We start from the raw sequence: 285,647 nt of genomic DNA, 5'->3' as shown, positions 1-285,647 counted from the left end.
TATTTTAGATATTTATTCTTTTCTAATACAAACATGTAAAATTATTCATTTCCAGTAAGCACTAATTTAGTGTATGCCACAAATTTTGATATATTTTAATTTTCATTTCTTTAAGAATGTTTTACATTTCCCTTGTCATTCTTTTTTAACCTATGGATTATTTAAAACATGTGTTGTTCGCTTTTCAAATATTTGGGGTTCTCCAGATAGCTCGCTGTTACTGATTTCTAATCAAATTTGCTGTGGTCAGAGAATTATATAATTCATTTTTAAATATTTCCTAAGACTTGTTTGTGTCTCAGCATATCATGATTCATGATGAAATGGACCTTGTACACTTACAAGAATATGTATTCTTGCAGTTGTTAAGTGTTGTATTTTACAAATATCGATTAGGTCAAAGTGGTTGAAATTGTTCAAATTTTCTTTGTTGATTATATTTAGTTGTTTTATTTTTTGCTGAGAGTAGGGTGTTAAAGTCTCTGACTATGATCATGAAATTATCCATTTTTCCCTTTAATTCTGTTCATTTTTACCACACACAATTTGAAGCTTTGTTATGAGGTACGTATATATATATTTATAATTGTCAAGTCTTCTTGTTGAATTGATCCTTTTATCATTATACACCGTCTCTTTTTATTTCTTCAATTTTTTGTCTTGATATCTCTTTTATCTGATATTAATATAACTTCTCAAACTTTTTTTTACCCCTAAAGACTTCATTTTTAAGTAAACTCCATACTCAGTGTGGGGCTTGAACTCACAACCCTGAGATGGAGAGCTGCATGCTCTCTTGACCCCAGACAGCCAGGCACTCCTCAAACTTTCTAATGATTATTGTTTGCATGGCAAATACTTTTTACCATCCATTTACCATTAGCCTATCTTTGTCTTTATATTTGAAGTGTGTGTGTGTGTGTGTGTATGTATGTATGTGTGTATATACACACACACACATATACATACTGTGTTTTTTTTCTGCCTTGATTCCTCCTTGCCTGCCTTTGGTTGGATTATTTGGATAATTTTTAGAATTTCATTTTAATCTACATATTGACTTTTAGATAAACATTTAATTTTTTTCCCCAAGGTTTCTCTATGGATTGTATTTAATGTATCCTTACCTTTTCACAGTCTACCTTATGACTAATATTTCGCACAAAATGGAAAGAAATTGCAAACTTGTAATTTCATGCCTCTCCATTTTTTATGCCTAAATTATACATGTATTACAATTGTGACTGTTACGAACCACATAGAGCTGTGATAGCTTTGTTTTAAACAGTTGTATAATATTACATATGAATATATATTTTAAGATTTATTTATTTATTTATGTATTAGAGAAAGAGAGCGAGAGTGAGCGAGCACGAGTGGGGGGAGAGGAAGAGGGAGAGAATCCCAAGCCGACTTCATGCTGAGCGAGGAGCCCGACACGGGGCTCCATCTCGGGACCCATGAGATCATGACCTGAGCTAAAACTAAGAGTTGCACGCTCAACTGACTAAGCCACCCAGGTGCCCAAAACAATTGTATATATTGTAAAGAAATTAAGAGGAGATATAGTTTTTGTCATGTTTTATGTTGTAAAACGAAATTAAGGGGGAAAAAGTAGAGTTTTGTATTTATCCAGAAATTTTTTATTTCTAATGTTCTTTTCTTTCTGAAGACCTAAGTTCCCATTTGGTATCATTTCCTTTAGGTTTGGAAAACCTCTTCTGCATTCTGTGTAGTGCAAGTCTATTGGTGACAGATTTGCTTAGTTTTCCTTTATTAGAAAGTTTATTTTTCTTTGGTTCTCGAAGAATACTTTCACGAATCTAGTATCCTGGGTTGACAAGATTTTTTTTTTTTTTAATTTTAGCACTTAAAATGTTGTTCTACTCTCTTCTGGCTTTCATAATTTCTGGTGAGATATCAGCTCTGATTCGGGTTATTGTTCTCCTGCATATAATTGTCATTTTCTCTTGTTTCTTTCAAGATTTTTCTCTTTATCTTTGGCTTTCAACATTTGACTATGGTGTTAATGAGATTTTCTTTCTGTTTACACTGGTTGTTGTTCAGTGAACATCTTGAATCTGTAAATTTATATCTTCATATTTGAGAAGATTTGGCATTGAATTCCTTCAGCTTTTTTTTTTTTTTTGCTCCATTTTCCTTTTCCTCTTCAGAGACTGCGTAGATGTTGATTGAGTCTTTGCTAATTTATACTTTTACTTTTTGTTTACACTGAATAATTTCTATTGTTTCATCTTCAAGTTCACTTTTTTCTTCTATGACTTTTCATCTAGTGATGTAAAGAAAAATTTCGATATTGTATTTTTCAATTCTAGAATTTCCTTTTTTTTTTTCATTTTTCTTTGCTGAGATTTTTCCCTGAGATTTCACTGTGAGCACATTTTCTTTTATTTCTTTGAAGATAGCTATAACACATACTAGAAATTCCTTGTTTGCTAATTACAACATCTGGGTGATCTGTGGTTGTCTCAAGTGATACTCTTTTATCCTGAGAATGTGTTTTATTTTCCTGATTTTCCTGGTTCTGCATATTTTAAATAATTTTGGATATGTTCTGGACATTATGTGTGTTAAATTGTATAGATTCTGGAGTTTTAGACCTTCTTCTCTGCTGGATATTGTTTCTTTTGTTTTATCAGGCAATTATCTTGCTTGGATTAAACTGTAAACTCTGTTTCTTAGGCAACAATGACATTGTTCCTTCAGCTCTTTCTTCAGTCGTTTAGCTGCTTTGCGTTTTCTCTTTGTGTGTGTGGTTCAGGGTTTAGACAGAGATGTGGACAGACAGAACTTTGGGATCTTCTTTCTCCCTTTTTCCCTTTAGGGATTTACCCTCTTTCTCTTCACAATCATGGTTTCTTTGGTTTCCAGACCAGAAAAGATTGTTTTCATCGCCAGGGCAAGCTCCCGCCCCTCGCCGTGCTACACATTGTATCCATTGTATCTGAAAAGCTGCAAATATGGGCATTGGCTCTTCAGAGCATGGGCTTTCCCTCATATTCTACCTGCTTTTGTTCACTGAGTGTGATCTTACTCAGCCATTACTGGAAGTGGAAGTTGACTGTATTCAACTTAACCTCTAGAAAATAAATGATATCTTTCTTAATAAATGCAAAGAATGGGGGAATTTCAGAACTTTCAGAATTACCAAGAGCTTGCTGGGTGGGACAGCCCTAAATGAATGCTCAGGGATAAATCTCCATGAATCCCACTCTGCTGGGTTGCTCTCGGTGACAGAAGGCTCACTATCGAATAAAGCAGCCCACTCCATGTCAGATGATCTGACCTTTTGAAATTATTTCCTTTCTATATGCTCAAAACATCTTCACTTCAGCTTTCGCTCCTCCGTTCCAGTTCCGGCCCTCAGGGCCACATAGAATGAGCCCAGCCTCTCCCCCACAGTGTCACTGAGCCCCCGGATAGGGGATGCAGCCTCAGCTCCCCCAGCCAGGGTTTGAGGTGCTGGTTTCTAGTCCCCTCATGGTTCTGATCTCCTTTTCTCGAGTAGGACCCTGTACCCACATAGCTTCCTTAAGGTGCGATGTCCAGAAAGGGCCCAATCCTTGGGGCAAGGCCTGGGCAGCCTGAAGTTCCCCTGTTTCCACAGGCACCTTGGTTCCCACTGGTGTACTTCCCTGCGGGTCTTTTTGCTGCGACATCGAGCCTCAGAGGATTTGCCCTCATCAGAGCCTGTCTTGCCCTGAAGCCTCCCAGGACACTCAGAACATGTGTGATGGCTCCCGTTCAGGTCAGGGTCCGCACAGCCACTACTGGACAAGATGCTGTATAGAAACGTCTAGTTTATAGAACAGTTTCTATATCACCACACTGGTTCCATGAAATAAGCAGAATAACTGAGTTACGTGTGCAGAAGAGGCTGTAATATTCCCATTTGACAGATAAAGAAACTGAGGTTGTGGTCTTAGAGCTGCTGGAAATAGGGACAAAGGACAGTGAAAAACAATGGAACACTCCCTATATTTATCGCAAAACCCTTTTCTCAAGGGCTCAGAGGCCTCAGGCTTCCATTCAGATGCGTCTCTGAGCCATCCTCTGGGTAGAAATTTTTTTCTCAGGGCCCTTTTGGATACAGGCGATCTAAAGGAATCCCCTGTCCCCTCATCCCCAGCCCCAAGCGGTGTGGTACAGCTCTAGGCTGCTTTCCAAGAAATTACTTCTAGAATCATTTGCCTCCAGCCCCAGACAAAAGCTCAGGTATGGAAGCATGGCATGCCCCTGACCTTTCACATCCCCAGAACCAAGCTGTGGGGAGGAGGGGGCCGCTGCACAAAAGGGTCTGAGGAGTGACCCGGCCTGCCTCAGCTACCTGCTGTTCCCCACAATGGGGCCTCGAGGCCCCGGTTGCCTCTGGAGGCAAGAGAAAAGGGCCCAGATAATGACGGGCTCAGCTACCGCTGCTCTCTTCAGAGAGACGAGAAGAGGGAGGCGGCCAAACCTCCCGGATAATAAAGAAGTAACAAATGAGGAATAAAAGCTTATGGAAGACATCTTAACCCAGGGATGAAAAAAATGTCAACATCTGTGAGGCTTTCTGCACCAGCAGACCCAGGGCCTAATGAACACCCTCGAAAAGCCATTCACTGGTGCAGAGGCAAAAAGGCTACATTTTTCCCTGGGGGCGTCGAGGCTTCCCTGAGGCCGCCTTTCCCGCTCGGTTGCGGCTGCATCTTTAGCTTTACCAAGGAACCAGGGGCAGGAGGAGAATGGCGTTCCCGGACCCTCTTTATCGCAAAGGCTGCGGCGAAGTGGGTGGATTTGGGATCGGGGTGAGGTGTCCGCCAGTGAGGCAAGGAAGAAAGCCGGGGGAATTAGAGAAAACGCTGTTTAACAAGGGTCTCTTTTGACTGGGGCCTTTCGGAAGGATGCAGCCCCAGGAAAAGTAATCCTCTTAGCACTACTTATGTGTGTGTACAAAACAGGGAAATCGAATCTGAATGTCCTCATTGCATTTGCTAAAATACCTAATGAAAACACAAAGATTTCTTATTCTGATCTTCACCTTTCATTCAGAAGACGGAGAGTAGCAGATGTTTGCTTATAAGACTGATTTAAAAAATTCAAACTGGGAATGTAGGGTGGGGGAGGAGCTGGCCCTCCTCTCTCTTTCCAGGGGGTGCGGGTTACACAACTCCCAGCCTTTGTATCTTCCCCTGGGGTTTTGTACACCCTCCTGTCTGGGGCCTTCCAGGTGCCGGTGTGATTTTATTTGGGGGGTTTGTGCTCTCTGTTCACCATTGGAATGTCTCTCCAGAGGCCTCAATGAGAGAAATCTCAAATCCTGGCCACCAGACGCAGCTCCCTGAGAAGAGTGGGCAGGTTGGCACAAAGAGAAATGTGCTCTTAGATTTGTGATTGTTTGGCCCTTGGGAACCTTGTACCCTGGCAGGAACACTTGGAGATGGTCCTCACCACACCCACACCCCACGTACACACACACCTCCCCACAGGCTTGTCTTCCCCTCCGCGCGCATGCGCACATAGCAACCCATTCCACTCACTCCCGTGTCCACGCATCCTGACAGTTATAAATACACACACAACATCACCACCCCCAAATACCCGCACCCACCCACCCTCTCCCGGTCTGAACTGTTTCAGTTAGCCTACGGGCAAACGTCTTCCTTACCCATGTCCTTAGCACACAGCTTTTTTTGACCAAACGTTTCAATTATGATTTGGCTCTAGAATGAAACAAGATGCAAGTGAGGGTAAGTAAAATGTTTTGGAGATTGCCAAGGAGACTTTCCCTACGCTAAAATAGGAAAGTGAACTTTTATTTCTCCTTTGGTATGTTAGGGGGCTATCTGAAGTTCAAAACGATCGCTTGCTGTTGGATTACAAAAGGAATAGAAGGTGAAGGGGGCAGCCACAGAAGGGCCCATAGGGCTCCGGGTCTGGTTCAAGTTGTCCATCTGTGGGGGCACCTGGGTGGCTCAGTCGTTAAGCTTCTGCCTTCGGTTCAGGGCGTGATCCCGGCGTTCTGGGATCGAGCCCCGCATCAGGCTCCTCCGCTGGGAGCCTGCTTCTTCCTCTCCCACTCCCCCTGCTTGTGTTCCCTCTCTCGCTGGCTGTCTCTCTCTCTGTCAAATCAATAAATAAAAATCTTAAAAAAAAAAAAAGTTGTCCATCTGTGGGTCAGTACTGTGGTCCTCAGCCGCCAGGGCAGATAGGGAGCTCCCAGGCTCTCACAGTATTCAAGCAGTGGTCTGTAGTCCCGCTGTCCTCTGTCATCGTCAATTGGATGGAGTCCCATGCTAGATATGCAGTTGAACTGGACAGTCCCATGCTAGATATGCAGTTGAACTGGACAGTCCCATGCTAGATATGCAGTTGAACTGGACGAACTCTGAATATCTTTTGTAATCCTAATATTAGTAATTATATCATTATGAGTACTAATGATGTGCCCATCACTCTTCTAAGGCTTTAATGGATTATTTCATTTAATTTTCACGGCTCTACTCCATATACTCTCTTATGCCTCTTTTGTAGTTAGGGAAACAAGACTAGAGAAGCTGGGGGCAGAGCTGGCATCAACAGAGCCGGCTTTCACACCCAGACCCATCTGACACCAAACTCATGCTACAAGGCCTCTTAAGAGAACTTGACTCTGAATAATTTTCTGTTCTTTTCTTTTCTTGGGCGGTAGGAGGGGATTGACCGTGTCCTATCTGGTTCATCCCATAGTGTTGCAGTGTCTCTCCTCCTCAGTCCTTTGGAGGAATGAGGGAACTTGGGGATGTCCTCTGCTGGTGGGAGGCTGCCTTAGGCTGGGGAGGGCTCGACACCAGCTGCCAGGTTCCAGACATTAAGGTGGTCAGCCCTTGCTCCTCCTTTGTAGCAGGAGGGCACCCAAGTCAGGTGCCCCATCCACTGGCCAGCAGAACTCTTTTGGCAGCTACTTACTCGAAGGCACTGGCTTCACAGAAGAGAACGGAAGCTCTCCTGGTCCGTGCACACCTTCTGAGAAGCATACCTTCTCAATCCTCGGGTCCCCTCTAGTGAGTTGAGAATGCGGCCCACTTAGAGGAAGTCAGCAGACACCTGTGATCCTCTTTGTATCCACCACACCTGATCATCCAAGGGGTCAGGGAGCCCTAGTCGCAGACCCGGGACCTTTAAGGAATCATCAGCTCTAACGCCTCATGGTGTTCTAAAGATGTGTCCATAATTATTTGACACGACTCCCCTCAAGAGGCAGGTCTCAGTTGCTCTCTTCCTGAGTGAGGACTGGACTTAGTGACGAGCCCACTGGGGAACAGGACAGACCCGATGAGATGTCACTTCCAAGAGTAGGTAGCTTCTGTCTTGGGTTCTCTTTCCCCCTCTCTCTTGAATCACTCGCTCTGGGGAAAGCCAGCTGCCATGCTGCGAAGCAGCCTCCGGCATGAGGCTCAGAAGCCTGCCAGCAACGGCATGAACAAGCGTGGAAACGGGCTTCTGAGCCTGCCAAAGCCCGTGAGCGACCCTGGGAGCTTCTCCTCCCTCAGGGGAGCTCCGGCTGCCCGCAGCGGCCCGGTGGACTGACTGACTGCCACCTGCGGGGACACTGAGCTAAAGAGCTGCCAGGCCACGGCCAGATTCCAGGCCCACAGAATCCATGAGCCCAGAAGGGCTGAAGCTGCTACCGTGGGGGGGGAAGCTGTTCCGTAGCTCTGCGGAACAGCTTCCCCCCTGATCCCTTGGGAGAGTGGAGGCGGGGGGGGGGGGGGGGGAAGTAACCCACCCCTTTTTCACAAATGACAAGTCAGTTCTTGAAATGAATGCAGATAACCGACCTCTCGTCTAGTGCTCTTTGCACTACCTTGGACCTCCTCTCACCCCACTTCCCGCGAAGGGACGAGAAGACTGTCATCTGACAGATCTCTGCCTGCCTGGGAGCTCAGGTCTTTGTGCTCTGCGCACGTTGGATACACAGGGTTTGGGGGGGGGCAGAGGATCCCCCGTGGGGCTGTTTGAGAGGGTTACAGCGCCCACAACTGCCCCCCTTCCCGGGGCTCGTGTTTTGGCCCATGTGGGAAGTTCAACCCACACATATGAATTTTGAATTTAATACAGAACTTACCACCCAGAAATGACTGTGTGAAGTAAGTGTAATTTGCCTGTGTTTATTTTTTTATTATGAACTTAAGCAAAGTTTATGGAAAAAAAGGAACCCGATGATCATGAAACGTAGCTATTTACATCTCTCCAAATTCCCTTTGTTAGGGTTCTTTGCACAGCTGTAATGGCCTGTGTAGACTGTTAGGAGTTTTGCCTTCCTCACTCAGCAAGTGTCCATCGTTCCCCAGGGGTCCCGCGGGGCTGGGAACTCTGAGCCCCGCTGGGCCTGGCACTCTCCCAGACCTCCCTCACAGTGGTGGCCCAGCTCACCCCCTTGCCTTGGGCTCCCTGACTGAGCCCTCTCTGCCTGGCGCGGTCCTTGGAACTCACTGTGTGGCAAGGGCCCGGAGCATTGGCGCGCTCTGCCTGCGCTGTGGGCCGGTCTCCTGGCCCCTCGTGCTGCAGAGGCAGGGAGACAGCGCTCCTGGGGGCTGCACAGCCTGGCTGTGGCTGAGGGACCCGGGCTGTCCCTGCTAGGGACGACTTTATCTCCCTGGCTCACAGAGCCTGGGTTCGCAGCATGGAGTACCCCTCCACCCATGTCTGAATCACTGGGCAGGGGGCTGGTGTGTGTGGGCAGCGGGGCCCTCACCCAGTCCTTCCAAGTCTGGAGAAGGGGCCTAGGAATCTGCGTTCCCCCAGTGCCCCAAGGCAAGGCTGGTACTCAGCCCAACTTGAGACTCTAGTTCTGCTCCCTCTTCTGAGCGACAATACGCAGCTCTGAGAACGGCTGACGGCCTGGCAAACTTTGGAGAGACAGGCAAAAGCAGCTGTCGATTCTCTTGACCTGAGCCCTTGGCTGGATTGGGCCTTCCTGCCACCTCAGGTGTCTCCTTGCTGTCCCCCTTCATCTCTGCTCGTGACCCGTTTTCACCTGGAGCGACAGGAGTTCAGAAGAAGCCAGGAGGTCATTCTCACTGGTTCCCTGGCTTCCTATAGGAAGCCTGGGAAATGGCCTCCCAGGCAGGAACTGGCAATTAACTGGCCCAAATAAGGGCTCAGGGTTCACTCTTGGCCTCTGCGAGCTGGCGTTACGAGCACTGTCCCCTGCAGGTGGGCCTGCAGTGAGAGCTGGCAGCAGGGACCGTGGTGGACCCTGAGGCCACGCTGGAGGGCTGAGCTCCCACAGTACCCTCCTTCTCTCACTGCCCCCACTCACTGGCTCCATGGTGCCAGGTCCCCAGGGCTTCTGTTCTCTGCTTCTCCCATGCAGAGGACGCCTAGCCTTCACACAATGTCCTACCCCCCTCTGTGCGGGGGGCGGCTCCGGGCCCTGGGCCTGGGTGGGCCCAGCTGTAATCTGAGAGGTTCTGAGTCCTCAGTCTGCGAAGCCCTTTCCAGCCCTGAGGTTCTGTGGTATTTGCTGCGGACAGAGGTCTCTCAGTACCTCCCAGATCCTGCCCCAGACGTGACCCATTCCCCTCCCCGAGGACACCAGGACCCCCGGTGTTCACAGCTTGGTCCGTTCCTCTGACGTGGGAGAAAACAACAAGGGTCCAGACCCCAAGTCTTGTGAAATCCAAGCCCATGAAAGCGTCAGTCAACTGGAGGGAGACGCAGGCCGCGGGGCTTGGACGGTGCGAGCAAGTCCGCAGCCGTCCATTCACTTCTGCACCCCAGCTGCCCTCTGAGTGTGGCTGCGGTCACCGAGCAGTGGCCACCTCCTGGCTTTGTAGCTCCGCTTTGAGGCCTGGGACGTCTGGACACCGCCCCCGCCCCAGGCATTTCTCCAAACGGCTGGCCTGCCCCTGAGGAAGAGCCCCACCAGCCACGGAACCTAGGCGGATGCACAGTGGGAGATGCGATTGGAATCTAAACAAAGGCTGCGCCGAGGACCGGAAGTGTGACACACACAGGCACAGGCACGAGCCCGCAGCCCTAACAGCTGTTCTCCCCTGTGTGCAGATAGATTCATCTGCAGCCTGGAAATACCACCCTGGAGTCACGTGTGTCGCTGCCACCCTCCCTCCACCCTTGCTCCCCCGCGCCGTAGGCAGGACGGCTTCTGCTGCTGACACTTGGGGTCTTGCGAGATGTCACTCAGGTGAGCAGTTATTAACACCCTGCGGTGATCTGTCCCTGCTGTCCCCCATCGCGTGTCCATTCCCTGCCTCGCCAGTTGCCCAGAGTCCTTGGCTGCCCTTGGCAAGCTGTCGTCCATCCATGTGGGCCCCAAGGAAGGAAGCCACGTGGGAGCAGGAGCTGCTCACCTGCCCTGGGGGCCCGTGCTGAGGACAGACAGGACCCCAGGAGTGAGGGGCTGGACCTGTTCCATTAATCGGATACTGAGCTGCACAGATGGGGTCTGTCTTGTAAATCCTGACTTGGACACAGGGCAGCAGTAAACACCAGGACAGTGTGGACGCAAGGGGCTGCCATGAATGTGAAGGAGAAACGGGGACCTGATCGGACCCCGAGGATCAGGATGGGGGTTTGGGGGGGGCAAGACTGACTCTCCCCAGCCCAAAAAGATAATCCTAAAATGTGATTATCACAAACATGTGATCAGGGCTGGGATTGATGAGGAGCCTTCAGGCCTGGTTCTGTCATACGCTGGCTGGGCGATGCTGGGCAAGTCATACAATATTGCCGGGCCTCAGTTTCCCTATTTGTAAAATGTCAGGAGCTCCTGATAGACAGCTAAGAGCCGCCCCGGCATTCGTGTTCTTTGTTTTATTTCGGTTGTGTAAGTATGCAGTTCCCAAAAGGATGTGTTTGGGGCAGGGAGTGGCTGAGGACACAGGAAGGGGGATCTCGATGGCAAGTGTGCACAGGGAGGCATTTCCAGGGGCAGAGGATCGTGCTTTCTGTTCTATAGGTGAGGAGATAGCCTCGGAGAAGCTAGCTGGAGTGGGGCTGGGCCAGGACTCAGGCCTCATTTTGCTTTGCTCTTTCTCTAGAACCATCCCTACCTTTTTCCTTCCAGCCACCCTCTAAGTCCCTTCTCAGAGTCACTTCCTCCATGTGGCCTTCCGTCAGGCCCCCAAGCAGAGTCCATGGCTCCTCCCACCAGAATCCCTGTAGCACTTCCTCTACCCTTCTCTTGCCCCCTTAACTTCTCCGTAGGCTAGAGACAGTCTTCCTGCCCCGGCGGCCTGGGGTCCCTTGAAGCCTGGAGCTCCGACATGTTGTTTTTCTGTCCCAGCCCAGCCCAGTGAATGGCACAAAGTAGGTTCCGCTGAGTGTGGAACTGAAGTTACTCAGAGGGTCCTCTGCCTCAGTTTGCGGGTTCCCCAGTTCCGCCACATGTCCCCAGCCTCCGCCACAGCCCTGAGTAACCGGGGCCAGCCCCTGGAGCACACGTCCCTGTAGGTGGAAGCACCTGCCCCAGAGGATGTGAGAAGGACCCCGGGCTGTTAGCGATGTCTCCAAGGGGTCTCGCCTGCAGGGTCCCCCAGACCAGGCAGGAGGGTGGGGTGTGGGATCCCCTGCACTTGCCTGTGGAGAAGAGCTTGCTCAGTACGTGGACGACTCCGACCCTCTGCGTTGTCCAGACGTACACAGCCCGTCATCTCCCTATGTCTTGCTTCCACCCCCAGCCCCGGGAGGCCAGAAGCAGCCAGTGGGTCGTCCTCCTGGTCCATGCTCCATCCACTTGCTGTTCGAAGCCCAGTGAGGACAAGGATGGAGTACGGTTGAAGCCGGCCCTGGGACCTAGCTCTGTGTGAGGCACATGGAAGGACTCAACGAAGAAAGTTTCCAGCCAGATGGAATCGATCCTTGCAGTTCACCCCAGCGCTGTTACACTTTAGAAAGGACTTCAGCGCTCAGGGGGTGGGTCCAACCCCATTTCAGGCCTGGGGCTGCCCGAGGATCCATGAAGAGTTTTGTTCAGAGCCCCACTGAGCCATCTGCCTGTGATCACTGTGTTCCCATGGCTTGTCCCCTCACAGGGGAGACTCTGCAGGGGCCACACACGCTCACGAGGTGGGGGCACCGGCGGTGTAAGACAGAGGGTGGGCTTTGGAGCCAAAAAGGCCTGAGTTCGAATTCTGACTCCCTGTCTTCCTGTGCGTTGCCCTGGCCATGACTTCACATTTCCCAGCTTTTCTTTTCTTTTTTTTTTTTTTTAAAGATTTTATTTATTTGACAGAGAGAGCACAAGGAGGGGGAGCAGCAGGCAGAGGAGAGGGAGAAGCAGGCTCCCCGCTGAGCAGGGAGCCCGATGCGGGGCTGGATCCCAGGACCCTGGGATCACGACCTGAGCCGAAAGCAGACGCTTAACGACTGAGCCACCCAGGCGCCCCCAGCTTTGCTTCTCTTACTTATAAAAGGGGGATAACGTCCACCTCGCAAAGTGGTTGTCATGTTTAAAATGAGATCGTGTTGGCAGACGCTGGGCACACAGTAGTGCTCAAGAAATGTAGCGCCAGTCCCTACCGTCCCGTCTTGGGTGGAGGAGGGAGGCAAGCGCCGTGCCCGTGAGGACGCAGTTCCTCAGCTCTGATTACATCTGTACGCCACCCGGTTGTCTGGTTGGAGGTCGCTCTGGGCCAAAAGTTAAAAGGAAATTCACCTTGTGAGGAGCTGGCCTTCCTTCCATTTCCCCGCTGCTGCGGCCTCGGGGGCACCAAGGAAACTTGCCCTGGGGCCTTCTCCGGCAGACTCTGGATACCTGGGTCCCTACCTGGCCGGCCGTGGGACCTGGGGCCGCTTCTTCTGCCCTGGGTGTGGGCAGGGTAACACCTGCGCCACCCGCAGCTCAGGGCCGCCCGGGATTCCTGTAAGGAATACCCAGCGAAGCGCTGTGCAAGCACCGGGGGCGTCGTGTTTTCACTGTGAGCACCACTGTTTTCTTAAAAAAACTTTAAGAAGCAAAAGCATTTGCACGAAGTCTTGGTTCAAAACTTTTTTTTAAGCAGCAGAAAAAAGGAGGGAGTGAGGTTAAAAAGAAAAAAAAAAAAGGATTCAAGCCAACAGCTCCGGCTCCGTTTTCAGCCAAATAGAGGAAAGAAGTGAGTAGCAGAGATTTGTTTCCAAGGGAGTTCGTCTGAGCCAAGGAGAGCTGCTGCCAGCCCAGCCGGGGCCTGGGGCCAGTGCCTCCCCAGGGGGGTCCATGCCCTGCCTGCTCTCCCAGGCCCCGTTTCTCCCACTGTGCGTTAGCCGGGGCTCTTTGGGGTTGGGGTGGTGGTGTCAGGAGGCCTCTGGTCCTGGATCCCTGGGCTGGGTCTGTTTCTACTCCTCCTGGGAGCCTTGAGGGAGAGGAGGAGGAAGAAAAACCAACCCCCCTTGCTGGGTGTGTGATTCTAAGGCTTAACCAGACACTGTCTGGTGAGGGCCCGGCTCTCAGTTGGGCCAGGGGTGGGGGGATCGCTGGGTGAGGGGAGGCTGGGAGGTTGTGGTGGATGATTGGAGTGGGCCTGGGGGAGGAAGCGGGGAGGGGGTGGAGGCAGGAGGTGACCCTTCTCTTGCTTTCCCTTCCTTCTGCAGAGCCGGCTCTCTTTCCCTCGCTTTAACCTTCCTTTTATTTCTGACCAGGTGACTCGTTTCCCCATCACTGTTTCCTGCCTTTCTCAGCTGTCCTCCAGCCCGGGTTCTACAGCTGACCCTGGAAACACAAGCGAGGCCCCGGAGGCTGCCCCTGGCTGCTCTTGGCCACCTCCAGGCTGTGCTCTGCAGGCTGCCTGCGGGCGGGGGTGCCGGCCAGCCTGGCACAGGCCTTGGGCATCTCACGTGGGTGCATTTGGGGTGGAGGCCTCGGCATGATCAGTTGGGAAGTCCTGACAGCTGTCAGAGGCCTGGTTAGAAAGGGAGGAGGGGTTGGAACAGGCCAGCTCTGTTTGGGGATGGCTGCCACCAGCCGCCCATGAAAGCTTACCCAGGCCCAGCTGGGGGTGCCGATGGATGAGGAGGCGGCCAGGAAGGGTTTTTCTCCCATCAGCTGTGCCCACCGGCCAGCAAGTGCACCACAGCGTGCTGGCTGCGCCTGACCTTGGCTCCTTTTCACCTTTTCATCACAGTGTTAAAAGATAGATGGAGTTGGCAGGATGGGCTGGCTCCCGGGCAGGAGGTAGAAGCGCCCTTGATCCTGGGCAGGGAGGCAGGTAACTGCCCCGCCCCCCGCCACACATACGGGGAAGGGGTCAGAGACCGCAGGCATTTGACTATCAGCTGCTCTGACCCCATATTTCACAGATGGGCAAACTGCGGCCCAGAGAGGAGAAGGGAGCCACACGGTAACAGAGTGTGTACCAGAACCCAGGCTTTGTGGGGGCTCAGCCCTGTGCTTTCTCCATCACCCCCTGGGGACTCTTCCTCAACCAGGCGAATCCAGGTGCCCTGATGTACTGATGGCCCGAAGGGTTGGGAGGCAGCTGATGAGAGCAGGGGTGCGCTCTCTCACAGTAAAAAAGTGTTTCGTGATCAGCTGTGTGTCCCAGGGCCCAAGGCACCCCTTCTCATGCAAAAGTCAAGCTGCTCTTTCTCAAGGAGGATTTTCTTTTTTTTTTTCTTTTTTCTTTTTTTTTAAGATTTTATTTATTTATTTGACAGAGAGAGAGAGACAGCCAGCGAGAGAGGGAACACAAGCAGGGGGAGTGGGAGAGGAAGAAGCAGGCTCATAGCAGAGGAACCTGATGTGGGGCTCGATCCCAGAACGCCGGGATCACGCCCTGAGCCAAAGGCAGATGCTTAACCGCTGTGCCACCCAGGCGCCCCTCAAGGAGGATTTTCTTGCTCTGGTTCATTTCTAGGTGCTGGAAATGCAGGTAAGGTGACCATCAGTGCGCATGCATGGACACAGGAGGGGTGGGAATCTTTGGGATGGGAGAGGCTCCTCACAGTGTCTGTTTGGGGGATGGGCTGTGCGCTTCTCCGCTCCATCTCTCTCGCTGCGTCAGAACGTACATATTCTCCAGGAGCGCTTGTTTGCCGATGCCACTCTGCCCTGGCCCTTGTCATCTGTCTCGCCCCCCCCCCCGCCACAGCCTCCAGACTGGTCTCCCACTGCCATCTCCCCACTTCCAGCTTGAGCAATCCCCTCCTGAGCTCCCCATTGCTCCCCAATAATGTCCAAACTCCTTCACTGCCCCTTTACACATTTTCTCTTTTTGTTGCAATGGACCGCTTGCCATTCTGCAGATCTTCTCCCATCCTCAGTCCTCCATCGTTTCCCTGCCTCTGCAACCTGCCTCATGCTGTCTGCTTCCTCCCTCCCCCTCCAGCCACAGGAGCCTCCTTTCAGACCCAGCAAGCACATGCCCACCTCTGCACCTGTTTTCCCTCTGCCTGAAGCCTTTCTGTCTAAGTACCCTCCCACAGCCTCCCCCTTGTCAGGTGAACTTCGACCTCTCCTTTAGAGCTGAACTTCCCTCTCTGCTCCCTTAGCACCTGCTGCCCTCTCCTCTCATCTGTGCTTCTTTCTCCACAGAACCTAAAGCAGAGTATTGAAATTGTTAGGAATTTCTCCTTCTCCACATGCCGAGGAGCTGCTCAGGGCAGGCCTAGCCCTCATTCACTGGAGGCCATCCAGTGGTTAGCATTTAGTAAGCTCTTAAGAAAACATTTATTGAGTCAAAATAATCTCTTTCTTACTGGTCTGACAGCCCCTCAAAGGCAGGACCTGCCTCCACATCCCCAGGATGTCCAGCGGGGTACTGGCCTCCCAGATTGCCCACAAATGCTTAGTAAATTGAATTTCAGTGACGCTGCTATCGGGGAGGGTAATCAATAGTGTTTTCTATCTCTAAACACCCCCTGCTTGCAAAAAAACTTCCAGGCTGTCTTGGTTAGCAACCATTCTGGGTTTTCAAAGGTGAAAAGCAATTTGCCACAAGCAGAGAATGACAAATAGTCAGGATGGGAGAGGAAGAAGGGAGGGAAGCAATTATGGGGGGGAGGGAGGAGAGAGGGGGCTGTCAACCCCATCTCCTGAGCCCTCCTTCTGCAAGTGAGAAGGAAAACAAAGAAGGGTTATTCTCAGAAAATCCCATTTGCTTCTTAAAAGACCACGAAAATGCTTTGTCCTTCTGTCCTGTTTAGGCATCAGAGTCTGTGAGTATCATGGACCCCGACGACGTTAGAGGTGCTGGAGAGCGCAAGGACCTTGGGAGTCACCCAAGGGACACACACATTATTCAACACAGAAGGTTTAACAATATCTCCACAAATATTCAACATCTCCACCAACATTGGGCTGTCGGCTGTTATAAATGAAATTCTCTCTTTTGGTCATTCAATGGTATTTGTTAAGCACCCACCTGGTCCCTCCCTTCCTGATACTTAAATTTTATTGGAAGAAGAGAGATGAAACACAGAGACACATAGGTACACATAAGTGGACAAGAAAACATCAGGTAGTTCTCTGAAGAGAATTAACACTTAGCAGTGATGTAGAGCTCATGGTAAGGGAAGGCTTCCTAGAGGAGGCAACTTTTGAGCTGAGGCACAGCACAGAAACTGGGGAAGGGTCTTCCAGGCTGAGGGCCCAGCGAGTGTTCGGTAGGAGCAAGCTGGTAGGCACCAAGGTCTGAAGGGGGAAGGAGGGAGGGAGAGGACCACACAAGGTGTGTCTCGGAGGCGGCAGGTGTCCGACGATCTTCTCCCTCACCTGGCCGTTCACGTGGAGCAGGACTTGGTGGAAAGAGTGGTAACTCAGGAGACGGGGCTCTGCATCTGGCTCAACCAGTGCCCTAATAGGCCGTGGGCCGGGTGCTTTTAGTCCCTTGGACTCAGCTCCTCTTTGGGATTCTGCCCCACTCCCGAGTGACGTCAGACCAGCCCAGCCCTGCAAAGCCAGGCCGTTCCCATCCACGTCTGTGGTGGCACAGATGAAAACAAGATAAGACGTCATCTGCTCTGTTGTGATTAATTTGCCTCAAGGAACCCAACACCCTTCCGTGAAGAGCCACACTTTCCAGAGGGTCCTCGCAGGGCCTCCGTTTAGGATGGAGACTGCTCCCCAGCCGTGGTGACTCTGGGTCGTCTGCGTTCCTCACGCCCACAGCTGCTGCACAGCTGGCTGGCTGCTGGCTGGGCTTGTGGGCTGATGGGGTGGCCGGATGACAGGGAGCTCCGGGACAGCCACGGGCATTCCAGCCTCAAGAATCACCAATAGCCTCCCAGGGAACAGGCCGCCGCCCAGCACCTGCCTCCCTCCTGACTGCGGGGGCCTGGAGTGTGGATTTTGGCCTGCGAATGCCAAGCACCAGACTCGTGTGTGGCAACCACGGGACCACCCAGCCCCGAGCGAGCGGCCTGCTGCATTTCAGGGTGGGTTATTTTCATGCGCCGACTTGTTTTTCCTGGCACTGGGAAGGCCACATACTTCGTGGCAGTGAGTCGAGGAGACTCTGTGGGCTCTATTTACACCGCGAGGGGAGAGAGATACGCTGTGTGTGTGTAAACAGAAGGTTACATGGGAACAGAACGGTTTATAAGCCTTTAAACTGCTTGTCCTCGTAGACGCGGGCCCCTCGTGCATGTGGATAATCTGTACAACATACGTTGCGCTTTGGGCGGTACGTGCAACACGCTCCGGCCAAGCACTTCTGTCCTGAGCAACTCTCCAGAGCGGTGCTGGCTGACATCTAGCCTCCAGACGCGCACCCACTGGTGACCAGGGAACCCTGGGACCCCCGGGAAGTGGCAAGGACCCCTCATGTCCTTAGGCTGTGATCCATCTGCGAGGATGGCCTCCCGCCCCCAGGTCTGTCACATCGGAGCACAGAACACGTCCAGCCCTCACACAGCCGCCGCCCAGGACCTTGGCTATACATTGTGGGAGAGCTCAGCTTCTAGAAATGTGCCCTCTAAATGTTCACCTTCAGGCTCTTTGGGGTCAGATAAGCACCCCACTCTGTCAGCCACAGGGCCCCTCCCTGGAAAGGGCACTCCTGCGGCTCAGAGTAGGTGGCCGAGGAGAGCCCAAGTCTGCCGGCCAGCGGCACACGTTCTCCCTGTTCTTCGCTTCCCTCCCCTCGGGTGGAGAACGGCAGTGCTAACCCAGGTCGGTGAGGTTTGCCGTCACATGAGTGGCATGCCTCGGGCTCTGTCACGGACATCGTACACTCCACAGCCGGAGCGACCACAGAGCTGGCCATGGGGTTACTGCTCCGTGCTACGGCTGAGGAAACCGAGGCTCGGCGGGCTGAGGTGACGCCACCGTGGTCCCAGGTAGATGGCAACACCATCCAGGAATAGAACCCAGGACTTGTGAGGCCAAATTAAATGCCTTTCCCGTGCCCTGAAACAGCTCAGTCTAGCAGAGGAGGTAAGACTTGCTCGTGATGAAACAACCAGATTTGAATCCTGTGTCGTCTGGGGGACGACCTTGGGGCCTCCAGCTGTGCCCCTCGTCCCCTCCACGCAGTACTGCTGAGTTCACGAAGGAGTGGCCAAGGAAAAGGGCTGAGGGTAGTGGTCCCCTCTTGCTGCAATGTCCTCACCCAGACACCAGAGCCAGGCCTGCCTGCCTGCCTGGCTGGGGCCTGGGTTGAGCCTACCCAGGATGGTGGCAGGTGCCTGCTCTGTCACTCTCCTCAGTGCCTGGAAACCCGAGGACACAAAGACTGGCTGCCTTCCCAGAAAACATAGGTCACTGTCTGGTTGGCCTGTCCTTGAGCTCAGGCTCAGCTCTGTCCCATGGCAGGATGTGGACGGTAAGCCGAGAGCTATCCTCCTCCTCTCTCTCTCCCAGGGAGGAGAGCAGCTCCCAGGCTTGGGGAACCTCCCCAGGAGAACCCCTCTTCTGTAGGAGAGGAGCCAGTGGCAGCTGGTCTTTAAGCCAGGCCTCTGGGGTCGGCACTGGGACCGGGGATCCCCAGGGCTGCCTGTAGGGGCATCCAGAGTGGGAGGCCAGCCTCTGCAGAGCTCAAAGGAAGGGCTATGTTTTTAGGGAAGAAGATAGGGCAAGAGTCACTTCCCTCTCCTTGGTAAGTGAGTGGTTCCAAAATGGCCCCTCTCCAACCTGTCTTCGCCAGGGCAGAAAGCACCGGGCCAACAGGGCTGACATCAGTCCTCGCTATCTGGGCTGCCCGGGCTCAGCAGAGCTTGCGTGTGCTTGAGGTCGCCTGGGCAGGAGACTTACTGATTCCTAGATCTGACCACAGTGACCAGAAAGCCTTTTTCCTGCTGGTGGAAGGGAAGGCTGGCCCTGAGATGTGTGGGGTTTGAGAAGACAGGCTGATCTTACAGGAAAAGGGTGGGTTTCATCAGGCTACCATGGGGCGCTGAGGTTCGTGAGACTGGGGGACACATAGAGGAACCAGTCTAGTTCCCAGGATGGTGCCATGCTCGTGTGAGGCCTGGACACGGAAGGGGTGGGCAGTGGGCAAGAAGGTGACCGTTTCTCGCTCTCCGCTGCTGTTGAATGTGGTGCACTGAACACAAGCGGTTAGTGGGATGAAAAGCCCTGGCGTCTAGTCCCAGCTCCGCCAGAGACTGCCAGGGAGGGACTCTGTGTTCCTATCTGGGAAAGGGGGTGTTAAAGCATATGCCCTCTGAAAAATTGCCAAGTGTGGGAACTGGATGTGAAAGGGCTTTTTCAGCTGTGATGTGCGGTAGGCCAGGACTGGTGGTGTGGGGGGGGTGGGGAGGGGCGGCGGGGGGAGGGGGAGGAAAGCTGCCCCGGCGGGATTTTGCGTTACTCCTTCCCCACTAGGAGGAGCACTTGGTACTTCCAGAGACTGGATTTTCTGTGTGGCAGGACGAGAGGGTGGAGTGGACAGACTGCCCGGCTCCCCCCTTCTCTCCCCCCTCCCTCAGGCTTCCCTTAGGGCAAACATCCCAGCAGGACCTTCCATCTCCCTCTGCCCGCCCTCCCTCTGCACTGGCAGGCTTTCAGAGACCGAGGAGGAGGCCAGGCTGCCAGGAAGGGTGGGGCTGCCAGGCACGGCCCAGCCACAGTGTGACCCCGCCAGTCCCGGAAACCCTCCAAGCCTTGGACCTCCGCGGACATCCGGCAACTCAGCGGCAGGGCCTGTCGGGGGACTGAGTGCGTGTGGGATTCCTCTGAGGTCAGGTTTGCTGGAGACTTCCAGCATGAGAAAGGAAGAGCCGTATTTTATCCTATTCTGGAGTCAGAAGGCTTTGTGATGTACCCACAGTGTGAACAGAAGTAGTGGGGCGGCCTCCAAAAATGCTTCTCACGGGGTTGTGCATACAGTCTAGATTTATTACTTTAAAGAAATAACAGTTCACACTTGCTGAAGAGTGTTGACCATGTCCTGGACACTTGCTAAGCTCGTTAACTACATGAATCCTTCAACGCCTCAATGAGACGAGAGCATTATTGTGCCCATTTTATAAATGAAGAGACTGAGGCTCAGGGTCAAGTGTCACTTGCCCAAGGTCACATACATACTAATTGTTGCAGTCTGGATTCAAACCCAGGCAGGTCTGGCTGGTTTCAGACCCCAGATTCTGAGCTTTCTTAGAAGGCAGGAAGCACAGTTTACTTGTCTCTGCCGAATGCCCAGTACCTGGCAGGTATCCAATAAAGAAATGTTTAGGGTCTGATTCTCTCCCATTAGGGTCTGATGAAGTGACATAAAATATGTGAAAGTCCTTAGCCTGGGGGCTAGTGTGCATGTCGTAGGTCCCCATAAATCTGGAGGTGAAGCCCGGCTTTCCTGCTTTCTACATGGTGTATCTGTGCTCGCGAATGGTATTTTCAGAGAACACAGCCTCCCCTGGGGTCCCTGCCCAGGCAAGGCTGTTAGAGGTCCTTGTCAGGTCCCCTTGGCCTGAGGGAATGAGGGGCTGTGGGGATGAAGTGGGGGAGGGAAGGAAGAGTCTGGAGTCCTAGATGCCGCAGGTGTAGGAGGGGGAGAAAAGACACCTGCTGTCTTTGCTGCCATCTCTGAGAGAGCCCTCCTCTTCCAGCTCCCTAGAGGGGATGTGGATCTGGAAGCTTGGCTGCTCAGAGCTCCGAGAGGCTGAGTCACGCCGTCTGGCCTGCATGTGTGAGAAGCACAGACTGTGTCATCGCACTGAAGGATGCCGGGGTGGGTGGGATCTTGTGAGAGGGAAAGGGGCTGTGGTGGGACAGCTGGGCCAACCCCAGGTCCCCCGGTTCCTGTGCAGACCCACGGTGCGCTTGGCCTGCCTCTTCATTTCCAGGCAACGGCAGACCTGGTTCTCCCTCTGGGAGCCTCCTGGCTGGCCTGCCTTTTTGACTCTCCTTACAGGTGGTCAGGATAGAACTGTCCCATAATTCCGTGTGTTTAACCCTCTCTGAGCTGGCAAACTCGCACTGACATGGAATTGGTAACGGTCCAGGTGGAAAGCAGAACGCATTCCAGAAACCTCCATGGTTATGGTTATGAAGGTGCCGGAAGACATGAAAGGGGCAGACAAGGGTGAAAGGCAGCCCTGTGAGTAGCCACCGTGGGCAAATTCTCAGGTGGAAAGTCACAGAGAGGAGATGGTGTTTCCAGAACCAGAGAGACTGGAACCTGGTGGAGGTTTCCAGGCAGGAACTCTGGCACCACAGAGGTGACCTACCAGGGCAGAACGACTCTGGTTTCTACCCTCCTGGCTGTGGCTGTTGGGACCTTGGCAAACGTGGCCTACAGGGGTCAGCCCCCTGTGGGGGAGAGCAGGGTGAGGGAGGGGAGGACCCGGATCAGAGGGCAAACAAGCTAAAGGACCTGCCTAATCTCCAGCCAGTCAGACCTTTGGAAGAGACTGCATCCCTCCAACGGGGTGATCAAGAGGGTTGGCCCTGAAAAGTAAACTTGCCTCTGGAAGTTGTCCCAGATCCTCTATGGGTTACTACAATTAGTGGTAATGCCTAAGCATTATCCCTGCTGGGACTGAGGCCGGGAAAGAACCATTTTTTCAAGAAGATCTGTTTCTTGTGCATTTTTCAAAGGCTACAGGAGGGAGCCTCTGGTGTTTGACCAAACACGGGGTTTGGCCATAATATCAGCCTTGAAGGACAGGAAGATCTGTGGTAGGCAGTGAGGCAGACTACCACGCATGTTAGGAGGGGTATGGGACTCAGGGTCAGGAGACCCGAGGCTAAGTCTCAGCTCAGACAAGTCGCTTACCATCTTCCAGCCTCAGGCTGCACATATTTCAAACGGAGACTCTGCATTTTCCAGGGTTTTGTAGAAGCGAGCAACAAAATGCATGTCAGGGGGTTTGCGGACTGTAGAATGTTCAGACAGAAAGGCTGAACACATACCATGACAGGAAGAATGCTCAGCTTTGTTCTCGGGTCAGTGTATCCCCTCGGCATGGGCACCCATAACTCTTGCCTGGTAACCACAGCATCGAAGGCAGCTGGATTCGTCGGCTTGTCCAAACCCTCTCCTACAGGAGGGGTCTATTCTCCGAAGTTCTCAAAGATGACCCTTCCCATCCTCCCTCTCACCCTTCCTTCCCCAAATATTTGGAGCCCCTGCTCTTTGCCAGGCTCTGTGCTGGTTGCTGGTCCTGCGGCAGTAATGGAGACAGATACGGGCCTCACCCTCCCACAGCTGACAGTCTAGCACTTGGAAGTCTCTGCAAACAATTTCTGTTGAATCACTCCAGTAACAGGGTGCTCACTACCTGATGAAACGGCCTTTTTTTGCCCGTTTTTCCTTATTTAAACTGACCTCTGTTCTAGTCTATTCTACAAAACAAGTCTAACCCCACTTCCTATGTCAATGCCCTTGAAACGTGGAAAAATAAACATGGTACGCTCAGAAAATATTCTCACTCTCCAGTTTCCACTCGTGAAAGGGAAGCTGATTCTCTGTGAAGTTACATTCCTCCAGCTCCTGAGGTCAGAGCCGGGGCTATAATCGGGGTGCTTGAGCCCTGTTCCCTGGTCCACCTGAGCCAGAGGCAAGCAGGGCTAGAGACCCACATAGGGATGCAGGGCCCAGGTGTGCAGGTGGCGAGGGAGGTGGGCCAGAGCAAAGCGAGGAGGGGGGTCTGTCACTCTGGAGTGTGGGGTGCATGCAAGGCTTGCTCTGGCTGGCTGCCCGGGACAAGCCGCAAGCCTGAGCTCCCGGGTTTCTGCTCGGATTCACAGCTTCCTCTCCTCCCCGAGGAATCCCCTTTAGAGCTCTCGAGGCCTGGCCCCAGCGTCCCCGCGAAAGTCTGACAGCTGCATGAGCGCACCGCAGCTCCTGTGCCTGGTGCCAGCTGGACGTGCCTGGCGGCTGGGGGCCCTGCGAGCCACCTCCCGGGCTGTCCGAGGCAAGCTGCAGCCGCCCTTCCGTCAGCAGGAAGCCCGGCCGCAAACACTTGGACAGGAAGCGCGGGCGCGGGCCAGCGCAGCGAGCTCTGGTTTCTCCTGCGTCGGAGGCTCTGGCCCAGGGTGGAGGAAGGCCAGCCAGGTGCTCACAGGCCTGGGACGTGGGCTTTGGCGCGAGCAGAAGAGCCCTGCGGAGGCCAGCCCGGAGGAGGAGGTGCTTCCCGGAGGAGGGCAAGGGAGCAGGCAACGCGGCATCCAGCAGACCTGGGCCAGCTGGCTGAGGCTACGCAAAGACCTGCTGGTGACAGTTCCAGACAAAATGTGTTCACTCGGGTCCAGACCTCCTGCCTAAGCCCAGGCCGGCTCCAACCTCCAGGCGGCCTCCGCCTCCGGGAAAACATGGGGCAGTCTCCCGGGGTGGGATGTCCACACGTTCCCAGCCTGAGGAATGACTCGTCTCAGGGGAGGACTCTTTCGTAACCTACCAAGTTGCACTGTGAGCGAAGTAATAAAAAATAGTGTGCTGAGCTGGGGACAAAGGCAGTTTTGCATTCAGGGCTGACATTCTGGCTTCTCCGCGCTAGGCGCGATTCCGCTCAGGGCAGTCTGTGTGTGCCCGAAGGAGCCCCAGGATTTGCAGAACACTTACATTTTTCACGAGTCACTCCGAGATGTTTTCTCCCCCCACATTCGCTTCTCACAAACCAATAGGCCAGTAAGAGGCGGCTGGTATCTGGGCACCAGGAGGTCGGTCGATCGGCTCAAGGTCACACAGCTCAGCAATAACAGAGCCTGGGCCACCGCCATGACTTTGGCTGTTCTAGAAAGAGAACTTCCAGGATCACTTTCCAAGTGCCGGAGCATCTCCTCCCTTATTCTGGACTGCGTGCTTTTAAGCACCTGCCGGGAGAGGGATGTGCTCTGGGCCTGAGTCTGCAGCTCCCTTGGCTCGGAGCTCATTGTTTCATCAAAGCGCATTCTGAAGACCTCCTGGGTGAATTCTGCCTGTGGCTTCAGTCTCTCCTTGCCAGTCCCGCAGGTTTTTATTTGTGGCATTTCAATACTCTAGGTTTTGCCATCGTCTATGACCTCTGTGGTTCTGACTCTAGGCCAAAGGTTGGCTACTTTTTCTGTAAAGGGCTAGATATTAAATACTTGAAGTTGTGGGCCATCTGGGGTCTGTTGTAAATGCTCAACTCTGCTGTTGTGGAGCAAAACGGCCCTCGACAACATGTAAACAAATGGGCACGGCTGCGTCCCAATAAAACTTTATTCACGAAAACTGGCCGTGGGCCAGGTTTTGCACCCAGGCTGTCATTCACTGATCTCTGCTTTTGAACTTGAAGACAGAGACTCATCTTTGTTCTTATTCAACCACGAGTACTCTCCCCACCCCCAGTACCCGCATGGGGTTAACTCTGTTTATACCTTGTGCTTTAGAGGAATTCAGTGTTAATTCAATGAGTGAGTACACGAATGAAAGAGTTTATAAATGAAACCGTCCTAGAACTGGTTAGGTTTTGATTCTGATCTTCGTCTGGAAGCTGTATAATATGGTTGAGTATAATCTCATGGAGGGGAATTTGTAGGCCTGGTTTAAACACTGCTTCTGCCGCTGCCGCTGTTTCGCTCTGAAGACTCGGGCATGTAGCTTAGCCTTCGCTCTCAGCTGGCCTGTATGAGATCGAGGGTTGTTGCGCGATACCCAGAGAATGCATGGGAAGCCTGGGGCCCCGTGCTGGGCACACAGGCAGTGCTGAAGAAATGGTGCCACTTGCTCCATGGAAAGATGTAGTGTTACTGCTGACAGCGCTCTGCGCTCAGGGTCAGGTTCCAGATGGGGCCTCGGGATTCTTCTCCCATCTGACACACGGAGAGGAGGGTATTGTGACGATAAATGGAAAGCTACCCTGCAGTCTGGAAAAGGTAGGGTTGGGTACACTCAGGTGGTTTTGCAGAGGGGTCCACACGTGGCCCCCCTCAGAAGCATCCCAAACTCACTGTCCGCAACACACCTCCTCGTCTCTGCCATCCTTCTCCCAAGCTTCTCTTTCTTCTCCATCTCCCTCACATTCCCAGGCAGAAATCTGAGGGTCATTGGCATCAGGCTGCCTCCCTTCTACCCCCAGGCCAGTAGCCACCAAAGCAGCTGCCTTCCTGGCCCTTTCTGCTCAGCTTCTGAAATGGTCAGTGGTTCTCCATTGCGAGGAGGCCAATGTCCACTGATGTCCTTGGGTCTTTCCAGCCTCATCCCTTCCCACAGCATTGCTGGCTGCGTGTTTTGGCCTCACATTTGGATGTCACTCTAAACATTCTCCTCTCTTGCATTTTTATCCTTTACCTGCTCCCTCCTTCTCACACCCCGGAATCCCCGTCCTGTCCAAGATATCACAAATCAGCCATTCAACAGTATCCCGTGGCCCCAGAGTTTTTTTTGCTTTTTTTGTTTTTTTTTTTTTTAAGATTTTATTTATTTATTTATTTGACAGAGAGAGAGAGAGCCAGCGAGAGAGGGAACACAAGCAGGGGGAGTGGGAGAGGAAGAAGCAGGCTCCCAGTGGAGCAGGGAGCCCAATGCGGGGCTTGATCCCAGGACCCCAGGGTCATGCCCTGAGCCGAAGGCAGACTGAGCCACCCAGGCGCCCCTCCTCAGAGTGTTTAAACCTAGTTTTTAAAGGTATATCACTCAGTTCTAGTTTGGAACTTAGCTCTGGGAAAATCTGTACCACTGGTATATTTAATTTTTCTTTTTTTTCTGCTGAAGGGGAACTTATATATCAGATGTTTTCTGTCTAGAAATATGTCCAGGCCTTGGGCTTACAGGTCAACCCTATAACAGCAGACATGACACTTCCAGACCAGGAGAAGAATGAGGTGACCAGTAAGGATGCTATTTGATTAAATTCTCCTTCCAGAATTCCTCTAGGGTTGCAAACAAAGGGCTCCTTCCAGCAGCAGGAGTTTCCAGCAGAACCTGTCACGTGTGACCACTCTGGGAATCCGACATGACCAGCAGCTGATACTTGGCCTTCTACAACTTCAAAGCCTGGTGAGTTTGGAATGAAGAATGAGGCCTCCAGGCCCAGGAATTGGAAGGGTGGAAAATCACATGGGTGTTCTCCTTGCTGTCCTGCTGATGGGTAATTGCAACTCTGCTCGTCCTTGGGAAGGGCCCAAGTGCAGACACCATGGGCCAGTCCATATGGGTCTTCTTCCTGCTCTGTTCGCCCCTCTCCACTCTACTGCAAGCCCGTCCCTCATCTAACCCACTGCCTGCTTGCTCGGGGCTTATTAAAACCCTCCCAATGTCTCTTTCTCCCAAGAACGGGGAACCAGGACCCGGTGCCTCACACAGTGTGGATGGAACTTTTATCCCCACCTGTTTGCATACCAGGATTAAATAGTCCGCTGTCTTTTCCAAAGCTACAATGATTGTTTTTTTCTTTCAGGGAGCAATGTACAAAGGCTTAATTCCTTTCAGACATCAATAGGACTGAAAACATGGGTGAATGCAATGAAATGATTTTCTTAAAAATAAGAAAGACACTTGGTTTTGTTTAAAATCTGCTCTTACTAACCTCTCTGATGCAAAGTTCCTGTTTGGTTTAGAAACAGTGAAGTGTACTGGACAGAGAATGAGATGGAAAATTTTCCCTTAATCAGGAAGGGAAATTAGCTCATCTTTATCTTACAAAATGCTTCTTTTTGATGCTAACTCACCTATACCCTAGGGCTGTTGGGAGAAACGTGGCTGGGGTGGATTCCTGCAGTGCTTTGAATTGTAAGTAAGAAAGCAAGGTTAGAGGTGCATCTTGATTTTGGAAACTTGAAATATTGAAACCTCAAATTATTAAACAAACAAAAGGATGGATTTTGGCATGGTAAAATAATCCACAACATTGAAAAGATGGCGATCACAATGCATTTAGAATGTGTTCGATTTACTGAAGTTTAGCTTAATATTGCAAGTAAACCTTCTGTGGCATAAAGCAGCTACAGGACGTTTTGATACTGTATTGATTGGGCTGAAGTTTGGGTTTAAACAAAGTAGAAGTTTGTTTTTCTCTCCTGTAAAAGCCCAGGTAGGTGGTATGGGGCCCACGTCACCTCCCTCATACATCAGAGACTCAGACTTGTTCATTTATTTCCTTATTTAATCAGTCAGCAAATATTTATTCAGCATCAATTAGGCACTGGCGTTACAACAGTGGCGGGGGGGACACGAAAATCCCTGCCATTGTGACATTTGCAGTTTGAGCCACTGTGCATAGCCTTGCTGCTAAGTCCAAGCAACCACTAGTTCCCTTCATGTCACCACGGATGTCCCTGTTCTGGAAAGCACACCACGTGTGGGTTTTGGTGATTGGCTTCTTTCATGCAGTCTTATGTTTTTGAGGGTCATGTATTTTGTAGCACAGTCGGTACTTTATTCCTTTTCACGGCTGAATGATACTCCGTGGTATCATTCTACATTAGATCACATTGTGTTTATCCGTTTGTAACTTGAACCGTTTTATATAGAAGCCAGAAAGAAGGAGAAAAACAGCAAGGAACTGAAGAAACTAACATCTCGAGGGTTCAGAGTCACAGAATATCAGAATTGCGAAGAATCTGAAAAATCCCTCAGTGCCTTGTTTTTTTGACGAAAAACAAGGTGCCTTGTTTTGTGGAAAACCTGAGACCCAGCAAAGGAGAGCCATGTGCCCAGGGTCCCTCAACTTGAGGGGCTCCAGCTGGGATGAGGACCAGGTTGTCCTGACTCCAGGGGCTCTGCTCAGGGCTCTCCTCCAAGGTGGCTGTGGAAACAGCCATCCCTGGCGTGAGCAGAGAAAGGTCGGAGTCTTTGCATCTGGTCTGGACCTCAGTTTAAGAACCCGTTTAGAGTTCTGAGCCCCGAGTGGCTTTGGAGTGACTTTTGGAGAACCGTTTTGAAGAACTGGTGGTGAGAGGTCTGTCTGATAATCTGGATCTCTCTCTCCATTTCACTTTCAGCCACATCTCTTCGCCCTAAGAATGTACTACAGGCTCCGGAACGAAGTGCGTAGCTGGGATGGACCTCACACCACCTGCTCACACGGAGGCCCAGGGAGGGGAGACGACGCCCCAGGGAGCAGCCAGTGTGCCAGGGCACCGTCTCTCTGTGGCTCCCTTGTCAGTCGGGGCCTTGTTTGAACACAACAGAAGTAGGTTCATGCCCTCGATGCCACCACCTCAGGATGCTTGCTGCCTCTTCTCGGGACTCTTGCCGGCCACCACCGTTGTCAATTAACCTTGGAAACCTCTGTGTTGGTGCTTCTCTGTCAGATTCAAAAGCTCAGGCATGAGCCTTGAGAGGCTGGGTGCCTTGAGGTGTGGAGAGTGAATGTCGGCTCCCCTTCGGCCTCCGCCACAGGGGGCAAGGCCCTAGCTCTTGCCTATTTTGGGATTCTTCTAAATTAGGCAGCCTGGATACTGGGTAGTCAAAAAACAACAGGTGCCCACGACAGCTATAAATAGAGCGTTCTCCAGTGAGGAGAAACCAGAAAGCTGTGTCCCACCAAGCAGTACCAATGCGGGGCAGTGACTCCGGAAGTCAGCAGCCCGGAAAGAGGGAGCTGGGTATTACAAAAAGGCTGAGAAGCTTTCTCGGGGGCACGTGCTCCATTCTGACGGTCTCTCAGAGAGACAGAAGCGAGTTCAGTGGCCGACTGGGGTCCAGTGGACGATGAGCCCACGAGGAGCCAAGAAGCGCAGCCGTGTGAGGAACAGCTAAAGTAACAGGGGCCGTTTAACCCTGATAAGAACTGCATGCTGGGGAACGAGGAGAGTGTACGCACCATCTTTAAACGTTGAAAGAGCCCTCATGGGGGTCCAGAAGGCATGGCTGGTGTTGAGAGGTGGGAAATTGTAAGAAGGCAGATTTCAGCATGATATGAAGATGTTTCTAGCAACCAGAGGTGCCCAACAAGTAAACTAGAGTGATTCTGAAGGTGGGGGCCTCTCCACCCCTGGAAGTGTTCAAGCCGGGACACAGGAGATCAGTGGGTTACCCTCTAAGGTTGCACTGTCTGGTACAGTGGCCGGTAGCCACATGTGGCATTTGAGCACATACTGAAATGGTAACTTTTGGATATATTGGCCCAGCCCATCTCCTGGTCTGAGAGGCCGAGGAGCAGGGTCCTGCAGGCAAGGGTCTTCTCCCAGACTCACCAGTCAGGCACATGACCTTTCCCTGGGGAGCAGGGAGATCTGGAGTAAGGTTTCTCCCGGTGCCGACCATGTCAGGGGATACGCGGGAGAAGGATCGAGACTTAGGTGTGCCCAGGCTAACCCTCCAGTAAGAGTCCAGTGTCTAGCGTGGTGAGTTGGCGAGAGACTGGGGTTAGGGGTTGGTCACCTTGGGGGCTGCTTGGGTGAGCTCCTCTGTCTGGGTGTGCTCGGGCTTCTCAACCGCACTAGCGATGCCCACATGGGTGTGCGGCGGCGTGATGACGCACCGGAAGCACGTCAGCTTGCGGAGTGCATGCGAAGTGCTCAGCACAGAGCAGCTCTTGTTGGAGTCCTTGACCATACTTGCTGTATTACATATGACATCGGGCAAAGTGGGAGCCGGGGCTGAGCTTTTTCCTATCTCGTACAACTGGTCTTGTATCTGAATGACAGCGCTGCGGGATTTCAGAGCCGTTAGAGATCCCAGATACCATCTCGGCGTGGTGCAGATTAGGGAACTGGTCTGTGGGAGGGGAAGTGCTGCGGCAGCTCAGGAGAGGGCGGGGCGGGGGTGGTATGTGACACGTGTGACTTTTCCCCCCTCGCCCCACACCCCTGTCAACACCACTTCCTAGACCTAGTAATTCAGGAAGGCAGTCCGTCTGACCAAAAGGCAGGAAGTCCACCGGGCCCACTCCCATCCCGGTGGCGGCTGGTTCTATTCTCAGCCCGGCAGGGACCACACACCCTTCAGGCATACAGTACAAGCCTGACTGCTCCCTTTATTCCAGGATGGGCCACATTTGGTCTATTTCTTAGCTGTTTATGTTTTCCTCATATTTTATATCTCTGTGACAACTTCAGGTCATCTCAGTTTCCAGTGGAGATACTCCTGACCCAGCATCTGGGGAAAGAGATTTTTGTGATTCAGTTTTTCCCATTACTTTCCCCATTGACTTCGTTGTTCATTAACTGAAAAAAAAAAATTAGGCTTCATAGTTTAATACAAATCTATTTCAAATTCCAAGATAAAAGAATTTATTTTTTGTAAGACATTTTGAAAAACAAATACTCTGCGTGATGCATTCAAGAGAGCATCTTTTATAATATTAGTTTTCATCTTAAAATAAATTTGATTGAGCCAAAGTTTCACTAGCTGGGAACCAGGAGTATGATATACTTACTTGATTGAATCCTTGCCTCTGTATACTGGCAGTTCTCTAATACCTTTGTTGTGTACACAGAATGCATTCTAATTTGCTCTACGAAAGTCTGCTTCTCGGAGCGCGATAGGCATGACAAGAGACAAGATATTTTTTACTTGGAGAGAAATCTAGGCAGATGGGGTGGAGTTCGCTCACAGTTCACATTCACGGCACAAATGAGGAACCGCTTCAGAGCCAGAGTCAGACTCAGCTTTGCCCGTTGATCTTGGCGAGGACTCCCCCCCCAGCAGCCTCTTCTCCAGCCTTAGGGGTCTGCTGAGCCCATGTCACTAAGGGTGGCACTGGAGTTAAAGGAAAGGCACCCCGGTGAGTTGCTGCTGCAGCGAGCCCGGTGGCTTTTGGAGTAGGTCACCACCATGAAGGTCAGGGGAGGGGGTGCTTTGGAACAGGGCTCTCCTGGCACTGACCATCCATACCTCTGTCCTGCCATGCAGTTGGGTGAGATTTCTCCCAAGTTGTGAACTTCCAGCTGCTTTTTCATAGGAAAAAAAATTGGATCCAGTCACTCTAGGTTTCCACATGGTCCTTCTGGCTGATTAAATCATCTTCCTTTGGTGCAAACTTTTTTTTTTTCTTTAAGATTTTATTTATTTATTTGAGAGAGAGAGAGCAGCGTGCGAGAGTGCACGAGCAGGGGGAGAGGCAGAGGGAGAGGAAGAAGCAGACTCCCCACTGAGCAGAGAAATCGATGTGGGGTTGGATTCCAGGACCCTGGGATCACAACCTGAGCGGAAGTCAGACACTTAGTTGACTGAGCCACCCAGGCACCCCTGGTGAAAATTTTTGAAACTTACCTACTCAAATAAAGCCCGTTCTAAGGGAGATGAGATTTTGCTTGAAATGCTCTCCTTCTCTCTTGGGTTGGCTGTTCTCATTTATTCCAGGTCCTTAATTTCAGCACGATTTGTGATGTCTGGGTATTTATTTTAAGCAAGTCAGCCTGAATTTCATCAAAATGGCAGTATTTTAGGGAAAACAGTTGTAGGGCTAACATCCAGGGTTTCAAAGAGCGTCAGCTTTAAGCCTCTGACCTATGCTCCAGGAGGGTAAAGGTAGACACTAATAGCTGCCGTCTTTATGGACGATAATAAGCCAATGGGGCTTTCTCCTACTGTGGCTGGAAGACCCAGCAGCTCCAATTCAGTTCAAGAATTCAGGGAGGGCCTGGGTGAGGCCAGTGCCGCCCTCCTCACGGGGAGTCTCCAGCTTTCTGCTAAGTGTCTCCTTGCTCCTAGCAGAGGATTACTGAGCGCTTACTATGTGACCAGCTCTGTGCGGAGTGCTGTGGGGGAGCAGACCTAACGCAGGAGAGACTGTAGGGCACAGCTGCTGGCTCCTTCCCCAGCTTCCTCAGCCATGGGGACTTCATCCAGAGGGCGCCCTGGCCAGGCCGCCAGCAGGAGGGGGCTGGCATTTGTTTTGTGACCATAATTGCAGTATTTGAAGTCCTGGAAGGAGCTGACATTTTGCCTTTAGTACTCCAGTTCCCCTCTAGGACGAGAACAGTGTCCGAAACCCTACTCTTCTGAGCTGGGCCCCAGGCAGCTGGCTAATCTCCTGCCACGGTCTCAGATGCTCCCTCTGGGGCTTCACTCCTGTCTGGGGGGCTATCAGCCCAACGTAGATGCTTTGCGTCTCTTTGGCCCTGCAGGCAGCAGGACCCCTGCAGACTCCTCATTTCCCCAGTCCCTCAACCTGCTTCCCTTTGTGTGCTGCGCTCCCCTGCAGGGAAGGACACAAGTCCCACTCAGCTCCCAGCTAGAAACCTGAGGATCACCTGAAACCATTCCCCCTCCCTCTCCTCCAGCATCCAGCTAAGGTTGATGGACAGTTTCTCAAATCTATGGATTCCCCTCCATCCACACTGCTACCCCCTCAGCTCAGCCCTCCTGTGCCTGTCTAGCTTCCCATCTCAGTCTCGGTGCCCAGCGTGGGGCCTAGCAGATGGCTGCTGACAATGCTTGTTGAATCAGTGACTGAGAGAGAGGGTCCTTCAGACCTTCCACGATGATCTCTCCCATCTCCCCTCTGCACTCGCTCAGCTTCCTCTTCACCTGGCACCCATCCTGAACTCCTTGCAGCCCCCTGTACGCCCCTGTCTGGAAGCCTCTTGTCCTCCTGTCTGAATGAGATGGCTCCTCTCTGCCCCCAGAGCCCCACACGCCCAGCCTGTCCCCGTAGAGCACATAACCCACAGCACTGGGTCGCCTGTTTGTATACTGGTTGCTCTCTTACTGACGCTAAACTCCACGAAGCGGGGTCTGTGTTTTACTGACCATCGCGTTCCCAGCACTGAACGCATAGGAGGGGCTCCTTTAATATTTATTGACTAAATGAAGGTCTAGACAACCCTGCCTCTGTGCCTAACCCCTTGCCACCCTCAGGTCTCCTCCAGTCCCCCCCCCCCCCCAATCCAATCCATCTGGAGTTTGGCACTGGTCACTCGGATGTGCAGTGGGGTCTCTGAGTCTCAGGACCAGCTCCACGTGGAAATTGGTTTCCAGGAACCGGCATCGCGCACTCCAGGTGTTGCCCGACATTGGGCCACTTGCTGTAGACAGTCCCGACCTGCACAGTAGGCTGTGCCTCAGTGTTTCTTGACCTCCCTGAGTCTATCCAGGGCGGTGCCCTCTTCTGACATTTTCTGACTGGGTCTCTTAGGGTGTTTTGTGCTACGCTGATCCCTTCACTGGGCTGTGAACCCTCTGGGGCAGGGGTGACATCTAATTCAGGTCTTACCAGCCTCCCCCTGCCCCACGGCACCCAGAACAAAGGCTTTTTTTTTTTGTACAGAGTAGGTTCCCAGGAAAGGGCAGGTGAGATTGCTCAGAAGCTGGAGGGACTCAAGGTGCATGGATCTCTGGGAACTAGGATGACTGGAGAGAAGCCCTAAAGGTAAGGAGGGGGGGGGAAGGGAAGACATTCCTCGCCGAGAGTGTGGATGGAGGAGGAGATGGTGTGAAGGACCATGGCAGGAATAGCAGGCACACGGAGGAAGGGAGATGGGAGAACAGAGTGCCCTGAAGCACAAGTCCATGGCCAGGCTTCCGGGCAGTGGAGAGCAGCAGAGAGATGCATGCTGGGAGCCGCAGATGCCCTCCTCTGGCTACAGGGGCCCTTGGTCCTTCTCTGCCCTCATGCCCCCACCGTGATGCAACGTGCTTCTCACTCTTTTATAATGAAGTACGAATCAGGTCGAACCAAGTCGGCGGGTGCTTAATGTCCCCTCTGGAGCGGATGTGAACCAAGGGCTAGTTATCTTCAACACTATCAACCACCACCCCTCTCCTCACCATTTTCCACGTCTGAATACGCGTGCGGAGTTTACCTGGGTGCTCACCTTTGCGATCTCATTCTGATAGTCACAGCTGCCTTATCTACACTTTATAGCGGCGGATGCAGAAGTTCAGAGAGGTTGAAGGGCAAGCCCACCGTCACAGAGCAATCCTGGGGATGGGGGATGGGGTGGGGGTTGAGAAACTTGCTCTGGAATTCCCCTGAGAAAGTGTCGGTAGGGGCACAGCCCAAGTCTGTGCATGCAGATTCTCTCAGTGTGCACCAGCATCTGTCCATGTCGGGCTGCGGGGACAGTTCAGTGTGCACCTTCGTAGGTGTGCATGTGTGGACCTGTGCTGGGAGTGGCCTCGGGGCTGGGTGCGTGTGTGCGTGCGTGTGTGTGTGTGTGTGTGTGTGTGTGTGAATGCGGCCTGGGCGCGTACGCACGTGTGCACGCAGGCACTCCGCCCCCTTCTCAGATGTCTTGGCTGTGGGTTTGACAACTGGAACCCAGCTGCGCTCTGGCCGGGAAACATCCGCCGTGGAGACCGAGGAGGAGCTGACAGTCCCTAAAGAGGGGCTGCACATGCTGCCAGCAAGCGCTCCTGGCCCTCTGCCTAATTCCCTGCAAATGCTCTTTAAATCTGTTTCTAATTTGGACTCTGCCTTCCCCTGCCCTGTCCCGTCCCTCCCCACTCCCCCAACTTGCCTGAAACCAGTCAAATTATGCTGAATAATGGCTGCGGAGGGGGGAGTGTGCGAGAGGTCACCAGTGGGCTGTTGGAGGGTGTAATAATGTCACATTTTAATTTACGCGGGGAATGGTGCAGGAATCAAAACCAATAAATTTGGGCTGTACTCGCAACTCCAGCCAACGGGAACGCCAGCAGGTCATGCCACTTCCAGGGAAGAAATCACTAACTGTCACACCCCACAGTCCACTGCGCTTGAGAAAACCCATGTTCTTACGAGCAGATGCAAAATCCAGTGTTTTCTGTCTGCGGGGGAACTTGGACTTGGAGACTTGCAGCATCAGCAAGAGTCTATCCAGTTGTCTGAGTATCACCCAGATGTTCTGGGTATTAAGATTCTAAAACAAAATACGTCTTCCATATTTTTTGCTGTCCTGTGAGATACTCGGCACCAGGATGACCCAGATCCATGGGAAAGTGTATACAAAGCGGGTGGGAAGAGTCGAAAGCAGAACTGTGTGTACATATTGACGGCAGCTTGAGAAGCTTATTTACATTCGAGAAAGGTGGGGAGGGGCTGTGAGAGACATCTGTTGGAACTGCATTCGTGTTGAGGGGTTGGGGATGTGATCTGAGATACGGTTGGTTTAATAATGAGTGTGGACTTCATTAAAAGGAAAACACTCATTCTTTGAAGGACCTTGCGGGCCCATGGAGGCCAGAGGGCGGGAGGTCTCGAGGTGTGTACTTCTCCCCTGTGCCAGGGGACCAGGTAGCCGGGGAAGCTGGGAGCAGGACAAAGGCGCGGGCTTGCGGTGGCTGTGGGGATCTGGTGAGAACCCCGTCCCTCTCTCCAGCCTCTCGAGAGTCTGCAACTGGGGTGTGCTCCAGGGGCTGCCGCGGGGGCCTGGCGTGCTGCCCACCCCTCAGCTGGCTCTGCAACGGCAGGAAGGTGGGGTTTTCAGTCCTGGGGGCTATCGCCAGGAAGCTGGGAGGCTGTCAAGACTCTGGAGCACACGCTTCTCCATCTGGCTCGCAAGGAAGAAGGGGGGAGGGAGAGCTGCTCGGGGTTGAATGACACCCCGAGGACTTCTGCTCCCCTTTCCCTGCCACAGAGCAGACAGCAGCCACCGGGATGCTTTGGGAAGAGTGGGGAGGAGGGTCTCACACTTCTGTCCTGCCCCAGCGCCTGACTCCTAGTTCATCTCTCAAGACGATTTCCTTCCATATCTTTCATTTTTAAACTGTTGCCATTTATTTAGTTGTATGCGATGCTAAGGACTTTGCATGTGTCAAAAGCGGCACTTAATCCTCAGGACACACCTGCAAGGTAAGTGTGGTGGAGACGGCTGATTGTCAGCCAGAAGTGCATCCTTCCTTTTTTTTTAGGGCTGAGTTCCTGCTGGGAAATACCTGCTCCTCCAGGGACCACATTCTCCAACCCCCTTGACAGACTCCAACCCCAGCAGCCATAACGCTGGGTCCTGACCAGTGGCATGTGAGTGGAAGCAAGTTGCTTCACACAAAGCCTGGCCCATGAGAACCTCCCCAGAAGCACCCTCCAAACCCTACCCCTTCCACCCCGGAGGGAACAGGGACCACCCCCAGATGGCCTTGGAAGCTACAGATTTGAAATGGCTCCTGGATGCCTGTAGAAACACTGCCTGGCCAGAAGGTTCCCTGCCCAGTCCTGAGCAAGAAACAAGCTTATATCCTATTATTTCTAAGCCATTATACGTTTGGGGGTCTGTCTGTTTTAGCAGTCAACCTACCCTAAGTGACTAGGAATTTTCACTCCCATTTTAAAGACTTGTAAGGTCATTGAAACTCAGACAGGAAAAGAAATTGCCCAAGGTCATATATCCAGTAAACAGCAAGGTCACAATGTGAGTCTAGACCTTGTTGGTCTCAAGGTCATGTGTGCCACGTGAATTTCACCAAGCGAGTTCCTCAGAACACTGTTAAAACCGCAGCCACCACTCCACCCCGGAATGTCCATGCTCAGGTAAGCTTGGGACATGGCAACCTCTACATAGTCTACAGGTTTCTTCACTGCAGCTCTTTTCAGGATCTTAGCATGCTTGTGGCCACAGAGAATTGCCACAGGTGCAGGGTCTTCCACATTTGTGAGACCACAGGAGCCTCCCCTCTATAGAGCTTCTCGTGAGACTAGCGTGCATGGAAGCACTTTGGGAGGGGTTGACCTCCAGATGCTGCCTGTTATGGGCTGAATTGTGTCCCCTCTCCCCCACTAAAAGAGACACATCGAAGTCTTAATCCTCGGGACCTCGGAATGTGACCTCACTTGGAAATAGGGTCTTTGCAGATTTAACCAAGTTAAGATGAGGTCGACAGGCAGGCTGCGATTCAACACAACTGGTGTCCTTCTTAGAGGGGAAATTTGGATACAGAGACAGAGGGGCAGAGAGGGAAGATGACGTGGGAGGCACAGAGACACACAAGGAGGACGCCATGGGAAGACGGAGGATTGGAAAGACGCATCCATAAGCCAGAGAAGGCCTAGGACTGCGGGCAAACAGCAGCCGCCAGCAGAAGCAAGGAAGGATGGTCTCCTAGAACCGTTAGAAGGAGGACAGGTAGCAGCGAAGAGCTTCCGCTCCATGCCTGGCTCTGCGTCCCACTTCGGCTGCTTGACCTCTCTGTGCGCAGCTTGCTTTCCTGTCTGCACGGTGGGGCTAACGAGGCTCACGCTCACTTCGTCGGTTGAGGGAGGGTTAAAGGAAGGAACATATCTCGAATACCTAGCCTAGCACCTGGCTAGGTAGCTAGCACCGAGACAGCCAATACCTTTCCTTTAAAACTGTCCTCATGGGATTTCATGGTCGCTTTAGGGGTGGACAGACATACGTTTGAATACAGATTCTGCTATTTACCCATAGTGTTACCTTGAGTGTTTGCATATTTTTCTAAATCTCAATGTCCCCATCTCTACAATAAAGTAATGCCTGCTATTAAAAGAGGATTTTCAAGAAAGGTGAAATTACAACTCTCAAGCAGATAACAAATGAACACCTGTGAAAGATTTGGTTTAACTTCCTATCGATGAAACTGGAGAGACGTCACAGTCGGTTCAAAGGAGAATCCATAAAACAGACCTGTGCACATCAGAGATCTTGAAATGCATTTTCAAAGGGACAGAACGAACCAGCCTTGCTTGAACAGGGGAAGGTTGCCAAGCTTGCTTGTGGGTCCACAGTCAGGAGCCCAGGGGGTCTTTCTGGCCCCTACAACTTACAGAGCTGCAAAATGAACTCAGAAGTTAGAAGGATGTGCTCTGAACAATGAACCCTTTTCTTTCCGAGACACCCAGGAATCTTTCTTGCTATTCCAGGTTTCCTGATAGTCTCTCACATGGTTATATGCCCAGGATTGGAAAAAAGATCGATGAGTGTATGAAAAAAGCAAGTTGCTGAATAAGGAAGGATGCTATTTTCAGAAAAACAACAAGCTGTGTGTGTGTGTGTGTGTGTGTGTATGCCAAACACGTGAGTGGGTGTGCAAGTAGAATGTGGATGAGACAGCCACCAGCGTCAGGAGGAATACACAGGACGGTAAATAGCGCCTACCTCCAAAGGGCGGGACTGGGGACATGTAGGGAGGTTTTCAAGAGTTACTTTCTAAACTTCATTGTTCAAACAAAAACAAATACCTGCTCTGTAGTGAATTGTGAATGAGGAACGTCTGGATGAGAAACATGCCTGTCATGCTTGGCCCAATGCCAGCATTTAAGAAATGGTAGGTTTCATTATTATTATTAATGCATGTTCAAAGAGCCCAGCGCCTCCAGACCTGTTCTTGGAAGAAATCACTAAGAGGAACCACCCTGCAGGGGCTCAAGGATCTCTCCCTTTGAGAGCAGCTAGTTTTGAAATCCTGGACTACTGTTTTGGGACCCACTTGCCTGCCCCTCACCCCCTGAGGATCGGAGGAAGTCTCCTTCCTAAGTCGGGGACTTGGGGTGCCTCCTGTCTGCTCCATTTCCTTAGCCCGGCTGGCAGCCCTGTGCTCAGGCACACCCAATATTTAGCTGTGACAAGCTCCTTGACCACAGGAGGGAAGCCTGGCTGGCCAAACTCCACCTGGAAGGGTTGCCTACGCTCAGTGCCCTCTTTCACCCCAGGCTGGGGCTGTGAACCATCCACCAGCTCCACAGGAGCGCGGTTGGCCTCCCCCAGCCAGGGAAAGATGACGCTGGTCACAACACGCAGAGACAAAATCGAGCTTTTGATGACGTAAAGCTGAATATCTAATCTTAGCCTCTGACTCATCCCCAAAGGGCAACCTTGGTACGTTGGAGAGGACGTGGGATGGAGTCACACACCAGACCCTGGTGCAGGTTTAGCCATTAACTGGCTTCATCACCAGGGACTGAGCCTTAGTTTTCCCATCTGCCCAATGGGAATAAGCCTAGTATTTCTCTCCCAGGGCTATCGTGAGGCTCCAGGGAGGTGGTGTCTGGGAAGGTGCTGTGTGAGATGTGGAGTTCTGTGCAGATTTAATTTCAGCTGATCAGTGAGGTACTTCAGGACGGGTTAATATGCAATAGTCATCGCGAGAGGTGTGGGGCACATACCTGTGACTCAGGCCATGGAGTATGCGACTATCCATTGCCCAGCTTTATGGATTTTCAAACTCCTGGCCAATTTGGTTTATCTTGATCCCTTCCACTCCCTGGATTATTCTGAAGCAAAGCCCAGACATCACGTGTACATGCATTTTATTTTGTATTTCCACAAGACAGAGATTCTTCCAAAAACATTAACCGTGAAACCATTAGGTCATCTCAAACTTTTCAGCAGTAATTCAATAATCTTTAATATAATTGACTATTCAGTTCCCTGATTATCTTATAGATGAAAACAATTTTCTTATTTGAATTGGGATACAAATAAGGTTCATACATTATAATTGGTTGATAGGTATCCTAAGATTGTTTTAATCCACAGATTTCCTCCTCTATTTTTTTTTCTTGCATTTTGTTTGTGATTGCTGTGGGAAGAAACTAAGTTTCTTGCCCTGTAGCGTTTGCCATGGTATGGATCTTACTGAATGCAGTCCTATAGTTTGCTTATGGTGGTAGTTTCTCTGTCCCCTAGATTTTCTGTATATTGGCAGTTACATCTAGAGGGCTGCCCAGAGTCAATTTTTTGGCTTTTTTAGCAAGAACGCTTCCTAGGTGGATTCCTGTTCCTCCCTCTTGCCCCCTCCTCTCCCCCCCCAGTTACTAATCTCTCTTCTTCCCAGGACCCGGGATGCCATTTTGAAAGAACGTGTGAGGGGAGTAAGGACTCTGGGATCCAGTGGGGCAAAGCTGAAAAGGAAAGGGTTCAAGAGAAACTTCCAGAAAACGTGAGGTCTTTAGCTTCACCCACTGTTTAGTTAGGAGAGCTCCTCCTTATAACAAACATGACTTCTTGAGTGTTTACAATATGCCAGGTACGGCTCTCACTGCTTTGAATGGAAACACTGGCTCATTCTTCTTAGCCGTATGCGGTCAATACCAATAGGTACCCTAGCTGAGAAAAGGGGAACCAGACCCAGAGAGATGAAATCACTTGCCCCAAATCTCCCCACAGGGTTTGTCAGAGCACAGTCCTGTCTCTGGCAGTCCTTGACTTAGGGGCTTTCCAGGCCTAGATCACCAGCACGCTTTGAAAAGCTGCCTTCTCCCTCCGACTGACCCTTCTTGATCTCAAAATAGTGCGTCAGCTACAAATTCCTTTTTTATCTTTTAGGGAGTTTGCCTCTGGGACAGCGGCTCACATCCAGATTCCTCATCTCAAGGTCCCCTTGTAGACATAAGAATTATGCTTTCTTGTCAGGCAATACTTTGCAAGCTTGCTTCACAAACGCGGCCCATCTGCCTGGAACCCTCAGCCTTCTGGAAAATGATTGCTGCTTGCCTTTCTCTTGATGCTAGAGGACCGCAATGATGCTTTCCTATGCGGGCAACCTGTAGGGACTGTGTAGTCTGACCACTTTACAAAATACTCACTCTTCACCCCACCTGATAAAACCAATTTCTTCTTCTGCAGGTCCCAGAGTTAGAGCTCTTCTGACCTACCTCTGGGGCTGGGGCTGAAGCCACGGATCTCTCTCTGTTTCACGTGCAGAACTGGGATGTTGATCTTTGTATTTTCCAGAGACATTGCTGGTCTAAGACTCCTCCTCAGAAAAAGGGAACTAATAAGTATCATGTAAGAGCTTTAAGAACCAAACCTCAAAGTTCCAGAGTGAACCAAACCTCTCTGCTCCAGGACCACAGAGCAAGTTGGAGTGGGGTGGGGGTGGGGAGGACATGGGGAGAGTGGCCAATAGCAGGCAGTGGCAGGACCAGTTACATAATGGGCAGGGTTATTGCAAAATGAAAATGGCGGGCTCCCTTGTTCAAAACGTATCAAGAGCTTCAAGATGGTGACAACAGAGCATTAAACGAAACATGGGGTTGGTCCTCAGTGGCACTTTCGGATGCATCCAAAACACTATTATAAAAGGTGTGATGTTTGTAAAATAGACCAGCGAGGCTGGGTTGTATGTGCTGCTAGTCTCAATACTGGCTCAACTAACTCTGAATTGTGGGATATTCCAGACAGAGGTAGAGTCGGGACAAACAGTGAGTATCCAGGGGGAAAGTCAGGGTGTCTAAAGACCACAGTGCAGCCGTGATTGCCCAGAAGAGTGATTTCTGCCTCAGAATGAAGGGGCAGGAGCAAGAAGAGCATGCAAAAGGACATTCATTGACGTACACGTACGAACCGCAGAAAGTGAGGCCCCACAAAACTTCCTGGCCCATTCAAGATGGAGACAAGGTAGGGTAAGAAAGTATTGTCCAGGGTTGGGTTCCCGAAGGTTGAGACACAGTACCTTTGATGGTGAAATACAGCAATGGGAGGAGAAACATTGGGCAGATGTTTATCAAAATAAAAGAAGTCTGGAAATGTGAAATGACAGGTGCAGATAAGACTTCTTTGAGGAGAACCAATGGCGGAATGGAATGCTCCCCCCTTTGGAGAAGAAGTTGGCCCCTCCGAAGACAGGCCCTACCCCCAAGCTGGAGCAGGAATGTCTGGACTTGGCATACCATGCAGTTTTTCACCAGCTATCTCCACAGGATCTCAGAGACTTCCTTCAGAAAACCTAGGGATAAGAATCCACATTGCACAACCCAGGGGCACCCTTCACTTCTGGTCCACTGGGGAGATGGCGTCCACGTGCTCCACGGCGGCGCCAATCTCCCCTGAGGTGTACGATGAGGCCCGGCATTTTTCTCCTTTGAGGTTGCTGGGGCATTCTCTAAAACAGGGACTGTCCCACCCGTGGTCAGGGGGCTCCTCTGTGGGAATGGTCTGGACTTCCTGCTATGGCTAGGCCTCGGTTGACAAGGGACATGCAGCACCCCAGTGAGTTCCATTAGGGGATGAAATCAACCTGGGGCAAAACCACTCCAACTCCAGAAAACAAACCTCAGTCTTCCTGAAAAGTTCCTTACTGTAGCTCTAATGCTTGTTTAATGCTCAAGTCTGCTATCTTTTTCCTGGCCTGCTGGTAATTCACTATGGCTATAAATGAAAGGACTGCAGCGACTGACAGGATTTGTAGCCAGACTTCCCGAGTTCAAATCCCACCTCTGCCAGGACTAGCTGTGTGAACTTCAGCAAGCTACTCAGCCTCTCCATGCCTGTTTCCTCATCTGTAAAATGGGGATAATATTATGGGGGGTTCAGAGAGTTATGAGTTAATATGAGAAGTTCCTCTGTCGTGTAATAAGTGTTACTATTAAATGAGAAATATGATTCATCAAATAATTAAGTACCTTTGTTATTAAATTAAAAAGATGACCTCACCAGTTTCTCAATAACAGCCCTGGTACCTTATATGGGGTAATTTTTTGGTTTGTGACTAAAATGTTGAGTATTACTACCTAAAAGCAGCTTCCCAATTGACTCGAAAGTCATTATCCCTTGTTTCCTGATGAGCAGACTCTTTCTTGCTTTGAAAGAAAAGTGGAAAGGAAAGGACTGATTTCTTTTGTGGTGTTCGATGCTTTCCAGAACCTTATGGCCATGCTTTAAACTGATGAATGGCTCAATTGCCAGTGGAGACCCTGACCGGCAGGGACCGCTGGGATGTTAAAATAAGATGATAGAAAATGAAGACAATTCAGCCTGAGTTTCCACAGGGGCATTTGATCCAACCAGAATTCTTTCCAGAGCAAATGAGACTGGAGTGAGCCGACACCTGTAACAACATCGTTGGTGTCACCGCCTGAAGGGCTGCCACCACCAGAGGGAAAAGGAAATAAATAGTCAGGGGAGGGCAGACAAAGGAAAGATGCTGGCCTGGGGACTGAACCGCTTCATGCCACTTTTGAAATGACAATGGGTTAAAAAAAAAAAATTGAGCACAGCGTAAAGCAGGAACAGAAGAGGCTCCCCGCCTGTGAAGAGGCTGCCCGGCCCTCGGTCAGCCGGGCCTGGACCCGTCCGTGTGCGGGCTGTGTGTGGCCCACTGCGGCCTCGGCCTGGTCTCCCTCCCTCGGGACGGGCTGCGCTCTGCTCTCTTGGCAGAAGCCAAAACTCCGACACTTGAACTATCTACCACAGTTAGGAACTTTTAGAAGTGGATTTTATTATACAAATAATACGTGCTATTTGAAGAAAGCTTAGGAAATATAGAAAAGTAGAGAAAAGGAGGGGCAAGTCTTGCAATTTCAGTACCTGTCGCCAACGTTTGTCCAAAGCTTGGTGTGTTTTCCTCCAGACTTAAAAAAGAGCCAGAGAGGTACGAAAAAAAAATATGTAGTTATGATTATATCTTACTTAATATGATTTCATAATCATTTCATATGGTCCATGCTGTCCCATGGATCAGGGCTTCGTTCCTTGTTTTGGCCAATCGTCGCCCGCTGTACAGATGTATTACCTGCGGTGTCTTCATTCATCAGTCAATTTGCGATATTTCTGCCTTTTTGGCCAGTATGCATCATGCTGCTATGAACACTCATGGACAGAGTTTTTGGGTAGACACATGCTTTCGACAATCTCGGGGCTACGCCCAGGAGTGAAGTTGCTGGGTCCTCTGCTAACTCTGCATTTAACTTGTCGAGGAACTACCACACTGGTTTTCAAGGCGGCTGTACCATTTTATCCCCATCACCAGTGTATGGAGTTCCCAATTGCTTTACATCCTTGTCAACACTTATTTTCTGCCCGTTTCTCTGTTTTTTAATAGCCAACCTGCTAAGTGTGTAGCGTCTTTTCATGTGCTTATGGGCCATGTGTATATTTATCTGCTTTGAAGAAATACCTCTCTATTTTAAAATGGTGTTATTTTTCTTTCTATTGTTAGATTTCATACTCTGGATAAAAATTCCTTACCAGATATATGCAGAAAAATTCAGATATCTTCTCCCATTCCCATTCTGTGCATTGCCTTTTCACTTTCTCGATAGCGCCCTTTGATGGTCAAAAGTTTTAAATTTTGATGAAGTCCGACTTAGCTCTTTTGGCCCTGGTTACGTGTTTGTTTGGTGTCATCTCTAAGACTCCACTACCTAGGCCGACGTTGCAAAGATCCACACCTTTGCTTTCTTCTAGGAGTTTCATAATTTTAGTTTCTATATTTAGGTCTCAGAGTCTGTATATTCCATGGAAACACCTAGGGTTGTTTTCTAGAAGAGAATTTGCCAAGTTAAATGGTATGAAAGCTTTGATGTGTCTGGATGTACATTGCCAAATTGCTTTCAAAAGGGGCCGTACCAATATATTGCTCATTAACAAGTACGAGAGAGCCCATTTCATTGTGCACTGGAAAGCTTTGTTAAGGTTCCTATTGATCTTGTTCAACGAGATATAACCACATTCCAGCTGTCCTTTCCCCAACATTCACCTTTTTCTGACCAGTGTTTTTTAGGTATTAAGATAGTCAGCAACAAGTAATGTTGCTGTCATTACTGTAATTGACTAAAAATTGAGATGGTCGTGGAATGATTGATCTAACTTTTGAAAATAAACACCACTGAGCATCTTCTGTAGAGCGCAGGGAAGTAAAAGGAGGGAAGAGGGTACAAAGATGAACAAAACACAAGCCCTTCATGCCCAGGAAAACTGTCTATGTCTATAAGGAGCGCTCTTACAGCCATCTACCTAGGGCTCCTCCAAACAGCTCTGGGGTTAGGCAGATGAAATGTCATCCCTACTTTAATGATGAAGAAATCAGCTCATGGGTAAAATGACTTGACCAAGGTCATATGACTAATGAGGCAAAAAGTAAGTCCTCTATTATTTATTGAGTACTCACTGTGTGCGAGGCACTGGCCTGGAGACATGTAGCAGTGATGAGCAAGAAGCTTGCATTCTGGTTGAGGGGAGACAGATACAAACTGGTCCACAAATAAATTTAAAAACCTCATAGGAGTGGGGTGGAGGGATATAGCTTTACTTAGTGTATGAGTCAGGGTTCTCCCAAAAAACAGACTCACTATATGTGTGTATATGTGTATATATATAAATATATATAAAATATTTGTTATAGGAAATTGGCTCACAAGAATATGGAGGCTGAAAAGTCCCAGGATCCGCATTCGGCAAGCTGGAGACCCGGAGCACCCATATGGTATAGTTCCAGCCTGGGTCCCAAGGCCTGAGAACAAGGAGAGCCCATAGCGTAAGTTCCTGCCCGAAAGCTGGCAGGCTCAAAATCCAAAAAGAGCCGATGTCTCAGTTTGAGTTCAAAGGCTGGAAAAGTCTGATACATCAACTCAAGCAGTCAGGCAGGAGGAAATTCCCCCTTACCTGAGGGAAGGTCAGACGTTTTGTTCTACTTAGGCCTTCAAGTGACTGGATAAGGGCCCCCCACATGAGGGAGGGCACTCTGCTTTACTCAGTCAACCACTCCAAGTGTTAATCTCATCACAAACACACCCAGAATAATGTTTGACCAAATATCTGGGCATCCTGTAGTCTAGCCAAGACATAAAACGAACGATCACACGTAGGGTTGTGAAGGCCTCACCAAGGTGGGGACATTTGGGGTAAGGGTAACATCGGGAAAGAGCTCTCAAGGTAGAAGGAATTACAAGTTCTAGGGCAAGAACAATCCTGAATATTCCAGGAATAACAAAAAGACCGGTGTGGTTGGAAGGAGATGATTAGTAGAAGGGGAAGCTGGCAAGGGGGGCAGGGCCAGATGGTGCGCAGTTTGTAGACATCGCAAGGTGTATGGAAGTCTGGATTTTATTCTAAGTGGGAGGGCATTGCAGTGATAGAAAGACCATGGTAATGAAATGAAAAGATACACAGCGTGTGTGTGTGTGTGTGTGTGTGTGTGTGTGTGTGTGTGTGTATTGGGCAGGGAGACCAGCTGCAAGGTCAAGATGATAGCAGTTTGAACTAGGACAGTGGTTATAAAGGTGATGATCAGAGATTGGAGATATTTGGGAAGCAGAGTTTATAGAACTTGTTGGTGGATTCAATGTGAGACCCAAAGATAACAGATGAATCAAATATTACGCCTAGATTTTGGTCTGAGCAACTGGATGGATGGCGGTACCATTTATCAAGGTGGGGAATGTTTGCCGGGGCTTTGGCGCAAGGAGTGACATTTTAGAGAAAATCAGAAGTTCTCTTTTGGCCTCATTAAGTCTGAATTTGTTACCTCGAGAACTCAGGCCCTCCAACCAGGAATGGTGTTTTTCCTACGATGCCACACTATTCATCCATTCAAAATGTATTTATTGAGCACCTACGTGCAACACTCTGTTCTAGATGGTGAAGAAAGAGTGCTAATCAAGCCAGACAGAGCCGGGGTATTATTGCTGGCAGGGCCAGACTTCAGAACCAGCCACTCCTCATGGAGGCTCTGCTCTGGGCTGGGCATTCATTCTGTAGAATACAGAATGAATCAGACACATTTCCATCTCACCAAATTCTTTCGACTTAATTGGATAAATTGGGCGGGAGACAAATAACAACAGATAGCCATAAATTAGTTCAAAATGCATTTATGGAGTACCTGCTCTTTTTCAGGCACTAGGCTAACCACCCTTCATGCGGGGAGTACGAAGATGAATTAAACCGCAGTCCCGTTCCCCAAAAGCTCACCTTCCAGTGGAGGAAAGACGAAATGACTTTAGTCCATTGTGGTCAGTGCAGGACAATCTGAAAGCACTACTGTGCTTAGCCGGGCTCTTATCCTGCAACGTGGGGCTACCTAGAAGAGGCAATAACCCCGCTAAGTCCTGATAAGGCAGACCAAGGAAGAAGGAACGCATCCCCTAAGGGGAGAGCACCTGAACACCACAGTAAGCCGCCTTAGTTTTCAGCAGAGACGTGAATACCTGAGCTTACATTTTATAGCTTCACATAGGTAGAGAACTGGTGGTTGAAATGGGGGGCGATGGAGGGGAAGAGAGGGGACTGCCAGCCAGGAGGATGTGGCTAAGGACGAGGTCTAAGAGAGAAAAGGTGGGAGCCGGATGGGAGTGACAGGCGGGGTCCTCGATCCTACAGACTGGGTAGTGAGGGCCGTTTTCTCCAGGGAGGGGCACTGAGAAGGGCTGAAAAGGGGACTTGGTGGGGGGAGTTGGACCTAGAGCAGGTCAGGAGGCTGGCAGAGAGAGGGTTCCGGGAGGACGTGGTCTGTGATAACAACAGCAGGAACTCCCCCTCACTGCTTAGCATTTCAGGACAGGTGATCTTCAGGGCATGCTGGGGGTGAGGCACACACCCCGTTTCAAAGACGAGGAAATGAAGGGTCAGGGAGGCTGTGCCACGTACCTAAAGGTCAGACACTGCACAGTGGTGTGGGTTTTCATCCTGTCCTGTAACTCCCCTGGTGTCACGGGTTAGAACTCAGAAAACAGTCATCCTGGGAGGGACCAGGGCTCTCTACCTGCTGACGCCAAGGAATCAGGCTGGGAGGGGTGGAGGGGTGGGGAGCAGGACTCCAGAGGGCCTGACTCCGCCTCTTCCCGCAGCAGCCCCTCCCCGCGCGGGGCCGCCCCACGCTCCCCTGGGACTCGCCTCCTGCCTCCCCTGACCCCGCAGGGCTGACAGCCGTCAAGCTCATCACCTCTGAGATCAGAGAGACTGGGAAGTAGACACTAGCGCTGGTGAGCGGAGGAAACACACAGAAGAGCAATTAAAGCGGCGCGGGGCGGTAAGCTTGCCTTTAATGGCTTGCAGCTGCACCAAGCGCCGCCTCCCCCTTCGGGCCCTGCCCTGCTGCTGGGGCTGCCTGTCTGTATTTCGCATCCCCACCAATTAGATCCCCATGTGTGCTGCAGGCGTGAAAAAATAGAAAGTGAATAATCCTTCATTCTCTGCTTGGCGAGCAGCTTTGATCCTCTCGGCGCGGTGGCCCCGTTCCGTCAGAAAGTGCATCCCTTCTAGGTTTCCTTTTTTTTTTTTTTTTTTAAACCCAGTTTCCTTGTCTCGAAATGACATTAACCTCCACCCAGAGACCTGTGAAATGACCACAATTCATCTTCAGCCTCTTCTGATCAAAGCTGGGTTGGGTTTTTTTCTTCATCTCTCTTTCAAACTTTTGCGACACAGCCCCTCTTTTCTCACATTGGTTTGCTGCCAATGTTTCCAGGCTGAAATCAAAAGGCAGAGTCTATTAATATCAGGCTTCTGCAACAAGGCCACCATTGTCTGCTTCATTTCAGGGTACCTACGGTCTTCTGGGGAGAGAGAGGGAGAGAGGGGGAGCATGTGTGTTTAGATAAGCGCTTTCAAAAACTAGCAGGAAGAGAAGGAGTTAATCCTGGTTTATTTCAAACGTATGATAAATCTCCGTGACTCTGGCTATGGCTTCAAATACCGATCACTTGTCTTATTTTGAAAGCATTAAGGTCTCGGAGTCGTCTTCGGTAGGCAGACCTATTTTGATGCTATGGATACGGTGGTGGTGAAGCTGCTGGTGGCCCTGCAGGGTACAGGCGCTGAAGGAGATGGCCCTGGAGGGGGAAGGGGAGTTGGGCAGTGGGGATAGTGTTGGCGCTGCTCTGGAAGGGGTGCGGGAGGGGTGGGGGAGCAGGGCTGGTAGGGAAGCAATGGAGGAAGTGGTGGCGGAGGTGGTGGTGATGTGGAGGAGATGGGGGGTGTGGAAGCGGTAGTGCTGGCAGTGGAGGAGGAAGTAGAGAAGGACCCAGGAAGGTGGGGGTGGGGGTGGTGGAGGAAGCGGAAGAGGAAGTAAAGGAGAACAGGGATGGTGTGGAGGGAACGATGAAGTCGGAGCAGAGTTACTGGAAACAAGAATGAGTTACTGTCCACGGGGCCTTTACCCTGTCTCAGCAGCTCCCACAAAGCTGGGAAGGATCAGAAGTGTATCCTAGGAATCCCCAGTTTGACCCAGAGGTCTGTGAATCCTTTCCTCCTGGGTCCCTGGGCGGGTTTTAGGTGGTGCTCATTCACAGCTGAGGCCTGTTTGGGGGACCCCTGTTGGAAAGAGCTCCCCCTGGGTCATAAATCATAGACATAGATCCCTATCGTCCGAGTCTACTGCAAGCATCCACCGCAAAGTAACCTTTGGGGGGGGGCGAGTGGAGGGGGAGAAGCAGGAGGGAAAAGATCACCTGGGTTATCCAAATGGAACATGTGTAGGGCTCTTAAGAGAGCTGCATGGTTCAGGAAGAAAAGTGAACTGGGGTCCTGTGGCCTGAGTTTTAGCCCTGCTTTTGCTGGCTGTGTGGCCTTGAATGGGCCTCTTTTCTTCTCTGTTTGCCAGTCTATCATGGTGTGAAATGAGGTTATTGAGTCAGAAGAGCTCTGCCAGCTCTGGCGCTTTGTTTCTATTTTGGAGAAATTAATGCAAACATTAGAGCTTTGCTGGAGTTCCATCCTGACTTTTTGAGGATGGAATCCTATTTTCCATTTCTTCCAGCTGGCCCTTTGCTGAAGTGCAGAGGGGTCCTAAACTGACCTTTGTCGGCCTGGGGTAAATGGGTGGGCCACATCACCCAGTGCCCATAACCCCATGGCTAGAACCGAACTCCAATCAAAGTCAGCCCGGTTTTTTTCTCACACTTGCCTTAGAAAAAAGTCACAAGTTTTGGTAAAAGGACCCCAAAGCAGCCTGCTGGCACCTTCGAATGCACATTGACAGTGGTGAGAAATGCTAGGCAAGCCCCAGAATGAAGCCATACGTTCCCGAGACCAGAGTAAGCCATCGACATTGGTCTAGAACAGCAGAGTAAGGAGCAAGGGAGGGTGTGGGGTAGGAGAGGCAATTCAGGAGTGAATTCTCTGCTGCTGGTGAGTCAGGACAGGTGCCGGCGGTGAACTCTTCCACTGAATGGGATATGGTGGTGTGGCGGGGACACTGGATTATTAGGCAACTTACTTCTGTGGCTTTAAGTACATTACTTCCCCTCTCTAGACCTCAATTTCCCCGTTCCCACTCTAATGAGATGGTAATAATACCAGCTGCCGTGTTGCTCTGAACCTAAGAGCTCTTTGTGAATTGCTCAATATTCTATACGTGTTACAGGATTTAGTTTCCCTGGGCTGGGCTGGGTGAGGCGGGTAGGAGGAAGGGTGAGCTGGGTGGGAGCTCTCCTGACACACTGAGTAGCCTGCAGCCGTTGCTGATGTAATTACGGATTTCCAAATGAGAGAGGACCGCTTAGAGCCCCTGTAATTGAAATGGGCTCTGAGGTGCACCACATTTGAATGGCTCAAAAGATATAATTAGGCAATCGAAGAGCCAGGCCTTGAAAGGAGGAGACCCAACATTTTGTGAGTATTGACCACATGCCAGGATGGGTGCTTTAAACACATGATCATGGTTAATTCTTGTAAGGTAGAAATTATTTATCCTTATCCTTATTTTATGGATGAGGAACCTGAGACTGGGCGAGATTAAGTAACACCCCCAAGGTCCCAGAACTGAATCTCTGTTGACATGCAGGTCTGTCTGTCTGTCTGTCTGTGCAGGTCTCCATTATAGCGTGTTAACATCTTACCAAAACCAGTTGAAATCTTCCTCCTGATTTTCAAACATGGCACAAATGGCCTGCCTGACTCTGCATCTTTGGGGTTGACACCTGTTTCTCAAAGCCAGCTCTCCTGACCAGGATCGACCACCAGGGAGGTAGTAGAAACAGTGTGAGGGAAATCTTGAGTACTGTTACCCAGCGTTAGTTCTCATTTCCTCAAAAAGGAGAATCTAAAGGTGCCTCCAAGAAAGAAAGAGAGAAAGAAAGAAAGAAAGAAAGAAAGAAAGAAAGAAAAGAAAGAAAAAGAGAGGGAGAAAGAAATGGAGAAAGAAAGAAAGAGGGAGAAAGAAATGGAGAAAGGGAGAAAGAAAAAGAAAGAAAGAGAAAGAGAGAAAGAAAGAAACTCACAGGGGGAAGGAATGTTATTATTCTTGGTTTGGTTTGTTTGAAGGCAGGGATGGAATTGCTCAAAAGCTTGGTCAATGACACGCAGTGATGGTGTCGGGGTGGCCGTGCTGGTGCAGACACTCAGGATTCGGGATCCTCGGGAGCTTAGTGAGGGGGCAGAAACATGCCTTCTATCTCTTAGATAACTCAGCTTCAGAGCCACAGCACTATGTCATATGGAAAAGGGTATGTGATGTTCAGGAGCTTCTCCTAGAGATGGAGATGGAAGGAGAGATACGAGCGGTTGGAAGCCCATGTCAGAGTTGGAGTTGTTCCGGCCTGTTGAACTGCTCCTCTGCCCTCTCTGCCCCATTTGGATGCTTCTTCTCTTCCAGGGCATTGTTTGTTTGTTTGTTTGTTTGTTTGTTTGTTTGAAGTAAGCTCTATGCCCAGCGTGGGGCTTGAACTCACAACCCAGTGGTCAAGAGTCACATGCTCTACGGACTGAGCCAGCCAGGCGCCCCATTGTCTTTCAGGTCTTCGTTTCCACGTCACCTCCTCGGGGATGCCTTCTTAGATGACCAGATCCAGAGGCTGTGTCTCACAGCACACCGTCCTTCCCCTTCAGAGCTGCACTAGTCACAACTGGCAGTGATACGTGTAGTCATTTGCCCATGTGACGTCTGTGTCCACACCTCGCTGTCCCGTCCATGAAGACAGGTGCCGCCCAGATGGTTGTTTCTTCACCACATTTTGTTGAGTGCCCAGCACATGGCAGAATGAAGGGATATGTGAGAGTGGTTAGGGAAAAAGGAGTTGTGTTTGAGAGGGTGAGCTCCATGGGGCATCTAAGTATACAGAGGGAAGGGAAGACCCAATTTTATTTTATTTTTTAAAAAAGATTTTAAAAATTTATTTATTTGAGAGAAAGAGAGAGAGCACACAACAGTGGGGGGAGAGGGGCAGAAGGAGATTCCAGGACCCCGGGATCATGACCTGAGCTGAAGGCAGACGCTTAACTGACGGAGCCACCCAGGCGCCCCGAGAAGACCCAATTTTAAGCAGGTTTAAATATAAGGATATTTATTATAGCATCTAAGGAGCCTCACAGCTGGCACTTCCAGGATTGGCACAGAGGCTCCCTGGTGTCATCTGTGAGCCTCACCACCATGCAGGAGAGTGGGGGTGGGGTGAGGACAGGCTTGTGCACGGGCAATAGCTGTGTCTACTGCACTTCCTAGTGTAGACCCTGGAGGCCGCATGACTGGAGGCTGGACTCGTAGACAGCAGGATTAAGACAGAACATACCTCTTTTTGTTCATTACAGAAGAAGTCTGATTGCAGTTGTTCCCTGATTCATTGACGTAATGGTAGACCTTCACAGTTCAGAAATGCGAGGTCATTCATGAGACGTCTGCTGTAAGGTTAGCCCCACGTCCCGGCAGCTGAGCGGTGAGACCTGGGCCCTTTGCTTGGAAGGCTGCATTCAGAGGCTCTTGTGCTGACACCATGAGTGTCACCTCTCCAATGGCTGGGTGGCGAGACTTGCAAAGCACGGGGAGTGCCCTTCTTTCCCACCACTGTTGCCACCCTTGGCCCAAGACTTCCTGTTAGACTTCGGAAATTTCTTGATTATTGTACATTCCGTGGGTTGTTTATCTGCCTGCTTACTTGGCATCTCTGCCGGGCTGTCTGATAGACCTCTTGGACTTCATGCATCCCAAACAACTCTTGGTTACCCCACTCCTGCACATTTGCTTCTTTCCCAATCTTCGCATACTGGGAGATGTACCACCAGTCCACTATACTCAAGCCAAACTCTAGGAGTCACGTCTGATTCATCACGTTCCCTCCCATATCCAATCCATCAGCAATGCAGGTCCAAAATATATGCTGGACCAGTGACCGCTCACGGTTCCCGCGGCTCCCGGCTGAGTCTGGGAACGCCCCTGTCGGGGCTGGACCTCTGCGGGAGCCTCTAGGTGTGTCTCTTCCGCTGCTTTCCTTGGCAGCCAAGGCTTTTTGGTCATTTTGAAATGTGAAAAGGTCATATTAGTCCCCAGCTTAAAAACCTCCAATGGCTTCCTGATGCCTAGAGAATAAAATTTGGTCTTTCTTCATGGCCTACGAGATTCTGTGTGATCCGTCCTTCGGCCACCTCCCTGACTTGTTGAAGTTTCCTTCTCTGCATTCCAGCAACCCGCCAGGTCTCCGGGGCCCTTGCAGTAGTAACACCGGCCTGAGATACCAGAACTCTGCAGGCTGGCCTTTTCTCATAATTCAGCCTTAACGTAAATAGGGCCTTCTCAGAGAAGTCCCCTCTAACTCCTGATCAAAAACAGCCCATACCTCCAGCCTCGAAGCCCTTACCATGGGTTCTTTTCCTCATTGTAGTTGCCACTGTCTGATTTGTGTTCATTGGCTTACCTTTATTATCTGTCTTTCTCGGCAGAACGTGTGCTCGAATGAGGGTTTCTGTTGCTTATGGCCGCACCCCCAGTACCAGAACGGTGTTGGTGTTTATAAGTTCTCAGTGAATAGCTGTTGAACAAGGACACGTTTTAAAGCCTTTGACTCTCATATTAAAATATAAAACTCCCGGGCTGCCTGGGTGGCTCAGTCGGTTGGGCATCTGACTCTTGATTTCGGCTCAGGTCATGATCTCAGGGCCCTGGGATCAAGCCCGGCATCGAGCTCCTCACTCAGTGCAGAGTTTGCTTGGGATTCTCTCTCTCCCTCTGCCCCTCACCCCAGGCATGTGTGCTTGCTCTCAAATAAATAAATCTTAAAATATATATGTAAAACTCTGCACGAGAAGAAGGAAAGCAATACTCTTTTTGGGAAGACTGAAACAGGAGGCAGGGGTCACCAAAAATGTAGGTAGGAGAGGCCTCAGACACTATTGTGATGGGTGAGCTTGAGGGCAGAAAGGGAGGACAAGCATGGATGCATGGACAGGTGGTCCAGAATTTGCTCTTGGTCCAACCATGAAAAATTTAGAGACTGAAGATGCCAGAGCCAAGGAAAGGAAAGTCACTCAAGGGTCTGCCTAGAGTCCTTGAAGTGTTTTTTAATGAAGTTTGGAGTCTCAAGCAAGTTGTTTAGCTTCTCTAGGCCTTACACTCTCCTGGCTTTGGGCAGGATGATTGCTCCATGTTCCTTCTGTGGTTCGTTCAGTAAGTTTTTTTTTTTAATTAAGTATTAATTGAGCACCTACTGTATTCTGCAAGCCATGCCATGGGCTAGGCAAATAGCAAAGAACAAGGCACAATCCCTCTCCTAATGGAAATAACGTAGAAAACAGAAGCTAAAGATTGACAAATAAATATGTCATGACAAATCATGTGGGGAAGGGGAAATAAAAAGTGCAATGAGAGAGTTTATAAATGAATATCTTGTGGGGATTGTAAAGTCAGATACATTTACTCTAAAAAAAAGTGATATTTTCTTAATTTAAAAAATGCTCAAGCTTTGGGAGAAGGTGATGAAGTGGCTTCGGGGAGAGTTTCTGGCCGAGTCTCCGACAGTGCGGTGTGCATTTGCACAGCTGCCTTCCCCATCACAGTGATGGCTTCCTTTGGTCCCTCTACAGGACACGCTGGGACTTCTGGAGCCAGGAGGGTGAGCTCAGTGGGTTATCTCTGGGCTGAGGGGCGGGATGGGGAGGGGAAAGTAAAGAACAGTTTTCTTCTGTGCAGCAGAGGAAGGTGAAACTTGGCATTTTCAACTTTCTATTCCAATCCCCTGACCCTACTTGGCCAAACTCCTACCAACAGGCAACAAAGAGGTGTTCAAAATGGAAGCACATCCCCCCCACGCCTACTCACTGTGATTTTGTAGTGGGTGTGGACCTTGGTACCTAAATTTGTTTGTTTAAGGCATACAACTTCCTTTATTTTGTTTAAAATTATCCGAAGTCCTTCTCCACGCCCCCATCCTTTGCGGCAGAGGGTCTCAGTCCCAGGCATCACTGGGGATCTCTCCTCTGCTCTCTCCCACAGGTCTCAGGGAAGGTAAAATCTGCTGAGCCCTCCCAGACTTGGCTTTCCTCATGACCTGGAGCCATCCCCAGGAGGGGTCTGCCTTCTCCCTGCAGGGCCGAGACCGCACAGGACTCCAGGGACCCCTCTCCAGGTCTGGGAGAAATTTCTCACCACTCTTCTCCTTGGGCCAGCATCCCTCTACCCTTTGGCTTCTGCAAGAAATGGCAGGAGACTTGATTTTTAAGTGTTTTTTTGCTTGTTCTACAGAAACCCCTGAGGCAGGAGTGTCTACCTGCTCAGAAGACTTGTGAAAATTCAGGAAAAATGCATGCAAATGAACACTTTAAAGATGACCTTGTGTAGAACCGGCGCTTTGCAATCTGGAAGACTCTGCGTTTGTCTGAGTCCTAGCTTTACCTGAGCCAATCAGCATCTCTTCCAGCCTCCTTTTTCCCATCCGTAAGTGAGGGAAAATCACAGTAGAGACTTCTTCATGGAATTGTTATGAGGGTCAAGTCTGGCTTGCATGCAAAATTCTTAGGACAGTGACTGGCGCGTGGCAAGTACTCAATAAATGTTAGCTACGATTTTAATAATATACGATGTTAGCCATGGTTATAAAATAGATTGCTAACTTTTATCTCCTAGCTTCAAGATTGCATATAAAAAGTTTTGTGGAGGGTGGTTTCCCTGGTGCTGCTAAGCCCTTCCCACCTTCCCCGGACTGTGAAGGGGCTTGGTGAGGCCAGCAGTAGTTTTCATGTTCCTTGAAGAGCAGGTGCAAGCCCGGTCACGACTTCCCATCAACCTCCTTGTCAAACCCAGAGAGAGTGACGATCTGTCCTCCTTGGAGGTTCCTACTTACTGTGTGGCAGCTTTTGATTTATAACCTCTCTTGTTCAGGCAGATTTTTTTCTTCCCTCTACTCCTCCTTCCCCTCCAAAATACTACAAGTGAGTATCATTTATATTGATTTTTTTTTTAAACCTACCCTCCGGGGAGCTCATTCCCACCCCCAGAAAGTCTGGGAGGCCAGCCTCTGGTTATATTTTTCCTAAGGCTAAGTCAAATTTTCGTTTGTTATGGAAATACTAAATCTTTTTTAAAAAACAGCCTCCAGTCTTTGGGACAAACATTGACATGGGCTGTGGGCCTGCGCCTGCGCTGATGACAGGAGGGGGAAGCTGGGAGGATGGCAAGGCCCTTAGTGATGCGCATGGGGGCGGAGGCAGCTGAAGCCTCAGACAGAGAGAGGGAAAGAAGGCAAGACAGCAGGGTTTCTGGGCCTGAGAGAGAGAGAGACAGAGAGATGAGGAGAGACAGAGATCCGTGAGGTAAGGGTCTGGGGAAAAAAGAAGACAAGGGCAGAGTGCCTGTGTAGTTTTCTGAGCATTCAATTTAAGAAAAGATTTGCAATGAGAAAGAAAAAAAAAAGCACATGTAAGGAAAATGGCTTTAAAGGGCAAGTTAACTGCATCTTTCCAAATTGAAAGCCAGACCCGGAAAGTTTCATTCAGGAATTAAACACAGAGAAGAGCTGATAGACTGGGTATAGGTCCTCATATCTTTCTGACTTGGAGTCATTCTGTAGATTTGAATGAGTCATCTCTGCATGTATTTTTCTAGACTTTCAAGAGTTAAGGAAAAATCTTGACCTTATGGGTTTTGCCGACACTATGTTTGAGGACTAGCTTTCACTTAGTGCCTGATACGTGTTAAGTATTTAGTAGAGGTTTCATAAATGTGTCTGAATCCATCCTGAAAATAATCCTGTGTGGGAGATTTGTTTTTCTCTTTAACAGATATAGAAAGTGAGGCTCCGTGAGTTAAACCACTTTCTTTTTTTTTTTTTAATATCTTATTTATTAGAGAGAGAAAGAGAGAGAGAGAGCACTCGTGAGAGAGCACAAGTGTGGAGAGGGAGAAGCAGGCTGCCCATCAAGCAGGGAGCCCGATGTGGGACTTGATCCCAGGACCCTGGGATCATGACCTGAGCTGAAGGCAGTCCCTTAACCGACTGAGCCACCCAGGTGCCCCTAAACCACTTTCTAAAGTCCTGGGACCTGTAAGTACTGAAGCTGGGATTCGAACCCAGGCCGGCTTGGACTCACTGTCCATCCAGTCCAGTCCACCTTACCAGACGGGGCCTGAGCATTACCTCCCCAGTGTTCTACCACCTTCTCGGGCTTCCAGAATTTCATGGAAAACAATTCCACAGGGCTCCTTCCCTGTCCCAGCTGCAGCCACTCAAGATACTGGCCTACCGAGCGGCCCTCCCTTGTGAACTTCCCGTGCCTCTCCCTCTCCCTCTGAACAGCCCAGAAGGGCCTGCAGCTCAGGTATGTTTTGAATATGTCTTTACCTGATAGTCTCCCAGTGATGTGGTTAACCCTTGACAACACAGGATCTTATTTTATTTTTTATTTATTTATCTTTTTAAAGATTTTATTTATTTATTTGACAGAGATAGAGACAACCAGCGAGAGAGGGAACACAAGCAGGGGGAGTGGGAGAGGAAGAAGCAGGCTCACAGCAGAGGAGCCTGATGTGGGGCTCGATCCCATAACGCCGGGATCACGCCCTGAGCCGAAGGCAGGCGCTTAACCGCTGTGCCACCCAGGCACCCCAGGATCTTATTTTAAAAGCGACATTAGCCCATGGCTTTTTAATTTTAGTTTTTATATTTATCAAAATGAAACACGCACATAATTTGGGGAGTCAAATAGTTCTACAAGGGCTGCCTCTCAAATGCTTGTGTTTCTGTTCTGAGTTTTCAGTTTGAAGCATTCACCCTTGAATCCCCACGAGGGAAGAGGACTGTAGCTCTTTCACCCGCTGCCCAGCCCCCCTTAGACACATGCTCCTTTTCCATTCCACATTCTTAATATTGTGGTGTTTTAATGTAATTCATTCATAATTCAGTATTTACAGTACAAAATATAGATTATAGTTCTAATGGAGCCCTTCAGCAAGCTGTGATTACTTTTCCTTTCTTGGAGTTAGTGACTGTCTTATTTTTTCATTTGCTTTGTTTATTTGGTATTAAGCAATCTTTAAAGTTCAAACTCTTTGCCAAAGACCTAAATCCCCTCCACAGGTCTTCTATCCAATTTATCTTTGCGCAGGAGCCGCTCTGGGAGCTCTGCCCAGCGGTGGCCACTGGTGGCCCTCCCTGCGTCTCTCTCTGGGCTGTTCAGCTGTCCTAGTAGGGGGGAGGGGGCTGCAGCATCCTGGGGTCCCCTTCACTGCCCTTCCCAGGGGGGATCTCTTGTTTCCTACATCCTCCGGTTTATTCTATTCATGAGGAGCTCATTTTCTAGGAATGACATGAGAAACAGGGCATGCAGCCATGCCTCGCTAACCTCAGTATTTCCAGCACCCCGCATCATAGGTGCCCAATAAATGTTTGTTAAATAATGGAAGGATAAAGGAAGAAAGGAGGACAAGAAATCATCAGCAGAGAAAAAGTTATTACAGGTCTAAGAGACAAAAGGGAAACAGTAACTCCTGACTACTTGATATTTACATGACTGACCTAAACTTTTAACTTACAGTTTACATAAGTAATAATGAAAATTCGCAAGAACTCCGGGATCTAGGGGACTCTTATCTTTCCAAAAGGCTGTCTGGTGTGGGGGAAAGCATGTAGGCACTGAACGAGTTACTTAACCTTTCTGTGTCTTGATTTCTTTGTCCACTAAAAAAAGGGGATGATAGTACCTACCCAGGAGAAGTGCCGTGTTGAGTGAGAACGAATAGCAGTTGAGCGCTGTCATATGTCATCCCATTAGAATGACACCTAAATTAAATCATTCGTATGCAAAATACCTACCTCCATGCCTAGGCTTTTGTAGTACAGTTGACCCTGGAATAACATGGGAGTTAGGGTTGCTTACCGCCCCCCCCACCCTCAGAAATCCATGTGTAACTTTTGACTCCCTCCAAATTTAGCTACTAAGAGCCTGCTGTTGACCGGAAGCCTTACCATGACATACACATTTGATTAACACATATTTTGTACGTTCCATGTGTTAGCTACTGTATTCCAACACTAAGTGAAGCTAGAGAAAAAATGTTATTAAGAAAATCATAAGGAAAGGGCACCTGGGTGGCGCAGTCGGTCAAGCGTCCGACTCTTGATCTCAACTCAGGTCTTGATCTCAGGGTCATGAGTTCAAGCCCCACATTGGCCTCCACACTGGGCATGGAGCCTACTTAAAAAAGAGAGAGAGAGAAGAAAAAAAAAAAGAAGGAAAATCATCAGGAGACTACATTTACAGTACTGTATTTGTTGAGAAAATCTGTGTATAATTTCACCTTCGCAGCTCAGACCCATGTTCGAGGGTTGACTGTACTTGGTAAATGAAAATTATTTCCTTGATTTCCTTCCTTTCTCCGTTTAAGAACTCGGGGTGCTCTGACTTCACAAATACAATAGTATTGATGATGGATGTTGAAAATGGTTATCAACGCTCAGAACTGGGTTCAGCTGTGAGGAGGGTGATAGCGGCGAGGTCCCGTTCTAGTGGTGGCTCTCACGGCGACTTGCTGAGTCTCCTTAGGCAAGTTTCTCTCCCTTTTTGAGCCTCGGAGTTTCGTTCAGCAGAATGCAGGGCCGCGTGGATGGCGACGAAGGTCCTGCGCCTCACCCCGACTCTGCCAGACTCTAACCTTGTTCTGTGAAATGCCCTTCCCAGAACCGACTCCACCCAGCTGCTCTTAGCACAATTTGACTGCAAGACAGATGCTATCGCTGCCCCTGGCACCGGCCTCCTACAGGACTGGAGCCCATGATAGATGTCCTCGGAGGCTGACTGGGGAGAAGAAGCCGTTACATTCTTCTGCAATGTAATGCAAAACAGATCCGGCTTTGGCTCCGGCCAACACCAGGGAAGTGGACTTCCTTGTAAAAGCCACGTTGTCAGCGTCAGCCCGGGGTGATTAATGACTCTTTAATCCCAGAGCAGAATACCTGACAAAATGCGCTTGGGCCAAAAAGGCAGAACAAACCTAATTAGCCTGGTCAACCCACTCACAAGGTGTGGGTTGCTAAGGACCCCAACAGCTCGGAAAGGAAGCCTCTCTCTCTGCCTCTCCCTTTAGGTCTGTGAAAGAATCAAGTGTCCACAATGGGGAAGGGACTCCATTAAAAGCAGGGGCTGGCCAATGAATAAACATGCAGGTTACCGTGTTGATATTTCACTGAATGCCACTCTGAAGTGGGGTGCTTGGGGCCTCGGAGGCCGGCGCCCCCGGTATTGTACTGGGGGAGGGACTGGCCATTTGAAGTCAAGGTGAGGACATACTGGGGGCAGATGGAACCTGCTTTGTTTGTGAAAGAGTTTTTCTGCTATTTATGCTAATGAGTGGGAAACACTTCTCAAGCATTTCAGATGATTCTGTAATGAGGCCCGGCAGAATGTGCCAACATTGTTGGCCCAGGACAATTTTAAACTCCCACTCGCCACATTAGCAGCCCCTTTCTTTACATGAAGGCCCTTGGAGGGTGAAAGAGGACAATGAAGGAAGAGTGAAAACATCACAAAGAGAGGCTTTTGTTTCCCCTTCCTTTGAACCCTCTCAAAAGCCCGGTTTCAAGGGGTGTGTTGGGCCTGCCTTTCAACGTTACTGAACCCAGAATCCCCTGTTGTTTAGCAACATAGAAAGCTGACCTTAATTGACTCCACTTCTGAGCGGGCTTTGTAAATCACTCTGCCCCGGAGTGAAATTTCCTGACGAGGTCTGTGTGTGATATACACCGTTTGTACACAGGATACCAACATGCCCGTGCAACGCACACGCGCTCTTCGCCTCACAACCTGCTCTGTGGACATTCTTGACTTGACTTCTCCCACGCGGCCTCCCTCTGAGTCTGGAATCACTGTTCGCATGACACGGCTAAGATGGCGGAGCTTCGGGGAGGTTAGGTGACCCGACCGGAGTCATACGTCAAGGACGGAAAGGAGCTGTGGCTGGGACTGAGATCCCCCCTGCCTTTTCCCCCTCAACCACAGTTGTCCTGGGGCGCCACGTCACGCGCGTGTGGGTGTGGGTGTGGGTGTGGGTGAGTGTGCCCGAGAGATATCTTCAGAGAGGAGTTTGTTGGAAATGTTATTTTTTAGGGCCTGAAGGGCGCTGCTAGATTGTGGTGACATTTTGGATTTCCTCCCGAATGGTTGGTCATGATAGCATTTCATTTGGTCAAGACTTCTCCTTTCACTGGACTCTAGCTGTGACCCGTGGATTCATCTGCACTCCTTCCTTCCTGGGTCCCGAGTCACCCAGCGGCGGGCACATGGCTGTTGCACGGCGCCATAACGGATACTCCATCTTCCCTATGGGGAGCGCCTCCCCTGAGCCTTCTCAGTTCCAGGGGCGTCGTGAGGAAGGGGGTCCACCCTGGCACTCATCTATAAATTTGGCTGCTGTTCAGGCCTGAGAGACACGGGTGTACCCTCAGAGCCCCTAGACTGGTAACAATCAAAGCTGACTTTGATTTCTGACCAGGGCTGGTGTCTGGGGCACGTGATCCACACAGTGGCGGCAGACTCTGGGCTCCACAGGGCGTGGTTAAATGCGTCACTACCTTGACGTTCTTCATACTTTCATCTTTGAACTTCTGTTTTATAAGCGAAGTCCAATAAAATGTGGAGCAAGGGTGCTATGTGCCTACGCCTGTCCACACGGTTCCTTGCTGCCCTGTTGCACGGCGCCTTCTCCATGCACTCCCTGCGGGAGTTCAGTGAAAGTCACGGCAAGCTAAGTGCCCTGTGTCACCACTGCCTGGGGCGCTCATGGCCCGGAGAGGCTGTGCTTTCTGTTCAAACCAGAATGGAAGGACGCCAGGAGAAGGCAATGGCTGCTAAGAAACACGACGGACCGGAGAGCCCCGTCACACCGTTCCTGCTCACGTGACTGCCCCCTATGAGCCAGTCAGGCTGTGAGGGAACAAAAGGGGGAGAGAAGAGGATGTCTGCCTTCCCGGCAGCCTCTGAGGTGAACCAAAGGCGGAGAAGGGTGGGAGAATATGTGTGTATTACGCAGTAGCATAAAAACAGTTGAGTTAGCACAGAGCAGCACTTCTACTGTTCTGGAAAGAGCTGCACACATATGCATGTATGGGCTATGAAGCCCAAGTTCTACATTTTGGCGACTCTGCCTCGGGGTTAGATGCTCTTACATTTGCACTGAAATCTGGCATTGGACAATCTGCAGAGGAATGGTAAGACTCATGCAAATGCTGTAAAATTTTGATTTCTCTTTACTTAAAATGGCATTAAATAGCAAATAAAACCCACCACGACAAGTTGAGAGAGAGACCACAGAAGGAAGGGAAGAGCTTTATATTCCGGCACATTTAATGGCACTTTTTTCCCTGCTTTTTGGACCAGAAGCCCAACGCTTTTGTTTTGCACGGGTCCTGCATTATGTAGTTAGCCCTGTTCTGGCAGAAGACACATAGAAATGAATCTATGTTTTTAAAAATAATCTTCTGTGATCACAGATGTCATGATTAACTCAAAAAGGAACTGATCTGTGAATGGTACTGTTCTTTGGGTCTCCCTTGGGTGCTGGAGGGGCCGGTGCAAGGTGCTGCATTGCTCTGTGGGCAAAGGGTAGCTGGTGGAAACCACGTGGGCCTATTACCTAAGTAAACACGGATGAGTCACTTATCTCGAGGCCTCTTTTCTCTTAATCTGCAAAATGGAGATAACACACGCCTTGCCCATTTTGTCTGAAGTTCCAGCAAAAAAAAAAAAAAAAAGATATAAAGATGTTTTGAAAAATGTAAAATGTTGTGCATGTCCAAAGAACTTTATAACTTTTAGTATTACTGAAAAATCACAAAGCAAGAATCATGAACATTGCTCTTTGTTCCCTCTGATTTGCAAATTAATTTTAAATGACTTTCCACCAAATTTGCATAAATCCAAATTCATGTCTTTTTTTCTTTTACAGAACTCTGTTAATAACTGTTTGGAAGATAGTACGGAACTTTAATATATGCACAACTTTTTCTTCCTCCTTGTAATATATACATCGATGTTTTTATTTTGTTTTTATTTTTTTTAAGATTATTATTATTATTATTAATTTATCTGACAGAGAGAGAGAGACAGCCAGCAAGAGAGGGAACACAAGCAAGGGGAGTGGGAGAGGAAGAAGCAGGCTTCCAGTGGAGGAGCCTGATGTGGGGCTCGATCCCAGAATGCCGGGATCACACCCTGAGCCAAAGGCAGATGCTTAACCACTGAACCACCCAGGCGCCCCTACATAGATGTTTTTAAAGGCCAGAGTGGTTTGGCCAAAGTAAGGAAGCTTTATTCCATGCAAAAAAGTAAAACATAAAGTAGTGTATACAGTATTCTATAATTACACAGTTGTCAAATCTGTGCATAGAAAAATGAATGGAAATAACCCCAAAGCCTAATAATTAAAAAAATAAACAACCTCTCACAGACGATAAATGAGCCCAAATCACATAAGGCCCTATCATAACGTGGTCTACTGTTTTTATCACACAGTTTAGATAACTTTTGGATTAAAATATGTTTCTCCAAATGTAACAGCTGTTCACAGGTAAAGTCTGATAGATTAACCTGCTGAGACTATAGAAATGTGCTAATCTTATCCCTCCAATAACAGCATTATAAATAGGTCTCTGTCATATAGTAAGAATTTTATAATAAATAGCAGACCGATATAGCAGAAGAATGAACTTACTGGAAGGAAAACATTTTTGCTCTAGGACATTGGGAATGTAACTTCTCTTAGCATGGGCCTCAGTTTCCCCATCTGTCCCGGGGATAGAGTGGACACTAAACTCTAAAGGGCCGTCCAGCACCAGTATTCTGTGTTTTGATGGCCATGATGTGACCTTCAAAGCTTTAGTGCCAAAGTCATGCTCAGAACCACCTGAAGTGAGGCCGTGAGTACACATGACAGCAGATGGCATAGATGGGTTCTGTGTCCCAAGGTGATACAGCCGATCTGGGTTCTCAAATACCAGTTTCAAGTCCAGATCCAATCTGTCCCTTGGCCTGATGCACTCTTTTCTGGATGGGGACTCAACCTCCAGGAGTGGGAGGCTTTTCCCAGCACTGAGAGGAGTGCATTCAGCTTTCGCACCTAAGGCTGTCTGACCGTGTCCCCAGCATACCCACGCAGCAGCTGACCCGTAAGTGTTTGTTGAACACTGAGCTATGGTTTCATAATTAATTACTCATTTTATTTCTCCTTTCAGACTACAAGCGCTCCAAAGTCAGAGGCTCAGCAAATTCAAATTCATCCCTCTTCCCCGTAGCACCTCGTGCATGCACGGGACCTAGCTCATAGTGAGAGCCCTGCAGATAGGAATTCAAACGTTCTAAGTAAACTCGAATGATGACCACTACCCATTTGGCTGAAATAGGTATTCTTGCTCATGAAGGACCCCAGGCTGCCCTGGATAGGTCCTGGTATCTGCCTCCTGCTCACTGGTGGGAGGAATGGGGACACAACTTGTGCTTTTCTGGGGGGACGCAGACAGCCAGAAACTAAATCCCCAAACTCTTGCTTGTCTTGACTAAAGACCGCGCTTCTCATGACCTCAGGCTTTTTTTGCTTTGCAGTCTTGTTCGAAATGGCGTTTGGAATATACACTCCCCAGCAATGAAAAATCGTGTGAGGCTGTTCATAGCAGCTGTGTTCATAATAGCCTCAAACCAGAAACAAGCCAAATGTCCACTGGCAGGAGAATGGGCAAACAAAATTCATTATAGCCTTACTAGAAAATACTACTCAGCAATAAAAAGGAGCAAACTAAATGGATGAATCTTAAAAGCATGCTAAGTGAACGAAGCCAGATGCAAAAGAGTCCATACTGAATGCTTTTACTTAAATGCAGTTCTAGAACAGACCAACTTCATGGAGAGTGATAGAAATAGGAACAGTGCTTGCCTGGAGGTGGAGGGGGGTGGTTTGCCCGGAAAGAGGGCACAAGGGAAGTTTCTGGGTTGATGGAAATGTTCTGATCTTGACCCGGGTGGTGGTTACATAGGTTACACTTGCCAAAACTCATTGAACAGTATGCTTAAAAATCTCTACGTCGCATTGTTTGTTCAATTAATCCTCGATTAAACCCCCCCCGCAATATTTGGAGCTGAAGCGTCCCAGCTTTTTCGTGGCTGCCTGGCTGTCTCCCGGCTCAGACACGGGGAAGGAAGCCGTGATTCCTGCAGCTGTGGCCACCCTACCGATCTCCTCACATCCGCCCGGGGCGGCCCCAGCACGTGGCCCATTTCTCATCCAGGCACTTTGCTGGCACTTTGTGAATGCCTGTCTCTCCCTGGGTTCTCTCGGGGCCCACGGAAAACTCCCATCCTTCTTCCCCTAAGTACTTCTTCAGATCTCCAGTTCTCTCTGTGTTTTCTCTTCTCTAGGCTAATCCCCAGTTTTTCCATCCATGCTTCATTGAACGTGGTTTCCAAACCCTTCCTTGTTGTAGGTCCCTCCCCTGGACACGTTCCAGCTGCCCCAGGCCCATTTCAACGATTCTCTGAACACTTTGGCAGGCAAACTCGACTTCTCCCTCCAAAGTGATTTCAGAGGAGGAGGCGGGCTGTGAGCCATTGTCAGAACGAGCCAACAGGTTAAACTTTTTTTTAAAGGGGGAAGAGAAATGAAAATGTGGTGGGAATCCCGCAAAGGCCCCTGTGAATGATTGACACACATTTAAGCAGACACCGTAGTTGTGCGATGCCAGGGGGCTGATCCATTAATAGATATAATTTGTAGGCTCCCGAGGAGAGGTTAAAGAGGAGAGCACAGATTCCTTTGAGCCGACTTGGGGCTCCATGTCATCTGTCCCAGCCTTAATCAAGTTATCATATCAACCGGGTGTCTCCTGGACCCCAGCTCCCTGTCTGAAAGAGGAAAAACTTTGCAGACGAATTTCTAGCAGCAGGAAGTCGGTGCTCTCCTGCGAGGTCGGATAAAAAGCACCTGTAACCTCTCCAGGCCTCCCTCCTGCTCCTGCTGGGAGTTCAGCTCAAGTGGCTCCCTTATTGGATTACGCGTCTCGGGCCTTTTCTGGTGCAGGTATCCAGCCCACGGCGTGCCACCGGCTCCCTACGAGCAGAAAACATTAAAGTTACTCTTTTGTGAAATTATGGGGAAGCTGAGTGGGCCAAGCGCTCAAGTAGGGGTGTGTGTGTATGTGTATGTGTGTGCATATGCATGCGTGCAAGGAGGCACACGCATGTGTGTAAAGAGAGGAATGCTGTCTGTGAGCAAATGGGGCGTTGATTTATATTTGCTTCCTTTAGTCACAGAACAACTGAGTGGCATCTCTAAGTTCTCACGATAAAAAAAAAAAGAGGTAGAGAAAAAAAGACTTCTGCTTAACCCCTATAGATCATTATTATTTTTTCAGTGTTTGTGAAAACTTTATAACATGCATAATGTGCAAGCAATGGACCAGATTCTATTACCGATTTCTTTGCTTCGTGACTACATAATTCAAATTATTGTGCTGTACAGTATTTTATAATGAGGGTACAAATTATGATGCTCTTTGTGACTATTTTTTTTAAAGATTTTATTGAATGATTGATTGATTTGAGAGAAAGAGGGGGGAGGGGCAGAAAGAGAAGGAGAGGCAGACTCCCCGCTGAGCAGAGAGCCGGACTAGTGGACCCCTGATCATGACCTGAGCTGAAGGCAGCCCCTTAAGCAACTGAGCCACCCAGGCGCTCCTCTTTGTGACTGTTTCCATGTGAAGGTATTACTGAACTTTCTTCCATGTGGTGGTAGGTTTGCGCCTATCCATCTCTCCTAAGCATTACTTTAGGAGTGGAGAAAGAGAATGGAGGGGGTGTGTGTTGTAAGCATGTGTCTACTCTATATTGCCGGTTTTCTTTTATTGGTTTCCTTTTAAAAAAAGAAAAAAGGACATTTATTTTCCCACTCAATCACCAAAAAACAAAAAACCGAAAAATTTTGCAAGGCAATATTTTGAAATCATTTCAGGAAATCTTAACCTAATCAAGGACAATAATGGTAATGTCATTTCATCTGCAGGTGCCCCAGACTCCTGAGAATCCCGTCTAAGCCCTGGGACATTTTCAGATCAGCCTGGGGCTTTGGGAAGACTCTGGTGGTGGAGAGGAGGTGGTGGTGCTGAAAAGTCAGGATGAAATTGGACTTGTCCGGGCGAGCGAGGACCGCACTGGGCTAGGTAAGCAATGGACTTACCATTCATCGGTTCATTGCCCAGGGGGATAAAAGGAAACACACCCTCCGAACTCAAGATGCCTATTGATTTATCCCCTTTAACAGACCAGACGCTTGGGAAGCCAATGTCTTGGGGCTCGCTGGCTGGTGGTGGTTGGGGAGAGAACCGGGGCGCCCGCGGAGCGACCTTCCCAGCCTCTGCCGGGATGCCACCGGTTAAGCGACCTGGCTGCACAGAGGGGCGCCCTGGCTGCCGTCGGGGAAATAAACTTGATTTTCTGAATTCTTTGGCAGCTGATGGCAAAGGGCCAGGTACGGTGGCGCCGCGGCGGGGGTTGGGGAGGAGCTTTGCAGAAGGCGGCCACGGGCCACGGAAAAGTGGGCCCAGACCCACGCTGCCCACCTGCGCCCCGGGGGGTCCCGACGCCGCTGGGGGGACGGGGTGGGGGGCGGTGAGCCAAGGCCAGCCCTTCGTTGCGGGCCACGAGAGCGCTGGGCGCAGGGCCCGTGTGCAGGGTCCGCCTGCTGAAGGAGAGGGGCGCCTCACACTCTCCTAGCGCTGGAAGTCCCAGGGCCTCTGCGGGGCTCACAAGCAGCAGGGGACTTCTAGAGCTTAAGCCAGTTCATCAAGAAAGGAGCACAAGTCCCTTGTCTCATTCAGCCTTTTGCTAGGGTTTTGGAGGCGTCACCAGAAATTCCCCCAGGCTCTATGAACTGCTCCCCGCCCCTCCCCCCGGCCTGTCTGTAGGAGATTCTAGCTGGGCATTGCATGGGTCCTGCCCACCTGTCCTGTCTGGGGTGTCCCTGAAGGGCGGTGGTGGAGCTCACGCTTCCTTGGACGACACAGCAGAAGCCCGAGGGGAGACTCCAGCTGCGGGGCCTCTCAGGGCAGGGATCATTGCTCCGCTCAGTCATTCAGAAACATTTCCTGAGCTCCCCCAAGCCCGGTGCGCCTCTCAGAATGTCTGCCCCTCCTCAGGCCCCGACCGGTCTTGCTCCCTGGTCTCCTGCAGGGGCAGCACCTGTCAGACTCCCCTGGAACCCAGAGCATCGGGCTCCTTCCCAGCACCAAAGGCCCTTGCAGTACAAGTACAGGCTGGCCCCTCCTCATACTAGACGTGTGTGGGCCATATTTCCTCAGCAGCGCTCTGGAGCGTTCCAAACAGCCACCAACCACCTCAGACACTAGCCAAACTTTGCTCCTGTTCCTTTCCTGTCCAGAATGAGGCAGCTCGTAGTGTTGATTTTATTTATAGAGGATGTCAGGATTCCAGAAAAGCAGGCTTGGAAAGGAACAAAATGTGGCAGATAACACACAGCTTGCTAGTGCTCTTTCACACTCCGAGCAAATCTGTACATAGAATGAAGCCCAATATCTTTAGCTGCTATTAAAATACAAGCAGCCCTATTTTTTTAGTGCAAAATGGGGGCCTCGTGCTAGACTAATTCTTCCTCGGGCTTCATTCACTTTGGCAGATTTTTCTACTTGACCCTCTCTTTCAGAACCAACACTAACAAATAATGATACTAAAGCCGTTCGCTTCATGTCTTTAGAATCTCTCTCAGAGGAGTCTGCTTTTCTGCTGGAGCCATTTTATTTCAGGTTGATACCTAATTAAATTCAGTGTAATGCAGGACTCGTGTGTGAACGTGGACGTGTGTGTGAGAGAGAGAGAGAGAGAGGGAGAGAGAGAGAGTATGGTGCTTGCAATCAGCAGGAAGAAGCCTGGAAATGAGGCCTGATTAAATGAGAATCTAAATATAGAACAGGTACCCTAGGAGTTCTAGAAAGATAAATTATTCTCAGCCTTGTACAGTGACAGCAGCTTACAATGTGTTTGTCTATGTCATAATGGAGTAGTTTTATTTATGTGTGTAATGCTGATAACATAAGAATATAATTATCCCACTCACAGGATGTCAGCTTCCAACTGCTTCATTGTATTAGCTATCTATTACCATGTAAGAAATTACCACAAACTTAGTGGCTTCAAACAACACACGCTTATTATCTCATGGTTTCTGTGGGTCTGGGGTCCAAGCACAGCTGAGCCAGGCCCCCTGATTTAGAGTCTCTCACTAGGCTCTAATCCAGGTATTAGCTGGGGATGGGGTCTCATTCGAAGCTTGATGGGGGAAGGATCCACTTCCAAGCTCATGGGGTTGTTGACAAGATTCAGTTCCTTGAGGGTTTTGGATTGAGGGCTCCTTGCGGGCTACCAGCCAGAGGTCAGCCTCAGTTCCTTGCCACGGGGACCTCTCTCTATGGCAGCTTATTGTATCAAAGCCTGCAAGGGAGACAGTCCGTAGATACTCTGCTAGTACAGTGAGTGTTACCGTCTTATGTAATATGATCATGGGAGTGACATCCCGTGCCTTCGCCAGATTTTACTGATAGAAATCAGTCCCAGGGGCGCCTGGGTGGCTCAGTTGTTAAGCGTCTGCCTTCGGCTCAGGGAGTGATCCCAGGGTCCTGGGATCGAGCCCCGCATCGGGCTCCCTGCTCCGCTGGGAGCCTGCTTCTTCCTCTCCCACTCCCCCTGCTTGTGTTCCCTCTCTCGCTGGCTGTCTCTCTCTGTCAAATAAATAAATAAAATCTTAAAAAAAAAAAAAAAAGAAGAAATCAGTCCCAGGTGCTGCTCACACTTGATAGGCAGGGACACCAGGAGGCAGGGGCCCTCTGGACCCCGACAGGGTCTGTGCATCATGCTCATTTCACCCGCAAGTAAACTGAGGACCTGAGATGGATGTGCCCTGGTCACAATCTCAGTGAGTTAATTTAGGAGATTAGACTCTCATCTCAGCCTTTTATTCTGTCTGTGTTCTTGCCCTCCTTGCATATCTCCATAATACAAGTTTAAAATGCACGACACTTCTGGTCCTGGAAAGCAGGCACGGTCTCTGCGTAGCTGCCTTTACTGCCAGGTTAACCCTGCCTGCCCCATAATCACTGGGGTCCGTTGCTAAGAAACTCAAGGAGCCACAATCCCCTGCCCCCACAAAATATTCTTAAACCAAAATGATAGAAAGGGTCCCCTTTTCCAGATCAATGAAATGAGACAATTTTAAAGAATCTCAAGGTATCTTAGTCCTCACCCCCACCCTGCCATAACTGCTTGTAACAGATGAGAAAACTGAGGTCTAGGAGAGAGAAGTGATTTATTCAAGCTCACACTGACAGGGCGCGGTTCTCTAGAACACATTGAAAGCAAGCACGGAGAATGTATTGGCTCGAGCATAACCGTAGGAAGGGCTGGCTCTCCCTGACAGCCTGCAACTCAGGATCCTCAGCCCCACCCAGGCCCTGAGACCAGGAGGAAAACAGCCAAATAAACAATAGATCTAATTCCAACAGGCCATGTTGCTTTTGGAGGGAAAGAGCTACTCGTAAATTCTAGACAAATAAAAGCTGCTTAAATAGTTAATTCGGTAGGGACCACACATCACTGACCTATACCACACAATGTCGTGGGACCTTAGCTTTGACTCTGTCGTATCTGTGAGATTACAATCCCACCTCGAGAAATGGGAGTTCAGTCTAGTTTGACATAAAGTGTGTGTGTGTGTTTCTTTTGTTTCTGGGGCCGCCAAGACTTTGTCTCATCTCCTCTCTGTACTAGAAAGAAAAAGTATTTTCTGACCTCCAGTCACTGCACTTGGCCAAACAATCTCCCAGCAAAGTTATGAACAAAATTTCCTCCTCCCCTTGTGTTCTTATGAAGGAGGCCTCTGGCTGCATTTGCCTTCCATTGCTTAAAGAATAATCGAAGGAACAAATGAAACAGGAAATAATGAGTTCTGTGCCCGTTCCTGTTGAGTTTGGGAGCTCTGGGTTATCTCTTTGCTGGCTTTGAAGAGCCCAAATCACTCCGTGTCAGAGGAGTCCGGCGAGAACGAGGGGGTTGCTCTTAGCCCGAGCTAACTGAATCGTTCTGATCCTGGGCTGCCTTAGTTTTCTCTCCTGGGCCCAAAGGGACTTGCTGAAGTCACTTGTTTTCCATTAGAAATCAAAACTCTACTTCAGAAAAGTAACCATCAAATCATTTGGGAAAAAATAAGGAAAGAACATTTATTTTAGCAATAAGATGATCTCTTCTAGGATGCATTCCTAATTCAATAGAAATGTTTCTATTTGAAATAAAGTCTACATGAGTATTAGAATACCGTGGATTGATTTTCAGGGCCCTTTGTGCTCGCGGACCTTACCATTTTCTAAGTGTGGACCGTCAGGTCTCTGTCCCTTTGCACAGGTTGCTCTCTGTACCTGGACTAGCTTCCGCCTTGTCTTTTTTTTTTTTTTTTTAAGATTTTATTTATTTATTTGACAGAGAGAGATACAGCCAGCGAGAGAGGGAACACAAGCAGGGGGAGTGGGAGAGGAAGAAGCAGGCTCCCAGCGGAGGAGTCTGATGTGGGACTCGATCCCAGAACGCCGGGATCACGCCCTAAGCTGAAGGCAGACGCTCAACGACTGAGCCACCCAGGCTCCCCCGCCCCCCCCCCTTGCCTTTCTGACACACTTCTTCCCACCCACCTGTTAGGGTCCAGCTCAATCATCACCTCCCCTGTGAAGCCGCCCAGCCCCCAGATGTTCTCTGGATGCACAGAGGTGGCTGCTTCCCTCTTGGGATTCTCACAGCCCTCCTTTAGGGTGCTCGCTGGACATTGACAGCTTTGCCCCCGGGAGACTGTGGTGAACAGGATGGCAGTATCTCACTTCAGTCATTTTTTCCTTGTTTCTTTTTCTAAAAGGTTGTATTTATTTGACAGAAACAGACAAGAGAGTGAGAGAGCACAAGAAAGAGGAGCAGCAGGCAGAGGGAGAGGGAGAGGCAGGCTCCCCGCTGAGCAAGGAGCCTGATGCAGGGCTCGATCCCAGGATCCCGGGATCATGACCTGAGCCAAAGGCAGACACTTACCCAACTGAGCCACCCTGGCGCCCCTGTCCCATATTCCTAATCGTTCCCTACATTTATTGAACACTCAGTGTGTCCAGACAGTACGCTAGGGCTTTTACCTAGACCATCACACAATCCCTTTGAGGTAGGTCCTGTTATGCTCTTTTTACAGATAAGAAAACTGAGGCACAGCGTTGAAGTCAGTTGCCCTCAGGCTCCTGGCTAGTGACTGAGCCAAGTGTTAAGTCTAAGCTGTCTGCGTCCAGAGCCCAGCTCACAACCTCGGAAGAATCACAGAAGCTTTGTCCCAGGTATACATTGGCTGTAACTGAGCCTCGATGACACCCTGGTTCCTGTCCTCGTGCTTCAGATACATAGATGAAAGAGACCGGGTCCCTGCCCTTGAAGTTCTCTAAGGACAGGTGGGGTCAGAGCTCAGACAAGCACACAGATTGTTGTACTACCGGGTGAAATGAAAGTCATAAAGAAGCACATGCTATGGGGAGGGAGCCTAGACCCTCTGGGGGATGGATCAGGAGAGGCTTCTTGTAGGAGGTGGCGTGGGAGGTGAGTCTGCAAGGATGGGGAGGTTATCAACAGGTCTGCAGAGACGGGTCTGGACAGGGGCTCTGCGGGAGAGAAGCAGTGGGGGGCGGGGAGCAGCGGGAAAGGAGGCCGGGAGGTGAGGTTGGGCGGAGCACAGAACCCCCACTCCCCCGCCATCTGCCCTGAGGGTGCCGCCAATCTGGTGAGCAGAGCCAGGGGCTATTTTAACGGAGCTCCGGAGCTTCGAGAACCTGCCGTCCAGATGGAGCAACGCGCTGCCTGGTGGGCCTGCCGCTTCAACCGCTAGTTCAGTGTCTGAACTGAGCGAATTCCAAACTTGCCCGTCTTTCCGAAGTTTCTGCCTTCACGGTTGGCTTGTGATAGTTCTCTATCGGGCTCCCACAGCCCCGACCACCTCCATTCCCTTCTAACGTTGATTTGAGAGATTCCGGGGAAATTTCTTCTCACCCTTCATGTACGCGAAGGTGGTCAGCCGCTTGTCTGTCAGTCCTGCCGGCCGGAGCCCCCTGGCCCCCCTCTGCAGTCATCCGCTCAGCTCCCTTTATCTGCACCTCTGCTTCCCCACTAGCACCCAGCCATGGAGCCCCAAGTGTTAACTATCACACACATGGTCCTTTTGGCCTCTCTCAGCCTACAGTAAACGTTATTAAAATCCCATTGTCTATAAAGTGGGTAGAAACTCACTCATGAGAATCTACTTAATGGCTTTGCAATGAAGCACTGCCCCAGGGTTCAACCTACAAGGTGTTCGTGGGAGGGGTTCAAGTGTACCAGTCCCGTGGCAGGTTGTCGTCCACCTGTGTCCAGGGGTTGGGTTGGCCGTCCGGCGAGGAGACTGGGTGCCTTCTTTCCTTCCCTGTGTCACTAGCTGGGGTGCTTCCAAACCCACCGGAGTCGCTCTGGTCACAGCTCAGGAATTCGGTGCACCTACTTCTCCTCTCCGCCCTGTGGCTTCTGCTCACTCATGCCTTCTACTCCCGGCGGCTTAAGGAGATGGTACGGCAATCCAAGACATTCTTTGAAGGGGGTGCCGTACTATTCATCTCTGGCACCACTTAGCCTGGCGCCCCGCACAGAGACGCTAGTCACTAAGTGTTTATTCACGTGCTTCTTTCCAGTCCACTGGGCTTCAGGGACATCTATTCGGCAGCGACTCCTCTGGTCACCTCACCCCCGAGAGCGGTCCCAGGCATCCTGGCGCCCTTCACCGGGCTTTGTAGGTCTTGTTCCCTGACCCTGTGACCATGTGCTGAGCTCCATGCTGAACCTCCTCGTACTTATCACCTCCTTCTAAAGCGATGAAGCCTACAACTTGACTCTCAAAATGGAGACGATGGCGTTTAAATACTTTTTAAACTCCAAAGCACTGTGCAAATATAGGGAGTAGAGTGAGTATATGATGAGTTTTCTGTCAAGGGCCACAGTGGTTAAGAGTCATGGTAGGGGGGCGCCTGGGTGGCACAGCGGTTAAGCGTCTGCCTTCGGCTCAGGGCGTGATCCCGGCGTTCTGGGATCGAGCCCCACATCAGGCTCCTCCTCTAGGAGCCTGCTTCTTCCTCTCCCACTCCCCCTGCTTGTGTTCCCTCTCTCGCTGGCTGTCTCTGTCTCTGTCAGATAAATAAATAAAATCTTAAAAAAAAAAAAGAGTCATGGTAGGAAGGTGGGATAAGGAACTACTTGAAAGTACACAGACAAAGCAAATGACAGGGAACTGAGTGCCGCAATCTTCAGAGAATAATCATCTTCTTGCTTAACAAATATGGATGAGATCGATCTTGTGTATTTTGGGTTGGAAAACAAAATGGATATCTTCCCATGGTATAGTTATGATTTCGTTCTAGCTACATCCAAAAACTATTTGGGAAACATACACTAAATCATCAACCAGGAAAAGAGAAAAAATTAATCTATTGACCCCAGCTTTAACATGGCATAATTTGTAAACGAAGGGGTTGGAATTAGATAATCTGTAAAGTCTCTCCTGGCAGTGGTAGTCCATGGTTTATTGAGAACAGACCATTCTCTTTGATTTTTTATAGGACTGAGATCCCTTTCCCTGTGTCTTTTCTTGGCCTGCATCTTGTTATTTGCCATTCTTTGTTGAAGTATAGTTGTCCCCAACTGGACCACGAGCCCTCCCAGGTCAGGACTGTGTTTTGTTCCACTTTGTGCCATCCTAACACAGGACCCGGCACGTAACAGATGCTCAACGAGTATTGTCACATGATGAGGTCAGAGATACTGAAGACAGGTGAGCAGAGGTGGGGCTAATGAATGAAACTGAACACTCCGGTATGTGGAAAGGACTATTAATGGGAGAAAAAGGCTTCACACAACTTGTCTGAAAACATTCTTCAGGTCCTGTCTCATGTCATCAGAGGTTGGTGAATAAGGTAAGGCTGAAAGGATAGCATATCTGCATTGTACATGGTATTTTCAGTTTGCATGAGTTTTCTGGCTTCTTTTAGATTTAGCTGGTGTCTGTCTGACACACTTTAATATCAGAAGATGCTTCGCAGGCTTCTTATGAAGAAAATGCTGCCATCTACACCTAGTTGCTTGTTCAGGGGTACCCGGTACTGTGGTTAGTGGTTCCTCATTCCATCTGAGCTAAGGTGATGGTCAAGACATCATTTTTTAGGGGCGCCTGGGTGGCACAGCGGTTGGGCGTCTGCCTTCGGCTCAGGGCGTGATCCCGGCGTTCCGGGATCGAGCCCCACATCAGGCTCCTCTGCTATGAGCCTGCTTCTTCCTCTCCCAATCCCCCTGCTTGTGTTCCCTCTCTCGCTGGCTATCTCTGTCTCTGTCAAATAAATAAATAAAATTAAAAAAAAAAAAAAAGACATCATTTTTTAGGGGCGCCTGGGTGGCTCAAATGGTTAAGCGTATGCCTTTGGCTCAGGTCATGATCCCAGGGTCCTGGGATGGAGCCTCAAGTCGGACTCCCTGCTCGTTGGGGAGCCTGCTTCTCCTCCCTCTGCTGTTCCCCCTGCTTGTGCTCTCTCGCTCTCTCTGTCAAATAAATAAGTAAAATCTAAAAAAAAAAAAAAAAAAAAAAAAAAAGACATCATGTTTAAGTGAAAATCCACTCCTGCATCTAGATGTTTGCCTTTGAAGAATAAATATCCTGATCTTTGGTAACATATAAATATCAAGGCCCTTATCATGGGATCCATTACCTGGAGGGGATCCAAGAATATCCTGAAAGTAGATGTGAAAATGTTGAGACTGCGCCAAGACTGCTGAGCTGGGGGGCTGCCTGAATGATCTCCCTCCCATCAGAATGACTGCCATGGCCTTAGTTTGGTCACTGCCTTTTTTTTTTTTTTTTTTTTAGGGCAGTTTCCATAACTGTTGGATTTACTTTCCCCTGTGAAACATTAATTTCATAAATAGGGTCATTCAAGTGGGAAAGGTTGTTGGAGGATGCTACCGTTTCGGTAACAGCCAGCATGGCATCTCATGCATCAAAGTCGCTGGGTCTCATCTCCTTCAGGCCTGGAAAGGGTCCTAGACAGCTAGGTTTCAAGGTCTGTTGGCTGCTGGAGTCCTAGCCAAGGAGGTTCCACTCCTGAACAGAGTTAGTGGGCAGAACGTACTCTGTAAACCCAAGTCAAGAGTCTGGAAAACGGCTGGACAAGTGTTATGCCTTGCTTGGCTGAGCAGATAGAATGAGAAGAAAAAATAAATAAAGAGGAAGACTGAAGTAATTCAAAAAAGTAAAATTCAGGGGTAGATAAATAGAGGGGAACTATTTTCCTGGCCTAAAATTGAAGAAAGGTAGAATTGAGCATATAGGGACTTGTGTAAAGGAGTTCAATCCTTTGGTTATATAAATAGGGAAGCTGAGGCTCAGAGAAGGGCCAGGACTACCCAAGATCACCCAGCTAGTTAGAGACACACCTGGAACTGGAAGCCAGGTCTCCTGACTCTAGTGCTGGTAACAGCACCCCGTAAAGTTAGCCAAAACTTGTTTCACTAAGATCGTCTATGTTTGTTTAATAGAGCCAGAGAGAGAAGAAAAAACAATTTAATTACTTATGAATCACCAATTCTATTGGCCCTGAATTCCTTCTTCTCTTTCTTCCTAATAAGAGAGTTTATTAAAGTTCACTTGCCCTCCCAAGCTCTCCCTGCTGCTTTGAGTCTTGCAAGAAGAAACTGCAGCCTTGTACTTTGTCTCATGGGAAGAGCCTGTAAAAAACACCCACCTGAGGGCTCACCAGGGCAGCCCCTCAGAGAATAAGATCTTATCCAGATCTGTTGTTTCTTTTCTAGTCTTTATTTTCTTTAAAGATTTTATTTATTTATTTGAGAGAGAGAGAGCGCGTGAGAGAGCAGGAGCAGGGGGAGGGACAGAGGGCAGAAGGAGAGGGAGAAGGAGACTCCCCACTGAGCAGGGAGCCCAAAGTGGGGCTCCATCCCAGGACCCCAAGATCATGACCTGAGCAGAAGGCAGATGCTCAACTGACTGAGCCACCCAGGCGCCCCTCTTTGCCAGTCTTTAAACGTAGGACAATTCAAACATTTCTTCCGCAGCATAGGCCTCCTTATCTGACTGCGTGGCAGGTCTCATTCCCCCTCCCTCCGCCACCCCCAGCAGACGCACACATCCGGGATTTCCCTGTGCCTGGCGGCTCTTCCTTTCCAATCCAAACAGCTGGGGCATAATCCCATCACTCGGCAGCTTCCAGGAAGGTTAGCGCAGCCGGCCCAGTGCAGAGAGCCAGGATATCAACTCCTGCATGTCCCCGGGGACAGTGGACAAAGCTGGAGAGGAACCCGGGTCAGCTTTTGAAGGTTTTAAATGCTCGATAAAAGTATTTTTTCCTGCTCCTATAGGCTGTGGGATGGTCAGAGGAAGTCTTTAAAGGGGAAATACCATGATCAGATTTAGTGTTTGGAGAAGACTGTGGCTGAGCTGTGCAGGACTGGGGGAGTAGCGCTGAGCTTGGAAGCGGGGACACCCATCCTCAGAGGGACAGGTGCTGATGGCTTGACCTTGACAGCTCCAATAAGGATAAAAAGGAGATGGGGGCAGTGGGAAAAGAAAGAAAGGGAGGTTCGGAAGGATCTGCCTACGGTGAGGGAAGAGTGGAAGGGGCCACAGAGCTGGGGGAGGGGTAAGGGAAGCAGGGGAGGTGGAGAGATTGAGGAAAATGAACTTTCCGACAGGGGAGCTTCAGCACATCTAGGGGAGGATGGGGGGAGGTGTGCGGAGAGAAGCCACGGGTGGGGGGCAGTGGGGAAGAGGGCATGACAGTTCGGCTTGCAGTGCGTTGAGTTAAAGAGCACGTAGAAATGTGGGTGGGCGTGCCCTCCAGGGAGTTGAAACGCAGGTCTGGAATGAGGGAGAAACCACAGCCGAGCCTGCCTGTGGACTTGAAGCCAGATGGTGACAGAGCCACGGGTGTGAGGCTCAGATGAATTTACGCCTAAACGGAGTCCAACACCCTAACCGCCTTGTCGGCCTCCTGCACGCTGTCGCTGTACTCATCTTTCTAAAGCACCCCTCAGACCGGGTCACCCTACCGGTGTGCACACCCTTCAGTGGCTTTTAAATGCAACACAAAAGGTTTCGTTCAAGGTCTTTCAGGACCAGGCCTCACCCTGCTGTTCTAGAATCACTTCCAATCTAAATGAAACTTCCTTTCTTAAATGTGCTGTTTCTCACCATCCTTCTCTTCGTCTGCTTGGAATGCCTTTTCCAGCTCTTGTTAAAATTGTATCCATTCTTCAAAGAATCAAATGAAGTATTTCCTGGTCACCCCCATTAGTGGTATTTGGTGTTCTTACACCTCTTAGTTTGAACCCTGATCATACTTTTGTTCTAGGACACCCCTCCACCCACCACCACCACGTACCTAGTGACCCTCCCCAGTCCCCAACAATTCCACACTGTGTGCCTCAGGGAAGGGACACACATACAGAATGCAGATCTTGGCTTTTGAGTTTCAAAAGGTGAGAACGTGATGCTAAAAGAGCCTGGACTTTTGAGTTTGCATTTGGTATGATAAAGAACCAATTTGAAAGACTAGATGAAAAACTGGGCTCCCTTGCCCCCAGGTTAGATAAGGATTCTCTGGACTGTGGGGAGAGGGGAGCTGGAGGGAACATGAGGAGGGAGAGAGGTTGATGCCTGGAGGGACCACTCAGACAGAAGAGGACTCATTCAGGGGTCATGGGAGCATTGCTGTGGGAGGTCAGACAGTGCCACAGACCACCCAGTCTCCATCCCAGCAGGTCTCCATCCCACTGTCACATCGTCGGTGTTGAGGAACACATCTGTCCTTCCTAGTGGACCACCACCGTGGACTGTCCATCCAGAAACACTCCTGCTAGTGCCCAGAGACTTTGTGCGTCCTATCCGGCTTGCCCATGGGGACAACTCCCTTCCCAACAGCCTCGGACCCTCTTAAGCCCCAAGAGAAAGGGTGGGACCCCAGACATCCAGAGGACTGCTGGTGATGTGAACTTTCCCCATACGCCATGTCTGTATTTCTGTGACATTACATAGCGATGGCAGAAAGGCACTGCTGTCACATACTTCTCTACTGGCATCTGGTGATAATCTTTCTTGTATCGCAGACATTTATTACTGCTGGGCATCTTCTGTTTGCCTCTGGAGAGGCACTCTCCACTCTTCTCCATTCTGCTTTGCTCCCCAGAGGTTGGTCAGTGTGGGCTTCCTATTGGGTTTGGCCAAGAGGGAGCCCAGGCAGGAGACTGGAGGGAGGGATGAGTGAGGTCAGGGCACCTATCTTCTCCAGAGAGCCCTTCTCTCTGAGTTCCTGGAACCCCGCCCTCTTCCTGTTCCTTCCAAACGGGGGCAGTGACAATTTCTCTGCTACCAGCCCTGTCAGGATACCTCACTTAGCTCTTATTTCCCTATACTCTTGCTTATGTCTTTGCAACTAGTGCCTTTGTGAAGCCTCTGCTGGAACCCTAGTGCAGATTGTATTTTCCAGAGATGGTTAAAACGATATCTCCCATCCCACGTGCTCGTCTTACAGTGTGACAATTCTCCCTCAATTCAGTCTTACACTCTGACAATTCTCCCTCAAGAGGAAGTGACACTAACTTCTGAAAGAGTCCTAAAAGATAATACAGCTTCTGCTTGATCCTCGTGGGACACTCACCTTTGGAGCCCTGGGCTGTCTTGTACAAAGTTTGTCCTGAGACTGCCATGCTTCGAGGAAGCCCAAGTTGGCTCCCGCAGAAAGACGACCCAGGGAAGTCCCGAGAAAGATTGCTGGCCAGCCCTTGCTGCTTCCACACCCCCTGTCTGACTGCCAGTACAGGAAAGGCTGCAGTCAGAGAAGTCCAGCTGAGCCCTTCCTGATTCCTTGCCCACAGATCCTATGAAACATACTGAAATCGTTGCTTCTTTAAGCTGCCAAGATCGGAGTGGATCATTACACGGCAATAGATAAGTAGGATAGACCCTGACTGATACGTTCCATCTACACCTCTCCCTTATGAGCCGTGAGTTTCCTCTGGTGAAGGCATCACGCCTCATCACCCTCCCTGGAGTGGCCACCACACTGCAGTCCATCCATTCATGAATATGAATGTTTGCAAACGGGTCCAAAGGAGGTGGCTGATTGGAGATTGCGTCCTCAAGGAGGACTTGAGCGCTTGACTGGCTGGGGACGTAAGGAGATGGTGACCGCGGGTTCTACTTCTCCTATTTGCAAGCATCCCTCTCAGAATCCCAGGGACCAAGAGCAGATGCCCCCCAGATTTAAGATATTCTTTTAAACCAGTATTTGCGTTAAGGAGTAGAACACGAAGTGTGCCAAAATGAGATCACGGATTTGCCGAGGACTTCCGTAAAGCCCTTGCTGAATGCGGCTTCGCTGTTCTGGCATTTGGGTGTGTGTATGTTGTCAGGTTGAGGCCAGAACAAGAACTGTCCTAAACTGGGAAATGGAGTTAGACGTGGGGAAGGAGGCCACTGCTTGGATAACATTCCTGAGATGATGGGTTTGAAGAGTGGGTGTGCCAGAAATTTCCTGGAAAGTTTATTTTTGCTGAGTTTTAAGCCTGACTTCAGACCATTAGCGCTCTTGGATAATGCCAGTTTGTTGAAACATGTAGACAGCCAGCTGTCCCTAGAAAGGGGATTCTCTCTTGCCAGCTTAGAGTTTTGTGGTCTGGCTCGCCTGTGTGCTTTAACACTTAACTTTTAAAGCAAATTGTAAGGAAAGGTCAGAGAGATGCTGCGTTGCCCAGATGCAGGGCCGATGGGAGTTCGTCTCTCAACCCGTGCCTCTCCCAGGGCAGCTTGTGAAAAATGCGGATTCTGGCTCAGGCCTGTGGAGGGCTGAGACTGCAGCGCTCACCGGCTCCCAGGTGTGGCCCGTCCTGGTCCACCGACTATACTTGAAGGAGCAGCCCCCTGGAGGGCCTTCCGGGGGGGGGGGGGGTCTCAGGTCTCACCCACCTCCATCCGGGCAGTCCTCCTGTTGCGTCTCAAAGTTTTTGTGATTTTAAGAATCTTATAGTAAAATGAAAATGCCCTTGGGTTGGGGTAGGGTGGCGGAAGGGTCTCTACCTGAATTTGGTCAGCAACTCTGTCGTTATTTAAAATAAAAATGAGGGGCGCCTGGGTGGCGCAGTTGTTAAGCCTCTGCCTTCGGCTCAGGGCGTGATCCCGGCGTTAAGGCATCAAGCCCCACATCAGGCTCCTCCGCTATGAGCCTGCTTCTTCCTCTTCCACTCCCCCTGCTTGTGTTCCCTCTCTCGCTGGCTGTCTGTCTATGTCAAATTAATAAATAAAATCTAAAAAATAAATAAATAAATAAAATAAAAATGAATCCTAATAACAGCTAAACTGACTGCAATTACCTTTTGCTGGGCTCCATGCTAAAGGCTCTCCTGGTGTATTGACTCATTTAATCCTTAGAATCCCTGGTGAGGTGGGACTTATGCTCTTGTCACACACGAGAAGACGGAGGCACAGGAAAGTTAAGTCACTTGCCCAAGGAGCAGTGCTGAGGCTGGCCATCGGACCTCAGAGCCCCAGGTTTCTCGGAGGGGGGTGCCCCAGGAGGCCGCTGAATGTAAGTAGCAGGAGGGGCCAGGCCAGAAGGAGGTGGGGTTAGAATGGGATGTGCCAGCCTTGCCAACCTCTTAGTAATTTCCAGGGACAACGTGGCTGCAGGCTTAGGTTTGGGCTAAAATGGGATTGTTTTGTCCACATTAAACCGTTCACCCGTCTCTTTACTTAGCACTTACTGAACACGCAATGATATGGCAGACCTGTCCTCGGCTCTGGGGTCACGAAGCTCCAAGCCCTGTCCCTGCCTTCCAGGGGTTCAGAGTTTTCTGGAGAAGGCTGAACGGCATCAGTGCTGGGATGACAGAAATTAAACATGCAGTCCCAGCCTGCTAATCTCATTCCCGTTTTCGTGACTCTGGAACAGACCCTTTCAAATGCTCAAGGTACCAAGGCTCTGCCCCCAAACACTGAACTCTCTCAAGGATTTAATTGGTGCCTTGGTAGCATTGCAGGTGCTTCCCCTTGCACACTCCAGCCTCTCTGCCTTTGCTTATGCTGTGTCCTCCGGAAGTGGCTCACAGCCCCTCTCCCGTGTCTAAATCCTCCCCACGGTACTGGGGCTAACTCCGGGAAAGCCGTCTGGATCTCCCGGCAATCCACGCCACATGGGCCTCCATTCTTCTAGGGTGACCAAGTGCTCCAGTGTGCCCGGGACGGAAGAGTGACCTGGTGTAGGGCACTTCGATGGCTGCACAAGGAATGACTGCCACCTAGCAGCTTAGAACAACACCCAGAGAACTTCACCCACATGGCTGGGTAGCTCCGAGTCGCCAAGGCTGAAAATCAAGGGTCTCCCAGGCCGAATCCTCAGCTGGAGGTTCTGGGTAAAAATCCACTTCCAGGCTCATTCAAGTTGTTGTCAGATTTCAGTTTCTTCCAGTGTATGGGCTGAGATCCCCACTTCCTTGCCAGCTGTCGGCTGGAAGCCACTCAGCTCCTAGGGGCTGCCGCCCCTATTCCTTGCCAGGTGACCCCCTCCATCTCTAAAGCCTTATTGAATCCCCCTGTGCTTCAGATCTCTCTGACTTCTGTCTCTGGCCTCCAAATCCAGATTTAAAGGGCTCCTCTGATAAGGTCAGGCCCACCCAGCTCATTTCTGTATCTTAAAGTCAACTTCTTTGCACTTGGAAAATCTCTTCACAGCAACACTACATTTAGTTTGATTGCATAAGCGGGTGAGCTTGTGTGTACAGCAGGGGCCAAGAACTTGGGGAGTCATCCTAGAATTCTGCCTACCACACCTGGGATGAAGGCTCTTGGTGCTAAAACCAGCACTGTCCCCCAGGCAAACTGGGACCGTGTTAGCATGACGGGTTATTAGCAGAACTGGCTATTCATCTCTCTTCTGTACTTCTGAGCCCAGCCCACAGTTCTGCCCTCCACGGGTTCTCTATAAGATGCACTGTTATCTGGGTGGCAAGGTGGCTCATGCTTTTTTTTTTTTTTAAGGTTTTTATTCATTCAATTGAAAGAGAGAGAGCACGAGAGGGGGAGGGTCAGAGGGAGAAGCAGACTCCCCGCTGAGCAGGGAGCCTGATGCGTGACTCGATCCTGGGACTCCTGGATCATGACCCGAGCTGAAGGCAGTCGCTTAACCAACTGAGCCACCCAGGCACCCTGGCTAATGCTTTTCTGTGTGTATTGGGGCCACACCTTGGCAGAGGGGCTGAGACCATGCCCACCAAGCCACACAAAGCTGGGTTTCAGTTCTAACTTATTGTGATCTTTGCCTAGACATCTAGATTCGGGGAGCCTCACATATTTTTCCTCTTCTGTAAAATGGGGAGATTAACAATGCGCACCTACTAATGCTGCTAGGAAGAGATGAGTAAATGAGATCACGTACATTAAGCATTGAACTCAAGGCCTGGCATATAGTAAGCACCAGTGACACCAGTTGCTGTTACTATTACTATTATTAATGATTATTATCACGATGCCAGAGCCATTTGAGCGCCAGCAAGCAGGTACTGCCTCGTGCCGCGTATGGGTGAGGTGCAGGGCAAAGGGCTGTCTTTCTGTCCATTCCCGGGCCCCCGGCACTTAGAAGCACGGAAGGGTTTTCCTGTGGTGGTGTCCTAGCCAACCTAGGTAACTGGGCTCTACTCTGAAAATTCCTTGGGTAATTTAGCGCAAGAAACACCTCTTCCTTCACTTTAAAACTTTTGGGCGGTACGGCAGCACAGATGTTAAATATTTTCTGTGACTAATATTAATATTAGTCGTTAATACGACTCCAGAGGGTGGCGGGGGGGCTGATAATCCTGAATCCTTTGAACATCTTGGCAGCCTCTCTGGATGAAACGTGCATGTTGTATGTGGCATTTTATGAAATTAAAAAAAAAATCTGCTGAAACAGCTGTGGGGTCCCTGCCGACCAGAGGGATGTCGTAGAGCAGTCACTACCTGAGGGCACAGGGCCTTTTGGAAAACATCTGGAACCGGCCCATCTAACTTCATACATGGCAAATCAAGTATGAAGTTGTTTATTGAGGAATTCCTCAGTTTCAGGGCATTTCATTGTAAAAAAAGGCGGCCCTTCCCTGCAAACTGGTGCCACGAGGAGCGCACTAAGGGAGTTTTATTGTTTTAATTAAAATAATTTCAACTTTAAATGCTTCTTTACAAGACAACACGCAGACACAAACAAAAGGCGGACAAACATCCCCTTCTCTTCCTCCTCCTACAGTACACAGCTTCGGCTTTAGAGGGGGCTTACCGCCTTTGTCCTGGATTCAGCAGACCAGGTGGTCACACAATCAGCAAACCCATAACAATTGCAGACATTACAATTTTCTACTTCGCTGCCATAAACAAACACCGAGCAGTGGGGCAGGGAATGCCTGGAACATCAGCAACGGGAACAGCGCGCAGGAAGACAAACAGAACTGTGCCCCACGATGTAGATCAGGCCTCAGGCAGCATCAGAGCTAAAAAAGAAGCAGCGGCAGCTTCCTCCCTTCCTCCTTCTCCTTCGCTCGACACACATGTTCCAATGAAGGATCTCCTAATACCTAAGCTTAGTGGAGCTTAGCAAACTGTAACAGGCCCAAACAGGGGCCGTCGTGACCTCCACAACAAATCACTTTGTAATTGTTGGGGAGATCGAGACTTCCCTGGCTCCCTGCCCCTCGTACGCCGCCCACAGGTTACACTGAAGGAGTTGAAGTTGAGGGGAAGTTGTCTTTAATTGCCTTTTCAGTCTGTTTATTTATGTGGATTCTATTTCCCATCACAAGTGTTATTTTTTGAAATATTCTGAAATCTGTAGGCTGTCCTGTCCTTCTTTTCCACGTCATTTGAAAGAAAGTCCCATCCCCAGATGACTTCAATGTCATTTATAGTAACCTTGTTTGGTGGTTGTCTCTGGCTGTCTATGGGCCAGAAAGGACGTCAGAGGTCCCTTAGCTCACATGGCTAGCGATCAGCACCAGCTTGGTGGGTCCTGGACGTACCAAACCAGAACCTGGGGGCTGGCCCAGAAAGTGTGAGCAATCCCCCTGCCCCTCTTCCCACCCTTGGTGAATCTGGTGTGGCTCAAGGCTGGATATGCATCTGGGAAGCACAGGAGGGCTAAACCTACTTCCCACCCCCTCGTCCCCTATTTGTAGATGGGAAAACTGAGTTCCAGAAAGAGGTCATGATCTGTCCAAGGTCACCTGATTAAGTAGTGGTAGGGGTCTCCTGACTCAGTCCAAGATTGTTTCCAGGGCCTGTCAGTCACCCGGAAAAGTCTCTTGAGGGCTCGCCAGCCACTGGGACATTTCCCCAGCAGCCATGTGCATGGCCGTTCTGACTCCAGGGCTCGGGAATGGCCCCAGAGTGACAGAGTGCTGGCACACTTTGAATTTACAGGGAAGTTGCCTCTTCCGGCGACCATATTCACGTCACCAAAATCTCACTTGGAAGACACCCAGCTCCTTGCCTGGCTTGCTCCATCTGGCATTTTCAGGTCATTTCTCTTGTCTGGTGTTTGTCTGAGACTGGTTGTTAGAGATAAATGTGAGAGTCACAGTAGCAATGGTATCGTCACCGGTGGACCCTCTCTCTCTCTCTCTCTCTCTCTCTCTCTCCTGCTAAAGAGGAGAAAGCAGTGATTCCCCTGAGCTACTAAGCCCTGGAGTGCTCGTACTCCCTGGGACTTCAGGAGAACCCACAGACCTAGCTTGGGGGCTGGGTGCAGACCCCGGCTCAGTGCGCAAGAACGGCCCTCTCGGTCCCAGGCTGGTGCCTGTGGGGAGGTCAGGGGGGCGGCTAAGTGCCCTGGAGGGGGACCTCTTTCCTGACTAAAAAACACAGTGAAGTTGGAATCAGTGGGCCATCTCTCTTCCGTTTGTCACCGCGGCCCATGGCGGCCGGGCTGCGGAGAGCAGCTTTCAGCCGCGACACTGACCTGAAATAGCTGATTCATAATTTAGAGAACCAATGGTCTGACTTAGCACTGTGTCTTCTCTTCAACTGCTCTCTTCCTCTTTCTCTCCTTTCTTCCTCTCAGCCTCTTTCGTTTCCTCCCTTCATCCTCCAGTGCTATTGTTTCCCTCTCCCTCCTCCTTCCCACTCGGCATCCTCACCATCACCATCATTTCCCTCCCCAGAGAAGGCAAAGAGAAGAAGGAGGGGCGGGGGAAGGGAAGAGGAGGAGGGGAAGGAGGGGCAGAGGAGGAGGGGAAGGGGGAGAGGGGCTGGGAGAGAGGGAGAGGGTGTGGGGAAGGAAAGGGGGGAGGGGAAGGAGGGGCAGAGGAGGAGGGGAAGGGGGAGAGGGACTGGGGAAGAGGGAGAGGGTGTGGGGAAGGAAAAGGGGGGAGGGGAAGGAGGGGCAGAGGAGGAGGGGAAGGGGGAGAGGGGCTGGGGAAGAGGGAGAGGGTGTGGGGAAGGAAAGGGGGGAGGGGAAGGAGGGGCAGAGGAGGAGGGGAAGGGGGAGAGGGACTGGGGAAGAGGGAGAGGGTGTGGGGAAGGAAAAGGGGGGAGGGGAAGGAGGGGCAGAGGAGGAGGGGAAGGGGGAGAGGGACTGGGAGAGAGGGAGAGGGTGTGGGGAAGGAAAGGGGGGAGGGGAAGGAGGGGGGAAGGGGAGAAATTGGTGAAGGAGCCTAATTATGATGGTCACAGCTTGGGCTTGGGCACCTGGGTGGAGGTCTGGGATGGTATGATCCACAATTTGAACTGCTTAAGCAATGTGCTTTTTTCTGGAACACCCTCCTGCCACTTTCCATTTGATGTGGGGAAGCTAAGTAGAGGTTACAGTCCATTTTGAGAAGAGAGTGAATTTGGTGGTCTCAGCCTTGAGCCAAAATTCCCTCTCTCACCACACGCTCTCAGAGATTGTTCTTTATTCCTGCACTAGGTAGCCCTCCGCTGCAGCTCGAGGGTCTGAGCCCCTGTAAGAACCAAAGTAACACCCACCAACTTCTACCCCTAATCAGTTCCTTCTCCCACTGACTGTTTTTCAAGTACCGCGATTCCGTAACCCAGGGCTCAGCCTACATTCAGTGCCTTGCTGAGCCATATTGCACAAAAACTCAGTAAATAAACACATCCTGTCTTTATTCTAAAATTTAATATTTTCTATATCACAAGTGTTTTGCATCAATTTTTATAAATACTGCACGAAGGGGCGCCTGGCTGCCTCAGCTGGAAGAGCGTGCGACCCTTGATCTTGGGGTGGAGTTCGAGCCCCACGTTGGCTATAGAGATTACTAAAAAAAATAAACTTAAAAAAAAAAAAACCATCGCATTGAAATATTTATCCTGATTCCTGAGTTTTTTGACATCCCCTTCAATTTTGCTAGTCTCAGCTTTGCCTGAGCCCCTCCTACCTCTCCCAGTACAATTTAATTGGTGATTGAGTCCTCAGTCCTGCTAATTCCACTTTGTAACTTCCTCTGGAAGTCTCTCTCTCTCTCTCTCTCTCTCTCTCTAAGACTTTACTTATTTATTTGAGAATATGAGAGAGAGGGAGAGAGAGAGAGAGAGGGCACAAATGGGGGAGGGGCAGAGCACGAGGGAAAGCAGACTCCCCGCTGAGTGGGGAGCCTGATGTGGGACTCAATCCCAGGACCCCGGGATCATGACCTAAGCTGAGGGTAGATGCTTAACCCACTGAGCCACCCAGCACACCCCCTCTGTTCCTGTCTCTTTTTTTCTGCTCCGTCTTTCCATTTCTGTGTTTCTGCCGCACTCTGGCTCTGGCTTGGGCTCTTTGTCTCTCTGTGTCTCTGTCTCTCAATTCCACTGCCACTGCTTCATACGAAGGCACTGTCACTACTAGCCAGGACTACAGCAACAGCCCCTCACCCGTCTTCTGATTCATCCACCCGTGCTCCCTATCAGTCCTTTTTCTCCAGGGATTCCAGGGTGACTTTCGCACACGCAAAGCCTCTATTTGACATCTTCCTGTGTCTGCCCACTGCCAACCAAATTGCATCCACACGTTAGCTCAACCCCGAAGGTTCTCCGAGGTTTTGTGGCAGACTTCCCTCCCTCTTTTCCTTCCACTGCTTCTTAATGCATGAATTAGTTGCTTCCCTCTTTCTTGGTTAGGGAGTATGGGACATAGAGACACAGGAAATCTCTTGAATGGAGATATATTTGTGAAAAAGCAGAGTAATGGTCAAATAAGTTTGGAACTGGTTTTCTGTTTCCCCTTCTTGGCAATTCAATATGATTATTAGCATATGAAATCCTCTGAGAAGACTAGATAAAGGAACTCTTTACCTATAATATGGCATTTCCCTAAAATTCATGCATGGAGCCTCTTTTTAACATTCAGAATTAACCTGTTAAGAGAGATGTTTTGCAGAACAGTTTGAGAAACTGAATTGGTCTAAGAGTGAAAAAATTTCGGATGATCGATCTAAAAACCAAAGTTGTAGGGTTGCCACTGGTGTTTCCTCATTTATTCCATTGCTCATACTTCATGCTATCAGTTCTGAGCAAGCCAAAATGAATAGGACATTAAGTTTTTGTCCCCAAGATGTTCACTGGGAAAATTGGCAAAGCAATATCATAAGAGAGGTGGTAGTGGTAGGGACAAAGTAAAGGAACACATTCTCCTGGGGAGTCAAAATGACCTTTGAAGAACAGAGCTATTTGAACTAGGTCTGGAAAGAATAAGAGATTGTGGATGGAGAAGGTAAAGAAATATTTTCCTAAGAAAGGGACCAGAGTATATAAAGGGCAGAGAAGGATATCTCGTATCTTGGAAATGGTGACCATAGAGCATGTGATGGCATGGGGTTGGAGGGGGGAAGAGAAGTCTTGGAGAGGATGAGTCCCACGTTTCACAGTCAAGGGGGCACTGTGTGAATGGTTCCCCCTTGCATTGTGCAGTGTACAGCCCGCACACCTGACCGTGGTGGCCCTGGGGCAAGTGTCAGTGAGTTGAGCAAGGTCACATCCTAGAAGGATGCTAGAGTTGAGACTTTAGACTTGAGACTTTAGACAGTCATGGCCAGGTAACATTGCTTTTCGGTTAACTTCTTTAAACCTACACAATATATGGTTTATTTTTAATTTTTGAAAAGTTCAAATGAAATATAAATTCAGAATTAAAAGCCCAAGCCCCACCCTTTCTTTACCCTTACCCTAACCACAATCCGATCCTCTTTGACTTGTACCCAGATGACACCTCTCTCAATGGTTTCGGTGTATCCTTCTAGAATCTACATGCATGCACTGGTAGACTTATGAATAAGCTAGCTCATAGGTTTTCTACGTGAGTGGGATCATATCCTGCGTTTTGTTCTGCAACTTGCTCTTTTCACCTAATGATGGGTTATGAAAAGCTTCCAATCACAGTACAAGTGGAAATTGATCTCGCTCTTTCTAAGGGCTACCGTCCTGGATATTGTGGTCTCTGTTGTGGGGCTTTTGTGAATGGGCACAGCCTTCAGGGGACATTCGTGCTGATTAGTACATGGTCCTGCTGTTCACAGACCTAGCATGTCTCTGGAATGGAATAGATAGTAGTAACAGTGGTTCTGAGTCCTGACAATCAGTGTCACTAGACGACATTCGGAGACATTATTCTGTCGAAGAAGATCTCCCTTACCCCGCCGTACGGTTGACTCTTGAACAACACAGGCTTGAACAGTGCAGGCCCACTTATACACAGATTTTTTTTTTTAAAGATTTTATTTATTTATTTGACAGAGACAGCCAGCGAGAGAGGGAACACAAGCAGGGGGAATGGGAGAGGAAGAAGCAGGCTCATAGCAGAAGAGCCTGATGTGGGGCTCCGTCCCAGAACGCCGGGATCACGCCCTGAGCCGAAGGCAGATGCTTAACGACTGCGCAACCCAGGCGCCCCTATACACAGATTTTTAAAATATATATAAATACAGTACAGTATTGGAAGTGCTTTCTCTTCCTCATGATTTTCTTTTTCTTTTTTTAAAAAAGATTTTATTTATTTATTTGACAGAGAGAGAGAGACAGCCAGCGAGAGAGGGAACACAAGCAGGGGGAGTGGGAGAGGAAGAAGCAGGCTCCCAGCGAAACAGGGAGCCTGACGTGGGGCTCGATCCCAGAACCCTGGGATCACGCCCTGAGCCGAAGGCAGACGTTTAAGGACTGAGCCACTCAGGCGCCCTACTTCCTCATGATTTTCTTAACATTTTCTTTCCTCTAGCTTACTTTATGGTAAGAACGCAGCACTTAATACATGCAACGCACAAAATGTGTGTTAATCGACGATTTATTCTATCGGCGGGCTTCCAGGCAACCGTAGGCTGTTCGTAGTTATGTTTTGGGGGAGTCGGAAGTTATATGTGGATTTTTGACGGTCCAGGTGGTCGGTGCTCCAAACCTCTGAGTTGTTCAAGGGTCAACTGTATTTTCTTCATGTCGCTACCATCCCCTGGAATATCATTTACTTCTCTTCGCCGTCTGTCCTGCTCTCCCTCTACCAGAACAGGAGCTCCACGTGGCCAGGGACTCCGTGACTGAATCCCCACGCGCCGGAACGATGCCCCGCACGTCGTGCCTGCTCAGAAAAGGTTTGCTGGGTGACTGGAGGCCCCGAGGGACTGGCTTAGTTTGGCTGCTATCTCAGAATCCAGCAGGCTGGGTTCCTTACAAACAACAGAAATGTATGTCTCACAGTTCTGGGGGCTGGAAGTCCAAGAGATGGTGTCTGTTAAGGGCTTGCTTTGGGGTTTATGGAAGCCCATCTCCTCACGGTGTCTTCACATGGCAGAAGGGCTGAGGGAGCTCTGGGCGGTCCCTTTTATTAAAAGCACTAATCCCATTCATGAGGGCGGTGCCCTCACGACCTCATCACCTCCCAAAGGCCTCAGCTCCTGCTACCATGATGTTGGGGGCTAGGGTTTCAACGTATGAATCTTGGGGGACACACTGAGACCATAGCTCTTCTAGGTTTGTAATGTGTGTCTCCAGGGAGATGAAGAAGTTGACACAAGTCAGTGACCCAGCACCTTGAAGGCGCAGATCAGGCCGGGGTGTGGTGACAAACAGAGATTGAGGACAGTCTCAGGAGTCTTGGCACCAGGGTACAAAAACCTTATCCAAATAACCCTGGGGAATTTAAACAATTCTTTTCATCATTCACTGAATTTCTTTCCAAAACCTTCAAATGCAGAGGAGGAACAAAAGTAGGGAGATTGTTTATGATCTCTGGTCCTTTTTCTTTAACCTTGAAGCTGAGTGAACAAAAACAATGGAGCTCACCCCAGAAGAATGTCGTAAGTTGCGTTTGGTTGTTTCACCTAAGTTCATCCGGCTGTTTAAAACTGAAGGAGGAAATCGATCACGGAGTGGCATTAACAAGCACCGGTTTACTGAGAGTTCGGCCAAGTTCAGAGGGTATTTGACACGCATGGTTTGCCACCCTTTTCTCAGGACCAGGAAAAAGGAACCACAAATATCTCATCACTTCACTAAGCCCCAGTCTCCTCACCTGAAATGGGGTGACAAGACTGACCTTTGGTGTTTGAGGCTGAAACCAGGGGGTGAGTCTGAAAGTGCTGGGTAGACCACCAGGTGTTGTACCAAGTGCATCATTGTATCATTACAAAAGGATCCGAACTCTGCATGGTAAGCATGGCGTATACCAACAGCAGGGGAATTCCCTGAGATGTCCATTTGGAATTTGTTCTCATTGTATTTTTCCCTTGCTCATTCTAGGTAGATAGGTCTTTTGGGTTTCCTTGTTTCAGAACTCCTTGGGCATAGGGTTGAAAGCAGGGGTTCTTCAAGATAATTCTCTCCCTTTCCGGCCTGGCTTTGGCAAAGATTGTGCTAACCTAGGAAGGAGGCAGCCGGGAAGGCTGGGGAGCAGGAGCAGAAGAGAGAGAATCAGGGGAGTGGAGAGAAAGTGGGCTGAAGAGGTCCTCCCAACTTAGAAGAGAAGTGGTTTGGATTCCAGGCTCTTACTTCCCTCTCTCCCAGGGCCCCAGAGTGGAGGCAGAGCCTTGGGGAGTGCAGGAGCCCGCATCTTCTGCAGACATCACGGCCCAGGAGTGGGTGAGCTAATGGCCTGTATAGACCTTGAGGTGCAAGGACATCAATAACCAGAGGCCCTTACAGCTATGCCACTGGCGCACCTTGGGTCCCTCCTTGTCCCCCGAGTGGGTGCTCCTCCTACGGCTTCTGGGACGAGCCCCATTCACTCGTGCCTGAGCTGGTGAATTTCTCCACCGACCCAAGGCTGGGTGATCCTAATCAGAATTAATTTATTTATAGAACAATCATGTGGCATTTCTTTGATGCCCCCAGTTATGGAATAACACCCATTACCTGCTCCATAGAGATCACAATACCAAATAAATGCCTTTGGGCCAGAGTGTTCGGTAAATAGCAACATCTGGAAGAGACATGTTCTGAAAGACGCAGTTGACATCAGGAGATCATTGTCCTCTTTTTACCTCTGGCACTAACAAGCTCTGTGACCTGAAGTAAGTCACTTCCCCACCTGGGCCTCCACTTCTGTGTTGGTTAAATGAAGGGAACCGGACTGAATTCTGGGTCCGCGCAAATTTGGAATGGATTCGGGAAACACGAAATAGTCATGAAACCGTATTCTTAACTAAGGGTGTAGTTTAGAAGCTGTTCCGGTTCTGTTAATTTCCACTTCAAAAGCAACTGACTTTTTGGTAAATCAGCTTCTGCAATAGCAGAACTCAGCCCGAGTGAGTGTGCCATTATGTCTGTGAGTGCCTAAGCAACGCTGCTTCATGCTCTCGTGGTCTCTCCGTCGGGATTTTGGTCTTCAGGGTAACGTGTGCTTCCTGGGATTTTCATTAAAAAAAAAAAAAAAAAGAAAAGCGTCTTTGAAAAAAACCAATCCTTCCCTAACCAGCTCATCTTTCACCGGGGCTGGAGCAGTGTAAACATGACCGCATGAGGCTCCGTGTTTATGTTTTCTCAATGACTTCCAGATCAAATTTGCTGTGTTTACAAGATGGAGACACTTTTTCTAACCGCCAGTATTGCAAATTCAGATGGGGGGGTAGGTGGGGGTGATGCCCCAGCTGGGATCTCTCTGCTTCCAGTTATCCTTGTCTCCAACAATGTCTCCATGGATGCCCCAGCAGGCTGAACGCCTCGTTCAGCCGCCTGTAGACCCTGGCTTCTCATACTCAAATTGAACCAACATGCTAGATTATTATTATTAGTTTTGACTTTAAGCCTCAGGCCCAGAGGTAATATTCTGACTACAGAGGTAATCTTCCCCGACCCATGCTTGACAATTGCTTTACTTTTTCCTATGTGTCTCTCAATTCTTGCTTCACCTAAAGCCCATGATCTCATTTTGAAGTTTTGTAAAGTGTTAACCTAACTCCCAGAAGCCCCATGAGGTTTGCGGGTCACCTGTCGTATCCATCGGTGTTCTGTAAAACTTCAAACGTGAAGCCTTCGAATCTTTTACCTTGAAATAAATGAATAAATAAATGAGTAAATAAATAAATAAATAAATAACTATCTCCCTTTAAAACAAGCATTTCACTAAACTCCCCTATGTTTAGATGTTTAATGCTTATAAGAGATGGCACTTTGACCGTGGAGCTGGCACCCCGACCAGCTGTCGCAACGTCCTTGCAGGGTTGTTGTCAGTGGGCAGCGGGGCGCACTCTCTGCTTCCTCTCGGGGGCGGGGGGTGGGGGCACCGCACAGAGAGGAGACAGTGGACTTGCCATCAAGAGCCTGATTCACAGCCAGGAGCTGATCCACCGGCAGCACTGCCGGGCCGTGTGACCTTGGCCCAGTCTGACTCTCCGAAGCCCCATTTCCAGTTCTGCCCTTTGCCTCCCAGGGATTAGCTGCAGTACCATGGGACATGCCAGGCATGAAAGGATATTGTACCTAATAAAACACCCCGGAAGGAAGAAGTTCTGGGACCGTCAGGCTCAAGGTTCTCAGGGAGATGGCTAGGGAAGATCGGGGATGCCGTCTGTTGCTATGCAACTGGAGTATTTGTAAAAACAAGTTACCAAAAATTTTTTTTAATCATTACCGTCGCTGAAACTCAGACCTGAGTGTCCGGTGTCTCTCCAGCGTTCCCCCTTGCCTTTTCTTGGACTCTGATGTTACCAGGGCAATTTCCCTCTATCTCTGGGTTCCGGTTGTCCTTGTCAGCGGGAAGGCTGGGCTTGGTGGTGGCTGAGGAGCCTTTCAGCTCCGGAGGGCTGCAGTGTTGCTCTGTGGTTCTCAGGCCGGTGTGTAGGAAGATGTGGTAGGATGACAGGCGAGAGAGGAGACTCTCTAGTTACACTTCCATTGCAGGGTTTTTTTGGAAATAAATAAGCAAATGAAAATTTTATTACCAGGACATGCAGATCTAAATCAATTTTAGTGACTGTTCTTATTAGAGGTTTTGATTTCACCCCAAATATGTACTCTTTGATCACCCCTCCCCTAACACACAGACCACACACACACTCACACACACACACACTCACATACATGCATCATACATGCATTCTTATTTTTGCTTGCCTACCTTCGTTCCTTCTTTCCTTTCTTCCTCTCTCCCACCTCTCTTACACCCTCCCTCCTTCCTTCCTTCCTTCCCACTTCCCTTCTTTCCTTCCTTCCTTCACTCCTTCCGTCCTTCTTTCTTTTTCTTTCTTTCTTTCTTTCTTTCTTTCTTTCTTTCTTTCTTTCTTCTTTCTTTCTTTCTTTCTTCTCTCTGTTTTGATTGCAAGTGTCTTACTGTATGCTATTTAAAGTTTTTTTGAAATTGAGGAACGATATTGTATTTTTAAAAGCAAAATAAAAGACTTATAAAGGAAGTAGACTGTGCTCCTTTGTATTTTCATTACTGTAATCTTGTTCCTGCAACTCACAGGGCAGGGAGTTCTGCTGGCTTTTAACCAAATAACGCCTTGACCTGGATCCGGAGGCGTTTTCATAGTTCTAGCTCTGATGTTGATTGCTGTGTGACCTTGGGACAGTCACTTCCCCTTTCTGGACCCCAGCTGCCTCGTTTGGAAAATGAAGGGGTTGACCCATAGAGTCTCTAAGGTGACTTCCAGGCTTAAAGCTCTCCATATAGGTGTCTCTCACTTTATAAAACCCCACATCTGAAACAATAAATAAAATCTACCCTCCCCAAGTAGCTTTTTACTTATGAGAAAGGCCAATAAAGGTAAAACTGCTTGTATTATACAAATGAATTTTGAAAAATAACTGCTTCATTTTAGAAATAGTTTGATTTACATGTAGCACTTCAAATTCTCTTATACCTATAATTGATAAAATTTTGTCTAGTTGGACATTTCAGGGATGGTTCTTTATCCCTTGCAGCTGACCCTGCCACATCCATCAGACAAATTCAGCAGAAACCCCCTGTAATGTTCAGCTGAAATCTCTAATGGCTGTGATCAAATCAGGCTTAATGTTCGCTCTGGCGAACAGTCACTTGGAAAGCATGTGTTGCTTTCTCATTATCATTTTATTTCTGCCATTAGCCACATTTAAGACCATAAATCACTACTAATATCTTTTCACAATGAAGGTTAACCCTCTCACCTCAAAGCGGATCGGCATGACAAGTGAGGAGGTGGGCCGTCATGGAAGGAGGAGGGGATGCGGAGCAAAGGGAACATGTGGGGTGTGACCTTGGGTAAGTCACTTCCCTCCCTGGGCCTCAGTTTCCCTATATGTAAATATGGGGTGCGACTAGGTCTGGCGCTGATGTACGGGGTTGATGTCCGATCATCTCAGCAGTCACTGGGCCGTCGTGCGTGAGAAAGTTCTCCCTCCCAGGGTTTCTGATGACTGCCCCTCCCTCGGTTTAGACCAGGGGGTGGCGGACGCACCCACGGGGCCCTTCCACTTTAGAAGGGAAACGTCTTTCCTCAGACCCGGGAAAACCACCGGAAGGCAGAGAGCTGGGGAGTCGGCGAGGCAAGGGCTTTGTCTGGGAGCTTCCTCCCGCCAGCCTCAGCTCCAGTGCTTCCGGGGTGAATCGAGACCTGGTGTTCCTATTTCGTGCTGCAAGAACAGGGACACGTCTGTGGGTGGGTGGGTCTTGGGGGCCTGGCGGTCCTGGGCAACTGGCCTGGCCAGAAGGCTCAACCTCCCTTTACTGGTCTAGGGAGGGGCTTCCGAACTTTCAGAGACACCGACGTCCTTCTACAAAATGAAACGTAAGGTGGAACACGGTGTATCGAACCAAGAAAGGCAGGACCTAGCTGGCAGACCTTTACTTTGCAGGTTCGCATGGATGACATTATTGTAAACTCCACGAGAGACTGGTGGTTGTGACGACCACGAAATTTTGAGGCTGGAGAAGACGGGTGACAGTGGCTGTCCTGCCAGCCTCTGCCTCTGCTCAACGGCTGTGATTTATTTTGTTATGTCGTTTCCTGGTTTGCAAATAGGAACTTTTTTCTGAGGATGGCACTGCCGTCGGGGGACCCCCCTCCAGTATACAGAGAGTGCAAACGTTTTGTTCTGAGGTTGACCCTAAAATGGATTCCCTTTCTTTGAGTGGTCGGTGATTGGGTCAAGGAGTATCACTCCTGCAATCGGATGCATAGGATTTCTTGTTTTGCTTTAAGTATATTTCTAACTATATCATAATAATATAGATTTATGGTCTAAAATATACATTATGGCCCTAACCCAAGGACCGCCTGTGGTTTCCTATTCCCGTGGCAGAATCTGTTTCTAATGCTCTAGGCCCCCTTCAGCAGGCTCCAGGCCTCACCCGGCAAGATGTTTGGGGCCAGCGTGTGAGGGGAATTCAGCCCTCCCTCCCCTGGGACCATCATGGTGGTCTTCAGACCCCTCCAAGGAGAAGGCGAGTCCTCGATATGGAAGGTTCCTGAAGCTGCCTTCCCCACACCCCCATCCTGCCCCTAGCCAGTTTCTTTCCAGGGCCAACCCTAGAGCTTCTGGACTTTATTTTTAGTAATAAAGCCAATATTTCCATAATACTCCAGGGTGCCAAGTTGTCTATTAGGCGCTGTGGGGACACAGGGATGAATCAGCCGGGGCCAGGCCCCCAGCCGCTAACAGTCAACAGAGACGTCAGCTCCTCGGCCGGTTTATCTGAAAGAGAAGCTGGGTTCATGGTGCTCCTCAAATATTATTTTCAACATCGACTCGGCTTGTCTCAAAGACCTTTTGATATTAATTCCTTTTTTAAGTTCCAGTAAGATCTAGTTAAATGTTCACATTCTTCTGCCCCCGCCGCACTCCCACCTCTGAGGTGGGAGAAAGCACCCTTCCTGCCGACCGCTCATGATGGATGGCCCGGCTCTCGCTTTGTATTCCTTGGCCTGTGGGTTTAGATCCTAGATTGTTTCAAAATGGCCAGAAGCAGTCAGCATGTGGTATCTCCAAAATCTCGGAGACACTAGGTCCCATGCTGGTAATAGCATACGACTGAAGGAATTATTTAAAAAAAGAGAATTTTCTGGGTGCCTGGGTAGCGCAGTTGTTAAGCGTCTGCCTTCGGCTCAGGGCGTGATCCCCGCGTTCCGGGATCGAGTCCCACATCGAGTCCCACATCGGGCTCCCCTGCTGGGAGCCTGCTTCTTCCTCTCCCACTTCCCCTGCTTGTGTTGCCTCTCTCGCTGGCTGTCCCTCTCTGTCAAATAAATAAATAAAATCTTAAAAAAAAAAAAAAGAGAGAATTTTCTGCTCTCTGTTAGTCAAGGCTGAAGACTTTGCTCCTCGGGCAGTGAGGGATAGAATCCCAGGAAAGCAATTTTGTGAAGGAAAAGAAGGAGAATGTCTTGTTTACAGCCATGTACTCCTTCTCCCTCAGTGGAGGGGGGGCTAGGAGCCTTGTACATACACCCACCTCACAGCCCACTGACAGCCGAACTGGCTCTTAGATGATGGGATGGGACTTAGCAAGTGACTATCTCTGAGCCCATAGACTTGCAGGGATAGTTACAGGTGTTACTGACGTGGACGATGAGAGGAGGTCTGTGAACAATTTTCAATATTTCAAAGAGCTTAATGGGAATTCCGCATTTGCTCGGATATGGGTTGCAGTCTCACTGAGACACCCCCCACCCCTGGTCTTTTTCTTGCTTTTGGCTGTGCGATTATACCAGCGACCACCTCATTCAAACCAGGAGCTTCGCTGGGCCAAATGGAAATGTGAGGAATCCCCTGAGCTTTGACAGCAGACAGATCTGGGGTCAAGGCCCCGCTCATCCACTTCCTCGCCGAGTGACTTTGATGGAGCTACCTGATGTCTCTGAACCGTTATTTTCTTGCCTTAAAATAAGGACAGTAATAATACCCACCTCACAGAGTTGTTGGGGTTGGTCCCCAGTAAGCCCTCGATTACAGTTAGCTGTTCCCATTAGTAGCTTTGATTAATGAAAAAGGGAAACTGAATTAGTTAATAAAAGCACATTGGGGCGCCTGACTGGCTCAGTCAGTAGAGCATGCAACTCTTGATCTCGGGGTTGTGAGTTCAAGTCCCACGATGGATGTAGGGATTACTTAAAAATAAAATCTTAAAAAAAAAGTGTGGCACATTGGTAGGCAAAACTCTTACGAAACTTAGAGCTCGGAGGGGTTGATTCTTCACACCAGGCGACAGTAAGGGTTTTGATTTTCTGTGTGACAGAGGAGGGGACCTATGTGCATGATTAAAATTTAATTGAGATGCTTTCATTTCATTCCCTTGGGCTGACAACGCCTGGTGGCATAAAACAAGCTCAGGGCCATAGTGCCGGCCTCATGCCCCGTGGTGACCTCTTTCTAAGCCACCTCTGTGTCCTCTAGATGGAAAGCTGTTGATTGAAAAGGGCAGAACAATCCCCTCGCTCAGGATGGCTGCAGATGACATTCAATCGGGACAGCATTCTATTGATTCAAAAGACACACACACACACACACACACACACACACTCACACTTCCCAGCCAGCGACACCGGTGACCTGGGGAGAATGGGGGAGATCCGAGGCCAGTGTACCTGGGAAGAAGGTTTCAATCACACCACCACCCAGTGGTGGGTGGAAGTTACGAGGGCAGATGAAGCCTGTTCTAGGATTTTGCTTAATTCTCAATAATCTCACTGCTACTCTTTGTTCTTGGAGGTCTTTCGCGGCAAAACGTGGGGACTCATGGTTTTTCTTCTTTAAAAAAAATCCACGAACCTAAAACTGCTCAAAAAATAAAGACTAAAAAAATACGTGCGTGCATGTGGGCGTGTGTGCTGAAAGCAGTGCCAGGAAAAGTAAAATTTGGTTCCCAACTTTTCTTCGCGTGGATAGGTTACGTGCCTTGAAGACTCGAGCTTCCGATTTCCCTGTTTATCGAGCCTGTGTGGAAATTTCCTGAGGAATGCCAGCCCCCCTCCCCTCCGTCCTGACACACAGCCTCCCTCGGGTCCCTTGGCCGTAGGTGCTCTCTAGAAGTTCTCTCTTAGACTTCCTTTTTCACCAGGCAGGGACGTTGCCATGAATAACAAGGTCTTTTTTTCCTACGACTGAAGACTTCAGCTTTATGACAAATGGGATAAATTCATTTTCTCCTCTAGAAGACACTTGAAATGTAGTCGTTCATTGAAAGGGGCAGGGGAAACGCACTGTTGAAATCCATTTAGTTGTAGTCTTGACTAAAATGAAAGAAATGGAGATTAACAATTCAAAAATGGAGCTGGTTAATTAAATGAACTCCGATTATACAACTTGCCATGCAGCTCACAGGGCATCATTTCTCTTCTGCTTGATTATGATGACGAAAACGTATCTTTTACTGGGATAAAATGAAGTCCCGCTTATCAGAGAGAAAAATCTGTTTCCCAAGGCTGGCTGTAAAAGTGTTTGTTTTTCTAGAAATAATAATAGAGCCCCTCAAGTGACACATTAAAGAAAGTTGCTCTCCAGACCTAACTATGTATTAGTGTGTGTTTGAATATGGGGGAATTTTTCTCACATAGGAATCTAAACTTAATAAGCCAAATGCATTGAGATGTCTATGATGGGAACTTTCAGAGTCGTGAAGGCCTAAACAGGTACACAATGTCTAAATAATTCTGACTTACTGAAGACATACTCAAAAGGCTCTGTGTCAGTGTCACATGATTTATTGGCTATGGCGATTAGCGTGCTCGCGAATTCCCCTGTTCCCAAAGGAGATGAATTTACCCTTACATGGCTAGTGCTACGCAGTCATGTAGAGAGGACGCTGTTACCAAGCAAGACATCACCGTTTAAGAAGACCTCTCAGAGAAATGAAGGGATTGTAAGGGAAGTAGAGGAATGGGGGCAAATAGAACTCTAGGCTTTCATCTCTGGAACGATTCCAGCTCTGCAGTAGGAGAGAGCAAGACTCTACCCTAAGAGCAAACTCCAGCGATTATAAGGGACACTCTCCAACAGGGAAGCCATTTGCCCCTGGTGCAAACCAGTAGGCCCACCACTGGCCTTTGAACAACTGGCTAGTGAGGCAAAGAAAGGTTCTTTTATGTTTAAATCTCACTGCCTCTCAAACTGCCCTTCCGAAACCCTATCTTTCCCCTTCTTTCTTTTCTTGGCAACACTAAAAGTCCTTTGTAAACATCCTCCCGGAAAAGTCTCTGTAGATCTGTCTGATAAACTTCGAATGGGGGAGAGTTTAAACTCCTGTCTGAGAACAGATTAGATGGAGAGCTTAAGAGATTATTCCCTTCAGAGAAGTAGCCGAAATCACCAAGCATGAAAAGGTGTCAAGGAGAAATAGAAATGATATAGTCCTGGTCTTTCTACACAGGGCTTTTTTCTCTCCCTAGAACCCAAAGTTCTTATGAGCCCTGATGCTGATCAGGAGGAAGGAAGGTCCAGGATCTTGATTTTAAATACACAAAATTGGGAAAGCCAAGGTGATGAAACATGAAGAGGTGGGCTCGAAGTTAGAGCTAACTGACTTAAAAACCACTCCAACCGAACAGAAATAGTCCATTGAGGGGCACTCGGTTGGCTCAGTCAGTACAGCGTGGAGCTCTTGAGCTCGGGATCGTGAGTTTAAGCCCCACATTGGGTGTAGAGATTACTTGAAAATAAAATCATAAAAAAAAAAAAAATAGCCTATTGGGTCAGGAATGCAAATTGCTTTTTATTTTTTATTTTTTAAAGAATTTGTTGCTAACTCAGGTTTTATTTAACAAATCTGCCTGTCTCTCCTTCCGCCCATCCTTTTTCCATCATGGGCCAAAGAAAATGTATTTGTCCCTTGACAACATTGATTTGATTTCTTCCTAAATGGACGATTCCTAAGGATCACTTTGAAAGAGGATATGGAAGCTGGCTGATTTCAGGGACAACTCTTTCACTCCCTCTTGTCCTACTCCGTTCCTTCCCCTTGGAATGTGGCTGGTTGCTTTATGAGCAGGGCCAGTGGAAGTTTCCCATCCCAGGAGACATTGTCAGATACTAGATGGTGGTTCCTTCAAAGTAGGGGGATTCCTGCACTGGATGGAAGGGGGGACCAGAAAACCCCAAAGGCCCATTTCAGTTCGAAGTCCCCTCAGTCCTGTCTTCGAGGGCCCTTGTGGTTCAGAAGCCATTGGTAGGAGTCAAGAAATCAGACTCAGATCTTTACCCCTCTTCTCACCCGGAAGCTCAAACGGCAGGTGTGGAGAGAGCAACACATGGGCAGTATGGCAGGCCAGGTGTCGAGTGATTGCGGAGGAGGCTGGTCTAGACAATATTGAAGCAAAATAGACAGATCGAAACCCTGCTCTTCTTCGAGTGGTGTCTCTTCAATGAGACCATGATTCTAAGCTCCTAAATGACCATGTCTGTTTTAAAAAAATTAAGCTTTCTTGGGGTATGCTTGCCATGAAATCAACTGCATATATTTAAAGTGTACAATTTGATGTTTTGACATATGTATGTACCCATGGAACCATCACCATACGCAAGATAGTGAATATACCCATCACCACAAAAGTTCCCCATCTTCCTTTGCCATTCTGCTCTGCCCTTGGTGCCCTATCTGCTCCCCCAACCCCCCCCCCCCCAGGCAACTAGATGACTTGCCTTCCATCCTGTAGATTAGTTTGCATCTTGTAGAATGTCATGTAAGTGTAGTCATAAAGGAGTTACTCTTTTTTTTTTTTTTTACTGGTTTCTTTCACTCAACACGATTATTTCGAGATGCACCCTTGTTGTATCTCTCAATAATTTATTCCATTTTATTGCTGAGTAGGAATCTATTGGATGGAAATACTACAATTTGTTTATCCATTTACTTATTGATAGACCTTTCTACTGTTTCCAGTTTTTGGCTCTTACAAGTAAGGTTGACTTGAATACTCAGGTATAAGTCTTTGTGTGGACATGTGCTTTTATTTCTCTTGGGTTAATACCTGGAGTGGAATGGCTGGATCATATGTTAGGCATATGTTTAAGAAACTGTTTTCCAAAATGTTTTTACCATTTTACATTCTCACCAGTGGTGTGTGAGAGTTCCGGTTGCTCCACATTCTTGCCAGCACTCGATATAGTTAGGTTTTTGTTTTGTTTTGTTTTGTTTTAGACTAATTTTAGTGGGAATGTCATGGGGACGTGGTGTCTCATTGTGATTTGAATTTGCATTTCCCTAATGACAGATGATATATATCTTTTCATGGGTTGCTTGCCATCTGTATTCTTCCTGGATGAAGTGTCTGTTTAAATCTTTTGCCCATTGGTAATTGGTTTGTTTGTTTCCCTATTATTAAGTTTTAAAAGGTTTTATTTATTTTTTAATTTTTTAGAAAGCTTTTACTTATTTATTTGAAAGGAAGAGAGTGGTAGAGAAAGCACGAGCAGGGGGAGGGTCAGAGGGAGAAGCAGACTCCCTGCTGAGCAGGGAGCCCCATGCAAGACTTGATCCTGGAACTCCAGGATCATGACCTGAGCTGAAGGCAGATGACCAACTGACTGAGCCACCCAGGCACCCCGAGTTTTAAAAGTTTTTAAAATATGATTTGGATACAATCTTCTTATCAGATCTGTGATCTGCCAATATTTTCTCCAAATTCTTTTTTCTTTTTTTCTCGAAGTGTTTTTGTTTATTTGTTTTTTATTCTCAAAACATTATCTTTGGAAGAGAAGCTCTTAATTTTGGTAAAATCTAATTTAGTAAATTTTTGTAAAGCACTGTGCTTTTTGGTGTTGTATCTAAGAAATATTGGCCTAATCCTGGGTCACAAGGATTTTCTCCTATGTTTCTTCGAGAAATTTTGTAGTTTTAGGGGCCCTGGGTGGCTCAGTCAGATAAGCATCTGACTTTGGCTCAGGTCATGATCTCAGGGTCCTGGGATCGAGCCCCGCGTTGGGCTCCCCATTCAGTAGGGAGTCTGCTTCTCCCTCTCTCTCTGCCCCCTCCCCCTGCTTGTGCTCTCTCTTTCTCTCAAATAAATAAAAAGTCTTTAAAAAAAGAAATTTTGTAGTTTTACATTTTGGTCTAAGATTTATCATGGGTTATTTCTTGAATATGATGTGAGGTATAGATTGAATTTCCTTTTTTTTTCTTTTTTTGCATTGTTTATCCAATTGTTCCAGTGCAGTTTGTTTAAATAGATCACTTTTTCTTCACTAAATTTAAGTTCCTGCCTCTCTGTCAAAAATCAATAGACTCTATCATGTGGTGTTCACTTGCAGATTCTCTGTACTGTTTTATTGGTCAATTTGCTCATTGCGACACCAATATCATATGGTCAAATTACTGTAGCTTTAAATGGATCTTGAAATAAGATCATGTATAAGCAGCCAATTTTGGTGTGTGTGTGTGTTTTTTTAAGTGTTTTGGCTATTCCAATTTCTTTGCATTTCTAAATTGGACAGAACTAGCCTCGTGTAAGACATACAGATGAGAGTCTAAACGTCTTTAAACCACACTTGCCATCAGCTCCTTATGAAAGAGGATTCAGAGATAGATACTCAGTCATTATACCTTTACTGAGAAGTACGGTACACAAGTATCTCAAAGGACAGGTGTTTAAATGACTTGAAAGACAGGAAGCGAGGGAGGAGGCAAGATAAGGTTCATGGAGGAGATGAAATTTATTGGTAGAAATTTGATGAGTAGGGAGTAGCTGGAACATGAGTTAGCATCTAGAGAGAACAATAGAAAGTACGTTCAGCAAGAATTCCAAGTAGACGGTAAGGGGGGGGGGGGCATCGAGAATACAGTGGGAGACAAAGCTGAAACAGTGCGTTGTCTCCGGACTGAAGAGAGTCTTGAAGTGGAGATTCAAGAGTTTGTGCTTAATTTTCTGGGTGATGAGGAGCCATGAAGTTTTTTTTGTTTCATTTTGTTTCAGAGCGAGAGGGTTTTTAAGAGGGAGGGGATTGTCATGGGAGTGGAACCAACAGCATCAGCTGAACCACTTCAAGCTCCCATCCTGTTACAGATCCAATCCCATCTCACCTGCTGGCTGCTGGAGGGGGAGGAGGAGGAAGAGGAGGAAGGGAGGGCCTGGACTCGTGGGAGAGGTTGACTGGCAGCAGGGCTTTAATTTCAATGGAATGTTTTCACGGGCATTGCCTTTCCCTTCCTGGATGGGTGAATGAGTGGAGTTTCCTTGGGAGTGTTTTTCTTGGGCACTTTCATTGGGTTTCAGCTAAAAACACAGGATACTGGTATGGATCTCATGGTTTAGGTTGAATGGCAGGCCACCTCCCAAACATCCTTAAGGCTACATTTTATCCAACCCTTCTCACTGTACAAATGCCTACCGAGCACAGATTTATAGAATGCCAAAGCTGAAAAGGGCCTCCGGGACCATCTGAGCCATCCTTCTCCTCTTACTCCCACTGTTCTGTGAAAAAGCGAGAGTGGGAGAGTAACTCGATTCCAATAACACGAATCTGATGGTACCATTTACTCTGTAGAACCCTTCAATGGCAGCCCAAGGTCTTTAGCTGGTGTGACCACGCATCCTGATTTGCCCAGAATAGTCCTAGTTCTTCCTTGTTCCTCCCGTGCAATTATTCAGAGTGACCCCATTCACTCTCCGAAGTGAACCAGTCCGGATGAGAAACTGTATGGTCGCCCTAAGTAATGCTTTCCAAAGTATGGGCCACAGTGTGGGGTCAGGCATGGGGTGGGGGTGGGGGTTCTTAGAGTTACTGTAGAGGGTTTGTGAGTCCATAGTGCTGCTAGAGTTTCTCAATCAGCAGAGAAGTAAGACTACTACATTTTAATTGTCTAAGATGAATGTTGAAGACAAGTATAGGAAGCCCTGGAAAATACGGGGACATAATGACCTCAGGGATCCAGCCCCTCCTTCTCAGGCCCCTCCCCTCCCTGCTCAACCCCTAACAACCTGTGGTCCTGCCCTAGGGGATAATTCATGGTAACTTGACTCTGCCACGCTGTTTCAAGACTCCGTGCTTTTGAACATGTTTCCATCTGCTGGAAGACACATGCCACCCCCATGCCTGTCTTGTCCCACGCTCAGAGTTGCCACTCCCCTGTCTCCCTTCCCCGCACAGGGGGAAGGAGCTGAGAGCCGAACTCTCTCTTCTGAGCCTCCCTGTGCCCTGTGTTCTCTTCTGTTCCGGGGCCCACTGACACTCTACAGGGGCTGTATTTGTTGACAGGATGTCTCCCTCCTGGTCTCTGACCAGCTCAAGGAGGCCTGTCCCTAAGCTTTGAGCGTGGTGCCTGGCCCAAGGAAGGGATGCAGGAAACATTTGCCACGTGCATTCATTCGATCAGTATTTATTGAGCATTAATTTTGTTCCAAGCACGATGCTGGGACCCAGAAGGGCATGCAACAGTGTCCCTGTGGCTGGACATTCTAGCCCAATCCGTGAGCCGATGTGGCATGAGTGTGTGGACCGATCTGTGTCATGCACGTGTGCACGCGTATGTCTGTGCGGGCTGGAACCTTGGGTTCCTCTCAGGAAGCCAGAACCCTTCAGAACAAATCAGTCTTTTCCCGTGCAGCTTCATTGTGAATTAAGCAGCATAAATCTCTGATCTATTTAAAAACAGGGAAAGGGAAGTCTGTGGAGGCTAAAATAACTTTCTCAAGGTCACCGAATTGTGTGGTTGGTCCCCTGGGAGAGAAGCCTCAAGCCTTGGACCTGCTTCGCCCAGGGGGAGGGGGTGACTGTGATTCCACCAAGCTCTGCCCACTCACATGGGAGATGGGGGGGATCCCCAGGGTTGCGCGTAGGGGACAGGCAGGCTATGTTGGTGCCTGTCACCAGGCAGGGGCCCCTCCCAGGAGCTGGTCCAAAGCCTCAGAGGCTGAGCAGAAGCCGAGCAGAAGCCTGTGCTGTTTGTGGTGAGGAGGGCGCCGTTCTCGGTGGTTTATTTGTGCAATTCCTGGAGTGAGAGGGAAGGTTTGCAGCTGGGGCTGAAGTAAATACCAGGTCCCGGGGAGCTCAACGAATGATAATGCAAAGCCCTGAAGCAAAAGAAGAGGGAGATGAGGGAGGGGGAGGGGAAAGTGGGAGGATGGGGGAAGGGAGGGAGTGAGATTGAAATCTGGAGACCCTCAGGCTGAGCCCTGATTCAGCTGTAGAGAGGGAGGAAAGATTCAGAATTCTAGAAATCTGTCTCCTTCTCTCTCTCTCTCTCTGTCTCCCCCCCATCCACCACCCCACCGCAATTCATTCCTGTCTTGAAACAACCCTCCCCACCCCAGCTCAGAGAATTCTTTCTCCTTGCATTCGGAGGCTTGGTAACTTTGGCCTGACCCTGGGTTCCTCATTCAGGACTCCTCCTTCCTGCCTTCACCACCTCCTGAATTCCATTATCTGAACTCTTTTTAGGACAGAGAAGAATGAGGCTACGAGGGGCCCTCCCAAAGGCCAAAAGGGAAAGGTGACAGCTCCCGCGGGAGGTGTCAGTCTCCAGGTCAGGGCGGGGATGGTGGGAGGGCCTGCACCCCAGCAGAAGCCCAGGCCTGCCTGCTCTGTCCGGGGCCTGGGAGCTTGCCCAGTCTCCCTTGAGGTAAGGGCTCCAGCTCTGAGCCTCTATTAGATTCTGTAACAGGCTCTCCCAGTTCCAAGCAAATAAAGAGCCACAGGGAGGGGAAAGAAAGTGACTTGGAGGTGGTGGAGAAATGCCAGCTGCAGGCATTTCTGAACCCTGAAACCCGATTACTCAGCAACCCTCAGGCTTTGCCAGGGGCCTCCCTGCAGCAAGCCCCGGGCCTTCCCCCCGCCGGCCCCCCACCCCACTGCGTCTCTCTGCTGCTTGAATCCTCCCCTGGGGGCCCAGTGCCTGTCACCTGCTAGCCCTTCCACTTCTTGGGGTCACTTGCCTCGTCTGCGGGCCCATCAACACACCTAAGTATCGCTGAGTGTAAGGAGGCCAAAGGGATCGAAACAGCTTCCACTGGAGAGAAAAAGGAAGGGTATTCCTGTTCCCTGAGGGGTTGTGGGGGGGGTGGTGCAATCTTGAGCTTCCTTCTGGAAGGCTGAGTCTGCAGTGCGGTGGGACACCCTGCGCAGCGACTCCCCCCGGCCCCCCAGGAAGGCATAGATTTGGTCCTGGTCTAGTGCTCAGCACATGGTAGGTGCTAAACATATTTGGTGAATGAGTGAATGAATGAATGAATGAATGAAGGCATGGTGAAAACATGAACTAAATAGAGAGGGGAGTAGTGGGAGACTGAGGAGGTGGAACTCGGGAGTGGGCAGAGCCTGGGGACAAGGGTGGAGAGATGAGAGATTGAAAGGGAGCTGTGTTCCGGGCCAGCCAACGCACACTTGCAGTCCATGAATCACACCCAGCTACCTGTGACACTGGCATGAATAGCTCCGCAGTTCACAGTGTCTGCGCATACGCACCCCCATTCAGCTGGAGGCCTATTGGGACGGTCATTCGGGGGACTCTGGTCTCAAAGCTGGAGGACCCCTGGGACCATGGGATCCAACGCCCTGAATGACAGATAAGGGAAACGACTTAAAGACAGGCAAGTGACATTGCCAAGGTCATTCCGAGTTGAGGCAGGGCCCATACCATCTCCAGGTCACGTTCCTTTGGCTCCACCTGTCCTCCCTCCAGGGGATTTGAAGAGGCAGCATTTCCTGGACAACACTGATTGACGGTTGTGACTCACGAGCACGTGGAACCAGTCAGACCTGGCCTTTCTCTGCCCTCCCTTTTGAAATCATCTCCAGCCCTGGAGCCTCTTGTAACCTCTTCTCTACTTCACTGGCTGCTCTCACCTACCAAGCTGCCTGCAGTCCTCAGCCTTTAGAAAAAAAAAAAAGAAAGAAAGATAAAGAAGCACACATTTTGGTCGAATGACCTCAGGGGGGACCCTGATAAAAAATTCTTTGTTTATACCTAAATTCCCCAGAGACGGAGAGGCCAATGTCTCACTCATCTGTTTCTCCACAGTGACAGCACACAGTAGGTGCTCAGTCAGAGTCTGGTGTTGGGAGAAGGTAGGAAAGGACGGAGACACCAGAACTCCAGGCAGCCTGGGGAGTCCTGGGCTTTCTGGGCTGTGTTTGTGGGTCTTCTCAGCAAAGCCCTGCCCCTGGGGTGTGGCCAGGAGACCTGCTTTTCTGTGCCTGTCAGACAAGTAAAAAGTGCAAGCTGCTAGACCTGCATTGATACTCAAATATATGCAAAGGACCGAAGTCGGCTCCCAAACCAAATTTAAATCAAACCAGGTCAAGTAGGTAGGGCAGACTTCGGTAATGGGGACTGTCGCTGGGGTAGGCTTGTGAGCCCCTTGCCTTTGCACGTGGATTTCCAGAAATGCGAGCTCAAGCTTCCTTCAATAATAACTTATGACTCAGTTCCCTTCCAGTATCATTCTGGAGTTAGTATCTCACCGCCATGCGTGGTCAGAAGCAGCTGTGGGATGCGAGCTGGCAGGGGACACATTGTGTGAATTTTATTTTGATGGCTCTTTTGGAGTGGGGTCTGCAAAACTACACAGTCAGTTACTTCAATGTTTCCATCAAGGGGGAAAAGAAAAACACGAGGACTGGCTTTCAACCATACTTCAAAGATGGCAGCTAACTTGCTCTTATCAGGTCATAACCAAAGTCAAGGAGGAGTTTAGAGATTCCCAGCCTGGGCTAGTCATAACCCATAGTGTTTCTTGTAATTTCAAGTGGTGTCATAGGTTGCTCAAAATACAATTAAGTGTACTTTAGCTTAGAAATTTACATACACACACACACACACACAAACACACACACACAAACACACGCACACACACACAAACACACACACAAACACACACACAAACACACACACGTACCATATGATGCTTGATTATGTACATTTGCTATGTAACACTTTTGCTAAGAGTTAGCTTGTGGGACAAGAACAAACAAGAAATCAAGCAACAGGCAGGCAACTCATATCCAAATGTGGCAAGGTCACTGGAATTGCCTTTAAAAGAAAAAAAATATACTTTACAAATAGGAACTCTCAAATAAGAAAAAACACAAAACTTGTATGGAGAGAGAAATTCCTATTAAAGGGGAGTAATAAATGGAAACAAATCCTTAAAACTTTCAGTGTTTGGCTACCCTCATTCCGTGGTGGTTAGGGATATTTCGGGAAATAAAATAAGTTTACTTTCATAAGTGACTGGAGGAAGTGTGTTGAAGTGGACCGAACGGGGCCCTGGGTTTTAACTGTATTATGAAAAGGGCACAGCGGGACAGAAGGCTAAAAGGAGGGGTGGGACTGGTTTTTGAGGCCTTCTGTAGGCCTTCCGAAGGACTCTGAGCCTCCTGGGCAGTGAGGGTTATGGAATGTTTTGCAGGGGACAGGGGAGAAGGAGGGAGTTGTGTTTGGCAGAACATGTCAGTAGCCTCATGGAGAGAGACTGGCGGAGGTAGAGGCAAAAAGCCCGGTCGGAGGCTGTAGCAATAACTCGTGTGCAAAATGGGGAAGACGCTTGAGCAGCGGTAAAGATGATGGCCCCGCTGCGGTGGTGTTGAGATAGAATTAGCCGAGCTCTTGGTGGATGGTGATGGCAGGTAGGTGTGAGGGGAGGAGAGGGATAAAAGACAGCTCTGAGCCTGGGGATCTGGGAGGACATCCGATCCTCAAGGGCTACTCTGGTCAGAAGGGCAGCCACTGGCCACAGGTGTCCGTGGAGCCCCAGAAATGTGGCCAGTCTCAGCTGTGCGGTGCTGTCAGTGTAGCACGTATACCTAGTTCAAAGTCTAAGTACCAAAAAAAGAATGTAAACTATCCCATTCATGATGTTGCATGTGGATTACATGTTGAAATAGTTTGGATATATTACAGGGTTAAATAAAATACAAAATTAATTCGACTTCTTTTTTTCTTTTAAATAATGTGGCTACTAGAAAATTTTAAATTGCCCCTGCGGCTGGCATGAGCTCTCTCGGGCAGTGCTGCTCCCGTGGCTTCCCATTACACTTGGATTCACGTCCAAATTTCTCACCATGACTGTCAAGGCCCTTGCTGGCCAGCCTTGCTGGCCTCAGTGTGGGCCACACTCCCTTCGGTCAGCCTGTTCCAGGCACGCCGGCCTTTCTGGTCACCCAGCATGCCAGTGCTCTTCCCTGCCTCGAGGACTTGGCCCTGGCCGTGCCCCTGCCTGCACGTTCTCTCCCGAGGTCTTAACCTGTTGGATCCTTCCACCATTCACGCGCCACCTGGCACGGTGGTCATCTTCTCCAGAGCGGTTCTTTTGACCACAGCTGTTTCTGAAACAGTTTTATCTCCTTCCTGCAATACCACTCTATCCTCTCGCCTTTTTATTTTCCCCGGAACACTTCATCTGCATGGGAAGTACCTCGTTAACTGTTTTGTTTAATGCTGTCCTATCTCTTCCTGATTGCTGTTTAAGCTCCTAGAAGGCAGGGACCCTGTCTTCTTCCCTTTTATCTCTGGTTCTTAGCACTGCACCTGGCACAGAACTGGGATACAATCAATATTGATGAATGAATGAATGAATGAATGAATGATTGAATGAATGAATGGAGAAATACAGAAACATTGGAAAGCGGAAGGTTTGGGGAGTGTCTCAATTGTTAATTGCTATGCAAAAACACCATCCCCAAGCTTAGTGGCTTGAGAACGGACACTGGCCGGCCTGGACGCTGGGAACATGAGCCACATCGTACTGTCCGAATCCGCCTGACTTCATGCTCGTTCTCTGTCTTCATGAGCAGAACTTCAGCATTCCTCTTCGTTAGTATGACCGTGGTACTCCAGGCGTCTCCTGCCCAGGGCAATGGTGCGGTGATTGTTCGTTAAAGGAACTTCCCGTCCACCCTTCAGCGGGAGATAGTGACAGTCTGTGCCCCAAGGTTCTCTGAATTGCTCAGCTAGAAATCCCTGCCTTGATGTTTTCAGCCATCTTGGACTGTCATGTGGTGATTCTGGCCCAATTCTAATACTACTCCCGTATGGAAAGACTGCCTTAAACCAAGCTTCTCGTCGTCGGTAAGTTCTGACCTTACCTCCCCTCTTGGAGATGCTGACAAAGCTCTGCTAGGGGTTCTGCCTTACTGCAGCAAGCAACGAATTTATCTTTGTCTTGTCCACAGGTCGTGTCCATTGTACTCGGGGCCAGCTTTCTAGGCTTAACAGAGCAACTGTCCTCGTGTGGGGTGACGGGGCTCAGCCGGCCAGCTCTTCTGTTCCACATGCTGTCATCTTGGGGCTCCACCCGCCGAGACATCCAAGATGGCTCCCCGGAACATCTGGTGCCTTGGTGGTGATGGCTGGACGGCTGGCCTCAGCTAGGATGCTGGGATGGCAGGACCTCTCTCTGTCTCCAGGTGGTCTTGAGGCCTCTCCCTCTCCGTGTGGCTGCTCCACTCGATCTCTCGCTCCGTCCGTGTAGCTGAATTCTTCTCTTACACTGTAGCTGAATTCTTATAAAGCGAGGCTGCCAGCCGCTCTTAAGGCTGAGGCCTGGAACAACAGCACGGCTTCCACCTTCTGCTCATTAAAACAGCCACGGGGCAGACCAGAATCAAGGGAAGGAGAAAAAACTCCACCCCTCCACTGCGGTAATGACAACATCTGATCTCCCAGAGAGCTGAATTCAGAGACTTAGATGCTCCTTAGCCAACACGATTGGGGAGAAGAGTGGAGCCAGAGGTCAGGCAGGGCTGAGAAGGTGGGGGGCCTTGTCCTCGGTCCTCAGGCTGAAGCCCCGGGGCTGAGTCAATCCTGTGGTATGAGCCAAGGAGCCCAGCAATGTTTTCTGAGCAGACACCGTATCCCAGGCAGGCTCTGGGCTGATCTCAGCAGAAGGATGCGGAGAAAAGCATCCGATTGTCTGTGTGTGCCAGGCTAGCGGTAAGAGACCCAACAAAGACACTCAGGACTCGGGAAGGTAATAGTTAAATGCTGAGCCGAACTGTACTGATTACTAGCATGGCTGGCATTCAGAAAAGAAAAATAGTTTCTCTGAGCTGTTGTCAAAGACTCATTTTTTTAAAATATAAACATTTCAGTTATAAAAGTAACATACCCATTTTACAGAGTATTTGGAAAATGGGGAAAGGAAAACTCCATCCATATTCTCCTTCCCTAATGAAGCTACTCAGACAGTTCCAGTGTGTTCCCTCCCAGCCTTGTCCTGTGAGTGGGTGCTGTGGGTATACTTGGGAACTGTTAAGGAATGGGTGGCTTTGTGGGGCTTACTCACAGAGTTACGGAGGAGTCCTCTTGGTCCTTTACAAAGGGATCCCCCTGGGAGAAATGGCTCAGTCAGGGCTCTTCCTGGGTCTCCTGTCATTCATCAAATGAGAACAGCCAGAGTGAGTGGCAGGTGACGCGGTATGAAGAGTTTCTTGGGAACTTTGAGGAAGGCAGGTCTTGATGGATCCCTGGTGGGGCAAGCAGGTGCACTGGGGTCTGAGACTGTGCCTGGAAGTGGGAAAAAGAAGGAGGGAGGGAGGCAAGGAAGAAGGGAGAACAAGCCAAGACAAAGGTTGCCTCGGGGTACAAGGTGGGGGTGGCATGGGCCCTCTGTGTGGCCCCCGGTGCCATGGTCAGGCATTCATAAGCCTTGGCCAGGCTGGCCAGAGGTAACATCTTCTGTCTTCACTGACTGGGTCCACAAAATTGGGTTGGGCTTTTTGTTTTACTGGCCTTCAAGCCTTCTCAGGCGTCACCTCCTCAGTGAGGCCTTCCCTGATTATCCATTCTAAATTAGACCCTAGCCCCACTTCAGTCCCCTTCTATCCTGCATCTTATTTTAGTTTCCTCTTAGTATCTCCCACGAGCTGACATTTTCTCCTTTTATTTATTTCTTTTCTTTTTTATTGTCTTCTCCACATGCAGACAGAATGTGTGCTGAGCACCATGGCCGGGCCTATCTTGTTCCCTGAAACTCTGGTGCCTGGAAGGGTGCCTGGTGCAGAATAGGCACTGCACTAATCCTAGTGATTGACTGGCTAGCCAGTGCCCCCCGGGAGCTGCTTCGTTGGCCAGTGACCACCTTGGGGCAGGATGTCCCTCCCTGCGGTACTGCGTCCCGTCCCGAGCTGCAGGTGACCAGGACAAACATTAGCGTCTCCTCTGAAGAAACCCCTCAGGTAAGAAATGCTCATTTTGCAAAACCGAATGCAAACCTGGCAGTCACAGACAGGAGAGAAAAGCCCAAACATACTGTATCTAGAAAGTCAGCGACTGCTTCCTGGCTAGGGGACATTCAGCTGACAGGGACCCTAAATGCAAGAAGTGTTTTCTCTGGGGTGGCCTCCTCCAGAGCTGGTGCTCCAGAATCACGCCTTAGCCCCTTTTATGCTTTTCCCCACTGCTTTCTCTGGGTCCCAGTGTGACTCATTCGCCTGTTACAGGTTCGCTCTCTTTCAAAGCAGCCATGCACACAAGATCTTCAAAATCGGATGCTTTTCTTACTTCTCAAAGTTGGGGATTTACTTTCCCATTCCCTCTATAGGATTTTTTGATTCTGAAAAAGTCCTGGTAATTCATTTGTACTGAGGATCATTAATCTTTATGTTAAAAAAAAAAAAAGCCTTGCCTTCGATTGCATTAATTCTCTGACACTTGGGAGACAAGAGGAAGGAAGGAACCTGCAGTTCTCATGCCCTGAGAGAGTTCAGCTATGCGTATTAAGGCAGCAAAGCAGGACTAAGGAGAACAGATTTCCAGCTGCTCCAAACTGGTTCTGGTTACATATGTAGCAAAAGTGCATGGACCGTGGAGATGGAGTTTACGCTTCCCTGGGAAGTCAGCCGGGAAGGGTACTCACGCCGCCACGGAGTCAGGCTTTAGAGTGGGGCTCACTGCCGTCCGTTGCTGCAGAGAATGATGCAAGGATAGCTCCCCAGCCAGAAGACGTGGGTTCCAGAGACCCACCTCTGTTACTTTCTAGCTGCCTCCTCCGCCAAGCCAGCTACTATCTTTGAGACTTGATTATCCACCTCTGCTATCCAGGTTAACATGACCAGTCCTACTTACCTACATGGAGTGCTTTTGGCATCAAATGATGCGGTGTTTGTGAAAGCATTTTGTGAACCTTGAAGTATTATTCAAGCGTCGGTTGTTGTTTTTATTAATATGCAGCTGCTTTCTATGCTGGGATACAGCTTTCTGAATATCTTCCGTATGGTAGACACTGTGTCACATGGTGGGAGCACAGAAAAAGATGTTGTGTTTGCCTCCAAAACTTGCCCAGTCTGGGCTGGGGAGACAGAGAAACAGAAACTCGAATCCAGTAGTGTCAGTGCTGTGTTTGAGGTCCCAGGATGGGGCAGGAGGGATGAGGAGGGGTCATACCAGGGAAGGGTCATAGCAGGGAACTGGAGGCATCAGGACGGGCTTCCGGAAGCAGGTGGATGGAGCAAAGTCTTGCAGGACGCGTAGGGTAGGAGGCCCCTAGATGGAGAAGTGGGGGAGACACACTCCAGCATAGGGCAGTGTGTGTAAAGGGCTAGAAGCTTGGGGGGAGCCTGGAGGGCTTGAGGCCCTGAAGCAGATTGCACGTGGGTGGTGCACGGACAGGACACAGCTTTCTTATAGGCAACGAGGCAGGTGAGTAGGCTGGGAGCAAATCACGCGAGTTTTTGAGTCACAGAGGCGATAGGAAGCCCTTGGAAGTTTTCTCCCGGAGATGTGACTGCTGGGATAGACGATGGGGTATGGTGATGGGCTGGAGGGGGCATGACTGAAGGCAAGGAGCTCAGGCTGGAGAGGGGAGTGCAAGAGCTCCAAAACTCCTGCACGAAGGCAATGACAATGGGGGTGAGATGCCTCAGAAGGGGAAGCCCGACGGAAGTTCCTGGTGACCCCTGACACTCAGGGAGGGTGGGGTGGGGCGGAGGAAGTCACGTTGAGCCTGGGGAGACAGAGATAGGCATCTCGTCGGCACAGGGTTGGAGACATACTGACTTCCATGGGGAGATGTCCAGGGGGTGGCGGGGTTCTGGATTGGAGCTCAGGAAAGAATTCGAGATGGGAGACAGCAGATCTGATGGTCTTCATGCAGATGCCAGTCACTGCCGTGGATGGCTGGGCAACAAGAGAAACAGGACGTGGACAGAGTTTTCAAGGGCAGCGACCTTAATGGGGTGGGTAGAAGGAAAGAATCCAATGGGATGTTGAGAAGTTGCAGGATGGGTTGCCCCAGGGGCTAAGGAAGGAGGGAATTTCAAGGATGGAGCTACACCTCGTCAAAACCTCATGAATGTTGACAGAGGAGAGGACCTAAAAGTGACTCTCTGGTTTGTTCACTGAGTTGCCCTGGCCAGAGCATTCTGTGGAGAAAGGGTCACAGAAGGCTGGCTGCGAAGGTGGCCGTGAGAGGACTGAGACAGTGGAGGCCACAGGGGAGATGTCAGGAGCTCCTGGTGAGAAGGGAGAGAAGTCACAGGTGGAGAGAACTGCAGGCCTGGGGTTGGCTCTGTGAGACTGTGGAGAAATAAATGTGCTTATAGGCTGGGGGAAAAAAGTTAAAGAAAGGTAAGGGGGGTTGAAAGTCAGGAATAAAAGCAGATGTTTTTGTGGAAAACCCCTTCCATGAAGGGAAAAGGGGTGGCATCAGAGTCTGCCCCTGAGAAAAGAGGGAGCAGCAGCCAGGTGAAGGCGAGCTCGAGGGAAGAGGTCAGCAGATGAGGAGGAACGCAGGTTAAAGAGAGCTGGATGCCACCAAGGACAGAGCTTTACCCGAAGAAGGAGGAGCCACGGTTTGGCAAGAGTCTGGGGAGTCAGAGAGTGTGTCCTCACTCATAGCCCATGGCATCCATGCTCCTTGGCCCAGGTACAAACCCCAACTTCCGGGACCCCACTCCCCAAGCCCAGGTGTGCACACTCCTCAACCCCCCCACCACACCCCACTTCCTGCCCACTGGCTCCCTGGGTGGGGAAAATGAAGAGTCATTAATCCAGCAGTTTCCACACAGAGGCAGAACCAGGCAACGAGGGGGTTCGTACCCAAGCTGCAGGTAGAGGGGGGCATTCACTGAAAACAGAACAAGTTTCCAGGGAGCACAGTGGAGAGGCTGAGGAGGGTCGCAGCAAAGGAGGGAAAAGCACAGAGCCAAGGCCTGGAAGCTGCATGCTAAATGTAAAATCTGGCTTTTAAAAAGTAAATTGAATTCAGGGGCGCCTGGGTATCTCAGTCCTTAAGCGTCTGCCTTCAGCTCAGGGGTGATCCCGGAGTCCTGGGATCGAGCCCCACAGCAGGCTCCTCCGCTGGGAGCCTGCTTCTTCCTCTCCCACTCCCCCTGCCTGTGTTCCCTCTCTCTCTGGCTGTCTCTCTCTCTGTCAAATAAATAAATAAAATCTTAAAAAAAAAAAAAAGTAAGTTGACTTCAGCCCGCCGTCAGGTTAGATGCTGACGATGGACTGTGGGAAATGCAACTTCTCTTTTTAAACCAGTGTGTGTTTAAATATGACCATGGCCTGCCTTAGGTCTTTGTGAACATGTGAGGCAAGAACAACATTGTAAGGTATCCTTTTAGAAAGGCTCCCAGCATTAAACTGTTTCAAAACGCCTCTTCTTTGGATGGATACTCTCTGTTTTGAACTGACAGTGAAATCTCGAAGACATCACACAAAAAGTAGTTTCAGAGTTCTCTAGAGGATCGTATGCTGTGCTGCCCCTCCAACCCTGGTCTCCCCATCTGGCCCCTATCTCTACCCCAAAACAAGAAAACAAAAATAGCACAAATGAGGCAGTGTGCCGGAGGTCCCGCAGATCTGCCTCCTCCTTCAACAGTGTTTGGACAGAACAGACCCAGGGACGCCCCTTCCACCAGCCTCCGACCACCCTCCAACCTTTGCTCCAGTCGCAACCTTCGGAGCCATCTTCTTGGCCACCCTCTGCCTCCGGGATGGCCAACACTCTATTTTGAGCTCCTTATCACGGATCAACCATGATCTCCCAAATTGTCCGAGTTATTCCACCGAGCTGGAGGTCGCTGTCAACCATCTGTTCAACATGCATCCGCGGGGTCCTTCACTTCCCTCTGTCTGGGCTTCTATTTCCACCACGACGACGTGGCTCTGCAGGGCATGGGCCACTTCTTCGGGGATTTGGCGGAGGAGAAGTGCGAGGCACCGAGCCTCTCTTGAAGGTGCAAAACCACCTCTACGGCCGGTCCTTCTTCCATGACGTTAAGAAGCCGTCCCAAGATGAGTGGGGGGAAACCCTGGATGCCATGGAAGGGGCCCTGGTTCTGGAGAAGAGCCTGCACCAGGACGTTTGGGATCTACATGCCCTGGGTTCCGCCCGCTCAGACCCCCATCTCTGTGACTTCCCGGACAGCCACTTCCTAGATGAGGACGCGAGTCATCGAGAAGATAAGCGACTACCTGACTAGAAGTCTCTGGAGCCCAGCAGGCTTGGAGGGGCCCCTCTGGCCTCTCCCTGGTCCCAGGGCTTGCGCCTGAGCGTCTCTCTGCAGCCACTAGGCAGCTTTTTCATCACACGGGAGCCTTCTCCCAAGCCCTGGACCAAAGGGAAACAATAAAACTTTTTGCTGCAAAAAATCAAAAAACAAAAAGCACACAAACGAGTCTTTAGTTTTGGGGTTTTTTTGTTTGTTTGTTTTTTGTTTTTTTCCAGGCTTGCTCCCCTCTGCAAGGCATTAATGGTCAACTCCACAATTACCTAGTTATGTAGAGTTTTAAGGGAAATCTGTCTGATTCTGCAAGATTTTGGTTTTTTTTTTTTTAAGGTTTTATTTATTTACTTAGAGAGAGAGAGAGAGGGTGCACAAGCAAGGGGAGTGATAGAGGGAGGGGGAAAAGCCGACTCCCGGATGAGCAGGGAGCCTGACACAGGCCTCAGTCCCAGGACTCCAGGATCAAGACCTGAGCCAAAGGCAGACACTTCACAGACTGAGCCACCCCGGTGTCCCTCTGCAAGATTCTATTTGTATAAAAATAATCATGGGGTCCTAATTATGGAACAGAACACAGGAAAGAATAACTGCGTCTTCAAGAGTATTTACTCTTCACAAATCTGCGGTGTGGGAAGACTTCCTTTACATTTTGCAACCCATCCCTGAGCCCACCTATCTGTCGGGCATTCACTAAAATGAAGAAACGTCTTCAGCACTTTCCCACCTAACTTTTACCGCTCAGCGTCTTATTGGGCATTGCTTTTGCCCTCTCGCGGCCCTGTTAAGGAATGGTATTCTTGTTATACATTGGGATGCCATAAGGACAGATTCTATGGCTAAGGGGAAAAGCTGAGAGAAGAGAAACTATGTAGCAGGAAACATGACATTTTGGATGCTGGTCTTTGTCTACCCCAGGAGTTTTTCTCTAGGCTGGAGTTTTCTGCAAGCTGAACTTACAAAGGTCATGTCTCGCATTGGTGACTGAACAAGTGAAATGAGTCTAACATGAAAACAGATCACATTAGTGAATAATAAAATAGTAAGTTACAAATAGTATTCCCTAAATAACATTGCTCTCATTGAGTGATACTTGGAATTTTAAGGGAAAAAAGTGCATCGATCTCTGCTTGACCAAAGGCAGATTATACCTGGAAACATATCCAGACATAGAATAACTACAGTAAAGCCTTATTATTAATTTAGGCTACAATTATTTACTTGGGTTGCAATCATAGCTCTTTTTCTTACTGTAAAGAAAGATTTACACATTTCACCCTTGAACAATGCAGAAGTTGTAGCACCGATCTCCCCCATCCTCAAAATGCATATAACTTTTGACTCCCAAAAGTTTACGGCTAATAACCTAGTGTTGATTGGGCACCTTAGTGATAACATAAACAGTTGATTAACACATATTTTGTATGTTATGTGTACTACATGCTTATATTCTTATAGTAAACCAGAGAAAAGAAAATGTTATGAAGAAAATCATAAGGAAGAGAAAATACATTTATAGTACTGTATTGTCTTTATTGAGGAAAAAAATCCATGTACAAGGGGACCTGCACAGTTCAAACCTGCATTCTTCAAGGGTCAGCTATAGTATAAATAATATGCAAAAGCCGTGTTTAACTTGTTTAGGAGAATACGTTCTTTAATTGACTTTAATGCATTCGTTTTATAAGAGCAAGTGCTTTTGTAAACTATGAATTCAAACTCACTACAAGTATTTGCAAACTTTACTGCTCTCCCTATTGGATATTTAAAATTTAGATTTTTCACTAATTCAGACTGACATTCTTGTTTAACGAGACTAATTCAGTAAGTTTATTTAATTCAGTAAGTGTACTAGTGGAAAAATTCTAGCCAGTTGGGGAACTATGTTTCCTAAATGGAAGGAGTCTTGATAAACAACAGATCACATTCTTTTTTTCAGAAAAGAAGTGGACAAATGAGCAGGATGGGAAGCAATTTTTTAGGATGAAGAGGGAAAGTGGTGGTATTTTTAACTCTTGTTTTTCTATTTCCCCAGGAAGATAACAAGATATTACAGGGAAGGATACGGTCTTAGGACTTAGGAACAGATATGTGAGCAAATCCCGCGAGATACAGTCTTCCTCTGATGTGCCACACCGCGAGCCTGAGTCTCACTCACACGGCCCGGCTCCAGAGTCTAACGTGTGGCCTATTTGCTTGCCACAGTGGAACTACAATGCCCATCTATTCAGGTCTGTTTCCCCATCTTTCACTGCAGACGAAAATACTTGGTTGTAAAATCATCCCGGACTTTGGTCGAGAGTTTTGAACTATGCCCGATATAGGTTCTTAGAGCCACAGAGCATGTGTTGAAATGTAGAGACATATGGAAGCCATGCTGACGAAGGAGAATCACAGCTCATGGAGTTGAAAAGGACTCTAGAGACTTCCGGTCTAACCTTCTCACCTTGTCAGGGAGGAAATGGAAGCCTAGAGACTCCAGGGGATTCGCTCAGCATTTCACAGGTAGTGCCCAATTTAGAACCAGGATTCCTTGATTGTGCGTCCAGTTCCTCGACCACATCATGGAGCCTGTGCTCATTTGGAAGATACTAGTATTGTAAAATGATTAATCTTCAAATTAGCCGTTTGACAATAACTTTTCTTCGGTGGAATTTGACTAGTTATATACCATGCCAGCCACGTCTGCGGCCACGCAAATTCACAGGCTCATCATGATTTGGAGGACCCAAAGCTTGCCTGCTATGACAGGTCCCCTTCTTTTGCACCAGCAAGGTGCACCACTCCTCTTTTATGGCACTTAACATGGAGTAACTATTATTATTATTAATTGTTTACTGGTTTGTCTCGCCTACTAGACTGTGAGCTTTACGGCTGTAGAGAGCATGCCTTTCTTCTCCCTTTATTCCCATAGCGCCTGGTTCGGTAATTATCAAATGAGTCCATGAAATTCAGAAACGCTGGAAGCAGCACTGGGCCGTTCACATAGGGCCTGGTGCAGTTAAAGGCAGTCTGTGAAGTCACTGGGCGGAGTTCAGGGTTGGCTGCCCGGCTTCCTGAGCATCCCTCCCTCGCTGGCTGCGGCGGCTTAGGCATCCTCACAGCTGACCACGCGTTGAGGTCGTCTGTGCCAAGCACCATTCTAAATGCTTTACGTGCATTTACTTGTTTTATCCTCACCACCCTATGAAATACTACAAGTTACAGAGGAGGCTTGGGGAAGTTAATTTGCCTTGGTCTTACAACCGAAGCAATCTGAAGCCAGATCCTGCGCTTTAAACCCTTGGGCTCTTCTGCAGTAAACCAAGGACTGAAGCGGACAGCTTGGGCCTCTTTTTTTTTTTTTTTTTTTGGCCTCTAAGCCAAGTTATATATTTGAAAATATAAATATGACTACCATGGTGAACTTCCTGAAATTTCTCAAACGGGACCTACATATTTACCTATCTCTGCATTTTCTTTCACCTTCGTATTCCTCCTTTCTCTTCCTGTTGATCTCATCTTTTCGGCTCTCGCCCTGAAAAACGTACCTGGTTTCCTCTCAAATCAGAATTAATCTCTCTGTTCTTAGGTGCCCTTTGTTTAAACTTCATTTTTGGCACTTACCTCATCATGCCTGGGATGAGTCACTTGAATGTTTGTCTATCTTCCTAGCTAAACCAGAGCTCTGGGAGTTGGGGGCTGTGTGGCAAGGGATGTTATCTTTGTAGCACTCGCAGCGGGCCTGCTGCGCGCTTAGTAGGTGCTCAGACTTGTAGAAACGAGATAGCTTTTTTTTTTTTTTTTTAGGAGTCCAAAGTTGCTGTCTGGCGGCTCTGTCTTTTTTGGGACACCGTTGTGGGCCGAGATGCCCCCCCCCTCCGACTCCCTCCCTGCCCACTCCTGCCCTGGCTTGGCCTGACGCTTGGCAGCGCTCGGCAGGCCGCGAGGGCCTCTGGTGCCCTGACACTGGCCTCGGCCCAGTTTCCCCGGCTTCTAAATGCGGCCCGGAGCTACCGGGGGAACTGGAAAAACACTGGCAGGCCGCCCCACCCCCAGGCCCTGGCGGGGCCAGGCGGCCGCATTTCTGCGGCTAGGGCCTGCTGCTCGGGAGGCGCTGGGGCCTGGGGCGGGGGAAGCGGGGGAGGCGGCCGGGCGCGGGCGGCTGCCTGCCTGTCAGCGGGAGCGGGCGCGGGCTCGTGTGTCAGCGGCTCCCTCCTCCCTCTCCCCCTGCCGCCGCCCGCCCGCGCGCCCGCCCGCCGGGCCTCCCGGCCTCCCGCCGCCGCCGCCGCCCGCTCCCCCCGCGGCCTGGCAGGTTGCCGGCTGCACAGGCGGGGGTTCGCGCCGTTCTCACGACCTCTCAGGTTGCCTGAGCTCATCTGGGAGCTATTCATTTCCTGCCAGAAAGCAGCCAGGCCTGCTGAGCAAACCACCTTGGCCGCAGGGCCGCCGGGGCTGGCCCGGCGTGGCCGCCCTGGCCTGCTCCCGCCCGGGCCGCGGGCCCCGGCGGCCTCCCTGGAACCCCCGGGCTGCCCTGGCGGGCGCGCGGCGGGGGCAGCTCGGCGGCCCATCTGGTTGCACTTAGGAGCCGAGGAGGAAGCTAGCAGCGGGTTGTTACCGGCCAAGGGGTGTGGGAAAAGTTAATTGACTTTAATGACAGGTTTCCCGGGACGGTGGTGACGATGAGGGGGTCCAGTTTAACCCCTGGGTCCCCACTGCAGAAACACGTGGGGTGGAATGGGGCGCGAGGAGGGGGCGCGCCGCGGAGTCACGCATATTCATTAGAGAAGGCTCGCGTCTTGACCGGGAGAGCTCCCCCGGCAGTTCAGCGCCTTTCCCGCTCCGGATGCTGCCAGGGACGGCGGGGGGCCGGGGCCCTGGAGGGTCTCCATTCAGAGGATAATGCGCGCGGCGGCGGAGGCCGGCGGCCCGCATCCGGACGTGGAGCTTGGAGCTGGGCCTTATCTCTTGGAACCATCGGGACTGTCCCGGGCGGGGGAGAGGGGCCGCTGGGTGTGCCCCGAGGTCGTAAAAGTAGGCCAGGCCGGGTGGGGGGTGGGTGGGCAAGATTGCAGTCGTCTTTGAAGCTTCATCCCCCCCCCTCCCCACCCAACTAATTACTCCAGAAACAGCCTGGGTGCAGGAGGACAGAAGGTCTTCGAAATAAACCCACTCATTTCACGGACTTGGAAATGTCCCAGATAAGGGAAATGACTCATCCAAAGTGACACAGTCAGTTTAGTGGTGTCGCTGGCACAGAAGCCTGAAAATTCCCACTGGGGCCTAAGATGTCACCCTTTCTCCTCATATTGTACAGAAACAGATGCCTCATCTAAGAGTCTAGACCCAAATTCCAGGAAAAAAGACGATTTTCAAATTATCAAAGGAACAAATGTTTACTTCTCTTCCTTTAATGTATTACTCCCTCCCCCAAGAGATCTATGTACTTTTGATGATGTTAATAAAAATTCACTTTTTCAGTTGTTCCCCTTTAGTACAGGGAAAGACAAATTTAATTTTAAGTTGGTGCAGAGATTGCGCTGGTTTGTGTGTGTGTGTGAGAGAGAGTTTTTAAAGATCATACATGTATTTTTATAAAAATGAGACCCTGATGCCTGCATTGTTTATGCCAGGATAGAAAAAGACTTCTAGTGCACCAGAAGACAGGTTTACCAAATGAAGCATTTAGGTTTGTTTTGGGTGTCTTAATAGAGCAATTGCTCTTGTGTTTGTGTTTAAACAAGAGAGAAATCATGGAAAAAAATGGTACAATAAAGAAGGATGTGTGTATATATGTGTGTATTTCTTGGGGGTGGGTGTTGGACACCTTCCACATAATGAGGCAAGTAGGAGCCAAATTTTAAAAAGTATCTTTTTAAAACTCTCCCTCTGGGTCCGAAGCTGGGTCGAAGGTATTCAGTAGAAAAGTGCTGTCTGCTAGCTAGATCATTCCTATGATAGAGCGGCTCTGCACACTGGCCTGTGGGAAAGGCCGGAGCAAGGCGGGGGAGAGGTAAAGCTTTTGAAACAAGACAGAAAATCGTTGGCTTTATCTTTGTTAGGAAGGCTTCAAAGATTGATTTCTCCCGCCTCATCCTTCTCCTCCCAGAAGCCCTTCTAAAAGAAGGGGGATGAGAGGAGGCTGGCGGGAGGGGCCGGGCAGGGAGGAGGACTGGCCGGCGGTGGGGGAGGAGGGCGCGCCTGCCAGACCCACAGCGCGGTTGATGTGTCTGGTCTCGCAGGGCTCGTGGTTTTCATTTCCCCAACACCTGGATGCAGTCAAACACCTGGCCAAATCTGACAAAATCTGACAAGCCTTTGTGATGGGATTTGGAAGAAATTCCCTGCAGATCCTGGCACAGTTTAAAGCTGTCCGCTTTGAGTTAGGACTTGTTAAGGAGGGTTATGTGAGCTGAAACCCGAGACAACCCTTTTGCTTCTATCTGGAGCCCACATCTTGCCTGGAAATGGGGCATGACCAAGCGAAGGGGTCGCTTGCTGTTTGTATTAAAGGGAAGATGGCCTGTGTGCCTGCCAGCGCGGCCCCCACATGCTTTCTCTATTAGGGCCAAGCACAGAAACTTATCAAAAACATATGTCTGGTGTTAATCATCTGGACTTGGGCTCCACTTGGGAGTCTTACTAGCTGTCCCTTGGCAGAAGGAATCTGTTGACCTTCTCAGCTTGCTTGAAGAGGGTGCAGAGAGGCATTTTCAAACTTTTGGATGCTGGTACAAGGGAATGCCTAGCTGCCCCTAAGTATTGACTAATTAAACAGTCTCCCAACACTTGAAGGCTGGAGGCTGCCTGCATCCATTTACTTTGGATGGTGGTGTGATACCCCAGGGAAGTAGCGCCACAGAGGTCTCCCTTAATGGGTGGTGGGCACACATTACTCGATTGATTAACGATTGATTAAGGTCATGACTTCAGTCCGTTTCAACCTTCCTCAGAAGGAGCTAATAGGAGAACCAGGACTGAATGATTTACTCAACTGCAACTAAAAAAATTTTGCAATCCTTGAAGACATTGACCACAAATCGATCAGAGTAGCCATATTAGATGGGTTCTTGCAAATTAAGTGGAATTTAGTTCATGGAGGGTTGGTAAAAGTTTTGATGGATTTTTAAAAGTGTTCTTTTAATAACAAAAGAGCCAATGACTGAATTCTCAGATTACATGTAATCCACATTCTGCCAAGAGTCCTTTTTTTGCATATTCCGAAATAATCAGTTCTAAGACATAGAAGACTTTACTTTTTTCTTTTATTATATTTTCTCAAATAAACTTCCCAAAAGGAAGATATTTTAAGAGCATTTTCAAACATCTTTGGCATCACATAAAAAAGAAATCTCGTGTAAAAAACGAAATGTCATCTGAACTTTTATAATACAAAGGCGCAATCCAATATGAACATATAAAATATATACAAATATAGTGCATGGTCAGTCACTTAATACAACTCTCTACAAAAAAGTAACTTTTTAGAAATTAAAAAAACCAAAATAACCACTTAATCACAAAAGTCCTCTTCTCTCCCAGTGTCCAAGTTCCTGTTGAGTGTCCCGAGGGAAGAGAGGTGGGTTGGGAGTTTGCGGGGAGGGGTGACCTGAGCCCCTCAGTTCCGCCACGGCCTCCACATGGAGTCTGCCGTGAGCGAGGGGCCGCTGGAAGGCGACACTGCGTTCGGGCCCACGGAGGTCCCGCTGTTGCTGGTGTAGACTGGGATGACTGGGCCGCTGTGAGCGAAGGCCCCGTTGGGGATGAGGAAGGCAAACTGGCCGTCCGGAGCTGGAACCACCTGGAAGCCGCCGAACACCTTAGCGGCCTCTCCAGCGGGGCTGCCCAGCTTGCAGGGCGCGCCACCGGGAGGGGGCGCCGCGCCCCCGGGGATGGGCACCAGCGGCGGTGGCGGCGCAAACGGCGCGTGCTGCGGGCCGCCGGGTCCCGGCGGGGGCGGCGGCGGCGCCTGCAAGGCGGGGTGCGGCTGCCCGGGGTAGGTCATGGCGTTGATCTGGGTCATGCAGTTGGCCAGGTGGCCGAGCAGCCGGGTGCGCACCTCAGTGTTAACGCCCTCGCACGTGGACAGGAAGCGGGTCACCTCGTTCATGCACTCGCTGAAGCCGGCCCGGTACTTCCCCAGCACGCTCGGGTCTGTGCTAAGCGCGGCTGCGGGCCAGAAGGAGACAGACGGGTCACCCAATGGCCCTGGCCCCGAGGCCACCGCCTCCGCCCTGGGAGGTCCCCGCGGCGCTCCTCCCTGACCACCCGCCCGCGGAACAGCCCCTGGCTGGGGCTGGGGGAGGGTGGTGGTTTAGAAAAACCATCCACCTCTCAGCACTAGCTTGGCGACCGAAGCCAAGAAGGTTCCTCTCCATTCCCCGCGGCTCTATTTTAACCCATTCAGCCTCACATCTTCCCCCACCCTCCGCGCGCGCGTAGTGACCTTGGGCAATGCCCTCCCCCCTCCCCCCGCGCCACCCGGGCCTCATTTCCCCTGTTCTAATGGGGAAGCGGGGTGTGCTAAACCAGATGACCCCCAGGCTCCACGCAGCTCAAAACCGCCACGGTTCTGAGACTTTTCGTCCCCACCCGCTTCCCCCACTGCCAAAGCCGCCCGCCACCCTCGCCGCTACAACCTCTCTCCCTCCCTTTCCGGAACAGTAACAACTTGGAGTTGTGGCTATAAATAAGCCCCAGACCGTGGGAACGCGAGAGTGAGCCAAGGCAGTAAAATGTAGCTGAATGCCTCTCACAACCACGGGCGGAAGTCTGGAAGAAATCACCGCGGCGCGAAGGGGACGCCCGCAGAGGGGGACGCTGCGAGCCGCCCTCACCCGTCATCTGCGCCCGCTGCAGGTTCCGGAGGTGCTTCACTGTCATTTCCAGAATGTCCGCCTTCTCCAGCTTGGAATGCCGCGAGCTCTGCACAGAAGAGGAGGCAAAGCACTAAAGTGAGAGCCCTGCCAGCGGCCTCGGAGTCTGGGGTCGCTCCCCTCCCCGGCCGCGGCACCGACATCCCCAGACCCTGGAGGGGCCGGGCCCTCCGGCCTCAGAGAACGCAGTGCAGGCGGCGGCGATCCCGCCGGCTGGAGGGGGGGGGGGGCGGGCGGGTTTCACGTTTAGTACCTGAGAAATGGTATTTCATTTTAATTAAAAAAAAAAAAAGGCAGCGTTACCACTTACATCTTTCTTAAGAGCATCCAAAATCAGTGTTTTCAGCTGGCTCAGACTTTCATTTATTCTCGCTCTTCGTCTTTTCTCCATGATAGGCTTTGATGACTGTAAAGAAAAAAAAAAAAGAGCCCTGAGTTCCCATGGGATCTGCCATTTCACCCCGGGGTTACAAGGGAGAAGGGAACCCACCAACCCCGACAGAATTTCTTAGGGCTGCAGAGAGATAGTGGTACTGCCCTTACCTTTCTGTGCTCAGATGCTGTCTTTGGTTTATCCGGTGTCGTGTTGACACTGGCTGGGGTAGCAGCCACCGGGGACGAGGAATTTTTCTCCATTATATCAGCTGGCATTTTCTGTTGCTTTTTTTTTAATCCCTAGAGAATTTTATTTTTGGAGTTCTTCACACAAAAAAAATTGTTTTGTTTATGTCCCTTTCACTTGAGACTTTCACAAAACTACTGAGCAAGTGCTGAGGGTTTATTATAATATCTTATGGCTACTTGGTGACCGGTAGCGCTATTCCAGGACCAAGGAGAGAGGTAGACGGGGGATTCCACTGTTATCTGCACCAGCTCCGGATCCTGTGTGATCCCCAGGCCCTGGCGGCCTCTATATATATCTGGGACTGCACGCGAACGGCTCGTGTGAAACTTCCCAAACTTTCTTTCCCACAGTAACTTTCAGCCAATGGGAGGAGGAGACACGCGGCACCGCTCGTGGACCGCGCCCCCCCATTGGCCGCCAGGCACAAGGCCTGGCGGCCAATGGCGCGCGCCTGAGCCCGGGGCACCGGAGGCTACAACGTCAATCAAAAGGATTTTAACCCTTTGCTATTCTGCCTGCTGGGCTTTGCTTTAGAGAGGATTTTTCCGCAGGTTTTGCCCCAGTCTAGTTTATTTCTTTTGGGGCCAGGGTCTTTGCTCTTTATTTCCTTTCACATGTATAATAGAGCTGCTTTGACACTAATAAGAGATTCATTTGAAATATATTTTTAAAAAAAGATTTAGAAGGACAGGGATAAAAGAAGAGAACGTGAGCAAGGCTTTGAGTTACCGAAACATCTAAGTGATTTCCCGCTCAGACACTATACATTGGGGGGAAGGAGGATAATGAAAATCGATCATGCAGGAAAGGGGCGGGAAAAAAATACTTTTTTGCTTGCAGAAAAAGGAAAAAAATGCCTCCCACCTTATAATTGCGAATTTTCAGAGCAAGGTGTTTTTGTTGTTGTTGTTGTCCCCCCCCCCCCCCCCCCGCCGCCTCGCCCGTCCCTCATTCCTCTTCTGGAGTCGGGGCCTTGGATCCCGCGCTTCCCCAGGAAACAATCAGAATAATTTCCAACTGGGCAGAAAGGAAATGGAATTTCAAATGAAAGATGAACAAGAGGGGCTTTGATGGCAAGGCCTCAGGGACGCGCGCGCGCCCTCGCCATCCTTTTCCTTTCCACCCACAGACTCTCGGTTCTGCGGCCTATGGAGGTGGCGGGCCGGGCGGCAGCCTCTCCCCTCCTTCTCAACCAGCGGGCGGCCGGGGCAGCCTCAGCACCCGGCGCGCGCGGGCCCTTTAAGAGCTACACCAGCCGAGCTGCAGTTTGACATCAGCCGGCCGGCGAGGGCGCGCCTGGAGCCGGAGCACGTGCCAGGATGTTTTATTGCCGCCGCGGCTGCGGCCGGGCCGGGAGGATGTGTGTGTGCGTGCGTGTGTGAGTGTGTGTGCGCGCGCCCCGGGGGCAGGGAGGCGGGGGGCGGCGGCGGGCGGCGGAGCGCGGGGGCTGGTTCTTGGTCCCCGGGAGAAGCCAAGAAGGTAAATAGCAGCTGCTGTGCTCGAGCCTGGGAAAACCCCGCCCCCTGCGCCTGGCCGGGGCTCATTGGCGCGCGCTGCGTGTGGGGTGTGTGTGTGTGTGTGTGTGTGTGTCCGGGGCCCCCTCCTCCGGCCCCCGCCGGGCCAGGAATCCGAGGGGGCGGCGGGCTGGGAGCCGAGCCCCGGCGCTTACCACCGCCCCCCGCCTTTCCCCGGCCAAGGTCAGCCCTTCCGGGCGGGGAGCGCACGCCCCGGGGTGGATAGTGGGGAATTATTCCAACCCCCCACTCCACCCCTGATTTCGGGCTTGGGGTTTTAACTCGGCCGAAAGCCTCACTAGCACCAGCCCGGGGGAGGGGTGGGGGCATTCTTGTTTGCTCCTTGCCCCGGCCCTCCCTCCCTCCCCCCCCCCGCGGGGCCCCCGGCGCCCGCCGCGGTCACGAGATGCCTGACCGCACTTAGGAAGCGGCCGGGTCAGCCTCCTGCCTCCGCTCGGCGGCTGCGGTTAAAGCGGCTTCGCGCCGCCCGCCCCTTCCCCGGGTCCAGGGCGGCCGGGCAGCTCCCCCTCGCTGCGCCCGGGCGGCCGCCGGCGGGCGGCCGGGAGGAGGCGGGCGGCGCGGGCGGCTGCGTGCTGCCGGCTGGCCGGGCCGCGCGCCGGGAGGAGCCGCCGCCGCCGCCGCCGGGTGCCACGTGGCGGGCGCCGGGCCGGGAGCGCCAGGGCTCTGGCGGCGGCCTCCCTGGGGGATTTGCTGCTCGGGGCGGGCGACGCGCACTGCCCCGGCCGGCCGGCCGCCACCGCCGCCTCCCTCCCGCCCGCCCGCCAGCGCGGGTCGCCGGCCCCCGCGCCCCCACCCCCTCCACCCTTCCCGCCACCCGGGAGCTCGGCGCGCTGCTCGGGAGGCTCGGGGCAGCCCCGGAGCCCAGCGTCTTGTTTGATGTCGCGCTCCCCCCGCCCTCCCAGCCCTTCTGCAGGCTTGGAGGCCGCCAGAGGCCTGGCACACATTTCTCAGACACTTCATTCCTTCCTTCCTCCGAGCTCCCCACTGAGATAATGTTGTAAATGGTTCCACCAGATCTCGTCCGGCTGAGATTCAGCGGTTCCTGACTCGGGGTGACCTTGGGCAAGCCCCTCTCGTTCTTTCATTCTGTAGCGCACGCTCTGTGCCAGGCACTGTGGTAAACCCTGGGATTACCAAGAGGAGAGATACAGTGGCAGTCTGCAAGGAGTTTGCAGTCAACTGGAGGCAGACAGACCCTGATTTTCTGATGGATGACCGGGCATTCCTCCATTATTCCTATCTCTTAGGGCTTAGGTGATGGTCTGAGAGATCAGGAGAACCTAAAGGAAGCACTAAACCATGGGCAACACTCTTGCCGGACTACCGGGGATGGTGGTGGGGGTGGGTGGGATACAGGGATGAATAAAATGATTATTACCCTCGGGAAGCCTACAGCACAGAGTGCAGCTGACATCTTTTTCCCCAGTATATTCCTCTGGTCCGCTCGAGAGAGACATCTATGTGTCTAGATAGAAGTAAAATGCTGTGGAGCTTTAGGATAGTTAAATTACTAGTAAGTGGGGGTATTCTGGAAAACTTCCAGGAGGAAATGGCATGTGCTTTGTATCTTGAAAAATAGATAGGATTGGGGCACTGGAAATATGAGTCATGGGGCTGGGGAAGATGGGAGTACCCACATCATTAAAGGCCTACAGTCTGGAACCTGAGGTCCTGATTCAGGGAGCATGGTCTGGAGTCCAGTGTGTATGACAGGAAGGAGTGTGAGAGGGGACTGAAGAAGGAGGCTTAAGGCCAAGTCACGAGACCCTTAAACATCTTGTTAAAGGACTTTAGCCTTATCTTCAGACAATGGAGAGCTAGGAAATGGGCTTGAATAGAGCAGGGACGTCAAGGTTCTCCTTTAGAAGGATGGCTCCGGCGAAAGTGCGGAGAGAGGATTGCAGGATTTAGAGGCAGAGAGCCCAGTTAGGAGGATTCAAGCCGGTAAAGGAGATTCCTAAGTGCCAGGTGTAGACTGACACTCACCCGGAAGCGCCTGTCTAGAACCAGCTCGCCTGGGCGTTGACTGCACACTGTGGGGTGACACAAGTTCAGAAACCTGTCTACCCTTTCATGCCATGTTCCCCCACGACATGGAGTCTAACTAAAGAGTCATTGGACTCTGACTGAATTTACCTTCCAAGCGGTCATTTCCATCTTCCAGGACAGCCCTCAAGTCGGCTGCTAAACCTTTACCTCATTGCAGGCTTGGTTTACTCACTCTTGCCCCTCAGGCTACTCTCGGGGATTTTCGTGTGTTTTCTTAACACTGCGGAGCCGGCTGTGCCTATCGTGTTCTGAAGAAATGATGAACAATGTCTCCTTTGTGGATCTGCACCCTGGGCCAATGGGACCAGACTTTTCTTTCTTATTTTAAACAGATGGAAAGGGGGTGATGACAGAAAATTGTCTGTTGCTTTTGAAAAAAAAAGATGTGGAGTTTTCCTGCGTATTTGAAATCCTCTTGGTGAAAGGTGATGGGCCCGAAGTTACCCTTGTTTCTGCCATACAAACTTTGCAAGCTTCTTAAAATGCTCTACTCAGCATCTGACTTTTTAAAAACTGCATAAATACTCTGACCCAGATTCTTCCAAGGAACTAAACCCTTCCCAGGGAAGCGTGTTAACCCTTTCCAGGTTCCCCCCAAGTCTGTGAGAGCCAGTGACTTCCTCCATTAAGTTCTGCTATGACATTGACTGTGGTCTGCTGTTGCGCCCTAATTAACTAGCTGGGTATGCCACCCCCCTGTCCCTTCTAGCCTAAGAGTCTTTTTTTTTTTTTTTTTTTTTTGTCTCTAACCCTGTCATCTCCTCAGGATTGGGCACCCTGAAGGTGCGTGGAGAATGCTGATTATAGTCAGGTTAGGGTCTCACTGCTGTGTCTGAAGCAGCCCTCATGGGTCAGATAGTTAATCAGCAACCCTTTTATTGCCACTTTAGGAGTGCTTAGACTGGTAGAATGAGCAAATAACTTACACACACACACACACACACACACACACACACACACACACATTTTTTGAGAGACAGAAGGGTCAGTCAAGTAACCAGAAATTTGCCACGAATTTGTCTCTGGGCGGAAGAGAAACAAAAAAACCCCGAACCCATGAAATCTCTGGCCCTCCACCCTAATCATTCAAGAAGAAAATTTCTTTGCAAATATCCTTATACACTATTTTTCAGTATCCTTACTTATCCTGGGCAGTGAAAATAGGACCAAGCTGACACTCTTTCCACCCCTTCTCAAATGGGGAACGAAGATCCTACCCTCAAGGAAGGTCGCATTGGAAGCCTCCCCGTAGATAGAACGGCCTTTATTTTTCAGTCCTCCCCCCACCCTGAAAGCAAAGGGAAAACTGAACCCTGTTCATCAACAGAGGTCACTTCTTTGATCCCACTGTGAGACCAGCAGAACACAGGGACCCTTTCCCACTGTATCATGCCGGAGAAGTAGGGCCAGGGGCTGCTCTGTTTATCCCCGTCCCCCTCTCTGGCCCACGAGCGGTGATTTTCTGTCTTCTGACATCACCTGTTTGCTTTAAACCATAAAACAAATAACTGCACCTTTAGTGAGACTCCCCTTTGTCCCTAGGTATCCGAATGGTTTGTGGGTTTGGTTTAAAGCGGCAGAAAAGACCGAGAGTGAGAGAAGAAAAAAGGTATTTTGCCTGAGGACTTGAAGCTCCCCCCCCCCCCCCCCCCCCCCCCGTTTTCCTCCGCTTGACTGACTTTCTCACACTCGGATTCCCTGCAGCCTGCCAGAGCCCCGGGAGCTGCCCTGCCAAGACCTATCCTGGGAGAGCTATTGAAAGAGCCTCGAGTAAGTACACACGGGGCGGATTTCTCCTCCCCCAGTGCCTGCTCCGCACCTGTACAGGGAGCAGTCCCACACATATCACCTGATCGCAGCCTTTTCAGAGACCGTGAGAAAAATAAAGCCCGGGATAGAAGAGATGTTTGTTGTCTGTGCAGGCAGCTCCCCGCAGTCCGAGTGCCCAGAAACAGCACGTTGCCGCCGACGGTGGGGCGGTGCACGCGTGTGTGCGGCCGGTGAGCCTGGTGGGAAGGGGCGGGGACCCGGAGGTCACCTGCAGGCTGACGGCGTCCCTGCCTGCATTTTCCGGCACCCGGCTGACCGGTAGTTGTAGGACCCCTCGCTAGAATCATGATTGTGGTCCTTCTAGATGAGAGCCCATATATGCTCATGATGGCGGAATTCACAACCGGGATTTCTTACCTTAAGGTTCACGGACGAATGCCCGCCCCCGCCCCCTCTTCCGGGGAACCTGAAAAATGCCTGAAATGGAATTCAAAATTAAGTCTACATGCATATTTGGCAGTAGCTTAATACACACTTTTTGAATGAATGAATGAATCAATGAATGCATCTTTTTTTTCGTAAGAGGAGGGTCCATAGCTTTCAGCAGAATTTCAAAGCTTCTTGGGACCCAGAAAGGTGGAGGAAACTGATCTAGGCCATCACCACTTACAAGGGTGTACTCCAAGCCCCAGAGGGGGCAAGGGACTGGCTTCAGGGCCTACAGCAACCTAGGGCCAGAGTGCGAGCCCGCAGCCAGCTTGGAGCTCTTCCCACCACACCACAGTGCTGTGGTCCCTGGGAAATTCAGGGTGGGGTTTACAGGGCTGTGCTCACCACCAAAGCCTGGATTTAAAATAGACACATTAATAAAAGTACTTTGAATTTCCAGAACTTTTTTTTGTTTTACATTCTGAGGCACTTGAGCCGCTCTGCACCCAGTTTTTGGATGGAGAAAGGGCTAGGCAAGAAAGCCAAGTGTTTATCAAGAGGAGAGGATTCAGGAATGCTTGGAACAAGAGGCCCGGTTGCCATGAAGAGGCATTAGAAACAACTGCAACTCTGCATTCCATCTTTGATAAAAATAAGTTGCTCCTTCTGAACAAAACTGCCTGGTCGGTTTCTAGCCAAGTGAGGACCTCGACGTGCAAATGGGGTGGAGGTGGAAAACAGAAGCTTTTGGCATTGGCTAATAGCAGCCCGTAATGCTTTCTGCGCCCCACTCCCCACCCCCCTTGGAAAACTTGACCAAGCCAGTGAGACCAGGGGAATGTGCACTTTTCTGATGGGCCCTGAAAAAGGATGGTTGCCAAGAAAGCCTTTTCCAAAGGGGTGGGCAGGGTGCTCTGGAATGGCTTACCTCCCACACTGGGCCAAGTCACAGCAGCGGCAGCGGTGCGGTGGGAAGGCTCTAAACTTGCTTTTAGCTGACCTTTACCCTCTGAACAGGGCTGCAGTGAGGCAAACCTGCAAGCCCAGGGATGAGGAGGGCATTCCCTAGGGAGTACAGGGTCACTAACTTGGCACCCCTCTGTGTGAAAGGCTCAAAACTTCACCAGGGCCAGTGCCTGGGGGGGGGGGGCTCTGGAAGTCTCAAGAAGGTGGGGGTGAAGCCTAGCCCCTTTCAACCCAGGCCATGCATTTGTTTGGCTTGCTGATGACCGCTCAAATTGTGACATCAGATCAAATTGCTTGAAAAATCAAAAAAATAAAATAAAAAAACCCCCTCAGCTGGCCAGGAAAACCATTAGGATAAAACTTAGGGCCTGAAAGTGATATGGGATGAATGTTGCAACATTTTTAAATTAAAATCTCCATCATTGGTATCCTCACATCATTTCTCCTCTTATAGGAAAAGGGTCAGGGGACCCAGGGGAAGAGACCTAAGAGGTGGTATAATTGAGCCCAAGAGAAGTGACTTGCCCAAGGTTCAGCAGCCTCTCCAAGAGGAAATAGCAAAGCCAGAATTAGGCTTAGATTTTCTGCTCACCAGTCCAGAAACCCGCCTCACCATGTTGCTCCAAACACATTTTGAGGTATCATTTATAAGTGGCTAACATTGCCACCAAAGATAGATTTTCCATTGCGAGCCCGAGCTACCTTCTGGTGAGTGATTTTGGTCATGTGACAGACCATGCCCAGTGCAGAGCATGGGGAAATTCCAGGCTTTGCTGCGCTGTGATTTTCTCCTGGATTTGCCCATCACCCTATAACCTCTGGAAAAGAAACGATCTTGATTTCTGAGTTCCAAGAGGTAGGAAGCCCCTTGCAGGGGCCGCACAGAATAGGTCAGCCTGTCTCTCAGTCACACAAGCAAGCCAAGCCACATACCATCCCTCGTTTCTTCTAATTGCCAGCCTGTTTCCCTTATTTGTGCTCTGAAAGGAAGAGAGGGGGGCGGAGAGAGAATATGTCCAGGCCCTTGAATCTGTGCTTCGTCAATTCTAGGCTTTTATCGGGACCAGAGAAGATGTGATGATGTTGGAGCACAAAGACATTGAACTGCTGGCTGATGTCACGAGTAGCAGAGGGAGAGGTGAGAAATCTAATGGATTTTCCGAGTGGTTGATAGATGGCATGTGCATGTGAAATATAGATTTTTCAGGCTTAGGGAATAAGAGAAGATGGTTTAGGCAGCTGCCACGGCCACGGCTTAAGACTGTGGTGGTCTCCAGCACGGTTGGGGCCTTCGGGTCTCGTCCACAGAGTTGGCGGTAACTGTCCCCTGCCTGGTAGTACTTGACAGATGACAGGGCACTTTCTAGCCCGTGACAGCATTTTGTCTTCATATATGGTTTTATGATCTAGAAGGATTTTGGTGGAGGCTCAGGGAGGGAGAGAAAATTCAAGTGGTCAGTGCAGGAGGCATTTGGCTAGGCCATGGGCTACGGGGGGCACAGGATAAAGGATAGGTAAGCTTTCTGGAAAATGGTGCCTAGAGAGACAAGGCAGGGCAGGGAGCTTCGCAGCCAGGGGAGAATCAACTTTTCTTTCTCAGCCATGGGCAAAAATAGTGTTTCCAGAAAAATGGAAAGAGGGGAGAAGAGAGATGTCTGTCAACTTGGTATAGGATATTGGTAATCCAGAGGACACATCCTTGGGAGTGTGTGTGGGGGGGAAGCAAGGAGGAAGTGTCCTTTCTTGTGATGGGAAGCCAGGTGGGGGAGAAGAAGAGAGGGGAAGGAATCCCACTTAGCAAGAAGATGACCAAGCGGGTTCTGGAAAGGATACAGAAAAGGCAATGGCCATAGTCTCCCCTGGACTGAGGCTTAGTTCAGCAGCCGGTGCTTCCCAGAGGGAGACAGGGGCTATGAGTGAGGGGCCCTTATAAACTCTAGCACCTGCATTACCTCTCCTCACTTGTTAGTTTGTTCCGTGCTGTTTGTATTGCTGTAGGCATAACATAAACTCCCACAGACTGGAAAAGGTGGCGGGAGTGTTTGGGGTTATGGCAGGGAATGGGGGGTGGGCACAGGGTGACTGCATCCTGCTCCGTGGTTAGTCTGAGGGTCACGGCCTTGGGGAGGAGATACCTGTGTGGGCCAGAACGAAGGGGGAGGCAAGCCCCTCGGATCCTCGCAGTGCCAGGGAAAGGACCAAGGACCACGTGTTCAACCCTAGCTCCCTGACCACTGTGGGCATTTGCCAACATCATGCAGTGCCTTGGGGATCCCCTCAGCCCCACTCTGCGTGAGGCGTTCTGTGAGATAAGGAAAGGGAACCTCTGCTTTTGCAGGGTTGGACGTCCACAGGGCAACCTTGACTGACATCCGACAGGGGCCAGGGAGGGCGAGCTCTGTGGTAACACGCTGGCGTGTAGCAGGCTTGCCTGAGTGATGGAAGTCTCTTGATAAAGTCCCAGAGCATGGCCGGCTCCTGGAGGAGGTTGCCAAGCTGTGCGTATATCCGGCACGTACCCAGCTGTGGCCTTTCTCTCTCTAGTCTTCCATAGCCATCAAGGGACCCAGCACTCACGTTCAAGTGTTTGATCACCTTGTCCTGGGTGGCGATTCACCGTCTTCGCCTGCCCTCAAAAGTCCTGGCACTTGGACAGGCCTAGACTCGGTGTCTAGGCCTACTCATTACCTGAACAGAAGGGTAGAGTTCCAGCTTGTTTTCTGTGGACCGAGAGAACCTGTGTTGATGGTGGTGAGGTAACTGAGTCAAGGATTGAAACTGTCCAATTTCCACTTGCCTGTTTCACTGACTTCAGTTCTGTGACGATTTTTGAGCACCTACTGTGTGTAAGGCAGAACTAGATGCCTCTTCTGACAGAACTTCCATCCCTGCTTCTGTTTGAATGCTGGTCATCTGTGCAGAGTGGTGAGATTTTTTATTAGAAAAATTTCCGCTTTGCCTCCCACGTTCTTCATTTCTATTGCTTCTCTGATAAAACAAAACAAAACAAAAGCTCTGAAACTCCTTATGGTGTCTGGCACCCCCAAATCTTTGGAGAATAAATGCATGAATGAACTTTGACTTAAGGCAATAGGTTTTATTGGCAATTGGGTGAAACCCTCAGAGGGTCAGTGTGTTTTTCCGAATTTTCCTTGGTTGTGGAATCTAAGAGGTGCGTTTACTTTGACCGCTCCTGGTGGCCCCCTCTGGCCAGCTGAGCTGTCCCCTGCAGACAGCTCTACTCTGTTGCAATCAGGTGAATTTAGAGGAGTCTGTGGCTGTCCGTATTTTCCCAGGCCTATCTTTATTGATGGTTATTAAAGGCACACCACCACATGGCAATACGAAAGTACAAAGCCATTCCCAGGGTAAGGTGCGTGGGAAGAAGTGAGATACTGAGCTCCCAAACCGTTCTACTGTAATCGCGGTCTGCCAAATCGATGCATAGTTAATCAGTAAGATTCGGGCAGCCAGGGTCCACCGCTGGGCAGCAGATGGGAAGGGGGAAAAGGCTGGTGGGGAGATCACTGTTCCTTCTGGAAAACTGGGAAAGAAATTGAGAAGGAGATCACCTGGGAAAGGAGAGCCTGGTGGGCGGTCTCCCAGGTGGAGCAGGAGCCCTCAAACGGTCCGAGGAAGGACCCCTGCTGACCTCTTCGCTGGCCCTCACGCTCTGCTCATGCCAGCCCCTCGCGGAAGATTCTGTGTAACCAAGAGGGACGGCGTAATCGTGTGCAGACACGCTGGGTTTAATATGTGTAAATACAGCACACAAAAACACCAGTTTTTATAGAGCACCCCAACACACCTGTTGCTTTATGATGCTGATGATATTGATAAAGGGGCCTGTAAAGTTGAGGTGAAATGGCCTCATATTTAAATAGGAACTTCGAGTGTTTTACAGCTGAGATTGGACTGACCTGGTGATTATTTCTGTTAGGAATGTTGCATACGTATCTCTAGATACGTTCAGGGAAAACTGTAGTAGTGTGGCTAAAAGGCAACGAGGACGGAGCCACACTGCCTCGGTTCATGTTCCAGCTTGTTCGTTTTCTAGCTATGTGACCTAACTCTTCCATACCTCGATTTCCCTCCCTGTTCAATGGGAGGGAGATAGTCCTAGTGCTTATAGGATTGCTGTGGGGACTGATTATAATATAGAGTGCTTAGAATGGGGCCTGGCACGTTACCAATACAATGTAAGTTTGAGGTGCTTCTCTCAGTGCTCTCTGTGTATCACCAGCGCGTAAGATAGGTAGCCTCGTTGATCAGAAAGAAAATCATAAGATGTTAGTTAATGTTTTCTAAGAAATGGATGGGCAACCACTGTGGTAAATTGGTCCACAAATATTTGGCAAAGCCAAGGCTTCAGCCAGTCTTTTATGAGTCACAGGCTGGGGGACCAGGAGGAACCTAAAAACTTATCTGGCTCCGGGACGCCCGGGTGGCTCAGTCGGTTGAGCATCCGACTCTTGATTTCCGCTCGGGTCATGATCTCAGGGTCGTGGGATCCAGCCCAATGTTGGGCTCCATGCTGGGCGTGGGGCCTGCTTGGGATTCTCTCTCTCCCTCTGCCCCTCCGTCCACCTGTTGCTCTCGTGCATACACATGCACTCTCGCTCTCTCTCAAAAAAAATATTATCTGTCTCCTTCTCCTTTTCCAGAGAAGACGGTCCCTACCACACCAGTAGCCCTTTGGGTAGCCCTGCTTTGAATAATTGAACCGAGCCTCAGGCCCGCAGAAGGGAGAATTCTGGGTGCAGGCAAGGGCATTGGTGTGGGCCTGGCGCACAGGATGTGTGGGATGGCCCGGCCCTGCAGGGAGCTGCAGAGGGACCCTTAAGGCACGGGAGCAAACGTGGGCAGGCCCTCGCTGGAGCCGGTCACACTCACATGACATACGACTGGTGGAAAGATGAGCGTCTGAGGCCTTTCCTGCCCCGGCAGGTTCTTGCAGAGGACCGTAGAGCTTATGGTCCCGACTCGGTCACTTCTGAGAGGGAAAGGTAGTGCCGTTCAGGTTACGTCAGGACATCAGACATAACTTGGGACTCGTGGCCATCCTAGTTCTGTGGCCTGTGCTACGTTGTTCCTCTGGCTAGTCAGTTGTCTTTTTATCAGAGATACTTCCTAAGAAGGAATATTATTTTTAGTCACTGATGTCGTAGCACTTCTAAGTCTCTGGAAGGTGATGCCGTTGATGCCTCTTCCCTGAAGGGAGGAACCCCACTGTGGCGCCTAGAGGACCTTATTCAGTGTATCTAGGAGAAGGGTGGGTCTGAGGGAGGCCCCGTAATGGTTGGACCGTTGCTTAAGGTATGGTTGACAGGACTTGGTCTCCTCTTGCATAGAGCAGACATGCTTTGGGCCTCCCCACCTTCCGGTCTGCATCAGGCTGTACGTTTGCGTAGCGATACCACCAGCGACTCCTGAGCCTGCCAAGCATGGCTGACAACATCCGTTTCTCTTGGGCATGTGAATGCAAAGAAAGCAAGTGCTATAATTTGAAATCCAGGCCCTTGTTTAATGGCAGGAGGAAGATCCCAAAGGAAAGAGCTTTTTCCCCACCTGAAATACTTGCCCTTTTCGTCTTATATTTGGCTAAGTCTTTTATGGAAAAAAACAACAAAAATAACCCCCAAAACACTTTTTTTTTTTTTCTGAATAGGTCAAAGTCAAGGTTTGCTCTTTGTTATTTTCTTAAAAAAAGACAAGAGAGAAAAGAAAACTGGGTCCCTTGCCTGCGTGTTCTCCTATGTGCCTATTTAATGATTAATAATACCTTTTGGGCTATTGTTTGATGTGGCCTCTGCTGGTTTGAACAGGAGAATACTGATTCACTCTTGAGGCATTTATGAATCACAAGTGTTTACCCTGAGACAATAAACGAAAGGGGGAGATTGAAAAAAAAAAAACCACCCAAATATGTTGAATTCTTTGAGCAAAAGCTGGAGATAACAGGGGATCTTAGTCTTTGATACCCTGTGTGGGGCCCACCGCTTTCTCTCACAGAATAAAGACCATGTCGAATGACCAAGATGAGGCATTTGAGTTTTATAGATTTTTCCTTTCACTTGCCGATAGGATTGAGGCAAGGTTTCCCCTTGTTTTCCAGGTCACACGCACCCCTTGTCTTCCTGCCTGTCTGGTCCCTGCATGTCAGTCGTTTATAAGGGAGTTTCTGGACGGGTCTTTAGGGGCACTGTTTCCCAGAGAGGGTGGATTCAAGACATGGAGAGACCTGATAGGCCTAGGTGACAGACCAGACCAGGGCGGCTAAGGAGGAGCCCCTAGATGACACCTGGTTTGTCACCTGAACAACGAATTCTTCCACAGTCCCACTTGCAACAATAGGTCCTAGACTTATTTTCCATGCTTTCTGCCCTGAACCCTAGAGTTGAGTGAAAAAAAGATTGCTACATTTGCTTTTATGGCCCTTTAAATTTTTTTTTTTTTGAGATAATTTTAGACTTACAGAAAAGTTGCAACAATAGTGAGGGAGTTCTCCTACCCTTTCACCAATTTCCCCTCCGTTCATCGTCCTCCTTAACCATAGAGCAGTCATCAGCACTGAGCAAAGAATCTTGGTCCAGGGCTCTAAACTACAGACTTCTTTCCGATTTCATTATTTTTTTCTATTAGGTTTTTTTTTTTTTTACTCCTTTTCCGGGAGCGCATCCAGGATTCCAGGTGGATTGAGTTGTCTGGTGTCCTCAGTCTCCTTCTCTCTGTGACAGTTCCGAAGTCTTTCCTCGTTTTCATGATGCTTTTAGGAGTACTGACCAGTTGTTTTTATAGCATGGCCTCCTGGGGTCTGTGTGATGTGTCCTCGTGATTATGTCGGGGAGCTGGGCTTCTGGCGAGCACGTGTCAGAGGCCGTATGTCCCTCCCAGGGCGGCAGGAGCAGGGGTGACATGATGCTGCTGTGTTTCACTGCTGCTGTTAACATGATTATGAGGGGAGGACAATTTCTGCCAGGGTTGTCCACTGTCATGTGACGCTTTCCCCCTTCCTTTTCCCTAAATGTTTTTTTGGGGGCGGGAATACTTCAAGATTCTGCAGATATGCTGTTTCTGCTAACAGTTCTGCCCACCAAATTTTGAATCTATCCAAGGATCTTGCCTGTGGCAATTACTGCTGTAGTCATCTAATAGTGATTTTTGATCTCCCTCACTCTTTTTACATTTATCAATTAGAACTCTCTTTCAGGAGGGATTGCATGAGGTTACGTGTGATAAAACAGAAATAAGAAATCCATAGTCTTTTGGAGCCTACATCTTAGAAGGGAGGATAGACAAGCAACATAAATTGAGTGGGGTGGGCAGTGTATTAGTAAGTGACAAGTACTGTAGAGAACAATCAAGTAGGGGAAGGGAGAGGGGAAGTGCAGGGAGCGGTGGGTTTGAATTGCATGGTCAGGGTAGACCTCTGAGGGAAGTCTCGAAGCTGGGGAGGGAACCAGCGTGTGAATATCTGGGGGGAAGCTTTCTAAGGAGGAGAAACTGCAGATGCAAAGGCTCTGAGTCAGGACCACGCCTCTCGATGGGCCGTAGGAAAGTCAGGAGGCCAGCCTGGCTGGTGCGAAGTGAGCAAAATGCCAAGGGGAGAGAGGGGAGGAGGAAGCAGGGAGTGACGGACTAGATGCTGCGGGCTTGGGGCTGTGGCTCTGACGGAGGCCGGAGCCAGGCCAAGGTTTTGAGCAGAGGGGTCGCAGACTATACTTCATGTTACTAAAAGATCACGTTGGCTGCTCTGTGGTGGGCAAGGGCGGAGGCAAGGAGAGCACAGGTAGGAGCCCTAGCATTCAACCAGAAGGCGGTCGCACTGCGGGTGTATTGTGAAGAGAGAGCTACCACTGCCAGGATGGGGCTTCCTCGTGGCCAGCAGCTTCGGCCTGCCTCCAGAACCCCCAGGGGCAGATCCTTCCTCCCCGGCCTTGAAGTGGGGCTTCAGGCCCATGTCCGAGGAGCGCTGGCTGGCTACATTTACTCCAGGCACCGCGGCCTCTGCTGGGAGCCTTCTGTCACCTGGGTCCAACTTCCGTCTCTCCGCAGCGCACAGCAGGCCTCTCCCTGCCCCGGGGCCAAGCTTCTCCTCTGGTCCACCCACCGCCTCCCATCTTCTCCAGATCCTTCCCATCCTCCGAGGAGGCCGCCCTCCAGCCCCGCTCTCGGAACACCTGCCCCTCGGTGGGGGACACTCACCAGATCCGCTTCACATGTGCAGCCCCTGGAGACACACCACAGATGCACGTGGAGTCTCAGGGCCCCTTAGACACCAGGACCGGCCCCACGTGCCTCAGCGGCCTGTCAGCTGGTCTGTTGGTGTCTGGCATACCTTAAGAATGAAGCGATTATGTTTCCTCTTAATCACGTAAGTACATTTTGCGTTATACTCCACATATGTTCTTATTTCCTTTAATATAAAAATAACGTTTCTGACTCTCCCTCTGCCTAACTCTTCAAGTCAAATGGAAATTCCAGATTTGCTCTCGTTGGGCTATGCCGTACCCGTAGAGGGGTGCTGTAAAAAAATAGTTTGAGAAGTCAGGTGAGGGGTGCAGGGAGAGGTAGACGTCACCGAGGGTTCATTTGCTGCTCTTGGATTTCTCTTTATCTAGTGATCGATTTAACTTTAAAATATGCACATGGTTAAAAATTTCAAGCAGTACCAAAGGGTAGATCCCGAAAAGTCGCCCTTCCATCTGTGGCCCCCGGCCCCAAGCCCTGTCTCGAGGGCAGCCACTCTTACTTATCCCTTATATACCAGTCCGGGGCCGGCTCATGCACAGTCAATGGCTGGTAGCAGAAAGTGATGACCACTTGAAGGTAAACTGAGGCACCGTGAAACCCAGCCCCCAGCCATGTCCTTTCCAGGGCTAAGGAGGCTTCCATGCAGCAGGGTCAGCTAACCTGCCATTTCTATTATTGTCTTTGGCTCAGGCCCCCTAAGGGTACGTTTGCGAAGACCCCACGCCACCGGAGTGGGATTGGGACATTTGGCACTGCCCTCTGGCTCTGGGGTGGTGCCCTCACAGGGAGGTCTGCTGTCATTGAGCTAGTCCCTCCAGCAGTGTCAGCCAGCCAGAGGGAGGAGCGCCACCCAAAGCTACATTGGGAAGAAAGGCAGTTGGGGGGTGGGGGGGGAGCCAGCCCCTGCGCTGGGATTACAGCAATGACAGTGAGGTTTCGGGGGGCTTTCTCATTCCTCCCCACTCCTCCTGTTCCTCAGAAGCTCACCTGAGAGGCAGCGCTCTTGGCCACCTTTCCCGTGGGAATTCGGCACAGCCAGCAGAACCCCTGAACTCAGCTGGGCCACTGCCAGCAACCTTCAAGCCTTCCCCCACCCCCACCCCCCGCCGCTTACAGTGACATGATGTCATTTTTATTGAGGCAAGATTAGATTTTTTTCTAAGTTTGCAAAAGTGTGGTTCACATGATCTCTAGTACTTTTCCTATTGAGCGAAGACCACAGAGCTGCCAATTTCAATTTTCTTCAGCTTTTATCACTAGAAGAAGCTTAAAAGAAAAAAGGAAGGGGGAGAAAGCCTGAATGAAAATATTCCACTTGGCCCCGGCTGTTAGCGTGAGGGTGGCGGGGGACACCCGCATTGCCCGCTCCCTTTTGTGTAACAGTGCAACAGGAAGATGTCAGAAGACTGGACGTGGCCCTCGGTGCTGAACAACACACCGTGTCCACTGGTCTGAAGGGTCTTCCTGCCAGGAAACGGACGGGAGGGAAGGTACAACCTCGGGTCATTCACGGTCGTCAGGAGAGTATCAGAGAGGATGCTGATCCTTTGAAGGACTATTGGGTAAAATAGACTCTAGGAAAAGTTTCCTCCTCTTTATTCTAATTTTACTCATCTTTGAGTCCCATCTTTGGGGGCAAGATTTCCCGTTCATGCTTTCATTAGGCAGATTTATCGAGCATCTACTATGTGCCTGGCTCTGCTGCAGATATGGGGTGAGTAAGGGAAAGTACAGGCCATTCACTGTTCTTTTTTTTTTTTTTTTTACTAAGATTATTTATTTATTTATTTGACAGAGAGAGAGAGAGAGAGAGAGCAACAAGCAGGGGGAGCAGCAGAGGGAGAGGGAGAAGCAGGCTCCCTGCTGAGCAGGGAGCTCAATGCGGGGCTCGATCCCAGGACCCTGGGATCATGACCTGAGGTAAAGGCAGATGCTTAACCGACTGAGCCACCCAGGCGCCCTGCCATTCATTGTTCTTTAAGGGAAATTGAAGAATGCCCATTTACATGGATCATGGTTTTTCAGGTGCCAACTCAGCCTTCAAAATGAGTTGGTGTGATGGAAAACCGTGAAAAACATGAGATCCAATCACATATTTGGGGCATAAGATGAGAGAATGAGGTCTAGAAGAGTACAGGACATGCCAAAGAAATACATGTCTCGGGGTGCCTAGGTGTCTCAGTCCGTTAAGCATCTGCCTTTGGCTCAGGTCCTGATCCCAGGGTCCTGCGATCGAGTCCCGTATTAGGCTCCTTGCTTAGCGGGGAGCCTGCTTCTCCCTCTGCCTGCTACTCCCCCTGCTTGTGTGCTCTCTCTCTGACAAATAAATAACTAAAACTAAAACTAAAAATAAATATGTGTTTCCCGCTCCATAGGAGTCTTAAAGTAGAAACAACATTCACACGACACCACCATTGACGGGCCATGTTCAGATTCCTGCTGGTATGTTCCTCACCACAACCTGTGAAGTAGGAGGGGCAAAATTCACCACAGCTCAACGCTGCACCTGGCATGCAGTAGGTGCTCAGTGAGGGTTTGCCGAATAAATGTTGAGTAAACCCCCAATTTCCAGAGGTCAAACAGGTTCACAAGTAATCAAGAGATTGGTCCCAAGTCACTTGGGAGTAAGTGGCAGCGTCAAGAGTTGAACCGAGAGGTCTTGCATTCACACATCAAAGCTCATCAGTACTCAGGACTCCTGGAGGCACTGCCTCTGGAGAATTCTCTAAACTACTGGCCTCTCTTTGGCTCGCAGGAAGGTGACTCTGGAGGCAATGTCCTCGAAGTTTGCAGTGAGGCTTTGAAGAGTCATTCCAGTGGATGGAGGCCAAGGTGGCTTCAGAAACGTGGACAGGACATCTCATGAGGTGATCCTGCTTGGTTGGAAGGTTCTCCCAGGGTTGACTTGGTTGTGCTAAGAAACATGGGCGTCAGGTGTTGTTCTTCAGGTACGGACTTCTAAGTGGTCCCAACCTGGGTAGGAGTATCGTTGTGGAAGTCTATGCCGCTCTCCGACTCGCTCTGTCTCTGTCCGTTATGTGGAACAGAAGAAGCAGGGTTCAGAGCAAACTTGTGAAGGAACTCTCCCCATTTGTGTCTTGCGGACCTTGATTTTGCTCCTCCACAGAGGGAGAGACGGACTGTGTTGGGAGTGAGGTGAGTCCCAAGTGGTTTCTCAGGCTTTGTCGGGGTGACAGAGCTAGCAGCTGCATCTCACTGGCCCAGAAGAGACCTGGAAAGGGATTGAGCCCCTTCTTTTGCCTGCAGGGGCTGGTGCTGGTTATGTCCCCATGGAAGTATGCCATGTGGGGACAAGGAGGAGGTGTAGGAAAAGAGGGTCTGTCTGGATGAGAAAGGAGACCAGAGTGTGAAACTTCATCTTTTCCTCTACTCTATGCTAAGGATGTGAGGTTGAACAGAAAGCTTTGTACTGCAAGTCAGGGAAGAATCCGGGTTCTAGTCCTGCCTCTGCCGTAGACTCACGGTATATGTCCCTGCAGATGGTATTCATTGCTCCCTCTCTGGGCCTCAGTTTCCCCATCAGTAGTCTAATGGTTTTCAACCAATGCTTTGGGAGGTGTTTCCTCCCAGGGAGTGCGGGGTCTGAACCTGGAGGTGATGCTGGGCCGAGGGGCTCCTGTAAGCCCTCTGATACTTCTACCAGAACGGTTTGGCCTTTGCTTGCTCACACATTCCACGTCCTCATATGATTTTGTTCAAGGAAAGAGTTCGTTGGTTTTTGTGTTTAAGTTTGAAAACCACCAACTTAGAGACTCAAAAATCCTTTCCAACATGAAAATCTTATGATTCTTCCCTTGGGCCTCCCTGACTTTTGGACTTTGTCTCCTCTACCCCGTAGCACGTTCTGCCTTCCCTGCTTATATCCTTGTTCTTCTCTTTCCAAAGGCTCCTCGCAAGCCAATTCCACAAATAATTATGAGCATGTGGGGCCTGCTGCAAAGGCTGCCTGGGACAGGGCACCCGGCCCTCAAACCGCTCACGCTACGTGGTGGGCTGGGGACAGTTGAGCCAAAGACTACAGAACTACACTGTCTCACTCATATGCTTCCCCTATAACTGGGACCTCGTCTTACCTCTCTCACCCACAGCCGGCACATGTAGGACAGAGAGTAGGTGCTTAGAAACTATCTCCCGAAAGGACTGAAGAATGAATGGCCTGTTCCCCTCTTTGGGAGGAATCACAGATGTCCCTGTAGAGAAGGGCCTTCCCAAGACCAACTGGAGCTTGGTGGCTGCTGTGAGCTCTCTGTGTTCCTTTTAGGAGCTGGGTTGGTTATGGCTCTTCTGGGTCATCCCCTGTTACGGGTTAAACTGTGTCCCCTTAAAAAAGATGTTGAAGTCCTAACCCCCAGTACTTCAAAATGTGACCTTATCTGGAAAATATGGGTTGTTAGAGGTTTGTTCAAGGGAGGTTGCTGATGTAATTAGCTAAGATGAGGTCATGCTGGATAGAGTAGGGTGGGCCCTTAATCCAGTGTGAGTGGTGTCCTTGCAAGAAGAGAAGAAGACACACAGGGAGAAGACAGTCATGTGACAATGGAGGCAGAGATGGGAGTGACGCACACAGAAGCCAAGCGGCGCTAAGGAATTCCAGCAGGCGCCAGAAGCTACGAGAGGCGAGGCAAAAGGCAAGCCAGGATTCCCCCCTGTAGATTTTAGAGGGAATGTGGCCCTGCTGACTCCTTGATCTCAGACTTTCAGCCCCCAGAACTGTGAGACAATACATTTCTGTTTTTTTTTTTTAAAGATTTTATTTATTTATCAGAGAGAGAGAGAACGAAAGAGAGCACAGAGGCAGAGGTAGGGAGAGAAGCAGACTCCGTGCTGAGCAAAGAGCCAGATTTGGGGCTCGATCCCAGGACCCTGGGATCATGACCCAAGCCAAAGACAGACGCTTAACTTTAACCGACTGAGCCCCCCAGGCGCCCCTACATTTCTATTGTCTTCAGCCCCCCAGTCTGTGGTACTTTGCGAGGGCAACCCTAGGGAACGAATACATCACCCTGCCCCCAATGTTACACTTAAAAGGAAAATCTACAGCCTCTTTTTCCTTTAACCTCTATGAAGTATTCACAAGAACATATGTTTGGCTTGAATTTACTGTTTTGAAGCATGAATTAGTCTCTCATCAAAACACTTCATGTATTTAAAGCTCTAAAATCCTCATATATTGGGTCATATATGTGCATATATTGGATAGTAAAATAGACAAATCAAAAAGCAAATGACTCCACCCCCCCCCCCAACAAACCCCAAACTCCACTCCCAGCCCTCATCTTTTTTTAAAGGCAAATTTGCTGAGAATTGGCTGCTTCCTTTGACTTGCGAGTTCAAATGGGAGCTGGGTCTGGGGCTGAGTTTCACTTTCCTCTGGGCACGCTTGTCTGGATTCAGTGGGCTGCAGCATCACTGTTCATCCCTCTGCAGAAGTGATTTTACTCGCTTCTGACTATTCTTCTTGAGTTTTGTTTCACTGGCATCTTCCTGGGGGCTGGTTGCCCGCTCTGACTTCTCCTGGGTGCCCTTGCTCAAGCAAGCACGGCCCCTCCTCCTCCATCCCCAAGGAGATTCAGGAATTCGTAGGACCCACCTCACTCTGGGTTATTGAATAACTGGTGGGGCATCGGGTGTCAGGGCTAAGAAAACAGAACTGCCTACCTGTTGGGCCAAATGACCTCACAGCCCCAGCTGGTCTCATGGCGCCGCCAGTGACACCTTCCGACAAGCCCCGCCTACCTCGTACTGTTCTGAACACCTGACCTGATTATTGTCACTGTGCTCAGGTGAATGACAGCAGCCTAAGGCTCTGACTAAGCCTAGAGCAGTCTTGCTGGAGGGGGAGGGGGTCTTTTTTTACAGCCTCAAGAACAGAAGATGGGAGTCGGAAGGAATGAAAGGCTTATTGCATTTTAGCTCAAAATCCACCATTAACCTCCCAACCTGGATCTCCAGCCCCCGTAGGTGTGGAGAAGACCACACCATCACCACCCACCCCCACACTTCCCCTCCCCCAAATCTGACCTGGCTGACTGGGGCTTTGCTGCAGGGAAGAGAAGTTTCTGGTGCCATTTTTCCAGCATGGGTTACCACAGCAGCAATAATGTGGGTAACTTTGATCCACAAATCGTTGGTGGGGAAAACCATCTCCCCGGGTTTCAGCAGACGACCAGGGGCCTCCCTTAGGTTGTATCTGGGGAACTGCTGGCTTCCCAGTCAGTGTCTCTGACAGATGACTGCCAAGACCAGGAGAACGGGGCATGATCTCCGACAGCAAGTTGTGGTCTCCTCAAGTTTGGGTTGGAAGAACTGGAGGTCACTGAAGGTGTTCTGTGGTGACATTAAATTCATGCATTTGCTCACTCATTCATTCACTTATTTGTTCATTAATTGGACATTTTCTGAATTTGTACATTACAGGCCATGCACTGTGTGATGTGTTGGGGGAATAAAGACAATGTCACAGTTAGTGATGCTAGTGTGACTTGTGCCTAAGGAGAAGTCTGTCCACGGGGCTGAGAAAGTTCTGGGGAAGAAGAGATCAACCAGTGTCCCCTGGATGCGGGGCTTGCTCTCGTGGGCTGAAAATTACCTGGACACTTAAGAGCTGTCACAGAAGCGCAAAAGGAGCCTGGAAGGGGAGTGTCCGTCCTCCCCAAGCAGGCGGGGGCGGGGTGGGGGGAGGCAGGTACAGAAATGGTTCAGCCCAGTGGTCTCCTTGGAATTGTCGTGTGCCTTCCAACTTCCTTATATGAAGGATTTCCTTAGAAAAGACAGGGAGAGAAATCAAAAGAAAGCAGAGTTCCAAACTTTTTTTTTTTTTTAAAGATTTTATTTATGTATTTGAGACAGAGCGGGAGAGAGAGAGAGAGTACATGCGCGCGGGTGCACAAGCTGGGGCAAGGGGCAGAGGGAGCAGCAGGCTCCCCGCTGAGCAAGGAGCCTGATGTGGGGCTTGATCCCAGAACCCTGGGATCATGACCTGAGCCAAAGGCAGCCACTTAACCCACTGAGCCACCCACGTGCCCCAGATTCCCAAATGTTTCGAGACAGAATTGGTTATGGCACATAGGACCCTATCCTTTCATTTCACAAAAAGAGGTCATAGGCTGTCCTTTGGTCAACTCTCGGTCTCGGTTATAAATGAATTTATAAATACGTGGAGCTCTGGGCCTCTCTCCCAAGGTCAGACGTCCATGTTTGCTTGTGCGTGCACTGGCTTCAGATCTCATTGGAATCATGCTGTTTTATGTACTAGCCTAACACACCCTAAAGCAGACCTTCTCCAGCTTAGCACCTTAGCAGAACAATATTGGCAAATCGTTTATCAAAGGGTCATGCCTGTTTTTATTTCCGTAGTATGTGGGAGTAAACGAGTTTAATTCTAAATTATCTGCTATTTGTCTCTTGCCAAACACATGAATGAGAATGAATTTAACCCTGTCCCTGTATCTGATAGAGGCAACACAAAGAAATAGGTTTGCTTTGCATGAGTTTAGTTCTGTTACATTGAATTATAAATTAAATATGACCTTAGCTTTTCTTAGGTATCATTACCAAACAAAAAAGGTGCTTTTTGCATTCTTCTTCTAAACATCTTTGAGAACCCCATCCACTGGGCCACTCAGTGTCCCTTCTATCGGGACATATTAACTCTTTCACTTCAGCCTTGTTTCCATTTGTGTATCAAATAATAATACCTTGGCTCTCAAGAGCTCAGAGTTCACCTTGGTGCTTGCGGGAAGTAAAGGTTTCTGAAACCACCTCTTCCCCTCTTTTGGAGAGATTGAAAATAGGCTCAAGGACCCCAAGCCAAAGGCACATCAGGTATCAGTGTAATTGACGAGGACGGAAGCTTCCAAAACTGCAGGGTCTCTTTTAACCCCTGTATCGTGGAGTGAGGTGGGACCTCCGACTTCTTCCCTGCGCTGGACCTTGGGACCTGCTTGTTCTGCCAAGCAGAGCCTGAGTCCACGTCTTTAAATTACCGCAAGTCAAGAGTGTGAGCTTGCTTTTAGAAAGCCGGGAGAGTGGCAGCAGCAGGAGAATGCCGACTGTCCCGCTTGGTGGTGGTGGTGGGCAGCGAGGGGTGAGTCCCTGTGCAGGTGGCCAAGGGCTGAAGTCTGGAAGGGGGCAGAGAACAGGTGTCTGTCCTGCTGTGAGGAGACCAAGGCGCAGAAGGCAGGGACTGCATCATGGTGCCCCCCGATTCAGTGACCACCTCTTGGTACGTGTGGTGCTCACCAGTCTCATTAGCTACTCGCCTCCCCAGGAGGAGAGAGCCGGGAAAGTTCCACTCCACCCCTCCCCTTGTGGACTGCGGTGTATAAGTCAAGTCCCTCCTCCGTAGAAGGGTGAAGAAGAGAAAATGAGGTTTACTAAACTGCAGTAGTCAGCTAACCTAGCTGTCTAACATAATTGTCCCTTTCTTTCCTCAGTGATGTTTTGGATTTTTCCCTCCATTTGTTTCTTGGGCTTTGCTATTATACATGTATTTGTTTTTTAATTGAAAGCAACCTAAATTTTTGTATGATATGACATACACGTAAATAACCAAAGGCTTGGAGTTCTAAGGCTGACATGTGCAAGACAGAGTGAACAAATGAAGACACTTTATGGGGGAGGCCTTAACCGCTAGGACTCCAGCAAGAACTCAAGTCAGCGGGATGATTTTCTACAGGTGCCAGGGCCTGAGTTGGGTGTGACTGAGCGCAAAGTCAGGAGATCGAAGACAGTGTTGGAAGTGGGAATAATCGTGAGTAGATATGAACAATTGTCATTCCTTTAGCCCTTTACAGTTTGTATTTTAACACTCATTATACATACCCCTTAATCTTCACACTAAGCCCATGAGTGCATATTATTATCATCCCTGTTTTAGCCATGGGAAACTAGGCTCAGAGAGTTCCAATGGTGGATCTGGGGGTCACACCTGGGGCTTCTGGCCCCAAATTGTATCTTTACCTCACCCTCTGTCCTACACTGTCTGGGCTGGGGAAGGGGACCGACTGGACTAAAAGGGAAAAAGTGCTCTGGAGAGCAAAGGAAAATTATGATACTGAGTTAAGACTGAGCCAGACTGAGGAGGTCCAGTGCAGATTTCACGTGGAGGAAATAGGGAGCCATTGAAGGCTTTTGACCAGGAGTGTCACATGATACAAGTAGTAGGATCCATTGGTCCGTAACTAGTGTTCCCAGAGGCTTGGGAGGTGGAAAGAGGGAATATGGGAGTAGAGATGCTGAAAGGGGGCTTCAGGAAGAACCCTGGGTCTCCAGATTCTATTGTTAGCACCCAGGATGTTACTGGCTTTTTTCTTGGGATTCACTACCGTGCCATGGAGCTGGAGTCAGACACAGCTGAGGTAGTCCGTCCCTTTCATCCCCTGTCTTTATTAATGAGCTAGTATGTCTGACGTTTGTTCCACATGATTTTGAGCATTTCTGCTGTACCCCACCTCGGGGGGCCCTCTCTAAGCAAAGCTGTGATTAAAACCATGCACTAAGATGATTTAGAGTTGGAGCAAACATCGACTTTTATTAAATAAATCTCATGAATATTTACTGAGAACCATCTACGTGCTGGGTGCTGTGCAAAGTTGTACTTGTGCGGAGATGGAAGGAATGGGTTGCAGAGAGGCGTGTTCAGGTGCTCCCAGGCTCCAGGGGGCGAGGAGGCAGGGAGAGAGAGAGAGAGAGAGATCAAGCGCAGAGCGCGCGCGCGCCCGGGCGCGCGCGGGGGCGGGGGCGGGGGCGGAGCTTAGACAGGGACACAAAGAACGCAGGAGAGGGCTACCAAGACTGGCTCCTTTTCACACCAGGAGGACCGGGATTAGGCACGGATCCACCTGCAGCCGTGAATGTCCCACTCTGAGGTTGCCTTTGTCGGAGGATCAAAGGGTGTCTCGGAGCTGCCAGCAGCCCCAGCCCCAGCTAACTGCTCCTTTCTGCTCTGCTGCGGGCCAGCCCTCTGAAACTGGCTGCTCCAGAATGTCGAGTTGGGAGTCTGTCTCCTCCCCCTCCTCCCTCCTCTCTGCTCCCCTGGGGCTGCAGTAGAGCGCCCCACCCTCGAAGGGGAAGTCTGTGCTGCGAGGTGCAACAGGACACCTGAGTCCTGCGTCACTGTATGCCCTTGGGCAAGTTATTTCTTCTCTTTGGTTCCTTCCTCTTTCGGAATTGGAGCAGCTCCGGGAGCTCTAAAGATGCGATGCGATGCGATGGTGATTACTACAGAATTGCAATGTCCTGCGTGCGTGCATGCGTGCGCGCGCGCGCGCGTGTGTATGTGACTTGCTGTTTAATAGGGTGCTAAGACAGCAGGGGGGCTGGCCTTCCCGTCCCCCACCCCCACACGTGTGGCTCTCATTACTGTCAGGAGGCCTTAAGTCGGGCCCCATGGAGATGAGAACAGACCCCTTCATTAGGCACCGTTCCCAGAGCCAGAGAGGGACCAGCCTGGGCCTGGCTGCCCTGGCGTCGCGGGGAGCCCAGCCTGCAGGGCTGGAGGGGGGATGAGAGGGGGAGGCTGAGGGCCGGGGCATCTGAAGGACTCAGCAGGTTTACACTTCGCTGACCCGATGGATGAATGGGGCCCTGTCCACCCACATGGGGGCCTGGAATCTTCAATTATGGCAATTACATCAACAGGTCGGAAGGGCAGCACTTTCCACTGAAGAGGTTCAGGGCTTAAAAGAAAAATCCTAAAGCCACTGTTTTTTTTTTTTTTTCCCCTTTCTTTCTTTTAAGGGGATTGGGTTGATGGAAGAAGACCCCCATCTGCAGTCTAATTGGGCTGTGGGTAGGAAACAAAGATGTGGCACGTTTTGCGGGTAAAATCTGGCTGGCACGTGTGTTCATCCGCTTCTGGACTTCTGGCTCTTCTCTCAAGTCCACTTTGTGTTGCAGTTCCCGGTGCACGTGTGGCTCCCCTGTCGTCTAACTGAGGGAGGGACGTGGCGCCTCCATCCCTGAAGCTTCCCGGCATGCAGTGCAGTGGGCGCCACTCAAGGCAGCACTGAACTGGCCTCCGAGGGTTGGGAGGGTTGGATTAGACCTTGGAGAAGTCATGCAGTCTCTCCGACCCTTGGTTTCCCTAGCTGTATAATGGGCATAATGCTTTCTAACCTTTCTCCTTCCTTAGCTTTTAAAGAAGACTCTAGTTCCTGCTCTGTACTCAAGCTTATTAGTGGGTTTTTTGTTTCGTTTTTTCTCTCAGCCACCATGCTGCTGGGTGGGTGAGACTCAAGTGAGGCTCCCGCGCAGCGGCCCGGGCATCAGCTGGGAGCTTGTTAGAAATGCAGAGTCTCGGGCTGCACACCAGACAGACTGAATCTGCATTCGAGCAACCTCCCCAGGAAATTCGTGTGCACATGACGGTTTGAGAAGCTCGGCTCTAGACGGAAGCTCGCATACCACACACATTAGTTGAGGGAGAGTGAACGAGACTGAGCCTTGTGGCCTTGCTCTCATCTATAAAATGGGGATAATGATACCTGTTCTTTCCCATAGCGGGGATGCTGGGAGATCACACAGTGTACAGTTGACCCTGGAACAACACAGGTTTGAACTGTGTGGGTCCACTTATATGTGGATTTTTTCCCATAAATATGGTAACGTCCTGTGAATGTATTTTGTCTTCCTTATGATTTTCTTAATAACATTGTCTTCCTTTAGTTTATTTATTGTAAGAATACAGTATATAACACATGTAACACACGGAATATGTGTAGATCGACTGTTTGTGTCATCGGTAAGGCTTCCGGTCAGTAGAAGACTATTAGTAGTGAAGATTTGGGGGAGTCAAAAATTATACTCAGACTTTCATCTTCGAGGGGAGGCAGTGCCCCTAACCCCTGCATTGTTCAAAGATCCACTGTACTTTGTAATTATCAAGGTATTTTATCTTGTCACTCACTGGTCCATTCAATAAGCGTTTGCCGAGCGGCTACTATAAGCAGGCTTGGGGTTCATACAATATCATTCCTGTTTAGGAACAATCTGCAGTCTTCTAAAAGTCTGATTTTTAAAGGAACTGAACTAAGTACAACAAAATGTGGTAAGTGCTATCAAATGGTAAGGGTGGGCGATAATTCTGATGGCAGTTCAGGGCTGGGTAGGTTAGGAGAGGCTTCACGGAGGGGTGACATTGAGCTTGTGAAGGCATGAGCCAGGTGAAGGAAGAGAAGGACCTTCTAGATGGAGGCTTTGAGGCATGAAAGAGGGTGGGGGACTTGGGGTGACCTTTATTCCTGAGGTCTACTGAGAGCGACCAGAGTGAGAGTGTATTTGCAGGTGGCCCCATGATTTGATTGGTAAGTATGGACCGGAGATGTCCTGCTGCCTGTTTAGTTTCTTTGGGGCCCGTCATCTGGTTCATTTTAGCTTCCAGTCCTGTGTTGGGGTTATCAGCACAGAAGTTATCATCCTGCCTACACTGTTAAAAGTGCCAACGAGGAAGACATCATTTTTTGGTCTGTTTGTTTATTGGTTTTTCTTTCTATTCCTCATCTGTGCTGATAGGCGAGGTTTATTGCCAACACCAGTGTTACACTTCTTAAGATTTTAACATAACACCGAGTAGTGGGGGATTCGTGAAGGAGCGGAAGGAGGTTTCCAGACATGTCATTTATTTTTACGGCCCAGTTGGAAAGGCAAGTTGGCACCTAGGCTGAGAATTGAGATGTCAGCATGTTTAGGAAAGGGCCGGAGCCCTCCTTCGGCTCCAGTAAGCTGTGTCACTGCCCTGCTCCAATGCGACCACCCCGCTGTGTCCATGGCAACAGTGGTCCCAGGCTCAGGGTGCTGTGGCTCTCAGCCAGCCCGCAGGGGACAGAGGAGAGATAGCAGAAACTCTGAGACATGTGGGAGAGGTGGCTCTCGTCCAAAGCAGCCAGCAATGCCTCTGGGCTCTGCCTGGTCCCGGTGGGTGAGAGCAGAGGGGAGAGTGGGTGACACCGTATGGGTGTGGGCAGAAGGAGGCACAGCACAGAGCAGGCGTGCGGGGTGAACTGAGTTCTCCTGAGGGTCAGGAGATTTGCAGCTTGACATGAGGCTTGAGCTCTCTTGGCTCGTCCAGGCCACGGTGTGCGTGCCTATGCTGGGCCCGAATGCAACGGCACGATGGAGGGGGATGGACCCCAGCGTGGGGGGCTCTGGGAGTGCCTCAGTATGGCAGGAAAGTGGCTGGATGCTTGCTGGGGCTCCTTTTTGCCCAGTTCAAAGCTAAAGGCAAGGACTTTGGCTTGCTTGTCTGGGATAGCGCCCTTGGGTGCTGAGTTAATATGTAACCAAACTTGCAGAAAGGTTTATCTGTTGGTCTCTGGCAAGGACATTTGGGCAAACGGCTTTCTGCACCACTGCCCTCGGCATTAGTGTTTATTCTCTTTGGGCAAAGGAAAGAGATAGAACCTTCCCATCTCACTGGTCCCTTTTAGTTCTCTGTTGACATATGGGTGGTGAACTTTTTAAGAAAACGACCCCAGGGGCTTAATGCTCTGGGTGGAGCTTCGCTATAAATTTGGGAAGCAGCACAGTGCAGAGAAATGTGCAGCCAGGTAGGACTGGATTCAAATGTGGACTCTTCCATTTAAGAATTGTGAGACTTTGGAAAATACTTTACTGCTACATGCCTCAGTTTCCCCAGTAGTACCGCAGGCGTGAACTGCTCTTCTTGCTGGATTGGGGGGGACTGAAGGACACAGTGCAATGGCAGCTGCCGTGCTGGGAATCTGGATGTGACCCAGCCCCCACTGGTCTAGAGAAGGAGAGTCGGCAGGCTTTCAGTTCATGAAAGCCATTTCAGTGGGGGCCAGCAAAGGAACCCAGTGTCAGCCCTGCATCAGCCAGAAAAGGAAACTGCAGCCAGGAACGCCCCACCCTGCGGGGCCCCTGTGACCACCACACCTGTCCTCAGACCCACACAAACACCACAGAAGAGGGAGCCCCACCGCCCTCAGGCTTCCTGATCTCGCTCTCGACACCCACTCTCGCTCCACCTGACCTGGCATCGGCTCCCCCAGCTCCAGTTACCTTCCCTTTTTGGATCTGACCCTTGCCAGCTCCTTGCTGTCGCTTCCCACCGGCTCAAAAGGGACTCTGATCGAGCATGCAGGGCACGACTCCTTTCCCTCTGGTGCACACATCTCCCTCTTCAGCGGGGCCAGGAGCTCTGTGCCACGAAGCAGCCTCCCCCTTCCCCTGGGTGCTCTGTTGGTTTCCGGGGTGCCATTTCCTCCTACCCTATCTCTTTCATGTTGTATTTTTTATAGCTGTGGGGAGCAGTCTTTGAGGATTTTGGGGGGTGAACATGCCATAGGCCCGCTTCAAGAGTGGGAATCAGCGGGAGGAAAAAGGACGTCCTTAAAGTGACGTGAAGAAGCTCTCGGTCTCCCCTGCGGAGGGCAGAGGGGAAATCCTGAGCAAGCTCCTGATATCAAGGACCGAATCTGCCTGCTCTAGCTGCCGTGGAGATAAAACGTTTATCTCTCTGCCCTTGAGCCTCGGTTTCTTGTTTTCTAAGATGACTGGCAATAATGGTTCCAATTTAGGCCACGCCATCAGGTTGCTATGAGGACCCCAGCAGATACTGGATGTGAAAGTACTTGGTAAGCTCTGCAGCCCCAGGCCTCGACAGGGGCTGCCCACGTCGGTTCTCAGCCCCATTCTGGGTGGAGGTCTGTGTATCCTCAGCCGGGACATTCCTGCTTGTGCTGAGCAGCCCCCTGCAAAGGCCCCTGAGTTTCCAGGACTGGAAGACAGATGAATTCCACGTGATCCCTTTCCTCAGGCTTTTCTCCCAGATGGAGTGTGCCTTGTGGGTGGTGAGGAGGCTTGAGGAATTCGCAGGGGTGACTTTGCGGGAAGTCTCCAGATGGGATCCCCGTGGCAAACACGCCTGAGCGGAGGACCCCAGCTCCCATCGCCCCCCGCCCCCGTTAGAGGGGGCAGAGCGTGGCAGATGTGTGAGGGATGTGGGGGGCTGCATGTGTGACATGGCGTCCCCACGGAGGCAGGGGGAAAAAGTCATAAAGGGCACATAGTTATTCTGATTTCATACACAAAGAACCTGAGGATAAGAAGGGTCTAGCTCCTCCTCCATAATTGCATGGCTCAGAGAGGGAGAGGTGGCATTTGAACTTGGGACAGTCTGACTGCAAAGCCTTCACTGTTCCTTCACATCACCTGTCATATGTGTAGTAATGGTCATCTCACAGCGTCAGTGAAAGAAGGATGGGAACAGTGCTGCGTAGTGGTGGAGGAGGGAGGGAGCACTTCCAGTGGGAGAAATCCGGGAAACCTTCATTGAGGAGGTGGCTTTTGCCTCCAGGTTTTGAGGAAGAGGCCAGATTTGGACATTCAGAGACGTTTATTCTTTCCTTTGGTTGTTCATTCCGCGCGCCGTGTGGGTGGCCTCCCACACGTGGTGAATCTTCATAAAATCCAGTTAGTTCACGGCCTCGGCTTAGTTCACACTCTCCCGGCACAGAAGTCTCAGAGCGATGGGGACGGGAGAGGAAGTCGCTGTGGACTGGGTTCGACGCAGGAGCTTTTCCTGGAACAGGCCCCGGGGAGAGGTCTGATGCAGTGGGTCAATTAAGAACTGGATTTTATTGCAGATTTATTGCAGCCTTCCTTCCTTCCTCCCTCCCTCCCTCCCGTCCTGAGTGCCTGCTCTCTGCCTAGGGCAGTGCCGAGTGCCTGGGAAGGGGAGGTGGGGGCCCACTTGGACACAGTTTTGGCCCCCCGGGAGTCTCAGTGTTTAACGATGGGAGGAATAAGGTTGCAGGGCCCCAGGGTCCCGGTGTTTGCCTAGAAACTCAAGAAGCCCCCAGCGTGGAGCAGGGTGACCCCATTGAGGGGTGTGGGTAACTAGAGTAAAGAAAAATAAGCCATACAGATGGGGGTGGGGAGGGATGTTGGGGCGAGGGCGGGGGAGGGGGAAGAAGTTGCAGGGCAGTGGAGGGGAAGGCCCGGGCCTGCCACGGAGAGGGCTGAATGAGTCAGGAGCTGGGCAGCTGGCTCAGCCAGAGGCCGCCCCACCGCACCTGGCCTTGCCCACAGCTGTGCCCCAGCGAGCGGCCCACGCCAGCAGCCAGCTTTCATCAGGGCGGCTAGAGCAGAACTTGGCTGCTTCGCTGATTTTCTTCTGCCTCTCGCCGCCCACTCGGAGAAAACTTGTAGAAACTCTGCCTGTATCAGAGGTGATCGGGGAAACCAAGGATGAGAGATGCGGCAGGACATCCTTGCCCGCACTTCCTTCCCAGGGTCGTGGGCTGCGAGCAAAGGGCCTGAGGTTGCTCCGTGAACGTGTGCCCTCCAGCTGCCTGCCGGTCGTCCCCCTCTAGGGCTCTGCCCCGTCACACCATCAAGGCATCTCAGCCCTGGAAGGATCTGAGGGTAGCGAGGCTGGTGGTTGCTAAGCTGACAGAGGGTCACCTGGGAAGCTTCTAAAAGTACACATCGCCAGGCTCTGAGCCCAGACGTGTGACTCAGTAGTCAGGGCCTGGCCCCTGTCCGGGTGTTGATTCTGTAGGTCCCACGCTCAGAGGGGGTGGTCCCCCGGGGCCAGTGAGGCCCGGGCAGCACTTTCCTTGCTCACGCTTGGCAACCGGCCTTGTCTTGTGAATTTATCGTTCTCATTAAGGGAATGGCTCTCAAACCCCGCCGAGAGGACCAACAGTATTGTGCTCCTGAATGCAGGGCTGACCAGCCAGGAGAGGGGTTCTGGGCTGGCTCTGTTCCATTTTAGCAAGGGGAAGGAGCCCTTCCCTGGGGGGCGGGGGGCATTGTCTGTGCCGGCCACAGTTGCCTTGACATGCTTCCCCTAAGCTGTGGGGAGAGCTGGTCAGCCGGAAACGTCCTCACCAGGGCTCGGCCTACCCAAGAGGAGGAGGGTCTGTGGAGAAGCGCTGCTGACCAACCCCGCCAGCCATCCCCCATCCCACCCCCCAGGCCTGGCTGAAGAGCAGGCTGTCTTCTGGAGAAACTGAGGCCTTGGGCGTTTCTCCGGGAAAACACTTTAATTTTCATTTCTAAATCCCAAGAAGTGCTCAGTAAAAGGGTGGTAGTGATTTTACTTCGCATGCAGCCTGTCCCGCGCTCCTTGCTCCTCCAGCTGCCCTGGGAGGAGGGAGGACAGGGACCGTCTTCCCATGCTGAGCTCAGAAAGGGAGCGGCTTCTGAAGGCCCTGGTGCCTGTTAGGTACTGTCATGTTGTTGAGAAAAAAGTGAGAGAGAGGGAGAGAGAGAGAGGGAGAAGAAACAACGGACAAAGCAAATGCGGTAAAATGTTAACAGTAGTGAATCAGCTGGATAAAAAATATAGAGATGTTTTTATATTAATTTTATTTTTACACTTTTAAATTTTAAATTTCTTTTCTTTTTTAAAGAGATTTTATTTATTTATTCGAGAAAGAGAGAGAGAGAGAGAGATAGCAGGAGCAGAGGGGAAAGGGAGAAGCAGGCTCCCCTGCTTATAGGGAGCCCCAGGACATGGGACTGGATCCCATGGCCCTGGGATCACGACCTGAGTCAAAGGCAGACGCTTAACCGACTGAGCCATCCAGGACCCCCAGAAGATTTTTTTAATTTGAAGATAAAATTATTTTATTGGCTCAGTCGGTTAAGCGTCTGCCTTCGGCTGAGGTCATGATCTTGGGGTCCTGGGATGGAGCCCCACATTGGGCTCCCTGCTCAGCGGGGAGTCTGCTTCTCCCTCTCCCTCTGTGCTCTCCCTCAAATAAATAAATAAAATCATTTTTCAAATAAAAAAACTTCTTTAAAAAGGGGACGTGGTTTATTCAAGGAGATAGCGAGTTGGTAGTGGGGACCCTTTCCATGTAAGGCTCCCTTGTCACACCTTACTATCTCTGGATTGATTTATTTCTTAGACTCGGCTGAAATGCCAATTCTCAGGTGAGCCTTCCCTGGCCTCCCAGACTAGATCATGGACCCCGATCTCATGTACTTTTCCTTCCACTTATCACAACAGTTAAGAGTGAATTATTTTGAATTTAAGGCCTGTTTCTGTGGCAGGACTGCAAGTTTCTTGAGGGCAGGATCTCATTTGCCTTATCCCCACTGTAACCTAAGGGTCTAACGTGGTGATGGGCATGTAGGAGATGCCCCACTCGTGTTTGTGAAAGGCATGAATGAACGAGTGAGCGAGTGCAAGAGCGTGGCCCCAGATGTGCACAGGAGGACACACACACGTGCAACCATGCTTGTGCTCCTCTCTCTTCGTTCCTTTGCTCTGTATCCTATGCCGGCTGCAGATGCCAGGATTTACAGGGCAGCTGGCACGGTGGCATCATGCCTCTGGAAATGACATCTGGGAATGAATGACATCCTTTGGGAAGAGAGGATGACGCTCCTTCCCAGCCAGCGCCTCCCTCCCCTCCCCACCTCAAACCCAGAGGCTCTTCCGGTGGGGGGGAGAGATGATGCTCTCGTAGCAGGTGGTGGAGGGATCCCAGAGACAGCAGGCTCCGCGAGGGGGGCAGGGAAGCAGAGTGGAAACCGCTGCCTTTCCGGAAACAAAAGAGCCCTTTAGAGTCACTGGATATCATGTCTTCCTGCCCTGGGCCTCTGCCAAGCCTCCCTCTTCCTATTGTGGACCGGCAGCAACAACAGGGACCCACATTTGCTCCTGCCCCTGCACTGCCGCGGGGCCCGGGGACTGGGGACCAGGACGAGTGCTGTGCTGGGCAGACCTCCTGTGCCCAAAGGGCGCCCATTAACTGACGGGCTCTGATTTTCGTTTTTGAACGAGTGATACATCCCCATGTTTCAACATTCCGAAGAGTAAGATACACAGGCAGTGCATGCCGCCCCGCTGCCCCCTCTGCCCTCCATCCAAACAGTATGAAGGTTTTAGTTCTTAGGAATCTTTCCAGAGACGGCTTATGTGCATACAAGCAAATACGCACATCCCCTGCAGGAGTTTCTATTTTTTTTTTTAAAGATTTTATTTATTTATTCGACAGGATAGAGACAGCCAGCGAGAGAGAGGGAACACAAGCAGGGGGAGTGGGAGAGGAAGAAGCAGGCTCCTAGCGGAGGAGCCTGATGTGGGGCTCGAACCCATAACGCCGGGATCACGCCCTGAGCCGAAGACAGGCGCTTAACCGCTGTGCCACCCAGGCGCCCCGACCCTTGCAGGAGTTTCTATTCCCTGTTTCTATTTTGCCCTTTGCCCTTACTGATAGATCCTTATTCTTTCTCGGTTACGTACATAGTATCCCACGGTGTCAGTGCACTGGGGAAAGTGCGTGGCCAACTTCCCCTGCCAAGCTGTGTGCACGAATCCCACACTTTTCTTCCTGGATTGTATTGAAAGTGGAGGAGTGGGATGGAGAGTTACAGATGAGAGGGACCTTGCTCCTTGTGCTGCCCAGGGTCGAACCCCTGGCCGCGGGTGGCTCTTGGGCATTTGAAGTATGGCCAGCCAGCCTGGGGTGTACTGTAAATGTCAAATGTTCCCTGGATTTGGAAGATTTAATTTTTAAGATGTCAAATATCTTATCAATTAACGCATGTTTATGTTTATTACAAGCTGAAATTATGATTTTTGAATATATTGGTTAAATAAAATTATCATTAAAATAAATGGCACTTTAAAAAAAACCTTTTAACAATGTGGCTACTAGCAAATATAAATGATATATGTGGCTCGCATTCCTCTGTGGCCAGCATGTTTCTAATGGGCGAGGCTTCCCTGGAGACTTGGAGCCCAGGGAGGGAGCTGGGGCGGGAAGGAGCTAAGTAGATCAGAAGGGGAGAAAGCAAAGAAATCGAAGCCGATTGCTGGCAGCAACCTGTGGAAAGCTCCTGGGCTGGGAGTCAGGAGACTGGGTTCTCTCCTGTCTCAGTGTGACTCTCTGGGGGATCCCAGAACCATCCTCCTCCCTTCTCAGTCTCTGTTTCCTTCTGTGTGCAAGATGAGGGCTAGGATTTGAGAATGTTGCCTTTCCTCTGTCCGTAGAGCTAGGACAGTGCCCAGCACAGAGTGGGTGCTTGCTGAATGAATGAATGAATGAATGAACGGGAATAGGAAGTGAAATGGAAAATGTGAGTTTTCCTTTCTAGGTTAAGTATTAGACTCATCAAAGAATCAGGACCTGGAGGCCCCTAGAGATTGTAGGGTGCCCCGGACTGTGAAGCCAAGACTCAGAATTCCAGGAATGACTTGCCTGAGGTCCCTCTGGGGTGTTAATGGCAGAACCAGGACCACAACCAAAGAACCTTCCCCAAAAAAGGCTGTTATGAATTAGTATCGGCTCTTGGGAATGTCTGCTGCAAATGCAGCTTGGCCCTGGCACCCCTCCTCCTTCCCCTCTACCCATTTTCAGGGTGTGGGATAACCCGTCCTAGCGCTGTGAGGCAGAAGGCCTGAGGAAGTGTGGGGTCAAGCGGAGCCCACTCAGAACCAAGGGCTCAGCATTTCCCAGTGCCCTTGGGCCAGGAGGGCCTTGATCCAGCGTGAATCCCCAGGCGGAGGCCCTGCCACCTCCCTGGCCCCCTGGCCCTGGGCCGCTGGGCCTGGAGTAGCTGGAGTCCAGCCTCCAGGCGGGGGGGGGGGGGGGGGTGGGGGGGGGTGGGGGGGGGTGGGGAGCCAGCAGGCTGCTATCAACCCCGGGAGAGAGCAGCCTCTTAAATCATTCCCGCTTGGGTGGGAGGGGTCGGAGAGGGGATTTTCAGAGATTATATTGAAAGAATTACAATGGTGAGGGAAAGGAGCCGAGTTCCCACAGAGTGTCCGGTCACTCCTGTGGGGGGCTGTGGGAGCCGGGCCCGGCTGCTGCTTTCTCCCTGGGCAGCAGCACACACAGTTTTTAATAATTAAGTAACTTTAATTGTCCTGGGAAAGCCGAGCTCGCCTTGGGGCACGCTGCACAAACTCATAATTAATGTTACCAAGAGAGATTAGCAAAGGAGAACTGAGAAATGATTCACTTTTTTAAAAAGCGCCTCACTGTTAAGCCTTATTATCCTAAGTTTAGAACCTCATTTATCTGCTTTGAGGAAAAAAAAAAAAAAAAAAAGACCCGAGACCCAGAAACTAATGCATGTGAAATTAAAACTCCATGTCTTTGTAATCTCATTTAAAATCATCAGATGGGAAAATGTTGCCGTTTATTGATTGCATTCTGGTGACTGAGAGAAAATTTAAGACAGAGGAATATAGTTAATAAGTAATAAGGCACTAATACAAACTCAAGCTTTTTACTGCTGTCCGTGTTGCTTAGAAATCATTGCATTTGAGGATTTTTTGCAGCAGTTTTTTCTCCCTGGCTGTGTATGGAAGACATCCCAAATTCTGTGTAATCTTCACTGATGAGTCATATGCGGTGATACTGGTGGGGTGCCTGGCCTATCGGCGTTTGGTACATATTTGATGAACTAAGGAATGAGTGAGCACATTCATGCAAGGTGGGAGGACTCCAAAAAGGAGAGCTCTGTCCTTGCACAGACATGCCTAGGCCATATGAAGGGCAAGCCGAGCCCATATCCGGGGAAGGAGTCTGTGGTGCTGCCGAGGGGAGAACAGACAGAGAAAGAGGGGGAAATAAGGTAGCGATGATACAGCTGGGGGAGGGGAGCAGGGGGAGAGAAGCCGTGAAAATAAGGAGTGGCATTGAAGGCAGAGGGTGCAGCCAAGCACAGAAATCAGGCCTCTGGTGGCCCTTGTGCATAATTAGTAGCCATAAATAGGACCTGATCGGTGGCCCTAAACGAGCGAGCGCGCTTCCGTATGGGCTGCTCACGTCTCCACAGCACTGCCCTGCTTTCTTCTTCCATTCAGACCACAAATATTTGTATCCTAAACGATGGGTGTCTCACTCTTCCCAAGCACCATTTTACATGGATGTAGATGGAAACCCCTGGAACGTCGGTGGGAGACCTTGGCTCTACACCTAGATATAGGATTCTCTTCTCCTCCCTGAGCCTCAGTTTCCCCATCCACAAGATGGGAACCATATTTGGGCTCTCCTGAGGCTTTACCGATGGTGTGGATGGCAGCTCCTTGGGGGTAGGACGATGATACTAGCAGTTCCTGCAGCCCCGTTTGCAGGTAACCATGGGGGAGTTTCCGTGATGCGTGCTCCTTTCCTTCTGGCTCTCCGCAGCTCTCCCAGGGGTCTGTTCTCACCACAGCCCCACCAGATCTGGTCCCTGCTCCCTCATCCTGGAGTGCGAGCTTGGAGGGGGATTAGCTGCTTGCAGCCCCCTGTGAAGGCACTTTTCCAGAGAGCTTGGCTGTCCCCTGAACATCACTTAATCCCAGGAGAGGCTGGTGGGTAAATAGGAGGGGTGGCTAATTCCGTTCAAGGTGGGACTCCTCTCAAGGTCTCTACCTGGGACCAGACAACTTACAAAGAATGAAAGCTTTTAAGACCTGAAGGAATGAAGCCTTTCTCTTCCTGGGGCTGTCCCTTTGTGACCTCAGGCAAATTGTGTCTGAGCCTTTGTTGCTTGAGCGGAAAGGGTGGAAGGGGCATCAAGGAGGCGCCCGCAGAGCTTTTCCTGAGCCATAGAAACTGAGGCACTGAGCACTGAGGTGCCAGAGGCTGGGAAAAGCATTCAGACCTGTAGGTGGAGAGGTGGGGTCCGGGGGAAACAGGGCTTGCCATAGTTCCTCAACCTGTTCTATACATTAGAGATTAGGAAGTGCTTTCCCATCCACGAGCACGTTTGATCTGCATGAAAATTCCAGGAAGGAGATACTGCTATTCCCATTTTGCGGAGGAAGAAACTGAGGTTTCTGAGATTTTACTTGACCAAGGAAGGACTTGAACCCAGGTTCTCAGACTCTTTCTGCCCAGTGAGAGGCTGCCCATCATAATCCTCGTACTTGCTTCTGGCTCTTAAGTGCTGTGATCTCTGTTCCTTGTTTTTTCCAAAATGTGATGCCATATATTTAATTATAACCTTGGAGCTCAGACAAAAAAATTTTTTATTCACTCATCTTCTAATCATCAATCTATTGTTTATTCATACGCTTATGTGTCCTGAGAAACTACTCCGCGTTGAAGCTAATCAGGATTGCTGACTCCCCGTCTCGCGCTGAGTATGATTTCTAGATTTTAATTAAATTACACAGGCCAACGTGCAACAATCCAAGTTATAAGAGAAAAAGAGCAAAAAGTAGGCCCCTCCCCTCTTGTTCTCGATCCTCTGCCCCTCGGGGCTTCTCCCAGACACAACCAGTGCTGCCAGCTTCTTACGCACCCCGCAGAGATGGTTTATGCAAAGGCAAGCACACACACACACACACACACACACGCGCGTGCGCTCACGCGCGTTTCCCTTCTTCCAAAATGGCGGCATACCCTGTGTACGGTTTCTGCGTCTTGTTCTCTTGCTTGTAAAACTGTATCAGGGAGATAGCTCCGTATCAGAACAGAGAGAGTCGGGGCAATCTTTCTAAGTGGCTGACTGGCATTTCATTTTACATTTTATTTAACCTACAATTTCATTTTTTTAAACAGCTTGCCTACTGATGGACACTGGGTGGTTTTCATTATTTCGCCATTCACGTGCTTCTGTAACCTCCAAGCCTCAACATGATGTCAGAGTCGTTTGGTGCAGTGGAGATCTGGGGACCCAGCATTGAGACATGGGAGTTCTACCCAGTCCATAGTAATTAGCTATTTGACTTGAGGCAAGGGCCACTGCCTCCTTGGGCCTCGGTTTCACCATCTGTCAAGGGGGCGCTGGGCTCTGGCTGGTGTCTGGTGTCCTTCCCGGCCTGTCTCTGAACCCTTGAGTCCCCCAGAAGCAGCAGAGCGGCCCACCGAGGGTCAGCCCGGGATGTGGCTGCGGGTCGGGTCGGCGGGCTTGGTGACCCGTGAACGTCTCTGGAGCTGATCTCAGTGATGCCGTATTGAACTCAGTCAGGCAAGTCTGGCCTTGCTCTCCCCTGGATCCAGGGTGATTCAGGGCCGGTAGCGTGGCTTCCCCACCAGCAAATGAGCTGCAAGACACCTTTCTTGGCAATGTGCTTAACCAGGGCTCCGGGAATGTCTGATTACTCATCTATTTTGCAATGGCAGCAAACTCCCAGGGAGAAGGGGAGGCAGGTAGCGTGGCTTCCTTCCTGAATTAATGACTTGAGCGTTCGGAATGACTAACCAGTTCAGCACCAAGCAGAACTGGGTGGTCGAGTTGGGGTTGGGTGTTGAGTGGGCTTTAGCCTCTCCGGGTTTCCGCTTGAATGCCGGTGGGTCTCCATGCTTTCCTTTTAGGGGGGCAGAACTGGGGTCAGATATCCTACCCAGAGCCAGTCTCTACTGTGTCCTAGAGTCTGTCTAGCTGGGTTGTGGTCGCTGTAAGCCGATTGCAAAGTTCTCTAACCTCCACTTCCATCCTGCGGAGGGAAAGCCAAGTGCTTATGGAGAAATCCAAGCGCGAAATGCAAGGCAGGATGGATGAAAAAACAAATTGTGAAATTCATCTATTACTGGGAGGAGGCACGAGGAGGTAGGAGTCTTCTTTTTGCTACACTTCTGGGACGAGAGTCACAGATAGATGGCTTCCTGGCTTCTTTCCTTCCTTCTCTTCTCTGAAGCAGCTAACTGCAGATTCTAGGATTCCTGGGGATGGAGGGAGTCTTTCTCCTTTAAAGCAAGGTGTCCAGCTTCAGAGCCCGCCCTACCTCGCTCCCCTCCCTTTCTTTCTTCAAGTGTCACCTTTCAGGCCCCAGGGGCCCAGCCCTCTGCTTTCCAGCAGTGATTAGGCAACCGCCCTGTGTGGTGGCCCCGGGGCCATGCCTGGACTGTTGCTGTGGTGCAGCCTATGTCCCTATGGGGCCTCCTGCCCTGGCCTCACCTGGCTTCGTCCCCAGAGTCCTGCCCCGAGCTCCTTGGCTCTGGGCACCGTGTCCTGTGATGAATCCCCTCCCCTTCTCCTCAGCCAGCTTGAGCTCTCCTCATCAGCTCCCTGACTCCTTGGAGAAGAGGGATCCTTTCTTGCTGGCTTCTCTTCTTTGGCTTCATTTTGAAACTGCTTTCCTGATGGGCACACAAGATGTGCCACCTTGGCCTGTGCCGTTTGGAACTCAGGCCACAGGAGATCTCTGTGTATCCTGTGTGTGTCAGGCCACCTGCCTCCAACATCATGGGCTAGGCCCCGTCTTTGTACTGCGACACTTGCCCTGGCCCTTCCATGGTCAACTGGGGGGTTCCTCTAAGTTTTCCTTTCTTCCCAACTTATTTCCTTTCCAGGGCTTCTTGGGCCAACATGAGGTTGGCTTCAACACTTGAGGTTGAAAGGCGTCAACGTTTGACCAGTGCTGTACCCAACATAGATGCTCAATCGTTGAATGAATGGATGGGGGGTGATTCTTATCTTGGGCAATGTCACATGTCCCTCACTTTCAAAACCTTAAAATTGCCTTTTGCTACATCTGCCTGGGCCAACCGCTCAGTCCTCAGTCACCTTCTTGGGCACAACTCTGCCTCCCTTGGGGTAATGGCAGCCAAGTTCCTCATGTCAGACGGGGCCTGTTGCTAATGAGTTCACCACTTTCCCACCTAACTGAGAGGAATTGGCTTTTGTGGAAATCACCGTTAGTTACAATCTTTAATAATTTAGGATGAGGCCCCCTACTTGGCCATTTTTGAGAAATCCCCCCACAAACTGACTTCATATGCTCAGAGGAGCCAGAGAGAACCTCCCCGAGAGGGAGGCACATCCTGGAGAAGTGCTCTCTGGCCCTCCTCCTCTGCTCAGTAGCTCTGGGCTCTGGGCCTTGATTTCTGCCTCTCCCCCACAGTAGTCCTGGGGCCCTGCCCTGCCCTGGGCCTACGGGACAGGCCCTGCTCCTCAGGGAAGGGGTCGTGTCTAAGGGTGAAGCACGCCAGCGTGTGGATCTCCTGAGACTAGGGAGGAAGCCTAATGCATTGCCTCCTTGAAGATTAACAAGCTATTTGACCAAAGTGATTTTTTCCCTTTTCTGTTCTCTACCTCATTCCCTTTCTTTCGGGTGCTTTTCACACCAAGTCACTGAAATCACAGGCTATGGGAGGTATTTTTCTCTTTAGAAATCCTTTTTCAGGCAACTATGTCAAGAATGTTTTCATACTTTGGATTGGATGGGGAGGGAGGAAAAAAAAAAAGCTTAATCCCCCCAGATGGGTATTTCTCTGAAAACAGACATGCAAATGTTGGGCTTGTCAAACCCTAAAATGTTTTCTTTATTCTGGAGAATTATGGCAGACTGCCCGCTGAGCCTGGGAGATCTGACAGGGGAAGGAGGGAGCCCTGGTATGGAGCAAACAGAGTGTGGGAAAGGGCAGACAGCGGGGGCAGAGGCACGCGCCAGCTCTGCGAGCGCAGGGACACAACCACTTGGCACCCAGCACATCGGACTGTTCCTTCCGCCCCCTCAGGTTCTGTTGGCTTGAAGCTCACCTTGCAGGATCTGGAGATGCGGATGCAGGGAAAAGCCAGACGCACGCTCGCAAACATCCCCATGGTCAAGCTGCCTGTGGGAGGCCAGCCTGTGTCACCTGGGTGCTCCCACCAGGAGCTGATGCACACGCCTGCCAACCTGAGTGTAGCACAGAGACTTCGAGAGAAATTGTCATGCATGAGGTGGCCACCGGAGCGTTCTCTTGAGGAATCTCTAGAATCTTTTCCACCCAGAGACCTAGGGATGAGACAGGAGGAAGACGTAGCAAATGCTTCCTCTAGGCTACTGAATCATTGCAAAGCCCTTCACTGAGGCCATGCTACTCCTAGGTGCTGTGTTCACAGCTCTGTGGGAGAGAGAGACGAGCAAACATGCATGTTAGCGCAACGCAGACTGGGCCGAATGCACAAAGAGAGGTGCAAACCTTCCCCGCCCCACACGCCCCCAAATATGGGTAAGCCATTTACAGCAGGTGAGAAAATGGCTTGAAGATATTTTATTGCATCTGGAGTTCTAGAGAAGAACCATTCTAATTTCTTTAGGCTTTGGGTTCTCATTCCCGGGCCCTTTGCCCAATGAAAGAATGGAAATAGGGCAGGAGGTCCACCTACTCTGCACGGTTGGGGTGCTTGGATTGGGCACAAGTCTCCCCAAGGCTACAGGAAGAACCATGGAATGGGCTGCTATCTGACCCATCTCTCTGGGTTGTTTTGAGAATCCCATGAAGTAACGGTTGTGATTATAGTTTGTATATTATAAATCAGTAAATAACTAAAGAGTAGTGTTACTTCCTTGAGAATTACTGCCTTGAAAGCCCTAATGATGTCTTCAATTTATTGAGCAACTTTGATGTTCCCAGCATTGTCTAGGGCATTGGTCCTGCTGTATAGATGGGGATCTGGAGGCTTGGAAAGGCCACCGAGCAGTCTTTCCTAGGTCCCGCAGCTAGCTAGTTAGCGAATTGGGATCAGAACTCAGTCCGTCTGCCTGTGAAGTTCAGGCTCTTTCCATGAAAGGCCACCTTGGGGACCCTGGGTCATCTGTCTCCTGACTCTATTGGGTTCAGTTGTCCTCGGCAAAGTAGGCTGCTGTGCCAGCAAGATGTGGGGGTTGTAGGGACAGCTTCGGGGACAGGCTCTAAGGACCATGCGGGTCAACCCCAATTAACTGCATATAAATGCCCTGAGCTTTTCTTTTCAGGAAGACATGAACAGTAGCTGCGGTGGGTGGAAATGGTCCCTCGGAGATGTTCACAGCCTGATCTCTGGAACCTGTGAATATGTTATGTTCTATGTCAAAGGGGAATTAAATTTGCAGGTGGGATTAAAGTTATTAATCAACTGACCTTGAGAAGGGGAAACGGTCATGGCTTTTGGGGGGGCAGTGTAATCACAGGGGTCCTTTTAATGGGGAACAGGGAGCCAAGGGAGTCTGTGTCCGAATGACGTGATGTGAGAAAAACTTGCCCGGTCGCTGCTGGCTTCGAGGCTGGAGGAAGGGATGCAGGCACCCTCTAGAAGACAGAAAAAGCAAGAAAACAAATTCTCTCCTGGAGCTTCCAGCACAGCCTTGATTTCAGCTCAGTGAGACCCACTTCAGATTTCTGAGCTGCAGGTGCTGTCAGACAATATGTTTGTGTTACTTTTAGGCACTAAGTTTGTGAAGGCTGGTTACAGCCCCGTAGGAAACGTATTCAGCACCTGAGAGAGGAGAAGGCCTCAGGTGGGTTGAGCCTGTGCCTCACACTTGGCGACAGGCGTGGCGGAAGCAGACGCAACTCTGCAGGCTTTCCAGAGAGCCCTCTTCCTCCGGCTCTGGGGCGGCCTGCAGGTGCCCAGCGCTTCGAGCCACAAACCGTGGAGGTGCTCTGGCTGCACTTCACCTCGGGCCACCTCAAGAGAACCTCCCACTCCCTGTTCTGGGACTGTCTGCCATGTAATATGGACACTCACCAGTGTGGCACCTGGAGCTGCACGGGACCGCCCTTGACCAGCAGTGGACAGGAACCTAGAGATAAGTGCTTCCCGTTTCAGTGCTCAGGTGGGCAGTCGGGAGATGCTTTTTTTTGCAAAGCTTTTAGGAGTTCCCAAGGGGTGGAGCACCCAGGTGAAAAGCTGCCTCAGGAACGTGTCCTTGTGTCCTCGCTCTCCTCTTTGTGTGGGCTCTCCCCTCTTCCTTGCTTCCCCTCTCAGCAGGACCTCACTCCTGCCCCCTGGGGTCATCACCCAAATGAATACCTGGATGATGCCTTTTGTGTCCAGCCCTGCTTTGGGAGGAAACTGCTAAGACAATATGCTGAAGAACAGCTGTGCATCTGGTATTTGCTCAGAAGTATGTCCCCCGCCCAGTGTCCCAGAGCTGCGAGGAGCTCGCGCTGGCCAGGGGTGGCGGGTGGGAGGGCACCCCGGGACATGCAGAGAGCGGCCCAGCTGTGGGCGAGCCTGCCTGGGGTCTTGGCTGCGGATCCTCCCTGGTCTAGAGAGAGACGAGGTCTGGAGGGGTCATTTCCAGGCTCTTGGGGATACCACAGGCCCTGCTCCTTTGGTCACCCTAGTCCCTTAACTCCTGTGGGCTTCGCTCAGAGCATACCCACTGTTCCTATCATTCAGAACAGATGTTCTTCTGATGAAGTGAATGACATCATCAGCGAGCAGGCTGCAGAATGGGTGATTTGGGAAGCGGCTGGGAAGCTGGGAGCCTCCTGGCCCCTCAGCTGGGCAGCTGTTCCCAGGGCTGGCTGAGCATGCCTTTGCAATGGGCTCTTTCCCTGCCCCCACCCGAGGCAGCCTCGGTCATGCTGATGGGCCAAGTGACCTCTTGGATCCGAGGCTTTCCTACCAACCATGCCCAGAACAGATGGAAACGGATCTCCTGGGCATCTCCAGCTGATGCGGATTTCACAGCAGGCGGAAGAGAGGGGGGAAGCAGACAAGCCAGCCCCTTCCCACGGCCGCTCGGGAGGCCACACTGGTTGTTCAGCTGTTCACCCTCTCTCCTTGTGAAAGAGGGGGCTTGAGACGGGGGATCCATTTCAGTGGCAGTGAGCCTAGCAGCTAGAAATTCAAAACACCCCAGTTCCTTATGGCATTTAACCAGAGCTCCAAGGAGACCCCTTACCCTGCACAGCACTGCCACATAAAGGGCTAGACTGGTCTCCAGTCCCCCGAAGCTCCCTCTCCCTCCCCCATTTCCTGCCCTGTTGTAGCTTCTGTTCTTTGCTCCCATCCCGGTCTCCTTCCGCACAAGCACATCCACCGTATCCCTCTAGACCTGGCCCAGATGCCACTTTCTCCAGGAAGCTGTCCCCTTCTGCCCCCACCCCCATTTTAGCAGTAATCTATCCCTCTTTCCCCATTCGCCCCCAAAGGCTCCATCTGTGTCACTCAGATGAAACCAGTGACTTTCTGTCTGGGATCACAGTTGCTCCTGGTCATTTCTCTTATTGGACTGGATCCTTTTCAGAGCAGGAAATGGCTCTTTCTTGGCCTCATAGTCCCCATGGAAGGTGCCTGGTAATGTCTTTTTTGGTCTGGTTGGTTTTGTTATTTTTGCTGAGTGCTTGTGAGATAGCTGATGTCAAAAACTGCTTTTCCCCAAACCCTGTCTTAGTCCGCTTGGGCTGCTGGGACAAAATGCCGTAGAGCCGGTGGCTTAACCCATAAATATTTATATCTCACAGTAAGGCTGGGAAGTCCGGGATCAAGATGCCAGCAGATGGGTGTCTGTTGGGAACGCGCCTCCTGGTTTGAAGGCTGCTGCTGTCGTGTTGTGTCCTCACACGCAGAGAGAGATGTCCTCCTTATAAGGGCACTAATCCCATCATGGGGGCTCCACCCTCATGACCTCATCTAAACCCAATTACCTCTTGAAGACCCCACCTTCAAATACCATCACAAGGGGGATTAGAGTTTCCACACAGCAATTCGGGGGGGGGGGGGGAGACACGCAAATGTTCAGTCCACAACCTATCTTGTAATCATAACAACCTCTGAAATAAATACTCAGAATTTTGTTCAAAGCAACCGTCTTTTAGGTACGAGCTGTGTGACAAGCATGGGACGGGGAGCTAGCTGGAGGGAGGGATTCAGTGGTGGGGAGACCCAGACCCTGTGCTCTGGGAGCTTAAAGTCACCCTGACAACCTGCATCTTGTCATTAGCGCCAGGATGGCCAGGGACGGGCAGGGGTCAGGGCGTCCCAGAGGCCACGGGAGGGAGAAGAGGTATCCTGGTGCGGGCATGCCACCGCGGGCTGGCTCGGGGCGAGCTCTGTCACTGACTCTGGCTAGGTCCCTAATGGACTTTGAAAATGTCTCATGCCCAGTGAGAGCCAAGAAGCCTCTTCCTTCTGTTAATTATTGTCTTATTCAGGCCTTTAAGGCTTTACAGGTCCCCCAATACTTGAAGTTTTGTAATGTTTTTGGGTGATACACCTGAGTATAGAGCTGTGCTGTCCAGATGGTACCTACCAGACACACAGGGCTATTTCAGTTTGTTTAAGGTAATTACATGCGATACAATTTGAAATGCAATTTTTAGTTACATCATCCACATTTCATGTGCTTGGTAACCGTGTGTGGCGAGCGGCTTCCACCCTGGGCAGCACAGGGTAGAACGGTTCCCTCATCCCCCGATGTTCTGTTGAATAGCTTTGGTAGAGAAAGTTGCTTTTTAGCCACTAGTTTTTAGTGTTTTATTTTTAAAGAGTTAGCTATGTCTTGTCTTCTCTTTCTCACTTTCTTCTTAAATGATCTCTCCCTTTGGTCTCTTCTCAAATACTTTTTTTTTTAACATTTCATTTATTTTTATTTTGAGAGAGAGAGCGCAAGCGAACGGGGGAGGGGCAAAGGGAGAGGGAGAGAGAGCATCTCCAGCGGACTTCGTGCTGAGTGTGGGGCCCGATGCGGGGCGCGGTCTCATGACCCCAAGATCAAGACCTGAGCTGAAATCCAAAGTCAGTCGCTTAACCGACTGAGCCACCCAAGCGCCCCTCAAATACTTTTTTAAGGACTTAAGTTGTTAGTGTGGATGGTAACCCCCTGTCGGTGCAAAGCCATGTCCACTGTTACTCCTTTCACCAGAATGAACAGCCTTGCTTTTCTGTGCCCAGTTTTCCCTGGCCTGGTGATACCATCCCTCCTGCCCCTCGAGCCTCTGTCAGAACAAATACAGAGGGCTTTAAGCTGGCCAGAAGAAAGCGTCACCAAGATCCCAAAGTCACGGTGATCTTTCTGTACCTGGGGAGAGACTGCCCTTGCTCAGGCTGGTTCACACTGACGGGTGCTTCCCCTCAGGTGGGCTTGCAAAGGAAGCCAGGCTGTCCGGGAGCCAGCTTTTCTTCCTTTCAGCTGGAATGCTTTAAAACGCAGCACCTGCCCGATGAGTTGGAAAGAACGTCAAGACAAGCTTCATCTGAGTTATAAACATGCGCTTACCATAGTACGTTAGTGTACTTTCCCTCCCGGCGAGTGCAAATCTCTTTCACCCTCACCGCTCTGTTTATACTTCTGATATTCCAGGAGCAAAAAGGGGACATCTTCCGTGTGACAGGCAACACAACTTCCAAGTATTTTGCGGCCTGCTGGGAGTCCGTGCTTACGTAATACCCCCCGGACAGCGTGCAGTGCCAGTCACTGCAGGGGATCGACGGCCCACGCGGACAGGTTTTCTAGGGCAGTCACCGTATACACAAGCCCCTGTGCCAAGGGTCAGAGTCGGCAGACCAAGGAGGAAAACCTCAGTGGGTAACATCATTCACCAGTAACATCCCTCAGACTTCACTGGCCCGCGCACCTGGTCACTGTGTTCGTAGTGGGCACAGAGAGAGGATAGAAACAGATTCTTGTCCTCCAGGCATAAAACCAGTTACCCCGAACTTAGTGAAGTGTTGAGTTTTGCTGAAATAAAAACCTCAGTTTTACATGGAGGTGACTCATTGATGCGTCCAACACCAACAAGCTTCCTGCTCCCCTTGTGTCTTCAAATGCAGATGCTGGCTTAATAAGCCTTCACTGAGCTCCTCCTGCATGCTGGCCCTGGGCTCGGAGTGAGAGGGAGCCAGAGATAGTCAGTGAGTGCTGACGGCCCGGAGCTCAAGCCTACACTGGAGAGGCCACCCGCATCCATCGACAAAGCAGCTCTCATCAGCCCTGTCGGTGGGCCCCCCAGACCAGAGCCACTGGGAAAGAATACAGACTCGCCAAGAACCACCAGTCAGAGCTTTGCCCTCCAGTGGTCGGGCTGACCCTCTCACCGGGTCCCAGCCGCAAGGCTCCCTAAGGGTTTGAGTGGCCTCGGTAGCCGGTGTTTGACAGACACGCGTGCTGTCCCAGAGTTCTGTGTCCCTCTGTCTCCTTGGCAGGGTCAGCAGACAGCAACGGGTTGTCATGGCCTCAGTAAACATCAGCCCCGGAAAAAGCTCCAAAGACGGTTTAGTCCAGTTTCTCTCATTGGTGGAAACGGAGGCCCCCAGAAGGGAAGCGGGTCCTTTTGGGCCCCATGGTCTTGGAGACCTCGGGGTTTGCACGACTGCTCTTAAGGGATGTGAGGAAGAGCCAGGGCGGGAACAGTGCCCTGCTGCCTACACCACATTCACAGAGATAATCTGTCAAGGCAAGGAAGGAGAAAAACAGCAGCGAACAAGCCATCTATTCTTGTCTGCGCCATTTTCCCATGTCAGGAGAGACTGTGCTGAAAAATTTAGGTTTGTCTTTTCATGTTGCCTTTCAGTGCCCTCTTGACAGAACGCCTTTCTTCTCCCCCTTTTCTTTGGCAGGATCCTGACCAAGGCTGTAGAAAAAGAATCTTTTAAGAACATATATATCTATCTATCGATATACATTCAGCCCCTGACAGTGACACGGAACTGTAGTGCCTCTTAATTACCCAGGAAGTGACAAGGTCAAGAGGTGTCTGAAAGCCGCCTTGTGCTTCCAAGCATTGATTTCTCACCATTGTCGCCGCTTCCCAAGCTGGAGTGGGGGGCCACGGCGCCTGGGTTTTGTCCACTGTTTGGACTTCTTCCTTTCTTCCTTCCTTTTTTTTTTTTTTTTTTAATTTGAAAAGAAACTTCTGGCAGTTGGGGTATTGATCGAAAATTCATAAAAGCAGGACATGTTTCGGGTTGGCTGACCAGTCATCATTGCTGCTTGGGCCCTTGGGGAGGAGGTCAACTTCTTACAGAGACACCCTCCCCTGAGGCCCCCATTCTCTGGCTACTCTCGCACTTTCTTCCTATGATCTTTGGGCTTTCCAAGGGGAGAAGGGCAAGGAGAGAAAAATGTTCGTGCCCACGCGTCGTCGCTTGCTATGTTTATGATGAACATGTAAGTCGTGCTCTTTGCTCGTCACGAAGAGTTTTGAGGCAGCTAGGGGTAGTTTTTAAAGGTGGGGAGCTGAGGTTTTGAACCATGGTCACCAAGAAATGATATTATGATACAAAAATAGAAGCAATGGTGTTTCTGAAAACTTTGGATCGAAGTTTTAGAAGTTCCTGGGAAGTGACGTTGACTTGTATTTGTGGGATTAGAGATGCCAGAGCCTTTTCTTTTTTTTTTCTTTTTTTTTTTTTTTTTAAAGATTTTATTTATTTATTCGACAGAGACAGAGACAGCCAGCGAGAGAGGGAACACAAGCAGGGGGAGTGGGAGAGGAAGAAGCAGGCTCATAGCAGAAGAGCCTGATGTGGGGCTCGATCCCATAACGCCGTTATCACGCCCTGAGCTGAAGGCAGACGCTTAACCGCTGTGCCACCCAGGCGCCCCCCAGAGCCTTTTCTAGATAACTCTGAGAAATCAGTAGTGCACAGAGGCTTACCTGGGTATTTTGTTCTTCAATAAAACCAATGAAAAGGGATTATATTGCCAGAGCAGAGAAATGATTAATTCTTGGTCTGATAACAGAGGAGTTCTTCAAAATGCTGCCATGTCCTAGTGGATGTTAGCCTTTTTTACTAAGGAAAGTCGGAGCCTACAGCCTGCAGGTCTCCAGACCTTCCTTTTCCTTGTCAGGGGAGTTTAGTGTGCAAACATGACTCTGGAATCCTCCACGACTCTCAGGAAGGAGTCAGGGACATAGCATTTTTCTTTTCATTGTACAAATGACACCTTGGAAAGTGAAGGCCCCAAGTCTAATGGTGTTAAACATAGAAAGAATCTATAGTGAGAGAAATCTTAGTCTCTTCAGAGAAGTCTTGGATTTTCTTTCTAAACCTTCCTGCTCTTCATCAAGGTTTGAAACATACCTAGAAGAGATAAACCAGTCCATTGGCTCTAACTTTTAAGGTATAAAGGACGGAGTGAGAGGTCAGAAGTCAAGGCAGAGTTTTAGTCTCGCTTCACATGTGATCTCGCGCTAGCCACGTTCCCTCCACAGATCTTCGTTTCCTCATTTAAAAAATGAGCAGTTGGACTTGTTGACCTGGGGCCCAAAGGTTCAGCTGGGACCCAAAGAGCAGAAACATGAAATAAAATATATTGACATCTACTTTAGAATGCCAGTAAAAACTCATGAGGCTTTAGGTAAGGGACAAATTACAAGCTATCTGGCTCTTTGTCATCTGTAAATATTGACTGCACAGGCCTTGGGATTCAGCCTGAATTAAATATGCCCGATGCGTTTTCCTGAGTTCAGAAATACATTGTGGATGGAGAGGCAAGACATAAAAGCTGCTGAATGACCACTGAACAGGTACCTATATTAACATGATGCAGATGCCCAGATAGGAGATGTCTCATAGCTCTGGGAAATGCTGCTGGCCTCCTATATGACTGTCTATTCAAAAATTCATATATATTCCATGCCTCCATCCATATGCTTCGTCCACGGATGTATCCATGCATGCATCCGTCCATCCATCCGTAAGTCCATTTATCCATCTACCATCAACTCACCAATCTGCCCGTCCATCCATCTCACTCACCCCTACACTACATGAGACACAGGGATGAGTGCCGTAACAAGGAGGTTTGGAAACGTGTTGTGGGGCTCAGATGATGGGAGACATCCCTTCTAGCTGGAGACCTCAGGGAAGGCTTCATGGAGGAGCTGGCGCTTGAACTGAGTTTTGAAGGGTGGGCAAAGTGTAAAGAAAAGAACATGTGAGCAAAGGCGCAGAGATAGGGAAGTACTGTGCTTGTCTGGGGACACAATAACTAGACAAGAAAGCAGGTCAAATAAGAGAGAAGATTGAAGAAACATTAACTTTGGGCATCAAGGCAATTAAGGAGGACTTTGGAACGAGCCAGTTTTACAGCAGAGGGAGTGGGAGAGAAGGAAGTGAAGGAGGCAAGAGGGGTGGGGAGCCCCTAGACATGGACTGGCGAGTTCTGTTATGGAAAAGGGTGTGAATAAAATATAGAAAGGCAAAAGGAAACCCCGTGTATTGTGTGAAGTTTTACAAGTGCTTCACATTCGGTCTCTAAGAGTCCTACAGGTCACTCTTTATACAACTTGGAAAAGTCAAGGAGACTTTAGGTTCATAAGAGACTCATTAAGGAGTGGGAGGTAGGAGGGTGTGAAAGGAATTTTACTGTTTTTGTGTGAGACAAGAGCCTTTCTACCTTCCTGCACCTGGCCCTCGTAGGCTATTTTTCTGGAACTGCAGAAATGGAAGGTTGAGTGGGTGGAGTCCACTGCTGTGCCCTGAGCCAGATGGCTGCGGTTCCACAGCCCAGAAGCGCCCTGGGCTCCGGGGACCAGAAGACAAGCGGACACCCGGGCTGGAATCCCGTCTCCGCTCCTCTTTCGGTGCGTGACTCGGGAGAGTTGTGCAATCTCTTTCAACCGGTATCATTAAAATGTTTAGAGTAAGGATTAATTACAGTGCAATATGAGAAAAGAAGCAAACCTAAACTTTAAGCCCCCCGAACATGCTGACTGTTTCACAAACTATCTCGTTATCACTGTAACCCACTGGGGTAGGAATTGATTCCCCTATATTGCAAATAAGCAACTGGAGACCAGAGAGGTTGAGTAATGTTCCCAAGATCACACAGGAAGTTCAGCGGTGGCAGAACGATGTTCCAAACCCCACACACAAGTTCCTCAGCGAATTCTGTGCTTCGGTTATTGCCGAACTCTTGGAGGCAGGGGTCCCTGACTATCGAATGATTAGCATGTATTTCTATAACCGGGTTTAAGCAGAAGAGAGGTGGAAGGTTGTGGAAGGGAGGTGTAGGGAGTGTTAGAGGAAAATAAAAAGGAGTAGAGACAATTGGGAGGCAAAGCCACATTCAAGTTCCCTAAATGGATTCTTCAAAAATGGGGGAGGGAGAGCGGGGGCGGGAGGAAAGATGAGCCAGGCGGTGGGGATGACTGGGCCAGGCGACCTCAGTGCCCTGTGGCTGGCCAGCACATAACCCTGCCCTGCGGCTGGGGGACCGAGTAACCACAGTGGGAGGCAAAGCAAATAATGCTTTGTTGGTTTTGCTAAAAGAAAATAAGAGAAACACAGTTTACTCCCTGAGGCCCATGTGCTGAGCCAGCTGCTTCTGGGGCCCCCTTGCTGGACCGTGGTCCTCGCCCCTAAGATACCTTGGGCGTTTAAGTGAAGGAAATCCAGGCTTTTTAGCTGTGGTGACTTTTCCTCTTCTTTTAATCTACAAACAGTGCAATGCTCAGATCTTAAGTGTTCTGTTTTGACCCATGCATGTCAAGGCCCAGAACATTTCTGTCACCCCAGAAAGTTGGCTGGGGGTCCTTGCCAGTTAATCCCTGCCTCCCCCAGCAATGGTGATCTGATTTCCGTGGGCATTGTTCAGTTTTGACTATTCCAGAGTTTCATTTAAATGCGACATGCAGGAATTCTTCTCATGTCTGTCTCCTTTTATACAACGTTGTATTTTCCAGATTCATCCATGTGGTCGCGTGTCTCAGTAGATAATTTTTATCCATCAGTAGTATTCGCTGTATGAATACAGTGCAGCCTATATCATCTGTTCTCTGAGGATGAGCGGCTGGGTTGTTTCCAATTTTGGCCTATAATGAAGAAAGCTGCCGCAACCATTCATGTATGAGACTTTCTGGGGGCATAGATTTTCTTTGCTCTTAGGTGAATAGCTGCGAGCAGAACTCGTGGGTCCCAAGGTGGGTGTGACGGTGTGCCGGAGGGGACTGGGGCCAGCTAGCAAGGCCTCATTTCTTCCCAACGCTGCTTTCACTCCTGTCATATTGGCAGCTCGAAATTGGCCCTCGTGGGGGTATTCCTACCAGGGAGATCAGCAAATGCCACAAATCAGGCTGGCTTTTCTTCTGAGAAGCCCGGGAGCTTTAAACGCTTACCACTCTACCACTGGATGGATGTGTGTTTAACTTTTTAAGAAACTTTCTCTTGGTGAGAAAGTTGTACTATTTACTATTTCTACCCGTGATGTATGAGGGTTCCAATTGCTCTATATCCTCTCCAACATCTGCTGTTGTCAGTTTTTACTCTAAGCCCTTCTGGTAGGTGTGTGGGGATATCTCACTGTAGTTTTAATTTGCATTTTCCTGGGGACTGCTGGTTTTCCTGGGGACTGCTTTCACCTGTGTTATTGCGGTCACTTGTGTGTCGTTCATAATGGTCTGTTTAGCATTTGGTCGTTTAAAAAAATCAGGTGTTTTTTTTTTTTTATTACTGAGTGGCGAGAGTTCCTTTTATATTCTGCATATAAGCCTTTTGTCAGATTTATGTTTTGAGACTATTTTCTCCTGGTCTGTGGTTTGCCATTTATTTTCTTCTCATTTTTTTAATGAGCAGATATTGACAATTTTTATAGTATATAGTTTATCAATGTGTTTTATTTATGGCTCGTATTTTCTTTGTCCTCTCCAAGCTATCCCGTCGCGTGTCCTCTGCCTGGAGTGGTCTTCCACGTTGCTTCTGTCTGGAGAACCACTCATTTGTCATCTCTCATAGATAGGGTGCCCTTTCTAGACTTCAACTAGCAGCCTTTCTGGACACTGCACCCCCCCCCCCCCTTAGTTCCTACCTCTTTGATCAGGCTACGATGTAACTGTCTCTTTATGGGCCTTTCCAGCTTACCTGATTGGAACCCCCAGGTGGGGGATTGTGGGTCTTCTGGATTGTATTCTCATTTGTACCTTCCCTTCCTCCTTCTCTCCTGCTCCTCGACCCCTCTCTCATCTCCATCAGCACCCTGCTAGGTGCTGGCCCGGAGCAGGCTCACAGGGCATGCTAACTGAAGGAGTGAATTAACTTGAATGAACTCAGGACCTTGTGAGTCTTCATGGTTGACCTCTTTGTCCTTCGGTTACATTGTGATGGTCGAGAATATATTGGGGGTAGTTTATTTCACAGAACAAAAGTGAGTCTGAAAAACTCTGCCAGGTTCTATCAAAGTTAGAGCCATTGAGAATCTTCAGTGAGGATTCACGGAGGATCAAGTGTGATTCTGCTGGGAAAAGGCTAAGGCTGGGCGGCTCTGTGCTCTTGTGTGTGGTGTGGGCAGGTGGGGGGAGCAGGTGTGTGCAGAGCATCTAATCTGACCTGCATCTAAACTTTGGGATCCGGTTCACAACGCCCCGGGCTGGTGGTTAGACAAACCTGGGGTCAAGCACGTTTATAGCTACGTGACCTTAGGCAAGTGACTTCAGCTCTTAAATCCCTGTTTCTTTAGGTAGAAACCAGGGGTAATGACAGCACCGGTCTCACTGCGTTGTTGTTGGAATTAAAGGCAATGTACATAAAACAGCTCTGGAAATAGTGAAGTTTCCAGAACAGTTCCTGTCCCCTAGGGTTTGGGCAGCTCCCATGGAGGCTATGGGGAATGCTTGGTGCCTTCCTTGCTCTGTGGAGTTCTGGGAGCAGGAAAGCTCCCTGGGATCTCCAGCTTCAGGGCCGTATCTGACCTGGGCAGTTAGATACAGTTCTGGAGCTGATGGAATTAGAGGGGTGGTGGTGAGTCCACACAGAAGCCCAAGAGAAGCAGAATACAGGAATGCCCACCATCCCAAAGAAACGAACGTCCACCCCAGATTCTGAGGACCCATTTTTGAGGCGTTTTCTACTTGTCTGTTTTTGCATCTCTCAAATGGTCACCAGAGTGGGCTGATCGAGGCTTCCACAGTCCATCAATAAGCAGGGAATTGTGGGAGGAGTTTCTGAGCAGAGATTGGCAGCCCCCACTTTACAGACTCAGGGGTAGAGCAAGGACATAATGGAGAGTGTCCCCCACTCCACGTGTCTTTGGCGGTTCCCACCTGAATCTGGAGGCAAGAGCAGTGCAGCCTCCAGCTAGCCCCTCCTCCCTGAGTCCGGTACCGCACCCCGCCCTGTCCCGGGCTGACCCTGGGGTGCCAATAACCTACTCCCCTTTCCTCCCCGTTTTTTTGAGATAATGGACTGAGAGAGGGGAGTCAGCTCCTGTGCGTGCCTGGAGGATCTCCCTTTAGCCTTCTTTCCTCCCATCACTCTTTCGGGTCTCTGTCCTTCAGCATCAAGGTGAGCGACGCCTGGCTTGCTCAGTGCCCGCGCGGTGGGTCCGGACGCCGGACGCCGGCCGCCCTGGAGAAGGCGGAGCCGCGGGCTGGAGTCGGAACCTGCGGGCGGCAGCTCGGCTCTGCCTTGACTCCCGGCCAGGCCTGGCGCGGCGGCGGCTGTGGAATGTGTGAGCGCCAAGTGTCACCGCCCCAGACTGTGGGAAAGCGCTGCTCTGCTCACCTCCCAGCAGCTGCCCCGCGCCCGCCCGCCCGAGCGGGAAACAGGAGCCGCCTGCCGCCCAGGCCCAGCGCGTTTCCCAGCGGACCGCCTCGGGGCCCTGGGAGCTCCCCCCGCCCCGCCCCTGCCCCAGCCGAGCCATGGACTGATCTAGTCTCCGTCGGTTCAACCAGGCTAGCGGTGGTGGATGGAGCAGCTTCCTAGGCGCAGACCCCACTCAGAGGAGGGCCTGGGGAGCGGGCGGGCGGCTGTGGCTGGAGGGGAGGTGGGGAGGTCCTCCCCACCGCGGGCACCTTCCTGGTCCCCCACCAGGCAGCCCAAGGTTGGGCCCAATGAACTGCGACTGGACTCGGAGCAGGAGACCCCACCGTACCTACCTCCCCCAAATCAAAAAGAACTTCCTCCAGGGCCAGGCAGGTGATCTGGGGGGCCTGCACTTTCTGAAAGACCCACAACTCCCGCCCAGCGCCTGGTTTAAGTGGGAATCAGGTGGGGCTCAGAAATCCCCCAGACCGAGGCCTTCTAAGTGCACCCATGCTGGGGGACGTACCCAAGGTCAGCCTGCTGGGTAGCTCCAGAGTGACTTCTAAAAGCCAAGTCTAGTGCCCCTCCTGCCACACCCTACACCCCCTTCCTGGGCCTCATGCTCCTTCTCAGCAGCCCGGTGCCCCTCATTGAGTTCCCTGTCCTCACCATAGAAGTTGGGAGTGAGGCACAGGGTGATGGGGGTAAGCCAGGCATCCTGGGACTCCAGCAGCTTGGCCTCAGCTCAGCCTCCTGCTGCCGGAATTCCTACTCCTGCAACCTTGGCCTGTGTGCCTTGGGGTGCCCCACCCTACAGGCCTGTGATCCTGGTTAGTGAGCCCCCCACTGCCTCTCAGCGCCGGATGGCCATCTTCCATGTCTGCACCTTGTTTTCGCTTGTCCTTCAGTGTCCCATCCTGAGGCCAGGGTGCGACCCCTCTCCCCGGCAACTCCTGAAACACTGGATTCCCGGTCCTTCTAAGGCCTTTGTAGCACTTGCAAATCTTATGATCTGCTCCTCCCTTCTACAATTTCTTAAGAATAGAGACCATGTTGCCCTCCTTTCTATACCCCCACCCACAAACAACCGTTTGGGGGTTCCGCTTATGGTATCTGCTCTGTTTGTCGGCTGCATGAACTAACAAGTTAATGTTTTTCAAATGCAGTTTATCACTGGCTCACAATCTCACTCACCAGGTATGAGAGTTACTTACCCTCTTTAAGTCTCAATTTTCTCACCTATAAAATGGAGATAAGCTCAACTGCTATTGGCTCTGAAGTGACTTGTGTAGTGAGTGGTTGGCACACTGCAGATGCTTTATATTATATGGAATATATGTGTATGGAATATATGTATATGGAATTACTAAAATATTTAGTGCATTGGATGCTTTTCGGTATGTGTATGAAATATGCACATAAATGACAAGTATTTTCAGTGGCTATTCAGTATGACACACCCGTCTCTTCGGTAGCTAGCCTGCTGGTTGGGGGAAGTTCCCTGTTTTATTAGTGTGAACCATCTTTTGTGCCCTTGCCCCTTCCCAGTGCCCTCCCGTGGGCCATGGTGACAAAGCCAAGATTGGCCATAGAGAAGCAAATGTCTGGGGGAGGTAAGTGGGTGCCACTAAAGGCATGCCACGGCCTAAAAGACTTCTGTCCCCTCAGGATTGCTGCTCTTCCTCCATCCGTGTGCGACTTTTTACCAGCTACGCATGTCTTGAGCATCTGCTGTATGCAATGCTTTGTGCGGGCCTTTGGGTGATCACGACCGTCACACTCCTCCCTGCAAAGAGTTTTTGTTTTTCCTTATCGGAGGAGCAAAATGGGCACACGTAGGGGAAATACGGAGTCAGCAAGACACAGTGTCACTCATTTAGTGCTAGCACGTGGGGGCAGGTGACAAGTGACACAAGGCTCAGAGGAAGGGGAGAGCAGTGACGGTGGGTGTTATCAGCGAGTTCAGGCTGCCGTAACAGACTACCGTAGACGGGTGGCTTAAAGACAGAGGCTGATTTTCTCACAGTTCCTTCTGGAGGCTGGGAAGGCCAAGATCAAGGTCATGGTTCATTTATTTTTTTGGTGAGAGTGCTCTTCTTGTCTTACAGCCGCTGCCTTCTTGCTGCGTCCTCATATGGCTGGGGTGGGGGAGAGAGGGAGAGAGGCACAGCGCTCAAGTGTCTTTTCTTACAAGGACACTAGTGCTGTCGGATTAGCGTGGCACCGTTACAACCTCAGTTAACCTTAACTGCTTCCTGAAAGGGCCTGTCCCTAAACGCACTTCATGTTAGGGGAGTCAGGGTGTCAACGTATGAATTTTGGGGGACACACTTCAGTTCATAGCAGTGGGGTAAGGGTGACTCTGTCTAGAAAGTGACGTCTGTGTATGGGCGGGCAGAAGGCAGCCTGGTGAAGGGAAGAGCTTGGGCCCAGGTGCAGAGGCAGGGGTGAGTGAGCAGTGGGGAGCCTAACATGGCTCGTACCGAAAGCGTGTGCTGGGTGGGACGGAAGTTTGAGAAGCTCAGGGTATGGCCAGGTGATGGAGGCCTTTGAAGGATGAGTTTGTGCCTGGCGTGCCTGGAAATAGGAGCCGGCAAAGGTGCGGGGACGGAGGAGAAACGTGTGGGAAATGATGTGGCCATAAGAAGGCTTTCAAAGCTTCTCAAGGGGAAAAGATTGAGGAAACCTCATGCCAGTTTTCACATGAGGACATTGAGGCTGAGAAAGGCCTAGGGACCACAGTAAGGTCAACAGCAGGTTAGTGGGATGCCAGACTTAGCTATGGCGCTTGGCTGGGTCCACAGGGGACCCACCTTCCGTTGTCTACCTTGGTGTCAGAGCAGCAGGTGGGGAGAAGGGCCCATGGCAGGGTCCGCATGCTGGGCTGGAGACTGGTGACCAGAGGGAGGAGAGAGCGGAGGCCAAAGCAGCTGGAGCCTGCCTCGTTGATGCAGATACCCCCCCCCCCCCCGCCCCGGCTGGGGCAGGAGATGCCTACATGGACCTGTTAGTTTGAACCAATCTTGAGGAGTGAGGAGGATCTGGAATGATGGGCAAGAAGAAAGAAGGGCCTTGTATATGTGCTGGGCTATTTCAGTGGCTGTTATCATAGCTGTTCGAGATGGCACCCTGAGCTGTGCATTTCAGTCAGTGCTTTAAATAGTAGCACGCTAGATCTGACCAAAATCCAAACAATATGACAGGACAGATAGAAACATCTGGAAGATATTAAGTGTCTGTGAGCCGGGTTTTTCTGATAAGTCAAAATCCATGGCTCTGACTTATAGGCAAACTCATCATTTTCTAGACGAAGAAACTGAGACTTAGAAAGAATAATAAGAGCTGCCTAGAGTCTCACAGAGCGTAAGTGGCAGAGCTGGTTGACCCAAGATCCATCTGGCTCCAATATCTGTCCTCTTTCCACCCCCATGACGCCAACGCTGGGTCTGTTTGACACTTGGATATCAGGTATCCACGTGGTAACTATATTTTCCAAACCCCAAACAGGGACACATGGTCTGACAAGTGTGAAGGCACTTCTGGGGACAAGAGACTAGAATGTTTTAAATTAAGACCATCCTAGCAAATCCAGGACATCTGGTCATCAGAGATATCTAGGGGCTGCCCACACCCTTGGCACGAGGCTGGCTTTTGCCATTTAAGATCCTTTTCCATCCTGAATACCCAAGATCTATTTTTTGGTTGGAGCATATGCCGCAGACAAGTGAGAGATACTTAAAAAGATCAAACAGCTGGAGAGAGATTGCAAGGGACATTCTTTTCAGGGCCACCTAAAAGGGGAGAGAGCAGGAGAGGGCAGGCCAGTGGCAGAGGCTCAGGGGACTAACCCACGGCTCTAACTCGAGGAGGCTGAGGCTCTGGAAGCCCAGGGCAGATGAATGCTGGCGGATTTTCACCGGTGTCAGGAATGCGGCCCCCCTCCCCCTCGCCCTCCTCTTTTCTCAGCTCTTCCCCTTGCTCTTCTTCTGGGACTTCAGCCGCTCCCTTCCTGCCTCCCACTCGCCTCTACAGCTGTGCAGGAGGCACCTAAGGGAGGGGGCGGCTGGCTCCTGTAGACGGGAGAGGATTTACTAGGTGCTGAGAGGGCCGGAGAGCCTGCTTCTGTGAACGGGCCCCACGTGGCGGGTTCCTGTAGAACCGCCCCGTTCTATGCAGAGTTGCACGGGAAGCTGTCCCGTGAAGACTTGGGCCGCATGTGTTTTGTATTCAGTGGGAGTTGGGGTCAATGTCGCATTGATGTTCTTAGGATAAAATGCCAGTCTTCAGAGCAGTCATCTGGGGAGGCCTAACGATGGTCATGTGAGGTTTGTGTATTTGAGGTTGTGTGTTTGTCTTATTTAAGAAATGAAAAGCGGGGGTGCCTGGGTGGCTCAGTCGTTAAGCGTCTGCCTTTGGCTCAGGCCGTGATCTCAGGGTCCTGGGATGGAGCCCCTTGGGGCTCCCCGCTCAGTGGGGAATCTGCTTTTCCCTCTCCCTTTGCCCCTTACCCTCCCCCCGCCCCTGCTTGTATACACGCGCTCTGTCGCTTTCAAATGAATTAATAAAAAAGATTTTATTAATTCATTTGAAAGCGAGAGAGAGAGCACAAGTGGGGAGGAGAGGGAGAAGCAGGCTTCCCTCTGAGCAGGGAGCCCGATGCGGTGCTCGATCCCAGGACCCTGGGATCATGACCTGAGCCGAAGGCAGACGCTTACCTGACCAAGCCACCCAGGTGCCCCATCACATGAATAAATAAATCTTAAAAAAAAAAATAGGAAAAGTGAGGTGGGAGGTGGTGTGTATGAGTGTGCGTGTGTGGAGAGAGGCGGAGAGAGAGAGAGAGCTTTGGCATTTGCTAGAAAACACAGGATCATAGTCTTAGGGGCAGGCCTCAAGCAATGTATAGCCTGTCCTCTTCACTTTATAGATGGGGACACTAAAATCTAGACAGAAAAAGTTACTTTTCTGGGGTCAATAGCTAGTCAGTGATTGTACTGGGCATAGTCTCCAGGTCTTCTAGTTCAAGTATAAGACTTCCCCTTCCCGCCAGGCCATGTTCTGGCATATCAGACGCAAGCCCTAGGACAGGAGCGGGGAGGTGGGGGAGGGGAGAGGAGACTGATCTCCAGTGTCAGGGTCTCACAGACTAATCGGTAAGGTCATGACCCCACTAGAGAGCAGCTCCAAACTGTACTGGCTGGGATGTCAGATCCAGGGAGAGAGCCCAGGGGCCTGGAGAATTGGGATACTGGTACAGCCATCTGGGCCCAGATGTTTGGGGAAGGGGAGGGAATGGCTGAAGGAGCAGCTTGCACAGCTGGCATGATGTAACGTGTCCTTCAGTGATACTTTTTGCTCCAACTCTTGTCTGGAGGTGGTTCGTTGAATTGCTTTCCCTGAAAAGCCCATTGACTTGCACATTGATGTCTCCTAAAGCTTCTTCTCTGCGGAGGGTTCAATGTCTGTGACAGACACAGAGAAGCTACCAGTTAATATCTTCTCTTAGCCCAATGTGCTGAAGGAAAGCCATTAACTAAGTGGTCGCCAAGGCTAACGTGTCGTTCCAGTGTTTTAACCTATTGTACTTTACAACATTATTCTTCCAGAGCATTTCAGAAGTCTCTGTCCAGTTTCTCTTGGGAAGAACCACTTAGCAAGCAGTCCTTACCTGCCTGCAATGAGTTATCATTGAAGTTACTCATCTAGCTTTCCTTTTTATCTGGAAACTTGGGTGAGAGTCTCTGGAAGGCGAGGATCCTGACTTTACTCATACGGGGCTCCCATGAGCTCCTGCCCAGGGCTGGCTCTGAGGGAACTTCTGTTGGCTGACACTGAGGATCGCCCTGCTGGCATGTTCAAGTCATTCCTCCAAGCCTTGAGATGTGAACAGCTGGATCTCTCAGCTGTAAACCCGTGGCCATACTAACACCTTACGTGAATGTCCACTGTAAGCAACGTCAGCTGAGGGCGAGCCTCTTGAGGAACCGAATGGAGTTTTACTCATCTTGGCATCTCTGTGCTTAGCCCAGTGCCTGCTCCAAAGTAAGAGCTCGATAAATGTTTATTGGATTAAATAGAAATGAAACACATTTTTTTATGAGGCAGCTTCTGTCCCCAGACTCAGACTACATACCATTACAGGTAAAAGAGATTAAAAAAAAAAAATCATTTCCTCCTTTGGAAACTGTGCTATTAGTTTCTTTTTCAAGGTCAGCCATTCTGATCTGATCTCTGTCATTCACACAAGAAGCAGCAACTTCCCTGATACTTCAAAGTCCCTTTTTCTTACCTAAACTGATTTTTTTTAATTTTAATTTTTAATTTAATTTTATTTTTTTTAAGATTTTATTCATTTATTCATGAGAGACAGAGAGAGAGAGAGGGAGGCAGAGGCAGAGGGAGAAGCAGGGCCCCCACGTAGCAGGGAGCCCAATGCGGGACTCAATCCCAGGACCCCGGGATCACAACCCGAGCTAAAGGCAGACACCCAACCATCTGAGCCACCCAGGCGCCCTAATTTTAATTTTTTAAAGCACAGACCCATCTTTCATCTATTTCGGACAGTGTGTCTGGGTTGACAAGATGTTTTCTCAGTTTCCTCACCTAAGCAAGCTTTAATCAGTTTGTTCCTGTCTTGCTCTAGTCCTGAAACAATTTTTTTTTTTTTGACCCAGAGTTTATGACAGAAGTTTACATTAGGGAACATTTCTGCATCTTTCCGGGATTTTCATCTTTAGAGCATTAGAACAGACACGCCCCCCCCATTGTTTGGATGATAACTGTATTTAAGAACATGATCTTGGGCTGCACATTCATTCATGTGACTACCAACTGATCCAGATGAACGTTACTGGAACGTAAATACTGTAGCTGGAAGGCAAGATCAAAAACCATTCCCTGGACAGAAATATTAGTCTTTCTACTGCCAACGGGGAAAGACAGCAGTTTAACATGTAAGGTGATTTCACGCATTTTTACATTAAGTAGAATCTTGTGTCCATTTTGTATGGTTGAGATTGTTTACAAGTGACAGGTAAAGGCCAGAGGTCCACAGAACCACCCGATGTTCCTGTTTGAATGTCAGTCCCACCATAGATGTTTGGAGAAATCACTGTTCTGGCCACAATATCAACTAACAGCAACTACTAGTATTTCATCCACCTGAATTGTGTCACCAGAGATTAAGTGAAAAGACTACATTTCCATTTGTGTGTGTGTGTGTGTGTGTGTGTGAGATGTGGTGGTGGCCTGGTGGGTCTCATAGGTTCATGCAAAATAGCAAGAGAGAAGGTTAAGCTTAATGAACAAACTGTAACAGGTTATTTTTTTTTAACGAAACAGACTCTCTCGAGTTCTTCTGTATACTACGAAATTAGTAGATCTTTCCAGAAAGAAAGAGTAAATCTTTTTTTGACTTAAGAGCACGTGTGGACTTTCCCTGGGTCCACTTATGTCATTGGGTCACATTTCGATGGAGCACTTTGAGAAGTTTGCCTCTCTGTAATCGATGGCAAATGGAGAGACAGAGAATACATAAAACAGCCTAGGGCCTTTTGGGATTCGAATGGCTCCACGCTGTCCCCAAATGCAGACTTCCCTGCTTCTACCAGCTCCAGCTCAGGCCCTCTCTTAGGCCAGGTCTAAAACAGGCTGCTTGCAAAGAACAGGTATTACCCTTGGGTTAAATAAATATTTCATGCAATTTCTTTCAGCTGGCCAATCAATTATTGGACCTGATTGACCTAGAACCTTCTGGTTATTATAACACTCTTCTATCTTTATTCCTGAAGAAAAAAAATCATCTGTTATCTCGACGACAGCAACCACCACACGCACACGCACACACACACACACACACTCTCTTGGAGCATTTTGAAGTTTCGTTGAGATGCCTTCACTTATTTAGGCAAATTACACGAATAAAGTAAAAAGTTCACATCTGTTTTGAGCTTGACTCTGGTAGCACTAGTGTTACTGGATTTTATAAAAAAGGAATTCCAGTTACAGCAAGTACATTTATAAAAGCACAACTGGGGTGGATGAAATCGAAGTAGTTCACTAGGTTTGATCAATAGTGAGTCCTGGCCGCACGGGTCACCTGCGAGCTTCGGGAAACACTGATGCCGGCAGCCACGGTGCAGGCCAACGAAATCAGGATCTCTGGGGGTGTGGCCCGAGCATCTGTATTTTAAAATCTCCTCCAGAAGATTTTAACGTGCAGCCGGTGTTGAGAACCACAGCGTTAGGTAAATGAAACCAGGGAATTAGGAAAGTAGTGATTAATATCACGCCACATTCAGTAAGAAGCTGAAGAGTCCGAGTTTTGAAAGTTAGGATAGATCTTCAGATGTCCGAGCTAGATGGGACTTTAGAGATAACGTCCCATTTTAGAGAGGGGGACCGAGGCTCAGAGGCGTATTAAGGTTGGATGGCGGGATGGTAAGCGGTTCTTGAAATCAGTGCCTTTCACTGTGTGCCCCTCCCTCTAAAAGTTACGTTGAAAATGAAGAGAAAAGATCAGATACCCCTCTGTGTTCCTCCTGACCGTCCATTGCCTTGGAACTCTTCAAACACGAACTGGTTTTCGGAGGCGGCAGGAGCACAGCTCTGCAGCTCTCAGACCTGAGCAGAAGGCACATAAAGTTTTCATCACTTATTAGCTGCTGCGTGTGCTCCCTGAGCCTGTCTTCTCCTCTGTAAAACAGAAATGAAGAATAACTACTTCCCAATATGGTCACAAGCGAGGTGACGGGTCAAGCGTGTACTTTGGTGCCATAGTAAGTGCTCAGTAAATTACATGGTAATGATAATTAAGTGCATAAAAAAAAAAATCTTGGCCTTTCTTGTAGAAACCGCTTCGGAGGGGATGAAAGATGTCCTGAAGTTTCTTTGCGTGAAGTGTCTTAATCTTGCAAAGGTTGGTTTTGGTTTCCATTGATTGAAAACAAAAATAGATGCCAACTGAAGGCTTCTTGGACAGGAATGAATGGATTTCCAATCTGCGTTTTCTTGTTTACCCTGGAAAATATGCAATCCAAGGGAAACACAGGTGGTTAAACTGTTCGGTGCCTCTGTTTTGATCATACGCAGAGGGCTCTAAGCATTCACACGCAAATATTTTAAGTCATACAGAAGGAAGACTAACTTTTCAGGGTTCCAGGACTTTAGGTTTCCTAGGGTATATTTAAGTTCTTCTCTTTCAGCCATCTATGGAAAAACACCTTTCAGATCCAATACAGACTGAATTCCAGAACAACTGAAAAACCAAAAAAGCTCACAATTGGCGCTGAAAAGCAGCGTCTCTCTTCCCTTAGGGTCTTTCTGCTTTGCTTTTGCATCCCTTTTGTTTTGCAAAAAATACTGTCTTCGGTGGGGAGAGGGAAGCCTGCTCCCCGGCCGCTTAGTTGGGAAACGGAGCTGGGGACCGAGACGCGGCAGGTCCCTGGAGCAGGCGGCGCGCCCCCGCGGCCCCGCCCCCACCCCCCCAGCCCGGGCGTGTGCGGACGTGTCTCGGGCGTGACCTCGGAGCAGCTGCGCCACCGCTCAGCCTCGCGGCGGGAGAAACCCGAGCTCCCAACAAAACAGCTCCATCTTTGGCAAGTCCTCTGGTATTTAAGGCGCTGCTGGTGGGGAGCGATGCCGCGTGCCTGAGACGCTCTGGGAACTCACGGGCTCGACTGCCCTGGTTTTACGTTTCTGAAGCGTCTGAACATCTGCAGGGGAACCTCCCGTGGGTGGCGGGGCCGGGGCCGGGCCGGAAGCAGCCAATGCATCTGCAGGGAGACGCGGGGGAGCCGGATGCATCATCAGCCTTCAGAGGGGCGGGGGGCACCTTGCTGTTTCTGTTCTTCTTTCGTTTCTTTTCCCCTTTTCTGCAGCCATTAGGGGGTCCGCAAAGGCTGAGAATATTTAAACTCCTGCAAGACGAGCTCGCCCTGCCCAGGCTGATACAAGTTTTCGTGATACTAAGCTGCCTCTACCTGGGTGGAGTTATGGGGGTGCAAAGATGGTGGGGACAGAAAAATGGTAGATTCTTTTCCGGGAAGAAGTTTCAAGGCCATGTCATAGGAGCTGACATGGATTGCCTATTCTGTGCTAAGCATTTTATTTTATTTTATTTTATTTTTTTAATACTGATTTTTTATTATATTATGTTAGTCACCATACAGTACATCCCCGGTTTTCGATGTAAGGCTCGATGATTCATTAGTTGTGTATAACACCCAGTGCACCATGCAATATGTGCCCTCCTTACTACCCATCACCGGTCTATCCCATTCCCCCACCCCCCTCCCCTCTGTAGCCCTCAGTTTGTTTCTCATAGTCCATAGTCTCTCATGTTTCATTCCCCCTTCTGATTACCCCCCCTTTCTTTATCCCTTTCTTCCCCTACTGATCATTCTAGTTCTTATGTTCCATAGATGAGAGAAATCATATGATAGTTGTCTTTCTCTGCTTGACTTATTTCACTAAGCATTATCTCCTCCAGTGCCGTCCATGTTGTAGCAAATGTTGAGAACTCGTTCTTTCTGATTGCTGAGTAATATTCCATTGTATATATGGACCACAACTTCTTAATCCAGTCATCTGTTGCAGGGCATCTCGGCTCCTTCCACGATTTAGCTATTGTGGACATTGCTGCTATGAACATTGGGGTGCATATGGTCCTTCTCTTCACTACGTCTGTATCTTTGGGGTAAACACCCAGTACTGTGCTAAGCATTTTAATACAGTGACTCATTTCATCCTCGCAACACCGGTCTGAAACCTGTGAAATAGGAATTCTTCCCGTCCCTGCTTTACAGACCTCAGAAGAGGCAGAGGCACAGAGAGGTTCAGCAACTTGATCAGGGTCACACAGCTAGTAAATGGTAGGGCGGAGTTTCAATGATTGCCCCAGGGCCTGTGCTGGTAACAACCCGCTGTGCTCAACAGATGAAAGGTGCTGTGCTCTTGAATTCCTCTCCGAGCGCATCAGATGTCAATGAGGCGGAGAGACAAGCTCTGGAAAGTTTGGAAGTCAGGGCAAGTCAGGACCTTCCTCAGTGTTCTGATTTGGTCAGAAAGAGCTGGGGACAAATGGGGTGGTGTAGCCAACCCTCACTAGGAATGGTGTTTTGGACAGGTGGCAGTGGGGTAACGCTGTCCCGTCCCTGTCAGGGAGGGCTCCCTGTCAGTTGGACCTACTGGAAAGGGATACAGACAGGCAGGGACAGGAGGTGAGGATTGTAGTCAGTCGGCTACGGTCTGAAAGGAAAAGAGAGAGGTTTGAGAGGACATGCCACCTGGCAGCCCCGCTAGGGCCTTCCCTGAGAGTCCGGGGAGGGGCCGGGTGGCACCTTCACGCCCAGGAAGTATGCCAGGCGCTCACTCTGAAGTCCGGCAGGCCAATTTATTGATAGCCAAGGTTGGCTAGACCGTGAAGGAGTCAAGTCTTGCCCCATGCAGGACATCCCCCTCCTGGAAAGGAGGTATGGGGAGCGGAAGGGGTCCCAGAGGATGCTTTTGGGGAGAAGGCAGGGAGAAAAAAACCCAAGGTTCTAGGCCAGTTTGGGGGCTCATTTCTCTGGGGTGCAGAAGAGCTAAATGCACTGCTTCCCCCGTACACAGCCCGCAGCAGGCTCACCTCCCACTGACTGAGGTGTCTCCCGGCTAATTCTTACTTGTGGATTTCACCACCTTTGTGCGAACAGCCCCATTGTTTCCATTATACCAGCCAAAGTACCCAGCACATTTGCCTTCAGTCAGGCAGAACAAGCCTTTCCCTCACGTCCCCCTCTCCCTGTACCTTACCCATACAGCCAGGGGCCTGACTAGGAGCAACGGACAGAAGGGGTGACCGCACCTGCCTTCAGAAGACCTTGATGAGGGCACAGAGCAGTCCTGGGACTATGCCTGGCTCACCTGGACTGTGTCTGGGTGTTCCCAGGCGAACCCACAGCGTATAGGATTCCTTCAGATGGAGAAACCAGCAGGTACACCACTTTGGTGGGTTCCTATATGGCTCTGCCACTGACTTGCTGTGTGACCTGGGGCAAGTTCCTTAACTTCCCCGGGCTTCGGTCTTGTCGTCGGCAAAATGGTGATAATGCTCATAGTCCCTCCGGATGGTTGTTAGAAGAATTAAAAGGAGTGAATCAATGTAAAATGTCTGGCACATGGTAAGTGCTTAATAAATAGGGGCTTCTGCTTTTGCCACGATTCTGATTCCTGTGCAGCTCTAGGTCGCTCACTTGACCTCTCCGAATCTCACTGTCCTCAAATGGAAGACTGGTGTAATCCCATCTGTTTTATAGGAGGGTTGTGAGAATTAAATGGTGTTAATGACTATTGTAATGACTATTTGTAGTAGGTGACTATTCTTTGGTGTTGGTTTAGCCTAGTTTATCTGCCGGGGGGATGACTTGATTTTCAACTCTGAACAAGTTTCTTGTAAGAGCTTCAAAATAGTGACCATAGCCAGCGAGGGTGCTTGGACATTGTGCTTAATGTCAACCACGTCCCCTTTCCCAGCTGTAAAATGGTATGATAATAACCACCCTAGGAATGTCAAGGACATTACGAGGGAAAAATATACAATAATATACAAAGCACTTTGAGCTCCTCTGAAGAGAGACGCACATAAATGGAAGGTGGTGTTATAAGGTGGGGTAATCACGGGTTTCTCTCCCCTCTTTTTATTTAATTAGGAGAAAACTAGTCATTAGGAAGCCTGGTCTTGTTAAAACTGTGGCCTGGGAAATTGTTTTCTTGGCACCTAATCAGGACTTGTGACATGGCAAGTTTCTGCAGAATGTGGGCAGCAGGGGACCTTCCCCCAGGCTCGGTGACAGGTCTGTAGATTGCGAGGAATTCGCTGTCTGAGGGCCATGGCCTGAGGTGGCTGACGCAGAGCTGGCTGGGGAGCCTGCTGGCCTCCTGCTCCCGAAGAGGCTCCCCACCCCCTCCCAGTTCGGCACGCACTCGGCCCAGCGCGGTGGCCTTCCACCCTGGGGCCCTGAGGCCACCTGATCTGCACGTTAGGCTTACTGCAGATCCGCATTCATGGTTTTCCACCCTGGGCCCTGTTGGCCCCCCTGGGGTGACCTCAGGGCTCTGGAAACACCTTCCATTTGACCTTTTCTTTCTAACTCAGTACCCGGAAGAAGAAATCAAGAAATCGGCTTGCTGTCCTTAAAATGGGTCATAGCAGAGTAGGCGCCTGGGTCCAATGCTCGCCCCACCGTGTGCCTCTGTTCCGGAAGCAGCCCCCAGCTGGAAAGGCTCCCTCTTCTCTGCAAGTCCCAACCTGCCCGTTGTCCCGGATTCTCCCGAAAGGCTGCCTCTGCCAGGAGGCCTTCTGCAGTCTGTCCAGTGATCGTTGTCCTCTTCCTCTTCTGGACTCTCGTCCGTGTGGCGTGGCCGTGTGTATTAGTCCCTGACTCTGAGCCAGTGGAAGGAAGGGAGGAAAATAAGTTAGGGAAGAGAAGGAGGCCCAGCCAGAAGCCACAGCCAGAATCACTAGCAGAATTAATTGTGCTGATTTCCCCTGGCAGCACTGACAAAGCCAGCAGGAGGCTTTCTGGAAAACCCTGAGATGAGCAGTTCTTGTCAAAATTATGCATTATTTTAAACATACAGAAAATCTTATAATAGATGCGCACCGTTCCACTACTCAGATTGCCAGATGTTAATGTTTTACCGTATTTGCCTTAACTATCTTCTTATATATTCTTTAAAAGAAGTGAAACTTCTAGATGCAGCTAAGGCCCTCCCTCTGCACTGGGGTCACCGCTTTCCCTCCTTCTTTGGGGTCACCGCTTCCCTTTATCCTTTAATAAGGGGCCCTTTGCCTGCATCTATGGATGGATTTAGGTGACCGGTAAACCACTGGATGGTAATACGTAAAGTGTAAAATTGTGTATGCATGTCTTCCTCGCACACACCACAGCTACTCAGGAAATCCTCTTGACTCAGCCTTCCCCCAGGCTCCACCGTCACCGCCGGCCCAAGCTGTCATTATCTCGTCCTGGGCCATTTGCTTCCCTACGACAGCCAGAGACATTTCAGGGTCTTAGTTGGAACATGTTACCCCTTTGTTCACATCCCGCTAATGGCTCCTGATGGACCTCCGAGTAGAAGTCGAAGTCCTCGTGGCCCCACAAGGCCCCATGTGGTATCTGCCACCCCCCTCCCCGCCCCCACGAGGCCCCTGGCCTCCTCTCCACTGAGCCTGCCTCCCTCTCCCTCTCTCTGGGCTAGCCACACTCAGACGCACAAGCCTGGCCTTGCCCTGCGCTACGCTCTTGCTCCACGTGCCCACCAGGCAAACCTCTCACCTGCTTCGGTTCTTTGCTAACATTTCACGTCTCAGTGAGGACAGCTTGGCACACCCTATTTCAAAATGCAGGCTCTTCCCCTTCGATCTCTCTCTTTCCCACTGAAATTGCTCTTTCCCCATAGCGTTCGTTTTCAAGCAAGTTGTCTCTTCACTTATTACATTTATTCCTTACTGCCCATCTTTTCCTGCTAGAATGTGAGCTCCGGGGCGCCTGGGTGGCGCAGTCGTTAAGCGTCTGCCTTCGGCTCAGGGCGTGATCCCGGCGTTCGGGGATCGAGCCCCACATGGGGCTCCTCCGCTATGAGCCTGCTTCTTCCTCTCCCACTTCCCCTGCTTGTGTTCCCTCTCTCGCTGGCTGTCTCTGTCACATAAATAAATAAAATCTTAAAAAAAAAAAAAAAAGAATGTGAGCTCCACGAGAGGAGGAATTTCTGTCTCTTTTTGCTCACTGATGTTTCCTTAATCCCTGCGACAGTGCCCAGCACGGCAGTGCCGCATCGTTGTTGAATGATTAAATGAACGAATGATTGAATGAATGGTTGAATGAATACGAGCATTTTGTGTTGGAGAGGGTCCAGAACGTTCATCAGATTTTCAAAAGTGTCCGTGGCACAAAGAAAGGAACCATTGACGTGGTAAATCATCGACAAGGTTACTGGAAATTTTTGCTTGCCAGGTAGCCTGCCCGAGGAAGCAGCAGATCACGAGAAAGTCATTCTCCTTCTCTGACCTGTGTCTCCCTGGAGAACTGCTGTGGTAACTGCTGGGACCTCCTTCCCTAGGACTGGCACCGGGTGTCCTTGGAGCCAGCTCTGGCCTGACTGAGGCACAGAGCCAGGGATGCCTTGACGGAGAGAGAGCGTGGGCAGGAGCTCTGGCAGGAGGCCGGTTCCAGAGAAACTATAATTGTCTTTACTTCTTCTGTGTCTGGGGGCAGAGGCCGAATGTGGCCAGAGTCTCCTGAGCTTCCTTGGGTGATACACGCAAGATGCCCAGACCACGGGAGCTGCTCCCTGCCTTGTAGGCTCCGAGCCTAGGCAAGGAGCAAGACCAGGAAATCTCGTAAGAGCCCCAACAAGGGGAGACCAGACATTGGCCTTTGATGCAGAGAGAGGTAATAGGTGGCGGGGGAGGGGGGCACCTGGAAAGCAAAAAGATACCAAAGGCCATCTGGAGGTGATAGTGGGAGTGAATTGGAGGTGAGTCAGCCAGCTCTCAGGGTAGTTAAAAGACAAGTGGGTAATTGTGGGTGCAGCCGGCGGGTCACACACAGAAAATGAGGAACAAGTGGTTAATTGGGCCCACAAGCCCAGGATCCCGCCTGTAATTAGCAAATTGCAGGGCTTTGATATTTGCTTTGGTAACAACTTATGTAGTAAATTGCAGGGAGCAAAACTGCACCCCCAGCCTGGGAGGTGACCCTGTGTCTCTATTCCCTAAGCCATTTTCTCACAACCACTTGTAGGCAGCGCACACGTGACTACAACCCCAGCATCGGAGTGAGGGGTGCGGGCACCTTTTTGCAGGCTGACAGCGGCCTGTGACTCTTTTTGTGTTCCCCTTGACCTCTTGTTTAAGTTTTTGCCGACTCAGGGCTGAAGTTGAGGGCTCATTCCCCAGCATGGGCCCCCACTGTTCAGACACTGTTTCCTGTGTTTCCCTGCGCCACAGCCCCTAGTGCAGAGCTCCTCTGGCCAGTGTCGTGACCTAGGAGTGGCTTTGGGGATTTCCAGGGCAAGCGCCATGGTAGGGATTGGCGGAGAGACAAGAGAGCCCTGTTGCGGTGTTGTTGAAATTTGTCCACGAAGACATCCTGTGCTGGTCCCTGATCAGAGACTGGCCTTCACAGACTTCATCTCTGTATTTACCTTTGCGAGCTTCTGAGAGATTCTAACTCAAGTGAAGACTGGAAGTCTAGGAAAATTGCTTTGGGCTTGTCATGGTGAAACCTTATAAATTGCCACAGATGCCGAAAGACTGGCGAGGACATGCAGGGAAAGAGTACTATGTGAAAGTGTGGGGAGACCTGGGTTTGAATTTGGATTCTCAACTGACTCTTCGTTGGGTCTTGTTTAGTTACTTAAATACCTGTACATCATCTTTGCACTTATTGGTCTGTTTTTATAGACTTATTTTTCTCTTGGTTATGGGTGAACATTTTCTTGCTTCCTTATATGTCTAATGATTTTGTTTATGACATGGTAGACGTTGTGTAGCTATATTGTTAAGTATCTGGACTCTGCTATCTTCTTTTAAAGAGTGTTAGACTTTGTTTTGGCAGTCGGTTAATTTACTCGCGAAATAGTTTAATCCCTTTGAGCCTTGTCTTTAAGCTTTGCTATGCAGGGTCCAGAGTAATGTTCACTCCAAGAATGGTTCAACCACTTTTCTCAAGGATGACTCCTCTGGGCTCTTCATCGAATGCTCCCGGTGTCACCCAGGACTCTCCCCTTCGGCTGGTTGGTACACCACCATTTCCACACCCTGTGAGAGGTTTGGGTTTTTCAGCTTACTACTCTCTGGTCATTTCTTTGGCCTGGCCTTGTGGAATTTCACATTATACACACATGACCTAATACTCAGCAGACTCAAGAGGCTATCTCAGCAGATATGTTCTTTTTCTGTGTATCTCTTCTCCTTCCTGGAAGTGTTATTCTCAACTCCTGGCCACCTCAGCTTCTCCAGTCTCTGGCCTCTGTCTCCCCTCCTTAGTGAAGCTGCCAGACTATGCTTGTGATTTCCAGATGGAAATTGCCTCCCCGCAGAAATCAGGGTTATTTTAAGGCTCAGCTCATTGATCCTTTCTCTTGGGAATCACAGTTTTACACTGCCTATTTCCCAATGTCCGAAAGTGGTTGTAATTCTACCAAGACTAGAAGTTGAAGCCTGCTCAAGCTAATAAAACTGCAGTTTCCCTAAAGGGTAGAAACAGAACATATCGATATTTGCTTTAAAAGTTAGTTGTGATAACTAAAATCTGTAACAGATCACAAAGCATGTACCATAATGCATGAAATAAGGAATGAAGCATAAAATAAGAAGTGTTAATAAGTCCTAGTTTTCCCTTTCTTTTTCTTTGACACCAAGAATATGAATGGATTTAGTGTTTTCATGAAATTGTAGAATTTTAGAGCGGCAAGGGATTTACTTCAGAGAAGATGAGTTGGTCCAAATGCCTCATTTTACAGATGAACAGACAGAGGTTTAGTGAGAAGTGATTTTCCCAAGACCTCATGGTCAGTTGGTAGAAGAAAGACTGGAACTCAGGTGTCCCGGCTTCCAGCCTATGATTTTGGAACTTTATAGCAGATTCAGTAAATCAGGATATAATTTTGGGCTTCTCAGGAGTGGATGGATCTGAATGGTGGGTTTTTTTTTTTTTAAGATGTTATTTATTTATTTGACAGAGGGAGACAGAAGCAGAGCAGCAGGCAGAGGGCTAGGGAGAAGCAGGCTCCCCACAGAGCAGGGAGCCCAATGCGGGACTCGATCCCAGGACCCTGGCATCATGACCTGAGCCAAAGGCAGACGCTTAACAGACTGAGCCACCCAGTCACCCCCTGAATGGTGTTCATTGGAGCAGCCTCCATTGTCCAATGCAGAAATGCAAAATACTTCCAGTATTTCGCTCCCATAGGATATTCCATTATGTTCGGACATATGAACATGTCAGGTAATTATTGTCGGTTTATTTTGGCTCTGTCAGTCACGGTTATAAGGCAGCTAAGGATTTACTCTGCATGCAGCCGCTCCAAGACTCAATGCAGAAATAAATGATAAAACTTTACAGAAAGCGATCAGCACGTTGCAAGATGTGAAAAAAAAAAACACCATATGTCAGGAGGCCTGCGTTCTAGACCCACTTTGTTATTTCTCTTCACCGGGCCGAGCTTTTCCTAACCATAAACTAAGTACAATAGACTGGATGACCTACCATGTCCGTCGTAGCTTGGAGAATCTTTACCTCTGGAGCTCGACGTCTTGCTATGCCTAGGGATATGCACGTGAAGCTTGGGGGTAGTGGACGGTAGGAGCTGGGTGTGGAGGTTGTGGAAAGGCATTCTAAGCCAAAGGGGCAATATGAATCAAGGGGATGAAACCAGGATGTGGCTAAAATGGAATTTGTGATCTGATCCACAGCTGGGACACAGAGAGGAATTTGAGGATCCATGAGCAAGCGTCCCGGGACCCCTGTTCGAGAAACTCTGTATTAAGAGTTAAAAACTGTCACTTGATTTGTCTGCTTAACATCAGAGATTGCAAACGCAAGTGTAAATAATAGGGAGATTTAAATAGTGAGGTAGGATTGAGAAGAAGGTGGATATTCTCTCTCTTTCCTTAAGATAACCACTGACACGGAGACAGAAAATTTCAGAATCTCACATAGAACTCTTCTCCCAGAACAATGCTCAGAGTTTTGGCGTCTCTGGTTTGCAAAACAGTGGAGAACGGGGTGAGTGGTAGGTAATACAGGACATGCTGCTTAGGAGGAGGTCCTAGACACTTGAATACCAGGCGTAAGGGTTGGAAATGCTTCCGTAGGTTGTGGGAGTGATTGCAAGCACACGGGCAAGAGACTTATATGTTCAGCTCTGTGTTTCAGCTTTCTCCGGGTATGGCATGGAGGGTGGACCAGACGGGGGTAAGGGACACTGGCCGGGACACTGGCACAATAGCCCAGGTGACAAAAGATGAAGGACAAAAGAGAATGAAAGCCCTGACAGAGAGTGACTGATGGAAGGACTACGAGAATGAAGAACTACTGAGACCTGTCTGCGGACAGACGTGGAGGTGTGGGAGGAACACCTTCCAGGTGTTCAGGCCGTGGGAGGGAGAGGGTGGTGACTCCAGAGTCACCTCGGAGCTTGAGCAACGGCACATGGGGGTTTGGGAAATAGATGAATCTGGGTGTTCATGTAATTCATTCTGGATTTCTTCCATGGTAATAGAAGGATGAGTGTACCTATTCCTTGGAGTTTTCGTAAGGACTGGTGGATCGGTTTATATGGAAGCTTCTAGGATGTGTTAACACATGGTTCCCAGTTAATGTTAATTTCATCCATCCAGCTATTTATTAAATCTATGCAAGTTTGGAAGGAAATAATTAGTCCATTTAGGACCATATCAAACATTTCAAATTCATTGCTAGTTAAGAGATTATGGCTGAGGTGTCTCTGTGGGGCTAGGCCACTCCTGGCCACTGGGCTAGGCCACAGTTCAAGGTCAGAAAGTTGTTCCCAGCAGCATGAGGTCCCTCTCTTTCCCTTCCTTTCATTACCAACCCCCTACCGCAGGCTACTTCTAGGTCTCTGATGTAGTAAATGAGAAAAAAAGAAAGAAAGAAAGAAAGAAAGAAAGAAAGAAAGAAAGAAAGAAAGAAAGAAAAAGAAAGAGAAAGAAAAGGAAGGAAGGGAAAGAAAGAAGGGAGAGAAAGAAAGAAAGAGAAAAAAGAAAGGAAAAAAGAAAGAAAGAAAAGGGAAAGAGAAGGAAGGGAGAGAAAGAAGAGAGGAAGAAAGAGAGAAAGAAAGCGAAAGAAGAGAGAAAGAGAAAGGAAAAGAAAGAAAGAAAAAGAGAAAGGAAGAAAGAGAAAGAAAGAAGAGAGAAGAAAAAAAGAAAAAGAGAAAGCAAGCAAGCATTAAATTCATGAGTTTATTTTCTGCTGGCATCCTCTGAGGATACCCCTGTGCCAGGCTGTGATCCGCAGATGTGTAAGACGCTGTGACATTCTCTTTTCCGGGGCTAGACAATAGCATCAGGATTGAAGCCCCCAGGGTGGCCTTGCCTTGGGGGATGCCCGCTCTGCTGCAGGGCCCCGTGTTGCTTCATCTCAGTGGCACATCTTCCACGTGTGAGCAACACCACGCCCTCTTTCTGAGTCTCCTGCTTGATTTGCACTTCGCTCAAATCAGCCAAATCCTCCCCACTGGCCTCTTCCCTTTTTCTCAGTTCCAAGGGACCAGCGTCCTGGAGCAGGTGAAACCCTTCACTCAACTCGTTAGTCATGACTTGTGGCACCAAGTGCAGAGCTGTTCGCTAGCCAAGTAAAGCTGGAAGTGGGGAGCACTGTCCGGAGAGCAGGTGTTTAGCAGGAGCACTCCCAACAGAGCAGAGATTTTGGCCAACCAGCTCTCCCCTTTCCCAGCTTCCTCGCTGTCCACGCCCGAAGTGACACACAGCCTGGCCACATAGCTCTACAATCGCAGAGTCAGGGAGAGCCTACAGGCTCTGACTTCCTTTCTTTGCTTCTAATCCAAATTGAATGTTGCACTTTTCTACACGGACCGTTGAGGGGTTGGGTCTAAGTCCTCAATCTGGGTGTGTTTGTGACTGCTATGACAGGGAGTACGGTAGAAGTGACTCTACATTCCGAAGCTGGGTCATAAAAAGCCACGTCACTTCCACCTTGTGCACCAGGGACTTAGCCCTCTGATCAGCAGTCCCCCCCACTGAGCCCAGCCTTCCAGCCGTGGCCACCCGTGAGCTTGACATGTGAATAAAACTATCTCCGATTCTTCAGACCATCCCACCTGCCGGCTGAATGCGTGCCTCTGAGTAGCTGTGGCTGGTGCCGTGTGCAACCGAATCGCTCAGCCAAGCCCCGCCCCTGAATCATGACCTACAATGAAATGGTAGTTTTAATCCACTGGATTTGGGGATGGTTTGATATATAGCAATAGATAACTAGAATACCGGATATAAATAGAAGAACTTAATGGCTTTTGATACATTTCAGTTGATTTCATGTGACTTACCGCGTCCATCTGCTCCTGACCATGAGAATTCCCTTTTGCTCAAAACTTGGATCAAGTTACGTTTCAACTGAACCAGAACTTCACCTGCGTTCCTGGACAGCTCCAAGCCATGGCAGGCTTTCAAGCTTCCCGGGTCCGGTTTGGTTGTCAGTAAACGTCCACATCTGGCCGCACACCCCACATATTCCGACACAATGGCTGCAGGCTGCCTTCATGCAAATGATTTGCAAATTGCCAGTGCGGCTGCAAAAGCCATTTTCTATGGCTCGGGATAAATGACGTAGAGACATGTTACCAGCTTTTCCACATTCAGAAAGAGTGTCTTCCTATTTCTTGGCTTGCACCTATACTCACGTGGGAGTCCAGGATTTTCACATGGCTGGTTCTCTCCCCCATCGCCATCATTTCTATCCTTACTGCACAGGCAGAGCCGGGGCTGAGGCATTTTTAAACAAATAGGAAATCAGTGAGAACGAGGGGGACCAAGTCATCAGCCTGTTTTTCAGCCTTGATTGGGGGAAATTTCCTTGTTTCCCACGTGGGCTGAGTGTGTGGGGGGGACGCTGTGTCAGCATGATCAAGCAGCATGCTCCTGTTGCTCTTCCCTCAGTGTGCCGACGGGACAGGCGTGGACTTGGAGTCAGAAGGGCGTGGCTTCAGACCTGGGCTCTACCTCATGCTCTCTGTGACCTCAGATGAGTTATTTAGCGTCTTTGAGCCTTAGTTTTCTCATTCGTCAAAAGGATACACTTTTAACCAATTTCCCAGGAAACACGAGGCTCTTAGTTTGGGTTTGACCAGCAGCAGACCCTGGGCCAAGGATGTGAGTGCCCATAGCATATTTGAGAGGAGGAGGGAGCACAGGGAGAGGCATGGTAAGGAACAGAGGGAAGGGAGGGCAACCAGTAAAGGGCATCTTATCCAGCCAGCTAGCACTGGGGGCATCTGCAGCTTACTCCCCACAGAGCCAGGCTGGAGTAGTCCTGGGGAGATGGAGACGGTTCCTCACCCTCACTCATCTGCCGAAGTATTAAGTAAAGATGTTTGTAACCAGCTAATGAGAAGGAAGAGCTCTACGGATATGCCAAATGTCGAGAAGAAAGTTTCTAGATGTGTCTCCGAAGACAAGTTTCCGAGAAACTTGCAGAGACAGTTACAGCGGAGGGAAATTTGAGCCAGGAGACCCTGAGTCCTGTTTATGAACGGTACCCTGTGTGACTTTGGAAATTATTGCAACCTCGCTGAGCCTCAGTTTGCTCACCTGAGAAATGCAGGTGACAGCCCACACTGTCTTGCTCACAGGCTTGAAGCTGTAAGCAAGCGCCATAGGCTTCCCACTGGCAAGTTCGTGTATTTGCCGATGCTCAGCTGCAGGGTGATGAAGAGCCGCAGCCAGCCATCTCCGTGGGCTACCGTATGTCCGGTCTGGATGAGTAAGTGCGAGGTCAGCCCCGTGGGCATATCCAACATCGCACACAATTCCAATACCATTTGGAGAGTCACAAGATCCTGTCCACTGATGGACTAACCACAGTTCCCCCGGGACCTGAGAACACATCGGTCTCTTCCGAAGGTATCCAGGGTGCAAGATTTGTCCCCAGAAACTCAGAGGAAACTATATACTAATGAAAACGAAGTATCCAAGTCATCAGAACTCTTCCAGCCCGAGTCTGTCATGATCTTCTTGTCTCCTCCCAGGGCCTCCCTTCTACATTGCTTCTGTGACCTGGGTCAGCTGCCTAGAAACCTGGCTGCTGATGTCACCTGCAGCCTCCCTCCCTCCCTCCGTGCAGGGTACTGTGGCCCTCTTTATGACTTCAGTGTCATGCATCGGCTGTGCTTGCTGCTGCTGACCTCTGCTGTGGTCTCAACTCACATCATGACAGGGTTCTGGACTTGACCTCTCCCATCTCCTGTTTTCCAGAATCAGATCTATAGATGTGAGGCCTTGGGAGTTGGGGTGATATGACTTGGGCTCCAATAGATTTCGGTGTACCCAAGTGCCTCTTGGGGGGGGCTCTAGGGATTGGCTGCTAAAGGACAGAGAGAGAAGGTTTGCATGAGTCTTCTGCAGCACGTTACGGGCCTTCCAGATCAGTGGCTTTCAAACTTAGCATGCGGAAGAACCTAGAGCACGTGTTCAATTGTGGTTTCTGGGTCCCAGCCCCCGGAGTTTCTGATTCGGTGCACCGCAAAAATCTAGGTTTTTCAGTATGCTGCTGGCTTACGCGTGATGTGCTCTGTGAGTTATACTTTCTACAACTACGGCTGGAAATTGGGGTGCTTTTAGTTAAAGAAATATTCCGGCTAAGCCAGAAATGTGTATCAAAAACTTTTAGACTCTGAGAATGTGGTATGTTAAAAATAACTTGGTCTTCAGTGCTTTGCCTCAGGGTACTATTGTTGGCGGAGGGAATCCTTGTTTAGAAATGAAACAAGTTTGGGGGTGTTTTTCATTTTCTGATTGTTTGAATGTTGGTGAAAGAGAAAATGACCCGGGCTCTTGGACACCTTTGCAAACATGATCTCTTCTGTTCTCCTGATGTTCAGGAAAGTGAGATACAGAGAATATTGTACCTATTTTATTGATGTATATATTTACTGTATTTATCTATCTGTAGCATAGTATTTTATTTATACTCAATAAATTATACTCATGGGTTGAATGGGGTACTCACAAGCATTGTTAATACCAGATTTTTAAAAATATATCTTTCTTTATTCCCTCGTAGATACCAATAAAGCAACGGAGGAAAAAAATCAATGGAAAAAGAGGGAACATATGAATGTTGCCATCCTTTTCTTTAATTCTAGAATCCTTAATATGCATTTCTTAAGGAAGTTTAAACATTTTCAAATCAATACCAATTTTTCTTTTATTATTGAATGCAACCTACCGTACCCATTTTAGAGAAGGACAACTTGGCCAAGTTCTTTGGCTTAAAAATACCCCCAAACAGTGCATCATTTTACCATTTCAAAGCATTTGTACGTGTGCCCTTACTTGACCTTCACAGGAAACTACTGCAGGTGAGATCATGGTGTCCATTTCCCAGGGCAGGGAATGCAGGCTTGCGGAGCTCAGGGGACCTGCCCCGGGTCACAGAGTTGGTAAGTGAGGACCCCGGGATCGACCTGGCTGCCCTGACTCCTGATCTCACCCTCTGTCCAATCCCTCCAGCCGCCTCTCGTGAGACGGCAGCGCGCGGAGACCGCAACCAAGAGACCCTGACTGCTGGCGAAGCAAATGGTTTTTCCAGGCCTGTGGACACCTCTGCTTCCAAGATTTAAGATCCGTCGTGACAGGTTGCTAGATCCGCCCATCACGTCACCTCCCAAGCAGGGAAAAATGAAAAGGGGCCAACTCCTGATGATCCCTTTAGGACTTCCTGGATAAAACAAGGACAGATGGCAACTTAATTTAAAAGAAATGGAGGAAAAAATGGGAGATAAAAGTGACAAATGGACATGGATGTGTTTCCACAGACATGGCCTCCTGGCTGCATACCTGTCTTCTGTCAGCGCTGTCTGTGTCTGGCACCTTTGTCTCACCCCCTCCAGGGCACCCAGGGAGGTGAGGCGGTGAGCATGGACAGCTGTTGGAATTTATGGGACCAGTGCGGCCCCTCTTCCCACCCTCGTGGTAGGAAGGGGAAGCATGATCCATTTCCTCCTGGGTAAACATTTTCACAGGAAGCATTTATCAAATGTCAGCAGGGGCAGTGGAGGGGTCTGGGATCCGTCAGACAGGATCTGCTTCACTCCTGCTCTCCCAGGCAAAGGCCACGGGTTTTCTCTTGCACCTTCCCACCCTCTCTGTCTCGTGTCTTATCCTCTCCCAACCGGCTGAGCCACGGGAGACGAGGACCGACCCCAGAACACCCACGTCTGCTCCATCCCTTTTAATAAACAGGGTTTCTGTCAGGCTGGGCACCTGTAAGGTAGCTGATGACCCAGATCCTTCCCGAAGAAATCCTGATAAGGAAACATCTGGAAAAGCCTCAGGCAAGGAAAGCTCCATTCCTCCTTCCTCGTGTGTTGGACTCTGCTGGCCTTGGAGTCTGAAACCATCACCCCTATTCGGGAGCGTGGGAGGGGGTGGAACCAGTGACAGGCACTAGACTCTTTTCAGGCTGGGGAAGGCTGGCCGGGCAGGACGGCTGTTGGGGGGCTGGGGAACTCCTCCTGGATTTTCAGGCTGCACCCCGCTCCTCCTACTAGTGGAGAGGAAAGCCCCTCCCGCAGCACACCTGCTTTTCCCTCCCAGTGCCGCAGCCTGTCATCTTTTCTTTGATAAGCGGTGTGAAGTAGGAATGCCCGAGGGTCCTGGCTCTCCTCTTTGCTGCCTGTTGACTGTCTGGCCTGAAGCAAGTCACTTGGCCTTCCCCTGACTGGTTCCCTCTTCTGTTGTTTCTTTTTACGCATTTCCTGGGCACCATCTCTGTCCTAGGCCCTGTGCTGGGGTGGACAGATTTGCTGTGAGGATTAAAGGAGACATGCCAGGAAAGCACTTAGCCAACTGGCGGAGAGTAAGTACCCCTGGTTGTTGGTGAATGCACTCACTGTCAGTGTGCTTTACTCCTCCGGGTGTCTCTGGAGAAGGGTCGGATCCCAACGGCTGTCTCAGCCTTCCATGCCTCTGACCCTCTCACGCTACTAGGCCCTCTTGCCCTTTCAGTGGGTCCAGGCCGCTGTCTTCCCAGGCTTCTGTGTGGAGCCGCAGCCCCTCATGCACTCGCTCCCTGTGTTTGTCCATCCTTCAACAAAGACGCAGCAGCTTGTGCTGGGGTGTCAGTGGGGCACGGGGTACATAACTGACTGCAGCTCCATCAAAAGTAGAAAGAGATGCGACTCTGGGAGAGCCAGCAGTCCTTCAGGGGAAGAAGAGGTAATTTCCAGCTTGGGATCTGAAGAAAGGCTCAGGAGGGCTTCCTGGAGGAGGTGGCACTGAGGCTGGGCTTTGGGGAGGATTTGGTGGGTCCTGTGGAAGTGAGAAAATGGGACATGCATGAGCTGTGAGGCCTGTTGCCAAGGCAAAGGAAAGCACTTTAGGCCAAAAAGGTGTAGCCCTTGATTTCTGGGCTGTCAGTTAATGGGGCAGACATTTTAAAGCTTCCGTCGTACTGTCGATAATGCTTGAGAACCCTTTTTTCATATCCCATATGCTGTTTGAATTTCACAAAAATAGGGCGGCTCAAGCAGAGCAAGAATGATTGATGCCCACTTTCTGGAGGAGGACAGTGTGGCCCGGGGCAGTAAAGGGATTTGCCTGAGTCCGTGAAGGAGGCCAGTGGGGATGTGGTCTCTTGGCTCCACGTCTAGAACACTTTCTGCAGCATAAAGCCGGCACCCCAGTCCCACCCCCAGGCTGGTCAGGCTGCTCTTGGAGCCAGAAGGTCTTCCAGCTCATCTGGATGTTCCAGACTCTCCCCTCACAGTTCTGTGCCCACATGGGCTCCGAAGTCAGACTTCCTGAGTTTAAAACTCAGACCCACACGGAGCTGTGAGATTGAGAGCAAGCTCCTAACGTCCCTGGGCCTCATTGTCTGTAGAATGGGGATAATGCTGGGATCCGTCTGGTGGGGTGGATGTGCGACTCACTGGCTTAGTACATGTAATGTTGTACCCAAGGCCTGGTATACAGTAGGTGCTTCGTCAATGCTGTCGCTCTTCGCAGTGCAGGAACAACTCTCCTTGCCTGGAAATTTCCTGGGCGAGGCAAGTTCTGTCAGTTCCCTTCTCCTGTGGCCCTTCAGGGAAGCCTGCCCTTGCTGCCTGAGGCAGGTACCTCTCGCCCTCTCTCCCGTGCTCGCGGCTGCCCCGCGCACATCTTTCCTGCTCTCCTCACACTGTAATTACCTGCCCTGTTGGCCTCCTCACCATGGTTCAAGATCCTTGAGGGCAAGGTTTTGTCATTTTTGAGAGCCAGGGCCATGTGTGGGTCACTGCGGTGCTTGCCATGCCCTGACACTTAGTAGGTCCTGCCACGCATCTGTGGAGGCCGGCATGGACGGCCTTGTTCGCCGTGCACTCACAGATGTGTTGTGTGACTGACCATGGATACCTCTCCGCTTCTTTGTTTCCTGAGACATAAAATGGACCGCTGGCCTCCCTGGTCTGTTAGGCGTCCCAAACATCGCAGCCCCTACAGGGCCCCACAGGCACAACGCTGGGAGGCCTGACAGGATTTGGAAACGAGACACCTAAGTTAATGTGCTATCACAACACGTCAGCATGTGAACCGGAGTGGATTGACGGGCACCTGGTAGAGGTCCGTGGCAGGCCCTTCATTCGCCCAGGCTCCTTCCAAGGCCCTGTACTTGGTAGCATACTTGTCATTTTGTATTCTTAAAGATCCTTCCCCAACCCCCCAAATTGATAAGCTTCGAGGACTCCCAAATCCCAGTGGCCCCAAGAGTTAATCCTTCCCCCATGAGCTTCCTCGCCCTCTCTGCCTCTAGGCCTCTGAGTCAGGGAGGACGACCAGCAGCCAGGACCCTGTCCCTCGGCCCTCTCCTGGCTTCCGCACCGTCACCTGTGCCTAAAGGGCAGCCGTGGGGGTTGCCCAGATCCACACAGAACACCTCCCACCGCCCACACCCACTCTTCCTCCCCTGGGGTTTCTCAGGTCCTCAGAGCCTCCCTGTGGGTTTGGCTCTGAAGCTTGCCACATCCCTCCCCACAAGTCTCCCCACCACACCCCGCTTTGAGCCAGCCTCCTCGAGTGAAGGCCTGCTCGGACTTTGGGCGTTCAAGCCTCTCCCTTCCAGGCCATGGCCTCCAGCTCCATAAACCACAGTCATGGTAAACAGCCTCTGCCCCGAGCCTGCACTGCAGGCCTGTGGGTCAGAAAGGCCGGCCTGTCCTTTGACCAGTTTCCATGTGTGGGAAGAGGCAGCCGGAGATGGTGGGGTGATACTAGACACATTCAAACCATTTCCTTAGGGAGGAAGTGTCATTTTCATAAATACGCTATTTGGAGGCCACCTCTGCACACCCGGCAGGGCCCAGTTCTCAGTCCTGGTTGCACTTTTGAATCAGTCAGTGAGCTTGAGAACATGCTGGGGCCTGGGTCCCTCTCCAGAGGTGCTGTTTCACCTGGTGTGGGATGCAGCCTGGGCAGAAGGCATTTTTAAAGCTCCCCACATGAGTCTGATGTGTGGCCAAGACAGAGTCACTGGGGTGCCTGGGTGGCACAGCGGTTGGGCGTCTGCCTTCGGCTCAGGGCGTGATCCCGGCGTTATGGGATCGAGCCCCACATCGGGCTCCTCTGCTATGAGCCTGCTTCTTCCTCTCCCACTCCCCTGCCTGTGTTCCCTCTCTAGCTGGCTGTCTCTCTCTCTGTCAAATAAATAAATAAAATCTTAAAAAAAAAAAAAAAAGACTGAGAGTCACTGACCACTTCGGGGAACACATTTTGTGAACGTGAAAGCAGACAGAAAAGAAAGGTGAGGGTTGGAACAAACCGAATTTTAGCATGAGTACTTAACAAGCTTGATGACTTTGCCTCCCAGATTTGACCTGAAGAGACACAGCGCTGGCTTCCCCTCCTCCAGCCCACGAAAAGGGAGGCGAGCCCCAAACTCTGTGTGGTGGGTGAGGGTCACCCTGGCTCTGCCCCCCCCCCCCAGGAGGGTCGGAGTTTTAGAGGAGAAGCAGTAACTTTTATGGGAGCAGGGCCAAGTCGTCTTTACTTTGGCAGGCCCTAGGCCTGCGTCAGAGGTCATGGGTTTGCAGGGAGCTTGAATCAGGGGGCTGTGTTTCAATTCCAGCTGCCCCACACCTGCCCCTCCTCCTGTCTCCTCTGCTCGGGGAATTGCACCGTCATTGTTTTGGCTGTTTATAGACTCCAAAACCCACTCACCCTGGACTCCGTTTCTACTTCCTCCAAATCTAGTTGGTCCCCAGGTTCGGGACACCTCAGGATCTCACAGGCTACTTCTGCTAGAAACCGTGCATTCACTTCTGGGCTGCTCTGGACTTCCTGTTTCCTCTCCTTGCACCAGACCAATGTTTCTGTCTTAGAACGCAGTCTCCAGGTGAGCCAAGAGCCAAAACCTTCGGTGACTTCCCTTGGCCTAGCACAGGGGCTCGTCAAGTGTCTGCAGGGGACCAGCAGTAGCCACACTTGGACACCTGTTAGAAATGCGAGCTCCCGGCCCCAGCCCAGGACCACAGAATCGGAGCCGTGAGAGCGCAGCCCAGCGATCTGTTTCAACAGGGCCTTGGGGACTCTGATGTGTGGACTAGACAATTCAGTCCACACTCCTGTGTGTGGCATTCAGGGTCTCCCATGCTCTGGTCCAGTTGACCTGTTTGTCCAATATGGGCTGTTACATCTCCCAGAGCCCTTTCTGTGGGCCTCTGCTCCCGTGGGACTCTGCTCAGACCTCCCTTGGGAAGGCTTTTTACCACTTCTAAGTATCTACATCCATTTCTCCTTCAAGATCCATCATTGATTTTGACAGATTGCAAGATTCCTCCTACAGGAACATTTTTCCTTTCCTGACCTTCACAGCAATACTTTCTTCCCTTCTCTCTCTCTCTTTCTCCCTCCTCCTCTCTTTCTCTTTTTCTGAGTTTCACCTTTAAGGCAGGACTTCTCTCCATCATGACTACCTATTAGAATTGTTCAAGGAACCTCAAAAAATAGGTATACCCAGGCCATACTCCAGAGCAATCAAATCAGAATTTCAGGAGGAAGCCTACCATCATATATTTTTAAAGTTTCCCAAATAATTTTAATGTGTACCTGAAATTAAGTTCCTCTCTCATAAAGCAACCAGAGGGAAAACCATGATGGGAAGAGTTATAAATTTAAAGGTGCACTCAGGTCAGGGCTCTGTCCCAACTGGCCATTTAACTTTGGGCAAGTCACTTCCTCTTTCTTGGCTCTTGCTTCCCAAACTGCCAAATGAGACACTGTTTTAGATCAGCACCTCTCAAAGTTAGCGCTGTCTGGATCCCACCCCTAGAGATTCCCATTTAATCGTCTGGACCCCCCAGTGCTGTTGAGAACCATTCTCGTTGACCTTACCCGAGGGCCCATGAAACTGTGTACAGTGGTTTACTTTGGGGTGGGGAACAAAGATGGCTGCCTCGTCAAGTCCTAGGACTTCTCTGCCCTGGCACCTATTCACCTTCCCTCCCCCTAAGGATGAACTTCCATGCCTCCTATCAGTGATGAAGGGCAAGAGAAGTTTTCCTTATCTGGTAGCAGGAGAGCCAGGGATATTTCCAACCGACCCCACAGGTGTCCATGTTGGGGGTGTGGCTGTTGTGGGGGGAGGTAGATTAAGGACTCGATGAAAATCCTCTCCGGAGGCCTGGCGGAGGGTCAGTCTAGGGGCCCAACTTCAGCAACCTCAAGGCCTGACCTCATGCTTCTCAGCTCCAAAACACTTGTCATGCCAGCCACATGCGGAGACAGGTATTCCTTCACGGTCAGGCCAGGGTCTTATTTAAAGACAGGTATGAGATCAGAGCTCATACGTAGCAGAAGAGAGGCTGCCCCAACCTCAGGCAGCAGAGAGGAGTCAGGCAGCAGCCCGAGGAAGGCAGAATGACCCAGCAGTGAGGGGGTGGGGCAGAGGAAACAGCCTGCTTAGTTAAAGGGTGGGGGCAGGAAGGGAAACCAAAGCGAAGGAAGCACCTTTCTGAGGAAGGTGTTAAGGATCCCCAGAGACCCCCAGCAGCCATCCACAATGGGCCCCTCTGCTTATCTGCCCGTCAGGCTGTTCCTTTGCAAAGGGAACCAGCCTGAGTGCAGGGCAGTCCAGAGCACAGACCCTCCATCTCAGGGCCAGGGGAGTGGAGAAGATGAAGAGGGGAAAGGTAGTCCCTGAGATGTCTCCCCCTCTCTCACCGCCCTGGGCAATGAACCCTTTTCTCATTCTCTGCTGTGCTGTGCCTGCCCTACGATGATGGATTCCCTCTCTCCTAGCCGGAGCTGGAGCGGGGCTGCTGCTGGAGGAGGGAGGCTTCTTGAGGAGGGAGGAAGGAGGGAGGCTGAGGGAGGCCCGAGTTGTTTTGCAGATGAGAAAACAGTCGAGGGGGTGTCATGTCTGGCCAAGGCCAGACTCAGGGAGCCAGGACAGAGGTCAGGCCGTCTGTCTGGAGCTTGGAGCACTAGACCATGCTTCCTGATGACTTGACTGTCTAAGCCATTGAGGAAGAAAATGCACACGGAAAAGGAGCTTTGTTTTGACTCCTAGACACTGACAGGGACGACATTCCCTGTGGAGGGGATGAGAATGTCACAGGGCAGAGGGTGTGACGCGTCTGCACCCCACCCGCTTCCCTGCAAGTGTCTGGCAAAGGCTGGGGGGGGGGGGCAATTCCCCAAGGTTAAGACTCCTGGGGTTGCTCTGGGCAAAATGGAAGTTTGGGGGCTTGAATGTCAGTCAAATAAAGCTTTCTGGTCCCAAGGAGGAAGAGAAATTGTAAAAGTCATGCACCAGAAGGCTCATGGTGGCTTTGGAGGCATTGAATCCCCTTTTCGAGGATATTCTTTGCTTGCCCTTGAAGTCAAAGGATCATAAGGGTCTGAATGCCATTTGCAGGGTATGGCTGGGGTAGGAGATGGGAGGAGAGGGTTTCTGGGCACAGCACGTGAGGTTTGGTGCGGCCCCAGAACTCCACGCAAACAGAAAAGGGCATGGGGGCATTTTTAGACCCCTAAATTGTAAAGTGGGCAAAGAATCCCAAGTTGGAAGGCAACCTAGGTCCATTTAATAGCCGTCCACCTCAGACAGCCAGACCTGCTGGCTTCCCAGATGAGGAGACTGAGGTCCTGGGATGTGTGGCGACTGGTTCTACGGGGAGCTGTTGGCAGACTCAGGCCCAGAGCAAACTCAGCTGAGCCCCAGGCACTCTCCTTGGCTCTGTGGACACTTTCTGCTCCGGGACTCGACTCTGTGCCCTTTGGTCTGCTCTTCATATCCCCGCACTCTGGGAGGGCCATCCCCAGCCCTGTGATTTTTGGCAAATCTCTTAACCACATTGTCATTCAATCCAACCCAGGTGGGGAGGCACCACCCAGGCTCCTGGGAAGCCCGCCGTGACACCCAATCGACCCTTCCCTGCCAAATCTGCCGCTGCCTTGGAAAGGAGAAGTGGTGGGAGAAAGACTGAGGTGAGTTTCCATGGCTTAACAACACGTTTGATAAAGGCGTGGTCTATGCAAACCACCCCCTCCCAAAACACCTAGAGAGAAGGTAAAGAAGGAATGTCCTAAATGAGGAGCCTTCACAAGATCTTCCTTGCTTCCTTCCCACACCAATCCACAGGATTTGTTTAAGAAAAAACCAAAAAGTTGAGGTGCCTGGGTGGCTAGTCGACTAAGCCTCCGCCTCTTGATTTCAGCTCAAGTCATGATCTCAGGGTCGTGAGATCGAACCCCGCATCAGGCTCTGCTCTCAGCAGGGAGTCTGCTTGAGGTTCTCTCTCCCTCTCCCTCCCTCATGCTCTCTCTCTCTCAAATGGATAAATAAATCTTGAAAAAAAGAAAGAAAAGAAAAAAAAAAAAAAGGAAAAGATTGAAATGAGGCCAGACATGTTGGCTGTCCCCAGAGAGAACAGGCCAAGACAGCTGTCAATGGCATCAACCAAGCCTGCCCACAGAAAGCCATGGAAGGAGCCACGGTTTAAAATGCTACTTATTTCCCTAGAGAATTTTAGAACTGGCAGACCCTTGAAGTCTATCCCACCCACAAAAGGGGAAAACCAAGGTTCAGAGAAGGGAGGGATGTTATCCCAGCTCAAACAGCAGGGTCAAGAGAAACCCCAGCTCTTTCCTGCTGTCTAGGGCTCAGCTCCTTCACATGGGCTGTTTGTACAGGTGAAGATCAAGGCCGCATCTCTGTGTTGCTCAAGGAGCCACTGATGGCAGCCTGCCAGGCGAAAGCCTGGGCCAGACTCCTGGCCTAAGAACAAATTTCTTTGTCTGGTGGATCACACTGCCTGTGGAGCTCCTGTGGGAAGGGTAGGGGAAGCCATAGTTCCTGAGCTATGGGTACAATCCCAAGTCTCTCCAAGAGCCACCTGAAGGGAAGTGAGCTAGGAGGGGAGAGAACATTCGTGTGGTTAGCTCTGCCACTCGAAGCTGCCTCTAACACCCTAGAGACACTCCCTTTTGACAATGGAGGTCAGGCCCCTGGTCAGGGGACTCTGACAGCGTGCCTGGGAATTACCGGGTACTCCAGGATGGGGTTCATGCTGTGGGGAGGCCGGAAAGCTACTGGAGAGAAGGAGCAGAGTCCGGGGAATGTGTAGAGGTGATGGGGCCACTCTGCTTGGGTGCGGGGGGCAGCATGGGGCTGATTCTAGCAAGGGAGACAGGCCTCGGCTGTGAGGAGGAGGGTGCGGTGCAAGACGGTAAGCAGGTAGGGGTTCCCCCGCCCACCAGTGACCAACGTTGTCAGCCACAGAGCTTGGGGGTTAAGAGAGAGGCTTAGCAGTGACACAGAAGGTCCTGACTCAGCCTCTCTCTAGCTGCGTGAACGTGGGCAAGTTCCTTAGCTCTTTTGAGCCTTAGTTTCTTCACGTGGATTAGAACACCTACCTCACGGGTTATTGTGAGAATTCAGTACAGCAACTCCTGTCAAATGTTTTCCACAGGGGCTGGTATTCAATATACCATTATTATTCCTAGGTTTTTCTTTAAGGGATCCTTTCCAGACCCCAGAAATCTCCTTGTTTATAGGACAGGAGTCTTTCTTTGGGCACCCAGGCGAGATACAAGAGGGAAAACAATGTCTGTAGTGCTTTTTTGGTGGGATATCACCTGGCTGTGTTGCTTTTTACTCCAGCTAGAGGATGTGGGGGTGTAAGCTGAGGAGGCCTTGTAGGCGGCCCGTGGCTACAGGATCTCTTACAAATGTTTCCAAGGCACAAAGAGAGGCTGCCTTCTTCTTAGGACATGGGTCTGAGATGAGGTCCCTCCATTCGCCACTCTTGCTCAGGCCTCTCTTATCGAAGAGGCCCTCTCACACACTGCCGCTCTGCTCAGGTTCCTCACGGTTGGTCTCACAGGGTGGGAAGGGGCCCAGACAGTCAAGTGGCGTCTGGCTCAGGCTTCACCTACCACTTGCCTCTGGGAGCTGCCAGGCTCAGCACTCCTCAGAGGGAGCCGGGCATCGTCTGTGGCTCCCTCTCTCTGAGGGTGTGGGCTTGCTGGTCCCAGAGGCGGCTCCCCATGGGGGCCCGAGGGCCCTCCCTCGGCCTTCGGGCTGCATCACACCCAAGGGCTCTGGCTGGCAGGAGGATTAGGAAAATGCTGCACTTCCAGGCAGCCCTAGGGAGGGGCTGGGGAATCTTCGTCAGATCTGGAGGCGGCTTGGGAACCAGAGCAAGGGTTTGGGCAAGATTTCCTCAGGTCAAGGTACAACTCCCTTCCTCCCTACCTTCACACAGATTGTAGCTTCACCTCAAAATAAACTCTGAGCAAATATTTAAAGAAGAATTGAGGGGGGAGGGAGCAAATTATTAATCTTCCTGGGGCAGTCACAGGTCTTAGTAGGAACATGACTTCCTATGAATCCTTAAAACAAACTGCGGCAGAGACTGCCAGAAGTCAGGGCAATCTTGTTTTCTTCTTCCTGGTCGTCAGCTAGACTACATTTCCCAGACTCCGTTGCAGCTAAGCATGGTCATGTGATGGAGGTCTAGCTGGGGGAATGTGAGCAGGAGCCATGGGTGCCACTTCCAGGTCCGGCCCATCAGAACATCTCAGGTGCACTCGTACATGTTCCTTTCCCCTTTGGGCCAAGTGAGGATAATGCCCGGGTACCCTGGAGTGCCACGTATTATGATGGCTGTGTCCATCCACATGCATTCCTGCAGACCCAAGTGGAAGAGGGTCACTGGGTTGACTCCTTCACCAGTTCAAAACCGATACATGAACAAGAAATAAACACCTGCTGTATTCGAACTGTTATGGATTTTGGAGTCTGTTTGCCAGAGCAGTGCATTTATACTAACTCACATAGGAACGAACATTTGAGCTAGAGGCACAGTCTCTAGTCCTTGTAATCTAGAAACCTATACCATCTATTTTCATTATTTGTGGTAATTAGGTTCTGTAAAGTTGCTGAGAATATTCAATTAGCAAATACTGAGCCGCTGCTCCTAGGAGAAATTCAGGGTTAGCTCTCTGTGAGTCTCTGGTCACAACATTTTTATCAATACATAATCTTGTTTGATGTGTGTTTCTGTTTAAAGACAGCTTATTTAACTATATTATTGGTTCATTAACAATGAACTCACAGCCAGCAGCGCTGTAACTCACAGTGGACTGAAACTTATCTAGCATGCATGTTATTTGCTCTCCAGGGTACATCCCAGCCTTCTTGCACTAAGGAACACTAGACGGCATGTTGGCACTATCCTTGGGGATCATTTTAAAGAGTGAAATCGGTTTTTTTATTTTTTTAAGTACAAAAATGCAAAAAACCCCCCAAAAACCAAAAACCCCAAAACCCCACCCTGGCACTAAACAGATTGTGAAAAGGACGCTTTACCTTATGAGAGCTGAAACAAGAAGGCACGACATGGACCTCCCCTGGGAACGTGCGTGTCAAGGGGCTCAAATTTTTCATTCCTCTGCAAATGTCTACGAATGACGGCCAACGCACCACGGTATTGACTGGGGTTAAAAATAGGTGAATCCACAAGTGATGAGGATAGGCTCTTACTAGATGCCACCGGAGTCCTCTGAGCCGGTATCGTGTTGTGCACGTCCTGGCTGGTCAGGAGGACCGGGACGAGCTGGACTGTGGGAAGTTTCGCGCTGGCTGGCAGCACGCATGACGGGGTGTGTAGAGACCGTGTGTGCGGCTCCCAAAAACCTGGTGGGTGGGTACCTGCTGCCTCTACTTGCAACGGCTTGTGCAAGGATGTCTTTGGGCTGAAGATAGCACCAGGGTCTGCCCCTCAAGCCCTGTCATTTACAAGGGGTGGCAGGATCCCTGGCAGGATCCAAGATAACTACTCTCTTAGTGGCTGATTTTTAGGACCAAACCGTGGGCCCATTTTCGGTTGCATGAAAACACCACGTTCTTTCGCACTTTAAGTCTTTATGTTGGTGTTTCTTTCTGTGTGGAATTCCATATTCTTCGTCTTCTCTTTCTTCGCTCTCTACACACTGGCTGCCTAATGTGTATTTACCCATCAAGTCGTGGTCACTACTTCCAAGTTTGGATTCCAAGTCGGGATTCGGTGCCCAGCTCTATGCCTCTCGGGGCGCCCTGCTGCCTGCAGGGTTAGTATTCCTTACCTTACGTATTTTTCTCTCTCCTCGACTGGACTGTAGCCTCTCTGAGGGTAGGACACTCATCTATTGTATCCCTAATCAAACTGCCTTAAATAATAAAGATGTTATTGGCTCTTAGAAAGAAACATGCTAGAAGGTAGGCCTCAACATTGTTTTAACTCAGTGGCTCAAGGATATAACCAAGAACCCAGCTTCTTTTGCTTTTTCCTCTCTGCCTTCATCCTGAAATGGGCTCCCGTTTGAGTGACACGGTGTCTGTGAAGAGCCTTCAGGATACCAGCTTTCTTGTCCGTGTGCAGAGAAAGGACAAACACATGGATTGTTTCTCCTCCAACCATCACACAAAGTCCTGGGCTTCTGTCTGATTGGATGGTCTGAAGTCATATGTCCCCTCCTGAAGTGTGGAAAGAGGAAGAGGATTACCAGGATTGGTTGAGATCTTAGAGTTGGGTTGGGACCAGTTAACTGTCCCAGACTGAGTGACTGTTATAAAACGGGGGAAGGGTAGAATGGGTGTTGGGGAGGCCAGCCGTACCGCCCAGAAGACTAAGGGCCTGTGGCAGGAAGGCCCCTGAGACAGCAAATTCTAGAAGAGTTAGGATCCTGGAACAAATTATTAGAGAAGAGGCTCAGACTCACATGGACAATAGGGGAACCGTGTCCTTTTTAGTGAAGTAGAGGGATTTGCAGTGAGGCAGGTGTTACATTTAGAACAAAGGCCCATTAGGACTGGACCATGTTTCTGCAGCTTCCCGGGAGAGGACCTCGAGGAAAGAGAGTCAGGCACCCCACCGATGGAGAAGCTTCCCCCTTTGCCGTTGAGTCAGAGGAACGTCGCTCATCTAGCAAAGAACTTTCTTGGTGGCCACTGAAAATAAAATGTGCCCACATGCAGCACCCCAAATGAATCTCCAGAGCAGTTGTCCAGACCTTGGCTTCTTCTAAGAGAAGGAATTGGTTAAGACCACGCTTCTCAACCTGGGGCACACAGCCTCATTTTGGGGGTGGTGACCCAGAGAAGGACATTAATCCAGAGGATAAACTTGGTACATCTTCATGGGCTATGAGGTCATGGAGTGGGAAGTAATTTGAAATATATTTACAATAAAACACACCTATATCAGAGAGGAGTAGGATACACATTCTGCAAGACTTTCTAAGCTTAACCCCAGGCTTTAGGGTGAGTTTGGGCATGAGTGTAGGCAGGAGGGAGGTTGGGGGTAAGTGTGCAAAACACGCAGGGCCGCTAGCAAGCCTCTGGGGGTAGGCTTTCATTTTCTTCTCAGTTTTTGAAATACTTTAGGGAGAAATGAGAAGCACTGGCTTTAAACTGCAGGTGTCAAGGCCTGTCCTCAGGGCTGGGCACTAACACCTCTGTTATGAAACGATCAGACCGCAGAGCCAGGTTAGGGGGCAAGGTTTCTGCCCTCCCCACTACAAGACAGCAGGATCCTTCCAGAGCTGTGGTCGGGTAATGCCCCTTGGCTTGATCTAAGACAAAAGGATACGCATTAGAGTGAAATCTGTGCTTGAACTAGTTATCTTCAAGTGAGGTAGGTGCTAGAATCTGTTACATCTCATATGTGATGCCATTTGAACTCCTGGCTGTGACCCAAGGAAAAAGCAGGGGGCGGGGTGGGGATCCGGCCCGGGCACCACATAAACATTCTGCTTATCATTCGGCTCAGTGCAGGGAAGGTTATGTTTGTTTGAGGTCATTACCTTTTGTCTTTTCTTTCTCTCTCTTTTCTTTTTCATAAATCTCAGTTCTTGGCATGCGACTTCCCCTCTCCCAGGACTCTCACTGCTCTCTGCATTTCTTCTGGACAAGGGGTGCTAACCCTTTAATCTTCGTGATTTTTCTCGGAGTGCCCACTCAGGTCCGGAGGGAAGTGTCTCTCGGGTTACTCAATGAGTTTTCGTCCCTGAGGGCTATCGGGAGGTGAAAGGATTTGGAATTCCTTCTCTTTTTCATGAAGAACTTTCTCTGTTCTTCCTTGGGTAGTTCTTGAATGATCCAGTCCTGGGGCGCTTAACCTCTTGATGTCTGTGAGTGTTGGAAATTTCCTGTGTGTGCCTCGGCAGCCGACTTCTCTGGCACGTGTTCGTGAAATTCTGCAGGGTGGCCTCTCTCCCACAAAGTGGGACCTGTTCTACATGGGCCCCGGAGAGGAAGGAAATGTCAGACAGGTGGAGTTATGAGAATTACATGGAGGAAACAGTCAAAATGTCACTTTATAACTAATTCGAGTGTAATAGAAATGTAATAATGTACAGTGACCCATTTTACATTTACATAGCATCTTTCATCTGACTGTGGAAAATATTCATCTTTTCAGTGCTACGGTCTGGTTTATGCGAGGAGTGCCATCTGTGTTTTGTTTTGTTTTTTTCCTCCTCCCCAAGGCAAAGAAGGAGTAACTGACTTATTCAAGCTCGTACAATAGCGCCTCAGATTTGAGAGAAGTTGGTGTTGGTGTTATTTTCAGGCCCTGGGGACGGGGGGGGGGGTAGGGGGGTGGGGGGGGTTGGACGACAAAGACGGCTTTTCTCTGGCCAAATGGTCACCCCGTGAAATCCCTCCCCGATGGGCGTTCTCTCAGGTGGGTAACACCGACTTAGTTAAAAATATGAAACCCAACCAAAGCGGACCCGTGTGGCCTGTACTTTTCACAGGTTTCTGTGAAAGGTGGGGGAGTGGCATGGCCTTTCCCCTTTGGGATCTCTGGTGGTTCAGGAACTCGTCTGGTTTATTTCCTGAATGCCGTTGAACCCTTGGCAGACCTATTTCAGGGGTCCGGGCGGGTCTTTGAAGGTCATGGTGTCAGAGTTTGGGGATAACATGAAGCCTTCAGCAGCATCCAGGGAGATCGGGGGGGGGGGGGCATGTTTTATTTTGTGATCCAATGTGTCTTCTTCCCAATCCCCATAAAACTATGTCTGGAGGATAAGTTAAACGCTTCTGGAAGCTAAATTTAGATCACTTCTGGATCTCACTTGGTAAGAGTTATGGAGATCATTGGATCCCTCTCTGTGTTTATTTATTTATTGACTTATAATGTACAACTCACCTGTTTCCACAGGAGAGTTTAGGGATAGTAGGACAAACATTTGAAATGATCATCAGAGATCAGTAACAACGGAAGAGGGGCAGGGACGTACTCCGAGTCCTCAGCTAACAGTGATTCTGATCGGGTAGTAACTAGGAACCGAAGGGCACACGCAGGGAGAAGGGGGACACAGCAAGTTATGCGGTGTGCTTCATCTGGCAGAAAAAAAATGACAGTCGTTCAGATGAGGAGACCTTTATCTAGCACTGCATTGATTTCTGAAATAAATTTATGTCAAAAATCTGTATATAAGGCATTTTGAAAAACACGATGACTCTAATTTTAGCTGGACTTTGGCCACAGATGCAGCTGTGTGGGGGGCAATTGTGACATTTTGGACACTCCCGGGAATTTCTTTCTGTCCCCCCCTCCCTTTGAGGACAGGGGAGCTTAGGGTCGTTGGATGCGGGCAGGTGTCTCCACGTCAGTTTTGGGGAGCAGGCAATAAAAGTTGGCTTCCGGCCAACCCAACAGAAGAGGAAGCCTTTCAGAGGACGGAGGAGTGGAGCCAGTCTGGGTTCCCTCCTGGCGTCCAGGCACAGGTCCTGGCAGACAGTCCCTTTGGGGCTCAGCAGTGGATGAATGCCGTGCTGCTTTTCCTTCGGGCATCACTGTGCTTGGGACAGAAATCCTAGAAGAGAGTCCGGGTGGCACAGCGGGGGTCGTGTGACGGCTCCTTGTTAGGAGATGTCAAGGAATTTCGTCCGCCTTGCCAAAACTGCCTACGAGGTGGGGAGAGGACAGAGCCCTAAGGGACACTGGAACTCTGTCAAGAGAAAGGCCTCACTTCCAGCGGGGTACTCTCACTCCCTCGCACACTGGCTTTGCTTCAGGAAATTTCCTGATTCAAAAATAAAGCTGCTTTTTACTGTTTTCCATTATCTGAGCTTCTCCTTGCCGGGTTTTGACCCAATGATTGTCCAAGGCGCATCAGTCTGAAAGCTGGGAGAATATGAATTTTCTATCACCAAGAAAGGGGCCTGTTGAGCGATTCCCGGGGCCGCCGTACCACTTCGCCACCGTCTGGGTGGCTTCAAACAGGAATTTATTCTTTATTCTTTTCCAGTTCTGAAGGCCAGACGTCTGAAATCAAGGTGTTGGCAGGGCCTGCTCCCTCTGAAGACTCCAGAGGAGAAGCCTTCCTCGACTCTTCCAGCTTCTGGGGGTGGTGGCCAATTCTTGGCCTTCCTTGGTGGGCCCCCACATCACTCCATTCTCTGCCTCTGTTGTTACTCTCTGTCATCTTTCCTGTGTGTCTCTCTTCACATGGTGCTTTCCTCTCGGTGTCTCCTCTTCTTTAAAGACATTAGTAATCGGATGTAGTCCCCACTCTCATCCAGTATGGCTTCAGGTTCGGAATGTTTGTGACTCCCCAGATTCATCTGTGGAAATCCTCACTCAAATGGGATGGTATCAGGAGGTGGGGCCTTTGGGAGATGATTTGGTCATGAGGGTGAAGCCCCATGAATGGGATTAGTGCCCTTATAAAAAGAGGCCCCAGAGAGCTCCTTTCCCCCTCCTACCATGTGAGAACACTGGCTATGAACCAGGAGATGGCTCTCACCAGACTTCCAGGCTTCAGGACTGAGAGATAAAATTTCTGTTGTTTATAAGCCACCCAGTCTGTGGTAGCAGCCCCAACAGACGAAGACAAAAAACCCGTATGACCTCATCTTAACTGACATTTTACTGACATTGTCATGGAGCCTATTTCCAAGTACGACCCCATTCACAGATTTCAGATAGACACACATTTTGGGGAAGGGACACTACTGAACCCAGGACAGGCAGACAATGGAGTACGGTCCTCCAATGGTTGGTGAATCCACTTTAGATACAAAACCAAATGGGTCTGACCTGGAATTCATTGAGAAGGAAGCTTCTGGTAGTGGAATTTAATAGGGACTTTGTTTTCTGACCAAAGACCTTTTAAAATTGCTTGGATTTTGTAACTAGGGAAAAGAGGTATTATAAATCTCTGGGATGAGTTTGTGAAAACTTAGTTTTTAGGGAGTCTCACATTAAGTCGGTTTCAGTTGCTCTGCCATGAGAGAAAATCATTTTCTCTTTCCTCTGTGGATGAGTTCACGGTTTGGAGCAGGGCACTCCTAGACCTTAATGTTTCCGTTCATCGCAGCCTGTTGTCCGCTTGGCTTCAGGCCTCCTTCTGTCTCTGCCCTGCCCCTCTCACGTTTCTTTCTCCAAATTTAGAACTGACAATCCCTTGAGTTACTTTAAGGAAGAAAACAAGGGGTCTGGTCTCTCAGGGAGCTTCAGAAAGAGCACAGGAACTCAGCAACATGAAGCGTTTTGTCCCTCTCAGCTTTTATGCGCACTCTGGACCGAGTCACAGAGATGTGGTTCCCATGGTGACCCACCGGCATGGCCACAGAGCCTTTGCTGGGTGTCAACTCAGCTATTTCTTCCTAATCTCATATAACACAGCAACCATATAGAGAAATGCGACTGGGCTTGACTTTAACATGGCTTTTTATTTTCCTGACTCGGGTCTGGCTGGCAGGATGAGGGGCGGGGTTTTGAGCAGCGAGGCTGGAATGGTGGACAAGGGCCAGCTGACCAGGGTCACTGAAAGCCATGCTAGAAGTAACTTCATCTGGGAAGCTTCTCTTTCTCAAATTCTGCTATCAGACCACCTGCATCAGAATCCCTTGTGGGCCCCTGTTAGAAATGTAGATTCCTGAGCTCCACCCAGACCTTCTAGAGCAGAATCCAGGGAGTGGCTCAGAAGTTTGCATTTTTTGCAAGCACCCCAGGGGATTCCTGTGCAAACAGAAGGTTGGGAACTACTGCTGTAGGTCCCTGGGAGCCTGGCCGGCGGGAAGCAGACGTGGGGGTCAGCAAGAGTACTTCGGTCCTGTAGGAGCTGCGTGCAGCTAGGTGGCTAGTAGCCTTTTATGAAACACTTGCCTGCTGTGTTTCCTCGTGCTTTGCCCTACTTCAGATGTCTTAGAAAGCAGCTCGTTGAATTCTTGTCACAACCTCAGCAATAAGTTCTGCTATTAGCTCCACATGGGGGAGGAAACTGAGGCACAGACACTTGCCCAAGGTCGTACAGCGGTGTGACTTCGAAGCACATGTCCTCAACTACGGTAGTCTGCTGAGATGTCAGGTGCAGTGACTGACGGGCGGAGGGCCTTGAGGAAGGAGAAATCAAGGACAACCGAGAGGACGATGGAACCATTCACCTGAACCTGGTTGTGAAGATGTGCTCTTAGGTTGCCAACACCTCCGCTCTTTGTTATGAGCTCTTTTTTTTTTTTTTTTTTAAGATTTTACTTATTTGACAGAGAGAGACAGCCAGTGAGAGAGGGAACACAAGCAGGGGGAGTGGGAGAGGAAGAAGCAGGCACCTAGCGGAGGAACCTGATGTGGGGCTCGATCCCAGAACACTGGGATCACGCCCTGAGCCGAAGGCAGACGCTTAAGGACTGCGCCACCCAGGCGCTCCTGTTATGAGCTCTTTAAAGGTGGGAATCCTGCAATCACTCATGGCTTCCAAAAGGTAGCCCATGTCTGGTTGCACAGGTACCACACTCAGGATGAGGAGATCAAAATCTTAGAATCCCCTCTGTCAATTATTTGCTGTGTGGTGGGTTAGTGACCACCCGTTTCTCCATCAGAGAAGAAAGCCCTACGTGTGATGTTTCCTCCTGTGATGTGAACAAGGCTTCAGGATGACACAGCTCTAGGGGGTGCTGTTCACTTGGTGCTCTCGAAGATAATGGGAACGATGTACCCCGGATTGTACGCGCTGGGGTACTGGAGAGGCAGATGATCAGGGCACCTGCTAGGGATTGAATGAGTTAATACAGGCAGAGTGTTCAGATCACGCCCGGGATATGCAAGTAGGAGCTGTTATTATTATTATTATTACCTCTAAATTTCTTCCAGCTTGAACACTGGGTGTCTGAAAACACTTGAATGATTTTTTCCCCCGCCTGAAGTAAGGAAAGTGGATTTGAACTTGAAGGACAAAAATAGCCTAGCAGACAATTTTCTCTCTTAACTGGTTTGTTCCTCTCACCTAGTTACCTCGATTGAATTCATTTGGCCCCCTTTCTGGCAACTTCTTCCCTGGAAATTTCCACCCCCAGGTAAGCGAGGACAGCACAGACCTTGGCAGAGGCTGACTAGTCCAGCATCTTCTCCACCTGGCTGGCTCTGTCTCTGCAGCTGATCAAAGTCATTTGTGGACAAAACATTTTCCAGTGGAGGGTGCTTTGCCTACGGTAAGCACTAGCTGCTGGGCCGTCTGTACGTTGTTGCAGGAAGCCTGGAGAAACAGAGATGCGTGTTCTCAAGCTACTTGTAGATGATAATTGTATAAAGAAATCTAGACTAAAGGAGATGATTTCTGCTGTTCCTACACCATATTATCCAGGTGAAGGCACTTTCCTCAGGACATTTCCTGAGGACGTGTGACCTCATACTTAAGTGTAGAAATGGTGTCTTCTGAGGAATTTCAAGAAATTCCATCTCTTTTTATTCGTTCATTCAACGAACTTCTATTTGGTGTTTATTGACCACGTTCCGGGCATACATTGTGTATCAACAACCCTGTGTACTATTTATGTAGAATTGAGGACAGAACACTAGTTTTTAAATCCTCCACAACCCACTGACTTTGCCAACTCCACTAGTTTCAGTTTTCTATTCTCGTTACAGGGACATTGTGGACGGGGGTCAAAAGTCTTCATACACATTATGGATGTCGTATGTCAATAGGAGGTTACCAATATTAGGGATATTAGGAGTGTGTTGTTAGGGCAAACCTTAACTGTATAGACCACAGTGGGATTCTTTTTGATTAAGAACATAGTCCGATGACTTCTCTCAGGACAGGCAATAGGAGAGAGCCTGTTATTATAGTGGAAAAGCAGGCTTTTGGCCACTCACTTTATGTGTGGGCATGAATGAAGCCTTTAAAACCCTCTAGGGCATGGGGGATTCCTTACTTCCCACATACTTTTCCAAAGTCAGTAACCCTCCAAGGCTACTTGACTTCCAGAGTTTTTCCCCAACCATTCACTGCTTCTCTGTTTTTCTGTCCATGCATCTTCCTAATACACCTTCTAGTGGGCAGGAGATAGCCTCCTCCTCACCTCCATGGGAATGCACTCCTGGAAAAGCCAGTCAGCCAGGAAAGAGAGGCAAGGGCAGGTAACAAAATACTTCCTATTAGGTCTAGTTGATTCCTACCGGGCAGGGGCTTGGACGATTTGACCAAGATTCTAGCCAGTTAGTGGAGAAGAGAAAAGGCTGAGGTGAGTGCTCTGGCTCGGTTTTATTTACCAAATTGGAGCTGAGTGATGTGAGGAAGGTCAGTGTCCCTCTCAGACGGCTCTGCTCCTGAGTCATGTCCTTGGTGAGCCCATAGGCTCTTGAATTTGCAAAGGCACCGTGTGATGGGGCTGCATTCACAAGTCTGTAGGCAGCTGTAGGAGTTCCGGAAAGCACTAACTACTCTTGAGGACCCTAAGAACATGTCTTTGGGCCCATCCTGCTCTTCATTAACCCCTCAGATTTCCTTTTGGAACATAAGACGAGGCAGTCTCCTGGGCCGCTGTGGACTTGACCACTCTCGAGAGCCGTACTGTCCGGTATGGCAGCCACCGATGAGTATCGAGCCCTAGAAATGTGGCTAATCAGCACTGACGTTTGTCGTCAGTGTGAAATTGTCACCAGAGCCTGTGGGGCTCGATCCCAGAACGCCGGGATCACGCCCTGAGCCGAAGGCAGACGCTCAACCGCTGTGCCACCCAGGCGCCCCTAGATAAAGTAATATTTTAAAATTAATTCTACTTGTGGTGGTTGTTGTTGTTTTTTAACGTGGCCACTGGGAAACTAAAAGTTGCCTGTGTGGCTCACATTTTATTTCTATTGGCGAGTGCTGGTGTCAGTGCCAAGGCTCTTACCTGAAGGGTCTTGGAACTCAGAGCTAGAGGTTTGGCAGAGACATAAGGTGTAGGCCTCCTTTTACTGGGGCGTCTCCCACTTGCTGTTAGCTTAGGCCTCTCTCTGCCTGGGACAACATTATGCACTCAATCACACTTCTCGTTTGACTCACTTTGAAAACACTAAAATCTACTAATTATTTGGATTTCACCATGCTCCTTTGAAAAGTACTGTTTCTAACTGATATGGGCTAAATTGCGTCCCCTCAAAATTTGTATCTGGACACCCTAATCCCCTGTGCCTCAGAATGGGACCGTAGAGGAAGAGCAGGCCTTTAAAGAGTAACTTTAAGGTAAACTGAGGCTCTTAAGTGGGGTCTTCATGCAGTCGGGCTGGTGTCCTTATAAGAAGAGGAAAAGCTGGATGCAGGAGAAGACACCAGAGCTACCCATGCACAGAGGAAAGACTATGTGAGGACCCAGCAGGAAGGCAGATGTCTGCAAGCCAAGGAGAGAGGCCTCAGGACAAGCCGAACCTGCCAGTGGCGTGAGCTTGCACTCCCAGCCTCCACAACTGTGAGAAAATGCATTTCTGTTTTGTAAGGCCCCCAGTCTGGTAGTTTTTCATGGTAGCCCTAGGAAACGAAGGCACTAACCTTGTCCTTGGTAGAGCTGGAGAAGGCTTCGTGACAAAAGAAACCCATTTCCCCAAGGCCAGAAATCTGCTTCCTGCAACAATCCGTCGGGGCCTCAAGGAGAGCTGGGAATGCTTCTCTCTCTTGTTGCCTCTGCCTGAGCTCGGCGTCTGCGCTCCAGTGCCCGTGCCCATATTGTGTGCTTCTCCGGCTCCTCTCCTCTAACAGTCCTCTTTGTTCTCTGACAGATGATGGAGGGCACGTATTGCATGGTGCACTGGGTGTTATACACAACTAATGAATCATCGAGCCTTACATCAGAAACCGGGGATGTACTGTATGGTGACTAATATAATATAATAAAAAATCATTTAAAAAAAATCTGACAGATGATGGAGCTTGAAGAAGCACAAATGTCAGAGAGCTGGCATTCTGAAGATGTGAGGGAAGGACCAACCTTAAGGCTTTAGATCTAGGTCTGTGTAAACACACAAAATCCTTTTCTTCTGTCAAAAGTTCTTTCAATAAACTAAATCGAATGAGAGACGAAACCATCTATATTAAAATGTTCACAGGATTCTGAACACGTTTATTGGTAGAAAGAATTGAGTTTTCTAGAAAACTTATCTCCACTGGACAGTAGGGGTAAGGGGAGGATGCTGGGCCATATGACTTCTAGAGTTTTCTTCTAAGAAGACCAATAAGTCTAACTTTCTGTCCGAGGGGTTTATCCACGCTGGCTGGGAGTGATCTCTGGGATGGAGAGAGAAGCATTCAAATCAGGTACATTTTGGGGCTCGTGAACGTCAGAGGAAGCTTTGCCTTCACAGACAGTTGCCTTCTAGAAACAGAATTCAGGTCAATCCCTTTGCCAGTGAGTCTACAACCTGCCTTCTCAACTCGGTCAGTAGAATAGGCATAAAAGGCCCCAAGTCACATTGTCTCCTTAGAGAGAATTTTTGAACTTTCAGAACATGAGTCTGTAAACTGGCTTGGACACAGAATTCACTGAAAGGGGAAAAAGTACAAAAGGCTAGGATAGATTGAAGGGTTATCGTCTTGGCATCCTCTAGAACAGCTGTCTGGCAAATGTTACACCAGGTCTGAGATTATTTTAGGAACTTTGTCTTGGAGAAGAACACGTAGGGAGAATACCAGACAGATTTGCCATTTTTTTTTTTTTTTGGTCACAGAACAAGGGTTTCAAGGACACTTGTACTTTCAATGAGATCATCCTGGCGATGGTCTTATTTTTTGAAACTTAAATCATGTCACTTCTAGCAAATTTATAGCCAAGTGTGGTTACGGCACTGAGTTGATCCCAATAGCTATTTAGGTCTTCCTCCTCCTCTTCCTTTTTCTTCTTATCATGACAAATAGAATATTCTAAAGATGTTTTATTTCACCAAGCATCAGGAGAAGCCCATCCCAAATGAAATACATATTTAGCTTTGAAATGATCAATAATAGCTTCTTTCTTCAGTTTTCCTTTCAGACCTTATTTTTCGCCCAAATGTCATATTTTCTGGGCTCAGTGAAACAGATTATGCCAGAGAGAGAGAGAGAGAGAGAGAGGGAGGGAGGGAGAAAATAAATGAGAGGTGTGAGCAATGGAATAAAAAGACAATGATCAGAGCATAATAAACTCAGCGTTAAGGCTAAGGGGGGGTCTGCTCCCATCGGGGAGAGTGAGAATTGCGTACCATGAAATCTCACTGTGTTCTTGTTCACATCAGAATTCCAAGTGAAGGAGCCATTTGTCAACATGTATCACTTTCATCAAGGTAGTGTCTGAACTGTGAACACCTGACTCACAGCCATTACCTGAAAATGATGAAGTTAGGGTGTGTGTACGTGTCCGTGTGCCTATTGGTTACTTTGTATGCTAATTATGGGGAGCTTTTGCAGCTAATCTGGAAATCCAACTATAATTTACCACATTTCCAAGCTCTAAATAATCATTAAAAAAAGAACTTTTGGCTGATGACAAGATTGTGAGTTGGGGACAGCCTTTCCACTTGGAGGGAATGGAGAGTCAGCGCAGCTTCCTATGGAACTCCCTGGCAATACTCCAGGCATTCCCCAGGAGCATCATTTCTTCAAAAAGGAAGAGTCGAAATAGCTAGGGATCTGAGTGAGACCCAGCACCCGTAGGGGACCCTAGATGTTTGCAGACTTTAGTCACCTTTCCGCAAAGGAAATGGGTATGTGCTAACTGCACGCTGCCTCTTATTCCCAGCCTTCACTTTCTTCCTCTTCTGCCTTCCCCAGGTTATATTAAGCTTAATTATAGGTTTACTAGGTGTTGTAGATTTCCTAAAGTCTGCAAGAAAAATAGACTTTCCAATCGACCCATACAATGCTGAGTGCATTAAGACCCTGAGGAAGGAAGGAAGGAAGGAAGGAAGGAAGGAAGGAAGGAAGGAAGGAAGGAAGGAAAGAAGGGAAGGAGGGAGGGCGGGCAAGCCAATCATTGGGCGGATAAGTAGACACACATACTGAATAGTGTTTCATTGGAAATTCATCACTTAGCAGTAATGGCAGGAGAACCCACAGGAGAATCCAGCGCAGGAAGGTGTACTGTTCAGTGTGGTGGTAGGTCGGTGATGCTTTTGTGTATCTTACACTCCGATGATAACATATTCATTTCTGGTGCACACCCCCCCCCCCCACCTTGAAGAAACTCAACATTCATGATACAAAATTAGATTTTGTTTTTTAAAAACACATTTATTAAAGTGTTCCTTTTAGTGGGGACCACTTCAATACTCTTAAGTGTTTTCTTTTACAGACCTTTTTTTTCATGGAACGGGTCAGATTTAAAGGTAAAATGAAAGAGCCGCTGCTAACTAAAGGTTGACTGTAAGGGACATTCAGGCCCCATCAGTTTGAACGGGTGAGGATGTAGGACTCGACGTTCATTGCACGCGTGACTTTGTAGCATTGCGCCAGGCTGCTGGAACCAACAGGTTACTACCCTGTCCTTGAGGGAGGCAGCCTATTTCTTGGGAAACAGTGACAAAAATATGCTTACTATTCACTACTTCGACTTCTTTGCGTCTAAATTTCTTCTTTAAATTTTTTTTGAAGTAATTTTATACTTACTCAAAGACGGCAAAAATAAAAGAACTTCTTTCCTTGAGCCTGAAAACTGTAGTGTACAATTCCTACAAACAAGGAAATTACATCATTGTAATGCGATCATCAAAATAAAGAAATTAACACCGATGCCTTCCGATCATCTAGTCTCAGATGCTGTTCAGGTTTTGACAATTAACAAAAGGACCCAGTTCAGGGTCACCTGTCACGTCTCCTACTTCCTTCACTCAGAGCACTCCCTCGGTCTCCCCTTGACTTTAGCAACTTTGATACTTTTGAATATTACATTCTGTTTATTTTGTAGAATGTCTCTGTTGGTATTTGTCTGATATTGCCTCCTGATTTTTCATTATAAAATTGTTCTCTCTTTGTCATGAATAAGAATTTTGTGTGGAAGTACTCTGAAACTATGCAAATTTCCCATTTCTCTTTCACTTTTACTTTACCCCCAATTTTAACATCTGCTGGTGTCTCTTGGATGAATTAATTATTGCTACGATGGCCACTAAATGGCAATTTAAAAAATTCCATCATTTCTCCATCTATTAGTTGGTATTTTACTGTAAGGAAAAAACTTTCTTTCCTCTCTCTTTTTTTGTATTAGTATGGACTGAAAGAGTCCTATTTTACTCAATAATTACAATGTATTACTCTGTCATTACTTATTTTGATAAGTAAATTGCCCCAGATGTGACCAGTGGAGGTGTTTTCAAGTTGACCTCTTTGTCTTTTTGATATATTCATCATTCTTTCTTTTCTTAAGATTTTATTTATTTATTTTTGCAAGAGAGAGAGAGCACGAGCGAGCGAGCACACAGTGGGGGGGGAGGGGCAGAGGGAGAGGGACGAGCAAACTCCCCACAGAGCAGGGTACCTGATGCAGGACTCAATTCCAGGACCCTGGGATCATGACCTGAGGCGAAGGCAGACACCCAACAGACTGAGCCACCCAGGCACCGACATATTCATCATTCTTTGAGAGGCTGTGAATCTTTTGAACAGAAACTCTGCTGGGCTCAACAGAAAGGGGGCTCCTCTTAGAGTCTGGAGACCTGGGACTTCAGTCCTCTTGGCTTTTTTCATTCCCAGTTGGATATCCTTGGGAGAGTGGCCTTTCTGCTTGAAAACATAAAATGGAGATAATCAATAGCCACATTATCTGTACCCTCTATATTGATTGGATTAAATCTGTACAAGAGGAAGCATGATTTCAATCTTATTAATCATGAGACTTGGCATTCATAAACATTCCATTGCATTTGCAAACAGTCTATGGTTCAGGGTTCTTGAGTCTGAATGAGGATTGCTGAGACCATGGCAGAACATCTAAAATCAAACAAGTTAGTTATAAGCAATTACTTTCCAAAGCAAAAATTATAAAAGAACTATGGAAACATTTCAAGGTAAAAATGATGTTTGGGGCACCTGGGTGGCTCAGTCTGGTTAAGCGTCTGACCCTTGATTTTGGCTCAGGGCATGATCTCAGGGTTGTGAGATCGAGCCCCATGTTGGGTTCCCCGCTAGGTGTGGAGCCTACTTGGGATTCTCTCTCTCCCTCTGCACCCCCCCCCTTTAAAAAATGGTGTTTGATGTGGGATGACCATGGTTTTAGGATGCTTAAATGATACTGAGTGAAGCACCCAAACGAGGAGAGTGGAGGCCTTATGAAGGATCTACGCCAGCTGGACCAGTTCGGTGGTTAGAGCCCCGTTCCTGGTGGGGAGGGGCTACAGCACCGAGGCTGACGGCCAGACTCCAGTGGAGAAGTAAGCCCCTTCCTGTGCTGCATGGTGGAGCAGGAATCAGCCCCTAATTCTTATGTGACCCTGGGCAGACTGCACCCCTCTCTGGGTCTCAGAGTCCCCAACAAAGCGAAAAAAATGTGCAAAAAATCCTTTAAACTCTCTTGTGCGCCTAAACCTTCTATCTGAGTACGTTGGACATGATCTCTCTAGAACTGCGTGCACCGTCCCCTGAGCTCTGGTTCCAGGAGCTCTTTATTTTGAACATCAGTTTCTGCACAGCCCGTAATCAAGGAGTCAACGTCTCTCATGGCTGGTGTCCCCTCCGGAGAGGAAACAGCCCAGCCGGTCTTGTGAGCTGGTATTCTCCCCTTCGCACATAATTGCAGCCCTGCCCTGGGGACTGGGTAGAGAGAACGCGAGGCTTTCTTCCTAATCCATTAGTTTACTGGTTTGTCGTTCTTGCCTTTAAGAGTTATGTTAGAGGGAGGAACTCACGAAGAAAAGGTATCTTGCCAAGAGGGGCATTAGTTTTCTATGGCGGCCGTAACTGATTACTACAAATGGGGTGGCTTGAAACAACAGAAATTTATTTTCTTACGGTTCTGGAGGCCGGAAGTCTGAAATGCCGATGTCAGCAGGGTCTCGGGCTCCCTCTGAGAGCTCCAGGGGAGCATCGTCCCTTGCTTCTTTCAGCGTCTAGTGGCTCCCCATGTTCTTGTCATCTAGTTTCTGCGTCTGTCTTCCCCCCTTCCCCTTCGGGAGGGTGCTCGTCATTGGATGGAGAGTGCGTGCGGGGAAATGAGGGGGGGACTTATTTAGAGATCCTTATTTAATCACATCTGCAAAGACCCTTTTCTCAGATCAGGTCCCATTCATGGGTTTGGAGAGTTAAGACAGAGACATATCTTTTGGGGGGCTACCACTCAACCCACTCCAGGTGGCTTGACGTTTGGGCTTCCAGCCGGGCCCACAAATGCTTGGCTGGTGGCGGGTAGGGAGGGTACTGTTTGCAGTGTCAGGGAGAGGGAAGGATGGAAGGGGTGTGCACCTGCCCCCTGCTGATATCGGCCGGTGCTGTCGTCACAGCCCTGCCCATTAGTGAGGGCCATTCGGGGTGCCCATCTCTCTGCCTTTCCAAAGGAAGATACTGTATCGGTACCTTGGGTTTGGCTCTGCGACTGTCACAGACACCTCCAAGATCTCAATAGCTCACAAGCCAAACATTTTTTTCTCGCACTTGCCTGAAGTTTCTGACAGGCTGACTGCAGGACTGCTCCAGGCTGCCTTCGCTCTGGGACCAGGCTGATGGAGCGGTTGATTTGGAAGATGGCCAGTCTTGTGGCAGAGAGAGAAAAGCGTGTGGTAAACCTCAAGGTGGCTCTTGAATCTTCTGCCTGGAAGTGACGGGTGTCACTTCTGCTCATTTCCCCGGCCAGGGCAAACCATACGGCCAAGTTTGATGACAGCGAGGAGGAGAAATAGCCTCTCTCCCCAGGGAGGGGCAGGGAATGTTTATGAACCACAGTCAGGCAGCCCACAGGTGCTGTAGGAGGAGCCCCTCTGTCTGCTGAGAAGCCGCAGAGCTTCCCACACAGGGAAGGCGGCTGCTCGTCCAGGCTTTCTCGACACTTCTCTGAGCACCGTGACTTCTGCGTGTTCTGGCTACACCCTACTCTTTATTCCATGTTCCGGTCCCCCATCCCCCCTCATTCCTCATCTCCACAAAAACAAAACAAACCAAAACAAAACCTTGAGTTATGGTTGCGTGCCATTGTCTGGGAGACTGCTGGTGGACTTTGCTTCCTAAACAGCCCACACGGGGTGTTCAGAGCATGGCTATTTTCACAGCAGCCACAGGAAGAACACTTCCCTCCCTCCTCCGTTTGCAGAGTCTCGGAGAAACGGTCAAGGACTCGGCCCCGGAGCCACAGATGGACTTGTCAGGGGATTCCAAGACCCTTTAGCAACTGAGGCAGGAGAGGCATTGGGGGAGGGAGGGGAGTGCAGCTTCTATGAATCTCGTGTTTCACGGCTGGACCGCCAGCCTTCTGCAAGGCCCCGAAATTGTAAGTAAAAGCATGTGAGAGTCCGTGTCCAGTGCATGTCTATTTTCTGCTGGGGGCCACAGCTTACATCCCATTCTCAAGGAATACGTGAACCCAGGAAGATCAAGGACCACAGGGTCTAGTCTCATCCCTTCATTATACGGGTGCTATAGACATGGAGGTTTGGCTCCTCGTACCAAATGGACTGACTCTATGTAACATATTAGCTGATAACGTCATCAAAAGCGTTTCCCCTAAACCCTGGTTTTGCTTCAGTGAGTTCGTTTCTCTAATATTACAACATACTCGGGGAGAAAGGAAGACTCGTTGGAAAGTTACATTGACTTTTAAAGCCACAGGGGTATCATTTGGGACATTCCTACCTTGGTGGTTATTACCCTCTGAGTGCCTGCGGAGCTACCTCCAGCCTTCCCTTTGGTCTCCGTGGGGACTCATTACGTCTCTAACAAGCAAGCCTGAAGACTTATAGCGCTGGCTTACCAGAAGGGTTTGCTTCGGGAATTTCACGAGCCAGGGCTGCTGCTGTCTTGCGTGGCAATTTACATCCCGTGAAGCAGAAGAGGGAACGACTAGGGCCGATGATGGTAATAGAATTGCATCAATATTTCATGGCTGCCAGGCAGAGAACCAATATGTGTTAATAGCACAGGCCTAGCTAGCCTCCTCCTTTTTCATGAAACTGGCTGCTGGTGAACAGTATTTCCTTTGTACAGATAAAGAAACCGAGGATCAATAGTTTATTAAATATTTATTATGTAATATTTCCTAACAGGGTCCTTGGATGGGGCTTCAGGGGTCTGTGAACCCCTGAAATGATCTATCAAGACAAGTATGTATTTGTATGTGCATTTGGGGGGAGGCGAGAGAGAGGAGCGTGCGATTTTCATCAAATTCTACAAAGTTCTGTGACTGTGAAAGGTTCAGAGCCACTGCTATTGTAAAATAATCGGCAGGTTAACCCCAATCTTGACACGGAGCCCTGTCTTTTTGACGAGTTCTCTCTTTTTGCCTTGGTTGCTGACCTCCACAGCAGCAAAGTAGACAGCAAGAAGGATGGTGGAAGAGTCCTATTTAGAGAAGTTTCCCTAACTCATCTCTGCCCCGGAAAGTTTAAAATCTTACTTCTAGTTACGATAGTCCTGACTATGCTAGAGGCCCAGTAGGTTACAGTGGAAGGAAACACATCAGGATTCATGGATGGGAAAACTGAGGCCCAAGACGGTGATCCCTGTCACATAATAAATCAGTGTTTGAGTTAGTATGCGGTCCTTTTCTGAGAAATCAACTCCAGTCTCAGTTGGGAACTTCTTGCCAAAATTTCTTAACAAATGACAATTCAGCATGACTCATTTTTTTTTTTTGACATCATGCAAATGAGGGAAAAAGACTGAGTGGCTTTCTGTCCAGAGATCAGGAAATGAAGTCTGTCTGGGGCCACACGTTCCCTTGGGACATGTGGTAGTGTCAGAAATGGGTTCTGGAAGAAGCGGGCCTTTGTCCATTTCTTCGTGAGGGAACTCCTCCTCTTGGCCGTGGCTGGAGGGGAGGCTCCCCACACACACTCCCAGGGAGCCTTACACCCAAGGCAACCTCGTTAGGACTCCCACCAGGTTTTTCTACCTCTAGAGCTGCCATCAGAGGTCCCTTTCCTCCTAGCCTCGTTTCCCACTGAGGGAATCATTGGCTTTTCTAGATTAGGTGTTCTTAGCCAACCAGTCCCTCTCACATGAAGCAGAGCCACTGTCATTGGGCCCCTTCGACTGGGGTCCCCAAGAAGCCCCGAGCTAACGCTGTTAGGGTAGGTAGGATTTTATTTTTAAATGGCTTTCTGCCTCACAGGTGGATTTCCTTGTGGCCCGAGGGACTCTGGATCTCTGTGACTTCCACGAGGGGTAAAGTCCAGTGTTAACCTTACTAACCAGGGGTAAGTTCCAGAAGCTGGCCATGCCGCAGTTTCTTCCAAGGGGACAAAACAGTGTTTCTCAGAGGGGCCTGTGAGAGGGCACCTCAGAAATGTAGTGATTTATAAACAGGATGTTATTTCCTACACAGTAGGAAAGCTGGAGGATCGTTTCAGGTATTATTCACTCGCTAGACAGACCGATAAGAAAGCTGAGGCCCAGACAGGGGCAGTGGCTGCACCAGGGCCCAGAGCCAGGTGGTAGCAGCGCTGGGCAAGGGACCAGGGTCCGGTGGCTGAGCGGGTGTGCCCGGACTGCTCTACACATCCCCATCTTTCTGCATTGCTTCCTACTTACCGGTCTTCCTCAAACCTCAGTCTCCAAGCTGTGCCAGGGGCTCATGGGGGGGCCGTCCCGTCACAATTTCAAGAACCAAAGAATGCAGATCCTCAGATCTGCCAAATAACATCTGAGGCACTTCCGCTTTCAAATGCGCTGTAGTTTAAGCGGCGGGGGTCCGTCAGGGCCTTTGCAGCCGGTGTACCGCTCCCTCTTTGCCTTAAATCCTCTGGGTGCAGGCCACCCAGAGCCCCAGGCTCCTGCCACGCCTTGGCCTCAGAAACTTCTCCAAACACACATCCAAGGTGAGTTTCGGGGGAACCAGTCATCACCTGCCACTAGGGACTGCAAGCCCCCCCCCCCCCAGTCCCTCTCTCTCCTCGTGCAGGAGCCCTAGGGGATTGGCGATCATGGAGCCACAGGCTGGGGCCCAATGCGGGCCCCAGGAGCTTAACCAGAGGCGAGAGGATAAGTCAGGCCAGCCCACTCACCTCCCCGGGGAAGGAGGTCTGGCCAGGCAGCCAGAAGGAAAACTCCTGGGCTTTTTATTGAATCCATAAAACAAAAGGTGAGGGGTTTCTGGGCAGGGGAGGAATGCCTGGTTATTTATGGCGCGGGTCTGCGGCGCAGGGGAGCACGGAACTCCTTCCAGCCCGGCGCGTGATTCACCTCCCCCGGGAGCCGCGGGGCCAGGGCGGGCGTGCGCCGGCAGCCCGGGCCCCGGCACACTCCGGCCGCCCGCTTATTGCCGGGGCTTTATCAGCGGCTGTGCGCGGCGATAAGGTTTATGAAAAGAGGCGGCGTCTGCGGCAGGCGGGCCGGCCCGCGCTCCGTTCCCACACTGATTAGATCAGCCAGGGCTTTGGACGCGGCAGTTAAGGATCTCGGGTGCCCGGAGCCGCGTCTCCCCCTTCCTGCCCCGCCCGCCCGCCGGCTGCTGGCCCGCGTGGGAGCCGAGGTCAGGGCTGCGGCCAGGCTGGGGGGCGGGGGTGAGGTGGGAGGGGTTGCGGTGGGGGCGGGACCGCCCGCCGGGGAGGGAGCGCCCGGCCCGCGGAGCCTGGAAGGGCAGGGCGAAATCCTTCCCTCCCAGACGCTGGTGCCCTGTTGAGAGATGGAACGGGGAGACAGGAGTGTTTCTCCTCCGAAGGGTGGCGAATTCTCAGCCCCTACACTGACTGTTCCACGTTCATTTCCCATCATTTCATGTATGTTGCTTTGTCTTTGCATTTGGACTTGACTTGTGGGTTTTTTTTTTCTCTTTTTCATGGCCCCGTGTTGTTCCTCCCTTAGAAGATAGTAATTGCATACCTACTTTGCTGGACACCTCTAAGCCCGCAGACTGAGAGAGACAGTCCTAAATGAAGAGCCATGACCCTGGTCCCCAAGGTCCTGGAGTTCACGAGGACAGACAGTCCAGTGAAGAGTGGCTGCCACCCGGGGCTCGAGGTAGCCAAGAGCAGACACCAAGGCAGGCGCTGCTCGAATGCTCTGGGAGCACTAACTTCTTTACTCCTCACAGTGACGTTAGGAGGGAGGTGCCGTTATGATGCCATTTGACAGATGGTGAAACTGAGGCTGGGAGAGGGTAAGCGACTCACGTAAGATGACTCAGGAAGTCAGTGGCTGGGCCAGGATTTGAACCCTGGCAACATGGCACCACCAGGGCCCGTGCACAACCTCTAAATCTCCCTGACTTTCGAGAACAGACAACGAGCCTCAGGAGTGCATCAGCCTGGCAGGAGAGTTGGGGAGGGCTTCCGGGGGGGCAAGGATGTTATTAGGGATGGAGCAGGAAGTCCGGGTGAGAGGAAGGCAGTGCTACACAGAGAGGCTCCCAGGGTGCAGTTCCTTTCGCCTTCCATTTTGTGTTCTCCCCGAGGAAATGCGGAGCCTTTATATTGTGTGAACGGGCTCACCTTCCCAGGCCATGGCCTGGCTCTGGCAGGCTCTAGCTGCAGCTACTGAAATCCCACCAGCTTTCAAGTGAGCAAAGTCATCCCTCCCAAAAGTTTTCTTGGGCTGCCCCTTTATCTCCCAGCCTCTGACCGAAAGCAGTCTTTCCCTCTGTCCTCTGTCACACTTGCCCACACGCAGTCCAGCTCTGGGCTCTTTCTGTGTTTGTTACTAGACTGTGAGCTCCTGGAGGTACAGGTCTATTCCTTCCCCTTTTTACTCACTCCTGCACCAGGCCTGGTTTAATATCCTGCACACAAGAGTTTCTTAGTAACTGCATTTGGTCAATAAATGGGGGGACTGGGAAAGCTTGTGATCTCATAGATGCCTCCCCTAACCTCTTGATGGATTTCATGATCAAGCAAACTAAAAATAGAGACGACGGGTGTCCCCACCAGAGAAGGTCTGGACCACCCTCTGCCAAGGGAATACAAAGGCAGAGTCAGTCACCTAAGCCCGAAGTCCCTTAAAATCCCTCCAGACGAGGACCAGGATTAGTCCCGGGGCCTGGGCATAGCAGGAAGTCTTGTCAGCCCAGTTATGAGGAACGGACTGTGAGGGCCCAGAGCCAGGCAGATCATTGCATAATCCTTCTTGATTTCAGCGAGGCTTTCCATGGGGCCAATGACACGGTGTGGACACTTGACTCCAAAGGGTGCGGTGTCAACTATGAGCACCTGTCAGCACCAGTGCTGAGGGGCAGGACTGTGTCTTGTACTTTGTTGTATTTCTGTTTGTTTAGAGCTTGCTTTAAAACATTTTAATTGGAAATGGGGTATGTGCACATGATTTCAATATTCAAATGATTCCCAAGGGTCCAACCAGACCCTTAGCTTGTCATCTTCCTGCCCAGAGGCAGCCATCATTCAGCGTTTCTTCGCCCAGAGAGGCCATGTAGGATACAATATTTTTACATTTTTTATGATGAACTAATGAGGTGGTTGTGGACATACTCAATGCCTTTGCAGGTCACGGCGATGTTGTTATGGTTGTTGGTGATCCGGAAAAAGACTTAGGGTTCGTTGACCTTGAGAACTGGAGAACTAGTCTTGCGCATTATGGCGATGCCTAGTAATAATGGTATAATGGTGGAATGATAAAATCTGGATATCTCAAATACTACCTGGGAAAAGACAGGTCTGGTCCAAGGATAGTGGAAAAAGGATCCAAGGAGATGTGCTTGGACACAGATTTGATCCGGCTAGGAAATGTTAGGCCATTTTAGCAAGTACCACCATGCTGCGAGGTGGGTTGTAAGGAGTGTACCCGACGGAGAGCAGCTAAGTATTTATTGGGTAGACTCTCATTAAAGTATTTATAACTGTCCTGTCATTTCTTGGTTACTCTGCGGCATACTGGTAGGAGGGAGAGTCACAGAGATGAATAAAGTAACTTGTGAGTAAGGGGGACCACAGTGCACTCATATAATGTTAAAATAAAGGGGACCACACTGGCATCATGTAATCTAAAAAAGCAAAGGACAAAAGGTGACTTAATTATTTAAGTGCATGGCAAAGTAAGCTGGGTGGCCCCAGGTCTCACTGTCTGAGGACAGACGTCTTCTTTGTGGCCCTGGACGCTATGGCTGCCTATAGCCAAGGATTTCTAGCCCCCTGTACGACCTCCCTGACTTGTCCTAGGAGCCCCTGGGGCCTGTTCCTGCTGGCCACTCAAGTTACAGTTGGGTACCCTAGGCGCTCTGGAGCCAAAGCTCTGGGGAATGAGGAAGAAGGTTCTTCCCCTGTCTCCCTTCCCTCTGTGTGAAGTTCCAGTAGTGAGGTCCCAAAGTTCCACTGTCTGTTCTCCGAATTCTTGCAAAACTCCAACACCATGGTCTTCTCAGTTTTTCCTTTCGGTCCTGCCGCTCCTGATAAGACTCAGATAGGAGTCCAACGCGTGTTTGGCCAAAGGATACTCAGAGTTAATTGCTCTTCCCCTTCATTGGACAGGACTGCCTTCCTGGGTTAGCCCGGGTCCCTCGGGTCACCTTTGCCACAGAACAAGCTCCCTCCGGAGGCTCCAGGGCCTCTCCCCTAATTGTCAGTCAGACAAGCCCAGACACGTCAGAGCTCCAGCTCAGGTTCACACGGGGACCTCGGTTCTCCCTGTAGTGACACAGATGCTGCTGGACTGCTCAGGAAGGAGGGCCAGACAAGAGGCTGTGGGTATGAGGAAGATTTCAGTGAGTGAAAAGGCAGGATCTCTTGTATTGGGATGATACCAAGGAAAGGAATTTTGATCTCCCTAAGGAAGAGTCTACAATCTTTCTAGAATAGTTCAGGAAAAGGCATCCTCCTTCTTTCCAAGCTGATTCATTCTTTGGTATTCCTGAGGCAGACCGACATGTCCTGCCGTCCAAATCGAATGGCGGTGGCCTTTCCCCTAATTCAGGTAATGGGATTTTTCCACGTAAAAATTTTTTTCCATACATTTTTCTTAACTCTTAAACCTTCAGCACCTGCAGGCAACAAAACTAATGAACAAGCAGTAAACATATGAATGGGAGAGCTTGAAAACCACCGATCTTGCTGAGTTTGTTGCTTTTTTTTAAAGAACATGTGTGCTTGTGGTTTTATACTGCCTGCCCATAATGTAGCCATATTTTCTGCTATTAAAATTGTTCCTCCTTCATGGACGGAATGAAACAGGCCATTATTCCAGGGTGTTCCCGGAACAGCCTCATGTTTCAGGAAGCACGCCCGACTCCGAGTTCTCTACCACCTGAGCGCACTTGAGCAAGGCTATTGTAGACGCCGGAGTATTCATTTCCTTTCCTCCTTCCCCACTCCCTCCGCTGGTTCACAGAGCAGCCCAGACTGACTCCTAACCTCTGCCAGGCTAAAGATAACCTCTCCATCTGGGATATCACCCACGGGCTAAATTTACTCTCAGGGGTGAGTTGGGGCTACCCTGACTGCTGACTCCAGCCCCGCATCTGAGCACCCACGCTCAACGTCACTGGAGGGCCTGGGGAAGGGGCAGGGACCCGGAGGGAGGGGTGGGGAGGGGTAGGAATGAAAGAAGCCGAGAGAAACTGGCAAAGGGGCTTCAGAAACCGGGTGACACACTGTGGCTGCGGCATCAACTGAGGTCGTTGGAAAGATTTGACTGCTCCCAGCAAAGATTCCCTTTCCGTCAGTTATAATGTTACTGTAATACAACCCCCAAAGGGAAAAGCCCAGTGCTAATCAGGGCTCAAGAAGCCAGTGGACTTGATGTACAGAATGGGGTGTTTAATTTTATGATGTGGCTATGGGTTACATGCGAGACTAATAAAAGAACTCCATAAAATGTGGCTTGGAGCAATGGGGTTGCAGCCTGTGCCAGAGGGTCACCCTGCTCCAAAGTGGTTTTAGAGCAGGGCCGATGTCTAGCTGGTGTGCGCTAGGCTGGCCACTCGGGCCCTTACGCTCTTCAGAGCCTTCTATGCCAGTTATTCAATAGCCGTTGCTCTTAGCTTTCCTCCGTACGCCCCTGTCGCCCTGGCTGCCCGGCCCCCATCCAGGACCTCCCCACAATCCAGCTACCAAATGCAGCCTGCTTGCAGATACCTTTCTAGGCCATGTCTGCAGTGCCGCATCGTTCTGGAGTGGCTGGTGCCCACGCGGGAGCAGTTGTTGCCTACTGAGAATGTCGCCTGTCTTGCAACATGTCTTCCTGGGGATTAGATCTGGCACAGACCTATGGAACAGACCAGCGACAGTTCCATAGACTCCCCTTCTCAGATCCCAGACCGGGCCAGGGCGCCCAGAGAAGGCTTTCTTAACAGGTGGCTGTCAGTCCCCTGGTTGCTACAAGGACACGCCCAACTGTTCCTTTGAATCATAGTTGACTGCTTCAAAGGAGAGCTTTGATAAGCACAGGAATGACGTCAGGGTTGAAGAATATTTTGGGAAGAAAAAGACGCATTTGCATAATGCTTCCCAAGCAGGAATCGCATTTGCCGGAGTTTGAATCAGAAGGAAACTTAGAGGACATTTGGTCTCTCTTTACAGCTGGCACGGCCCCTTCTGTATTAACCCCCACAGGAGATAGCCAGCCCCTTGTAGGTCATGCCCATTGCCAGGGAGCTCAGCTCTTTGAAAGAAGCCTCTTGTAGGGGCCAACAGGAGCTGAAACCTTCCTAGCAAATGAAAGTATGAGCACCCTTTGTTGAGCTCGAAATCTTTCTACACATCTCAAATTTTTGTTCCTTAGTTTGATGGGATTACAAGTCCAAAGATAGCGCCAGAGCAAGCACTGCCATCTGCTAACATGTCCTATAGTCTCAAGTGAGGTGAGAGGTCATGCAATCACCCACTCATTCATTCATTCATTCATTCATTCAACCAACATTTACTGAGTGGCCAATAAGTGCCAGACCATGTCCCTGGTGCTGGAGATTCAGCAGTAAGCTAGAAATGGTTCTGTTCTGAGAAACTGTCCAGTCACTGGGGCCAGTACTAGACGTCTGGGGAGACCAGGGAAATCTGGGGTGGGTGAGCTTTGCCTCTGAACCCCATTCCAGGCCTGGGTCCATCCTAGATGGGGCCATCCTGGGTAACTCTGGGCAAAAAGCTTCTGTCTATGCTTCTCCTTTGCCCTCACGGGTTACTAACGGCCTGGTGGGTCCACTGAAAGCATGGAGTCCTCAAGATGGGCCCTCGTTGTACAGACATGGCGATGGAGAGGCTAAGGGCCGTGCGCCACTGCCCTCCTTACACTCTCGAGAAATGCTTGTGAGAATCAAACATTTTATTATGTGTTTTGCTGAATGAACAATTGAAAAGAATAAATATTTTATCTTTCGTAAGCAAGTAATATTAGACAATTTGGATAAGAAAACAGAAGACAGTAAAAATTACTTATAAATTCATTATCTACAGGTAACAGGTTACGTGCAAACTTTTTTTCTGGGTGTATTTTGTAGATCTGTAGATGTGAGATACACACACACACACACACACACACACACATGCATTTTATACCTTTTTCACCTAGTTATTTTCCCAGTGATCACAACTTTTTAAAAAAATCCATTATCCACAAAAGATTTAATTATTGCACATAACTTTGAAGGACTTCCCCCAAAGAAACCAGTGGAGAACAAAGAGTTTAATGGTCTTCTAAGCATATGAGGCATCTCCTGGGCACAGCAGATCAAGTTTGCCCTTGTATAAAAGGCAAGGGGGGGGGTGGAGATTTTCATAAGATGGTGCCCTGGCTGCCCTTGACTTCCAGCTCTAACCTGGTACTTCTCTTGGTGAGGCAACCAATGGAACGATGGATGTGGAGCCTGGAGGAGCGAGGGCAAGCAGGGCTCAGTTAGAGACCTGGGCACGGGAGCTGCAGCTGGCCTCTCTCCCGTTTGACCCGACAGATAGAGAGCATGGGGATGGGGTTCTACGTGTGGTGGACCCTGGGCTCCGTCAGCATTCATGAGCCACCTCCCTGGTCCCAGGCTGTTGCAGAGAAGCTGAACCTGGGAAGACAGAGGAGCTAGAGCCTTCCTTCTTCCTGGTGGCTTGACTGGAACTGACAGCCTATATGCCGCTCCTCCCAGGACTATCGTCACTTAAGGAACCCTAAGTTGGCCCTAGCTTCAAAGGGCAGATAAAAGAAAACTGTGCATGTGAGGGGGCTCAGCAGGCAGAGAGAAGGAGAAGAAGAGCCCACCGAACAGCTCCTCTGGCACATAGCACTGACGGCCTGAGCAGAAATCGCAAGGACATTAAAACACAGTACCAGGAAAAAAAAAAAAGACTTCCTGGAATTAAAACATATTTTTAACTAAAATACTCATTGAGTGAATTAAAGCAGAATATCAGAATATGGACTCAGAAGATCAAATGCAATAATACCCCAAACACAGAACAAGGATACAAAGAGACGGAAATCATACGGGCAAAATAAGAGCCCAGAAGGCTGGAGCCAGGACACCGAAGATGGCAATCACTGGAGCTCCGGGAGGAGAAAAAGAAACAGCTGAAGGACAGGGGAAAGCTAGACAAATGATAGAAGACAACTGCCCTGCGTGAAAAAGACCGAGATCTGAGGTTTACAAAGAGCTCGTGGGGTCCCTGGGATGAAAAGCCACACACCGAAGCCCAGCCAGGTAACATTCTTGAAAGACAGGTGTGAAGAAAACCTCCTTCCCTCTTCAATACAAAGAAGGAAACATTAGTTATGAAGGAAAAGGAAAGAGATGGGGATCACCTATTACACCTCTGAAATTGGGAACTTGAAAGTGTCTGAAAGATACTAGAGCCCGCCAAAATGCATCCTGCTGGTCGGGGTGGGGTGGGGGGGATGCATCATCCAGGTGCCCAGGCACCAGCTTGAGAAAAATACTCCAGAAAGGACCTGAAGCAACACAGATCATTCAAGACAGGAGAGGATGAAGAAGAAAGAAGTTGGTGGGGAGCATTTGGGTCCCTCAGTCATTGTCTCTCTGTCTCTCTGGGGCAACTGCAACAGAGGCTTCAGCTGAACCCAAAGGGGACTTTGGAGCTGGAGTGCATCTGAACTGAGCCAGGTCTGGCCTGTTCACCCAGCAGGGGCTAGCCGTCGCAGGAGGGTGCCGGGGAAAGAGCAGACCTGGGGTGGGACAGTTCCCTTCAGCTCCAGGCAGTTCCCGGAGGGAGAGGGACTTAGCTGGGGGCTGTCAGCAGCAGGCACCCCTTCAGCTGGCGGGGAGGGGCACCACATCCTCCCCTTAGGAATGGATGTGCTGGGCTGTGCTAGGAGAGGTTTCACAGTCAGTTCTTGGTGGGGGCGTGGGAGCTCTGACTTGCAGCCTCTGCCGACTTTTCTGGTGTAAATACTCCTATCGTGGCTGCAATCAACCTACCAATGTGATATGACTGCATGTGGAGCTGGGAGAAGGTGCAGGCAGCTGCCTCCCAGAAGCCAGTGCTAGCTGGCTCCCCCCACCCCCGCTGCGCTGGGCGCGCCAAGGACATTAGGGGAGCGCGTGGGGCAGGGACAGCCGCAGGAGGGCCAGTTGCAGCTTCGGGGTGTCCTGTTCAGCGCTAGTGCTCAGACACTGGCAGTTTTCCCTCCTTTGGACTCATTTTCTCCTTTTGGGGTCACCTTTCTAACCCTCTTCCCTACAGTCCCTCCCCCTATCCCCTTATTCACCCCAGTACATTGGTATTCTTTGCAAGCAGTATTCCAGAAGGAATCTCAAACCCTCATTCTTTCTGAAATCCATGTGACCATTAAACAAGAGACTGCTTCTCTGTAGGCAGTTCTGAGGATCAAGGTGAGATGCTTGGAGGGTTTGGCCAACCTTCTCTGGAAGGGGCCGGTGGTATCTTTGCAGGACATACGGTCTCTGTTGCAACTAGGAATGCCCCACAGGACATAGTTTGCTGACTCCTGCTGTATATGATACCACTGTATCATAACCTCTGCGTAAGCGCTAATTATGGCTATTCCAAAGGGCCAGGGGAAAGAACCCCTTAACTCTGGACTTTCACACCAACCAGCTCTCAGGAGGGATTTAGCCTTGGGGGAGGTTTTGTGGTTCCGCTGGCTTTGTGAAAGTAGCCTTACCAAGAATGCTTTTTTAACTTCTTTTTCTCCAGGGTTAAATAGAGTGAGGAAAAGAGAACCTCTGGAATTTTTTTTTGAACCCACAAAAAAAAAAAAAAAAAAACAAAAAACCCTCAAGACCAAAAAATCCAATTCTACTAACAAACCCTTTTATTTATTAGGATCCTGTTAATTCCGGATTTGGAAAAATAGACCTGGAAAGGAGGTGGGCACTCACCACTTCATTATCTTGGAAGAAAGGTATAGTAAATAGATTAACAGAGTAAACCAGATTAGGAAGGCAGAGCCGTTCTATGGCTTAGAAATTAAACTCTTCTTCAGCTTTCTAGCAACTGAATTATTTGAATGTAAATATGAAATGTATAAGTTCTCTATTTCTGAAAATGGATAATGTGGGACCTTTTGGGGGGGGGCAACACTTGATAAATACCTCCAGCATCTTGACGTAGATTCTAAACTACAGTTTCCCAAATATATTTAGGGCAGGTCTCTTTTCTGTTGGCTTCAAGTTTCTCAACTTTATTATTATTTTTTAAAAGATTGTTTTATTTATTTTTTGGGAGAGAGAGAGAGAGAGAAAGCACAGAGGCAGAGGGAGAGGGAGAAGCAGACTCCCCACTGAGCAGAGAGCCCAATGCGGGGCTCAATCCCGGAACCCTGGGATCATGACCTGAGCTGAAGACAGATGCTTAACTGATTGAGCCACCCAGGTGTCCCAAGTTTTGCAACTTTAAATGAGTACTTTTGACTCCTTGGACAACTGTATGAATTTTTGTGAATTTGCATGGTACAGATTCCTACGCTTTACTAAATAAGTTACATCCCCTACTGAAAGAAATGCCTTGCCTTCTGACCATTTCGTGCCTTGTAGGGGTTGGCAGTCTGAGAGGCCAATTCTCTTTTGGCTTCCAGTTGTCTTAGAATGAGTGTGTGTGTGCGTGTGCGTGTGTGTGTGTGTGTGCGCGTGCGCTTATATTTTGGTGGTGAGTTATTCTCTAATAGAAAGTCCTTGCTTTAGGATTACTTTGTTCATTTCCCCGTGGTCACCAGGAAGCTCAGAGCTGAATTTAGTGTCCAGAAAAGCCCACCTGGTTTTGTTACAATCCTCTTTCAGCAATTCTTAATCTTTTCTGGCTCACGGATTTCTACGGGACTTTGACGGAAGCAAAGACGAATCCCTCAGGAAGCACTTACATATGCCCACAACACATGTGCGAAGAGCGTGTTCTGATCGCTCCTTTTGGAAATCTTCAACTCCAACATTTTATGTTTTATTTGTGTTGCTTTCCGGTGCCTCAATTGCTGATGTACTCAAGGACTTCAAGACACGGGGGTGGGGAGGAGATGTTGACAAGAGTTGGAAGGGTTTGCAAAGCGGACGGGATACTCAGCACTTTTTGAGGAAGAGTATTTCTCCGGGAGTGGATCGCAACTTAGTCCTGTAGTTTAGGGGGAAAGGACCAGACACACTGAAGTCCTGGTTTTATCACTAGTGGGTTTGTCTTGAACATACCTCTCCACGTCAGTGAGCCTCTGCTTCCTCAGCTGTAAACTGAGCACTCTCCATGGAACAGAGGGAGATGAAGGGGAAGACTCAATGTTGGAAGAGTTGGCTATACTGTGAAGCGTGGTGCCATTGATGGGATCCGGTAAGACTGGTTCCTCATGGGGGCCCCTGGGTGGCTCAGTCGATTGAGTGTCTGCGCTCAGCTCAGGTCATGATCCCAGGGTCCTGGGATAGAGTTCCGACTCCGGCTCCTTGCTCAGCAGGGGGGTCTGCTCCTCCGTCTCCCCAGCAGGGGGTCTGCTCCTCCGTCTCCCCCTGCTTGTGCTCTCTCACTCTCTCTCTCTCTCCCTGTCAAATAAATAAATAAATAAATAAATAAATAATGTTTACAAAAAAAAAAAAGATTGGTTGCTCGGGGTCCACCCTCATCAGCACTTAGATTAAACCATGACCGTGGACGTGAATACTTCCCATTTGCTGGGGGTCCTGGCAGTCCTGTGTCCCTGTGTTTCTTGCGGCTTTAGGAAAAGCAGAAACATTTAGGGAGGCTCTAACATAGCTTGAAGGGAGTGTGTAGAAACTGCCAGGCCAGAGAGGCCGTGAGCTGTGTCTCTGGGATGCCCCGGAGGAATGCCTGTCTCTATCACAGGTCCTCCCCTCCCCATCCTCCACGCTTACACACCGTTAGCCCCTCCGTGAAGCTCTAGTGCAAGGACCAGGCTTTCTAGGGAAGCTTCCCTGACAGTGTGCTTTTCTCTCCTCTGGGTCACAGGATTCTTTCCATCTGATCACAGTAGCGTTTACTGCTTGTTCTGTTCCTCTGTTGCTAAAGGGAAGGTATACTGGGTATTTACCCCAATGATACAGATGTAGTGAAGAGAAGGGCCATATGCACCCCAATGTTCATAGCAGCTCTGTCCACAATAGCTAAATCGTGAAAGGAGCCGAGATGCCCTTCAACAGATGACTGGATTAAGAAGTTGTGGTCCATATATACAATGGAATATTACTCAGCTATCAAAAAGAACGATTTTTCAACATTTGCTGCAACATGGACGGCACTGGAGGAAATAATGCTAAGTGAAATAAGTCAAGCAGAGAAAGACAATTATCATATGGTTTCTCTCATCTATGGAACATAAGAACTAGGATGATCGGTAGGGGAAGAAAGGGATAAAGAAAGGGGGGGTAATCAGAAGGGGGAATGAAGCATGAGAGACTATGGACTCTGAGAAACTGAGGGCTTCAGAGGGGAGAGGGGTGGGGGAATGGGATAGGCTGGTTATGGGTAGTAAGGAGGGCACGTATTGCATGGTGTACTGGGTGTTATACGCAACTAATGAATCATTGAACTTTACATCAAAAACCAGGGATGTACTGTATGGTGACTAACATAATATAATAAAAAAACATTTTAAAAAAATAAAGGGAAGGTAAAGAGTTTATGGAGTACCTACTACGGGCATACCTTGTTTCATTATGGTCCCCTTGTCGCCCTTCCCAGATATTGCATTTTTTACAAATTGAAAGATTGTAGCAACCTTGGGTGGAGCTGGTCATTTTTCCAACAGCATTTGCTCATTTTTTGTCCCTGTGTCACATTTTGGTAATTCTCACCATATTTTAAACTTTTTTGTTATTATTACATTTGTTATGGTGATCTGCGATCAGTGGTTATGACTTGCTGGAAGCTCAGATAATAGTTAGCATTTTTTTTTAAACCTCTGTGAATGGCTTGTATTCAAATTTACAGCCAAGCAGTATTTTTTTTTAAAGATTTTCTTTCTTTATTTGACAGAGAGAGAGAGACAGCCAGCGAGAGAGGGAACACAAGCAGGGGGAGTGGAGAGGAAGAAGCAGGCTTCCAGCGGAGCAGGGAGCCCGATGTGGGGCTCGATCCCAGGACTCTGGGATCAGGCCCTGAGCCGAAGGCAGACGCTTAACGACTGAGCCACCCAGGCGCCCCAATAGTTAGCATTTTTTAGCAATAAAGTATTTTTAAATTAAGGCATGTACATTATTTTTTATACATAACGCTCTTGCATACTTAATAGATTACACAGTAGTGTAAACATAACTTTTACATGCCTTGGAAAACCAAAAAAACTCATTTGACTGGCTCTATTGTGGTTTATCGTTTATTGCCGAGGTCTGGAACGGAACCCACAATAACTCTGAGGTATGCCTGTATGTGGAGGGCTTTGCGCTGATCATAATCCTATGTTGATTATGGATTATCCTTGATTCTTTTTTTCCAGATTGCTCATCCCTATATGCGTTTACCCTTTAAGGAATGGGATCATTAGTAATACATGCACCTTTCCCACCAGTCGGCACATTGGAGTTGACAGCTGTATGTCCGTGCCTTAGTCCGCTTACTCTCATGAGAGCTCTAGTATAACACGGTAGTAAACCGAACATATAACTGTAAAAGTTATACATGTCCAGTTTTCAAAGTTTGGAAATACATAAAGTATAAATTTACGTATAATCCTACCATCCAGAGATAACTGCTGTTAATATTTTAGTATATTTCATTTTGACCTTCTTTTATCTATGTTTCTATTTACCTAATTTGGAACATTCTATGTGCAAAGTTTTATACCCCACAGTTTCCTATGCCATTCAACATTTCGAAATGACTGCATAATATTCCATCATATTGATAAACCATCATTTACTTATCAATTTCCTTATTAGAGATGTAGGCTATAATTTTTCACTATTACAAACATTATTATAATGCGAATTTTCATACATGTATCTGCATACCTACTTGTCTGATGATTTCCCGTTTAATATACTTCTGGAATTTAAATTACCAAAGGGTATGGAACTTTGGAAGTTATTGATTTGTATTACCAAAGAAGAATTCCTGATTTATCATTCCTACACTAACATTAAGTATCGTTTTCAATATTTACATATTTGATTAGAGGATATAAGTTTCAGTTTTGCTTTTACATATGTCTTTGATCATCAGTGAACTTAATTTTATGTATTTATTAGCAACTTAATTTCTTCTCTGAACTATCTATTCATGTTTTTGACCTTTACAGAAAACGGCAGCCTTAGGATTTTTTCCTATTGGTATGCCACAGATGCATTATCGAGGGTTTTAAAAACCCTTTAAAAATCAACTGCATTTTTTTTTTTTTATGTCACACCATCTATGGCCATCTTAGAAGAAAGACCCGTCCCAGATGTAAAGGGCACTTCCTTCAAATATGACCCGGGTTATTTTGGGTTATTGAATCGTTTTTATTTTGTGTAAAGAATGCACTAGAAAATGTAAGCCTGATTTTTCCTCAGCACACTTGCTTTCCATTAAGCTGAGCTTTTGTGCTGAAACAGACTTGCAGACCCGCCAAGCCAGACCAGGCTGCTGGTGGAAAGACGCGCACGGCCCGGTGTTAATGCAAGAATGAGAAGACCCCTGTGGCACATTGCAGGAGGTCAGACCGTATGTAGAATTTTCTTTCTCTTCCTTCTTTCCTTCCTTGTTTCTTGCTTTTTACTTTTTATAAATCTAGGTATTAGGAATGGCTTGACTTGTTAGACATCCATGTTTTTCAGAAAGTCTCTGTTTTTCATATTTTCCCCAGGTGATATAGATTCCTGAAAGCATGGAGAGAATAAACACTTTTTTGTGAGGTCCATTCATAAGATGCACAAGAGGGATTCATCACAGAACTTCAGTCTTTAAAAAAACAGGCTTTAACAAATGCCAGGAGATGGGTGTTAGCATTATCTTGATTTTACGGAGGAGGCTTTAGAGAAATTAAGCAATGTGCTTAAGGTCAACAGCCAGGAAAGCATCAGCCTCAAAACTTGGACCCGGTTCTGCTGATGCCAAAGGGCCCGCTCCAGCCTACACCGCTTGGCTAGCCCAGTTAGTCACCCTTCTTAATCATGTGTGATTGGAAAAGCTGTAGCTACTGTCTTCCTGAGTGATCAGAATGCCAGTAACAGTTTCATGAGGCAGACAGACCCTGCAGGGGGCAAGGCGCAGGGGTGGGACAGTGCAAAAGGCTGTGGAAATTCCAGGACTCCCGAGGAACGACAGTGGGTTCCGGGCAGATGGAAACGAACCAGGTGAAGCTCTACCGAAGTGTAGACGTAAGAATCGGGGCCGAGCTTCGGGCACGGAGAGCTTGCAAGCACAAGGACACTCCAGTGCACTGAGGGGAAGGGAGGCCCCTGTTGTATACGGCAACCTCTCTCGTGAGCTATGGAACGAATTATTCCCGTTAACTGAGTTCCCCATCATAACTGCCAGTATGTTCTTAAAAACTGGGACATGGACAAGAGGAAGAAGTGCTCTCTGGTTTGGTGCAATAGATTCTCTGCGACAGGGGCTTTCATACTTTGTTTTGGATTATAACACTCAGTGAGGAGTTCCTTTTCTATCACAGATATATGACACACATAGATATTTGAAACCGAAGTAACATTTCATGATACAATACTTACCCTTACTGTGCAAGATACACTCTGATATTTGCTCTTCTCTTTTATTTCATTTAAGCAAAAGTGCTGACACTTCTCACTAAATGGATTTCTCAATCCATTAAGGGGTCAGGACTTATGGAGTGAACAAGGCACTGTTCTGAGGTGCACAGAACGGCGTGTCCACGGAAGCCATCATCAGGGCCCCTCGTAGCCACAATCCACAGCGGGAAGTGGCACCCTGAATTTTTTAGAAGAAGAGATTGAAAACGGTGTTTTAATTCCGGTGAACCGCCGTCCTTAGAGCCTGCCAGTAGCTCCCACGGTGGTGGATTTGGGATTGTCCAGAACTGGGCTCTGTAAGGCCAGGATTGGAATCCCGTTACGAATGTGTGCAGAAGTTTCCCGAGTACCATTTACGTTCAGGCGTGCTCAGCCTGACACAGGGCGTCATCCTTCACCAGCTTCCCAGGACCCCTTGGCTGCACACACAAAGAGAACCGGGCTTTTCTTGTTTGGCCCTTTGCTCCTTCCTAGTGGATTGAATTTGAAGAGGAACTGTTTGCCTTTGACTGCACATCCTGAATCATAATCAGGATGCTGCTGGCACAGAAAACCTGCTCCCACCCTTGCCTGAAATAACTGAACAGGGAAATAGAGTTCCTCCCCTGTCCAACCTTAAAGCAAGAGCCTCCTAATTTATGGCGTGCTGGCAATACATCAAAAGTCAATCCAGTCACTTACAGTAAAATCAAGGCGGGCAGAACAATGAATATAAAGTGAGATTAAAACACCTCATTAAAGGAACAAATTGTCCAGTTGACACCAGAATAGAGATCCTTACGTATCTGTTAGCCAGAGTCCAGGGACCTTCAAAGATGCTTCCCTGTCCGTGGGGTATGAGAAAGGCAGAAGCCCACACCCTGAGCTTTCTCAGTTCTTCCGCAAAGGTGCTCTTCTTACACTATCCCTCAGGGATGGTGCTACGAGGGTATATTGGTTCCCTGGCGCCACTGTAACAAATTGTCACACCCTGGGTGGCTTCGAACAACAGAAGTGTCTTCCCTCACCGTTCTGGAAGCCAGAAGTCTGGGAGCTAGGTGTTGTCAGGGCCATAACACTTCCGAAGGCTCTAGAAGGGACTTTTCCCTTGTCTCCTCCAGCCTCTGGTGGCTCCAGGCATTCCTTGGCTTGTGGGCGCATCCCTGTGGTCTGTGCCCCCAGCTTCCTGTGGACCCCCTCCTTCCTGAGAGTCTCTCCTCTGTGTGTCTCTTATGAGGATACTGGACATTGGATTTAGGGCCCACCTGGATAATCCAGGCTAATCTCAGCTGGAGATCCTTCATTTAATTACATTCGAGAGGCCCCATTTTCCAAATAAGACCACATTCAGAGGTCCTGGGGGTTAGGACCTGGACATTGCATTTGGGGATCACCATTTGACCCACTGTGGGGAACAGAGTTGAAAAGGACAGGGTTGTTGTCCTCAAGGAGCTCAGTCTAGTAGGGGAGGCAAATAATGACGAACAACATCAAAAGAACAACTACGGACAAGCTAGGTTGCAAGTGCTGGGGGATCTGAGGAGAGTTTGCGTGGGGAGTTGATGTGGAGGTTATGATGGGGCAGGGATGGGTGCTTTTTTTTTTTTTTTTTAACCTTTGAACTCTACAATTTCCTGGCATTTGGAAATCACTGTAGAAAGCCATCAGGTTGAAAAAACAAGTCCAGTTTGAATAGAGAGGATTAACGCTGGCCTAGTCAGATTTCTTGGATCTGGCTAAGTTCAGCCAAGCCTGGCAGCTGTCGTGAGGTGTGGGAGAATAGGCCGGAAGAGGAGAGAAAGCTGAAGACCAGGAATTGGGGGAGATTACTGATGGGTCCTTCCCTGGGAGGTGAGGACCTGGACACCATGAAATGGGTCATTGGCTTTGTCTGTGATGGAGAAGGGAGAAGAGGTGCATTTTCCAGCCCAGGTCAGAACCTGTGTGCCCCGGGCAGCTGCCCTGCTGAGTCTCCTCCTTTGCTATAAGGACTTGGGCCACATGTTTCTGTGGACCTGGTGTGGTGGGCATGGCAGCTCCTGCCCAGAGATCTGCTGGAGAGACGGGACAGAGATGCTTTTGCTCACTTCTCTTTTCGGGACAGTGTTTCTACAATCTTTCCGAACACCACCTGCAGCTCTTTCCACTCTCCTCGGACTTGACGTTCTTCACGGTTGCTTATTATATGAAAAAGGTTTGTGATAATAGATACTACACGATTATTATTAATATTCTTGAGTGTAATGTGTTTGTTGTTATGGAGAAGAACATCTTTATTCTTTTTTTTTATTTTATGTATTTGGGGGAGGGAAGGGAGGGGCAGAGGGAGAGAGAGAACCTTAAGCAGACTCCCCGCTGAGCACAAAGCCCAACGAGAGGCTCGATCCCATGCAGAGATCATGACCTGAGCCAAAACCGAAAGTCAGACCCTCAAACACTGAGCCACCCGAGCACCCCAGAACATCTTTATTCTTAAGGAGCACATGCTGACGTGTTTATGGGTGATGTGTTATAATGTCTGTAATGTTCAAATGCTTCAGTGAATATGTAGATAAATAAACCTAACATCACAAAAATGTTAGGAGCGGCTAAATCGAAGTGGGAGGTATGTGGCTGTTCATTGTTCTGTTCTTTCAGCTTTTCTCAGGGCTTGAAAGTAATCGTAATTCAAAACCTGGGGAAGATCGAGAGAAGACAATTCTTGATGTAGAATTTCTTGACTTGTGTTTCATGGATTCCAGGGGAGAAGTGGATGGGTATCAAGGATTAGGAAGCTTCTAAATTTATATGTAAACTTGTATGGTATGGTGTGTGTGTGTGTGTGTGTGTGTGTGTGTGTGTGTCTATGCTTATTGTGGGGAAAGGTTTATTGTTTGTGGCTCTTCACTGATTCTCAAATGAGTCTATGACGCTTCTTCCCCAAAGTTAAACACCATTGCTTAAAACTCAAAGTAAGTTTGCTGGCATTATACCCCTTGCAGATGGATACAAACAGCCAAACAGAGTCTGTTGTGGGTGTATCATTAGTACTTTGTTGCAAAATTTGAGTTAAATTATATATTACCATCCCTTTATATTCCTTAACTCCTTGCTTGAATTTTCTTTGTTTTATTAATGTATAGTTGACACGCAATGTTATGTCAGTTTCAGGTGTACAGCACAGTGATTCAACAGTTACATACATTGCGAAGTGCTCACCACAAGCATAGTCACCATCTGTCACCATATGAGATTATGACAATATTATTGACTATATTCCCTAGGCTGTGCTTTTCATCCCTGTGACTTATTTATTTTATAACTGGAAGCTCGTACCTCTTAAATCCTTCACCTATTTCCCCTTCTGACTCTCCCTCTTGATTTTTCTTAATTAGTTCTTTTCCTATCATTGTTGAATTCTTAGATGTTTTCACAAGTTTCAAATACTGGTTGCCAACATGGACAAATCTGTCTGCCTTTGCCCTAATTTAAAACTGAAACAAATTTTGTATTTTTCTAGATTATAAAAATAACATAGATTCACTATATACAACTTGTCAAATACAGGAATATATAAAGAAGAAAATAAAATTTCCATTAACCCATGCTCCAGAGGTAACCGCTATTAATATTTTGTTGTATTTCAGGCTTTTCGTATGTACGCACCTATGGGCATACGTATGAAACAAAATCGAGTAAGACTGAACGTGCAGGTTTATGTTATGCAAAAAAGAACATTTCAAACTTCTTTACATTTTAATATTTCCCCAATTTTTATAAAGAAGCATTTGAATGAATTTTTCCAGCTTTGTATTAAATATGGTTGTTCAAAGCCACGTTTTATATTTTAGTGAAGACACCTTTCCCTTGAAATATCTTCACTCTTCTGAATACTTAGTACCTTTAGTAACACGATTTATGTTAAGTGCCTAGAGTTAAATTCATTTTGCTCCGTTGAATTGCTCCCCTGAGATGCGGAAGAAAAAGATTTTTAAGTCCATACTGGTTGTGGGGGTTTGCAACCAGGACAAGGGGTAGGGAAACTTGAGTAAAACTCTGAATTGTATGGAGCTTGCTCTTCCAGGTTTGATATCTGGTGAACTCAGAATAGTGCAAAGGAGACGGGCCAGGGCTGCCTGCATGAGCCCACGGCCAGGGACGCCAGGAGCTTGCCTGACCTTCTGATGCACAGACGCACCGCAGGAGCCGAGGAGAGAAGAGGGAGCCCGAGAAGGGCAAGCAGAGTCGGCGGGGCCTGGAGAGATTGGCAATGTGACACTCACCCTCCTCTGACTTTCAGTGGCACTTAGGGAGGCCCTAATCACATTTTGATTTGAACCGGAGTTATTTGTTTACTTATGTTAATATATGCAAAGCCCCAACAAGTGTCTGGCACTTAATAGGCACAAAACAAATACTAATTCCCTCCTGCCATATAAGACAATGAGTTCGCGGAGACGTTTGCGCAATTTCGTGCAGTACGTGAGAGCGTGGGGCTTGGATGCAGACAAGCCTATTGAGGGTCTTGAGTTTGCCTCTTACTAGCGGTTTGACCTTGGGAAATGTGCTTAATGTCATGAACTCATTTTCTCACCTGTGTAATAGTTCCCATCTCATTGGGCTGTTGAAAGGATTAAGTCAACATACTCCTGCCATAATGACTAACAGTAATCAAGGGCTTATATTCACAGGGTTTATATGTGCTTTTGGTATGACCGTCTTATTTAGTTCCCCTAACCTTGTGCCATACTGGCACCCCCATTTTGCAGAGAACAAAACAAGCCCAGAGAAGTTGAGTAAGGTGGCCAAGGTCACAAAGCCATTAAACAAGTGAACGGGGATTTGAACTGAGGAAGCTTAGCGCTCTCTCTGGCATCTGTCTGTCGCCCTTGGCCTAGCACGGTGCCCATGGCCATCCCCTCATGACGTGCGTGTGATGACACCCTGGTAACCGCTCGCTTGAATGACATCTACAGCACTGTCTTTCCAGGATGCTGGTGGGAAGAGCACCGAAGCTACTCGTGTTATGGCAGAGAAAATACACTTGTTTAGGAGAGAGACACATTATAGGAGCCTGACATTCAATCCTTTGAAACAGAAGCTTTAAAATTCACGTTTGAATTACCTCTCGGAAGAAGGCTTGATCTGGTGCAGATTTCTGCCGCTCCCTGTTCCAATCAGCTGCTGAGCTGGGCTGCTGCCAGATGGATGAGTCTTCTCCCATATGCAAGAGGGCGAAGCATGAGGGTGTTACCAGGAACTGGGACCTGGACGGGCTTGCAGGGCTGGGCACGCAGCCGAGTCACACCCAAGCAGTGGGCGCTTGCCAGCTTCAGGCCTAAGCCATCGCCCCTGAGAGGCTGGGCAGGGTGGCCGGTTTGCTTGCTGATTCTCTTGTTTCCCAGGGCAACGGGCTGGAGCAGACTGTGGTCACCCGTGGGAATTCTCCTCCTGAGTCAGCCGGGCCTGCAGTGCCCAGGGTGCGGCCGTGTGGGCCCCTCACAGATGCCTTTTATCACAGAGGATGTCACTGTGCCGTCGTGGGTTGAAGACTGGAGCTGCAGGCCAGAAGCTGCTGGTTTGGAGCCAGAGTAGGTCCCTGGAAAGGGTCAACTTTTAGGACTTTCCATCAGGCTGCCGCTGCTTGTATGAAGTGCTTAAGATGGGGGGACATTTCAAGACCCTTAGTATATCTGTGCATGACCATCAGTCTCTTTCTAGAGACTAGAGACCCTGGCTCTAGGATCAGCTCTGATGGGTTATATAAATTGGGAAGATTGCTTTCTCTCTTCCAGGCCTTCGTGGCCTCATCTGGAAAATTAAAATAACTCCTGCCCTACCTGTATCACTGGATTGTGCTGAGAGCCAAAGGACATGATAAGTACAAAAATGGTCCCTATATGGCAAGGTGTTGCCCAAAAGCAAGGAGCCAGCCCTGCCACGCAGCTGCATCTTAGCCCCGGCTCCTTCTAGGTGCTCTCCTGTTCCAAGAGTCTCTTGGAGAGCTGGGGGTTGATTTCATTAAGAGAGATGGCTGGATTTCTGATCTGAGACACCAGTGGGGGTCTCCAAAAGGAAGGTACACCTCGGAGAGCCGGTGCTAGAGGCCATGGAGTCCAGCCACCCCTGCCCAGTCTGGGAGCCTCCCCCCATTTCCATCCTTCGTGGACTAGGCTCTCATTTTATTGAGGGGGGGAAAGGAAGGTTTCCTTACTCAGTGTATCTCAGTCTTCCACGGTGCTTTTAATGAGCTCTTCCGTTATGGGGGCCCCCATATGTGAGGGGCACCCTTAGAGTGAAGGGTTCCTTGGGATGGTGAACCGTTGTACCGACAGAGAATGGAAGAGGAGCCAGAGGCCCGGCTAGGTTAAAGCTCAGCACAGGAAGGACCGCAGTGAGGTGGAGAGGGGACGGGGAGAAGAATGGCACCTAGGCTGGGCCCAATCTCCTTCCCACGGATTTTTGGCAGGAACAACGCAAACTCTTTGGCTGATTTTGGGGGCTGCACTCTTGTTCTTTGTGCACTGAGATACAGCTGCTGTTGCACCAGGACAGGCTACGGATGGTTGCACGATGGCAGACAGGAGTAAGGTCTCGTGCCCGGGAGCTCTGTGCTCAGTTCCAACCAGAGTATGGCTCTGGGACATTGGCCAAGAGAGTGACAGACTAGAGCTCACATCACAGAAAGTAAAGAGATGTTTAGTTTGGAGCATTAGACTAGTCTTCGTATTCTTGAGGACCTGACAGAGAGAAAGGTAGCCAACTCTGTTAAGTCCCCAACTATTCCCCCCTCCCCTACTCTCCAGCGCAAAAATTTGGCTCGTTATAAGAAAGAACTTTCTGTAAGTCAAGATACATTACAGTGGGTGAAGCAGAATCTGGCCAGTCACCTGCAGGAGCCCGTGGGGTGATGCAGAGATAGGATGGGGGTTGACCTTAGTCATCTCCCTCCAGGTCCTAGAGGCTGTGATCCCAAGGACTGATTGTGCAGACTTACAACCCTGATCTACATCCTGCCCCCGCAGCAGTGCTCCCAGAGCTTTCTCCGTGATGCAAATAGCCTTTAGGACTGTTATTCTGGATCTTTCTCAATAGCAATAAGCCTTTGAGGTGCTGGAAAGGTCCACTTCCCTCTGGGAGGGGAGGATGCCCCACATTTGTCATTCTGGTTTTTGACTGGCCCCCCTTTTTCATGTTTCTTGTTCCTTCTTTATTCTCGATGTGTTGCTCTTGGCACAAGAATTTGTGTGGATTTGTTCATAACAATTACCCTCTGCCTTGAGAAGCATGTGGAATGTTTTAGGGATATTTTTACAAAGTCTTGGGCCATATTTTTTATGGTTGGAAATTAACCAGAGAACTGCAAAAATACAGGCTTGCTTACTCAGCTTTACATCTCCAGGATGAGTCCTTCCTGCCTCCTCCTTCTGTGTTCTAGATCTTTGTGCCATATGGACTTCTTGGACCAGATCCTTCTTCTCTGATAGGACTTTGGGGTTCCTCGCAGCTCTGTATTTTTATTGTCAAGTCTTCTGGTCCTCTTCTCACCTCCTAAATCCTGTCATTCTCCTTTCGCACTTCAGTCCTTGCCTCTCCCCGCACCCCATATTTCTTCCATCTTAGAAATCCTTGCTCTTTGAGCTGAAGTACCTGGTCAGCCCAGTGTTCACACCTGCTTCCTGTAAGGTCTCATGGAGATCACGACTACTGGCTGCGGTCGAGGTGGGTGGCCTTCCGTTCCTTTCGAAATGCTATTAGCCATTCAGACTACCATTCATCTTGAGAAATGAACTCACAGGATAAACTCCAGCAAACATCCTTTTGCTCGGCCATGGTTGTAGAGTCCTGAGCTGTCTTCACCTTTTAATCATTTTGATCATTCCTTGCAGACCCTCACCTAAAGACGGTTCTGGTACCTTTCATTTTCAAATTTAAGGTGCTAAAGCCTGAGGAAAACTGTTTGAATCTTGAACGTGATCCCACAGCGTCGTTTTTGTTGCCCCCTGACCCCACAGTAACCGGGCATGGACTCTGCAATGGGCGTCGGGGTAGTCACCAAGGACAAGGGAATCAATGTGACAGCTTCCTGCTGTCAGGCACTCAGTGTCTAGCCAAGGAGACTATCTCTGGTGACCAAACAAGGTGAAGCGGGTGCACTGAGGAGGAAGGCTCCAAATCTGCTTGGGTAGCCTTGGTACAGGGGCAGTGAGGAAGGCTGTTCAGCTCCGAAGGTGAAATCTCAGGCGGGTCTTAAAGGACGTGAGTCAAACGTGGCTAGGAAGACAGAGCTATTATGGGCAAGGAACAGCAATAAGAAAAGCAAGGGGTTGTGAGAAGAATGGTATGTTTGGGGATCAAAGGGCAGTTGGGTGTAAGTAGATGGAGTGGAGGGGATGGAAGTGACTGGAGGGGAGGAGGAGAGACTGGGGTGTCCTCTTAGAGAGTTCTCATGGCAGGCGCCATGTGATGTTTGGACAACGATGATGAGAATCATTGACTGTCGCCCCCCACCCCCACCACCATGATCTTTCTGCGGGGCGCTCCTGCCCACCAACTCACTGTGAGATGCTCTGACGGATCTGCCCAAGTGTGTGTGTTTCTGGCTGCAAAATGAAGGACGGACAGGAAGAGCGAGGGACCTGTCACGAGAGATGCCGTTCGGACTGTGTGATAATCCAGGTGAGAACGGTCTGAGTGTCCCTGAAACCAGCAGCCTCTGCCTCATGGGCTGTGTGTCATCGCTGCCCCACCACGCCCCATGACAAGTGCCGAAGCTGGTGTCCAGGCCACCCGCTGGCTTGACTCCTGGCCTCTACGGTCACCCCTCACCTCCCTTACCAGAACTCATTCTCTCGTTTGGAGGGGCCCTGACTGGGGCTGCGTCACCCACCCTGTCTGGGGCACTCCTCACAGGACACGCGTGCCAGAGACATGGCAGGAGGAAATGCTTACAGGGAGACAGAGGTTCTCTGTGTCTCAGCCGGGTTGGGGTCAGTCTACCATTTCCTTGATCTCAAATGCAGTCCTTGTGGTCTTCCTTGTGTGAGGAAGTGGGTTCATGTGGGCTAGGAAGACCTGGCTCCGTTTCTGTGAACTCGAAGGCTTCGTGCTCACGGCATGGGGCTTCAGACATGTTTCTGCAGGCCTATTGGCTGTCCCTGGGCAGGTTCGTGAATTACCTGACCCAGCCGCACATCTGCTAATGTCATCCTCAGGAGCGCTGGAAGCTCCTGGGTACCCTGCCAGGTTCCACCTCCCAGCGAGGGCCTGTCATCCCAGCCCTGCCCTCTACACTTGGCTTCCAAAGCCTTAGAGCAGTGTTGGCCGGAATGTTCTAGGTCTTTCTGCAGCCAGATCTCACGGCGGTCAAAAACCTTTGGGAAGACCCCAGGTTGAGCAATGCTAAGTAGCTTAATTTACTGCAGGCCTTCTCAGACTCTCTAATTTGCTAATATGTATACTGTGAGTCTCCCAGAGAGGGTAGGAGTAGGAATGGTCCATTTCCCACACTTAATTTGCCCAAGGCACTGCCTCATGGCCCACTCCTTGCCATTGGAGAGGCCTTTCCCCTGGGGAAAGGAGCTCAACCGGGGGCCCAGCCTTGTCTGGAGTGATTCCGAGGGCAGCTAAACTTTATCTCCGAGACTTTGGGGAGATTCATAATCAGGGTCAGCATTGTCCCAGTTTGCCTGGGGCGGTCCCGGCTTATCCGGGTTGTCCCAGTATAATTCTTATAGATGCCCCCCCACTTTGACTCTCAGAAGTGTCCCGATTTGGGGACTATATTATGAATTCACCTTGCAGGCCCCAGAGCCCAGCCACTTGGCATTGGGGAGGTCACTGTCAGGCTTGCCTTTGCCCATATAACATAATCTCATGTCACCCTCTGACTCACCACTAGCTTTCTGACAACCTCCGATACTTGCCAGTGGGTCCCAAATTCTTTCTCTTTTATCCAGCCACCGTTTTCAGCCTTGCCATCTCAGAAGTGGTCCTGCCAGGGGGAGCTGACGGAAGCTCAGCGCCCCTGCGAGAGGCGGACCTCTGGGTCAGGGTGCCCTCCACGGTGCGTCCCTTCAGTGGTGGCACTGCGGGGCCTCCTTGGCCTGTGAACTTTTGCACTCTGCGTCTGCAGGTGTGTTGCTGAACTGTGTGTGTCATTCTTTCTCGTCTCCTTTGTATTCCTGCTACTGAAACAGCCCCCTTCCTGCCGTCAGAAGCTCTGAAGGAATTTGTGGTGGAAAATATCAAGAAACCATTCCCATTTAGGGGATGAAAGACATAAAAGGAAAAAGGCCAAGTGGGCAAAGCAGGAACCAAGTAGCTGATGAATTAGGGAGATTATAGGATTTCTCGAGAAAAAGGAAAGAATTAGAAATTTTCTTGATTCTTTCGGAGGGGCCATGAATGGCCTGTAGGATTTGATTTCCACTTTGGTTCACTTTGGTCTTTCTTTTGGTTACTTTCGTTGACAAATTCATTTTCAAAATGTTTGATGCTTGGCTTTCCAAGATTCTTTAGCTAGACACTCAGAGTGGAAAGAGGACCTTTTTAAAAGAAATGCTTTCCTTTTTATTTAACAAAGTAAACAGTGAGGAGCATCTTTAATATTTGCAAAAGCTTCAAAAAAATCTCACCAGTTAGAGACACAAGAGGGGACTAGTCATCAGGGCTGGGATCTCTCTTCTATTATGGGATGGCTTGGGATTTAAATCCTATATACCTGAGTTTTATCTGGTTGCAAATGTCCCAAACAATAGGGTTTCCACAGTTTCTTCATGGATATTTTGTTTAATATTCTCAAAGATGTCTGGGACGCACTCTTGACACCCTGTCTTTTCCTCAAAAAAAAAAAAGTAACTATTTTGTCTTTATTTATTTATTTATTTATTTATTTATTTTTTAAAGATTTTATTTATTTATTTGACAGAGATAGAGACAGCCAGCGAGAGAGGCAACAGGAGCCCGATGTGGGGTTTGATACCATAACGCCAGGATCAGGCCCTGAGCCGAAGGCAGACGCTTAACAACTGCGCCACCCAGGCGCCCCCTATTTTGTCTTTAAATTTAATCCTTTTAAAAACTGCTCAAGTTGCCAGAAACTAATATAACACCGTATGTTAATTATACTTGAATTTAAAAAAATTAATTTAAAAAATGGTTCCAATTATAGATCTTAAAAATTAACTGCTCTTTTTTGGATAACCATGTTGGCATCCCCACCTCCTTCCCCCATCCTCCCCCAACTCAAGGGCATAGTTTTGCTTTCCCTTTTTTTGAACATACGGAAGAAGTATTATTTTTTCTCTTAATTCTTTTGAAGGTATTATTTGTCTTTTATACTGTCATCTAGGCTTCTCTTATATGTGTGTGTTTATAGCAATTTTTAATTGGCCTAAATACCATCATTTTCAGCTTATCTACCTGTTGTAGAGTCTTCATGATGATTTTCTCTGGTCAAACCAAACCAAACTAAACACAAATCGAATCAGAACCCACTCTAAACAAGACAACAAAACCATCCCTGTGGTTCTCAGGCGATAACTAAAGTTATTTCTTCCTGTGTGTGTGTTTTTTTAAATATACCTGTTCACACATATACATATGGCATGTAGACATGTATGAGTGTATATTTATCAGATTTCATTTCAAATTTTACTTCAAAAGATGCTTCAGTCCTATTAGGTAAATCTTGACTGAAAAAATTTTAAAAAATATGTGTACCTAGACATTCCTATCAAATCTTGATTCCACAAGCTCCACCTTATTTTGTTGATGTTATTTTTAAGAGAGAAGGCCATTTAATTAAAAAAATTCTTCTTTTCTTTCTTTTCTTCCTTGCTCCCTGCCCCCACCCCTGCGATTGTCTCCTAGGACCAGGAAGTTTATATGTCAACAGAAGCCGTAATCAGACCCCTGACCTCCTCTGGGCTTTCAACCCAGTGTTTCCACAGAGGGATTAACCCCAAATACCAACTTGCTCTCAGAGGCAAAATTGTTCCCGAGGCGGGCATCACCAAAGGGTTTTCTTCTCTCGGGGCTTTCACATTCACCCTGCAAATAAGGTCTTCTCAAAGGGAGGCTTAAAGGCAGCCGCTGGAAAGCAAATTGCCGGGCAGGCTGGAGCCGGGAGGGCTGCTCAGAAGGCTCTGGGCCCTCGAGAGCCTAGCCTGTCCTTCCCTGCCCTCGCAGTGGTCATAACCTTCCAGATCCTGGGGTGCTATGGGAAAGGGCCTGGCCGCCCGGTCGGATAGTACATGGCCCCGTGAGTGTCTGAGTGTGTGTGTGTGTGTGTGTGTGTGCTCCCATCTTTAGATTTACACACAAGGAGTCCTGCAGATGATGGGCTCAGGGCATCCGGGGAGGACGCAGGCAGGGAGGGGGCTCTGGGGGTGCGTGGGGATCAAGAGTTCCTTCTCAGGGGAGCTGTGAGCAATAAGAGCCGGGCCTGTTGTGAACCACAGCTGTGTGCCTACCCGGGAACGTTTGCAAGTCGTTCTGTTTTATTCTTCGCTGCAGGCCTTAGAATGTCCACTGAGGAGGGAACGCTTTGAACCGGGCATCAAGCTCTGGGCCGGATTCCAAGTCCGCTCTAAAAACAGTCGGAGCTACCCCCGGTCCCCTACTTGAGGGGCCGAATGGCTGAGAGCATGGCTCCCCACTTCTGCGCCGTCCCCCATGCTGTCAGCACTCCCCGCTCCAAGCCAAGGCACCCACAAAGGCAAAGCGCTTTTCTGATGGCAGGACATCCTCTCCCCACCCAGACCCCCAGCAATTTCTCCCCAGAGAGACAAAGCATCTTTATTTTAAAGGCTCCACGTAGCATGTCCAGAAATTTCTCCTGTTATTAAGGAGGGGGTGGGGCGGGGAAAGAGCCGATGAAGCTACTTACTTAATGGCTCCTAACAGCTGTGGAAAGTTTGATGCAGCAGGAGCACCCAGACAGAAAATTAAAAAACTAATAAAGTCCTCAGTGTGGGGGCGCTGGCATCAGGACAGCTTTACTTCTCCAGACACCTAATAAAGAGACATTCCGGGACACTCACTCATAAGGGGAGTCTGCAGGGGTCACGGAGAACAGTGGAAAGCGAGCCATGGAAACATAGCAGTCACTCACATCGCCGCGGGGAAGGTTCGTTTGCTTCTCCTCTTTTTCCCCCCTTTTCTCCATTTTAGAAAAATGACAGGGTGCTTAGGACCAAAAGGAAGACAAGAAAGAAAGAAAGAAAGAAAGAAAGAAAGAAAGAAAGAAAGAAGAAAGAAAGAAAAGAAGAAAGAAAGAAAGAAGGAAGGAAAGAAAGAAAGAAAAAGAAAAGAAAAAAGAAGGAAGGAAGGAAGGGAAGAAAGAAAGAAGATGAAAGAAAGAAGAGAAAGAAAGAAAAGAAAAGAAAGGAAAGGAAGGAAGACGGAAAGGAAGGAAGGAAGAGGAAAAAGGAAACAGGAGGCCCACTCTGGGAGCCCTGGTGTCTAAACCTCACTTTTATGGACAGAATGAGCATGAAACTGATGTTTGTCATTCTAGGCATTAGAGGGACAGGAGGTGATGGTCACCTTGGAGGGACCCATTGACACTGGGAGGGAGGTGGCTTGGCTTCTGCAGGAAGCAGAGAAACGGGGTTTGGGGGATCGAGGTTTATCCAGCTGGATTTTATGAAGCACCCCCCTCATGGCCGTTTTCTCCGTGGGTGTTTCCACTGCCATTGCTTTGTCATTTTGGCTCCGAGTGTCTTGGGGTCTGCTAGATTTGGGGGCAGTTGGTTGAAACGTCTGGCTTTAAGGGACATTTATGTTATTCTGTCTTCAGTCCCAAGTCAGGCTGTGTGTATCTGAAGAAAAAAGAAACGGTGAGTTTGGACAAGCAAGGCATCAGTCAGTTGGGGAGCTCTTCCATCGAGCTGGTGGTACCAGGCTTCTCACACAGAGAACGCTCCAGGACAAAAATTGGAATGGAGCAGCCTGTTAGGGAAAGAGAGTAAAGTGAGAGAAGTCAGACAGAGAAAGATAAATACCGTATGATCTCACTTATATGTGGAATCTTAAAAAACTGAACTCATAGAAAACAAAGAACAGATTGGCGGTTGCCAGGGGAAAATGAGTGAAAAAAGAAAAAAGAGAAAGAAAAGATCGTGAAAAGAAAGAGTTGGCTCCATTTTCTGATCTGATACGGATTGCACGTTTTTGAGAAGAGCTTGGGTTGACTCTCCCTGTCTGCACAGTATCCTGGCTGATCCGTGGGCTGGAGACCAGCGGCCCGGCAGTTCCCGGGGATCACCGCTGCCCAGCAGCGGTCACAACTGTGCAGTGTTCCGTTTGCTTTAGAAGAACAGGTTCACGTTGCGCTCATTTGTGCAGTGGCTTTTGCACGCAGGCCCGGAGCTGGTCCTCGCACCCGTTTCCCGAGGACTCCCAGTGTGACGGAAACAGGGCTGGAGAAAAGGGCCGTGGGCCCAGTCCCAGCCGGCTCGGCCACTCCTGGGCAGAGGTTGCTCGGAGGAACCACTTGGCTCCTGTGCGCCTCGGTGTCTTGTTTTGTAGGGGGAAGGGGTGGGAAGGGACGCGCGAGGCCCCTTCCAGCTCCCACATGCTGTGATTCCGTGAGCTTAGAAGGTTGGTCTCCTGGCTCTCCTGTGTCAGCAAGAGTGTTTTTCTTCTGGCTTCTCATGTAATTGTGGCTTGGCAGACACGGAGCGCCAGCCCTTGGGTGTGATGCCGGAGAGACTGGTGGTTATGTGAGTAAAATGAAATATGGGCTTTCGAACTTCTTAAGTCCAGAAACTCCTTCTTGGGCTTTTCTGTTACTTGGGGATTTTTTTCTTAAAAAAAAAAAAAAGTTTTTCTCCTATGAGGACAGTGTCACATTTCAGAAAAGAGAAGTGCTGTCACGGGGGTAGGCATGGGCTGGCTTCTGGTGGGTAAATCTCTCTGAGGGAGGCCTGGGAAGTTCTGATTTATTCTGGAAGGATCCGGACCGGTGTTTCTCAAATTTCAAAGTGTGTCAGGAGCACTTGAGGGTCTTGTTAAATCCAGATTCTGATTTAATCAGTGTGGGGTAGGGCATGGGTTTCTGCATTTCCAGTGAGCTCTCCGGAGCTGTTACTGCTGGCCCATGGGCGACACTGTAGACCTTCCCGGGAGTTCCTCCGGAGAGCCACAGATCTCACGGGCCGGGAACACTGCAGCCAGGGCCTCCATATTGGCGCTCTTCAGGCCTCTGGGTTTAGCTGAAGCCCAGAATAAACCTGCAAGGTCAACAGTTAACACAGAGCTTCCTGTCCCTCTGGAAGGTTGGTCTGCCACGCTGGCTGAGAAGCAGTCTTTATGTAGGTTTTCCCTTTGGCCTCCTGACCCTTGAGTAGGGTTTTTTTTCTCCCTCTCTGTTTCCAGCATTAGGAGAAGACAAATTGGACGGTGGGGTGAGGAAGAGCAAGGCGTCAATCAGAGCTACAGTGTAGAATTAAAAGAGCCCTGTACTCTGGCTCATTAACATTGTATTACTTAGCAAGTCTAGAACTAGTGTTTCAGCCAAATAAAGAGATGTAAATCATCTAATACACCTTTCTTAATTGAGCCGCACGCCAGGGGCACTTTCCTAATGGCATTATAGCACCAATTACCTCATTAGGAGAGAAGAGCTGCTTTTACGACAGGTTTTAGAAATTAAAATGCCGGAGGGATGTCCTTCAGGAGGACTCATCCTGGGCTGAGCTGGGGCCACAAGGGCACAGGATGGCCTGGGGCCTGAAAGCAGGGGGATGATTCCTGTCCGGTCTGCCCCCAGGCTTGGGGACGAGATCTGGATTCACTCTTCACTTGTTCATTGCTCAAGAGTGTAAGCCCCAGGGGCTCCCCTGCTTGAGTCCAAGTGACATTTCGCTGGGGAGGCTTTTGAGGAACTCGGGTTCCAGGGCCCCAGCCTGAGATTCTAACCCAGGAAGTCTGGCTGGGCTCCAGCCAAACCATGCTGGTAATAAGGTCCCCGGGCGGGAAGCTGGCAGATGCTATTTCTTCTGTAGAAATTGTAGAAAGGGTCCCAGCAACTTCGTCCAAAACCCAGCTGAGCGTATGCAGTTCCTCCATCACCTGGGGATTTCATCTTTCCAAGGAACAGATAAGATTTGCATGGGTTTGCTTCTTCAGACACAACGCGGCCATTTTTTTTCCCCTCTCTGCCCGCCTGACGTGCTGGGTTGGTGTGTGTGGTTGAGTGGCAGGGCAGGGTGGGTTTGATGGTGAGTTTGGATGCTTACTGGCTGTGTGAGATCAGAGAGGTCATTGTGCCCTTGGGGCTCCAGTTTCTTCAACCCCAACAGGGGAATGGTCAAGTGGGAACTGTACATTGTGAGGACGTGCTACTGATCAAGATGCCAATTGTCTTTTGGCAACTTCGTTCTCTTCTCTGTGAAAAGAGAATGTTGCACTCAAATACAAATTCGGGGAGTCTAGGTAGCAAGGGGGCTTCTCTTTCTGGCAGCTTTACATGTTTTCCTGCCCCGTGGTAACAAGAACTTGAACGTCCAGATTTTTATGTAAATATTGAATTTATAGCAATGGTTTTGTAGAGTGTTCCAGTTTCCTGGGTTGATGATTAATGTGGTTTTCTCAGAGTGAGTTGTGTCTCTCCTTCTAGTCCTGTTAATGCATGAAGGCTAAATGCTGTTTCTACTTTTCCCTCTACTGACACGCGGAAGAGGCCCCAGATGCGTTCTGTGTTACGCCTTAGGGCAGAAGAAGCACCAGCTGTTGATAGATATGTAGGGGGGCAAAACTGGGCTACAAAATGGAAATTTCCTAATTAGGACCAATTTCCTGATCCAAAACCTTTGTCAGTTTTACATAGTCTACGATGTCATGCGCAGAATTCTCTGTCTGGCTTTCCATGTCTCTGTCATCTGGCTTTCGTGGGCTTTGCTGCTCCTAAATCCTCTGCCAGTAACTTGAATCGTGTGGTTTTAACTGACTTTGGTAATGGTCACTCTCCCATCCACATTTCCAACCCAGATCCTGTTCTACATTTCCAGTAGCCTCCAAAGCATCTCCACTGGGCTATCTTGTCATTATTGCAAATTCGAAATGTCCTCATGTCCATCTATCAACTTTCCCTTCACCTCACTCCTCTTCCTGTCTCTATCATTTCTGTTCGTGGAAGCAGGATCTAGGCCTAGGGAACCAAAACTGGCTTGGAAGACCCTGAAACTCCTTGTTCTATCATCTGATCTTTCACAGGACCCGTGGCTTTGAAATATCTCAGAGAAATCTTTTCCAGTTCTTATAGCCCATACCATTTCTTCTTCCTCTAAATCAACGGCGGAAACCTCTCTAGACTTTATAGCTCCTGAGTCTTGCTAGATCTCCCATGTAGAGAATCCTTGTTGGCAGCACATATGCAGATGGGGTTTGTAGACAACATAGGCCAAGTGTCAAATGCACATATGTGATACCAAAGAAGCTTGCGTGTGGTATGCTTTCATTAAGAAAAATATAGCTTCTAGAATGAGCAAAGTTATTGTCCCAATCAACTGTACACTGATTGAAACATACCTGGGGTGCTTCCTCACTTACTGTTATATTACTGTATGTATATTGCCTTTCTGAGCCGTCATGTCAAAGACATGGTCTTAAAGGTTCCTGTTACTATTACATTTCTATCAATTTTCCTCTGAATGCCTAAGAATTCTTGTTTTATTTATTTTTATTGTATATTATGTGGCATATAAAGGTTCATGACAGTTATGTTTTCTTTATGAGTTGCTCACCTTGTCAGGATTTATCTAAATTTCATGTAAGCTTTTCATTTAAGTCCTACTTGGATGGAAAACATTGTGATTCTGATTTCTCTATAGATTAGGTGTTTACATGTATGATATATTTGCTAGCTTACCTTTCCTTATTCTGATACTTTCCTTTCTTTGTTCTAGGTGCTGTCTTGGGATAGCATATTGGTAGATTTAGTTTTTCAAATATAGGAGTTTAAGCCATCTATATTTATTGTCATGGTTACTCTGTTAGTTTTTACTTAAGTCAAGTTGCTTATGCTTTCTGTTTTTTAAAGTACTTTGTGCTCTTTGCTTATTTATTATTTATTTATTTATTTTTTGCAATGTCATTTGTTTTTTCTTTTCCCTTTTTCCCAGTAGTGATAGGGAATGTACAGGTCCTATTTTTAAATTCTATATGAATTACCTTGATAATTTAAAACATATATATAGGAACCTGCACATTTCCAATCACTGATTTTAAAAAATTCTACCTATCAACTGTCTCCTATGTAAGGTTAAGAAACAAACACACTGTTATTTCCCCTTTCTACACTATTTCACTCAGTTCCCTATTTTTATTTATTTAATCTGGCATTTTAGACCCAGGTATTACTTTTTTCTTCCAACATATTGTTTTATAAAAATTTTCAAACTACAGAAAGGTTGGGAGAAATCTACAGTGAACACTCATATACCCAGCATCTCATTTCCACTATTACCATTCTGTTTTGCTTGCTTTATCATGTATCTATCCATTCAACCCAACTTTTTAAAAAAATGTATTTTGAAGTAAATTGAAGATGTTGGAGTACTTTCCCCTAAATACATCAGCACAAATATCATTAACCAGAGTTTAATAATTGCTTGCAGATTTTCCCCCCTTTGATGTGAAATTTACAAACAATAAAAGAAATGTATATTCATTGAATTTTGATGACTGTATACCTGGTGTTATTTTTTAACATTATTTTCTTTTTAAATAATTATTGTTTATATTTAAAAACTCGTTTACAATGATACTTTTAAAATTACTTAGATTGGTATATGTAATTGCTTTTAGTCATCATCTTTGGGGGTCCATTTCATCAAAACTTCTCCATTCTTATTTTGATTCATTTCTCAATTGGCGGGAGTATGACTTAAGTATTTTTTTCAAAAAGGATGTGAGAGATGTACTTTTTAGGAGTCTCCACGTAGCTGAAAATTTTCCTACCTTTTCTTTAGACATGAATGACAACTTGGATGAATTTAGAATTCATGACTTGCAACTTTTACATTCAAAACTATAGGTGTGTCACTGTTGTCATCGGATGTTTGTTATAGGACTGAGGGCTAGCCTGTTTTTTTGTTTTGTTTTTTTGTTTCGTTTTTTTCCTGCCTGGATAATTGTGAAATTCTTCTCTTGTTCTTGAACTTGAATGTATCTTGTAGTTGAAGTCTTTGAGGTAATTTTGCTGGGTACTCAGTGAGATCTTTTGATCTGCAAATATGCATGTTTTATTCAGTTATGGCAGAGGTTGGTAGTGGTCCTCCAAATCCATATTTTCCTTCTTACTAACATAATTCTTGATTTTCATGCGGGCACATGGCTGCTTGGAATAGAAATTATATTGCCCAGACTGTTTTAAGTTTGGTGTTGCATTTCTGTCACAGGAGACTGATGGATCCTTATGGGTATATGAGCTCAGGAAAGTTTTCTTCTTATATATTTTTATTTATTTTGTTTGTTTAATTCTGTTCTCTCTCTCTTTTTCCCTAGGAGCGTCTCTGATCTATGATTTTTGTGTTATATGTTCTTTATGATAATTTTTCTCTCATCATTTAAATCACCTTGTCTTCTTCCTCCTCATTCCATGGCAGTTTTTCAAATTTCTTTACTGTGCCACTGATTTTGACTTTTTTGCAGTGCCCATTCTATTCTTCATTACTTTAAAAATTTTTTTTAAATTTTTAAAAAGATTTTATTTATTTATTTGAGAGAGACAGAGATAGCAACAGAGATAGTGAGAGCACAAGAAGAGGGAGAAGCAGGTCCCCCACTGAACAGGGAGTTGAATAAGGTGCTCCATCTCAGGACCCTGGAATCATGACCTGAGCTGAAGGCAGACTCTTAACCGACTGAGCCACCCAGGTGCCCCTTCTTTATTGGTTTTAATGAAAATTTTAATTAGCTATGGCTTTTTAAGTGTCTTTCATGCTCTTGTAAATTTTACCTCCTCTGAGCCAGCACGCTTGTCATTGCTGCCTCTGACCCTTACAAATTCACAATTGTAAGGGTGCCAGTAATGTTTGGTGGGGATCTCATAGGCTCCCTGCCATTTACTTCCTGTAAGCACTGCTGCTTCTTGGGAGGTGGAATTGGGAGATGCCCCTCAGTGTCTTCCTTGACCTGGTCCCATCTGCACCATGTTGGATGGGATGGAACCACACTTTCTACCATGTGGAAGCCATATCGTCCTGTACTTGTCCTTCCTTTCCCAAAAGGCTTTTCTTCTTTATTCTTCTCCGGGTCATTTCAGTGGGGACCTTGTGTAGAAGAAGTTGAACATTTAACTCTCATACCTTTTTACCCAGGATTCTGTAAAAGACATCTTTTAAAGTTCGTCGTATTGTGGGTGTATATATTGTATGCTATAAATTTGTTTAAAACAGCCCTTGTCTCTGTGGCAGGGGGTAGAAGTGGAAGAGCACAGGACCTAGAGTCCGAAGATGTGTGCATGGGCCTTGACTCAGTTTACCTACACACCATATGGTCCTGCTCACATGCTCTTCAGTTTACTCATCTGTACAGTGAGATTGGATTGAATGAGATCAAGTATTTGAAAGCATTTTTAAGTTTTTAAAAGCTAAAAAAAAATGTAAGAAATGGCAGTCATTCTTTTGGTGTTCTCTCTCTTTTTGCATCTCATAGGCTGGGCCCATGGTATGGAAGGTATTCAAAAAGTCCTTGTTGGTTAGTTATTTGGAATGAAAGTCCAGAAAATGCTAAAGAATGCCTAAGGAGACAAACAACAGTGACAGAGTAATTGAATTTATGATTCTACCTTTTTTGATATTTATTTTTATAAGCTTTCTTTGAACCTGTGCTATTTTCTGCCTAGAAAGTGCCAGATTTTAGCAACCACCTTCATACTTTCTCTCTGATCTCTCCTTCTAACCCTCACTATCTACTTTCCCCAACACTCAAAATTCGTTGTAAAAAGGTGTTCTTTTAAAGACTTTAAAAAAATAAATGTAATTATCTACAGCTCAGTATCACTTTTAAAGTTGTCCCTTGATACTTTCTGGAGGCTGCAAAATATATTTAATTCCCAAACATTCTTGGAAGTCATCCAGTAACTGCAGGCAGGGAGGGAATAGCCAGGGTACAGAGTGCTGGGGGATCGCACCATGAGTTGGCCAGTATCATTTATTATAGGCAATCCAGCAGGTGCGTAAATAACTCCTACTGGGAGGTTTTCCACTCAGCTTCCCAAAATGGCTCCATTTCAACATCCAGCAGTGACGCTGTATTCTCAGAATTGGATTAGCTAAGCACTGGGCAAGGTAAAATCTACTAGTATGATCCAAAGGAAAGGTTTGCTCCTCCATCAACAGCATTAGTATGAAATAGGCTTTTGTGCATTAAAAATGGTAGGATTCATCAGCTAATTGAAAAATACAGTTGTTTGAAGTTCTTTGAAATGTACAGACATACATTTCATGTTATGTGGTTCCATTCTGTATGTGTGGTTTTTGAGAACTGACTAAGTGTAAGACCCTGCACTGAGTGCTATGGAGGATAAAGAGATGAGTGAGACCACACCTTGGCTTTGGGAGTTCACACATTGCTTGGGAGACAGAGGCATACATATCATCTTATCACAGGACAGAGTGAGAAATCAGAAATGCAAGCAAAATGCTGTTGGGTTAGAGAGAAAAACTTGGAGGTGCCTCTTGGTAGGAAAAGAATTCAAAGTAGGCATTCGTGCATTCATTTATGGCACAATTATTGAATGCCAAGTTGGTTTCATGCACTATACCATGAACACATAAAGGGTCAGTTTTAGTTGTTTAATCATTTACAAAGAATGAAGTTCAACAGGCAGAAGAGGGAAGGGAGGGCATTACAGAGAGCAGGAGTTGAGTTGAGGCGTTGAAGGTGCATGGCAAGCCCAAGAAAGGGGGAGGTGCTGGGGCTGGCTCGGAGCCAGGATAAGGGCACGGGAGTGGGGGAGGGGGGAGCTGCAGTGAAGGTAAGGCTGGAAGATAGATCAGGGCAAAACTGCAGAGGTCTCTGAATGCCCAGTAAAGGAACAATGAATTTTACTTTTGAATCACATTTTTATAAATTGAGTCCTTCTAAGTTTACCAAGACTCTTTCCTCTTAGGTGTAGCAGTTGGAAGTCTACTGGCTTGGAATCAGACCAAAATTTGAATGTGAGCTGTGTCATTCATCAAATGAATAACTTTGGACCAGTCACTTAACCTTTCATCTGTGAAAATGGGGTTTGTTGAGATTAAGTGAGAAGAGACAGGTGAAGGCGCCAAGGACATTGCCCACCTTGAGGAAGTACTCCGTAAAGGCTAGCTTCTTCTCCTTCCCTCCCTCCCTTTCCCTCTTCTCCTCCTGTCTTCCCAGAGGAGGGCTTTGATGAAGAATGCATTTCATTAATATCACTGAGTCTCCAGCTTGGTTGCTAAGTTTTTTCTCAACTTTATCCCAGTGGTTCTTAGACCTGAGTGAGCATCAGAATCCTCTGGAAGGTTTGTTAAAACACAGATCGTCTGCCCCCACTCCAGAATTTCTGATTCAGTACGCCTGGGGTGGAGCCAGACTTCCCTTCTCTTTCCCTTCCCTTCCCTTCCCTTCCCTTCATCCCCTCCCCTCCCTTCCCTTTCCCTCCTCTCCACTCCTCCTCACCCTTTCTTTCTTTTCTTTCTTTCTTTCTTTCTTTCTTTCTTTCTTTCTTTCATTCAGAGAAAGCAGGTGTGTGTGTGTGTGTGTGTGTGTGTGTGTGTGTGTGTGTGAGCAGGGGGTGGGGCTGGGGCAAGGGGCAGAGGGAGAGGGAGAGAATCCCAAGCAGACTCTGTGCTGAGCGCAGAGCCTAACACGGCTTGATCCCACGACCCTGATACCATGACCTGAGCCCAAACCAAGGGCTGGACGCTCGACCGACCGAGCCACCCAGGTACCCCCAGACACTCTGCATTTCTAACGAGTTCCCAGACGCTGCTAATGCTGCCAACGGATCACACTTTGAGGGGCGCAGCTTTAGCATGTTTTACCATGAGGCAGACCCATTGTTTGCTCACCCAACTGCCATCTTTCCTGCCTGCTGAATTGATCTGGTAGCACAGAAAGATTCTTTGCTTTGTCTCTACCTCAGTGCCGGAAGATGTATAATGATGGGTCTACATCGGTCATGGCAATCTCAGCTCCCTTGGCCACTGATCAATCTGAAGATGGGAAGGTGCCCCACGGTGTCCAAAGAGATGCGAGGATGAATTGGCTGAGCAAGACTCACAAGGAGAAGGGCTTCTGCCCCTTGCCCATTTTTCCTGAATGTCTACGTGTTGCAGAAGCTACAGTGGTCGTCTTGGGACCGAGAGATGACAAGCATGAGAAGAGAACCAAAGTGGCAAGGATGTTAAGGCAGAAATACAGAAAGAACCTGGATCTCCTAAGGCATGGCTGAAATTCATACCTTGAACTGCCTACCTTGACTTGTTCTTACGTGAGAAAAATATACTCTTGTTTATTGAAACCACTGTAATTCACTTGTTGTTACTTGCGGATACACTCTTAACTGATACAACCTACTACAGTCCTGTGCTGTTGGTGGCGTAGGTCATGTTGACCCCACGTGATAGATGGAGACCCCGAGGCTCGGGTAAATGAAGGTGACCTACAGTGGCAGAGCTTAGACTGCAGCTCAGGTTCCCTGCTTGTAAGTCCTTGGTATTCTCCAATGACCTATAGCTTCGCCCTTCTAATTAAACCTTCCTACTAATCTATAGATTCTTCTGTTTTCCCTTCTATTAAGGAAGAAGGAATTGGTAAGTCCCTATCTGTTCCGAGCTTTCCTTGTACCTCTGCTGTCAGCCACCTGGCTTCTGATTGTCATTATTCATTATTTAAGTGATTAATTCTGCCCACACTTCCTGAGCGGAGTTCGTCTGGTTTGGCACCTACTCAAAGTTTGGCACACTGGAGTAGGTCGAGGCTAATAAGCTCAGGGCTCTGTCGGAAAGGGCTCACCGTACGGAAATAAAGTTTGCACAGATTGGTGAATTATAACACAGCAATCAGGTGATATACATCTTCTAGGAAAAGAGCAGATAGGAGACCAAAGGTGCGAGGGAGGACTTCTAGCGGGAGAATCACAGAGGGCTTCATGGTGGGGGTGGCCCGTGCACTGGATTGTTAAAGACCCAGTGGGATTTGGGAATTTCGATGGAATCACGGACTGTGGGATGAAATATGGAGGAAACTCTCTCCACTCTGCTTGAGAGGCCAACAAACCCACCTGAGTTGGGAATAATATCAGCCGAGTCAAACCCTGTGATGACGATGTGAAGGGCCTCCAGTACTGGGATTTGTCCCACACAGCTCACTTGCAGAGGCTTGACAATCTTTTGTGCAGAGGTTTGTGTGGAATGGTTTGCACCTTTGCTGGAAGGGGGTTGAGCCATATCCTTCCGAGGGGTGGAGAAAAGCCCAGTTATCTGGCACTTGGGAGAATGTCTGTGGATTCCCTGCTCAGAAAGCTGGTGGGATGTGTTTATACAATGCTGTTTCTTTGGTGATAGCACAAAGGAGACAGGGGGAGAAGGGGGAGGAGGGGGATCAGACAGCAATAGCGCTCAGGACTCGAAACCAGTCCCTTCGACTTGTCCAAATGTACGTCGTGCTCCCCACCCCAAGTTACAAGCAGCTGAATTGAATTAAAAAACAGTCCCTCCTTTGCTGCGACCTGGCCTGCCAAATTCTCAGCTGGCGTGAGTTTTTATAGCTCTGTTATAAACCCCAAAAAGTGAGGCATATAATGGAAACATTGACATAACTTGAACTCCTCGGAGCGGCTTGTGCCACTCTAATTATCCTTACGTTTCATTGGCCCGGTTCTCGGTTCTCCCCTTGCTGCAGCGCCTGGGCCTAACCGTCCAGGGGGCTGGAGGTTTGAAGCTAGGCTTTGCTGGGGAATAATGAGATAGTGTCTGCTGGTGGGAAGCCCCCTGTGCCATACATACTAGCCCCTCCCTTTTCCCTTCCTTCCCTTGTTCTCCCCCCTGCCCCCGGCACCACCTCCCCCAACACCGCCCCCACCCCCCCAAAAAAAGGCAGAACAGTTCAGTTGGTTGTAAAAATTAATGAGTTCAGATACAGACTTGCCTTATTCCGGTCCGGCTGCGTAACCAGGGCGATTCCGACCAGCATTCTAGACGCTGACATCAGCCCCACGCCCCGGCACAATGCTGCTCCGTTTGATCTCAGAAACAGATCAGGCTCCTGGGCTTTATACATCCTGCTTCCTCCCTACGTAGACTCATTTTACTGCCCACCAGGAGAGCTCATCTCGACTGCTCTCCCCCTGGGCAGCCAACACCAGAGGATCAGGCTGTACAGCTGACTCTTCTTTTACCAGCTGGACACTTTGATCGAGTTTTCCGGGTGCTCTTGGAGGATCCACACCACACAGGTGCTGACAACTGGTGGAGGACGAGGGTGATAATGATTTCACCACTCCCCATTTGCATGGCACTTCGCGATTTTACACGCACATCGTGTTCTTGTCACTGTGGCCCAGGACCACCCCGCAGGGAGGTGGTCCCCCCCTCCCATTTTATAGTTGAGTCTGGGGGAGCCAGTGAGTGGATCACAGACAAGGTCCTTGACACCGAGTCCAGGGCTCATTCCATGGACTCAGGGTGTAGACCTCTTGGTTAGGTGCCAGACAAGGTAGATGTAGTTTCTGTTGATGAACGGAACTGGAAGAAAGCTCCATGGACCCACTTCCTGTCGTGCTAAAGGAGAGGGACAGTGACAAACCCACTGTAGGCTCTTCAAATGTGTATCATGGGGTTCTTCGTCCACCACCGCCCACCCCTCCTGCAGAATGCTTCTTCCTCCTCTGCTGGGCCAGGAATATTTACTTCCCGGGAGGACCAGACAGACCTCTTGCGTAGGGTGGTTCCAGAAGGACCAACTCTGAAGATGTGTCATAAGCAGTTCCCCAACGAGAGCTCAGGAGAGGCTCTAAAATAATGGCAAAGCTCTTCAGAAATAAAACATGGAAGCATGAACCTGGTTATAGGTAGAGCTCCATTCTGGAGTGTGGAGAAGTCTAACAGGGTAAACGTCTGAGCAAGGGTCAACCGAACAGGCCAGAGGTGCAGGGCCGCCATACAAAGCACCACAGACCGGGTGCTTAGACAACAGAAATGTATTCTCCCACAGTTCTAGAGGCTAGGAGTTTGAAATCCGGGTGTCCGCAGGGCCACGCTCCCTCTGACTTGGGGGAGAATCCTTCCTGGCCTCTTCCTCGCTGCTGGCGGTGGCCAGCCCTCATTGGCTTGACCCACATTACTCCAATCTCTCCCTCCGCCTCTGTCCTCGCATGGTGTCCTCCTCTTCTCGGAAGGACTTACAAGTGGTCGTAAGAATCCCTTATTCTTGTTTGGATTTGTACACGTGTGTCCGTACACATCCTAATTCGATCTGCATAGCAACCCGGCAAATGGCAAAGACTCATAATTCCCATTTTATAGGCAAAGAAATGGAAATGAGGAGGGGGATGCCCTCTGGTCAAGGCTGCCAGCATCTGGGACCCTCACTGACTCTCTTCCGTAACTCTTCTCCCTTGTCCCCATGAATGGTCTCAAAGAAGTTAACTAGCACACTGAAGGCCACAGCTGGCTTGGTGGTCCCAAAGCCCCCATGTATTCCACTCCATCTTGTCTTTGGTGCACTTTCAATGCAGCCCTCACCCTGATCTCTGGCCAGGGTGCCGGGAAGCGAGGCCAGCGAAGCCGCTCCCCCGAAGCCTCGGGAGCTCGGAAGCACAACCCTGAGGTCCTCGCTGTGGGGCTCGGGCTCGGCCCTCTGGTCATGCTCCGGCAGCAGACAGCCTGGCTCCCTTTCAAGTTGCTTCAACTCATGTTTATTATCGTCTTCCATCATTTCCAACTGTCTCTCGTCCCTTTCTTTTGCAGAGTACATAAACTCAGCGTGTTTAGCTTTTGAAAAAGATTTGCTGTGCAGTCTCATGGTACTTAAGTGGTTTAAAATGTATTGTTTTGTGGGTCTCTCCGCCAGCCACAGAGCTCACTGTCGGGAGAAGCAGGACACCAGGGGGGCTGATGTTGACTCAATTTTAGGGGGTTTGAAGGCATTCCTGAAACCATACAGATTATAAATATTCTGTCTCATTGTCCCCGAAGCTACTAAAATATTCCAGAAATGACCATGTTTCAACATCTAAGCTACATATTTCAGATTGCCTCTTGTCCTCAGAAATGACTTCCATAAACAGCCTTCCATAAGCCACGGTAATGTTTCTGAAATGGGAAGAACATGGTCACTCAATTGCTAACGCACCCCCCCCACCCCCGAGACTGGACGCGCAAGGCTGTTTTCTGCCAGGATTCTGATTTATGAGATGCTGTATGAGTTCTGCATTGAATATATGTGGCCGGCTGCCCTCAGTGCACAGACTTGCTGGGATTGTTTTTCCACATGATTAGACAGATTACATTTATGTTATACATTTCTTGTTTAGGTGTATGGGCAATGCTCGCTTTGCACAGTGCGAATTAACTGAGACAGAGCCGTGACGTTAGAACTGTGTCTTCCCTCCGCACGGAGCCGTGGTGACTGCGAAGGGAGAACACAGTTCCTTGCAGATCGAGGACTACCTGTAGCTGCTTTTCAATACAATTCGGGGAAAGAATGTGACAACAGCAGTTCTCACTTCTGAAACAAACAGTGAGTGCCCATTGGGCGCGAGGCACCATGCTTGACTCTGCACTAAAACACAATGGCCACAGCCCCCACATTTGAGCATAACAGTAGAAAAGGTCAGATATGGGCAGAAGTGACGGAATGAAGACAGGGCGGCTGAAAGAGACCCGTGCTGCAGGAGCTCGGAGGGGGCGTGGTCATTTTTTCCGGCTGGAAACTCAGAGAAGGCATATGGAGGGGTTAATGTTTGAATGGAGCCTCCCCGAGATAAGTGCTGATTTTGGAAATACAGAAGAGGGAAATGGAGGCATTCCAAGCTGAGCCAATAACATGAGCAAAAGCACAGGGGTGAGAAACCTGGAACCCCCGAACTGGGAAGTTAGGGATGATGACCTAGGGTGACCTTGATGAAGGAGATCGTCTCTACTTCTAAAGTCCACACACCAAGGGTGGGTGATGATAAGCAGTCACAGGTTAGGGACCCCATAGTCCTGTCAGCTTCATGGCCTTGCTTGATGCCTAGGACAAACCCGTGAAGGCCAGAAGCTGGATGAACCCATTTTACAGATGAAGAAGCAGAAAAGCAGAATTCTAAAGGCCAAGCCTCCATAACTAGGAAATAATGAAGCAAGGAGAACACAGGCTTCCTGAGGCCTCTCCTTTTCCGATTAGGTCACCCTGAGAAGTTGGTGCTCTCGACAGTTGTCTTGGATCTGTGGCCAACTGTCCAGCTTCACCCAATTTGGTTCGCAAAAGTACTAATTATTATCACTAATCTCTCCCCAAGGAAACAGCCAACCTCGGCACATCGAATGGCTTTAAGTTTCGTTGCTCGCTTATTTCCTCTGTTCTTAGTTTTACGTTAAAGATTAATGGGATTAGATTTTAGAAAACCTTTCCCCACAGGATATTTTTAATTGTTAAAATAAATAAATAAATAACACTCCCAACTAAAGGGGGTTTTCTCTGTGGCGCCAAGCTGCCTTCCAGTTTGGGTGGACCTTCCCTTTGTTTAGCCAGGAATTACTGCAGGCCTGCTGTCCTGGGCTACTCCTGGCCAGGCCGGATGGGTCCCCTGAAGAATACTGACTCCAGGACTCCACTCGTCTGTCCCTTCAAGTTTACCACCAGCATCACAAAGAAGCCTCTCCATCCGTCGCTTTGTGACAGATCAGCATGGATTAAATCCCAATCAGGGTATCTGAGAGCGGGCAAGATGGGGCTGTCGGGAGGCCCACCCTGTGGGTCTGAAGACTTTGACCGAATAAACACAGTCTGGAAGGGCGGGGGAGCTTAAAAGTAAAACTGTAAATGATCCCATCTGTGATTCTTGGCTGATTATTCCTCTGGGGCGGACCAAAGAGGAGGGGACCAGAAGAGAGGGTCTCTCTTTGCTTTAAACAAAATATCGTTACACTTCTAGCATCTTCCTAGTTTGGGGTATTTTCCAAGTGAAAGTTCATTAGGGAGACACGAAAGCACGTTTTGCTAATATCCATCAAAGAGAGGGGCTCGGTTTCAAAGCACAGAAGAAATACAATAGTGTTGAAGAAAACTACATGAAAAAGATCTTACGGCCCTGAGAAGCAAGAGAGAAGCAGAGACTGGTGACTTGGGGGTTTTTTGTGTGTGTTTGGGGTTTTTTTTTTAGGCCAAACGTTATTTGGGACAAAGTAAGTGAGTCTCAGGAAAATTAGTATCTCCTGGACTGTCTCTTATTTACGTGGGGCAGCCTGAACTAAACATTCTGGAATGTTTGTAAATGTTTGGATTTCCTTTTCCATATTTTCTCCTGTTGGCACCAGACCCGAAGGACTCAGCAGTCCTCAAACGTGGTTCTTACCCACGGTGATGACTATTATTAACACGTATTGATTGAGAGGATAGACAGGAACAGGATTAAGTGCAGATCCGGAGCCCAGGGATTAGGTCTGGCTGGTGAGGAGAATGTAAACAGGGGACGTCTGAGCAGTGGGGAGCAGGAGTGGCTTGTTAGAGGTCTGGCTGAGGAACAGGGTGGCTTTGTGTCTGTCCTCAGGCTACGGCCTGGGCCCGGATGCTGCTGTGTGTTCGCCGGGCTCCCTGGCTTGGTCATCGGTCTGAAGAGGATTGGAAGAATGTCCCTTCCGGGGGCTGTCTAGGGGTGTTGCCTTAGACCCAGGACGACATGCCCCTCTGCAAGGAGCACTCATTTAGTCCAGGTAGAAGGATACTTTCTCTGAGGTTGTGCTTTTTGCTGAGGAAATCCCAGCTGATCTCCAGAATGCTCCTTTAGGGAGCGGTTCTCCGCCATTTTGGAAGGACCTGTCTCCCTTGGCTGCCATTGGAGGCAGGGCATGGAGTACTGTGAACCTCCCCCAAACATTTCTTTCAAAATAAGATCTCAAATGGACACAAAGGAGGAGCTCTGACTACTCAGGAAAAATCTGCCATAAGAATTCAGGCTGCAGCCCCGGGTAACAGCAAACCAGTTCCCAGCAGGGAGACTAGGACTATAGAGCCAACCATCGAGTGGACCTGCTTTCACCCCCTCATGAGACCCAACTAGAGGCGGATCTGGTGGGTCTGAGTTCCCAGGTTCATGGTTTCATTTAGAGAGTCCTCTAGGTCAGGGCTCTCACCAAGCGCCCTTGATCTCATCAGTAGCAGGGACGCAGGGCAGGCAGAGTGGAGCCCTGGTGCTGTGGGATAGTGCTTCTCATCACTGGTTTTGGAATCCAAGATACGGGCTCAAATTCCAGCTACATCTGCTCAGTTTTCTCATCTGTCAAAGGAGGATAATATCATCTACTTAGGAGAGTAGCTTTGAAGAGGAAGCCCAATAATATATGTGAGTGGTTACTTAGCTTAGTGCCTGGCACATAGTAAGTGCCAAATAAATCGTAGTTTTATGATTTCCTGCTGTGGACTTTACCAACAAGTGCGGAGACGGGGACATTAATATTTCGGGAGCACCCACTGCATGTGACACATCCTACCGTTGCTTACATGGGCGTAGGGAGAATAGACTTTTCCCTCCTCAGGTATGGTGCCCGTTGTTGAGTTAAGGTGACACTGATATCTAGCACCGGAAGCTGAGGGTGGAGGAAATGAAAACCACTTGCTCCCTCTTCTCCAATCTAATGCCAAGAGGCAGAAATGCGTGACTCTCCAGTGACTTCTTTTGTTCTTCACCAACGTGAGTACTTTGACTTGCTTTGGCAGCTGCGATCCTGGAGTCCAAGGAGAGAAAAGACTTTTGTCATCGCTGGTGGCTGGGCCCTGGATCTCAGCAAGTCGCAAACCCAGGGCTGCCATGCAGTGGGCGGCCTCTCCCTGTCCTGCTGCTCCCAACCATAGCACGTCTTCACTCAGACTCAGAACTCAGGCTCTGAAAGCGTGGGCAGGAAATCCTGAATTATCCTTTGGGCAGCTCAGGTAGAGTGGAAATGGGTAGGAAAGGTGAATGAGTCAAGCAGAGAGAAAGAGACAGGGAGATAACCAGTCATCGATTCATTCAGCAGCCGCTTGTGGGGTCCATGCTTCATGCCAGGCTTGCTCTTGGTGCTGAGTTTCCAGAGATGAGCAAAACGCAGCCTCTGACCTTCAAAACAGAACGGCTCTTTGTTTTCTGGGTGCTGTTTAATGTCGGTAAACATTCAACACACTTGAGATTTGGGCAGTTTTTGATGTAGATTATTCCTCAATAGAAAGTTAAAAAAAAAAAAAAAAGAACAGTAGTAGACATAGACATTCTAAATGCTGGGTGCAGAAGAAGGTGGGGTGTGTTAGGGTAGGAGGTGTTACAGGTTGGGTTCCTGGCGGAGGGTCCAGTGTGAGCAAAGTCGTGGAGGAGAGAAACCGTGTTTTGTGGGCAGGAAAATATGAAGAACCCCATGCTGTTGGAGCGAACACTGTGGGGCAGGAAACGAGAGCACTGAGATTGCAGAGGGAGGCGAGGACTCCGTGTCTATGTGGTGGACTCTGTCTCGTGGGCGATGGAGAGCCCTGGGCTGTCTCCAGTCAAAGGGGGAGGATTGGTCGGGTCTGCACTGTAGACAGCGGCGTGGAGGTGGCTCAAGACTGAGGACGGGGAAGCCAGTTTTGAGGCCACTGACATTTTCCAAAGGAGAGATGGGTGAGAGCTTGAACTCAGATACAGGGTTTTACACGGTGCAGACGTGTGCACGCACGCGTGCATGTTTCCAATCAAATCGAAGCTTTTCCTCTAGTTCTCTACAGAGAAGTCTATTTGAGCTTGGCAGGCGCAAAGGTAGAATTGTGCAAGAAGAACTGATTTCTCTCTTTTAAATCTTTTTAATATCGGGAGATTTTGAGGGAGATTTCCTGCTACGCATGCCTCCTACGTCAGATGTCAGCAACACACATTTTGTGTCTCTTGTATTTTTGTTTTTGGAGACATTCGTAAGGAAATAATTCTTCCTAATTCTTTTGGGGGTTTATATGCTGCTTGTCTCTTCTCGGAGATAGTTTCCGTTATCTACTTTACTGGCGAGACGCTAGTCTGCGGCATGAACAAGCGTATTAGCTCATCTTTTCCACCTTTAGCGATTCCCTTCTCTAGTCTGTTCTAGAAGAAACTCCCAAGCAGAAAACTTGATGAAGAGATTTCATCTCCTCTCCATAACCCCAGATTGGCTGATGTGTTTTCTCACATCTTGTTCCTTGAAAACAGGAGGCTGAAAGTTCCGCTCATCCATTCTAGAACAGTGGCCGGTGCCTGCTCTCGCCCCGGCTCTGAGAGGCCCTGACGGTGCCCTGGACTCGGGATGGGGTGTGGACTCAGAATCTTCTTACCTGAGGTCATCTATCTGAAC

At 49.4% G+C, this 285,647-nt stretch overlaps 2 protein-coding genes and 1 pseudogene across 2 annotated transcripts; 2 read left to right on the top strand and 1 right to left on the bottom strand.

Annotated features, from left to right (window-relative positions):
• Positions 1–60,892: 60,892 nt before the first annotated feature.
• LOC113242876 (ferritin light chain-like) lies at positions 60,893–117,972 on the top strand (annotated as a pseudogene).
• Positions 117,973–125,150: 7,178 nt separating this feature from the next.
• Positions 125,151–127,691, bottom strand: HES1 (hes family bHLH transcription factor 1). The gene is made up of 4 exons (XM_026496340.3): positions 127,322–127,691; positions 127,089–127,184; positions 126,740–126,827; positions 125,151–126,071 (listed from the first exon to the last, which is right to left on the bottom strand). The coding sequence occupies exons 1-4, from the start codon at positions 127,427–127,429 to the stop codon at positions 125,521–125,523; spliced, it is 843 nt and encodes a 280-aa protein (XP_026352125.1). The 5' UTR covers positions 127,430–127,691; the 3' UTR covers positions 125,151–125,520.
• A 1,140-nt stretch (positions 127,692–128,831) lies between these two features.
• Positions 128,832–276,634, top strand: LOC113253436 (uncharacterized). The gene is made up of 7 exons (XM_057306610.1): positions 128,832–128,882; positions 132,530–132,596; positions 132,692–132,757; positions 135,203–135,290; positions 142,208–142,526; positions 214,607–214,718; positions 276,257–276,634. Exons 4-7 carry the CDS (start codon positions 135,230–135,232, stop codon positions 276,563–276,565), a joined length of 801 nt encoding a protein of 266 aa, XP_057162593.1. The 5' UTR covers positions 128,832–128,882; positions 132,530–132,596; positions 132,692–132,757; positions 135,203–135,229; the 3' UTR covers positions 276,566–276,634.
• Positions 276,635–285,647: the final 9,013 nt, after the last annotated feature.

This window comes from Ursus arctos, unplaced genomic scaffold (genome assembly GCF_023065955.2).
Source record: "Ursus arctos isolate Adak ecotype North America unplaced genomic scaffold, UrsArc2.0 scaffold_4, whole genome shotgun sequence".
Classification (NCBI taxonomy): domain Eukaryota; kingdom Metazoa; phylum Chordata; class Mammalia; order Carnivora; family Ursidae; genus Ursus; species Ursus arctos.
This window is presented reverse-complemented; position numbering and strand designations above follow the sequence as displayed.

Coding starts and splice junctions, on each gene's coding strand:
- LOC113253436 (XM_057306610.1), top strand. CDS start 135,230: ATGATGTTGGAGCACAAAGACATTGAACTGCTGGCTGATGTCACGAGT. Junction 135,291..142,207: donor CACGAGTAGCAGAGGGAGAG/GTGAGAAATCTA, acceptor GTCTCTCCGCAG/CGCACAGCAGGCCTCTCCCT. Junction 142,527..214,606: donor TTATGTTTCCTCTTAATCAC/GTAAGTACATTT, acceptor AATCCAACCCAG/GTGGGGAGGCACCACCCAGG.
- HES1 (XM_026496340.3), bottom strand. CDS start 127,429: ATGCCAGCTGATATAATGGAGAAAAATTCCTCGTCCCCGGTGGCTGCT. Junction 127,185..127,321: donor CAGCATCTGAGCACAGAAAG/GTAAGGGCAGTA, acceptor TTTTCTTTACAG/TCATCAAAGCCTATCATGGA. Junction 126,828..127,088: donor TGGATGCTCTTAAGAAAGAT/GTAAGTGGTAAC, acceptor TCTTCTGTGCAG/AGCTCGCGGCATTCCAAGCT.